Genomic DNA, 288,358 nt, shown 5'->3' with positions numbered 1-288,358 from the left:
CGCTTTAGAAAAACTTAGAAAGGTGACATAATCTCTGGTTGAAATGTCAACAAAGTATTTATATACTCCATACACTCTATATTTCTGTACTGTATACTATTTTTTTTCTATAGTCAAAACGTTCCTTACAGGGTGCGGGGGCTTTAAAGCGGAAACCGGAAATACGTAATAAATAGGAGTGACGTCATTATTTACGGTTTTAAAATGAAACTATTTTTATCATTTTTTATTTATTTTTGCGTGCGTTTTTGAGATATTTCATACTACCCCAAAAATTTTGAATATTCACGTGTACACGGAAACATTTTTCAAATTTTATTCTGGGTTGGACTGGAATTTTTTATTGTAAATCATGTGCCCAAAAGAAAATTTATTCACAATATGGTTTAATCCGTAAAATATGGTCATCCGTTTTTTTTTACAGCTAAAAGTATATTTGAATAAACTTACTAATAAAGTTATTTATGAAGAGCCAAACGCACGATTGTGTTCTTATTATATTGCGGTCTCGTGGTAAAAATGATTACCCCCTTTCCTTATCCCATCTTTTCTCTTTAGAATGGACCTATAATCATCCCTCAAGCATATTATTATTTTTATGGCTTTGTCAGGGTCCCATTGTTTTATTTTTCCGCCTTAAGAGCAACTCTGTCATGCGTTTTTTATTCCATTCTTTGCCCCCTTAATGCAATGATTTATGGCATTATGGTGCTATTAGTCAAGGGAAATAAAGGTTACTATTGTATTTCACATATAATATTTATTTTAGGTTCGCTAATTCATATTCGTGGGCTCTTCCCGTTTTCAGTTAAAATGAATGTAATCCATTTTGGAAACAGTATGAAACAGTATTTAAATTTCGTGAATGTTTTTTTTTTTTGAGTAATAAATCCTAATTACAAAGGAAAATATGTATGATATCTTCTGCTGAATAAATGTCCCGCTTAATTAAAAGGCAGGGCTAGGTTGACCTTTATCCAGAGATAAAAATTAAATTAAATGCTACCATTTTCGATTAGACCAAAAAAATAATCCCCTTTTCAATGATGAGAATATTTATTGTAAAAACTACTAAGGTCTCACAAAGAACTAATCCTTTAAAAACGTTTTCGAACAAAAGTATTTTTTTGAATAATTTCAATTATTAACGAAGTGTAATTTTTTTTTTTTAATTCTGTACAAAAACTGAACAAAAAATAAAGGTTATTATTTATATTTAAAGCATTAACTTTGTGGTCAAACATTTTCCTAAATGTTTTTAAATATTTTTGTATATAACCACTTACCGACATTTCTAAGTATTTTTATATTTTCACCGGAATTCGAACCCGGTTTTATTCGTTTATTAGCTCAAACCAAAACATACTTTATTCGATAGTTCAAATTAATAACATCGAACTTATGATCTAACTGATTGCTATTAAAACAATTTTAAAAAAACGAAACGTTAAATTATCAAAGAATTAAATTGAGGAAACATTCGTTATGTTATTTTTTTAATAAACTGAAAAAACATAAAACTATTTCCATACTTTTTGCTTCCAAGAAAAGTTTTATTATTTTTTTATATTCAAATAAAATAAATAAAACCGCTTCAAACGAAAGATTTATAAATAAAATAATCCAATTGCGTACCTAGCGCAATATTTTTATGCGTGTAGTAAAAAATACCTCTCCCTCACTTATGTTTCGCTTGTAAATTGTTATTTTAGTTAAGGGAGACAAAAGGTTCTCTCAAGGATCCTTTATTCCTTAAAGAAGGATCGTTTGAATAGAATGAGAGGCTCAGAGAAAGCTCAGGTAAATCATTTTGAAGCGCCCTTACAAGTTTGATAGGTGCATTTACGCAGCGAGTAAATTAAGTTATGTATGGAATCTAGTTCCCTAAAATATTTATCAAGACATTTTTTTGTCGTATAAAAACGTAGAAAAAATGTATTGATTCAAATAAGATAGTAAAAAAATCAAATTATGAGAAGCATAGAAACATGATTTATTTTTAATAACGTAAGCTTGTATTGTTTAGCGCATAAATAATACTGGCCTCCACGGTGGAGCAGTTTAGACGTTTGACTTACACAAAGAAGGTTCCGGTGAGAAAATAAAAAATTAATATGATATTTTGTTTAAGTGTTCTGCGTTATAATTTACCTCTGTAATTGGGCCTCCTAGCTCTTTGTGGTGTTAAAAAATCTAACTATCGTTTTTTTTTTTTAAAGTTTTTTATTTACTCATATCTTTTTTAGGTGATCTCGTAAAGGTAGAATTTGTTTTGACTAATGTTGCAGGAGCCATCTTTTAGGTACACTATGTGTAGTTTAGAAAAAAAACGTGTTCATTTACTAATAGTTTGTACTGTGTTGCAGTCAGCAGTAGGATTCATGGTCATTTCTGCATTAAACTAGAAACTAGAGTGCATGTATAATAAAATACGGTATTGAAATAAACAGTTACCCAAATAACATAAAGACGACGAGTTTAAATTACACTCAATATAGGCAAAAATGAAAATCTACTGCCGAAAGTGAACTTCCGCCATTGAACCTTCTAAAAGTGGTAGTGAAAATTTACTCACCTATTTTATAGTATTGTAAGCTTTGACTGTCTAACAATTTAGTACTAAAAGTGTAAAGCTCACAGAGTTCATTCGATTCCTGACAAAATTGTTTAGAAATGACAATTTTCTCAATAAATGCCAAATCCTATACCGATTATTCCAAAAAACTTATGATTGACAACGAAATCGGTGCATCGAAGAGGTACCAATATATCAGAAGGCAGTTAAATTACAAAAAATCTTTTTAAATACCTAAAAAATAAATTTAGAAAAATTGATTAATCAACATTAAAAAACACATTTTATGATTTTACGTATTATTTATTATTACGAGTATTTTCAACACGACAAGTACTCTCGGTCAGCGCGTTTGCTTACCTTGCTTGAGATTACGGGTTGGATTCCTGAGAAGGACGAGAAGGTGGTTTTATACTGCAATATATCATTTTCTCTGGACTGACGCCCGAATCGAAAGACTGACCACTTGACCTTACTGTAACAGATGATTGTGATACGGCGAATTTATTTTACCAATGATATTTTAGTATGCAACATAGAGTGATTTAAGTTTTAAGTCGCATCATTAATTTTCTTTACAAGTTTTATTTGTAAACGTTAACAACAAGCTATGAAAAACTATTAAACCTTTGAACGGATGAAAAATAATAATAAGTAGCTGAGTTCCCGAGTTATGCGATTTTGTAATATTTTTCGTATTACCGCTACGAGACGTCTGTCAGGGCGAGCGCAGTCGCTTCAGGATATGCGCATTCTAAATGTGGAATAATACCATAGCTTCATCCTTGGCTGCTTTCCTTTGGTCGCGGAATCATCAGAATAATCCAAGACACATTTGCATAATACGAATGTGGAAAATGTTTTGCAGATAGCAGTCGGTGCTAGCGAAAAACTCTTATTACAACCGGGAGCCGCCCACTCTTATCCTCGAGAAATGATAAGGCAACTAATATTCTGGTGGGAATTCCTTATTATCTTAACGTATTCTAGCTGCATTCTGAATATTTTATGCGTTTAGATGAAATCTAGATAACCTAATTACATATATGATTTTTCGCAAAAGTTTTTGTTATGTGAAATAAAATACGTTTTTAAGCTTTGCCATTATTACATAGGATAGGATTATAACTATTATATTAAAATTAATCAATACAGAAAAACGTAAGTATTTAATTAAACGTAATTAAAATACAATTCCATAGTTAATGTCAGCAGAAAAACGGAAACTTTCGTTGTTATTTATTTTAAACTACTGTTACAGGCTGATTCTATATCATAAGATTATTCACCTAGGTTATAATTATTAGCTTATTATAATAATTAGGTTATAATAACAATTAGGTTATTATAATTATAAGTTAATTAAAATTATAACTGATTGCAAATTTTTCAGGTTGGACAGCAACATTTTAATTATATGAAATATTTGGAGTAGATATTATTTCAAAATATAAAAATTAGAGGTGTGAATCAAAAACATATTTTTTTAGAGAAGTTCTATGAATAAATAATGCTAAAAGTAACATCTAAATGGGTGATGAAAAGTTTATTACGTACATACATTTTATTACTTTTTTCATTTCGAAACTAAAAAAATATGTTTTTATTTATAGTATAAGAAAATTATTCAGTTAATTATCAAAAAAGTAAAATATTTGAATACAAGACAATTATTCAGTTAAATATAAAAAAAGTAAAATATTATCTACTCGTACCAAAACTGAAGCCAATCAAATTTATCCAATTAGATAAACTGTTAAAATATGTAAGAAAAAGATGCGTGATTAAGTGTACCTTGTGATGCGCATGTATGAGTGTAAAAGGATGTGCGTGAGTGCGAAAAGATGTGTAAAGGACGTGTTTAGGAAATATATAATAGGGATAGCTTTTCAATGTTAGTATGTAAAAAAAAACATGTAGGCATATGAATACAAATAAGATATAAAAGCGCACAAACACTATATACAAAGATGAATCATACATTAGGGCGGGTCGAAAATCGCGATTTTCGAATTATCGAATTCAAACAGGGATCAAATTTTGCGTATTGGCATGCTTACCAATGAAAAAATACTTTAAAATCCGGCATTGCACAATCTGTAGCCAAAGCCAAGCCAAGAAAGGGGCCAACAAAGCTTAGAAAAAATTGAAAAAAAATGGTTTTTTTTCAAGTTGTTAATTTATATAACATCTTTATGTTTCTTCTGTTTTTGTACTTAATCGTTAAAGTGTAAATACGTTTATAAATAAATATTATTTCATGCTTGCCTTATGCCTAAATTAGTTTCAAAAACTAGTTGGGAATATTTCGTAAAATTATATATGTAGGCATATTACAACAGAGATGAAGAACATTTTAAAGAAGGTGATATAGAAGTCAAGACATCTACAGGGCTTATAACCTGTCATTGGATGGTTTAAGTGGCCACTTTACACACTGTGTAACATTCACCATTGTGCCCTTATTTGAACATCTATATTCCTTCGATTCTTTGATCTGTTGATGTTTGTGAAGTGAAAGAGATTAAATCTTTATTTAAGCGGGTGAGATTCGTGTTATTGAATTATTTCACTTACATACTAGGCAACGCCGGAAAATGTTATTTTTTCAATTTCTATACTTCTTCATAGATCAGGTGGATTAATTAACAATATTTTGAGTTTGTATAGATTTTTGAAGACAAGAAATGGATGGTAAATGTTACACAGTGTGTAAAGTGCCAATGACAGGTCATAAGCCCTGTAGATGCCTAGACTATTATATTGCTTATCTAAAATGTTCTTTGTCTCTGTTGTAAAATGTTTATATTAACAGCTCTCTAGGGAGTTGAATCCAGTCCTTCAAAAATTTGGACAAACTCAAAATATTGTTTATATATGTAGGCACTCGAATATGTTTTCTTAATAAAAAAACTAAAATTGAACCTGAATGTTTTTTTTTGTGAATAATACTTAAAATATTAAAAATAACCCAGTTGTAATGACAAAAAATAACAAAATCCTTTTATCTTCGATTTCTATATTAAAAACGTAGTTTTTTTCTAGTATTTATGACGACTTATTGAAGAAAATAAATTGCTCATAATATAAATATTCTCGTCAACGTTAGAATACAATTTATAGGCAACCCACCTTTACAATTCTGATTTGTAAATCCAAAGATATGTGGTATAAAAATATATTATTAAATATTTTAAATCGAAACCTATTTCAATATTTTGTAAAAATATGATGCTAAATTATTTTTGAATACAGGAATTAATCAACGTACACGGGGTCACTTTGAAAATATATATATTGATGACAGTGACTGAAAATCGACCCACGTTTTTAAGATATAATAGTTGAAAAAATGTTGTAGGAATTTTTTATCGTTTAGACAGTATGTTATTTTGTCAAATATGTTTTATATTATAAATGTATTTTTCCTTGATTTTTTAATAAATCATTTGTTCATGGGCGCCATGCCCTATATTGAAGTGTGTTTGAATTGGGATATTTTGATATTGGTTTAACGTAATAAATCTGAATTTAGGTAAACGTATCCCTTCCGAATAATGTAATGAGCGTGGTTTTACGAGGATAATCTGCAAATCAGAATGCCTTTCTCCATAGTTCGGCAATCACCTCCGATCTGGCAAAACGAATGTCCGTTTTATATGGATAGAAACGAAGCGAGAAATCGGCCAGGAATCTAAACAAGAAAGTACCTCAACAATATTTTGAATTTGTCCAAATTTTTGCAGACAAGGATTGGATTCAACTCCCTGGGGAGCTGTTTATATTAATATATTACAACAGAGATGAAGAACATTTAAGAGAAGGTAATATAGAAGTCTAGGCATATTCAGGGCTTATGACCTGTCAATGGCTGGTTAATTATTGGTAAATTTGGACAAACTCAAAATATTGTTGATAAATCCACCTGGTCCATGAAGAAGTATAGAAATTTAAAAAAAAAAATACATTTTCAGGCGTTGCCTAGTATGTCAGTGAAATAATTCAATTATTTGAATCTCACCCACATAGATAAATGTTTCAGCTCGTTAACTTCACAAAAATCAACAGATCCAAGAATTGAAGGAATATAGATGTTCAAATATGGACAGAATGATGAATGTTACACAGTGTGTAAAGTGGTCACTTAAACCAGCCATTGACAGGTCATAAGGCCAGTAGATGCCTAGACTTCTAAATTACCCTTTCTTAAATGTTCTTCATCTATGTTGTTATATGTTAAGAAAATACCTTATGACATTTTTTTTTTTATTTCGATAGTACACGCTACAGTTATGAAAGAATTTAGGTTAAAACATAAGCACTTTAAATAATATGCAAATAAATATGCATTGGCGTGATTTTTAAGTTGTGTCGTTAAAAGTTTGACATAAATCGTCGGTGAACAGTGAAGCAAAGAATATACACAACATCAATAACAGATTATCACGCCATTTCCCCGTAAAAGTAGGCAGAGAGGATAGGCTCTGAAGCCTTTCAGTTCATTTTTAAAGTTATCGATACACACGTTGAACAGCCATGGTGACATCACACATCTCTGTTTGACCCCTTTATAAGTGTCAAACCACGAAATGTATGATCCATTTACCCAAACACATGCTGAGCTGTTTTTATACAGAGAAGCAATAGCCCGTGTAAGGTTTCCGCTCACTCCATACTCCGATAACACCTTCCATAATTTTTTTGTCAATTCTATCAAACGCTTTTTGCAAATCGACGAATGCGCAGAAAAGCTTTTGGTTTTAAGAAATAAATTTTTCTGTTATGTTTTGTACAGCGAATATTTCTTCCATTACTTCGAGAATATATTATAAGAAAAATAATGTTTCTCTGTTAGTGAAAGTTACTAATTATGTCCGGGTGATTAACTTATACTCACCGGAGATGGGTCCAATTAAACCTAGTAGTATTGCCTCATAGAGTAAGGAATATTATTTTTTTGTAATATATATGTATTTGTATAAATGAAAAAAAGAGTTGTAAATTATGGATTATGTAAGAAATATTTTTTATTCGTCATATTTCCTCAACTGAATCATGAAAAATTGTACGCGAAATTAAATTTAACTCCTTTTTATGATTCACAGTGTATTATGATGAGGAAATTTGATTAAATAACCCACAAAAATGCCAAAAAGTCTACATTTAGAACTGTTTATTCAAAGCACGTGTTTTTTTGAGCCAGAAAAAAATTAAGAAGTGAAATCTCAGAGTTATAATGCGTAACCTAGAGAGAAGCTATATCACTATATTTCATAGAACGCAAACGATGTTGAGGCCAGCAACCAATTGGTGGCCATTTTGTTTTACTTGACAACATAAACATAACGGTTCGATCGGATGTTTTTGTAGCTGTGCTTGGCTTTGTTTGTAAATAACTTGGATATACACGTTATAATAAATAAAAATTGACTATGGTGATTTGCAGTATGTTAAGTTGCAGCAGTGGGAGCGTCAAAAGTGTTAAAGGAGACAGTTTTCACAGGTAACTGATTCCAAATATTTTTCCATGAATTATATTGATTTTTGGCATTTTTTGTCCCGACACGTGTATTATGTTGCTTAAAAACTTTCCTTAAATCAATATATTTACTTCAAATACTATATTTTCTCAATTAAAGAGATGCATTTATGAAAAAATGACAAAAAATTTCCAAGAAAATATAAAAATATTTTGGAAAGCAGTTAAAAATTCCCAAAAAAGTAAGGATAGTGGATGTATGACAGCTGTAATAGGAAACGATGGAAAAATGGTGATGAATGATAGTGGAATTAAAACGAGATGGAAGGAATATTTTGAGGAGGTGTACGAAACGCACACAGGAAATATAGCCAGCGCACCACCTTCTCAAGTAAACATAAATGCAGATGACGATGCGAAAGAGATAAGTATGGAAGAAATTAAAAATGCTGCTAAGTATATGAAGAATGGGAAAGCGCAAGGGTATGATAACATTGCCACAGAGTTTATAAAGGCGGGTGGAGAAAAAATTTTTGTATGGCTACATAAGCTCTTACACCTATGTTTAGAGGAGAAATACACTCCCCCTGATTGGAGGAGAGCTGTTGTTATGCCTCTATACAAGGGAAAAGGCTCTAGGGTGGACTGCGGAAACTATAGAGCTATCAGCCTTTTGAGCGCTGTTGGAAAGATTTATGGCAGAATACTGATTGAGAGAGTAAGAAAAGTGACTAAAGATAGAGTTTGGGATATACAAAGTGGATTTATGAATGGAAGAGGATGTATAAATCAAATATTTGCTCTGCGAAATATGAAAAGTTCCTGGCTAAACATCAGAAACTTTTCTGCGCATTTGTCGATCTGCAAAAGGCATTTGATAGAGTTGACAGAGAAAAATTGTTGAAGGTTTTATCGGAGTATGGAGTAAATGGTAATCTGACAAGGGCTATTGCGTCACTGTATAAGGACAGCACAGCATGTGTGAAGGTGAATGGGTCATTCACATCGTGGTTTAATTTTCCGAAAGGAGTCAAACAGGGATGTGTAATGTCACCATGGTTGTTCAACATATACATCGATAACTGTATGAAAGAACTGAAAGATTTAAGAATGGGAGCAAAAATGAATGGTATAACTGTTAACTGTCTTCTGTATGCGGATGATGCCGTGCTTCTTGCTAGCAGCAAAGAAGACCTTCAATTCTTAGTAACAAAAGTCTACGAGGTATGCAAGAAAAGCGATTTGCTTATGAATGTTGAAAAATCAAAAGTGATGGTTTTTGAAAGGGATGAAAATATAACTAAATGTGAGATCAGCGTGAACGGAGATATTCTGAATCAGGTAGAAGGATTTGTGTACCTGGGAAGTATGTTTACTAGGGACGGAAAGGCCGATAAAGATATTGAAAGGAGGGTGAGTGCCGGGAACAGGGTGAACGGTGCACTAAAATCTACTTTGGCAAACAAATGTTTATCGCAGGAGGCTAAACTAGCAGTTCACAACGGAGTTCTAGTTCCAACTCTACTGTATGGGAGCGAAGTATGGAATTGGAAAAATAATGATGAAAGTAGGTTGAATGCTGTCGAAATGCGATCCCTCAGGCGAATGTGTGGTAAAACGATGTATGATAGGTGCACAAATGTCGAGATCCGTGAAGTGTGTAAGGCTAAGACATTCATTATTGACAGAGTTAAGAAAGGGGTGCTGCGTTGGTTTGGACATGTAGAGCGAATGGACAGCGAAAGAACGACTAAAAGGATCTACGATGCAAATGTTGATGGATGCAGAAAACGAGGAAGACCGAGAAAGATATGGCACGATCAAGTCCATCAAATACTTGAAGATGGACATGTCAAAAGTAGGAATAATCGGCGTGCGTGCATAAGAAGATGTATGAATGTAGAGATAGAGCCAAGATAGAGTGTTATGGCGTTCTATCCTCTCTGCCTACCTCTACGGGGAAACGGCGTGATGGTTTGTTGTTGTTGTTGTTGTACATTTGTGAATTAAAGTATATTATTTGTTGATAATGACAGTTGATTATGGACAATAAGGCAAGGTCGCACAAGGCATTCATTTAAAGTTTGAGTTTTTATCGAGTAGAGGTCGATGAAAATTTTACTCGAAAAGCAACGTTAACTTTGAAATTGCATCTTAAATGACGTGTCCAAATTTCATGTCGTTATGACGCCATTTCGGAGATGTGACGGATAAACAAACAAACTCAACACAGGACTTTGGTTCAATGGAGTTAGGATTTAGGTCTCAATGAATATAACATAAATATATTGTGAATAAAATTAATAATTAAATTTAAAAAATAAACACAAACATGTATTTTTAGTTTTATAAAATAAATATAAGCGAATTATAGAAAAATAGATTGGAATAACCCTGAAATAAAAAATACACAGGTTCAAATTTAAAAGTAAAAACGTTGCAAATTTGTATCTATTTGGCAACTCTTAACCTGATAACGGCTCATTGTTTTGCTGCGAACTGTAGCTGAATTTTTTAAAAAATTTTTTAAAAATTTATTTGGAAGTTCAACAAGAATACATAAAATACATACATTTTTTAAGTGAGCATAACTAACGTTCTTTACATATATTCTCAATTATAGAACTCCAACATCTTTCATAAATTATGTAAAATAAGAGTGTAAAATCGATTTAAGTAATGATACAGATTAAGTTTAGTGAAAGGTAAAAATAAAGAAAGATTTTTAATTTTTTTTTAAAAGAAAATAAAAGAGAAATTTCAAAACATATAAGATATAATAAAATAGACTAAAATTAATTTACATACACAAAAATAATGATTAGGTACTAAGGTATTAGATACTTAATAGTCAAGAATGGTTTTAATACGTTTGGGCTCCTCTCTAGGTTACGCATTATTACTCTGAGAGTGAAATTCAGGCATATTCTTTGACTTTTTTTATAATTTTCGACCCGTGTAAATTGGGCTAAGCACTAGGAATATCTAGTACAGCATTGCAGGGCGACTCGGAAGTCAGCCAACGGAGGCCTATCTTTATCGGATATCTTTGTTCGATAATTCCGACATTCACACTTTACTTACGCCGTTTATGCAATGCGATGGTATCGCGGCGGTCGAAAAAGTGTTAAGCCGGCGAGGAATCGTTTTATTAAGGGTTCGATCGTTTGTTCATTGAAAGGCATTCGGGTCGTTTAGTAAAATGGCCGATAATGGTTTAGTTAAGGCGGATTATTTGTTGCGCACGTTTTATCGAAAGTTATGCTTAATGCATGCGGAAGCTCTGTGTGGAATTCCCCCATTCGATAAATGGAAACGATAAAAAGATTTCGATAGTCCTGATATCCCAAAGGTGTACATTTTCAGTTTATTCAAAACGCGTTATCTAAAAAAAATATCTGAAATATGTTATTTTAAGACTTTCTTTACAAAATTCATGTTTTTAATATTTCTTTAAATAGGTAACAACCCACATGGTTATTTTTAACAGTATTTCTCTGAATTTGCCATCAAAAGTTTATTCATTTACATAAAGCTTTTTTCGTAGCGATTTTCATTAAAAATCTTGAAAAAAAGAAAAATTCTGCGTGATTGTACTTCGTGATTTTAGCATAATATTTTGTTAACATTATTTGGTCTTTTTTCGAGTGGACTGAGAATACAGTTTTGCGTGTGTAATAGAATCAGAATTCTGGACATGTGTTTTAGACTCTCAGGTATAAACCTTAAAAAAAGAAAATCGAGTGGAGCAAAATCCGCCCCATAGTGTAGTGGTCAATGCATTTGCCTACCATGCTTGAGATACCGGGTCCCATTTCTGGGGAAGTCGATTAAAACAACTATTTTAGGGTTTTTTTTTGCTCGCAGTTTATGTGACAACATTCATTATAACTGCCCATATTAAACACTACATAAACCAATAAATTGCAGCACCAATTGCAATAATATCTCGACCAGGTTATACATAAACACATTTCAAATTGATCCAAGTACTAAATAACAACAGAGAAAATAAACATCACCGTTCTGTGAGAAAAATGACTAAAACGGTTGCCTTATGCAAGAGAGTTTAGAATTCGATTTACCACGAGTTTGCCATATAAGAGTATTAATATTGTATAAAAAAATCATACTGCCGTTTTCGTAATAAAATAACTAAAATGCGGTCTATAAAATTTAATTTGACTAAAAATTTTAAACTCATGTAAAACTTTTTAGTAAAATATTTTTTTTGGTCACTACACGCTAGGATTTATTTAAACAATTTAAGGAGCAGGTTTTTTTTTAATTTGTTGAGAAACATCACCTCACTCAAACAGTTTCGGACTTCTGCTGGGAGAACATTCCACGCCGAAGGGTCTGTGACCGCAAAATTTAGTTCGCTGCTTGCAAACAATTATATTAATTTTATTAAGACGTCTTTCAGCCAGTTAAATTGGTGATTTCCAAGTCTTGAATATTTGGGGACATTTATAATACTTAAGAGAAGGAAATATGGAAACCTAGGCAATTATTCATTAAGATTGAACTGGTTCAAGAAGAAGTAAAGAAATTGGGCAGTATTTTCGGCCGTTGTTTAGTTGGTGAAATTCAGTCAGATGAATCTCAACCGCATCAAAATGGTTTCAGCCTTTAATCTTCACAAACTCAACAGACGGTAGAATTTAAGAAATATGTCTGTTCATACATAGCCGTTTATACCGCCAGTTCCCGTGATGTAACTAGCGCGGCGTTGCAAATTGAAATTAATTCAATGTGTGTAAAAAAAATGTTTTATTGGTTTTGAGTTCAAGCAATATATCTGAGCCGCGATAACAAATGCTATTTTCATTGGTACATGTCGAGACGATGAAAAGTAAAATCAATATTTAAGTTCATAAAATGCGTACATTTGTTAAAAAATAAATAATCTTCGTCGGTTACCTCTAATTGAACTTGTTCTGAAAAAAAATTAAACATTATATTTTTTACACAGAAAACTTAATTTTTGTTTGTAGATAAATGTTCACTTCCTATTGTTATACGGGCTCGAGTGTTAACTATAATAATTCTGTACTTTAAGAATTAAAACACAGGAGTTCACATTTTGCCGTTTTGAAGTTAAAAATGCAGAAATTATCGCAATACGCTATTCCATACGTGAATAAAACACCGAAGTCTACTTTTTTAGTAAAAAAAACACCAGCGCCCCAGATATTCTATTTTTATATGTACTAATGTTACCAAAAAAAATGTTTTTTTAATTGACAGTTTTTTAAAGATAAAAATTATTTGATTTGGTTCAAAAGCGATGATATTTTGGAAATCACCCAGTCACAAAATCTTGTTTCTTGAACATATCGTTAAATATGATTCCCGTGGTTTATCTTTTAAAATACACGTATGTTTGTTGAACTGTTGGTTTATCATATAAAATAAAGTAAATTTTTTGATCTTTCGGTTTGTAGTGGCGCAGAAATCAATATCGTGTCTATTTGAATACTATGTTTATAGATATTTTCCCCTGTTACCAATTATGCAAACATTATATCGTTGCTAGAAATTTCCTATTCCCGGCGTTATTGGGGCGAAGTTAGCGGGAGCTCAGTTCAGGCGTTGGGGCGCGGGCGACGCTCGCAGTCAGAGCGGAAAATTGCCCATTAATATGACGATAACAGGCCGTGCTCATTAGTGTTTAAGGTTTGCGATATGATTGTCGATAAGGTTCCGGGTAAACACAGCCGAAATCGGGCCCGAAACCGCCCGTGCTTAACTGCGACAATGCGGCCACTTTGCGATAGTACTGAAGAGAATGGTTATTTTATTATTAAGTAAATGAAAAGAACATATTTAATGTCAAAATATTTTGATATGATGTAGACGTACATATTTAATTACAAAAAATTCACAATGTTAATTTTATTTAAAGAAATTAATGTATAAACCAGAATTTGTTTTAAAACAACTTTAAAAAAAGCGATAACGGAATTTAATAATTACAGATATTAAATATTGTTATGATGATCTAAAAAAATGGAATTGAAACTAAAAAAGGTTAAAATTACTTATTTAATATATGACTGCACTTTAAGCTGAGCATATATGGTGTCGACGAAATTTCTCTAGGCCGCTTAGTTTGTGGTCAACTCTCGTGGTCCTCTTAAGGCAAAACTTTTCGTCAAACGGATTTCAAAACGGTATTTCGATTCGTGGAAAACATAGAAAATAGGAATACAAAACAATTTGCTTGTGATAATGTATACTACACTACTACATCATTACTACACAGCTATTTTTTGAGTTTGAGAAGTTCTCAAACCATTCGATTATAAAAATAAAAAAATTATATTTTTGTAACATATTTTATGTGTATTTTTTGATCATAACACATTTCTTTTTATTGTTATAATTAGATTATTTCAATTTGAATAATGATGTTACAAAATCAAATAATAATATAGCAAAATAAAATACCAAATTAATATATATGTCTGGTCCGCGTCCCGAAGTTCAGACGTGAACTGCCACGCCGACAAACTGTCAGCCGAAACACCGAACGAAACCGCAAAAACCTGATCCCCTGTAAAGTTGGCTAGCGTGGTTAGGTTATTAATATTATGCAATATTTTAATTTAATTTTAAATATGTATTTTCTTCAATTTGAAGATATACTAAATCAAATTATTAGTTTGAGACCCCTAAAAAAATATATATACAAACAGTCATACTTGCTACCTAGATAGGTTCATGCCCATTTCGTTATACATAGGAAGTGGGTACTACTGACTTTGCAACAATTTTTTTTATTTTTTTATTTTTATTTTCTTTTATTCAGGAAACATACAGTACAGTTACAAAGTTAAATATTTTACACAATTAGACTTAATTCTAATGGACCAGTGAAGTTTCCATATTAAAAAGCAACTATATGTAAAGTTAATTATGAAAGTATAAAAAAGAGAAGGAAAAAGAAAACATAAATGAAAGTGGTTTAAAAATTAAAATTTCAGTGAAAAAAAAATATTTTAAGGTTTGTAGTTTGTAGTGAGTATTTACAAATGGAAATAATATTAAAAATGAAGAAAACTTGTAAGAGTAATTAAAAATTAAGAATGGAAATAAAGAATGAAAAACATGCTCAGATGTAAAAATAAAATAAAATAGTAATAACAACAATAACCGATGAACCAAAGATTCAGTCTGTTTGTAGAATATACTCATATAAAGGTGTATTTATTTATATTTTTTGCTGAATTTGTGTGCTGATGTATGCACGAACCTAAAATGCATCTTTTTTTACAAAACATGACTTTTATTGAGTTTAACCATAGCAATTAACAGTGTTTTCTTTCTATTTTACAACTTTGTATTTAACTTTAATTTTATCAAAATTAGCTAAGGCCGTTAGTTCTCATAATAAATAAATAAATATATGGCAAAAAAATGTACGTTTAAATATTTGCAATAATATTAAAACATAAAAAAGTTCTTGGAAATATGTCAAACTTATACGTGTGTTAATAAATCGAATTTGAACCTGCGGGTTTTGACAAAAGAAGTTATAAAAAACTACTTCAAATTTATAAATTGTACAAAACAAACCGTCTATTGATAAGGTATTATACGGAATAAGTGATTGCTTGCTAGGAAAATGTAAAAAATAAGCTAAAAAAACTCTTAATAAACCCAGGGTGATGTCTTGGTGCCGGCTTTATCATTTAAAATATATATTTTCAGTTTTAAAAAAAGTGAAAAAACGCGAAATTTAAGCATTTTAAATATAATATTAGTGAAGTATTTCAAATATTTTTCTATGAAAAACATATTTGATATTAACTTATTACAACAGAGATGAAGAACATTTAAGAAAAGGTAATATGGAAGTCTAGGCATCTACAGGGCTTATGACCTGTCAATGGCTGGTTTAAGTGACCACTTTACACACTGTGTAACATTCATTATTCTGCCCATATCCCTGCCCTTCAATTCTTGCATCTGTTGATTTTTGTGAAGTTAACGAGCTGAAACCTTTATTTATGTGGGTGAGATTCATATAATTGAATTATTTCACTGACATACTAGGCAACGCCTGAAAATGTAATTTTTTCAATTTCTATACTTCTTCATGGACCAGGTCGATTTATCAACAATATTTTGAGTTTGTCCAAATTTTTTGTAGACAAGGACTGGATTCAACTCCCTGGGGAGCTGTTTATATTAACATATTACAACAGAGATGAAGAACATTAAAGAAAAGGTAATATAGTAGTCTAGGCATCTACCGGTCTTATGACCTATCAATGGCTGGTTTAAGTGGCCACTTTACACACTGTGTTACATTCACCATTCTGCCTACACCAGTCCTTGTCTACAAAAATTTGGACAAACTCAAAATATTGTTGATATTTGATATTGTTGATTTATCAAACCAAAAAGTTTTAAATATTGTTTAATGTGTAATTATTTATAAAAAGTTGTAATTCTTATATTACCCAAATAATGTATTCTGTCTTAATACGGTCCTATTCTAACCAAACAAAAAGTGACCTATAGACGACCCTGCCTGGAAATTAATATCCCAAATTAATCCGATAACTTAATTACAATGACGGTATTACACAGTGAGGCATTTATTCAATAAAGTATCAACGGTGTTACCAGATAACGTAATAATTAGTTCACGAGTGGCCAACGAAGGTACCCCCTACCTTTGCAAGTTATATGTCAACTTAAAATTTACCCCTCATAAATTCAAAACCAGTTGGTACCTAAACTCGAGTAGGGAAAAATAGTTGATTTAACATTTAAAAAAAAGAAATTTCTTCTTTTAAAATTATATTTATTTCAAAATTGTGATGTTATAATTGAAAACCAAGTTTGAAATACTGCTACAAATAACTAGCTACCCCTTTTAAAATTATAGTGAGCACGCATTGGTAGAGATGAAGAGGTACTATTAAAAAAAAACCTAATGACATCCATGGTCCCCTTTCAAAAATGTGTTCCCTCTCTGTTACAATGAATTTGAATTTAAAAAACCCCTTAGGGAGTAAAATTAAGCCTTGTCTATAAATATTTGGAGACCCTCGAAATATTCTTTATTTCACTTATTAATACATATAAAAAGATGACAAAAAAATTAGAGAGAATTTTTACGTGAATTTTTTAAATTTTTTATTAATAAATTTTATAAAAGGTACACGTTTTTCAAAAATTCTATACAGATCTACTTTATACATCTAGTAAATGTTATTACTCCAAAAAAAACCTACTTTTGTGTTTGGAGAATGACTTACACTTTTGTAGTTGTTTATTTATAAGAGTTTACATAAATTTAAATATACGAGTGCATGAGAAACAAAATAAAAATAAAGATATATAAAACACAAAACAATAATACATTCATACTAATTGAAATTTAATTTAGTTTTTACACGTGTTCAAAAAACTTCTTTAGATTTACTTTAAATTTATTTATTGATATATTATTTTAAGTAGTTTTTAATTCATTGGGGAGATTTTTTACACCTCTGAAGACAAAGCGATTTTGTCCATGACTTGTGTGGAATTTAGGAATTTTAATAATATGTTGGTATTTGTTGTTGTTGCAATATGTTGGTGACTAATTAATCCCAAATTCTTTTATTTTTTCTTCTTTATTAATTTGTATAATATAATTTATTTTATAAATAATGTCTACTGCATGAACTTTAAATATTTTATATAGACTTTCCGTATTAAATGTTGAGGGTTTCTTTAAAACTACTTTAATAATTATTTATTGTACGATTTTAAGAGGGTTTAATATATTGATATATGTACCACCCCATCCTACAATACAATATTTTAACAAAGATTGAACAATTGAGTAATAAGCCATTTTTAAATGAATATTTAAAATATTCCTTAATCTAATAAATATGTATATACATTTTCTAATACGTTTAACTAGTTCACTAATATTGTTTTTCTTTTTTAAGTTTTGGTCTATGTATAATAATTAAGCCAAATGCGTATCACCCACAATAAAAATATTTCAGCTCTTCTACTTCTCAAAAGTTAACAGATGGAAGAGTTGAGGAAATGTGGATGATTAAACGCAAACAAAATGGTGAATGTTACAGAGTCTGTAAAATGGTCACTTCAATCAACCAATGACAGTTATGCAAAAGCTTTTACTTGTTTTCTCTCTCTGTAATTGAATTTTAAAATATACATATTTTAGGGTTCATGAGGTCAAGACAAAGAAACAGTCGATTTCCAAAATCAAAAGGCAAATGTGTTTAGTCAATACTTTTATATTTTAATTTTGTTTACATAAGTCTCATAGATTTAATCTAAACAGATTTTGTTTAAATTCCCAAAAAAGTATTACTTCTTTTCGATTCTAACCCATGAACAACAGTAGACTAAGGCTTGCATCGAATTCGCGGAAATTTCGTCGTGGTAAATTCTCAACCAAACACAGAGCCACACTACATGTTCCGTGACGGATTATCCGTCTGCTACTGAGTCTTATACGCAATATATAATCGACAAGGATTGTCCGCGTAATGTGCGCATCCTATCGCCCGTAGCACACCTCCGCTGCGAAACCATAACAGCGAAACCGCAGTAATTCCTCCATGTCTTGTCCGTATGTAGGATAATCGGAACACTAGCGAAACTGCCTGTTTTAACGCATAGAATTGACTATAATTCTATCTCTTTTCCCGCGCGGTTTCGTTGATTTTCTCCGACGCCAGCCACACTTCCGCGCTCCGGCCGCCACTTTCTTGCGGTGCCGCGTTGTTTTCGCACGTGTTTGTGGGAATCGACCAAAATAAAAAGCGGAACAACATTTTTCATAAAATAAACGTTGATTTTACAGAAAAATTCATTCAAGAGGTCAGAACATATTAAATCATCCAGACTATAAAAATAATATGAAAAATTTGCAGGCATAGAGAAAAATCCGGAGGGAATTAAATGAGGATTGTATGTAGTCTTTTAATAATAGTAATAAGACAGTATTACATGTATTTGTATATGTATTTATTTGTTCATAAGACAACATTATGTATGAAGTACATGTACGTTTAAACATTTATTTGTACTTAATTAAGATAACACTAGCGTCAAAATGGTGGCAAAAATCATTGAATGTGACTGTAGTTCTTTACATAATCTGTTTTCTCCTAATTTTTTCCTACTTTCATTAATCTCGTGTACATCCAAATTCTACGAATTTACACCTTTTAAAAATTAAAGTCCACAATAATATAATATTGCTTCCTCCTCTGTCTCTGCTAATAACGACAGTTCGCTCCGATTGCCTCAACTCAACTGACTCGCGTGACGTTCCGACGCCCAGTTCAGCTACTCAAACTATACTTGATCGCAGCGAAATTCATTCAGTGGTTCCGCTCCTCGTATTTCGCAGTGAAGGTGAATTATGGGCGTATTAGAAAACACGTAATACAGAGTTGTCGACTAGAATGCTGCTGGATAATTCACGTGCGGAGAACGGAACAGAAACCGAAGGCGAGCGTTCCGCCAGGTCCGCCAGGTTCACTGACGGAACAACCGATCATCCGTGTAGTGTGCCCGATAACAAAAATCAATGCTATAAAATGTACTGGCGTTCCGCAGTGGAATTTTCTCTAAGTGCGGTGGAAACCTTCATGTAAAAAAAAAATCAACCTTTTTTTACAACTCAAGTTTAGATACCATTTATTTTATAACTTTTTATAGTTTGAAAGAAACACATTTCTTAAACACGTTGGAATAATGTAATTGATTACTGAACTCAAAGCGTACAATGGAGTTCAAAGTACTTCGGTCCTATATTCGTGAAATCACTATTTACAGTACAAGGGTTATTTACATTCGACGTGTTTATATCAATCTAGGTATAAACTAAAAGCTGTATATTATGTATACTGATTGATTTTATTTGATAAAGAACCAAATGGATTTCACTCTAAGGGAGTAATTGATTTCAAGATACTTACAGGTCATATGAACTGTCATTGGTTGATTTGAATGGCGTTACAGATGGAAGAATGGAATTGAATTGAACACATATTTTAATATGTGAAACAATGGCAAAAAAGTAAATGGTACACAGTGTGAAAAGTGGGCAATTAAATCATCCAAAGCCAGGTCATAAAACTTGTAAATGACTAGATTTCCATATTTTCTTCTCTGAAATGTTCCCCATATTTGTAATAATTTTATTTGTTCTTACTTAATACTAATACTTCATTGAAAAAACTTTCGTACCTTTAAAAAATTAGATTAAGGCAAAAAACAATAATAAAATATTATTTGATTATGTTGACGTTTTGCCGATCAACAAACAGTGCCAATATGAGATAGTGGCCATAGTAACAGATCATTTCTTCGATTGCAGCATTAAATATAAAAAAACCCACCAGATCGTGACCCGACAAGTATCGGCACAGCAGCTGACGGTGCCACGACAGAAGAACTACTATGTAGATAGAACAATGAGGAGTGTATTACCAAAACGGTTTAATTTAATACCTGTTAAAAATTGTGAGGAAAAAACCTTAATACAAAAAAAAAAAATGTAATCCGCGATACGCCTCGGCTTTGCGCAAACAAAAATAAAAGTCTATTTATTATTTATTTGTTAAAATAAATAAAACTTAAAATAAATTCAAAATAATTAGATAAAGCGGAATAATATGAATAACTTATTTCTTATGCTCTGTTGTAGGCATTCGTCCGTGATAATGCTGATGATTTCGTTACCAAGCTACTTCATCTTGTCGGTTGACATCTACGCCGCCTTGTCCCTTCGACACTTTCCAAGAGGATATTTTTTTCAAAACTCTAGAGTCCCCTTGGAAATATCTTCAAAAAACTGCAGGATTATTTTTTCGCAAAAAGATGTTAGTCTTACTGTCATGTCTAGTTTCTGGAGAATAGATATAAGTGTCCGTCTGGCTGTTCACGGAATCCGCAGCATCCACATTTCAAAAGCTACGTTTATTTTATATTCAGATTTTCTCAGTGTCCAGCGCTCCACACTGTACATGAACACTGAAAAAATCAAAGCCTTCACCAGTCTCTTGTTGGTGCTATAGTTATACTGCTAGTCTTCCAAATGTTCACCAGCCGACACATAGCACTTTTGGCAATACCAACATGTCACTGTTTTTCACTTTCACACCCACCACCATCGCTTATGAGAGAACCTCAATAAGTGAAATTGTTGACTCTTTTTAAGGTACGCAACAAATATAATGGAGCTATGATATTAGCTCGAACAATGATCATAAGCCTAGTTTTGCTCATATTTATTGCAAGCCCGTGGTCTGAACTAGTAACATCTATTCAGTCAATTAGTTCCCTTATTTCAATTTCTGACGATGCAATAAATGTGGTGTTATCAGCATGTTAGATAACTTCCTTTTTCTTATTGCAAACCCTCTTTTCCAACCGTTAAATGCCTTTTGAATGGTTGATTTATCGTTTGTATCAAACAAGACTGAAGACAAAATGCAACCCTGTCATACGCCTTTTCAAACTAGGAACTTATCTGATGTTCATTGTTGAAATTCGTAATTGCTGAACTTTTGACTGTAAAATGATTTTATTAGGTACAAAGAGTTTGTTTGTACCTCCACCTTATTAAGGACACCCCATAATTTGCTTCGATTCACAGTCGAAAACCTATTTTTAATCAATGAAACAGAAAAAAAAAGTTCGTTGAATTCTCTGCTTTTTTCGATAATTTGCCTGACATAAAAAAATACCTTAAATATAATAAAGCGTTGTTTGTATGAAATTGTTAAAAAATGTAAAAGCTTGATAATTAACATACTAAAATAAGTTGTTAAAGCTTTTGATCCCTCGATCAGCATAAACATGAGTTTGAGAAACCTTAAGATGACTACAATAACCCTATGTTACGAATTCGTAACATGATATATTATAATTTGTAGGGTTTACATATATTTCGACTCCACGTGTTTCGTTAAATGTGGCTTTTGAACAACATTTCAAGTATTTGGTTACAAGAGGGTAGGTTTCATTCTAAGTATTGTTAGTAAAAATATTGTCGAAAGGCAATGTTTAAACGTATTTGAATTTTTTAAATTATTTTTTCCATATTTAATAATTATTTATTTAAATTTTAGTTTAAAGCTAATGTTTGAGACTTTCCAATCAAGTTTCAATCATACGTATCATTAAAATAAAAATGACGGCTATCAGATTTTTACTTCAGGCATTTCTTGCAAAGATCACATGAGGTTTTTGAGAGCTGTGGCGATGTGGTTGTCTTGGACAAGGTTAAATACCCTTGAAACATAGCATGTTATTTATCCGTAATTATTTTTAACCACAGATATATATATATATTTGTTAATGTACGTATGGGAGATATGATGAGCGGTGATAGCGGGGTGGTCCGCTGTCAATTGGCTGAATATAAAAATGTTTGAGCGAGTGCTCTTGGATCGCCTTGCTATTGCTTCTTACTAACTGTGCTGGCTGCCTGCGGGTGAGATACCCTACCGATACCCCACCATAAAAAAAAATTGCATCTACATTTGTAAGGATTTACCCACATTAATAGACGTAACAAAAAACTAACATTTTTAAATATACATAGCACATTGTACTCTACTATAAAGGATAAAAAAAGAATATATTTTTTAATTTACACATTGTAAATTATATTATTTGTGCAATGTTGATGTGATTTTTTCTTTAAATGACAAATAAGGAATAATATTATAATTATTTTTATTAAATATATTTACTAGCATATGATTTGAAATTACTATTTATTTTATGCAGAACTCGCAACAATGCCAATTTATTAAATCGTCTATTGATGTAAAATTCGGGATATTTTTATTTTTGATCATTATCATTATCATTATCCGCACCAAATAGTGCATAGAACACTACATCGGTACACCAAATGCAGTGTATATTGATTACATAAATAAAAAGAAACTTATTACAGTGTAAGGATAATTTATATAAAACTTAATAATGAATTAAGTGTAGAAGCATTTAAAAAATAAATAAAAAAAGAAACAAAACTTATTATCAACTTATTTTTTAATGTATCTGCACTTTAGATAATATTTTGTGGTACAGAAATTATCTTTGAACTGTTTAATATTATCCATTCTGAAGATGCCCATAAAAGGGTGAAAATGCTAATTAATCAAATAAATAAGTGGAAGGGTTTTTAATGGAAAACTTATTTTTAAATATAAGTTATTACATCATTGTCATAGAATTTCACTAAGAATTGTCTATAAATAACTTCAATAAAATCTAACAACACATTTTTTAAGAAATCATTAAAAATGAATGCAAGAACCAGCTCAAAGACAGTGAGTCTTCCTGTTGGTTTTCCTCATACTAAAAAAAAAGATTTTTTTACAATAAACTAGTAACTTTTTTTAAATATTTCACTTTCATAAACCGTGATTTTCATTGACTACTGCGTTCATTGCCTTTTTACTGTTTACTGAGTTTGGCAAATCAAATGAAAGGTTTATGTCGTAAACTGTTATTTTGTCTCATTACCATATTTGCAAACATGAATTGCAGCCAACACAAATTATAGCAAACACTGTGTTTACTTGTGTTGTATTCAGCAACAAATTATATTCATAATACGCCGATAAAAAAACATATTTAATCATTGTGATTCGAAAAAAGTTTAAATATAGAACCCCCAACTGCGAAGAAGCGTCTTGACCACTACGTCACAAGGACTGCAAAATATTTTTCACTTCCACATTGTTCTAATTTAATATTTTTTGGTGACTGCAGAACAGTTGAACGTAGTTATGCAGAAAACAGCCAGCCATAGAAAAATGAAACTGATATATTAGCGCTTATTTAAAAAGAGTGATTAATCAAATAAACATAAAAGTTGGATTGTTTTTTACTTTGACGAATGAAAAATAATGCTTACATTTAAAAGCATTCAATTATGTATTTGACAAGTTTTGATGATTTTCAAAGTCTGACTGACCACACAATCTAAGATGTGCATTTTGCATAAAACAGCCAGCCCTAGTAAAGCTCTGATTCATGCTGTGCAATTATGTAGTGAACACATTATTTTATACTTATTTGTTTATAAATTTGTATAAACCACTCAATTTTTTTAATAACACTTCGACCGGTTTCAAGGTTACTACCTCATCGTCAGGAATTTAACTAACCGATAACACGCGTTGCTATTTATATAATAAAATATTGTATGGAAGAGACAGAAAATTGAAAGAAAGAGAGAGAAAGAAGATAAAATAAATCGGGTTGTGGTTCTGTGGCTAGTGTCTCGGACTCACGGACCGAAGGTCCGTGGTTCGAATTCCACTCTACCCCAACTCGATTCCATTTTCTAATAGTGAGTTATTTACAACTCGTTGAAAATGGCCCTCAAAATTAAATATTTGGGTAAATCATAAGAACGCAAATATTTCTTTTTAAAAAAAAAAAAAAAAGAAAAAAAAAATCATAACGGGAATAGTTTTAAAAGAGGACTCGAAGTTAAATTTAATTAATTTTTTATTATTTGAAGTTTTTGATTAATGGCTTTGCTAATTTCTAATCGTTTTATTCAAAAGCAGATAAAGGAAATACCATTATCATTTTGAATAGAAGTGATTATGATTCTAAAACACTGGACTTCTTCAACAATGATAACATTAATATTTTAAAAACGGACCCAACAAACAAATTTCAAGAATCATTAAAAAGTGTTCTTAAATCGTGTAAAAGTGTGATTTTTTCCGATGAAAAAACAAAAGAACAATTAGTTTTAAAAAATCCAAAACCACCTCTATTGTATTCCCTTTTAAAAATACATAAATTAAATAATCCCACTAGGCCAGTTGTAAGCTGTTGTAATTCCCCAACATTTAAACTTGGGCCTTTTCTAATAAATACAGTAAAATCATTGGAGATTTTTAAACATAATTATACTATTAAAAACTCATTAGAGTTGGTCAATATTCTTAAAGATTTTAATTTACCTAGAAATGCCACATTAGTGTATTTTGATTTTGTTAATTTATTTACAAATATACCAACTGTTGAAACAAAATACGTAATTTCAAATATTTTAAATAATTCAGATTTGTTTCACGTTTGTTTAATATATGTATTAATCAAAATTATTTTTAATTTAATAATGTAGTATATACCCTATCTGAAGGTTTACCTATGAGTGCCCCAACAAGTCCATTAATTGCTGATATTTTCGTCAATTATTTAGAAAATTTAATTTTTGATTTTAAATCTTCTTTATTAAATAATGTTTTATTGTGGAGAAGATATGTTGATGACGTCATCTGTATATGAATTGGATCAGATCGTCAATTAGATTCATTTTTTAATTTATTAAATTCCTTTCATCAGAAAATACAATTTACTTTAGAAATTGAATCAAATTTACAACTTAATTTTTAGATTTAACTTTAATTAATACAAAAAATAAAATTGAATTTAAAATATTTAGAAAACCGACATATACAGATGCGGTTATCCATAAATCTTATAATCATCCTTTATCACATAAACACTGCTTTCCATTCGGCTTACTTCAATACTACTAAATAAAAATAATTTTGACTTAGAATTAAATACTATAAAGAGTGTTGCTTTCAATAATGTCTATGAACTAAATTTAATTGATAATATTTTAAATAAAAAACTTAAATTAAACTTTAGGAAAAAAAAAATTATACAGTTCCCAAAATATTCAATAAAAATGAGAACTGGCGTAGAATTTTGTACATTAATTCATTTTCTAATAATATAGCACAAATTTAACCTAACAATATTAGGCCAGCTTTTTATACTAATAATAACATAGGTAAAATATTAACAAATCGTAAAGATAAGGATGATAAATTAAATCATTCGGGAATTTATAATTTAAATTGTTTAAATGGCCCAAATTTAAATATTGGAAAAACTTCACGTAAATTTAAAGTAAGAATCAAAGAACATATAAGATGTCTGAGTAATAATAATTTTTTGGAATTCGCAAATCATCTTATTTCCGAAAACCATGAATGTAATCAAAAAACGTGTGTAGAAATTTTGCGTGTCAATAAAAATGGTTTTCGTTTAGATAATTTAGAACGATAAGAAATTAGTAAAGCCATTAATCAAAAACTTCAAATAATAAATAATCAATTAAATTTATCTTCGAGTCCTCTTTTAAAACTATTCCCGTTATGATTTATTTTATCTTCTTTCTCTCTCTTTCTTTCAATTTTCTGTCTCTTTCATACAATATTTTATTATATAAATAGCAACGCGTGTAATTATAAGTTAGTTAAATTCCTGACGATTAGGTAGTAACCTCGAAACCGGTCAAAGTGTAATTAAAAAAATTAAGTGGTTTATACAAATTTATAAACAAATAAGTGTAAAATGTCATACCACAAAGTGAAAAATGTTTTTGATAACAATAATATATTATTTTATATTTATACCAGGGTACTTAATTGCATAAAAAACATTTTATTTATTTGTTATAATAACTTCACTAATAATTCAATTAAGTTTTTAAGGACTTTTTAAAGTCTGGCTTACCACACAACTTAAAATATGCATTTTGCAGAAAATGGCCCGATCCTGTATTGAAAGATATCTTAATTAAAGTTTGAATGTATGAGGTGACACTCAGTTTTGAAATATGTATTTTTAATTCTAGGTATTTTTCTAAAGAGATCTAAATTTCTGGATGTATTAATCGTCTCATCAGCATTCATACCGTAATTTTTTAAAAGTGCTATGGGTGTTCTCTGCAAATTGAGAAATGCCATTTTGGTGATCAACTCTTTTTTCAGAAGGTGATTATAATTGTTTCTTGTATGAAAGCGGCCTGGCTGTTTTAGGTAGAACATAGAATTGACCTTACTGCACCCGATGACACCAATATATATATATATATTTTTTTTTGAATTGAGGCTGTTTCTTCATAACTATGTTCAGTTCTTGTTAAATTACAAGCAGTGCTACAAACGAGGTGGTAGTGAAAAGGTTTGATAGTAATAGAGGAAAATTTGTAGAGGAAGGGACAAAAAGGGAGTTTATTGTAAGCGGGTAATGTTGTAATCGGGGCGAAGGGTAAACGAGAAATGTATTTATTTTCAGAAAACTACAAATAAATCGTTACCCGTTTGTAAAAAACCTTTTTACGCTACAATGCACACTCTTTTGTAGCGAAATTGTTACTTGTAAAATAAGGAATTGAAGTTCATACCAAATTAGATATTTTTTTTCAGTCTGTATGTAGAGCAGTGACACGCACTGTTGTATTGATAAATGATTTTTTTCTCAAGAAAGTAAATTCAAGTTTTTCAAGGTTTGATGGGTATATATTACTGATATAGTGTATTATATCACGATAAACATCATGATATTTATTGCTGATGTCGTGAGTTTACAAGGAAAACTGGCCAAGTCATAATTCTTGTTTGTTGGCAAATCAAGATTGGAGTTTTTACAAAGCCCTAAATTAGTTTGGCTGTTGAGTACATTTTTGATTGTAAGTCTCTTTTGATTTAAAAATACAAAGGATAAGTTTTGTATTAAGTTAGTATGGAAGTGTTTTGATTTTGTTAATAAATCTTGTAGCAGATGTTCATAGACTAACTTGATCACCATACAGTTATCAATTTTGCTAAAAAAAACTTTGAGGTACGTAAATTCAAACTTGGGTTTTTTTCAGTAAAAAATAACACCCAGAACTAAAACTTCATGAAAAAATCTCAAACTGATTTAAATCAGATTTGAGACGCATCGGTAACAAATCGCTTCCCTAGATCTTGTATGTTCAATAGACCATTTACCAAATTTTACAAGACACATTTTTTTTTTTTTAAAGTTAAGTAAGTATAATCAGAATGTGGAGATTGGCACTCTTCTTATTCCTCTTTAAATATTTTAACTAACACCTGAAGCCAGATCTACTGATTTAAACTCGATTTGGGACGCATCGATCACAGATCACTGACATAGTTCTTGTATGTTCAATAGATCATTTACCAAATTTTACAAGACACATTTTTTTGTTTTGAAAGTTAAGTACGTAAAATCAGAATGTGGAGATTGGCACACTTCTCATTCCTCTTTGAGTATTTTAACTAACACCTGAAGCCATATATACTGATTTAAACTCGATTTGAGACACATCGGTTACAGATGGCTGCCTTAGTTCTTGATGTTCAATAGATCACTTACCAAATTTTACAAGACACATTTTTTTGTTTTGAAAGTTAAGTACGTAAAATCAGAATGTGGAGATTGGCACACTTCTCATTCCTCTTTAAGTATTTCAACTAACACCTGAAGCCATATATACTGATTTAAACTCGATTTGAGACACATCGGTTACAGATCGCTGCCTTAGTTCTTGATGTTTGATAGATCACTTACCAAATTTTACAAGACACATTTTTTTTGTTTTGAACGTTAAATAAGTAAAATCAGAATGTGGATATTTGCATTAAAAATTGCTAAAAATACTATTTAATAACTAATATTAAAAAAAAAAAATATTTAGAAACACGGACGCGTAATAAGATAAGGTAAGCATTCATTACTCAATTTTTCTAAAAAATATTTTTTCTACATATTTCAATAGATAACTTGACAAAATACAAAAAAATATAATTAAAAAAAAAAAAATATTCTGTTCAACCCGTGTTTGATAAATATAACGATATTTTTAAAACCTGCATCTCAGCCTATTCGCAAGCTATTTTCTACCTTATTTGTGCATATAAACATGGTGCCTATACCAACTCTTGAAATTCAATGTTATTGATTCCAGATGGAAGATAATTAGTCTCATGATTGATTAGTAAAAAAACCGTATTTTTAGTAATATTTCGTGTCAACCTTGCCGATAATCTAATCTAGAACCACACGCATTGTAAATAAACACGCAATTAACTAGGTATAGTTCAGAGAAGTGAATATTGGCACAGTTACGCAAAATTAAAATTTTAAATGTAAAGGAAGAAATTCGCATCCGATTTTCACCAGATATTATTTTTATAAATAGAAGTTTGTTTTTTAGATACAATGTAATGGTTCTGCTTATTTACTTTAAATGAGGAAGAAAAGTGCTACGGGAAAATGTAGGTGAAAAATAATGTCCTTAACGCGTTAAAAATAAGAACAACTTACAAAAGAAATCGAGAACATTTCAGAGAAGAGAATATGGGTGTCAAGGCATTTACAGGGCTTCTAAACTATCATTGGCCGGTTTAAGTGGCCGTTGCATTCATTTTATCTGTTTCAACATGCATATTTTTTCAATGCTGCCATCTGTTGATTTGTATGAATGTTCAAACATAGGCAAAATGGTACATGATACACAGTGTGTAAAGTGGCCAATTTACTTAAACCAGACAATGACATTTCATAGGCTCTGTAAATACCATGACTTGCAATACCTTTTTTTAAAATGTTGTCGATCTCTGTTGTAATTTTTTGATCGTAATGACTCCCTTAGGGGTGAAATTCAGTCTTTTGTTTGCAAACATTTGGACAAACTCAAAATACTGTAAAAAAATAAGAGCATTTGATTGAATGGCGAGTAAATCAGATTCTTATTTATCATTATGTATTTGTTTAGTTCCTATTATTTTTTTATTTATTTAATAAATTAATTAAAGCTTTGATATTTATTCAATCTGATGTTAATATTTATTAATTAAATATCAGTTACTTCCTATTGTTGATGAAAAAAGTGTACCAGTAAATATGGTGAAATCGGCTTAGTGCCATTTAGTTGTTTAATTTGAATAAAATTAAAGCTTATTTGATACCCGAGTCCGGGAGTATAGAGAATACAGTTAAGCCTGCAATATTGAACGGACATCCTGGATGAGCGTTGTTGACTCGATGAATTCTTAAAAAGGAAATCGAGCGGAGACAAATGCGCTTCAAAGCCTAGTGGTTGGCGTGTTCGCCTACCATACTTGAAGTCCTGGGTTCGATTATTGATGAGATCAAATAGAGATTTTGATTTAAAACTGTTTTACACAGTAATGTTTTAATTTCGATTTGAAATTAATTCAAGTGTACTGCAAACAAATTATCAGATTTTTGTCTTTTTTTTTTTTCAATACCAGCAAAACCAATAGGAAGTCCCTCAGCCTTAAAAAATATTTTTGAGTATGTGGAAGGAGTGCTTTCACCGCGATATGTCATTGTTCCTGGGCAGGGCTGACACCTGAAACGAAAGACTGATCATCATGTACCATATGATAAATTTCCAAATTCAGTGCGGTTGTGTAGTGGTTGGCGTATTCAGGTCTTGGGTTCGATTCCTGACAGGATGGACGTGAAATATGAATTAAATAAGGTTTTTTTAACTGCTAAATTTCATCGACTCTGATCTGGTACCTGAAGCGCAATATTGATTACTTACCTTTATGTAACGGATGATTGAACCACGCTAGATTTGGTTGAACTTTTAACGTACTGTTTGAAAAAACTCCCTTGAGTCATTGTGTGTTCTTAACCTAAGGTTACCTTAGGTTAACCTGAGGTCTCTTTTAATCTTATTAAAATTATACGTGTGTTGTGTTTACTGATCTTATTAGATTACACCTCTTTTCCGGAATTTTTTTATATTTTCCTCAGGGTACTGGATATTTTGTCATTTTTGGAGATCCCGAATGACAAAACATTTAATTTAAAATAATTTACTTTATTTGAATGCGTGATATCTTTTTTACGTGTTGAAGTTTCCTAAAAGATTACGAAAAAAAATTATGTTAATTTTTGATTAAGTGCAATTTGCAAGACCAGGCACAACGCAGGAACGGACTGGTTAACAATGCAGTGCCCTATGCACCACGGGTACGGAAAGGGGGATGTTGATGATGATTATTAACGCCCTTTTCGTTTCATTAGTCTACCTAATGCAGAAAATATGTACATAGGAAAGGGGGAGTTAGATTCTGGAAGATAACCAAACATCTTTGTATAATGTATAGCACTGTAGTGAGACAATATTGATTTTCAGTAACAGCAGGTCAAAGTGCCAAACTCGGAAATATGATCAAGTGTCCTATTTTACCCGTAGAATAATATCACACCAGCCTGATAATATTTTTCCCTCAATGAGACTGAAGGGAGTTCCGATAATTTATTAGCTAAGAAGAAATGATGAATGCTTATACATACATTGAACGCTAAGAGTGAGCTGGAGTAGACAGGTTCCAATATATTATTCAGTGGAATGATTGTGTAATAAACTAGCTGATATTTACGGACATTTACTGAGACGATGCATTCTGAGAATAATTAAGAAGCGATCCGTCAATTTATTATTACAAAACGAATGAACCATTATCGCCATAATTCAAATTCATATATTGGACATAAGTAATGGTGCAATAATTAATAAACAATGTCGTAAGTAACATAATTAAAAAGTTTTTTTTTGTGGTTCTGTGGGAATCAATAACCCCTCGATATACGCACCTGTATTTTACACTATATAAATACAATGCTTGGACAAAAATTTACTAACAAATACCAAAATGTCATTTTACAGTAACTGTCAATACAGAAAACTGTCCGATTTCTTTTCAAATTAAGTATGCCATAATTGGACACTGCAAATACCACATGTTCTATGTGATATATAATATCATGTAAACGGTATCTTATGATATAAAAATAGTTCTTCGGAAATAATGTTTACAATACTAGTTATAAAATAGAGAATCTTCAAATAATACTTGTAATCTGCAAGCTTGTTTTAGTACTGAAAAAGCTGACTTGGGTAAAATATGTAAAATAAAGTATATTTTTTTGTATGGAGAATGAGCTAAGTTAATCAGCTAGTTCCATCGTTCACTGAGAACGGATTCGGTTTTTTTGTAGGAAGATATAAACGGTGGTGGTGATTTAATATAAATAACAATTATTAGTCCATTTATTTCCGTATGAACATATTTATTTTAAACCACTTTTATCGAAAGTCAAATATAATGGTAAGCTGTGCATAATCGCTTATTTTGACAATTCGCCCGCTTTATGAAGTTGTAATTTCTAGCGTTATTCTATTAAAAATATACCATTTCCTCACATATTTACATTTAAAACGAGAGCCAATAGGCAAAAGCATTAATAAGCTTGGCGTACATATTTACAGAGCAAATAACAAATATTAGGAACACACTTCACAATTTGAATAAAACGCGCATTCTCAACCAGTGGTTTACAAAAAATACTCCAAAAGAGTTAAATTTTTAATGAAAAAAATAAAGGAGTGTCTAACGTAAGAAATGAAAATTTATGAATCTTCACCTTACATGGTTTTTTTTTTCAATTTTGTAAAAAAAAATAACAAGAGGTTATTTTATTTAAAGTATAATGGCAAAATGTGTATCCATCAAAATTATTATTTTTAAGGATATTGGTTCATACTTAGATTAAAGGTGGGTAGTAAAAAGGCCGTAAAACTTGTCCTATTCCTCTTTCTAATTAAATATTTCAACCAATACCCTAAAGCCATTCAGACTGATTTAAATTGGGTTCGGAAGTGCATTAAAATACAGCAGAATTATTTATTTACTTACGGTCCCATGAGATTTTTACATAATTACAATAAAACAGAAAAAAAATGCAACAAAAAATAGCACAATCTTAAAAAAATAACAAAAACATCGAGAAAAGTATCAAATGGTAAAGATTATTAAAACATAAAAAAATAAATATTACATCTTTAACAAATAAAAATATTTACCTATTTAAATGAAAGGTAAATAAAAAACAGCAGTTTTAAAAAAGAAGAAGAGAAGAAAAAAAAAGGGAAGTGAAAAATATTACTTCATGGTTAGTATAAAAATTAATGCTTAACAATAATTTATTTAAGCTATTTTGTTTTCCAAATAGTAAATAAGAGAGATATATCAAGTCATGTATTTTAAAAAAAACTCGTGTTACATCAAAGCCACACGAGAGTTTAAAAATACTAGATATACTTATATTTAATGAGTTCGATTACTGGCATGGTGGAGTGATTGGAAAGTTCGGGGAAAAGGAAATCAATTTGTTTTTTTTTATTTTATAGTGAGCCCAAATATGTTAGTATTATATTTTTTTGTAGAAAGCAGATTGCCGTTTATTTAAGTAAAATAAACAAATAATTTATATTGCATTAGGAATATGTAGTTGAGATTTTTTACCTACAAGAAAAATATTTTCAAATTAGTTCTCTATGCACTACTGGGAAAGAGGATTATAATGATGATGATATATTAACTTACAGCCTCCTTGTTGTTATGACTAAGATTTTTGACTCACCCACGAAAGATTCTAGGTTCAATTCCCGGTGAGAACACAAAAGTTGAATGTGTTTAATCTCAAGCCTGGGTATTTTGTGCTGTAATTTACCACTGTATTTGGACCTTCTGGCGTGTTTTGTTGAAGAAAATAAAATGTAATAAAGTGAATTTTTACAGTCAATATTCCTCTTAAAATATTTATATAATTAAAATAATATTTATGAGCCCTGAATACAAATTGCATGTCTTTTGTTTGTATCTTAGAGAGTGGCTTTGAGTTCGATTCCCGACATGGTTGAAATGTATGACTGGCACCGGAAGCATAAGACTAATTAAACGTAGTTATGTAGAAAGCCACCAGTCTACAGATTTGAAAAAATGGGATATTGGGTGTTATTGGGTGCAGTAAGGTCAATTCTATGTTTTTTTTTAAAACCAACCAGACTGCTTTCATACAAAAAATGGTAAAAATCAACTTTCGAAAATAGTGACGATCACCAAAACGGCATTTCTTAATTTGCAAAAAACACAAGACGAGAAAAATCTTCCGGTAGATTAAAAATCATTCAAATTGGTAAAATACAAAGTTAGATTCTTGCTTTTAATATAAACAAAAAAAACATTTACGTTCATTATTTATCATTTGTCACAGCCCAAACCATTACAATGGTTGTTAAGGTTTGATTAATCACTTTTTTTATAAAAATACTATTATCTAGCTTTCACTTTTCTATGGCTTGCTGCATAACTACGTTCAATAATATAACTTTCATGTGACAAAAATGATCAAGATTCACTGCACTTAGTGTGCCAATGCAGTGCCCTATGCACCATAAGCTGCCAAAAGACGATGATGATTTTTGTTGAATTTCCAAACCAAAAAATAAAAATCAATTACAGGTTTCAAATGGTTGGCCGCTACTGATATAACACATCAATATTCGTAAAGCATTTGCCCCAAGCTCCGACAAGTCTGTTTCGTTTGCTCAATTATTGGGACTATTCAAGAAGGGAGTTCAGGTGTAGAGAAATTCTTGAACTGAATATAGATATTTACTACGTTTGGACTGAGATTATCTTTAGATACACTTATTCATTTGACACAAACTTTCCGAAAGGATAAAGAAGAAAAGATACGTTTACTCATTTAATAATGATCATATTCATCATCATTATCATTTTTCCATTAGCACCCACGAGTGCATAGGGCACTGCATTTTCAAACCAAATGTACCATATCTCGACAATCTGTTACATGTTTTCCAAAGACTGAAAAAAATTTAACTATAGAAAAATTAAAAATTGTATATTCCGCTTTAATTCAATCCTTAAAATTATATGGAGTTATTGGGTGGAGAGGAGTCTTAAACGTGCATAGTCCCTCAACAGAAATTGCACAGAAAAATATAATATAGATAATGTACAAAAAACATAGACTATTTCCTAGTAATGAATTATACGTAGAGAGTGGACTCCTTAGTTTTTGAAAATTATATAAATTCCAATGACTGAAATATTTTCACTTAAATAGGGAATTGTTAAGTTATAACTTAAATCGTTTTAGCAATAGATTTGATAGTGTACTGTCAGTTCTAGAATGCAGAACTAAGTTCGCACAGAGGCACTCCTTACATGTTGGTCCAAGATCCTTTAATCTCCTAACTAAGGAATTACAAAACATTAAATCACTGGTACAGCTTAAAGTAGGCTTGAGGTCTTGGATGAGCATGGAAGGAATAGATAGACACCTTTTTAAAATTTTTTAATTAAAATAAAAAACAAAATTCACACGGCAAATAAATCCTGTTTTCATAATATCAGCAAATATAAATTTTCTGTTTCTTTTCTTTTTATGGTCATGTCATACCACATTAATATGCCATTAACTTTTTAATAATTAAAAAAAGAATGACCCACGCTCAGACGAAGAAGCTTTTATTGGCATTTTCTAATTTATGTTATAGCTTGATTTTAAGATGTATTTTTCTAAAGTGTAGTTTTGTAATTAAAATTATATGTAAATATATATGTATGGAAAAATAAACACAAAAAATAAAAATATAAAATATTTTTATGCTTCAGGTTCCAGTCTGGTTTGCCATGGTTTACGTGGAAAAAATAAAGGAAAAAAAAATGTTTTCCCATTTTTATAAAAACGCAAAAATATTACTTAATTTCAAACTATTACAGACGGACAAAACAGATTGCTTTATCTTACGTTTTTGAGCAATAAATTGAATACGTCTTAACGAAACGCAACAATGAATTATCTTTAGCCTTTCACTAACTTACATATTTTTTGTGCAACTGGACTTATATCCATACTTTTATTATAAATGCGACAGTGTGTTTGTCGATTCGTTCATGTTTCCTTCAAGTCACAACGGAGCAACTAATCAATGTAAGTTTTTGAATCGAAATAGTCGGAGAATTGAAAAGTGTCGCAAGATACTTTTGTTTATTTATTCAACTTTTTGTACATAATGTTATTTGTACATTGGCGGGCTGATTATAAGATGACAATTTCTTCCAACCAACCAACAAAAGAATAGTTTTTACAATTCAAGTTACAAAGCATATAGAAAATGAAGATTAAAAAGCTGATCGATGATTGGATCAAGCCAAATAGGTAAAAATTTGTCCACTGTTTATGAAATTTGGTCTACCGGTCTATATAAATTGGTTATATTTTTTTAAGATTATTTAAGTTTATATTGCTTATTTTGTTAATGATAACTAAGTTAATTAGATTAATTACGTTTTTATTTTATTATTATGTTAACTACGTTAAATAACTAATTGAAGACATGTTTTACTTATTGGAAAATGTTTCCCTCAGCACGGGACACCCCAGTGAGGGAACATTATTCTGTAAAAAAAAATACAAGCATTTTAAAAGCATAAATAAATAAATAAAATAAAATAAAAATATACGTTTTTGTTTATAAATGACCTTAAATCAATACTATAACGATATATATACAAGAAAAATGATAAAAGAGGAATGAGGTAAAAATGAGAGATTAAAGAAGAGAAAAGAGATGTCTCTTCAGATTTGATTTAAACAGAGATACTGTAGTAACATCTTTGATGGTGGATGGGAGATGATTCCACAGTCGAGCGGCATAGACACAATATGAGTTTCAATTCATTTTTTTGTTTTTTGTGCACCACAACATGCCAGAAGGCCTGATTACAGAGGTGAATTACATCACAGAGTACCTAGGCTTGAGAAAGATCAAATTTTTAATTTTTGTGTTCTCACCGGGAATCGAACCCGGAACCTTCCGTGCGCGAGTCAAGCGTCTTGACCACTACACCACGGAGGCTGCCTTAAAGTTAGAGAAGAAAGAGAAATTGTGGATGGGTATTAAGAGTGCTTTGAGAATAAGAACAAAGAAGTCAACCGTAAACTAATAAGCGTTAAAATTGTCCTCCTAAAAATAATTTCACTACCTTGGAAAAACTCTTAGTAAAAAATGAATCTTTATTGAAACAAAATAACAATGCTACGTCGCCATAGATTAACAAATCATGGTTTTTTACCATTCCAATGTTAGAAAACTGGCAATCAATACAGGCTACTTTTAATTCTGAAAAAAAAATCGTTCTACTGGGAAAACTCTCATCATTAAATGACAAAACTAATTCATTTACTAATTTCTTCCTAATACAATAAAAGTGAAGCCGCGGGTTACAGCTAGTAATATATTCATTCAAATTGTTGCTAAGCGCATGTCATGAAATATAGAATCGATTACGGAATAGATACCACAATTACAAAGATGTGCTAAGAATGTCATTAATGGAGACTTTCAGGAGCATATCTGGCAAGAGTCTCCGAGACAGAATGAAGAAGTTCCAAGATGGAAGGGAAATATGCAAAATCAAAGAATTGGCTGGTTAGGCAACGGAGAAGACATTGTTGTACACATGTAAGGTAAAATGGAACCATCCAGATTGCCTCACGTTGCATTGCACTGAAAACCTTAAAGTAGACGAATCTCGGGCAGACCACCAAAGATATGAATTGACAGTGGGAAATCGACCTCGCTGGAGGTCAATCCTTTTTGGAAAACACGCCACAATGTCCAAACTGAGACATAGAAGAAAAAGAACGAAAAATTGTGGCCCAACGGTAATCAATTAAACTTATACGAATAATTTACCAACCAAAACTACAATCACAATAATATTACCACCATCGAATCGAGTCAATTGTTATGACTACAATAATGAATAAATCGTACTCCTTACAATGTGTTACATGATTGCAAATATTTAATTTAAAGGTAATGATTTTAAAAATACTTGGTACACTTCCACTTATTTATTTTGACCAATTAGCGCTTTCACCCTCTAATGGGCATCTTCAGACTGGTAAATATTATAAAGTGTTCAAATATAAGTAATTACATCATTAAAATGGAATTTCATGAAAAATTGTCTATAAATAATTTAAATAAAATAATTAAAAGGTGTTAAACAAGAACTCAGTTTGGTAAATATTCGCGTAACGAAGTGACAATATAATGAAATTGACTTCAAAATGAGTTTAAAACCAACTTTACTTTGATACCAAGTAGAGCTCACGTGCTTCGCTCTTTGGGAGCCTAAGTGCCACAGCGCAGGGTACCAGTTGTGAAGTGTTTTCTAAATATTGTTAGCGGATCACACGACCAAATTACGCTACAGCTAGAGCAGTGCTGCATTCATGCTTCCATTTCTGAAGGTGAAGTGAGCTGTATTACCTTCGCAATGCGAAATTCATTTGGACACCTTCAACGTTAAACTAGATTACTCTTTATTAAATATTTGTTTTCTTTTCAAATAAAATAAAACTATGAAAAGTGTATTGTGGCATTATCTTCAAATCAAAATCGAGCAATTGGTTTGACAAATGAATTAGGTTGTGGTCTCATTGTAATATTGTGGACTCACGGGCCAAGGTTCAAGTTTCATTTTACCACAACTCAATTTTCATTTTCTAATCACAATTTATTTCCGACTTTTAAGGAATGGTTTAAAAAATTTCAATAGTTGTATAAATAAATTTAATGATAATAACTCAAGTATTTCTTATAAATTAGCTATTAAAAAAGCGATATGAACATCTTGGAATTAAAAAGGTTTGTAACTCGTTGAAAAGCGAGAGAGTTGTTTTTTTTATGTACAAGAAATTTTATGTTTGATTATAAAAAAATGTGTTTATCAGTTTTCAAATATTCTGAAATAATTTAAAGCGGATTTTTTTACTTCTGTTCATTATAATAAAAAAACAATGCATAATTAATTACATTACAACAGAGATGCAGAAAATTTTACAGAAGTGAATTAAGAAGGCATTTACAGGGCTTATACCTGCTGGTTTAAGTGGCCACATTATAGACTTTGTTATATTCAACATTCTGCCTATCTTCGAAATTTTATATTCCTTTAATTCTCCCAACTGTTGATGTTTGTAAAGTTAAAGAGCTAAACCTTTTTCAATGCGTTTTTGTTATCCGCAACTTAAGTATATACAAAAGAACAAGAACTTTAAACGAGTGTTTTTGACTCTATGGCTACTCTCAGGTAAAAATCGAGTGTGGAAAAAAGTTCACAGTTAGTAGTTGCCGCATTCGCCTCCCATGTTTGAGGTCGATTTTTGTAAAGGTGAACATAAAATGAGTTTAACAATCGTAAAGTAATGCAGATTACAAATGTCAAATAAATGGATAAATATCGGTTCTAACCTGATTCTATCCTGCAATATTGCATTGGTCTTAGACTGTCACCTGAAACGTTAGACTGATTATCCTACTTTCCATGGCCAAAAACGTTCCAAGATTGGTGTCAAAAAATATGTAATGAAAGAGGCAAAACAAATTATTAATTTAAATTTATTTCAACAGAGAGGGAAAATATTTTTGAAAAGGGAGTATGGAAGTCTAGGCATTTACAGGGCTTATGACTTGTCATTGGCTGGTTTAAGTGGCCACTTTACACACTGTAAATTTAAATATGTACAACTCTCTAGGGAGAAAATCCAGCCAGTCTGCAAGCATTTGGACATAATCAAACATTGTCAAATTATTAATTATTTTATCAAATATAAAATAAGTATGGACCATCAAAAAGACAATTAAAATAATGTAACATATATATGCGAAGTTGATGATACAAAATATCGTTTTGTGCTGAAAGTAATTGATAATATAATGCTTACTAAAAAAATAATATTATAGAGAACTAGCCAATAACGGTATACATAAACTCTTGCGCAAACTTCAAAAACAAAGAAATGACGCATACAAAGTTGTTCAAAGGATTCAATTAAACGAAGGATATAAAATACGAAAAAAAAATAGGAAATTCAATGCGTCTGAATTTATTAACTTGTACTAAATAAACTAAAATTATTTTCGTTTATATCAAGAATAATGTGTGTTATAACTGGTTGTTTAGGATCTAAATAAACACATTACATGACATTACATAAAAAATAGCGTTACAATAAAAAAATCTTTTTTGAAAGTACAAACAATTTAATATATAAAAAAACGAAAATTGAGATTGAAACATATTTTTCAAAGAAATTGATTGACAATCAAAAAATTATATATGCCTAATACTTTAAAGTGACTGAAAATGTAATGAATGTATATATACATAATTTAAAAGTGGGTAAAATAAACCTATATTTCAAAATTCCCAGTCCTACCATAAAGTGTTTAGACTTAGTGGGTAACTATTTAAAATATGGTTCTAAAAACATCAAATAAACGATGCTTTGCAGTACGGAAACTGAAAAGATCCATCTTGAGATCAAATTATGGCAAACGCTGAAAAATTTAAGCTTACTTATTTGATTTTTATATATTTCTATGTAAAAATGACCGGTCAGCCTAATTTTTACCCCTGCTGGACTAAACAAATTAAAACACAACGTTTTAGGTGAATTACGAAGCTCCCCGTACAAGTTGTAATAACAATGAAAGTTTCATGGTTTCGGCACTAACTTAACTAGATGTAGAATTGTGTACACTGCATGTCTGCATATGCGCATATAATCCATATGTACACAAAAGCGCAACACAGCAGACCAAGATGTGAAACTGTTTATGCCACTTACTTACTGATAATCATAAAATTTGTATAAATTAATCACAGACCTTATTTTGCAAATGTTATGCATAATAAATCGTTTTAAATTTGAATTAAATTGTACCGTAACTAACCAGGCAAAAGTTTTTTTTTTGGTTTGTACAGTCTTCATTCAATAAAATACACACATTATTACAATATTAATACATTATAAAAAGAAAACAGAGTATCAAAACATATTTTGTCCCGATAAACTATTAAATAATACAACAATATTTGAGTATGTCCAAATGCTTGCAGACTGGCTGGATTTTCTCCGTAGGGAGTTATTCATATATAAATTTATTTTAACAGAGAGGGAAAACATTTCTGAGAAGGGATTATGGAAGTCCAGGAATTTACAGGGCTTATGACTTGTTACTAGCATTCCATATTCCCTTCTCAGAAATGTTTTCCCTCTCTGATGAAATAAATTTATATATTAATTAATAGTTGGTCATCGGGTGCTCAGATATTGGTTTTAATTAATAAGCAAATAAAGAGTACAGACATAATTCTGTATGCATACAAAATAATGAACAAATATTATTTTGTTTTTGATGCATTGAAAAATAAAAAATATTTTTAAGAAGATAGAAAAGGAAAAAATTCAACAAAACCTGATAAAACGGTTTGATTTTAAAAAAAATTTAAAGTAGAAAAATAGATAAAAACAAAACAATTAAAATTAAAGAATAGCTATTGACTTGAACATATTTTAAACATGGAAAAAAATATATATATATAAATGTAGTGTGTGATCATAAATGTAATTAAAACCAAGTAAATCGAAAAATTCTATTCAAATATACTGAAAAAAAAGAATAGTAAAAAAAAAAAATGTAAATAAAATAAGAAAGAAATAAAAAAAGGTAAACCAAAGAAAATAAAAAAATGTATTCAATGAGAGATAAAAATACTTAGTTAAATATTGTTTTATAAAAAAACTAAATCAATAACGGGACGTTCTGTTTACTAACAACTTTCGTAATAAAAACATAATTTTATTTTTGTTATGACATGTTTTTAAGTCAAGTGGCAATATATTTAATATTTCTGGAACAATATAATCCAACAAACGTCGTCCATATTTATTTTTAAATTTGGGTACAATGAGGCCATCATTTCATTAATTCATTCGTTTAATCATAAAAATAAAATATCATATCAAAATTAAGACTTAAAGTTAAGGGCCCGTATGTTAAACTATTTACAAATGGGATCCATGTTTATATAATATTATTATTATTATTATAGCGCACATAAAAACGTGCTTATATGTGCCTTTCTCACAGATGAAAAAATAAATATACCACATATTAAAAAAAAAGGGAAATGCATTTCTATATATTTTGTGTAATTCTATTATTTTAGATAAATATGTGTTTGTGAAATTAAATGGTCTAATACAGTTCAAACCGTCAGTAGGGACGCAGTGAGTCACATCTTGCTGGAGGGTGTGATTCTATATAATGCAGCGAACGCTCAGTTTCATTCCATCGGCAACACTACTGACTAGTCCAACTTGTTACCGTCTACGTCGTGAACCCTAGACAATGGGATCACACGCATAACGGTCTGATCACAACAGATAACGAGGAGATGAAAGGCGAGTTTCTGGTGCCTTCAAACCAGAACCAACCGCTAAGGGAAGGTAACCCAGATAGAAAAATCCACTATAAAAGGCAACGGGAAACCACTCTGGTCATCTTTTCCCAGAAATCACTATATCAAGTAAACCCAGAAAACAGTTGTCCTGGTCTCGGAGTAGCGCAGGACCAAGATGCTTTCGCTGTAGTGATCGTCAACGTCAGGGGACCTGATAAGATACCGCAAGAAAAATACAAACAAATAGTTTATTTTCTAGTACGTATTTTTGTTGAATATCTTAAAAAATAAAATAAAGCGTTAATCATTACCAATATAACTAGAAATATACTAACGTCCTTCAACTACAAACAATTCTCTGAATCCCCCCGGCCAATACCGATAAAAAATATGGTCAACACCTTCCTCAGCTTGTCAATCTCACCACATTTCTATAAATCTGGGATAAGCGTATACATCCTAGGGCCTATATAATATTTCTGACTTTGAGACAAAATCAATACAATAAAATAAACAAAAAACAACTTTGTTTGTGACATTAAAATTACATAATTGATACAAATTTATAGAATATTAATTTTAGGAGCATTGCCCATAAAAAAATACTTTGAGTTTAAAAGTTATGTGTCAGGCAAGTTATAACTTTCGACACAGCGTTTTAAGTATTTTGTTAGGATTGCAAAACGCAGAGAAGAAAATTTAACTTTTGAGCCTAATTTAAGATTAACGATGCGTAAAAGCGTCAGATAAATTTTGCATACATTAAAAATACAGAATGATGAAATAAAGTAATGGAATTTATGGCATTTTGAGCTCGGCAAATTTCACTTTAAAATGAAAATTTATATTCTTCAAAATGAATATTTTTTACTTAACAATTTAGAGTGGCGTTTATTCATATCTTTATACCTCTAAGGCCCTCATCATAATATGCAAATCGTGTACACACGGAGTGTGTAAATACAGCCTCGCTACATCTAATAACGTATGTTTTAGGCTGTTGTTAAGGAAAATGTACTACTTACCCAGGATTTCCCCTCAGAGTTGCTAAGTTTAGAATTAGACGGTGAGTGTACCAACTTATTCCTATTTAGATATACATAAATATTCTTACACAGGGTGATACACTATAAAACGTCCTTGGAATTTGAATAAAATTATTAGAACATACGTGTGAATTTTGCTATAATAAAAACGTCTTCTGTTTCGAACTATTGAAGTTTCATTTAGGATTTGTAACTTTTCGACGTTTTCATGAATTATTTTATTAATAACAGGTAAACAACTTTACCAAAGCGTATTTTTAAAATCAAGAAACCTCAGATTGATATGAGAATTCGTAAAGAAAGAGTTACTAAACGTTTTGCGCTTCTATTTGTGACTGTTTTTAACAATATTCTTAATTAAAAATCCAACCAATACTTTTTTTTTTTTAAATTTATTATTTTAAAAACCTATTGGAGTTTTAAAAGAAATATATCTAAATCTAGTCATGTTGCGTCCCATCATGCTAGTGTAAACATTATGCGTTTTTTATGCTGATTTTAAATTTCTTTAATGTAATTTTTTAAGTGGTAAAGTAAGTCATTGCGATGTTTAAGTCCATTGTAGAGCATTTTTTTCTATCCTACGCTTGTCTTTGTTTTATTATTGTGGTAGTATTATTAATTTTATTTCAATTTTAACCTTTTTATTCCCATTCTTAATTTTAATATTTGATTTAAACTTTTTTTTTGACTAATAATTTAAACTTTTAATTTTAATTTTAATTTAGAATCTTAATTTTAATTTCAACTTTTACTTTTGATTTTAATTTTATCTTTTAATATCAACTCTTAATTTATAATTATTTATATGTACTATATCTACAACTTGCATCTAATTAATTATTGTTGGTTGTAAATTTTTACAAAAAAATATAAATGTTCATGGAATCAGAGAGAGAGGGAGAAAAGTAGACTTGTAAAGTGGCTATACAATGTCTTCTCCCTTTAATGTACTTTTTATTTAATATTCATATTTTAACTTTTTTAGAATTTAATTATTTTTTTCCCTCTCCTCCTGCATTCATGATAAATTAGTGTGAAATCTGTAATTGGTCTTACTTTTTAAAATTGTTCTTTTGTACCTTGTTCTTATATAAAAACTATGATTTCCTTATTATTTAAATTTAGTCATTTTTAATTTTACCTTTAATTTAAGTTTAAACTTTTAATTTCAACTGTTAATTTTTACTTATTCATATGTACATCTACTACTTGTATTTAATTGATTATTGTTGGTTGGGAATTTTTACTAAAAAATATAAATGCTCATGGAAGCAGATATTGATTTATAGAGCGCCTTTTGTGAAAATCACCTCAAGGTCATCGTCTTGTATGTTTTCCAGTGCTATTTGATGCACAATTTTTACCATCTCAATTTTCGTCAAGTTTTTTTTATGTCAAACTGGTGCGTTTTTTGTACAGTTCAGTTGCAGGGGTCAGATAGAAATGAGTTTAAAAAAATAATATATTTAAGCACCGACTAAAAGAAAACGGTCCCGAAAGTTAAATATTTGCAAAAACTATTTTTTTAAGAAATTTACAAAAATAAATAAATCTTAAGGTTTTCATTTAATTTTTTTATGAAAAAATAACATAATACATTTAAAATGTATATATTTAAATATATACACTGCATTCGCGGTCGCAGGCCCTATGGCATGTAATGCTCTTCCAGCAGAGGTGCGAGGCTGTGAGAGTGATGTGATGTTTTGAAAAAAACTTCTCCACTTGTTCTCTAAATCATTTTAATAAATCCATAGCATGTGACAACAAAGTAAATTGTTTAAATTAAATTCTAAATTCAAAAGCTTCAATTAAATTTATTTATCTTTAGAATCACTATTTAAAGCGCCCCTGAGGTAATATACTGCGAAAATGGCGCTTTATAAGTAATCCAAATTCATTTAATAAATAAGAACGTAATGAGCCATGCAGTGCGCTTTATTTGTCCATGACTTTATGTTCATTAAAAATTGCAACATTTTAACCTCAAAATAATTCATGATTTTGATAAAATTATAAATAAAGTTATCCATTTAACTTATTAGTTTAGTTTTGTTGGTAAATTTAATTTTAATTTTATCGAAATCATTGATTATGGAGTTTTATCAAGAAAAATCATGAAAAAACATCAATATTACCAAAATTAATGTTTTTTTTGGTCGATGTCTTTAATATGTCTGAAACTTATATTTCAGGATTTAAAATTTTTATTTTTGAAAAGAGTTTTTTGTTCATTTAATATCAGGTTGTATTCTGTATACACTGTGTAGTGTATGCGAACAAGCTTTGACGCTTAAGACGAGGAATTAAGTGATTGCTGCCTTAGTAAAAGGGTCGTTTGTGCTGCGTAATTTATCGGTTAAGGGATTTGTTTAACAAGTGATACGCGGGCACAGTGGGTGAAAGAGGGGCAAGAGATAGGAGGGTTTAGAGGGGGGTACCCACCCTATACACAACTATTATTATGTTCTTGAAAATGCAAATTATCGTTTTTCACAACAACAAAAAACAGACTATTTATTTACTTTATTCATCAACTTGTTCAGTTCATTAATTTGTAATAAATCACATTTATATATATTTACAGGTACGATTAAAATAAAATACAATAAAAAAAATAAAACTGGGGAAAAAGAAAAAACAACTATATCACAGCAAGATCTAGTTTTATTTAAGTGACTGCTTAGTTCTAGTAAAACAAATTAATATTATAGGTATAACAAAATCACAACATGGCGGCAAGCAGCGCCAGCGCCATATATTATACATATTTGTACTTGTTTATAATGAATAAAGTAGTACTGTTACAAAACTCAAACGAGCGTTTCATTAAGTTATGTGCCCAGACATATTTATTCCTTTTTTAAATAGTAAAAAGTAGTTAGTGCAGTATTCAGTATTAAAAAATGACGACTAATTATTTCGTTAACGTTCCAAAGTTAAAAGGTCGGGAAAATTATAATGATTGGTGTTTCGCGTTGAAAAATGTTCTAGTGCTCGAAGATTTGGCTTTCGTCATTGAGAAAAAGTTACATGTTTCGTCTTCTCCAGAAAAAAACGTGCAAGATTCTAAAGTGAAGGCGAAAATAATTTTAACAATAGACGCATCACTGTACGTACACATAAAGCACGCGGAAACCGCGTACGAATTATGGATAAAACTTAAAAACATGTTCGATGATTCGGGGTATGCAAGAAAAACAAGTTTGTTGTGAAATTAAATAAACATACGTCTTGACAGCAGTGACTTAATGACTCAGTATGTAACTAACATTATAGAGACGGGAGAGAGACTGCAGGGAACAGGATTTTAGATTACTGACGAGTGGATCGGCGCATTAATGATAGCGGGACTACCTGAAAAATATTTGCCGATGATTTTGGCCATAGAACACTCGGAAATCGAAATCGGTTCTGACGTCATTAAAACAAAATTGATGGACATGTGTTTTCCTGGTGGTACCGTTTCCGGTACAGAAAACGCATTTGTGGCAAAAAGAACGAATCGTTTGAAAGATGAAAACTGCGTACGGAGTTATCATAGACAATCCAAGGAAACGTTAGAAACTGTCAAAACAATCAGATGTTTCAAATGTAAACGGATTGGACACTACAAGAATCAATGTATTAACTCGGGAATAAGCAATAAAAATTAATTAAATGCATTTAGTGCTATCTTTTTGAGTAGAAAATTTAATCACAATGACTGGTACATTGATAGTGGTGCAAGTAATCACATGACAGCTAGACAATATTTCATTGAGAATCCGTCGTATCAATTTAAAACCGAGAAAATAATAATTGCAAACCGAACAAGTGTATCAGTGATGTATTCTGGTAACGTCAACATTATAACAGTTGATAATGGTGTGAAATATGACGTTAAAGTTTTAAATGTATTGTGCATACCGAATTTAACGACCAATTTACTCTTAGTGAGTCAGTTAATTATGAATGGAAAAAGTGTAATTTTTAATAAAAATGGTTGCTATATTTATAATCAACAGAAGATACAAGTTGGTCAGGCAAAATTAGTAGGGGGTTTGTACAGATTATACACTTTGAAAACTTAACGGTTAATTGCAGCAACCGCAATAGCATCGAGTGAGACTTGGCGTCGACGCTTGGGATATATTAACAGTACTAGTTTAAATAAAATGAAAAATGGAGCTGTAGAAGGAATTTCATACCCAGAAGTGGCAAACATAGATAAATCAAAATGCACTATTTGCTCCGAAGGGAAACAAGTCAGATTACCTTTTCAGGAGAGTTCGTCGAAAACTCAGGATATCCTCGAGGTGATTCATGCAGATGTGTGCGGTCCTATGGAAAATCTTTCCATAGGAGGATCTAGATATTTTATTTTGTTCGTGGATGACTACAGCAGAATGGCATTTGTACATTTTATGAAAATGAAAAATGAATCATTTAAGTTTTTTAAAGAGTTTGAATTTGTTTTTAAAGAGAAACATTGAATGTCACTAGTTTCAGTAACGATGGTACTTTTAGGGCATGTTGAAAAAACATATAATATTAATAATGAATTAATTAACTCAAGAATTTTTTTTAAAAACAACTCACTAAGAGACAGATTGACCACTACAAACCGCACACCGTATTTGAAGACGTATAAGTAAGCGTCCTTGGCGGTGCCCTCATACAAAGAAAGATGTATCGTTGTCGAACGAAAAAAATTACCCGAATGAAAGTCTCTGTTATCTGAAAGCCTTGGCATTATTGTGCTGAAAGAAGGTAATCCAGAAGCACATAATATGTACTTTATTAGACTGAGGAAAAGACTCATTACAGACAGGCAAAATACAACCCTTTTGCTGACTTATAAAAGATTTTCGTGTCCGGGTGGATTAAAAATAGAGTTGTGCGTCGGAAATAGAGTCCGAACCCTGGACGACATTTTGGACTAAACAGATATATTAAGGTTAAAATCTTAATCGTGAGGTGATAAATCCACGTGATAGTGTAGTGTAGTTTGGGTGTTAGCTTACCATGCTTGAGGTCCTAAGTTCAACACCTATGTAGTGCTATCATATGATTTAATGTAAAGGATTTTTACCGACAAGCCATATTAATTGGCTTGGTGAGTCCTTTTAAAAAAAAAAAAATTGAAAAAATTAAAAAAATGTTTTAAAAAATCATAAAAATGTAATATTGTATGTATGTACAATAAAATAATTCCAGGAAAAAAAATACGACGGAAACGTACTGTGATTCGCGAAATAACGACTTGGCTGCTCGAAAACGGATGATGACAGTCAAACAACTTACTTTGACCGAGATGTTTAGCAAGCAATGACTTTTATTTACAGTTCGGTACGTACATACTGTAGATATAAATGTACAGCACTTGTTACTACGCTTAACATATAAAAGTAGTACCTTTTAATTTAATTAGTTAAAAGCTCATTTTCGTTTTCAACAAATATACAGTAATTAATTAAAATATACCCTTTTTCGAAAATAAATATTTAAACGAATTTTTTTATTATCCGAATGGGGTCCGGTGATTTGATTGATTCGGACAGTTAGGCCCGGTTGTTTGATCGTAAGTAAAAGTAGAGTTTTACCATGGTTTAATTTACCAACGATTTTGGTTTTACTATCGTTCTACTATCAGTGCGTTGTTTTACCCGCATTTTGACTATAGCTAAATGTAACCACTGGTTTTTCGATTCCAAAGCTCAAAAATTGAATATTGTACTTTATTAATTGTTTACAAATGGTTACACTGTGGAATGTAACTTTGAAAACGTCAAAACACCGAACAAATTAAACCACGTGACAAAATGGCATGAGTATTGAGTAAACGCAACAAAATAACATCGGTAAACAGAATAGTATAATGTTTTTTTTAAAATACAATTAATTAAAAATATTATAATATCTTATTTGAAAGCAAAAATGATACGAAAAAATAAGTGACAACTAAAATACTGTCAATCCAACAAGATAGCAAATTTTAGCTCTGGAATATTATAATGTAGGAATATAATATAATATTTATATGTTCTTTGTTCATGCCATTATTTATAATTTATAAAAATATTCAAAACATTTTTCAAAACTTTAACCGAATTATTTTTAAAAGGAAGACAAGATTTGACTGACACAAGATTGTCCGTCCGAGGTTTGGTGGAATAATACTGCCAAATTGTTTTCAAAATGTTTTCGTTTTCTTGACAATAAGTACAAAATTTTATCACACTGATCAGTATAAGCGTAATCCATTCCGTATTTGTAAATAAAAGCAATACTGAGAGACGTGAGCAAATAACGACAACCGGTAAACGTCAAAAAATGACACCATCTTGATTATTCTACTATAGTAAAACGTTTTACTCGCCAACATTCGCGGGTAAATTTTTTAACTAATGGTTAAAGATTTTTATTATCCACCGTTAGTTACTATGGATGAAACAACCCATTTTGTCAATTTTTTACTATTACTACGGATTTTTTACTCTTACTATCGATCAAACAACCGGGCTTTAAAGTTCTACAATATTTAATAAAAAAAAATTCGTCTTAATTTCTAGAATGTTATTGACAAGACCCCTGCACAAATAAGGTTTAATTATACGAGTTTTTTATGTTCATACAAATGAATGTTACAGTATAAAATTGAATTGAATTGTTGCTCTCCGTTTTTGGGAAATGAGTCAGTTTAAAAACAAAAATTAATTACATTAGTAATTTTTAAATTAGTTGGTTGAATACGATTAGTTTGTTTTTCAAGGAAAATCACAATACAATATTTAAGATTTTAACATTACAGGTTTGGAAAAAGAGTCTATCATAATTTAATTATGCTGTGGCAATTAAAATCACCTATTGTTGTTCCTAACGGACTTGCCACCTCACCTAACTAGAAAAGTATCCTGTAATTTCCTTGTGTACTCGTATTATTGAATGGTATCCTGAATCCTTAGAGACAACCTTTCTGTTTATCTTTACTGAAATATTGATGTTACGGTTTTCAGAATATAAACTTTATATCAAAGTGGATTTTGTATTCACATTTTATTTTATTATTGATTGATTTTTTATTCATTCATAAAAATACACACATATTACAAAAAAAAAAAAAAACGTTTCCCAAACTCTATGAGGCCAAGGGCCCTGTGTTGAGTTGGGATACAACATAATGGAAAATGGATGCACGTACATAATTAAATAACAGCAAAACTAAAAATTAAATATTATTACATAAACATACATATATTTCAAAAGGCATCTGGACAACACGCTGATTAGTATATGAATGTATTCAATATCTCGCAGCAGTCTATTGCAATGGTTTTTTTCCTAAGACACAATCCAGACTTGTTCACTTCTGAAAATGGCTTTCGTTTTGAAGAACTTAATATGTTCATCTAGGACATAAAACACTCTTTGGGCCACAAAAGAGAAATTCCTCTGAGCAAACATCGTACGTGTTTTTGAAATGAAATAATTATACAGGAAAACCTCGTACGAGCAATGTATGAAATCATATAAAATTTTCTAAACGTATTAATTACTGAAGTAGCATTCAGTTTTTTAATATTAATCACCCATTCAAAAATGTTTTGAGTATATCCAAATGTTTGCAAACTGGCTGGATTTTCACCCTAGGGAATTATTTAGATCTAACTTATTACAACAGAGATAAAAAATATTTTTGAGATGGGAATATGGAAGTCTAGGCATTAACAGAACTTATAACTAGTCATTGGTTGGTTCAAGTGACCACTTTACAGACTGTGAAACACACACTATTTTGCTTATTTTTCAACATACATATTGTCTCTACTCTTCAATCCGTTGTCTTTTAGAGCGACAGTAAAAAAAACATTGAACATTGTAAATGTAAATATTTTTTTGCGCTTTTCCTTACTGAATTTAGTTAGTCGAGGAAGAAATATAATAAATTCGTAATGAAAAAAAAAATGCTCGTTTGTATGAGTGAATCCAAAGAAAGACATTTATACTTTCAAATGGATTTGGGTATGTTGTGGATGCTTTTAATGTTGACTTTTATGAAGTTAAAGCGCTAAAAAAAGTAAAAACATTTAATTTGTGTCTTCAGGCCACTGAAGATAGCCCAAATAGGTACTTCGCATGCATGGGTTTAAAAATCAACGTTGCGAAAACCCTTGTAAAATGTAACACTTCATTTTTTGATGCCTAAAATCACCTGACTAGCTCAAACCAAGTCATTAGGAGGGTCGAGAGTTTCAAATACCTGGGAGTATATGTTACAGAAAATGGCAACTTTCAAAAATAACTTAAGAGTGCGGCTAGGAATAGCAGGCTCCTCATTCAATAGTATGAAGACCGTCTGGATATCGGATGATACTCAGTGAAAACCAAATGCCACCTATATAAAGCCTGCATAACACCTATTCTCCTCTATGGATGCGAATTGTGGCACCTCACTTGGGCCCAAAACAGCAAAATACTAAGTTTTGAGAATTGGTGTCTCAGAAGAAACTAGGTTTGACTTTGTGCGGAATGAATTTATAAGACAACGGACGCAGCAAACTTCAGTGACAACTGTCATCAAGCGGAGGCGATACAGTTGGCTAGGTCATGTACTGCGTATGCCTACTGAGAGCCTTAACCGCGTTCGCCTCTTCATCAGGTTGTCAACGTCCTGGACGTCCGCTGCTGACTTTTCGTCGGCAGTTCATGTCACAACTACGGGACGCGAACTTGACTTGGGAGGTTACACAGGTGCTTGCAGCCGACAGAGATGCCTGTATATGTATATTCGAAATAGCAAAAATCATAAATCATAGATTTGTTGGTATTGTTGCAATGTATATTGAATGCCCTAGGAATAATACTAACTGTCTCTTTATAAGAGTTTAGGGGTTCTCAACCGTTTTCAAAAATAAAATTCAAAAAGAAACAAAATGACAAAATTAAATAATTTTTTTTTTTTTAATTAAAAATTTTAATTTTAAAAACTAAAAAACAAATAACTAGTCGTACATTTATAAATAAATTTGTCATTTTTTATTTATGTATTTATTTTTATTTTTTTTATAAATGAACATAAATACTTAAACATCAGTCAAAATTTTAAACTATTTATTTAATAGCAAGTTTAAACTTCATTTGGCTAATGTGAAAAATGTCAATACAACTGATCAGGTTCCTTTGACTGTGCAACCTTGAAATAGGTGAATTCATAGCATAATTGGTGGCAGCAATATCTATATGAAATGGGACATTATGTTTAGTAGTCCTAACAGGTATTCGGAATTGAATCATGTTTAGCAAGTCAGGAGAGTCCAACATGCCATTTATTATCTTAAAGAGAAACATTAAATCACTCAGTTTCCGTCTTCTGGATAAACTTTCCAAATCAAATGTGTTTATTAAAAAGTCATAGTTTAAAGATTCAATAGGAATAGATAGCTTGTAGTTGATAAAACGTAAAATTTTTCTCCGCACTCTTTCAAGTTTTAACGAATAAACTCCGTAAAATGGGCTCCAGATACTTGAATTGTATTCAAGTATGCTCCTGACAAGTGATACATACAATGTTTTGAAAGATAAAATTGATTTGAAATCAAATAAAGCAAAACTTCGTCAATTTTCAGCTCTCTTTCTGTGCAGTTCTCTTTTTTGCAAAGTGTTGGGGAGGCATTTGGGAGAAAGTGACAGAAAAACATTGTTCCAATACCTATTCATCAAAATTTCTTGACCACGTCTATTCTCTTTAAAAAATGTTAGTTCCGTTAATACCCAAATTTCCATATCCTTTTCTAAATTACAATTTTGTCACTGATTTAAGATGTCTATCTATTATGACATTAAATTTTCAAGTGTCTAATTAATGGAACGAACTGTTTGTGCATTAAAAATATTATCAGAAATAACTCCGCTGATTGTAAGCAGTGCATACTTAACTTAAAAAATCTGTCGTCTGTTTGGGGAGGCCATTTATTTGTCTGGGTTTGTATTACTGACAAGATTTATGGGTAAATTTTGTTCGTCAGAGGATAAGTGATGTTTAAATTTTACTATCTAGATAGGTGCTTCGTAAGATACTAAAAAACGCTTGTTTAAAAAAAGGTACGAACAATATAAAGGTACTCGTACTGCAGAGTGACTATAAAGACAAACATCGTAAAATTATAATTGAGTTAGTAGAAAGGGGAGATCGTTCTGTGTTGTTTAGGTAAGCTATCTTATTATCGTAAAAGAACATCAAAACGAATACAGAGGCTAAGAGCAAGAATGATTACAATTGCAATTTTCAAGGCAATGTTCATATTCCCTTATATATTTAATTGAATGCATATTCTGTTATTTTGAAATGTCACATTACATAAAAATATTAGTGCATTTCATAATCATTCTTATAATGTCTGTTGTTCTTTGTTTTAAATTATTTAACAGCGCCCCATGTTGGCTGGTCCTTGATTGTGTGCTGTGTTCACTTATCTTATATACAAGCTTTGTTCAGTTTCTTATTTGATTTTCATTCTAATTGTTTTAGTATCGTTTACAGATTTTTTATTTTTTATAACGAGTATTGACTACCAGCACAAACGTTTTCTCTCATAACATTTGAAATTTAAATTAATAATTTTAATGATTCTAATACAAAGAATACTTTGCGTATTTATTTTCTTAAATCAAATGGTTAGAGTATATAAGAGGAAATGACCTTAAAGCAATATACTCTCCCATATATGTATAAAAATTGTATTTTTGTACAAAGTGTTAAATAAATCAATTCATTTCCTTATATTTTGAGAATGTCGAAATATTTGTAGCCAAGGCTGAATGTCACTCCGTAGGGAGATTTCAATATGAAAATAAATTGCAACACAGACTTTTGTCAAGTAAAACAGCTTAAACTATTTATTTATGTAAGTGAGATTCATCTGGAAGTCAACAGATGGAAGAGTTTAAGTTTAAATATAGGCGAAATTGTGAATTTCACGAAGTAAGTATGTGTGTATGACATGGCGTAAGCTCTGTATGCCTAGACTTCCATATTCGCTTCTCAAAAAAAATAATTTTCTCTGTTATAAGAGATTTTAATTCATTCCTTGTCTAGGGTAAACCATAGGGTGCGCATATTACTTTCAGCGTCGAACATAAGACGGTCATGAAATATTTAGAGAACGTTCTAAAAAGTCCGTCTATCGCACGGGCAGTAATCATCTGCCCATTTTTTAATGTGGAGATACTATCTTAAATCCTGAAAACTCTAGAAGGGTAAACGGCAAAAACAGGCTGATTGCATTTTCAAAAGTTTCACGATGTTAATGGCATTTTACTTACCCCAAATCAGTTCAATATAATAAAATATTCCAAACTTATAAAATGTGAACTTTAACTAACATCATCATCATCACAAAACATCAATCGCAGCGTATTTTGATCATTTTTGTAACGTAAGATAGTTACATAAAAAAATATAATTATTCTATCATAAAATGGTGTTTTGTGTGCGTAATTAAAAAAATAAATACATAATAAAAAATGTTTTTTTTTCTATTACAATTTACTTTTACGCGAGCTTTGCAGTACATTAATTTTTACTATTTTAATATAGAAGCGACAATATCGCATCCTCTCTCATTCGGTAGTTAGAGCAAAAAAAATGATGTATCGATAACTAGGCCTCGTGGCGTAATGGTCAGTGCGTTTGCCTACCATGCGAAAGGACTCGGGTCCGATTCCTGACATGGTTGACGAATTATTCATTTTTTTAGGTGTTTTCACACCAGAATATTTCATAGTCCCTGGACTGGTACCTGAAGCGTAAGACTGATCATCTTACTTTCATGGGACAAAAACGATCAAGATACGCTGTGATTGGTGTACCAATGCAGTGCCCTATGCACCATTAGGTGCGGAAAAGGATTGATGATGATGATGTATCGATAACTTGCTTTGTTTTAGTAGTGCTTTGCGCATGAGTTGAGATAGGCGAGTTCAAAGTGCGTTTGGGTGCCTAACACGCAGGATCTAGTTTGTGTAACATTTTCAGGCACAGACAATACCGAAAAATATCCGTATACATGTTTTTACTATATTATATCTAAAATATTGTTTGTTTTCCAATTTTGACTACGTATATTCTTTCTAAAATATTATGTTTTCATTTGAAACTATGTTTATTTAGATTTCTTTAAAATGGTTTTTCTAAGATAAAATTTATTGTTTGTTTTTCATAAAGCTTCACAACTTATTAACGAAAAGGTACATTTCAGTCTGTCCATGCGTGAAATAAAAAATACCGAAATATAAACACAAAATAATATTTTTTTAATTAAGGATGTCTCAAACCCGGTTCGTCACCACGTACTGTAAAATAGGTTCATTGACGCTAGGTTGAAAAAAGTTTTTGATAATCATTTAATGATTGTGCGAGTATGTAAACGTTGATTTTTATGAGAATATATCCTCTTAATTATACGTAGTTGGCAAATATTTTTAAAATAATGTTTTAAATCTGCTTTATGCTCTCCTGTAAAATTGATTATTTGTTGATGAGCCCGTTTTTTTCGCGTACCATTCGCGTTCACTCGTGCTAGACTTGCGTTTTTAAGCGCCAGCCCTTGAGAAAAGGCCATAGCGCGGTAGTAGGTTCTATCTCTTAATGTGTACTTTACTAAATTGCTAAGACAATCTCTTATATAAATAGTATTATTATTTGTTCCGCTTACACATTATGAGTGCGTAGTTTGGAGTCTGTTTACTGCTAAATGTTCATCTTTATGTGACTTTTAGTTAAGTGTGATGTTCGTGTTGTGAAAACGGGTCCTTTAGCGCAGACACTGAATTAAACTCCATTTTTACTTTCAGTATACAATTTGCGACCACATAAGCCGTAGTTTATTTATTTATATAATAAAATATTAATACGTTCAAAATTCTTGACTGATCACTTGTTTGACCCTTTCATAAATATGCTTCTCCAATTTTGTCTTCATTCTGCAGGACTCATATTCACCATATTGAGTCAGTCTATTTTATTTTTCTAGGAAAAATGGCATGGTTTTTTAGATTGCAAATAGGTTAGTTGAGCCGATAATTTGTTTTGATGTATTTTAACCAGAAGAATCATATGTAAGTCGATACTTGCTAATTTTGCTTTTGTGAGGTTACTACGCCGGATGGGACATTTGTTGGTTCGGCTACACTATTTGGCCCGCGTTCTCTTTCATTATATGGTCCTTCAAGCCGGATCATATTATGGTGAATCCGTGGAAATATAATTCACCTTGCGTTTGAAATAAACACTAATAATAACGGATAGTAAATAAATAAATATGCATTCTCAAAAAAAATGTGTTATAAGTGATGTATAATTTTTTTACGTAAAAAAACTGCTATTTATCGAATATTCTAAAAGCAACTTTTGTTTTTATGCCCCAATGTTCAGATGGAGAGAGTTGAAATAATTGTGTATATGCGCAGTTTGTGCTCATGTGTGTATGTGCGTTTAAAGATGAGGGTACGTTTTTACAAACAAAAGGGTAAACGAGAGAGCTTGGTAAGAAATTTGATTTGCTAAAATATGTTAATGTATTAAAAAATCGTTTTAAATGCATCAGCATAGTATATTTTTTTTTAATAATTGTTTTAACAAATGTATGGAGTTTTGCTTTTAAGTGTCAAAATCTTTTAAGTGTATCGTTAATTTCTTCGAGTCGTTAAAGTTTTACTTATTTAATAATCCTACGTTTTTTTTTTGCACCACAACAGGCCAGGAGGCCTAATTACAGTGGTGAATTACATCACGGTACACCCAGGTTTGAGAAAAATTACATTTGAATTTTGGTGTTCTCACCGGGAATCAAACCTTCCGTATGTGAGTCAAGCAAGCGTCTTGATCACTACACTACGGAGGCCGCCGTTAAGAATGTTGTTAAAAATTAACTGTTTTAAGAATGGGTATGGATAATGTTTTGATTTTGTATTTTTTTTTTTACATAAACTGCATTAAACCCCCTAGGGAGTTGTTAATGTCAAAATATTACAACAGAGACGAAGAACACCTTTGAGAAAAAAATATAGAAGTCTAAGCATCTAAATGATTTTTTTTCAGGCATTGCGTAGTATGTATCTTAGAGAAAAAAAAATCAGATGAATTTCACCCGCATCAATAAATATCAGTTCTTTAACTGCATAAACATTAACAGATGGATGAATTGAAGGAATGATTATTATAAATATTTTTTGTTTAACAGAGGTCCAAATAAAATATTGTACATTGACGTATCGGAGTCTATAAATATGCTAAATACCGTTGCAAAATGCTTTATGAGAGTTTATATAAGACGGCACTGTCTAAAAATACATTTGATTACTTAAAAGTATTTATAAACTGTTAAACAAATAGTAAAGTGCTTATTTTTAAATACTCCCACACCGAAGTGTAGAACGATAAAAAAATATTTTCAAAAGTTTTTGTTTAAATATAAACAAAGAAATAACATTACGTTTGATTAAAAACGAACAAAAGTTTCATTAATTAAACATTATAAATCATTTCGAAATAACAAGAAACATTATTTAAAATGTACTTTGTCACTGGCGTTTAAATTATTTCTAATTCAATTAGCTAACTTTCGTATTGTTAAGTACCGAACGCATATATAACAATTTATCCTGTGCACATAGTGCTATATTTGAAATAAAACTTTTATAGGACCAATAAAAAAAGGTTCAAGTCACATATCGATTTAATAAAACGTGTAAACGTACGTGCTTATTTTTTTTATTTTTTTATTTATTATTTACCTACAATATTACATTTTAGTTATTTTAAAACATTTTTAAAATTTTTTTTTTTTTTTTATAGGACTCACCAAGCCAATGAATATGGCTTGTCGGTAAAGATCCTTTACAATTAATCATATGATAGTCCTAGATGGTTGTATAATAATAATTACTACTAACTTAAATATAGGGAGCGAAAAAAGTACATGTAAATTATGCTTTCAAAAAAATATTTAGAAGATGTAAAAAAAAGCAAAGAAATAAGTAAACGATAACGCAATTTAAAGATAAAAAATAAGTAAATAAATTTAAACACAAATTCCCAAAAGATGAATTACTTTTAAAAGAATAAGGTGTAAAATGTAAAAAAAATATCGATAAAAAAGTTATGTTAATATTTTTTTTATCTGCAGCAAAACAATTCAAAGCGCAGATCTCATCAATGATAGAAACAAAAATTTATTCATGATTTAAAAAAATATTCCATGTAATTGAAAATAATGACGGTCATTTGGGGAGGTAAAAATTATGTTATTAACAGTTTCTAACTGATAACTTTTATTTTCACACTGATGTAGTATATTTTTCTTAATCCAGCTTGGACTTCAGCGAAATTAGAAATTGTCACTAAAAATAGCAAAATGCACAATGCGGCACAAAAACCTGTGCCTAGAATCATAATTACAACAAGAGAAAATAGTGAAATATTATATTCAACGAATACCGATAAAAATATATGAGATAGGTTGAGAAAAAAATATTGCATTTTCAAAATCAATGTTTTCAAATATAAATTTGGAAAGGAATTTTTTTTTAAAATACGTCAATAAAAAAACGCGACATGTTTAGCCCTGATAGTTGTAAAATCAAGATTTGTGATAATGTTCTGAACAAATTTGAATGGTCAGGAATAAATAAACATAAATCGTGACGTATTAGGGGCGTAGCCAATGGAATGATTGTTTTTGCGGGAATGCAACATTAATTTTTTTAAATATTTTTATGCTTCTGTGGAGAGCAACACCAAAAACCGTGTGGTTGGCAGAGCCGAACCCTGCCTTGATCCGCAACGCGTAAACCGCTGCAACGTAAGCTCGGACAAGATATTGAACGTCGTGCATCGGAACAATATTTCACATTTACCGCTCACCACAGCTCTCCGTCCAGTGTCCGCTATTATAAATTCCTTCTGTACCAAAGTGTAGGGATGTGACTCGTGTGTATATTCTCAATAAATAACTTCAATTGTTATCCATCTTTCTCATTAAACCTCAAATCTATTCACGCGCACCCATCCATACACTACTAATATCTAAGAAAAGAATACTTTTTTACTGGACTGTATTTCGTAGACCTTTATTACTTTAGATTTGTAAAAAAACGTGATGTTTCCCTATTCGCACAATGTTAAAATCTAGAAAAAGCAAATACATAAAAAAGCAGCTTTTAAAGCAACACGGTTTAGAATTATACTATCAAAACGTTGCGCTATTTCCACACCGAGTATTTGAAGGATTGTTAAGGAATGTAGTTGCATTTAGTTCTGAAGAGGACTCGAGTCGGAAAGCGAAGGAATAAGCAAAACAAGGAATGTGTTAGTAATTTTCTCTAGCACTATTATATTTACGTTGACAAAAAGTCTGTCGTTAAACGGGAATATTTATAGTGATAAGAATATAAAGCTGTAGTAAAATTTCACCTTTATTCTGAAGCATCTCTTCAGATGTCTGCGCTCCGTTTGTCTTTAATTATCGCGAAAAGCCTATTGTTCACAATAAACATGGCCGGTACTATTCGTAATTAAGAAACATACTTTTATAAAGGTAACTGATATTTTTGTCTAAGAGTTCATAATACTATTGTTTGAATTGTGGACAGATTTTTTTGTTGTAAGTGAAAAATTAATCAATTTTGTGATTCTGAAAACGAAAAAGATACTGTTTTACAGTTATTTTTGCGAGTTATGACATAATAAAAAGTCGCAAAAAGGATTATGCTAAACACAAAACATATTATTTTTTAACATTTCAACAAAATATTTTTTTTAAAGTCAAATTACACTTTGTCTTTTTTTGTTTAATGTTCTCAAATATATAAATTTGTGTTAAGGTACATAATAAAGGCTTCGGAATTGGAACGCGATGCAGAGAGTAAATTTGATCAATAATTTCACAAAGGTATTAAATAATATATGTTCTGAAATTAAGGCGTAACAAACTTAGGTTTAATGTTTCCAAGTGTTCGGTCACGTCTTTCATTAGGACCCAAAAAACTCTATTTTTTCGTTACAAAATGAATGACCAGAATCTGATACGAACATCAAATGCTAAGGATCTGTGCGTTAGATTTGAAAGTACCCTGACATTTCATGAACACATAGAGACAATCAGTGGTAATGCATTGAAGATGTTTGGATTCATTCTGCGTACTGTCAGGGTTTTAGAAATTACCCGCGAACTCAGAACTCTTTACAACTCCTTAGTGCGAAGTAGACTCGAGAGTGTCTCGATGATTTGGGGGCCACGTGAACTGAAATACTCTCTTATGATAGAGAAAATCCAAAAGAAGTTTCTGAGATATCTCTACATGAGAGAGTGCGGGATTGTGGACAGAATCTGTATAATCCTTGGCTCTATCCGACCGAGTTTCTCCAGGATATGCTTGGCTACAACAGTTTAGAGACTAAAAGGAATGTGTATTTGACTACACATTTATATTGATTGTTGCGCGGTCGATTATCAATAATCCTGAGATGATGATGAGCATTGTTTTGTATGTTCTTGATGATAACCTAAGACAGCGTCAGCATAGATTATTTCATATTCCGATATACAGGACCAACCTGCCGATGTTTATACCTGTTGGAAGAGCTACCGCTCTGCTGAACAACATCGTTCTGGATATTGATCTGTTCAATGTATCCGAAGGGGTTTTCCGGAGCAGGATTCTCTCACTACTTTGACATGAATTTTTTTCATGTATTTATTTTCTTTTTTATAATATGCACGCATTAAATATATGTTTGTAATGTATATGTTATACTTAAATATATGAATTGAATTGAATTGAATCAATAAAATTTGAGTTTTCCATCTAATCTACATAGAAATTCAATTACTAAAACTCAATTTAAAAAAAATATCATTTGCTTTAGCTTAAGGTGGATTTATTATGAACATGTACTGGTTTAAGCAAAAAATAAGTACCTATACCTACCATAATTTTTCACAAATAAATGAGTTTTTACTTAAAATACCAGTTGATTCCTATAACATTCGCGATTGAAATAGTTCTGAATTCCAGTGTCAAATCGGATAATTTTTGTTACTTTTTTGATAAGTAATGAATTTTTAATTTTCGATTTTGAGGGTGCTAAACAATAACAAGTGCTGAATAACATTGACTGAAATTTTCGATATTCGTAAAGAGGATATAAATAAATAATCCGCCCAAAATGTGAATATTAATATGCCCAGCCAGTCATACATAAATTATCTTTTAAACAACAAACAACGAAATTTCGATTTCAAGTTTTCTGTCGCGTGTTGCGTAGCGGTATATTTTTCGTTTCAAACCTTTGACGAATTCGAATAATGTCGGCGGCTAGAAAAATAACTTTATCAACACTTGGAATAAAATTCCCAGTTTTGCATACAAGGTACGTTCGAAGTGTGTCATAAATAAAAACAGATTGTCGGATCGTGTTTCTCAAGATTATCTTTACAAATCAAATAAACGATCAATCAAGAAAACGCGAGTGAAATTTTATATCTTAACATAATATTTTCACGAAAAATTTTTTTAGAGAAAAAACCCGTTTTCTAAATAAGTCGTTGAAGATATTTGGTTTCTAATTAACTGGAATGATTTATCAGTGTCACGGAATAAGATATTACAAATCGGTAAACATGATAGGCCTCGTTACAGTAGGAAGGGTGTTAGATCTAAGTTATTTTGTAAATAGGTGTCGCCTTGAAGCTCTAATGCTCTTTCTTTACGATATTTTAAGATTTCTACCCCTCTGGGATTATACCATCTTGTCCATTCCCTTGCTTTTACAAAGACGCCTTATTTACGGATTTCTTTTTTTTTTTGAAGTTATGAATTATCTACTTTCATATTTCTGTTTTAAATACATGTACATATATTGTAGGTACATTTTTTTTTATTGAAATAAAGTAAACATTGCAAAAAGAGAAAAAAATTCGTTTAAAATAATAAATTACCATTTTAATCACAAATTAAAAAAAAAACTGATGTTTTCTATTTTCTTTAAATATATACAACACAAACATTATATTTATATTATTAATATATATTTTTAATACTGTTTTATCTATTTTTAGTATAATCTTATTTTTAAAAATATTAAAATAAATATAATATTCAAAAAATCTGCAAAATAGTAACGGTGCGTGTATTAATAAATTATTTTTTTGTATAACCGAATTCACAATTTAATGTTACAAAAACACAACACTAAAGTTCGGGAAATTTTTGTTTGGTAAAAATTAAAGTAATAAAATGAAATCGCTTTTAGATTTACAAGCAGTTCGTTATTAAGCTTTTAAGGGCTTTTTCCAACATAAAATGAGAGTGAAATAATTTCCCCATCCGAAAGTACCCCTAAAATAGGCATATCTTTGAACACCTTCTGGTAGTAAATAACGGCGATAAGTGTCAGGACCTAAAGGCCTTTTCCACCTCTGCGAATACGCCCTTTCACCTCCACGAATGTAGCCTTCCACCCCGGGAATATGCCCTCTCCTGATTGGCTATAGTTCACCGGCCATCAATCACCGCGGACGGACGAAGGCTGTCATTAGAAAAACGAGGTGAGGTGGCGTAACTCACCGGAATGGGTTTATGATTTCGTCAATTTTTTTAACAAGTGATGAATTATTTCTGCGGTGACGTTTTGATAAAACATTAAAGTGGACGAGTGTAGTTTTTAAACCCTGTCACCAATATTAGTAGCCCTTTTATTATTCCATTGTTTCAGTAAGAGGGAACGAGACATAAATAAAATTCGGTTTGACAATGGCTTAGTTTATGTAGCGGACATTAAGATTTTATCGAGTTAATGTGTTCTAGTAACATTTGTAATTTTTCATGTTTTCGTGAGTGTTTTACCTTTATCTTCTTGTGTCAATGGTATTAAATTGTGAATTATTTCTACAAAGATCCAAATAAAAACTGGCAACGTAAAATAAAATTGTGCTAATAAAGTTTGCTTAGTTCGGTTCATAGCAATATAAGACAATTTCAATAGTATGATAAAATGAATACGATGTAATTTTGTCAATTACAAAAACCGTTTTCAATAAAATAAAGGCACACAAATTATAGATTTGCAAATTTGTTTAAATATTCAAATATACACAGTTTATAGACATTGGCCATAAGTACATAATACTACGGTGGTATTGACGTTTTATTATATAAATACATACCCCATCTCAAATTCAAAACTAAATTACTTTCTTTAAACTTAAGCACAGTATCCCCCGATGTCTCCAAAAGTTATATTAAATAAATCAATCTTGTCACCCTTTGGGTTTATACTAGTTAGTTTTCTATCTAGATATTAGGGTTAGATATAAAGATTGGCAAACCCACGACAAAAATAAAAATAAATGAGAGTGGAAAAAAACACTGGAAAAAAAAAATTAATTAAACTTATTGCCTCAAAACAAAAAATTAATAATGTTATTATTTCTTAAAAACAGAAAAGCAAAATAAATTAATGAAATGATATGGATTTTTGGGAAATATTAAATTTCAAACTCAATCAATAAATTTAAATATAAATATATGTTTAAGTAAAGGCAAATACTCTGAAATTGTGATAGGTATGTAATTCGTAATTAAAATTGTTTTTTTTTTCTACAAATAATTTTGGTAAATGGAAATAAAGTTGTGATAGAGCGGGGATCAAGTCAAAAGGGCCATGTGGCCTTTTTGTATATGTGGCCAATACAAAAGATTTAACAATTTTGTCTTGCCTCGACTCCGTAAACAGCCTCGATCGAGCGATCGAAACAACTCGACCGCAGTTCACACGTGAGCGCTGTGAAAATAAATACACGACGGCTTTCATTATGAGCGAGTTCACGAAAAATACTATTTATTGTATGTCAAGGATGTATTGAAATTGTTAAAAAACGAACAAAATACTGAAAACGTTTTTTTCTCCCTCTTTTTCGGCAGAAAAAATGTGCAGGAGGGACACGTTCACGTCCAGGAAATCGCTGTCACAAGTTCCTGTCCGTGCGTGTTCACATGAAGACAATGGTCGAGTCCTGGGACAAAATAATATTGTGACTACTTGCAAACGGCCTTTACAAATTCTGATTCGGATTTCGCGACATTGCCGTGGGACCACAATCTTTCTCACATTGTTATTACATTAAAGAATCTTATCAAACATCATAAAAGTACACTTCTATCAGATATTTGAATTGTCATGGAAATGAAAAACGAATGAGAAAATCGCACGAGTGTTCTATACTTAAATACGTTGAGATATATATATATATATAATTTTTTTTTTATTTGTTTATTTTTCCAAACATATAAAAATAAACATAAATAGAAATATAATTACAAAAATACACTTTAGAAAAATACATCTTAAAATTACGCTATTACATAAATATGGAAAAATGCATACAAAGACTTCAGCGTCTGAGCGTGGGCCATCCTTTTTTAAATTATTTAAAAGTAATAGCATGCATATATGGTATGACATGACTTTGAAAAGAAAAGAAAAGAAAAGAAAAGAAAAATAAAAGAAAAACTAAATTAACACATGTTGATATCACGAAAACATGATTTATTTGAATAGGTGCGAAGGTTTTCACGGTCACTGTTATCAATATTATGTATCTTTTTTGGGTGATACCGTGTATGTTGGATTTGATCCGACGTTTCGGCTACCATTGCAGGAGCCATCTTCAGGGAAAACTGAAGATATCTCCTGTAATGGTAGCCGAAACGTCGGATCAAATCCAACATACACGGTATCACCCAAAAAAGATACATAATAATGATTTATTTGTATTTTGCGTTTACTCTTAATTTTTTTTTTTTAATCTGTCTATCTGTTCCTTCCATGCTAATCCAAGACTTTAAATATAAATTGGTTATAGAATGATCAGGTATAAGAATAAGGAGATTATAACAACATATGAAATATACTTCTTTATTTTTCTTTCAAACGTCAAACATACGAAAATTAATATGCATATTTAATAACGCCATCATGTTTTAGGAACACGTTTATTATACTTTGTATTTGTGGATAATAATATAAACTCTGGCCTATCAAATAGACCTACTACTCTAGCAACATCTAAAATATAGCAAATATCGTGTTGCCCTCATTGATATACATGTATACACTAAATGAAGCACTAAGCATCCGTCTTGAATTCCATTCAACTTAGGTTCCGGAACTTAACTTGTAGTCAGTAAATGTGAAGCAGCGTAAAAAGGCGCGACAGACAGTTTTAAATTCATAGTAAACCGGCATAGACTTTTTTGCTCTACTACGCGTTTCGCACGGCAGTGTTGACGCGACAACGCTTATTTTACAAAACGTAATTTCAAACTTTCAATGAAGCATCATCTCAATTCAATCAAACACTTAAATCATGTCATTTTAATTAAACATCATTGATTTTGTCATAAAAACACATTCACTTTACTTTAAACTCTTCTGTATAAGTAGTAATTCGGTGGTTTAATGGTTAAAGCGTGGAGTCTTTTACTTTTTCAATAAAAAGACATTTTTACATAAAACATGCTAAAATCTGATGCTCTTACTACAAAAAGTTATATTCCTCTTAAGCTTCATTCAAAACGGCTTCATTCAAATCGAGTGAAGACAAGTGCCACTCGTAGTGCAGTTGTTGGTGCGTTCGTCTATCGTTCTTAAGGTTCGAGGTTTGATCCTAGTAGGATCAACATTCGAGGTTGGTTTGAAAGGTGCTTATACCTCGCAATATTTCATTTTTTTACTTATTATTATTAAGATTTACATAAAAACATACATATTTATATATTATATTGAAGAGAAGATAAACAAGAAGAAACAGTTTACAATGTACATATATATAAATTATTGTTAATTTTTTTTATTTTCTGTATTTTTTATTTTCTTTTATTCAGGAAACATACAGTATAGTTACAAAGTTTAATATTTTACACAATTAGACTTAATTCTAATGGACTAGTTAAGTTTCCATATTATAAAGCAATTATATGTAAGGTTATTTATGAAAGTATAAAAAAGAGAAGGAAAAAGAAAAACATAAATGAAAGTTGTTTAAAAATTAAAATTTTAGTGAAAAAAAGATATTTTAAAGTTTGTAGCTTGTAGTGAGTATTTACAAATGGAAATAATATTTAAAAAAATTTGTAAGAGTAATTAAAAATTAAGAATTGAAATAAAGAATGAAAAACATGCTTTGATGTAAAAATAAAATAAAATAGTTATAACATTTTTTTAAAAAAAAGTAAAAATATAAATATACACATATTTATTTTAAGGGATTCAAAGAAACGATGAGAAGAATCTTTAAGTGAAATATAGGACAGTAAATTTAGGTCAATTTTAAAAACATTAATGGCACATTATAGTAAGAGCAGCAATATATTGATTTTACTTACATATATAATATAAGTAATTAAAAGTAGTTTAAAAGTATAAAAACATGCCAATGCAGCAAAGAAAAAAGAAAAAAGAATGTAGGCTAAGTATAAATTATCGATGTAATTTATAAGAACTTACTGACGAGTTGTATGTATGCAACTCAGCAGGACTTTAATTTAAGACTATTTTGTAAATATTTTTGATAAATAAATTAAAAAAAAAAAAATGTTTTAGATAATATTACACATTAAAGTATCAATTATAAAACTAAAAAATGTATTTCCCATTCTCTTACTTCTTCCATACCCTTTAAAAAATAAGAATTATAAAATTTACAAGGACTTAATCCCAATTTCGGTCTAAATTTTCCGAAAATTTAACAGTTTTTGCAAATCAGTTGTGATAGTATTTATGTTGTCTGTCCCTTATTAAAATTCTTATGCAATCTTCTTATACCCATATCTTGCAACAAATATTATGAAAATTCAAAGTATTGTACACAATTTATCTGTCCTGAAAATGTTTTCTTGGGCGAAAACGCTAGTTGGTCAAAATTCAATAAAAGTGAAGCTAAACCAAGAAGTTTGATCCACAATTTTGTTTATAACTTTATCTTCATCATTAACTATTGAGTTTTGTCAAGAAATATCTACAAAAAACATCAACATAATACATTTTTTAAAGAAAGGAGTTGCATAATTTTTACTTTGCCAATAATATACAAGGTTAACATTTAAAAAAGAGGATTTTTCTGCTATTACTAAACCGCTGGGATCAGAAAAGATATTCTAATGTAAGCCAATCAGGAACTTCTCAGAATTTGCTCATGTGGAAAAGAAAACATTTAAAACTCTTCAGGAATAGTTGTTAACAGGTCTTTTGTTTCATTAGAAGAGTGTTTGGCATTTTGTTCCCTACTTTGTTTTTTTTTTACCAATTGCCTGCACTATATTGACCATGTATGATACTACCTCTAGTGTGAGTTCTTTAATATAATACGTATACTCGTATATGGATTTTCAATATTTTTTTTCCCAACTAGACAATAGTATGTTTTAAGGCCTACAAATGGTAAATTTACTGGTTTGCAAAATAACATAGTTTTAATTAAGGTGAAAACAAGAAAAATGACACTAAGCATAAAGATATTTTGTGTTCACTGCATAACCTGGAGATGCAGTGAATCCAACTTTTTGTAGTCCTGTGCAGCAATCCACTTGGTTATACTGACTTCAAAGATATTTAAGCTGTTTGTGGTTTTAAAGGAACTGTCCAACTGACTTGTACTCTCTGTTCAATAACACTAGATGGTTTTTAGGCGAAGCTAATTCTTCCAGTAACCTCTAAATAATTTCCAGCTTGTCCTTGAACTGGCACTTGAAACGTAAGATTGATCACTTTTCTTTCACGCAACAGCTGATTCAAATATGAGGCATTTTATTTACCAATACGGTGCCCCATGCACCACTAGGTGCAGAAAGGAAAATGACGATAAAGACAAAACGTGATGTTTTGCTATGAGAAAGATTGATTTATTAAAAAGCTTGGTTTTTTCGCATGGTTTATTTTAAAGTCCTCGATTCAAAGTTTTCAAATCTTCAATTTGCTTTACACATCGTATGTCTTTATTTAAATTTGTTGCAACAGAGAGAAAAAACATTTTTGAAAAGATAATATGGTAGTCTAGGCATTAACAGGGGCTTATGATCTATCATCAGCTGGTTTAAGTAGCCATTTTACACACTGTGTAACATTCACTATTCTGCCCATGTTTGAACATCCACATTTCCTCAAATGTTGCATCTGTTGACTTACGCGAAGTAAAAGAGCTGAAACCTTTATTTATTTTACTTCTCAAAAGTCAACAGATGGAAGAGTTGAGGAAATGTGGAAATTCGAACATGAGCAGAATGGTGAATGTTACACAGTGTGTTAAGTGGCTACTTAAACCAGCCGATTCCAGTTCATTAGCCCTGTAAATGCCTAGACTACCATATTCCCGTCTTCAAAATGTTTTCTCTCTCTGTTGCAACAAATTTAAATATGAATAACTCCCTAGGTAGGAAATCCAGCCAGTCTGCAAGCATTTGGACATACTCAAAACATTGTTAGTTTTTGTGCTTAAAAAAAAAGTTGAGGTTTTCTTTTGAACTAAATGTAAAAAAATTCCGATTTCATTGGTCAATTACATCACAAAACATCAAAGTTCGTGAAATCGAACCCAAAAGTAAGGTAAGGATCTCAAAATTACACTACGTAAGCCGCTTTCGATGACTTTTAAAAAAAAAAATGTTCACTCGTATGTTTTTAGATTACTGCAAATTTCGACGCTTTGTTCCTGAAGTATTTTTTGTAAAGTAAACATTTGTCTACAGAAAAAAAAGAGTGGTTTTTGTATGAACATTTAGCTTTGAGAATCAGTCCACTGTGATCATTTAAATTGAACCGAAAAACACATCTGAAGCAGTATTTTTAAACCCCAAATCTCCTTACGCATGAGCGAGTTGTTCTCTCACGAAAGCGAAATAATTACAATGTGTGACAAAGCTATAAACCACTTTAGGAATTTGTCTACTGTCCTGTGACTAAAGCCTCGGCGAAATTCATACGATACCCTCCGAAAGTTGCGTTCGTAAATCTTTTTCGCTCTTTACGCCGTGTCAGGGGCCTTCAACCAAACGCGAAGAATACGCATACAGAAAAAAATCATCAATCACTCTACGGTGCGCAGTGTGGCTTTCTAAGGTATGGAAGGATCTTTCAACTTTCTTTGTTGTCACGAGTAAAATAAGCTAAAACGAACTTTCGTGTAATGAAGGATATAAAGCTTTTATGTTACACAATGCAGTATATTGCGTCATTTAACTACGATATATTTTGATCCTGCGAATGTAATCCGATATTAAAATGTTTATTTAATACATCAAAGAGAATGAATAACCTAGTTTAAATTAATAATGAATGAATGTTTATGAATTAAGCATTTAACTTATTTAAGGGCTTCAATTAATGCACAACCATTTAAAATTCTAAAAACAGTTTTAAAGGGTTTATATTTTAGATAAACCCTTTTGACTAAAGTTTTAAACCAAAATCATAACATCAAATATATATAATTTTTAATGATATGATATTTTATTTCAATTCATATTTTTTTACTAGCTGTTGCTTTACATCCCATCTAAAAAAAACTATGTGGCGGAAGGGTTTGAAATTAAAAACAAAAAATAATATTTTTATCCGTATTAAAGAATTACTTAGAATCCAATTTAAACTTAAAAAAACAATAATCTGAATTTTAACTAAAGGTTCTCATGGTAAAACAACAAAAAAATATATTACAATATTTGAGTTTGTCCAAATGTTCGTAGACAAAAGACTGGATTTCACCCCCTCGGGAGTCATTACGATTAACAAATTACAACAGGGATGGAGAATACCTAAAATAAAGAAATATGGAAGTCTAGGCATTTACAGGGCTTATGACCTGTCATTTGCTGGTTTAAGTGGCCACATTACACACTGTGTAACATTCACCATTTTGACTATGTTTGAGCATCCAAATTTCTTCAATTCTTTAAAACTAAGATCAACAAATGTAAAAATTGAAGAAATTTGGATGTTCAAACAGGGGCAAAATGGTGAATGTTACACAGTGAGTAAAATGACCACTTAAACTAGGTGACAAGTCATAAGCCCTGTAAATGCCTAGACTTCCATATTTCCTTTTTTAAGGTATTCTCCATCCCTGTTATATTTTTGTTAATAAAATATATATTTAAATTTTTATCCATAAAATAATTAATGGGTCAATTTTTTAAATTAAAATTAACCAACAGTGCCATACATACGAAACAACAGATTAAAAATATAAGATTTACAATGAGGAGAAAAACAAGTCTCAAAACATACCAGAATTTAAAACTGTACAAAAAATAAGTAACTTGACAAAATACAATAAATGGAAAGCCTTAATATACTTAAAAAAACAAATGACAAAAAATATTTCCTGGATATTTTTTTATAAAAAATGTGATGTTATTATAAGTTCATGTTAGTTCTTAAGATGTTATGAACTAACTTAATCTTTAAAAAACTGTGTTAAAAAAAACTACATTGAGTCGCTGTGTAATAACATGGAGTTAACCTGAGGTTAACCTTAGATAATTTGAGGTTAAAAAATAATTTCCTGATAATCATTGTTTTTTTTTTAAGATTTGAAATGGTAATATTGCTTCCGCAACTTTCATTACTATATAAAAAAAAAGCAATATTTTTTTTATTTTTTCATGTCATTCTTGTATTTATAAACCCTTTAATGCCCGATGCAGCATATTGTCCACAAAAACTAAAATATGTAATTAAAATGGAATTTTGTTTTTATATTTTTTTAAATTAATTTTCTTGTTAAAAATATGTTTTTAGTTAGAATTTCAAAAAGTAAGGCTTTAAAGGGTTAGTATTGTGATAAAATGTTTGTTGTTAGTGCACAAATATAGTTTAGAAATGTTAATAATTGATAATTTATATTAGGACATTAATTTATTATAATGTTTGTACAATTTTAAGATCAAATAAAAAAAACAGCAGAATAAGAAGTACAGATGTATCACATTCTCGTAAGTTTAAAGAAAATGCATTGCGGTTCTAAGTTCTAAGGTTAGCAACACCTCTCAAGCGAAGCCCCTTTCAAGCCGGACTTATTTGATATTCCTCGAAACCCTGAAACATGTCTTGAATGTGAAATTTAGCGCTTTCAGCAGAACCCCGCTGAAAGGTTGTATTGGTTTGTGTTTTTTATTTGAAGAATGGCGTCTTATGGAACTTTGAACGTTTTCGAATTTGAAATATCGTAAAGCGCTGGGGTAGTCAAACACATCACAGTTTTCTATGGAATAGTAAAGTTAATTGCATTTTTTTTCTTACTTATATTTAAAGCATTAACTTTGTGGCAGTATTTTTTTTTAATGTTTGTAAATTATTGCATATAACCACTTATCAACTTTCCTATGTCTACCGATTTAGAAACGAACACGTCTCTTTGTAAGAACACTAATTTCAAAAGTTATTAACAATCTACAATACCTAGAATATGCGACCAATATAACAATATATTTACCGAGGCTGATATTTTTTGTGACAATTTATATAAATTTAGGCCCAAAATTATAAAAATTTTGAGAGAAGCAGACATTTAACTTTATTATTATTATTGTATAAATATTTTTTTATTTCGTTTCTTTTACATTTATTATATTGAACATAATTTAAATGATTGTATTAAGTGTAAACAATTTTTTTGGTGTGTGCATGAGTTTTTTACACTAATATACAAAGAAATTGGCAATATATGTGTACATACTGTTTGTTTAACTAATAAAATAAATTAATATATAAATAAATAAAGTATCCAACTATATATATTGTTTGTAGCTACTTGTAGCTGTTTGTATAACGCGCAATGTTTTTTTTTAATTTGTGGGATAAATAGTTACAGAATTTAAAGACTTGAAGTAATTGAAAAATAGTGAAAAAATACATTTAAAAACTTTTTCACCTACAAGGGCAAACTTTAAAAAAAAATTAGTGTTTAACAGCATGTGTCCTATCAGCAGGTTGAGTTTTATGTATTTGTTCAACAACTAATACAGTGAAGGCGTATAGTGGGATTTGCCAGTTAGTGTAGATAATATCCTGACGAGTAGTACGGTTACAAACAGTGTAATTTTATTCAACTCCCGTGAAATTTGTTTTTCTTCTCTAAAAAATACTAACAATAATTATTTTATAAACACACGCAATTTTTTCAAAATTATTGTGCCTTGTGTAGTTCAAACTCTTTTCTGGCGTTTTGGATCGCAGTACGGCATCCATCATCAGGGTTCATGCGATTAAGCCTGACGACAAAAAAATTAACGCGATTGAAAACAGCTGAAAAAACTTTGTATCACACACGGAACAATTACCCAAATGACTCATTGTGCATCTAACAAGCCGTTTAAATCTATGAAACGTAATCAGTTCTAAAATAAAATCATATATAATACCGCGAGTAAAAATATAAATTATTATTAAATAAAAAGTTTGAAACCTTTTTTTTAGATCAATCAAAACATAAAAAAAATATTTTTTTCATTGAAAAAACTATTGTGTATTTACATCATCAAAAAAAACTATTTAAATAATAATTACAAATTACAAATTTTCAAAAGATGCTTAAATTATATTTATTATGAAAAATTAAAAATAAAAAAACCAAATGCAAAACTTAAAATAGCAGACCCTTTCTAAAAATGTTTACTTATATAAATATATCCTTCAAATGCGCCGGCGCCGTGACGCAGTCGGTTAGACGGCCAACTATGAAACTAGCGTTGCAGGTTCAATTCCCGCCTGCTGCCAAAATCAAAACAGATTTATTTCTAAATTAATAAGGGTATTGTGATGTATTTTTCATAACTTCTTTCCATTTGCTTCCTTTCCCACCTGCTGACCAGCCTCTAAAATAAAAGCTTAGCGGGTAGTATTCCTTTTAAAAATTGTGTTATAAACAAATCTAATTATCAACTACCCCTTTGACTTTATATTCTTTAAATCATCATATCAGTTGATTATTTTGTTTTTAGTTTTCAGTTTGAATTTAGTTTTAAGCCTTGAAAAAAGAACAGTTATGTTTTTTTATGATAAATATGTAAGTTTAATTGTAAGTTCAATTTTATATACGAGTATTTGGCGCAATCCCATACTTTATTATCTCCCAAAGAGAGAGTATTGTTTGTATGCTTTAATGAATCTTAATGGTATATATATTTTGGCAAAGTTCTCTGCTGCTACTTTGTTCCTTCATGTAGCTTTGATTTCAAATCTCTAAACACTTATTTACTTCATCAAATTTATTACCATAATTTGGCATGAAGCCATTTTACAGCATATTTCACATACGAAAACTGAAACTTTCGATCTGAACGAAGTTTAGCTTTTCCTTATATTTCAAAATTTATTTTTAATTAAAAAAGTTTCAAGACTGATTTGTTCTCAATTGTCTGGTTGAAGTGTATTTTGGTCTACTTAAAAAAATGTTATTTTCTGTTTCTTAGCAGAAAACATCGTCAGAAGGAGAGAACTGTTTCTAGGTATTTTACGATTTTTGTCATTAAAAAATATTTTTTTAATACGGTGTTTACATTACAGTATTTTTATTCTAAATTCTGTATGAAAAAATGTATTCAAAGAGCTAATCCATTATAAAATCCAGAAAGACAGCGATAATTTACTGCAAAAAGTAATAGTTTCTACTGCAAAAAGTTCAGTATTCAAATAGTTTTCCTCGCCTTCAACACATTGTATAAATTGTTACCTTCTAGCTGCAGTAATTCTCTAGTTACTAACACGATTTATATTCTCACATTAGCATACAATAAAAACCACAAATGAAGAAATCCGAGTTTTACTGGGGCAAGCTTTAAAATTCCTATAAACAGCAGAATAAGACCTCCGTAATAAATTTTACCTTCCTAAATACATCGCGAGAGTAGAAATGTATACGGAAAGTATAAAAATGTATTGTACCACGTGTAGGTGAACGAATTGCATATATTTACGAGTAAATGCTAACCGGTCCGTGCTGTTCTTTTGTTGTGTGTTTTGTGCAGCATTTTTTGTGCTAGCACGAAACCGTTTTTTGCTGATTCTAGGGAAAGCGTGCGACTGCAGAATTCACAATCGAGTGGGATGGTCTCTAAACATGATGCGCTTTCAAACGTTCGATATTCATTTTTTCACTAAGGGAATTTAACTTGCTGATTCGTTTCATCCATGTAAATGTATTCAGTGATATTTATATTTTCTGATGGAGAAAACGTGTACATTTTTTGAAATTGCGCTTGAATCCATGAATCGCAAAGGTCTTAATTTAGTAACAATATTTCATTGAAAAATAAATAACGTCAACTGTAAATCAGCGATTCTTATCGAAACTTGGAGACGCGATCTTACATGGAAGGATGCACAGAAATCAATAGACGACAAGGAGGCCCGGATTGTTTGTGGACTCAATTATATACTTTAACTCGTGTTCGAGTGTTTTTGAATCAATGGTTGCTCTCAGGTAAAAAAAATGACATTTAGCGGAGATAAGTCCGTCTCTTATTTCCGTTATTATCATTGAGGTCTTGGGTGCGATTTCTGGCAGGTTGGTTGTGAATTATTCATTTAAAAGGTTATTATTTATAATTGTTGATTAACATAGTTGCCTGGGCCATGAAATTTAGGACTGATCACCTTCCCTTTATATAACAGATGAACTGTATATATATATTATATTCTGAAATTAATGTATCAAATATTTTTGTGTACCAGATATTATGTTATTATCTTATATAAACTTAATGTTAACTAATTTTTATTATTTGTTTTTAACAATAATTTGTTAATACCATTTTTTTTATACGTTTAAGTGAATGCATATGTATGATTTGGTTTGTTTAAATTCTTAACAAGTTATTTACAATTTGCTTTTTTAATTTTTAATATGTGAAGTTTCACTTTTTATTTTGCATGGCAGTATGCTTTTTATTGTTTCTACATGTATTCAAAAAAGCGTTGTTTATTTTTTCAACTATCACATACTATGTTTGTACTTACCTGTATATTTTTTGTAAATGCCCCTTGGGCGTATTGTAAAATTTAAAAAAAATATATACATATTTTTAATTGGGTACAGAAATGAATATTGATTATGATAAGGGAGCGGACATGCAATGATTGTGAAATATTACAACATTGTATTTTTTTGTATAAGTTAAAGTTGAGGGACTTAATTACAAGATACTCAAACTAGGACAAAAAATCGTAATGTTTTTATTATTATTCATTATTTCGTAAAATACTGTGGTAAATAAATACTCTGTGCACGTTGATGTAACACCGCGTTACCACAAGCAAAATATGAAATATTCTTAAGTTCAGACATTAAAAAAAAAGCTGGGATGCATACTGTTTAATAATACTTCTTTCATAATTTATTAAACAATAATGCAATTTGGCCCTGTTATAGCAGAACAAATTAAAAATCATAAATCATCAGCCGGTCATCTTACGTGCGTGCGTGTTTCCTCCATCACTGTCAATAACCAACTGTTCCTACCATTTATATGGCGATGATTTGCAACTGTACATTCATTTTGAACCCATGACATTGTTGAAACACATAAAGTAATGTCACTTGCACTCGAGCATATATCATCATGGACAAACAAACATGGACTTCTCATAAATCCAACAAAAACCCGAATTGGATTTGTTGGTAGTAAACAAATGTATTCAAAAGTGAATTTTTCCACACTTCCTATTTTCGAAATAGATGGTACAGAAATTCCATTGATAACTTCAACCAAAAACTTAGGTTTTATCATTCATAAGCATTTAGGGTGGCAGAATCAGGTTAACGAAGTTAGTCGTAAACTTTATAGCAGTTTGCACTCACTTACAAGATTACAGAATTTCTTCCCAATTAATTTTAAACAAACATTAGTCCAGAGCTTACTTCTTTCATTCCTTGACTTTGCGAATGTATGTAATCCAGATGCTAACTCTAAATTACTTAATAAGTTAGAACGATTGAAGAATGTTTGTGTACGTTACATCTTTGATTTTCGAAAAATTCGACCACATAACCGAATATCGCACGCTATTACACTGGCTCAGTATCAGGCAAAGAAAAAAAATTAAAATTTTATTACTTCTTAACAATATTTTCAATAATCTCACATGCCTGTTTATCTGGGAGAGCTCTTCCAACCTGTATCATGACACGGACTCTTTTTTCGTTCTAGTAACGAGAGAACCCTTTTAATAGCCTTTCATCGCTCTCATTTTCTTGCCTCCTCTTTTACAGTAGTAGTTGCTCGACTGTAGAATAATAGAGACGCCCCCTTCTTTATTTATATTTAAGTCAAGATTAAAATGACACAATAAAAATATTTAAGTTTTTCCCTTATCTTTAGTGAAGTGTTAATTTTTATATTGTTTATGTTAGTAATCTTTGTTTTTAATTTTGTATAAAATCTCGAGATTCAATATGTCCATGTACTTGTAATTTTCTCAAACTGAATTGTTTGGGTAGGTATGCAATATGCCCGCTCTTATATGTATATAAATTGTATATGTAATAAATAATAAAATAATCTCTTTTTTAACAAACACCGGCCTCAGAACGGCGTCTCTGTCTTTTTTGTTATGAGTTCTATCTTCGTGATTTCTCTTATATATATTTATCGCTGTATTGGCGTCAAATTTATTCTTCGCAGAGTCATACAAATTTCACTTTCCAAATCCGGTGTGAAAATGTCAGTTTGTAGATTACAAAAAATACAACTTCAATATTAAAAAAAAAGAGTGATATATCAAGTCTTGTATCGTATGTGGACTAGTATAACATCACAACCACACAATAATCAAACTATGAGGACCATTTATCAATAAAACTTTCTAAACGTAAATATAAAAAAAGGAAAAAAATATTAAAACTATAATTTATTATTTCCTTTCAAAAGATCATTAATCTCTCTTAAAAGAAGGGGACCGCGACTTTGTTTGAACAATAACGTTGTACATTTTAATATTTAATAGCTTCCTTGATCTGAAATCTGAAGCGTAAGATTAATAAATTTGATCATCTAGACTTCATATAGGAAATAAATGGTCCAAACACGCGTGATTTATGAACAAGAACAGTGTTCTTTGTGTGAATAAAATATGTTTAAAAAAATGTATTCGTTTAACTCAATAAAAAGCTTATTTATTGATGAATATTATTTTGAAGTTGTGGAAAGTAATTAAACACAAATTATCATTTTAAATATGTATTCTATGTAGAGAAACATTTGAAAACAAAAAAAATTGTGATTCCAATCAAAAATTATTTTGAAAAAAAAGGCTAGCAATAAATTTGCCAACTTTTCGATCATCCATAAACGTAGTTTGATTGGATGTTATAAATGAATTGAGGCAAAACAGTAAATGATTTAAAAAGCGTTTTATGTTAATTCGTAAAATTACTCGCAGGATAATTAAATTTTAGGTTTCATTATACGCCATACCATAAATTTGTGGTTATTTAAATAATTTGAACAGATTATGTCGGGACAATGTGACAAAATGTGCAACGGTCATTAAATTTGTCCGAAATTCGAATCATATTGGCAAAATTAATGCATTCGTAGTACCATTATACAATAAATCATGTTCAGTATAATGATATTATTATATTTAGGAGGGCTTCATATCGATGGTCTAGAAGACAAACGTGCTAATTACAGAATTGATGATTTTTCAGGAGAGCACATTAAAGTTTGTCTAGTTGCTTTTTTATCTTTGTTTTCATATCACTTATAAGGAATATGCAACCATGATTTAAGAATAGGTGAAAAATTAGTGTTTTCGTGGGTGTTTATGATACGACAAGCTTATTTAATACATTTGAAGTTAAAATGAAAAAACTATTTTTTTTTTTACTTAGCACGTTTGTCTTCTAGAACATCCAAATAATTCGATTAAGTAAAAGCAGATGGGTACCGATTACAATGGGAAGTAAACAGAGTTATCTTTGACTCTCTTTAAAACCGACATTTGTGTACGAAAATGAGTATATTTGCATAAACGTTTGAAATATCCTTGTCGGTAATCTATAATTGAACATGTTTAGAAGATAAGAATGTATGCATATTCCGCTTTCATACAGATAACTTAATTTTACTTCTTACTTCAAATTGAATTAAATTGTAATCGGGGCCATGGTAAGTTTAAGAAAACATTAAAACAAATTCATCATCATCATTACCTTTCCGCACCTAATAGTACATAGGGCACTGCATTGGTACACTTATCGCAGCATATCTTGATATTTTTTATGAGATGAAGATTAGATTATTAGTTTTACGCTTTAGGTACCGGTCAAGGAATAAAATATTCTAGTGTAAAAATATCCTTTTAAATGAATATTTCATAACAACCATGTCGGGAATCGAACCCGAGACCTTTTGCATGGTAGACAAACGCGCTGACCATTACACTACGAGGCCGACAAGACACATTTATATTGTAAAAATGTTACAGAATCAGGAAACGGCTGTTATATTATTTAAATGCTAGCATAATTTGAACTTTTCGGGGTTATGTCGCAGAAAAAAGCCAATAAAAAAAAATGTTCATGAATATTTTTTTTTTGTACAAGATTGCCAAATAAATTAAATCTGCTGACCGGTGTCAGAACACGACTGCTCCTCTGTCAAGGTTTAAAATAAATTAACACAATTTTTTTAAAATTAAATTTTAAATTTTTCTAAGTACTCGTATGTATCTAAAAATACTTCAGTCTTTTTGGCCATCATATCTTAGAAAAGAGATCAGGGTTGGTAGAAGGTATAGGTTCTTAAAAAAAAATAGTAAACAATTAAAACATTAACAACATGTTGAATGTTACGTGGTGCGCAAAGTGGCCGCTAATACCAGCCAATAACAGATCAAAAGCTGTTTAAATGCTTAGACTTTTTATTTATTTATGTTATTCATCTCTGTTGTAATGTGTTTATCATATAACTCTTTAGGAGATAAAATCATTTTTCTGTCTACGAACATTTAGAGAAACTCAAAATGCTGTTGGTTAAATTTTGTTGATAAAATAACATTTGCGTATTTTATTGAATGTCATAAAAAACGTAGAATTCTTTGTGATTTTTAAGAGACAAAAATAAAACATTCATAAATTGAGTTTTGGATGGTGATAAAAAATTGCGTTTGCTTTACATAAGTAACAGAAATTTGTTTAATTGACAAACAGTAATAGAATTTTCATTACATTAAATTGAAAAAGCCAATTATATATTGCGAGCGTTACCGCATACAAAACGTTTTCGGTTTTTCAGTCTCATTTTATCAAAAGATTTCCCTCCGGATTTCACTGAAAGTGGTAGCATTCATTTCGACCAGAATACACCACATCAAATAGAAATTTAATTATTTTCTTGAAAAATTGATTGCTGCATTGTTTGATCGTATGATTTGTTCTATTTTATATAAACAAATCAACATTTAAATTAAATACTGGCCGAGTTGAAAAATGTATTAAAATACAAGCTTTCTGATATTGTGCTGTATTTATTTATTTAATATACAATAAATGAAGAAATATATGTCAGACTGGGGCACAGACACTCATTTTTCATAGCTCCAAAACTGTACATTGCATTTCATATGGATAATATGATAGATATTTATTATTTGAACATATTTCAACACTTAAGTTTGTAAGTGAAAATCCTTGATGTAAGTTCATTGTAATTTATTATATAAATGAAAGACGAGTGATTCTTTAATCCACAAATTTGGAATAATCAGTGACCGGTTTCATCGCTATAATTTTATTTACTTTTATACAACTTTGAATTATCTATCCTTACCTCTGTTGTGTATAAATACCTTGAACTCCTTAATAAAGATACCAGTCTCGAAGATGTCGCAAAAATGATGAAACCGGTCACTGGATATTCCAAATTTGTGGATTAAAGTATCACTCGTCTTTTATTTATATAATAAATTAAAATATATTTCAATTAAAATTTTTGTTGAAATTATGGGTAAAAAAAAAACGAATTTCAATACCTTCTTTTTTAAATGAACAGAATTTTATTTGACTATAATTTTCTCATTTTATGTGACTCAAAATTGTGTTCTAATATCAGCACTCATATTGAAACTTATTGATATCTAAAGTATTTTTCTAGTTGCCTTTATTTATTTATTTTTTTAAATGTGGACCCTCACACAGGCCATGCCTTTGTGGATTTTTCTTTCTTATAATGTAATAGTTTTTTTTGTATTTATAACTATTGTTTACTTATTGTAAAATGCAAAAAAAAAAAAAAAATATTAAAAAAAAAAATACATTCAACTTCATTTTGAACAAGAATATTAAAAGTACGGTCATGGTCCCAATTAAGAAGTAAAACTGCATTCCATTGTTGCGTTGTTTAAGAGGGAAAATATTTCATTCAAATTTACTGATCAAGTGTATTTGATTGATCATAAATTGACATATTGCAGTCAGGAGTAAAATAAAAGCTCTCCAATTTTGTGTTTTGTTATTTTCGCGGTGTACGAAACATTAAATTTCAACTAAATTATTTTTTTAAAACTGATAGATAACATGTTTAGTTAAAAAAGACGCAAGTCTTGTGTGGACAGTTTCGGAAAAGGGGTGGCCCACCCCGCGTTGGCGCTATCCTTTAATTTAGAAATAGAAAAGTAATTCATTTCGTATTTTAATCATTCACGATTTTTTATGTTTTTACTGATTTAATTATTTAGCATTTTTTTTCCATTCTCAACAATATTATAAAATAACAATAATGTGAACTCGTGGGTTCCGTAGGACTACCTGTACCAAGGACTCTTACGAATATACATTATTATTTTTTTAACATGTGAGAATTTACCAAGAAGATTTAATATACTGAAAGAAATAACAAAATGTTAAGATAGTTTTAAACACAAAGTATTTATATTTAAATTTGTTGCAACAGAAAGGGAAAACACTTTTGAGAAGGGAAAGGGTCTGCAAGCATTTGGACATGCTCAAAACATTTATGGACCAATTATTTATGATAATATTTAATTTCTGTATTATTTCAATTTTAAAACGCACAGTAAAATAATAAAAACAAAATATAAATTAAATATTTGTAGAGCAAATGATTCAATATTGGTTTGGGTGAATGAGACAATCCATTTTACTTCTTTCCAGTTCTACCTAAACTATCCATTTATTATAGCTTTTAAAAAAATATCGTTTTTAATTGTAATTACACAATCTACTTTAATCCATAATCACATCCTTCTCCAAGCTTCATCAATGGTAAATTGGTTCTGCATTCAGGAGAAATAAATAGTCTGTGTTGCCTAGTTTTTAAGAGGAAAGGCGGTCTGACTCTTCTTCTTACAAACTTATGATGTTAGGATTTTTTCATATTTTATTGATATTTACCATTTATTTTTTAAGGATAATTTATTAAGTGCAATTTTTGTGCAAACCACCTCAAGGGCGCTGTACAATAAGCATCCCAACACGCTTTGCAGCTATAGAGCGCAGAGACGGTTGGGATTCTAGCTCCCCATTTCCAATTTTAATAATTATATAAGAGTTTGATTACAATACGTCTTGCAGCTACAAAGTGCATTGACGTTTAGAAAGTTAGCTTCCATTTACACTACACAAAAAAAGTAGAAGGAAGTGTTTTAAATTTATAAATAACTGTTTACAAATAGAATCTAGATTACATGTCCTGCAGCTACAGAGCGCATAGGCGGTTAAAAATCTAGACCCCATTTACAGTTGAAGTTAATTTTGATAAAATATAAAAGCTTACATCACAAAAAGTCTTGTAGCAATAATACGCACCGACAAGTGAAATTTCAGCAACAAAATAATGATTTTTAAAAGTTTGCAAAAAAAAACACAATAATAATATATCGAGCAAAGAGCTAGTAAGTATGGCAATTTAGTAAACATCACAACAGCACAAAACTAAAAAAACTAAAAAACAGCACAAAACAGAACAGCACAAAAAATAAACGATAAAAAACTAAACAATGAAAGCATTCCTTAAATTATTATTAAGGAACAAGATGACGGAAGATGCTCGAGGGTCCCTATTTTAGGTATACAGTATACAATGTTTATTGTTTTTTTCCTAGTTCATAACCGTAAAAACATTTGGTTCTAATATGGTTGTGCCTGGGAGATAGTAGATGCGCATCTGTGTGCGTAGTGTAGGTACCAAAGGATCTCTCCGCTTCTTGTCAATTTTGTTTGTTATTATTAGACGCATGTTTCCTGCTTGAAATTTTTGATTATTATTATATAACTTTGATTAAAATGTCAGATAAACTTGTGTATTACTTTTGATATTTAAGTAATTTTACGAGATACAGGATAAAAAGTGTCATTTATATTTTTTATGAACGTAGATTAATGGCACATTTTTTAAATTTTTTTAATAAATTAAACGCCCATAACACTTTTACATTACAAATTTGCTTATTCAAAACATAATTCATAATAAAGTATTTTAACAAAAATAGGTAGCAGTTATTCGAGTACAGTCAGTTGATAAAAACATGTTTAAGAAATTATTGTAGAAATAATTCAAAAGTTAGTAGTTTACTTGTTACAATGTGTAATTTAATATATCTGAAAAAGTAAAAAAAAAAAGAATTAAATACACAGTCATATTTTTTAAACAAATAAAGAAAAAATATTTCATCACTTTAATGATTTAGTAGCAAAGGAGTGACTAATTTAAAAATTACTTTCACTGGTAACTTATTACATTGTACTTAACATGATTTTTGTATAATATACTATTTTGTACAATATTATATGGAAATTGTTTTTGAACCATTAACCAGGCATAAATTTCTTTACTCTTTAATTAAATTGTTTCATAAAGGAGATTGAACCACCAAAAAACACGAGATCTGCAGTTGTCTTTTTTACACAGTTTCAGTAGTATATGCACAAGAGTTACAGAAAAACCAAGCTCAAATACCTATTTATCAACATTTTCAGTCACCGCCTATTTATGTATTTATTTTACAGAAACAAATAGTCAATGATATAATAACCTAAAAAATATACGGTTGAAGGACAGACCAGCAAAGTTTCTAAATAAAAATCATACATGTTAAATTGTGGTACAACAGAAGGTTGTGTTTATGTGTATTTGTATGAGAGTAAGTGTAAAGGTGTATTTGTGTGTATGTGGGTGTAAGTGTTCAGGTGTGTGTAAGTGTGAGTATCATTAAATAGCAAGTGGAATCATATTGCAGCCAGAAAGAATCAGTCTTTATTTATTTTTAAATAAATGAAAGGGTGCGTAAATATATCAATAGATGAAAAGAAGCTAATCTAATAATAATAATTAGTTAGAGCAAAAACGATAGAGGAAAGAGTTTTATGCATATTGAGTGCTACAGCCTGGCAGCTTACTTATTTCTTGCAACACAACAGAGGACATTAAGATTAATTTTGGAGAGTAGGTTTAAAGAGTCTACTTTATTATTTAATACTTTATATAAATATCTTAATTCAGATAAAATGCGTCTATTTTTAAGGGTACAAAATATATTTTGTTTAGAAGACTGGCTGTAAGTGCAAAACGTTTTATTGTTTTTATAATATAGGTATTTTAAAAATTTTCGTCAAACATTTTCAAACCTTTATATGTTTGTTATGTATTGTGGGCTCCACACAACGGATGCAAACTCCAAGTTACTGCGTACAAAAGTTTTGTATAAAGTTTTCAATGTGCTTGGTTTTTTAAAGAGTTTGGAAATTCTTAAAATGAAGCCCAGCATTTGGTAAGCTTTTTCAATAAAAGAATTTATGTGAGACCCAAACAGCAATCTACTATCAAAAATAACTCCTATGTCTCAAATCTCGCTACACCATGATATGGAATTATCTTTGATCGTATAATTGTGCGTAAATTTGTTTTTACTTTTGGTAAATGTCATTGAATTACATTTTGAGGTATTAATGTACAATCGATTTTTGCCTCTTTTATTTTATCTCTTGTTTATCCTATCTTCTTTAGGATACATAAGACTGTGAAAAAACAAAAATATATCTTGTTGACTACAGGAGATTTTTATTGGAAAAACAATAATATTTAGATAAAAGTTGGATCCTCGCCTCGTTGAAATATTTTTTTGTTTTTATCGTATTCAAATAGAAAGGTTAACCCATCATTAGTCATTTGAGCTGACTTGTGAAACATTGCCAATGACTAAAAATGTTTGAACAGGAATCGAAACAACATTTTGATAAAACTATCAAACTTCAAATACATACACACAATTATTTGGCATTTATTTAAAAACAACCGATTTTTACTGAAAACAAAAGGTTGAGTTTCTCTAAGTGAAGACTAAGTGTTCAATTGTAGACAAAAAACAAGACCTTCTTTAAAGTATTTTTCCTATTAGTTGTCATATGGTAAGGAATAATAAGTATTTAAATTAATTAAAATAACACATTAACTTTCAATCTCTCACTTCTTTGTTACATTCTTTACAACCGCTGGAAATTAAAATATCTTGCTGAGAATTTTAATTACCATTCTGATAATAGTCTATAATTTCGCCTTTTCATGAGAGAACACTTTTCATTCATCGACAAAACACATTTTCAGCAATTCCGTTTTTGTTCAAGTTGCAAGACTTTATAATGAGCTACAAACTACAAAAACAAACTGTCACAGTGTTTCCTCGTGAAGGCAGACAGAGATAATGGAACGCCATATCACTCTGATTATTCCGATTGTTGACATTTCCACCTTAAAATATTTGATAGATTCAGTCATGCCATGTCGTAACTATGACATGTCTAAACCAAAGCAGAGCTCATTTCTTGATTATGTCGATGATGCTTTTTTTAGCCTTGCATTTTATACGGATCTTGATATTTGTGCATCCCGCACATTTGCCTGAGATATCGCATTTCAAAAGCATTCATTTATTTATTTATTTATTTATTTATTTATTTATTTACGGACAAAGTCCATTATAAACATTACAATTAAAAGAAATTTTTACAAAGGAATAAAAAAAATATAAGGAACAGAAATAAGCAGCAAAGACAGATGATAGATTTTTTAGATTAAGTAAAAAGCATAGGCTAACTATACAGATTCTTTAGCTGATTTGTAAAGAAAGACATCCTTACACCATAATAATCAAGATCTTGATGATCGTTCACCCGCCTGATCATTCTGGGCAAAGGCGACTGTGCACCATAATTGGTCCTGTAGTGACCGAGGAAAAGCATTTCATTATTTCTTAGTCTACGGGTGGGAACGTTAAAAAGAATCTTTTGCAAAATTTCAGGGGCATCAATGAGACAGTTCATAATTTTATACATGCAGATTATATCTGCAATGCATCTGCGTTTTTCAAGACTTGATATGCTTAAAAACCTCTCCATATCAGAATATGAATAGTCTCCTCTTTCCAATCCCATCTTCCATGCAATTTTTCTTATAAAACGATGTTGAACTGATTCAAGGCGCTTGATATGAACAGCATAATGAGGGGACCAGATTACAGATGCATATTCAAGAATAGGGCGAACTAAAGAGCAATAAAGTGTTTTAAGTGTAAGCATACTTTGGAAATCAGACGTAGTTCTATTAATAAAGCCTAAAATTTTTAAGGATCTGTTTACTATATTATCAAAGTGTTCCAGAAAAGTTAGTTTATTATCTAGGATCACTCCAAGATCTCTTATAGAGGTGACAATCGAAAGAACTTGGCCATTAAGTTTATAATCAAAAATAAAAGGATGTTTACATTTATGGTATGAAATAATTTTGCATTTATCGATGTTAAGTTCCATGTTATTAGTTTTGCACCAAGTATGAAATGCATTTATGTCTTCTTGGAGTCTGACACAGTCATCAATATTTTTAATTAGCTTAAGTATCTTGTTATCGTCAGCAAAAAGCCAGAATTTTGTAAAAGAAAAAACATTAGCAGCATCATTAACAAACAGATTAAATAGAAGAGGGGCCAAGTGGGCACCCTGTGGTACACCAGAAGTTACTAGGAAGCTATTTGATATGAAGTTATTGATTTTTACACTTTGTTTTCTATGTGAGAGGTAGGATTTTAGAAACGATAAAAAGGGATCTCTAATGCCTACAGCACGAAGTTTAGCACATAAAATGTTGTGATCAACTTTGTCAAAGGCCTTGGAGAAGTCTGTATACAGTACATCAGCTTGAAGATTATTCTCGAACGCTGTAAAAATAGTATCAGTAAAAGAAAGCAAATTGGTCGTCGTTGATTTGGCTGTCCTAAATCCATGCTGCTCCTCAATCAGCACATTTTTAAATATAGGTGTTATTTTTTTTGTAATAATTGATTCGAATAGTTTAGGTACAGGAGATATCATTGAAATGGGTCTATAGTTAGTTACGTTAGATTTATCACCAGATTTGAATATCGGTCTTATTACAGAAATTTTCCAAATATCAGGAAATACACTCGTTGTTAAAGACATATTAAACAGTAAAGACAGAGGCTTGGCAAGACTAGATTTACAATTTGATAGTAGTATTTCAGGAATACCATCTGGACCAATACATTTACCATTACCAAGTTTACTTAGAGCGATTCTGACATCCTCAGCTGACACTTCACAATTATTCAGGTCTACAGTATTAGTATAGCTAAATAAGGAATTAACATTGGAAGAATTATTAACATATACTGAAGAAAAATGCGTTGCAAAAAGATTAGCTATGTCGGTACCATTAGATGCGTGTTTATCTTTAAGAAACATACTTATTGGCAGATCGTTATTGAAACGCTTATTAGAAACAAAACTCCAAAACTTTTTGGGATTTATGGACAACATTGTTTCAGTTTCATTGATGTATGATCTATAACAATTGGATGATTCAGACTTCGCAAGTTCTCTTAGTTGAGAAAATTGTTGATAAAATTTGAGATTCCCAGTTTGTTTATAAAGTTTGTGGATCCTTTTCTTTTTCAAAATCAGAGTCTTTAAATCAGAGCTAAACCATTTTGGAAACTTAGGTTGAATAAAATTTCCTTTTGGGATAAATTGTTCCATCCCAATTGCGACTTTATCATTAAATAAGATGACTGCATCATTTATATGAGAATTGCTTAGAATACTGTTCCAATCAATTTCTGAAAGATATTGACTGAGGCCAGCATAATCACCATCTTTAAATTTAAGATATAATGAGTCATTAGGTTTGAGTAAGTTATTAGAAAATGAATGGCAAATATCTCCAGAAATTGGAGGGTGATGTTTATCGACTGGTAATAATGGATCAATGGATTCAATGACAGTAGAATTAGAATTATTGCTAAAGATTAGATCAAGGCAATAGTTTGAGCAGTTAAGTATAGAATTCAATTGGAACATGTTTAAATATGAGAAAATGTTAACAATTAGAGAAGCATTTACAGATATGGGGTTTGCCACATTAACGCCTTCATTGTCGTTGATCCAAGTTACTTTAGGCAAGTTATAGTCTCCGCAGATGAAAATAGAGTTAGAAACTACCGATACTTTTTCCACCATGTCAGAATGGGATTTGTAAATATCAATTGACGATGTCGGAGGAATGTAGACACACCCAATTACAAGTTTTTTGTGACCAATTCTAACACACAAATATATTCAGCCTTCTTTCATCCCTGTTATTTCAATTTCTTATAATTATTATTATAATTATTATTGTATATCCTTAGAATTCTCACTTCACTTCATTTTTGTTCTAATATATTTTTTTATTCCTTTTCATCCCTGAATGGTCTTCTTGTGTCTTTCTAAATAAATTATCTGACAAAAATAATGTATATAACATAAGTATATTAATTACAAACTTCATAATATATGTATGTGTAAGCTCTGATCACCCACCAAAAATCAGCTGTAATAAACAAAATAAATATGTGTATTTTTATCATTGTTTTAGTATGTACCGATTTTGACCAATTTTTCTTTTGAAAAGTTTTGATTTTTGGTTGACCGTAAGATATAGCTTTTAGCAATAAGCCTCTCAAAGTGCTTAATTTTTTTCAACTTGAACTTTTATAAAAATAAACACAAGGTTATTAGGATAATAAGCTAGTTTGTAGCATCTAATTTTAATCATTTGGGTAAGAATTTCAATTGTGTTATGACCCCACTTGTATGATTCTGCGCTAAAAGCTTTCTCTTGGGGTGGTTATTAGTTGGTAAAAACTTTCCTACAATTACCAGATCAAACGCATTATATTCCCTAACACGATAAGCCTGTCCCAACTAAGGTAGATGTGGATACTCAACTATAGTATGATGTTTAGTAGATACAAGTATTAAGCTCTGTTTCCAATTTTAACGCAAAACTATTCAGAATTTAAACACTCCGGGGGTTTTGGTTATTTGTTTCCACTGTTTAACATCTTCGTGTAAATAAAACTTATTTCATAGAGAAATGTTGATGAGCTCTTTAACCAAAGGTTTTTGAGTTCTAAATATGCTCTCCATATATTCTTTGTTTGTTTAAACAAATTAATACTTTTATTTTCATTAAAATTTATTTCACTTAATTTATTTAAAATAAATATTTACAAAATATATGAAATGACAATGGTACTATCTAGTTCTTGCCATATTAAAAGAATCAATCAACTCGTTTTCCATACTTATTTCAGTAGGTCTATAACTCGTTTCTTTTGCATTGAAAAAAATACAATGAATGAAGTATGTGTTATAAATATATGTTATAATTGAAACTTGCCTCCTGAACTCTGATCTTAATAAACCAACAATTTTCTGAGTACGTCAAAATTATTTGTAGTCAGGCTGGATTTTTTAAGATTGAAATTTATTGCAACTCTGAATAACTCTCAGGGGAGGAAATCCCACCTGTCAACAAACATTTGGACGCACCCAAAACATGGTTAATTAAACTAATTGGTATGAGAAGCATAAAAATTTAAAAATATAATAATTTCAGTCGTTGCCTAGTTGGTTGAATAATTCTGACAGACGAATCTCACCCGCATATATAAACGGTGGGTTGAATTGTTGAGGAAATGTGGATGTTTAAACATTGGCAGATCGGCAAATGTTACACAGTGTGAAAAGTGGTCACTTAAACCAAACAATAACAGGTCATAGACTTCCATATTCTTTTTTTCAAAAATGTTTTCCTCATAAACAAGAACTATAAATTTTGCAACAATTTTGCAATAGCAATAAATTTGGAAGTATAGCAACTTCCCCGTGGACGGGTGGAAAAAAGTGGAAAAAAAGGTGACGACAACTTTTTCTACAGCAATGGGGTACTGACAGTCTCCACGAGTGCACTGTTATTTCTGCTTTGCCGGGCTATTATTGATATTTTAGCTATCGCATTTAATTTTTTTTAGATATTACTCAATATTTTTTTATTTGAATAAATTTATCGTTTCGCCGCGCCCGAGTGAGAAGAGCCCTGTTCAACCTATCATCTAACGATCCTGCCCGCGAGAAGAATTCGAACGATAAGCTTCAGGACCGTAGTATAAGGTGAGTGTCTATTATTATTTTGTTTTGGAGTTCAAAACATTGTCAATAACGCAAATTGCGACATTAGAGACCCACGAACCAGCGATTTGTTAATCGGCACCTGTCGATCTTCCTGTGGGTACAATTAAATGCCTTGTTATAACTTGTGCACCGAATAGAAATGGAAAATTTTGTGAATATTTTATGAATAATTGAATATTTAAAAATATGTAAATTACTATTTTTGACAATATTTGGACCTTCGCGGTTTTTACTACAAATTTAACAATAATTAGTATAAAGAGTTGACATTAAAATAAGGGTTTTGTAAAAATTTGTATGGTAGTCAAGCTTTCTATATTGAGATTTGTAAAAATATTCAGTGAACACTGCTTAAAACATATATAAAAGTATATCCCGAACGCATTTGAAATGTCAAACAAAAAAATATGGTGGTACTACACAATGGTAGAAATGCTAATTCAATGTTATTTTTTGTTAATCCATACAAATTAAGGTGGACAATAAATTGTTGTTTTCACAAAAAAACATCGTATTTTTAAGAGTGAATTTAAAATAACTACGATTTCTTAAGAAACGTTTGGAAAATAATATTGTATTTATAATATATGCAAAGACAGAAGATAATTAAATCAAATGATGTCATTTAGGAAAATTTTTGATATTTTTTTGACGTCAACTGTTACGAAAATAGTACGATACACAAATAAGTATAATTTGCATCAATTTACAGAACGTTTTCAACGTTGCAGAGAAAAACTTACATATTTATACATGTTGTAAAAGATTTTTATTTTAATTTAGCCTCAAAAGAATAAGCAATTTTTACCTTGTATTATATGTTTTAATTCTCTCAAAGAATGATGATAATCTTTTGTAGGTTTTGTGAAGTTATATTTTTGTTATAGTACAATAGATTTGTCCGATAGACAAAATGAAGCAAACAATCCATAATTTGCACTATTTTGTTCTAAAGTGTTTGTTTTGTGAAAAGTTCTAATAGCTTATAGAAGGGCTTATTTTGAACGATCAAACAAAGGATTTGAGCAAAATATGTCGAGAACAGATTAGTGCCCAGTAACAGATTTACCACTAGTTTAGGATATTTGTATTTACACTTTGGCAATTTGTTGTCCCTTAGGATTAAATCGATGAAACTGCTCTGGGTTATTTAAGGGCTGAATCAACAAAGGGTTTAAATGTTTATTCGAACAGGGTTGAATGTTAAAAGGAATGTTTTCCTACAAATATTGTTTCAATTCAAAGGTCAGCGTACTTACAAACGTATACGCGTGACCCTGGAATAGGATTAATGTATTGATAAGATAAAAATAGGAGCGAGATTATGGAAATCTGCTCTAACTTTAGTCCAACTCTTAGTGACTTAAAGCAGATGACTTCTCGCGCTTAAATTTTGTCTTTCTATCTCTAAAAAGAACGAAAATTCTGAGAAGTCAAGAAAAACTTAGTTAAATCGTTTAAAAAAATTTATGAATGTTCAATAAAGCTAATAAATCAATTGTTTTTGTCTTGCAAGGATGGGGAGCGTAATGTGAGATGGAAATGATCTGTAGAAATAGACAGGAGTTTCCTTCCCGTCACTTACCCTTTTGAGTTGAATACAACTGGACAATAGTCCAGATTAAAAGCAAACAAAAGCCACCAAACCATCTTGAACCACGTGCCAAATGAAATTCTTTCCAGATCATTGACATATAATCTCTGCTTGAACTAATTCAAATTCGAATACCTGGTGCACTAGAAGTATGAAATTATTTTTTTGCAACAATTCACGGACCAACTTTGAAATGCACTCTCCCATACCCAGGATACATAGGTATGGAAATGAATTAGAACAAATATTCGATATCTTCAATACAAATTCTGTTCGTGAATTAAAACGAATTATCACTCGTTATTTTTTAGAAAAATAATGGATTTATTTTAAAATATATTTTAAAATTTAACTTTGTTCCCTGGAATACGTGATTTTTTATTTCTTTATTTGAACATTTTAGACATAATTTCCAATTGTATATTGGTGGATTTATTGCCAAATGGCAACTTCTTCCAACCAACTAATGATGATAAATTCACTAAATAAAGGTATTACTTAATAATTTAACTATTTATTTTTTTTGTTTTATTGCTCAAAAAACTTTTATTTTTTTAAACACTAATGTTGTTTTTTTTTTATTTATTTATTTACAATTTTGAAAAACCCTTTAGGGTTACATTAGAAATGTAATATTGTCTAGTCATTTTATGTCTCGTCTAGTCTAGTTAGTTCAGTCATCATGTGCTTTTTCAGATTGATTTTAAATTTGTCTCCAGTAAAAGTTTTCAAGTAGTAAGGTAGGACGTTGTAGCGTTTAAGTCTATTATGTAGTATTTTTGACTGTCCTGTGTTTGTCTTTGCTTTTTCAATATGACAGTGTTGTTGTTGTTTGGTGTTATATTTGTGTATGTCAGCATTTTTTACTAATATTATGTCGTCGTCTTGTATGTTTCCCAGTGTTATTTTGTGCACAATTTTCTAGGTTTCAATTTTAGTCAAGTAGTTTATGTCAAACTGGTGTGTTTTTTTATACAGTTCAGTCGTAGAGGTCAGGTAGGGTAGGTTGTATGTTATTTTAAGAATTTTATTTTGTTGTCTTTGTATTCTTGTTATGTCTGTCTTGTTACCAGTTCCCCAGAAGGCGATCATGTAATTCAATTTACTTTTGACATAGGCTTTGTTCTTCATAATTTTTTCCTTTCTTAGTATAAAATCTTTCATTTTGTAGAAGAGGCTATGTAGTGATGTCATTATTTTAGTGAGTCCGTCTATGTGTTTTGTCCATTTTAATTGTCTGTCCATTGCGAGTCCTAGGTAAGTCACATGTTCTAGTTCTTTATGAGTTTCGTTGTTTATTTTTATGTTCATGTCATGGTTCTTCTGTTGTGTTTCGAAATGTATTATATTGCATTTCTTGACATTTAGTGTTAAAAAGTTTTTGTTTGTCCATTCTAATAGTTTTTGCACGTCATTGTTGATGGTTTTAGTCGTTTCAATGTCATTTCTGTTTTCAAATAAAATTCCTAAGTCGTCCACATAGATTGTTTTTTTTCCCATTATGTCACTGTGTATTATGTCGTTAATGTATATTATATAAAACAATGGTCCTTATATTGATCCCTGAGGTACTCCGAATTGCATTGTTGTTATTTCACTTTTGTGTTCTTCAATTTTTGTAATTTTTTCAATTTTTTTAATTATTATTATCTAGTTATTCTTAACTTAACTGTGTTATATTTATATTTAGTACATAAAATTTTCTCATGGTTATTGCTATCTTTATTTAGAAATGTTATGTATCTTTTTAACTTTTTGTATTATGTGTTTGCTAAATTGTTTAGAATAAATTATTGTATTATTTCATTCTATGAACTAAATGATTATTGTGCACTGCTGTGATTATTTCTGTTATTTTTTATTTTTTTAAAGGTTCTTTGAACCGTTGATGTAAAAATAAATAAATAAATATAATACAAAGACAAGCCCTATAGAGTAAAATTTTTCTTTTTAAAGTAGTGACACAAAAACGTACCCGTAGCTACTAAGTACTAAATAAGTGGGAAGGTTTTCACTGTTACTGTTATCAATATGTTTATTTTTTGAGTGATACCGTACTAAGTACTGTTTATTTATACCAGGGCTGCATTCAACTGAGTTACACAAAACTGAAGGATACTCATTTTTGATACATAAAAAGGTTTTTAATTTATCGTTAACCTTTAAGTGTTGACGTGTACCCTCACAGGCTACTCAACGTTTTCAGTTTCTTAATTTTACATATTTCCCCTCCCTTCCCACGACTGAACGACTCAGTAGCTTCAGTTTTAGTAGCAAGATGACCACTGGAGTAGGAGATTGCGTCGTCTGATTTATCATACGCGAGTAATACATATCTAAAAATTGACTGTAGTCTGTCAGGCAACACGTCAATTGTTACCGAATAAAATATTTATGAAATGTGTTTATATTTCTTTTAGATTTTCTCGTGAAAAATGGCAGAAAACAGAAAATCGGGATGTTCCAATAAAAAACAACAATCTCAAAGTTCACTTGAGCAACCTGCAAGAAAAATACTACGTGTTGAAGATCCATCTTTTGAAGAAGAGTTGAATGCGTTGTTAGATTGGGATCAGTCTGACAATGAAAAGTATATTGAACAGTGTTAAGAATACGAGACAGAACTTATACTGCAGTATAAAAGTAATTGTGGCGATACTAATGACTATCGTGACCTTGGAAAACAATTGACAGTGACAGTTCAGACGATGTGCTTCTTTCGGAATTACGATCTAACTTTTTATGGGAAAAATCGCTATAAATGGGCAAAGACGCCACCTACTGCTAGAGTTCACACACTTAGTCATAATATTATATCTTGTGCTGCTTTTTCAAAGTTAAAGGCTGGCGATAAGAAAAATCCTCTTTCCATCTAGAATGAGTTGTTTGACGAGGGAGCTCCGGTCGACAACGACTTGAGTTTTAGGTAACGATATGGTTACAGTAGATGTCCAAACAGAACCAATTTGTCAAAAAAACTTTAAAATGTACAGAAAACAAAAAAACATAGAAGGACTACCTATGTTTGTATTGGGTGCAGCGTGCAGCAACCTTGGGTGCCTTCAAAGTTCTTTTCTTTTATGCAATATGAGCCAATAATTTACATGCTAAAAGTTTGTTGTCAGAATTTTAGTTTTTTGTTACCAGAAGTGGATTTCAGTTCTTTTTGATACTTCATATATTATTATTTGAGATTAAAAATTTGATTTTGGTTTATCTTTAGTTTAAGATACTTTTAATTGCTAAAAATGCAACTCAAATCAAAACAGCCTTAAAAGTGCCATATTCATTGACTTTTTTATATTACTTTATTTTTAATACAATAAGTGATTATATTTAAACGTTTTTTTAATAAAATGGACCTATACATTGATATGTTTTTATTTTGTTAGTGATTCGAAATTGTTTTCCCTAAAAAAAATAATGCAACTATAGGAACCTGTGAGGCTACACGTCCATAGTAGTGTTTTAAAAAAATGACGTCCATACTTAAAGGTTAATAATCAACACCCGTTTTTAGTGGATTCTAAACAGGTCATATATATTTTATTTTAAAATCGTAACCACTGTAACTAAGTAAAGATTCGTGATTGCGCCGCCAGGCATAGTTTGACGTTTACAGAAAATGATATTTATATTTGAATATTAATTATTTTAAGCTTTGTAAATCACCCATGAACAAATATTTACCGATAAAAAGTTAAACAATCCTTTTTACAATTCGAAAGGTTTTTGCAGGTTTTCATGACACAAATAGACATTTTTGTTTCGATTCTAAACGTCACGCTTAGCTGGCGGTCGTAGAACGACTAAACACGCGTTAGGCATGACTGAGCGTTTGGGCATGAGTTGAGTGTCATTATATTTAGGGGCTCAGGGCATGTCTATGTATAAATATGTCAATGTTAAAGATATTTGAAATTGAATGTGAAAAAAAAGTCACAAACAAAATTTTTACAAAAGTCATGAAGGAATTTTATTGTGTACATAAAACTTCAATCACACAAAAATCTTTAAAAAAAAAAGAAGAAGTTTAAAAATCGAAAAATTGTTTTCACCTGGTATGTAAAATAATTCAGTCAGATGAATCTCATCACAAAAATAAGGTTTTAGCTGTTTCACTTCACTAAAATCAAAAAATGGTAGAATTTAATGAATATGGATGTTCAAATTTAGGCGAAACGGTGAATGTCACACAGTGTGTAAAGTGGCCACTTAAATCAGCCATTTACAGGTTATAAGCCTAGACTTTCATATTTTTTATAGTATTATTCATCCTTGTTGTTGTTTGTGAAGAAAAATCAGATTTTTTCTAGTTTTTCCAACTTTTGGATTGCGACTTTTCGAAATGGTGTTTTTTGGGTTAGCGACTTTTGCCAGAACGACGATGATATATAATGTGTTGATATTTTATTTTAATATTTTTATCTGTAATTCATATTTTTGGAGTAATTTTTTACTCTTCTTCTAGAATATTTTGTAGAAATACGAGTAAGTGACAAAAATAAATTGGCACGTGAACGGATGTTACAATTTGGAGATCAATAAAAACTAAGAAATACGTTTTGACAGCGAAAAACCCCAATATTTTATTTATAGTATCCTGACAGGAGTTTCTTGAGAAGGGTGTGTGTTCTTTTTGCCTCAAATTCTAAAACGATACTTCACAAATTACTTAGAGGAAAACGAAGGTTCTGACGTAAATGTTCTGTTATAATATATCTTTGATGTATACGAACGTAAACGAACTGAATTTAAATAATGTATTCCGGCTAAAGAACTTCCAAAATTCCTATATATTATGTTAAAACTGTACTTGTTGGGTATAAACTGGCGTACAAATTGTGAGAGCATATTCGTTGCCTCAAATTATGCAAATTATATCATAAATTGCGGAGGCCTAAATCGTTGTGCAAAATCCACGAAATACGTGATTCCAAGTTTACTCAGATCGGTGACGAAATCCCATATAAACTTTGCTCTTCCAAACTTTGGGAACGAGATGAAAATATTATATAGTATAACCATTACTGAGCTCAGATCGAGTGTTCAGTATGGTTTAGCGCAAATTCACAGCGCTAATGAATAAAGTAATCTCTTGTCGTTCAAACTGTTATGTTATTACCCAATACTCGTACAACGTACAATTTAGAGACTCCATGGTATGCCTATTAGTAATTAAACCTGTAATAATATTCAAAACTGTTTCACTCTTTATAAAACTGGAGGGAAATCACTCATTTGCACTATTCTTCGATTTCTAGATGATGCTAGATATGTTATTTCATAAAATATTGTTTGTTATCACGGTTCATAGAAACGATTAACCTAACATTATAAACATTGATCGAAATCAGAAAAATAATACATTTTCTGTTAGTATAATTATTCTTAAATAGATAAACCACCCTCGTGTGTGTCTAGATAACCAAACGTTGATTTGTTGCAAACAATGATGATTTAGAGAACCTACGTACTATAAAAGAATTCAAAAATCAAAATACACTTTATTCATTTATTTATTTAAATGAATTTATTTCAAGTTTGAAGCTGTGATTTGTACGTTTAAAAGTATTTGATCGAATATAAAAGAAAAACGAACATTTCAAAGAATTAACCCTATCTAATTTCAAGAATTCGGAAAAAAGTATCGATTTCACCTTAAAACTAACACAAGCAATCTAAGGAGTAAAACATTTAAGAAAAACACCTTTTTGCTTCTGTCACAAGTCTACAGATGGAGAGTTATTGCTTTTTTAAAAATGTATTTTTACGTCAAAATAACTTGATCTTTAACCTCTGAGAGAGGACAACTTCTTTAAATTATGGAATACAACTTTTAATTATTCTAAAATAATTCATTGTGTAAAAATATACATGTTTATGTCAGTCTAAACAAAAATTGTAAAATGTCTTCCTCGGCACGTGTTTTTCCATTCAAGAAAACATTGATAATTTCATTATTTAATGTATTCGTATTCTTGTAAAGTATTACATAATTTCGCATATATATAAGTCCAATCACACGATTACATGTTTACATACACATGTTTTATGTTTGTATGTATATGTATGCGCATGTTTGTTTGTATATATGTATGTGTATTCAAGTAAAAAAAAGTATTTTATTTTCTTTAACCTGTAAATTATTATTAGGTATTCAAATGTAATTGCCTAGCTTGAAACGGGTTATATACCTTTGTAAGCTAAGCAAAGTGTTTAAAAAAATGTAGAAATAAAATTTAAAAAAAGAAAAAAAAGATTGAATGAATGAAACCACTAACTAACATTGTAATTAATGTCGTGAAAGAGAGATAAACGAGGACGCTGAAAGGCACAAATTCCTGAAAACTTCGTTGATGTTAAACATTGTATGTTTATATTGTCAATTTTGGACATTTTGTCGGAAAACTGGAAAATAATTATATTTTTATAAGATCGCAAAATTAAATGCGATATGTATCTTTCTCATTGTAAAAGTCATTGGGACTGTTTTTGAAGTATAGAATTAAAAAAAAAATATATTTTCACAAAACACTTCTCTATTTCGAAAACTTGTTTATCTATAAGCATCATAAAAAATATTTAAAAAAAAATATGTATTAGTTTTCTTAAAAATACAAAGATTTTTTCTAACTTTTTTTGGAACGGAGAAAGAAAATACTTTTAAGAAGGGAATATAGAAGTCTAGGCATTTACGTTGGTTTATGTATCCACTTTACATACTATGTAACATTCACCATTCGACGCTTATCCTGTTAAATAATGTAAACTGTTAAATAAAATATGTCAATACTGTAATATCACTGAGTACGTAAATATACGCCATTCCGGTCTAAAAAGTCCCGATATTTCGGTTTATCGATCATACCACGTCTTTCTTGGTCGTCTTCGTCTTACGTCAGCATTCAACCGCGCTTTGTATATCTGTTTAATCATTTTTTGTCATCTATTCGTTCTACACGATGAATCTATTTGAGTGGCCCTTCCTTAATCCCATCAATTATAAATGTTTCAGATTTACATTCATGCCCTGTTTTCATAATTCGTAACGCTGTCATACATTGATTTCCCACACATTCGTCAATTTCACATTTCGACTGCGTTCATTCCGCTTTCGTCTTTCCTCTGTCAATTCTGTGTTCCACTTCCATTATTATCATAATAGATAACTTATATAGTGCCATTTTCGTAATATAATACCTCAAGGGCGATTAACAAAGTGATTCCATAGATAAATAAATTTGATTGAAGCTTTTAAATTTGTAATTTAATCATAACAATTTGTTTTGTTAAGACATGCTACGGATTTATTCAAATGATTTAGAGAACAACTGGGTTTTAAGTTTTTTTCTGAAACATCAATACCTTCTCAAAGCGTCGCACCTTACATAAGTGTTGGGACTAAAACTTCATTGTTCACTGCTACTCAAGCTTTGATTGCAGGAGACTGCTGCGAGACATTGCATAGGTTTATATACTACTAAGCGCTTTGTCTAGATATTTATTTAAATTTTATTTATTCATTCAAAATTACACTTGTTTAAATATTAATGGACTTATTAAGGCCTTTTAGGCTATGCCCGTGTCAAGCCATAATAAATAACAATAAAAAAAATACTAAAATTAATTGAATAAAATTATAATGACATGTGATGCAATAGAATAACAATCTAGAAAAAAAGTTACAAGTTACAAATAATAAAATTTCAAAGAATACAATGCAAAAAAAATAATCAAAAATATTTTTTTCAATAAAATTTATACAAATTAGGAATGACACATAATCAAATATACAAAATAATGGTATCATTTAAATAATCAAAATAATGGTAAATGAAGTAGTATTAAAAAAAAGAAAACAAGAGTATCATTAAAACCAACAGAAAAAGAATATATGTATAAAAACATAATGGAAATGATAATTGAGATATGTTTTTTAGAAACCCACTCAATACTATAGAACGTAATATAAAAAATAGGAGCAAGAAATCATATGCCAAATAATAGTACGTAATAAATTAAATAATACAAAAATACAAAAATACAAAATGAAAAAACATAAAAAGTTTTTGTGATAATATTTCATATTTGTTATTGTTTAATAATGTACATTCTTCAACTTTTCATTATGTTGTATCCCAACACAACATTGGGCCCTTGGATTTATAGAGTCTGGGATATGTTATTTGGATTTTTTTTTGTAAAATGTTTGTATTTGTATGAATAAATAAAAAAATACATATTTTTATTTGGAATGAACGTGTTTTGATTTTTGGTGTTTCCATTTCTTAACATAAATAAAAGTACGCTTATGTACTTTTTTCTTTGTTCTAAACAACAGCTGCTGCGGTCTTATAAATCTCAAAGATTCAGCTACTTTATCCCTCAATTTAGAGGCCTATTCGATATAAATCATGAATAAAATTAAGACAAAAGCGCGATGATTTCATTAGGCTGGAAGCTGTTTATTGAGAAGCCCCACTCGATCGCGTATTTTGAGTTTTTGGCAAATTCTGTAGGAGATAAGCAATATAATGAAGATAAAGAATCCCATTTTCTTATGCAAACAGGAGGGCGCAGGTGTCCTCTCGGCTCGCAAAGGCGTCCACGCTTTAAGGCTTCGATTTTACATACACAGGATGATTATGCTCAAAAACGACTCTTTTTAACTCGATGTTAACGGTAAAGACTTTTATACGAACGCATTATGAAAACAAAATGGAAAAAAAAGTTTCGAGTTTGTCCAATGTTTGTAGACTGGCTGGATTTCAATCCTTAGGAATTTTTCTAGATCTAAATTTATTGTAACATACATAAAAAACATTTTTGATAATATAATATAAAAGGTTAGGTATTAAAAGGGTATTTGTCTATCATTGGCTGGTTTAAGTGACCATTTTACACACTGTGTAACATTTATCATTCTGCTTTTGTTTTGTTAAAAATAAAAATGTGAATTTATTTCAATGAAAAACTTAGTTATTTTCTCACACAAGAGTTTAATATATTATAACAAAACTAGTTTTAGGTATTCTGAATTACCCATCATCAGGAGTAAATATAAACGACTAAACATCAGATGTAAATGTAAACTTTGTGGTAAAAATTACAAGGTGTTTCATTTTAAATAAATTCAACATGTTTTTCCATAAAGTAAATGCTGAAACCTTAAATAATATTAAAAATGTGTTTAGTAGGTGAAATAATCCTAACAGATGAATTACATTCATAAAAAAATTCGGTGTTTTACATCTACATATAACAGCCTTTATAAATAGCTGGACTTCTAGATTGTTTTAAAATGTTTTCCCTCTCTGTTGCGTTACATTTATATTTAATTATAAATACAGCTTAATTCTGAGCTTTTTTCTTTTTCCCAGAGGCAGACGCATTCGAATTTAAACGTCAAATGTTCAACAATAGCCTAAAGAGTCTACTTTCTCTAAGTAATTTCTAATAATTTAGAATATTAATTTGATAAACCATTGGTTTTTTCATTAGCAGACTTACATTTTTTCAAAATCAATGGACATAATCATAAACTGGTTACGAAAATCGAAATGTCATTTCATTGAATTCTGTATATGCATTCGTCTGCTTTTGAGGTACAGAATTTATTATGTATTTTTAATAGCATTATGTCATACTGTAGGTATTTTTGTGAAACAGTTGGGTAAATTTTCACAGTCACTGTTATCAATATTTACCGTGTTTTTTTTTCGTTTTGACGTTTCAGCTACCGTTGCAAGAGCCGTCTTCAGGGTAAAATGTGTTGTGTAGGAAACAACGTGTGCAGTTTGTACCGTGCCGCAGTTGGCAGTAGCTTCATTCCAGCAGTGCCAGGAAATATGTTGAGTATAATTTATGCTTATCTGCTTTGTTTATTTTATTTGCATTAGTGTGCATGACTGTATTTTAATCTGATTTGAAACATCCTGTAAATATCGTAGATGTCGGCTATAAGCAGAGCGCCGCCGCCGCTACAGAAGGCGTAACCTAAAAGGTAGGGTCGCTGTAGCACATAATCGTAACTTGAATCCCCTGCAAAGCGTTTTGGTTTGAATATATTTATAGAAAGGACTAATAGGCGCTCCTTCATAGTAATTCTACCGAATTGCATGGCAAACTGAGGTATATTAGTATTTTAACTACTTATGTGCAGTCCATTTTTATGTTATGCCACTCAACTTACCTATCTGGCATCGTTAAAGAAATTAAAAACATAAATTGTCATAAAGTAAATTTATGTGTGGTAAAGAGGCCACTTAAACCACCCGATGACAGCTCAGAAGTGCTGTAAATGCCTAGATATCAATATTCCGTTCTTAAAAGATTTTTTCCTCTTCGTTGCAATAAATTCCGATCTTAATAATTTAAAAATTTAAGATTCTTACTGGATGTTGAAATTAAAATATGAAAAGAAAGAATAATAAAAAAAATACAAAAAGCAATCATGAAGTTTCGCATTATATTAAATAAATTGTCTATATTTTGTGTGTGTGTGTATGTGTATGCGCATGAGTAAATGTACATGTGTGTGTATATATATACATATATATATGTATGTGTATATATGTTTATATGTGTGTATGTGTACGTATGTATGTGTATGTATCAAAATGTGTATATGAGTAAGTTTACATTTTATTAGTCTGTGCTTTCGATTGACTTGTAAACTATCATCATCCTTATTTTTACTTATTATTGTATCTTTTAGTTTTTCTAATGTTATTTATAATTTTAACTAAATTAACATACTTATGTTTCACTGCTGCACTTGAATGTAATTTCTAATATATGTTGAAGCCCGTAGGGTAAGTAAATGATTAAATAAATAAATTATTTATTTAAATGTAATTGCCTAGCTTGGAACGGGGTATGTACCCTTGTTAGCTGGGCAAAGTGAACATAAAATTGTTAATATGATAAAAAAAAAAAATTCCCCAAAGAGTGAAATCCAGCCTGTTTTTTAAAATAAGTACACAAATATTGTTAATTTATCTAACTGATTAACAAATAACAACACGGATGGAGAACATTTAAGGGAAGAAAAAAATAAAGTCTAGGCATTTACAGGGCTTTTGACCTTTCATTGGCTAGTTTAAGTGGCCGTTTTACACACTGCGTAACATTCATGATTGTCTGTGATTGAACATCCTTATTTCTTTCATTCTTCCATCTGTTAATTTAAGTTAAGTTATATTTCAACTAACCGGTACAAAAAAAAGAAGATTCATAAAGTATTTTAGGTGATTTTACTTCTTTAATTTATTTTACTTCATATAAATCAACAGATGGAAGAGTTGAGGAAATGTGGATATTTAAACAAAGGTAGAGTAGTGAATGTTACACAGTTTGTAAACCAGCTAAACCAGCTAATGACCGGTCACCGGCTTGATTCACTAATGGTGGAGAGAATACAGAAGAAGTTTCTTCGTTGTCTTTACATGAGAGAGTATGGATACTACTCATTGCAGTTCCTATCATTATTCCTTTAAGGTATGCTCGGTATCACAAGTTTGCTGGCCAGAAGGAGCATTGCTTTGCTTTTGATGAACTTTTAACATCTGAATAGGTTTGTTTATAATCTTAACATTTAGGTGCGCATTAAATTTATTGAGTAAATAGTTATTTTTTCTTGGTCTGAACGTCGAAAAAATCCATAAGTTCCTAAGGGGGGTACCAGGAATACCCCAGCTAAAATTCTATAAATACGACTTAAAAAATATATCATTCAGTTTGTCATAGTAGTGTTTATAAAAAAATTTCGTAATATTTCTAGTTTTCTGCGAAATTCATGCATTTTTTCATAAAATACCGTTGCGAGAGCATGCTGTCTGATATCGCGCCGCTCTTGCTGTGACACGATGAACACCACTAATCCAATGTCGCGCCATTCGTTAGCGTGAAGTTACAGCGGAGAGCTAGGAGGGGGATTGAGTACAACAAATAATGCATGAAATCCGGATTTTTATGGATATGGCTGGAAAAAAGCGGCCATATAGCAAAAACCAAACTTTTAAACTGACGAATGTATCAAAGAATATTAAAATGTAAAGCGATGAATTTCATTGTTTGCTGTTAGTGCGAAGGGAAAACGTAGACATATGTGAATTGTCATTGAAAGAATTCGATGCATTCTTAACATTATGGGGTAGGATTGTCTAAAAATGAAATCAATTATGACGGCTAACAAAAAAGTTATTGAAAATTAATGCTATCTGGGGGACCTTAGATTACCCCTTTAGGCTCGGAAGGGTTAAGAGCTAGGCAACACAGACCATTTGTTCTTTTAGCATGCAGGACGAGTTTACCGTTTATTGTGTCACTGGGGAGGATGATTAGTCTGTTGACCAGCCTACCAAGAGAGATTGATCTTTTTGATCCTGGGATTACCAGCTTTAGAATCTTTAACTCTAACTACGTATCAAAATGCGTACTAGTGACTTTTTTGTCTTTATTTATTATTGTTTTTAAAGACACCATGTTGTACCTTAATACACAAAGGTGCGTTTTTTTTAAAAACATGTTTTTATGTGTATAATTTACCGTTGTTAAATGGACTACATAAATAAATAGCGTTCATTGTAAATGGCAGTCGTTATGTATTGTAAATTTGAATTTTTTAGTCTAGTTATTGCCTAGACTTCTATTTGCTCCTTCTCAAAAATGTTTTTTATCTCTGCTGCCCCAAATAAAAAAAATATTTGTGTCATTTAATTTTTCACTTTCATCTGGTATATTTCCTAATATTTGGAATATGTCGGATATAAAACCTATTTTCAAATCGGGAAACAAATCTAAAGTATGCAATTGCAGACCAATATCTTTAATATCCCTCATCCCTAAATTATTTTAATCTTTAGTAACTCGTTAAATTACCCCACTATTTAAAAATGTACTGATTGAGGAACAGCACGGATTAAGAACTGCTAGATCAACTACCTCAAATTTGCAAGAATATTCACATACTATTACTAAAGCACTTGAGAGTGGTCAGAAAGTTGATGTTCTCTACAGAGACTTTGCAAAGGCATTTGATAAAGTTAACCATAAAATTCTTATTGCTAAATTACATGCTTTTGGATTAAGTGACCCGATATTGTCATTAATTGAATCTTATCTATGTGGAAGATAGCAAAAGGTTAGGATTGGGAATTGTTTGTCAGCCAGTATCGATGTTACATCAGGTGTACCCAAAGATGCCCATCTGGCACCCCTTCTTTTTAATTTGTTTATTAACGATGTAGCAATTGTATTCTCCTTTACTCGTTTTTGGCTCTTTGCGGAAGACAATACAATTGTTAAAATTATTTTTAATACAAATGACTGTTTGCTGCTTCAGTCAGATATTGATTCTTTTAATATGTGGTGCAAAGCCTAGAATTAAATATTAAAAAATGTAAAATAATGTATTTTTATAAAATGAAAAAAAACCTATCATTATAACCTAATATTACAATGCCTAAGAGTGCGTTAGAGCTTTTGAATAAAAATTGACAATACTCCGTTTAGCGTAGGAAAGCACATGATTATTGGAAACATGATTCCGATTTACAAAACGTGTGTCACACCAATCATGGTGTACACGATAAAGGCGAGAATAGATAGAGAAAAAAGAAAAATTCAAAAAACCATGTAGAAAAACTAAATAGAAAAACTTAGTAACTGTTCCGAACGTCAGAGATGAAATAACTAAGGGCAATCTTGTCAACTTTTGCTGTCTTTGTAGTCTGTTTATGTCATTTTGATTTCCTGTTCTCCATAGTAGTTGCATAATATTTAAGTTTTTACATAGGTTTCATACATTAGAATTTATCCCGTTTTTGAAACAAAGTTTTTGATTTTAAAAATAGACTCGGACGACGACGACGAAGGATGAATATCATGAAACGTAATCGTAATACATATCAGTTATATAATATAAAACCTTCAAACCCTGTGCAAAAGTTATATTTTATGTATGCTCGTTTATCGCATTATACTTTAATGTGAAAAAGTCTTCGAGTACTCAGGAGAAGTATTGGATGGAGTGGCGACAAAGTTCAATGGGTTTTGAGTTTTGATAACAAGGTTTCACCAACAATGGCCTGGAATTGGAAACGTCACGTTCCATATCGCTTTCATCTATCGAAAGGCTTACTCACCTACTCTTGTAACTTGTAACTCGTAGCTCGTATTACTATAATACTTAAAGGATGCTGTATTTACATCTATACTTATAACTTCTAGGATTCGTGAGGGTAAACAAATCCCGCAACACAGTTTATTCATGTTTAACAAGCGGTTATCGATATTTTCAACCCCACAAATTATCAATATTATTATTTAGATAATCTCTCCTAGCGATTTGATTTATTTATTAATTTAATAATATTTTAATAAATTATTTTTTACATATACTACTATATTTACTTTTAATTTGGCACATTATTTATTACTCCAATTTCTAGTTTTTTTTTTAATACTACTATATTTTATTATTACTTTGTTGATTTTAATGATACCATCAATTTGTATATTTGATTATGTGTGAATCTAAGTATTTTTCTGATTATTTTTTTGCATTGTATTTTTTGGAATTTTATTAAATATTACAAATGCATTTTTTATCTAGATTGTTATTTTATTGAATCACATGTCATTATAATTGAATTTTATAAATTTTAATGTGTATTTTTTTGTTAATTATTATGATTTGACAATGTTTGATTATGTCCAAATGTTTGCAGACAGGCTGGATTTCCTCTCTAAGGAGCTGTTCATATTTAAATTTATTTCGACAGAGAGGGAAAACATTTTTGAAAAGGGAAAAGATGAAGGGAACTAAAACAAAAGTAAATCTTGATTCCAAATAAACATATAAATGACGCAGCTACCTCCAATACCCCTCACTATTAGATCGGTAGGACCAGGTCTTAACCATGCTTGTTTACTTTGCAATGCAAGATTACAAATTTTCTAGTTCTGTATGTCCCCTGCTATAAGTTTAAAACCTGTTTAAGTCTAAATAATGAGACGTAATCCTGAATTGCCAACATTAACTGTAGTCTGGTAAAACGAACGCAAAATTAGGAAATCATACGATTTTGCCATTTGAAAACGAATGTCTTTTTTTAATCGCACGAAAATGAAAAAATAAAAAAATATTAATTAGATAGAAAAAAAAAAAATATATTTACTTTTAGACCGACAGATTACGCCATTTCAAATTCAGAGAAAACTTAGGTATCTGGGATCTCAATAAAGACTAAGTATTAAACTAAAATTGGTTGTTTTAATTTAGAGATAATAAATTAAACATGAAAGTGACTGTAGCCAAATTTTAATTCTCTGTTTTTGAAAAGAAATACAAGCATTTTAAATCACATACATTTTTGTCATTTTCCTTTATTTCTATTTAAAATTATGCCTTCGGTAATACCTTAAAAAAAAAAATTAAATTACTTTAGCAAAAATTTTTTTTAGAGAATTGCAATTTTTTTTTTTAAAGAATATAATTTTGGCTGAAGTATTCAATTTAAAACAATATCTTATTATCTTTTTTACTTTTTTATTACCTTCAGAAATCCCAATCGTTTTCGGTAATTCTGGTGTTCTTATTTCAAACAATGAGAATACAATTCTATGAACAATCACAGATTCACAAACATCAACAGATAAAAGAATTGAAGGAATTTAGATATTCAAATATGGGGAGAATGGTGAATGTTACACAGTGTGTAAGGTGGCCACTTAAACCAGCCATTGACACGTCATAAGCCATGTAGATGCCTGGACTTCTATATTACTTTCTCTTAAATGTTCTTCATCTCTGTTGTAATATGTTTCTATAAAAAAGGGTTTCAACTAAAGTATTTTAAGAAATATATTTTTTTAAAGTATTACCGAAGGCATAATTTGAAGTAGAAATAAAGGAAAATTTCACAAATGTGTACATGATTTAAAATGCTTGTATTTCCTTTCAATAACAAGAAAATATAATTTGGCTGTTGCCACTTTCATATTCAATTTATTATCTTCAAATTATTACAAACAAATCTAAGTTCAATACTTAGTCTTTTTTGAGATCCCAGACATTTTTGTAACATAAAACTTTTAATTATATTTTTCAATAAAAACACCCTTTTAATTATTGTTTACATCTAATCTACTTAATATTGTTTTTTTTTATTATTGCACGATTGAAAAAAAACATTCGTTTTAAAATGGAAAATTTTTATGATTTCTTAATTTTGCGTTCGTTTTACCAGACTCCAGCCTTAAAGCGAGTTGTGTACTCCATCCAGCTAGGGATCAGATATCAAAATGTGTATTTCAAAAAGGAGAATAATTAAGAAGAAATATCAATCAACTTACAGTTACTTATAAATAAAAAAAAATGTGATGCCATTTTTGATCAATTTATTTTGGGACTACCTGGCCAAGAACTGAAAAGGTTGAACATCCGGGCAACCATAGGTCAACTCGCCACAGCTAACTCAACAGTTCTCTTTCTTTCTTCACCGGTTGTATTTTCAAACTTCAAATTCATCAAACCATTCCTTTTTGATGTCTAAATTCAATTACGAAAATTGCCTTCATATTTCAATTCAAAGTTTAATATAAAAATAAAATTCATATTTTGTTACCTAAATTAAGTAAATTTAAATCTTATGTATGTAAGAAATATCTTTATAAAACACGTAACGTGACTTTCTGGCTATATATTTATTTAATTTTTATTTATTTATTAATGTAAAGAAACATATTACAAGAAAAAATTGTATTCCTAACTATATGATGCACAGAATCCCGTGTTGAGTTAAAATACGAATAAAAAATATTATTAACATATTACAACAGAGATGAAGAGCATTTTAGAGAAGGTAATATAAAAGTCTAGGCATCTACAGGGCTTATGACCTGTCATTGGCTGTTTTAAGTGGCTACTTTACACATTGTGTGGCATTCACCATTTTGAACATATTTGAACATCAATATTCCTTCAATTCTTTCATTCTTTCATCTGTTGATATTTGTGAAGTTATCAACAGATGAAAGAATCAAAGGAATTAAGATGTTTAAATATGAACAGAATGGTGAATGTTACACAGTCTGTAAAATAACCACTTAAACCAGCAAATGACAGGTCATAAGCCCTGTATATGCCTTGACTTATATATTACCTTATCTTAAATTCTCTTCATCTCTGTTGTAATATGTTGTTAATGTTAACAGCTCTCCAGGGAGTTGAATCCAGTCCTTTTTTTACAAAAGTTTGGACAAACTCAAAATATTGTTAAAAATTATTTCACAAACATAAATTTCAATAAACATTTGGACCCGTTTAATAGTATTATATATTAATCTATGTAATGTCTCGCAGCAGTCTCCTGCATAAAATAATTACGCACAGGAAGTTTTGCATTTAATTTATTCATACAAAAAGACAAAAGTATAAATCACAATATGGCCCCGTTTTAATTTATATTTCAATGTTGGTTTACAAATAGAATTTCAGTGTATAGGAAATCTATCAAAATTTACCGTAAAACATCTTCACATTTAGAGAAGTGCAATAAAAGTCCAAATAAAACCAAGCTTGAATAAACAGAAAATGATAAAACTTTATTATCAGAAGACATAATAATATTGTTTCGTAGTTGAATACAAATAATATAATATTTCAAATGGAAGGAGATCACGCACATGTAATAAAATACTATACCACTAAATCTAAGCCATACCTTGCGTATCTAGAGCTACGTTTTATTATCAATAATAATTACCACGGAACTTCTCCCTGACAACATAAAGGATTTTCATGTTATTTTTTCGGCTAAGAGAAAATTTAAAAGAACCGAATGAGCGAAGGAGAATAAAACGTGTACTCGGGGATACCCAAAAGAAACCGGACTAATATTGTTGTTAGTGGTGTTTTTGAAGTTCTGAGCTTTAGTTTGATTATATTTTGTCTGTCAGTAATGTCAAATGTCGTCGCTGGAGAAGGAGCCGTTTGACAAGTTAAATTTTTTGAGACAGTTGTTTTCTATGCTGGTCGTGTTTTCAATGAACGATTCAAAATATTCTCACATCTCACATCATTTTCGAGATTTGCACTGGTTAAAAAGTCCAGAGAGAATAAAATACAAGTTTTGCTGGACAGTATTCAAATCTCTTCATGAAATGGCTCCAAAATACCTATCGGACCTTTGTATTAGGGAAAATACATGTCAAAGAAAATCTACTCTTAGGTCAGCATTTGATTCAGGAAGAGGAAAACTTGTTGAAATTCGGCGCTCCCCAAACAGTGAATTGAGAGATCGTGCTTTTACCGTTGCCGGCTTCTCTGCCTGGAACCAATTGCTTTTAAACTTACGAATCATCGACAGTCCCAGTCAGTTTAGATCCCAACTAAAATCCTACTTCTTTAAAAAATCATACCTTCAATTTTAAATCTGAAAATATAAAATGTCACTTAAGTTTAAGTATATTGTAATTTTATTTATAGAATTGTAAAGCGCATTTGAGGTGATTTTTCACAAAAATGGCGCTATATAAATTAGTCACATATTATTATTGACCTTAAAATTTTGCATCCTGCTCAAAAAAACTGGCACCAAAACTCTTGAAATGTTGACAACTGCCTACAAACACAGTGTTTTGGGGAAAACTTAAGTGTTTGAGTGATTTTCCCGTTTAAGAAGAGGTGAAATGTCCATTCATGACCAACTCCGCTCTGGACGTCCTTTAACGGCCCGAACCAACTAAAATGTCGCTTAAATTGGTTAAATCATTCTCAGAAAAATTGATGATATGATGATGAGCTATCTTGAGTTACTTAGAGTTCAGTGCAACAGTTTTTAAGTGAAGATTTAGCGATGAGAAGGATGGCTGCCAAATTTGCTCCCACACAGCCCTCTTGCGAGCCAATTTTTTACATTTTTCGACATTTTTTTATTGCCTCTAAGAAATGAGACACGAAAAACGGGGGTTCGGCTGACGTTGCTGAGGTGAAGAAAAAATGACAAAGCGATGTCAAGCATCACGGAAGATAAATTTAAAAAATATTTTCAATAATTAAATATATGATTTGACAGATATATTAGCTTCAATGGAGAGAACTTCAAAAGTTATTAAGGGTTTTTTTGTAAAATAGTTTATTTAATATCTTTTAAATAAACGAGTTCGGTTTCTTTTGGGTGATACCTCTTACGTCCGAATATTTCATTAAAATTAGTGCCTGACATAAACCTTAGTGGTTTCGACAGAGAAATGAAATCGGTTGGAGATAGGTCCGTCTCATATTGATACAGTTAGGGCGTTCACTTACCGCGCACGTTTGATTCCCGGAGAAGAAGGGTGGACGTGAAACGTTGGTTTTAAAGTTTGTTTTAGATCATTGCAATATTTTATCACAAAAATGATAACTGCAATTATAAAACAAGAACAATAGCCCATGCACCACTGGGTGAGTATGGTTGATGATGTATAAGTTAAAGCTTTGGATAAATTATATAAGTATCTTTCTATGTATTTTTCGCGACGAAAAAAACCTATACAATTTAACTACAAACTAAAAATTACTTCCCTTTCAATGGTTTCGTCAATAAAGGATCTTGGCATTACTTTAGAAAGTAAACTGTCCTATCGTGAACACATTGATAATATTGTAAACAAACCTCTCAAACTCCTCAGTTTTATCAATAGAGTGACGGCGGACTTCAAAAATATTAATACCATCAAAACTCTTTATTGCTCACTAGTTTGACCCCATCTAGAATACGCTTCTCCTATTTGTTCTCCATTCTACAGGACTCATATTGACCATATTGAATCTGTCCAACACCGTTTTCTAAGAAAAGTGGCATGGTTGCTCGGATTACAAAGGGGTAATTATTCCTATTTTGAAATAGAGCAATCTCTTAATCTGTCTTCATTGGAAGGACTTAGAATTAAGATGGACCTTATATGCATTTTCAAAATACTTAATGCTTTAAGTGATGTCCCATCTCTGTTGCAATCAATTTCTTTTCATGTTCCCAACCGTGTCACCAGAAGTCAAACTCTGCTATTTATAAAATCTTCTAAGAGCAACTTTGGTTTTTATACCCCAATGTCCAGAATGTGTAGATTAGTCAATTTATCACACGACTTGGAATTTTTTGGGATAGATCTTCCGGCTTTTTGTAGATCTCTTCGCGACTAAACAGTGTGGGATGAAGTTGGATTTGCATAGATTAGCTCAAAGTTTTAGGTCTTTCGTTTTTTTAAATATATTGTATACAATAATTGTTTTGCCCTTGTTTGTCTTTGCTAAATAGTTTTTTTGTTCTTTTTGTTCAGTTTCTTGCATTGATGTTTCTGCATGTAACGGTTGTCGTTGGTTTAGGCCGTATATATAATAAATAAGTAGATCTTTCAAAGTTTGTTTCTTTAACAGACGTATTTTTCATTATTTTTCTAGATACCTCCGAGAGACCTTATCGTTAGCCAGCACTTTCGTCTTCTTTTGGGTCAATTCCGCGTCCCTTAGTTTCGCCGAATAAAACCGAAAGATTACCCTTTTAGGACGGAGCGAGCCCGCAGACGTAAAGAGGGGGGGATCTCCATAGGCATTTGCAGCACGAGCCCATGTCAGATCTACCACCGCATCCTCAAAACTAAATCGAACGCACGCAGTGTAATTTCCGAATCAAAAGAACTTAATTTAAAGATTCCATAAAAATCACATATTATTATCTTCAAGCACATTCTCCCTAAACTCAGAATATGCTGTTTGAAAATTATTATGAGCTAGCTGACCCGACAGACGTTGTCCTGCCCGAACGAAAAGTACTTTTACTAGTAGGTACCTAGGTACTTGTTTGTGATTAAATTCCAAAACTAACAATTTTAAATAATCAAATATTAAACGTAAGTAGGTACTTGTTTATGGTTGAACTGGAAAATATAAAATAAATATTTTTTCAAATATGACATTCTTTTTGCAAACGTCAAACTCCGGTCTTTTCACCAATAGAGAGGTGTACTTATGTGGCAATGAGATTTTTAAAAATGTATTGAATTTAATATTATTTTAATATTACCAAAAATCCAATAAACATAAATAAATGGATATAAATTATAAGGAATTTAAGGAAAGAATCTGATTGATGTCCATAAAAAACAAATGCTGTTTGTAAACATTCAAAAACAAACTTTTTTATAACAACAAAATAACAACATCTTTTCATTGTTTTTGTAAATGCATTTTCCTCGAATGCAACCCTGGTAGATCTATGAATAACACATTTATGCCCCTTTTTTCTCCTTTACATATTAGATAAAGATTTTAATATCTACGAACACGCACAGCGCAAAGATCTATATTTCTTTGAAAACCGCACGTAAATCGGTTAAACCGTTTAGGAGGAGTTCGGTGACATCACACGGACACAGGAATTATATATATAAAGATACAATAATTGTTATTATTAGTAATCTGTAATAAACAACTAAGTATTCATTCTCTGGACTATAAATTGAATCGTTCAACATTAAAGCAATCCTGTTTCCCGAACTCGCAAGCCGAGAATTCTCACGAGAAATAATGATGGATATAACACCGGACACTATCCGCAGTCCCCGTGGACAAAGATTGAAGAAATTCAATGTATATTCTGTGCCATGAGAGAGTTTCTGTGGTATCAAAGCCTGATTAGTTTCCTTACTCTACAACGAGAAAAGAGATTTGTTTATTTAAAAAATAACACTTACAGGGTTATACTTTAGATGATTCGATTTGGTGGACTAATCACCGGTTTCATTGCACTTGCGACATTGTCAAACTAGTATATTTTTGTATTAGAGAACATTATGAACAATATATGGAGGCATTTTCAGAGTTCATAACTGTCATCTTTTTAAAGGCCAAAATATGGAAAAGCTGAGAACGATGATAATTGAGAATTTTAAATATCGGGGTTTTCCAAACTGAGTTCTACGGAACATCAGTGTTTTACGAAGTTTTAATAGGTGTTCCGCTAAAAATTGGAGTTATTCTATCCGAGAACAACTCTTTTGAAATATATTCCCAAAAATGGTTACAACGGTTCCCGAGTTCAGAATCCATTTCCGTGACAGATAAAGTAGGCTCAAGCGCGAGTTATTATGGCTATCTATTAATTTAATCAGTGACTTTGAAATGAAACAAAAATACAAAGATTAAATTATACCGGGACAAATTTGTTACAAGAGTACGCAAATGTGTAAAAACAAGCTATCGTTGTTTATTATGTATGCAGACAATTGGGAGAATTCCATATTTAATTTGGTAATGTACCCAAAATAAAACAAGTTTATTGGATAATAATTCTACTTTATTTTTTATAAAATAAACAAAGGGTATTTTGTGACGCATTTCTTGTTAGGACATTTTCAAACAAACTAACTTAAATATTTACAAAGTTTTCTAATATACTAAAAATAATTGCTATTTTATGTTTGTGAATTTCTATACAAGCCAAAATAAGTGGAGTAATTAAAATTCAATTAGGGTATACTGAGTTTATTAAAGAAATATTTTGGTTATATTGGGGAAAAACCTTCCATTATTAAAAAATATTTGTAAAGGGTATGACTTAAAAATTAATAAAATAATAATAAAAATATTGATTTCATTTATACAGATTTATTTTGAAAATTATTGTTGAAACTCTACATTGGTGTTTTACACTGGTTTTATTCATGTTTAATGTCAACTAAGGTTTTACATTTAGACTTTATAATAGTATTTCACTTTAATTTAATTGATTGGGAACATGACAAGTTTTTATATATTTAGTAGGTATATGATAAAAGAATTATTATACTCGTACATAATATGGAATAACAAATTTACAATGACAAGATTACAAATATAAATAATTTAGTTTTTATTTTTTGAAAATATCAAGTAAAGATGAATAAACTGGGTTTTACTGTTCATGTATAAGTATATTAGCTGGGTTATTGTCATTTTTTATTATTTCTATCTGTTGAACAGATTGAGTCTATAGCCTTTATTTTCTATGTGTATTGGTATACCCTTTGTATATCATGATAATATACTCTTTGTATATTTTATAAAAAATAAAGTAGAATTATCATCCAATAAACTTGTTTCATTTTGGGTACATTACCAAATGCTATCATTGTTTAACTTTCGTTTTCTACAACTTATTAATGTGAACTGGGAATCATAGTGCCACATAGTCAAAGTGCAGATATACGCTCGATGCCACAGCATATGTATACATAATTTGGTTGAAAATCATAGGAAGTAAAGAAACTTAGAATTTATTGAGAATGGCAATATAAATATTATGCTATCCCGTTTAATCATTTATAAATTTATTGAATTTTTGGATATGCAAATATATTTTGTATGTATGTGTGAATATATATATAAATACATGTTTATATATATATGTGTGTGTATATGTATGTATGTGCACATGTATGTATGTTTTATGTATATGTATATTTATATATTTAATTTAATTTTAAACTGTACTTTTTTTTTCTTTTCTTTTGGGCTATAACTGTTTATTGGGCTATTTCTTAAATATTATTTTTATTTACAGAAAACTTATTCGAAAACCATATTTGCCGCAACAAATCGGTTTCTTAGAACAGGCATTTGCCCATATAGGAACCAATTGCAACATTAGGCATACTAATATTTCTGGCTTGCCGACCCTTCATAAACTGAGCCTACTCCTAGTACAAGCAGAATTTGCCAAACTAATAAATAAATAAATATATATGTATCTATATGTAAGAATATAGCTCACCAGGTGCCTGATATCAAACATATTTGGGATTGAAGATTTCAAAATCGTCCGAGTCATCGAAAGTTTTATTCACTAATGTTTATTCGTGAAATAAATCTTTTTATAATAAAATTAGAAATAAATCTTTTAATACGCTTATTGATTTTTATGAACTACCCAACCAAAAAATAACAAAAAATATTCGGTTGCCGAAAAATTTTAGGAAATTCTGATGTAGATGCTTATTCATGCAGAATATTTTGTTTTATTGAAAAAGATTTTGGGAAAATAGAGATAAGTTTTTTTCACAAAATTACCATAATTTATTATGAATATTTTCCGGTTGTGATTTTCTATAAACATTTAAATTCAAATGTATATAAAAAACAGAATTTGTCATTGTCCTTTGATCATGTTGAAAATGTAAGTTAATCATACTTTTATGAATACAAAATATTAGATGTATTTTATAGCATGATAAATTCAGTAAAAGACCTTGGAATAAATATGGAAAGAAAGAAAAGTAACCCGAAATTCGGAAATCAGTGAATAGAATTGTTAAATTAGGAATGTCACGCAATAATTATGTAAACGTGTTTTAAAAGCAATTTATTACATCCAAAATTAGTTTAAAATAGTTTAATCAGCTGTTTGTTTGTGCTGTATTGATTTTTATACCCAAAACCCACTGTACTTAATTTGAGAACTAAATTAAATGACTAATAAATTACGCGTAGTTGATTTACTACTACCTCAAATAAAATTTGATAATAATTCAAATTACTCGTTTGAATCATTACACCCGTAATATGTAGAAAAATATGATAATAACAAAAAATACCTGTTTGAATTATAATATGCTTACCTACAGTAAAGTAAAAAATGTTTTTCGGTCTCAGTATATATATATTTTTTTATTTCAACTAAATCAAAAGAAAGATGTGCTGACGAATAAAATACAACTTAACTAAAGAGTTGTATGTATTTTTTCGAAAAAAAAAACCTTAAATCGGAAATCGGATATGAGTCCGCCTCATTGTATAGGGGTAGGTTAGTACAATTCTTAAGGTTCCGTGTTTGATTTCTGACAAGGTCGACAAAAATATTAGTTTAAGATGTGGGATTTAATATTTCACTGTCCAGGCACAAAATAATCATGACACGTTACACTGGGGTACTTACACATGCAGCGCACGTAAAGATTTTTTCAAATACATTTTTTTTAAAATTTACTTACTGTGAAAAATATTTTTTACACAAAAGCAATTTAAGAATCTTCTTCACTAGGAATACTTGTTCTGAGGTTACAAATAGAATTTGAATAAGCATCTTTAAAAAAAAACATATTTGTATTTTTTAAGAATAATTATGCTTTGAAATAAGTAAATGGATTGTTTATATAATAGCATTATTAAATAATTTTTCAGCTTTTTTTTAAATCTTATAATCTATTTTTGAAGACAAATTCATAAATATAAGTGATTGAACACTATCTTTTTTTTCTGTGTGCGGGTGGTAAATTGTAAAGTTCAGATGTGAAATGGAACTAGAACCCTGGATGAGGGCTTTCGACTCGATGCCTTCTCATGGGATAAAAATCTGCTAGTAGACGTCAATCACTTCTGTAATGTTTGAAATCCTGAGATCGATTCCTGGCAGGGTCGAGGAGAAACATGGATAAGAAAGGTGGTTCCTTTTATGGTAACCCTTTGTTACCGTCTATGTACCAAAAATAACCAAGAAACGCTTCTACTGTCGTACCAACTCAGTGTCCTATGGACCACCGGATGCGGATAGTAAAACGATGATGATGATGGCTCCAATTAAAAATTGTAATATATTTGCGTTTTGTAACTACTTATATAAATAAATCAAAAAGAAAAAACATTTTCAGGGGAAGTACCAAAACCAAGTATTTATATTTCTTTTAAATAAAAACAAACAAACCGGGTTGTGGTTCCGTGGTAGTATTGTGGGCTCACGAACCAAAGGTCCAAGGTTTAAATCCCACTATACCACAAGTTGATATCCATTTTTCCAGCACAGGTTATTTACGACTTTTAGGAAATGGTCTGAAAATTTAAATAGTACTCAAGTATTTCTTTTTTACGAAATAAAAATAAAAACGTAAAAACATATCTTATAGAAGCTCAGTTATGTAAACTTTTTTGTAATTTATGTTTGAAGCTCTAAATTCTAAATTTTCTGCTTATAATTTTTTTTCCATCATTATTAAAGTAGCTTAGTAAAAATATACGAAAAAAGAAACGTTGATTAGTTTTCATGTTTTATTTTGTAACATTCGATGTTTCAATACAACAACGCACATTTCGTTTAGATTTTTCCATTAATAATTTTAAAATATATTTTTTACCTGGTTAGAAACCCGCGCGAGAAAGTCTCCTGTTTCGCTTGAAAAACGTAATTGAAGTCAAAAGGACTCCAAAAAAACATTGCAAGTCCGTTCCCACGTTTTCCAGAGTTTTTAATTAGTTGTGATACAGGGTGTCCGGAGAATGCAAATATTTACCGGAATGTGCTTGTGTTTCTTCCTTTATACAAAGTCGCCGTACATAAACGTATTATTTTGTACCTTGTTTGACACTTCAAAGAAAATGAATCCGTAAAGGAGTTTTGTTATATTTGCTCACTCGTTTTTCTGTCCATAAAGAAAAATTGAAATGTGATTTTTAATTTAACTGCGGGTTTTTATTTTACATTTCATAAAAATGGTGGTGAAAAAATTATTAAGTTAAATGAATTTATGCAAAATAATTTATTTATTGTTTATTTTACACTATATATACGTATAAGGACGGGCATATTGCCTAAAGACAATATCTTCCTAGTTATCTTATCACTATTCTCCTGTTCGCATAGTTCAAATTTTTCCATCTACCAATTTGTAGAACAAACCATGCACAAGACTCTTTCGTTTAATGTTTTTTTTCAAATAATGTGTATTTTTTAAATCTCTTGATATATATAACATGTCCCTTAATTTATTCAAAAATAAATTAAGACCCATTCTATTGGGTTGCGATACACTCCCACTTGCTTTTTAATGATGCACACGCTTTTACTTACTCTCATACAAATACACACAAACGCACTCTCTTATATATATATATATATATTTACGCAAACACACATTAAAGAGTGTACCATAATTAATTGATTAATTGATTACTATCTAGAAACTTGGCTTGTCTGTCTTTCAACCTTTCTTTATTATGCAATCGAACCATTGTTGACTGTATGTGGAAACATATTGTTGAAATAAATAAAAAAATGTATATGTTAATATTGTATTTACAACCGTTGAAATAAATATTTCACGCTCATCCTGCCAGAAATCGAACCCAAGAACTGAAAAATGGTAGGTGGACGCACCAAGTTTGACACATTTTGAGGATTTTTACCCTTGACCAGCTGTGGAGTTGAAAACACTCGTTCAGTGTTCTGGTTCAATTTTACACACCGAATTGTATTCATCGTCTGCCTGGACAAAGAGAATGGCTCACTTAACAAAATAATACTAGTTTAGTGCATCGGATTGCAGGATGTAACCATTAATTTAACCCTCCTCCCTTCAGAGCGCGTAAATAACTTAAATTGTAATTTTGATTAAACCAAATTTCTCCGCCAAATGCTGAATTCAATTTCCCTTGTATCACTCGACTGTCAGCGCGCTACGTCGTCGTCGGCCGCGACGGTAAGCGCGCTCGTAGGATACGGAGGCAGTACGGGAACAGTTTGTTGAAACCAAAGTTGCCAGTTATATTTATTGCAGATTGTTGAGTTGGTACTACGGCGTAGCTGTGTCGAGATTAATACCACAAAGGCGAGAACTATGGAGATTTGCACGAACAAGAATGTACGAGAAGCGGAAATGGAGGTATTTTGATATCAAATATGGATAATCTTTCTGGAACACTGCATAACTAAGCCAAACCTAATAAAAGCTAAGCTTATTCGAACTTAAGCTTCCGCGATTATTCGCGCATCAGATGCATCGTATAGAATTGGAATGCAGTTCTTTGTGGCAAAATTTTATTTGTTTTCGTTGTGAGTAGAGAAGGAAAAAATCCAAAGTTAAGGACGCAAAATTTTATAACGCATGTTGTTAGTAGCGCGTCTGTAGTAACAGATACACATAAAGAAAGGAAATTGTAGTGTTACACAAGAGGACACAATATCGTTAAAGCTATTTGCACTAGCCTTAAAAGATGTTTTTAAAACCCTTAATTGAGAATAAGGGAGCAAAGATCGATAGCATGTACTTGAGTCACCTCAGATTTGCAGATGACTGGTCTTAATTCGTGGTCTTAAGTTAAGACATGCGAGTAGATGAAATAACAAAAAACACTGCAAAACGGCGTGGTTTTTAAATGCCAAAATCCCTCCAAAACAAATCATGTCGAACTTTAGACCGTTTGGCGAGGATGGGATTGGAGGAGGCCTTCATTTAGAAGTTTACAGTTACGGGCTAAAGAAGAAGGTGATAAAATGTTTTAATGAGATCATCGAAATATTAACAAAAATACAAAAATAAGTTAAAATTTTAATTAAAATTGAAAGTAAGTGAAAGGGGTGACGTCTTTCTTTTATGACATTGCTTGTCTTTGGGAGTCAGAGTGATTGATGCATGCCATGTCTTGGAAATTCATACGGTCTTGTGATAAATAAGTACGAAATTTCAACTTTATTTTGTTATTGGAGGATTCGATATCTTGCAGGACACCTGCTGGCACAGCGGGGGTTTAATCTTTGCAACTCAGTTATTTATCGGGTATATAAGGTTTTATACCCTATAAGCGTAATCTATAGGTGCAAAAGCACGACAATAATGAAAAATACGAATCATTAACACATAAATTGTGTATCATTTATGTACATGTATTGTAGAGTAGCAATTTTTTTTATTCACCTTCTTTTTTTTCTTCCTTTTCTTGTAAATGAATTGACATTCAAATGTAAAAATGGCATAATATATGTATACCTTAAAGTTTAAAGAAATAATCATTCATTTCAAATCAATCTTTTCCTGTTTTGAGTGTATTTCGCTTATTTTTGTAAAACGGGTTTAAGTTCTTAAATAAAAACTTTATTTTTTGTACCAATGTAATATTTGTCCATTAATAATTATGTCATAAAGTACAAAGAAGTAAGCAAAAAAAATAAAAAAAATAATAACAAAGTCAAACGCATGGTGAAGGTAGTTTTTCCTTTGTAAAAAGTAAATAGGGTTATTGTTTTTATATTTGAGACAAATGTATCGGTGAATTAAATAAATATTGACCAAACTCACCCCATATTTTCCCAGATTGTTGACTGTACACGATAAGATGGCTTCCCTTCCAACAGGATATGTAAGGTTCCCGATTGGTGCCTCAAACTCGGGATCGTCAGACATCTGGCGAGTTGTGGGATATTCTAAAAAAATGATCGAATGGTTAGTCAAATGCATGAAATAAAGCATATCAATATATTCAACAGTCCAATTTTAAGTTTAATTACTGAAAAAAAAATAAATGAAAACTAACAAAATAATAATCGTTGAAAGTTAAATGTATGAATAAAAAAACATTGTGGTTGCCAACTTTTAGTACTCTTGTAACAAAATTACTACTATGTGATTTGAAAAAAAACTAACTACCATATAGCTCACTTGACAACATTTAAAGCTATTTATATGAGCGTTGAGTTTTTTGGGTTATTGTTCCGCGTGTAGTGTAATCAAAAATTGATGATCAACGTTACAACGCAACCCAACATATATGCATAGAGTTCTTATGACACAAGGCGTAATAACCCAGTAACGTATGTTTTTGGGGCAAAAATTACCATCTGAATATCTTGGGTATATATATTAGTTTTACTAATGCTTTCAAAATATGGTGGTAAAATATTTTATGACTAAACTTTCCAACAAGCAAATAATTCAACTCCGGTCCACCTTTATTTTATACAAATGATTATAAATAAGCTGTCGGAAGCTTTGATAAGGAAATGAATACAAATGACCTAACAAGTAACACGGAATTAAAACAAGGAGTAACTGTCAAATGGACATTATGTCGGGATATTAGGCGGGCGACAAAAAGGCCTCAAAGTGAATGGAGTCATGAGGATTTGAAAGCGTTAATTTATTTCCATCACGGAAAACAAGGGATGCCGTCCTTGGGACGGGAAAGTCATTAAAAAATTCTGCTTCATATGTAAAGCTTACTTACTTCAGCGAGGCACGCTATGAAAGCGTAGCGCCTCACTGTAACATTACTACTGCGCACCGCTACTGCTGCTGGTAGGGTAGTGTGTTTGTATAATGTAATGGGTGACACAAAATGTTATGCCCTTACTAAGATACATACATATTTAAAAAAATATAACTGTATATTGCTAACGAATACAAACTAACACCACTTCCGGCCAAAGAGATTTTGAGTATTATTCAATTAAAATCTAAAACCTACTTCCACTATCTATTAAAACAATTAGTAACGATAAAATGTTCAAAAAGGCTATAAAAAAATTGAAAATGAAACTAGGTAGAAGTAAAATGGATTGTCTCATTCGCCCAAACCAATATTGAATCAACTGCTCCATAAATGTAAAGCTTATGTTATGTTTTTGTTCTTTCATTGTGCTTTTTGTAACATAAATAGTAAAGATGCACACAAATTAATTATAAACACAAACACGTTGTGTTTAAAACCGTCTGAATATTTTGTTAATTATCTCTGTTTATTAAGTTAGTCTTCTTTGTTTATTCTCAAATGTAAACCTATTTAAAAAAAGGATATTGTTAAGTGTTTTCGGCAAAGGTAACCCTAGTGATGTCACATTATTTTTAATATTAATTATAGTTTATAATGGAAAAAATATGAATATTTAAATAAATAATACTTTGAAACTTGTCAGGTAAAGAACCAACAAAAGTGAAAAACCTGTTTAAAAGCAACAAGGTAGAAGTTTATTAATGAAAGCTTTGTGATTTCTAACAAGTAAAAATATACACAGTTAGTTAATGTAGCGAAACACAATTCAAATGTATTCGTTAGAATTAATAGTATTTTGACCATGAATTAGGTCAGTACTTTATTAAAGCATATTGTTTTTTTTCTTTGCTATAAACTAATATTATTCTATATTCTTCCCGTGAGGTGGATTCTTAGCTGTTCTTCCATCTTTTGGGAGGAAAGAAGAGTTGTGAGGCTGATTGTGTAGTGCAATATAAGGTTATCTGGTAGTGTTTATTATTTGAACATGACCCTACAGTCTTTTCTTTGCTCTTTACTTCATGTATACAAATTGGCTGTAACAATTATTTCATGTTGGCATTTCAAGCACAAATTAATAAGAATGCATCTTTTCTTAGAATTCTAAATAATTATAACACGTTTTTTACTGAAATCGATATATATTTCCTCACTTCAAACAAATTTGAAGAAAATGCTAGAACCCTAATTGAAAAAAAATATTAAATTAAATATAACTGTACTGACCTAATATTTTTTTTTTGGACTTATCAATTATTGTAATTAATTCATTTGTTTGAAAAAAGAAAGGAGGAAGGGCTAACCTGGGGTTACTTCGTTGGATCCGCCAGCGAAAGGATTTTAAAGTCCGAGTAAACAAAACACTTTTTCTTTTATTTTTTCATCATTTCATTATTATTGTAATATGTTTTTTTTATAACTGGAATGATGCGGAGTGGTTTTTTAAAGGTACACCTTTTTTTTCTTTTTTTGACATTGTATTTAGTAATGTGTAGAAAATTGTAATTGGCCTATAATGTTTGTTTATTTATAAGTGATATATTTCGTATGTCTTTATATAAATATAGGTTTAGTATTCAAAAGGTTACAAATTAATTTGTATAAAATTTCTTAATATTGTTCTTTATTTACTTTTTTTTTTCTCATGTATCTCTATAACAATGTATATACTTATATGTATGTATATGTATGTGTCTATGTTTTCATATGTAAATTTATTTAATATTTTTCTAAGTACCCTATACCTATGTTGGTACAATTCCTTATTTTTACTTATTATTGTATCTTTTAGTTTTTCTTATATTATCTTTAATTTTAACTAAATTTACATACTTATGTTTCACTGCTGCACTTGAATGGAATTTCAAATATATGTAAAAGCCCGTAGGGCGTGTAAATTAATAAATAAACAAATAAAATTTTTAAAAAAACTTTAATGGCTGTTGTATTCTTTTAATAAATAAAATTTGAAAAAAAAACCTTTCCATATCCTCAGCCTCAGGTATCTATCTTATTAAAGTGTTCTTAACGTAATCTGCTACCATCTTCAATGTTTTTATCTCGGAAGTTGTCAGTATTTGGGTGGTCTTTACTGCTTTATCCCTTGTCATATGTTATTATAGGCCTTATTGCACTAATTTTTAAAAAAAGAGAAGAAAAAGTGATTGCGGTTTGATTTCGTATTTAAAAAACATTAATAATATAAGAAACTACGAGCCGTGTCTAATCAGGGGTTTTTAAGACTTTTTTTTTGCTTATTAGACGAGATAATTTTACAAATCAAGACCCAGAGAAGACATTGTTTTTGCACCAGCCAGTACAAGTTGGCCAACGTTAAGCTGCCACAAATCTCCAGCTTAGCCATTTTGAATGTTGAATTATTAAAACCGTTGACGCACTGACCCGAGCCATTTAGCGGCTACTTACTTCCTGGCCACTCTGTTCTCAGGAAGAATAAATTGCGCCACCGAACATATTTTGATATGCGATAAAGTTTTTTTGAAAGTGGAATTACGATAAAACCTTATATCAACAGAATTAATTAACGAAAAATATTTCGTAATTTAGAAACTTTATGATTTTAAGTCCTACTCAGAAATCTAATCTAATTAGGGTCATAGCATTATTTTTCTATTTCTGGAATTTTCAAGTACAAAATTTGAAGCACATTCTGGAAACCATTTTTTTTAATAAAAAAAAAATATTTGTGTTTTTTAAATGTTCGTAAGCAAGAACTGGATTTCACCTCCTTTTGAGTTATAAATATAAACATATAACAGAGATGGATAACAGTTTAAAGAATGAAACACGGAAGCCTAGGCATTTATTGAGCGTATGATCCGTCATTGGCTGGTTTCTGTGGCCACTTTGCACAATGTGCAACATTTCAGTGTAATATCTTCATGCATTCGCCTATAACGCCTGAGATTCTAAGCCCGATTTCTTGAATTGAAGTATTGATTTTGAATGTTGCTCTACATTGCAAAATTAATTGTTCTGGGACTGGTTTTTGATTTCTTTTGGTGTAACAATATAGTCAAAAACGTACAGTTTACTTAAAAACCCATCTTAAACACAAATTATGTTTGAGGGAAGTAAAAAATGCTTACGTATCTTCTCTTAATTCCTTTTAATGTCAATGGTACCAATATCCAATATAGGAAATTTATTTTAAAAAAACTAGGAGTACTAATGGATGAACATCTATGCTGGAGAGGTCATACTAATGAATTAAGCAACAAAATATTTTTCAGTCTACACTCACTCAGAAGGTTGCGAAAATTCTTACTCATAAATGCTCACTCACTTACAAGCATAATTACTACCTACTCTTGATAACGCTGATGTTTTCATGACAGATTTAAGCGGTGTGCTACTCAATAAACTTGAAAGACTTTAGAATACATTAATAAGGTATATTTTAGGTATTTAAAAATATGACCACATTTCTGATTATCCTAGGTAACTGAAATGGCTTAAGATAAGACAGTGGGTGACTGTCTCTTTCTTTCACTTTTGTTCACAATTCTTCATAGTTCTAAAGCTCTTATATCGCCTTTTCGCATAAAAAGTGTACAATGTCCAAAAATATTCAAAACTGAGTTTATATGCGGAAACGATTGATATCACCAGTATCTTTCACTTAAATTTTGACAAAAGGGCGTAGTTCAACAAACGCTCGCTAGATAGCGCATTGGTTAGTTCTAAAATGGCCAAAGTGAGAACTTGCATCGCGGGATTACTATATAATTTTTAGTTACGTTCAAGCGACCGAGCAGTACACGCATTGTGTCTCTTTAAAAGTATACAAAAACAAAAATTTGTCACTAAGGTAAGCATTCTATTTCATTAGTATTATTAAATCTCAATTAAACACTTATTTCTATAAATGTGTAGCAAAATTTGAATCAATTCTCCCTTTTAAATTGTATAATTATGTAACATGAGTTGCTGAATCTTACGATCATATACTTGGGAAGAGTTTCTAAAAAAGGGGTTTCATTTAGGAGGCCTGCTGGTTTTCACCATGTTAGATGGATAACTTAAGCTATATATTGTTACTGTTGAAAATTTTCCTATTTAAACATCAGTTTAAACTGATAAAAAAAGGGAGAGAAAGCGGTGAATGAAATATGTATTTTCACAGTCATAATAAATTAAAAATATTAATTTAAGCCTCTTTCGGATATTTGGTGCTGAAAAACGACTTACAATCATTTAAAAAACTTGCGTTCTTTGAAAATATAAACCAAACAATGGCCAAAGTCACCATGAAAAAAATAATAGGCCATTGATGGTACTTGTCGGAAGAATTGGTGTCTTTTGCATTTTTTGACAACAAACTTTCAGTTCAAGATAAATATGATAGATGCACTAAGAATTGAAGGTGTAGAGGATCGCTCAAAAAGAAATAACATTTGAACACATCACCGAAAAAAGAATAAAAGTCTTTGTGACTTGCAACTCTTTATGATTTTTCCAGATTCTGAGTATCTCATCAGAGTTTTTGAATTGAGATGTTGAAACTTGAGATGAAGACTCTAATTTTGAGACTGCAAAGAAAATGGTCCATTTCATGTGGGTAGTGAATGATATTGCCGAGCGCGGTGTTGTTTTAATGGAAAAATATAATAAATTGATGACAATCGATGAAGAGCAAAAACAATATTTGCTTTTGTTGGTAAAAGAGTATAGAAAAAATATCCTTATTCAAAAAAATCAACCATTGCGTTCTTAATATAAATGATTTTACATTAAAAAGGTATCCTTATTTGTAATCTTAAGATTTATTTTGCATGTAAACGTTTTATACAAATAAATAAAAATAGTGATTAATACAGTGTTTTAAAAAAAAAAAAAAAAGTCTAACTTTGGTTGCGATCCCTAGATATAATTTAATAAAAATTGAAAAAATACGGGAGTATTTTTTTTAGGGCAGAAAACCAAATAAAAAAGTGCCCTGTCAAAAATTAAAAATTAAGATTTGTAAATAAATACTTTTTTAGAACTCTTGTAAACTTGATTAAATTTCTTTGAGAATTGACTGTTGGACAAAAACGAACCACAGCGACTTGATGTTATAGAATGTACAAATAATGTTTTGGATCTCTTTGTATTTAATTCAAGTGTCAATTTGTCCTATGTTTTGAAATCCGGAAACCCTCGGCTTAAGTTTCACAGTCCCTTACGTCATTCTTCCGGTGGCAATTCAAGAAAGTAACAATACTTTTTGTAACATATCGTAACAAACAACACACGAAAATCAAAAATTTATTCTTCAAAATTGATCGAATATAACGTGCGCGAATCAATCAAATAACGTGAAGTGCTAATAAAACGATCGAGTGCCATCCTGGAATAAGTGCCAAAAGAAAGAAAACGTCAGTCCGTATCCCTTTCATTTAATTCCTGGATTGATACTTTTAACAATACATATGTTTATCACAAAACGTACATAATTTTCTCTGAACACGTTTCAGTTTAACTGATGTTAGTAAATATTAGTATATGCAAACACCACCATGACTAAACACGCACTAGTTTAATTAAAAAATTTATTTAATCTTACATTGAAAAATTGGTAGGGGTAACGAGGGGGGGGTAGAGGTGGGGTTACTCGATTAGTACATTTTTTATTAAAAAATAGTGTGTTCGCATCTTTATAAATCTGCATGTGATTTATGTATTTTTGGAAATACTATTTATTTATTACGGTGATAATGAAGGTGAAGGTGTAATTTAGTATTTGCATGTCTTACGAAGAGACAAGTACGTCTCGAAACCGGTAGACTAAAAAAGTCGGTAAGTGGCCATATACTTAAATTTACTAACATTACTTCAAATGTTTGACCACAAACATTAATAATACGTTTCTGCTTTTTTACATTCGAACAATTCGAACATTTGACAGTCACAAGATATCGAAGGAATTATCGAAACAAAAATACTTGAACCAACAATTGACTAATTATTTGTTATGTTAATGCTTAGCTATTTATATTCTCGATTCTAAAAAGTTAAAATGTCTATCAATTTAGATCAACAATTCTGGACTTATTTTAAACGTCACTTTTTAAATATTTATTAATTGTTCAGTTGATCCCAATTTCAAAATAACTTCTGCATCTGGTCTCTTTGTTCCAGCAATTAAACATCATAGATATTTGATGAAAATATGGTTTTTCCACGAATTAAAACAATTACAATATAAAAGCCATATATTTTTATAAATTATTTGGAAAACTATTCTGTCCTCAAAAATACAAATTGAACATCTTACCTGGAGTAAAAAATACGAATTCGTTTATTTTTCTTTTAAAAGTTTATTGATTCTAGGTATTTATTATTTGAAAAAAATTAGCTACAGTCTAGTCTAGCTACAGTCTAGTATATAATACCAAATATAGCAAAATTATGACCTAAAATGGTTGAAATATTAATTCCTTTTATTTTTCCTTTGACAAGCTAAGTGAGAAATTTGACTTGAGGCAATGTTAGAGATACCTTTGAAGATAAATAATAATTATTAATTTCCTTAATTCTCAATAGAAACTTCACAAATACGCCAAGATCAGAAGCTCACCGCTGCTCAAAATTTATTAAAGGAAAAATTAACTAATTCATAAAGTCGTTTCTACAATATACACGGTGTTTCGAAACTAACAGAATATATTATCTAACAAAAACTTTAATTGCAGTTACTCTTGTCTATTATGTAAATTATAGCAAGAAGTTAATGAAGACATGAAGAAAGTAATGTGTAGCTATTACTTATTGCAACTAATGACTTGAATATCCCCAAAAATATAATAAATTATGGGTTAAAATTTTCGGTATTCCTCCGTTATACATTTACATATGGGTTAAAATATTTTTTTATTTAATTATTAATGGTTATTGAGAACAGAAAAACCATTTCTTTTTACTCGGAGATAAATCACCAATACAATAAAAAGTTAACCAATGTATCGCATATTGGGTACGTAGCAAAAAAGTAATCCTAATATATAACTGTCTCACACACTCTTTACGTCTCAGATCGATAATACAGTTATATTCAGAAGCAAGAGATACAATTTGACACGTCACACGCGCGAACAGCAAAGTTTCTAGTACTTCTCCCAAGCGCCTGTTACCCAACTTTTGTCAGGGGCGGTTGTTTCGCCCGCGCTGCGAGCATGAGCTTATGACTTTTTCATGTTTTTATCTATTAGAGTAAAAATATTTTCCCTTTTGACTTTAACTATAAATAATTTAAGCAGTTGCCTGTGTATATTACATTTTTTCGATTAAAAATTTATCATTTCTTGCACGTGTAATGACTATACAGCACTGTAACGCGCAAATGTTTTTGGGACAGTAAAGGAATGATTAACATGCATCGTAATCAATTATGTACGTATGATTGAAACTTCTCTGGTCAGTCTTTCAACTTAATCCCAAATATGTATTTAACTTTTATTGAATGTAAGTTTCTGTCATTGAATTTTTTTTAAACATTTGAACGTCATGTCGTTGAAAAAAAAACTGATTTTGCTATTTAAAAAAATCGAATTGTTTTTTTTTTGTTGATTCAAATCACATCAACTCTTGTGTGGCTGTGATGTCACACTAATCTCGAACGATACAAGACTTGATATATTTCTTTTATTTTTTTTAATGATGAAGTTGTATTTTTTGCAATGTTTAATTAAACATTTTCATACTGGATTCAGAAAGTAAAGTTTGTATAACTATGCTGGATTTGAAATAAAAAAAATATTAATCTTTTCTACGCGAAAAATAAATGTGACGCCAATATAGCAATAAATATGTATAAAAAAGAGCCCGAAGATAGAACCTAAAACAAAAAAGATAGATACTCTGTACTGTGGCCGGTGTTTGTGAGGAAAACGTTCAGTCGGTTATAAAAGTGATGGGGGATGCACACACTCATTTAAGATGGCCGGCGTATTTATGATCTTTGAATTATTATGCTATTACAGGGCTTAATTAAATGTATGTTCATTTCATAAATTATGAAAAACAAATTATTTTCACAGTATGTGAACCAGGTTGTGGTCCGGTGGTAGTATTGTAAACTCACGGGCTAAAGGTTTGAGGTTCAAATTCCACTCTACCACATCTTGATTTCTATTTTCTAGCACAAGTTATTTACGACTTGAAGAAAATGGTTTGAAAATTTTTAATATTTGTGTTAATAATAAGAACTCAAGTAAGTACTTACTTTTAAAAAAAAAAAAAATGTCTCTATGTTTTGTTAGTGGTAACACGATGTTATATCACCGTACACAAAAGAATTATTTACCACAGTCGTTTGAGAGTTAATTTAGTGCCAATATCATATTTATTATAAACCATTTACTAACTTTTTAAATCAGTTATATAAAATACGTCATTACAAAACAATGTTATACAAACAAACTTCGCAGTTCAAAAAAAAAATTTAATTGGTTTCAACTTTGATTGGATAATATTTTAATATTAAGAATGGTTGTAGTAATTGAAATTAAAATTTTAAAATCTCCGTCATAAAAACAGGAGCAAACTTCTATAAAACTACGTTTTAAGGATATTTTACATTTGTTTAAAAGAACAACAAACAGTTTGGTCGATTGAAGAACCCACTTGCATCGTGTAGTCCCCGGGAATTATTTATTCTAGAAGGTACGTACACCTGCGGCTATGCTTACGAATCGATTACCAATTTACCAAATGGGGCAGTATTTTTTTATGTTTTTCAGTTAACCCCTTGGGTATTGGAGCACTTGTATTTTTACATGATTATGTATTCACAAAGGGAGAACCTACTCGCGTATAAAGGAAAGTCAGCGGGGTGCGGAGAGAAAGAATGGTTGATCCAAGGATATAAGTGGGTGATTTGCGCACTCTACGAACAAGAGGGTAAATAGAGCCATCGACAGTTGTTTATATGGGGAATGCTTTCAAAAGTGAAAGGCTTAAGTCCCGTAAAACGAGCATGATCGATAGATTTTTTAAGCGCCACTTAGAAAAGGTAATTTTTACTAACACGTCTAGATGAAAAGTTATTTAATAAAAGCCTCCATGAAGCCTTTTAGATCAATAGTCTTTAACTTTTAAAAGACTGTGCTAAAATATTTTTTAGGCGCAGTGCTGTAACATTGAGCTACATCAAGTAAAAAACAAAATAATATTTTGTAAAGACACTTAAAAAATAATACAAAAACACCAAGACATGCATATATTTCCAAAATATGACTTATCTGCACGTTTTCATAAACTTATTAATCTTGAAAAAAGGAGAACATTAAAAGACCTCACTTTTCCATATAAAATTATTAAGAGTCAAGCTGATTCGTCCCAGCTCCTTAGTAAAATTCAAATTAACTGTTCATCACGTGCCCTTCAAAATCACCCAACCTTTCGAATACCTAGCGTCAATACGAACTATTGTTAGAATTCTTTTAAACATAGATTGTGTAACATAGAAAAAACATTAAATTCAACAATTATGAAAAAGTTCACACGCTTTGACAAGTACTTTTTTAAATGTCATTTTATTTTTCGTTTTGCGGAAATTTCAGATAAAATTTGAAAACTTTTGCACTTACATTCTTCAACGAAAATCATCATATTGACGATTATAGTACAATATGTCAGAACTTGCATTTCACTTATTCAATAAACGTTTGCACTTTTATCTTAATAAGCGAATGACCTTAATTTAATTTTTGACAACGTTAGTTAGCATTCTTCTAGTAATTAATAAAAAAACGGCTTATACCATTACTGATATCCGTACATATTGTTTTCAAGGGGAATCGGACATATTGTGGCCTTGTACTGATATTATAACATCGCTTGAAGGTCAAAGAATTTTCGTGGCTATGACATTTTACCAATACACGAAGAATACATTTTTAAGGACTTCTGCATACTTAAGCTATTTTCGTAGACAAAATGTTATTGAACATTTGTATTTAACCCCTGACCGACTTTTCTATGATTAAAAGTTTTGAGACGTTCCCGTCTCTTCGTCAGAACACCAATTAAACCAACATGCAAAACCCAATATACACATGTAGCCTTTGAGACACTTACATTAAGGTTTGTGGTCCACCGGACACTCGACTCACACATGAAAGAGATTGATTCCCGGTGAGGACACAAAAATTAAATGTAAGTTTTCTCAAGGTACTTTGTAATGTTATTGGGTTTTCTAGCCTGTTGTGGTGCAAAAAAAAACTTTTTCACCATAGTTGTTGGACAAAAATATAAAACCTCTATGCTACGCTTTTGGTAGGCAATTCTTTTACATTACATTTTTTACATTTACATTTTTTTTTTTTTTTGCAACATAACAGGCCAGGAAGCCTAATTACAGTGGTGAATTACATCACAGAGAACCCAAGCTTGAGAAAAATCACATTTTATTTTTTTGTGTTCTCACCGGGAATCGAACCCGGAACCTTCCGTGCGTGAATCAAGCGTCTTGACCACTACACCACGGACGCCGTCTTACATGCACCGATTAAGTTATTAATAATTTAGGTCTTGTTCGTCTTTTTTTATTTAACTAAATGCATGTCTTGTTACTTGTAAACTTAGAAACGTTGGCAAGTAGTTTTATACAAATATTTCATAAAATTCAGTTAAATGTTTGATCACAAATTTTATTCTTTAAATATTAATAAAATTATCATTTATTTATGTGTTATATTTAAAAACTTCAAGAACGAAGAATGCATACTTTGGCGGACTTATTGCTAAAAGCAATATCTTATATCGATATCAATAGCAATAGCCAACCACTGCGACGGTTGGTTGCGGCATATTGCAATATAACCGTCCATATAAAATACAGTTTAAATAAGAATCGAAGTAAACAAATAATGACGTAAATGTATTAATATCAAACTAGAACAATGGCAGGACTTTTAGGAAGAATTAATTTCTTTCAATTAATTAAAAGTTTATTCATGTTTATCTTCCGCGAAAAGAGTTAGCGTTGAAGAAAATTTTATATTCATCACGATACAATATGTACTTCGCTTTTGTAAGCTTCCTGTGAACGAAAATGCCAGACAATATAATTGTTTATTTGATCTCAATTGTGGAATTTCTCACAGCCGCAGCCGGAGAGTCAAAATATGGTCGACATTATCCTAATTGAATTTTGTCAAAATTGTGACCCTATTAGGGGGTTGTGCAGTTATGAGATTAAATACAGTACACTTCACACCGACTGCATCTAGCAGTATGGTCTGTAACTGCAGCATATTGCACTGATTTTGCAGTAACAAAGTGCATTGTATGCGGGAACATCCTTTACCGCTAAAATACGTGACAGAAATAATGATTTTCCATCAAGTTTTCATATTTAACTACACAATGCATAATGTTGTAATATTGGATGAAAAAATCGTCAGTTCATTTCGTGGTTTTTTGGATAGAAATGAAAAATATATATTTAATTGAATGATACGTAACAGAAGTCAAAATTTTAATTATTTTCAGTACCAGTTACATAAAAAAGTTCAGTTATTTAATATTTTTTTTTTAGTTGAGTTGTGTTTTCCGCAAAATGGGAAAAAATTACTTAAAACTTACGACCTATTTTGTTAGCTTTTACGAGAAACGCAATAATTATTTAAGTTTTACGCATTTAGCACAACAATTTTTTGTGCAACTGGTCCTCTGACATTTTTGGTGAAACAGAATTTTAGTAATAATTATAATCTCGCCTATTCGCGAAATTATAAAACAATCTCCATTTTAGAACGAGCTGAGCCATGTTAGATGAAGACTATCATAAGCAGAGAATAATCCGTTTTCATTTTACAATAATTAGTTTTATATAGATTCCCTGTTATTAAGTATGTATACCAATTTTTTGCAATAAATTTATAAAAAATAAAAAAAACATTTACGACTCGCCCCGTTTTTACTTGTATAATCAAAAAATGTTTAGTTTCTCACCAGTCTGACAATGTTGGTCAAGACGAAACTCAGCCGACCGGGAAAATTGTAATAAAAGTGAAATTAAACTAAAAATAGTATTTTCATTATTTCAATAAGATCATAGAAATTTACATTACAAGATGAAATTTTTTTCATGTGCATTGTTTTCTCAAATAACTTTATGTTATAGGTCATGGAAAGAAAGTTATATGAAACTGTGTTTAGACATTGAAACAATTATTTAATTTTTCATTTGATATTTTATTTAAGAATGTTAAAGTTTGATTATCTGATCAAAAATTTAGAGTCAGTTGAACCAATAATAGTAAATTTAACAATATGTTATAATTGCACGGTAAAAATTAATTCTTTTTTTTAAAAAAGTATTTTTTTTTTAGTACAATTTCTATTTTTTTTTATTGATTTCAATGTGTTTATTTAGTGACAATTTTATTTCAAATTTAGTTTGTATATGTACGTTAGTTATTTCTTTATTATTAAATGAAGATTTAAAATATATTTTTCTTGTTATATGGTAAAATAAGTTCAGCTATGCAAGCCCTTTTTTTGGATTAAAAAAAAAATATTATTAAATTGAACTGGTAAATGTATTATGTAAAACTTCATGACTAGATGCCCAAAATACCCTGACTCTGCATAATCAAGTTATCGAAGGGGTGGTCGAAAGTTTCAAGTAACTGGGAGCATAATATGTAACAAAATTCAATATAAAGAATGGCTTTTAAAAAAAGATAGGAGTGCGCGGTTGCGGCTAGGTATAGCAGTCGACGTACTCAAAAGTATGTTAGTGTATTCACTCCGCAAAAACCAAATGCCGTCTTTGTAATGCCTCATACCACCTAATTACTCCTACGGATACAAATCGTGGCATTTCAACAGGGCTCAAAATAGCTAAATACTTTGTTTTAAGAATATCTGACTAAAGAGAATCTTGATACGGTGGCAGTGGTAATGAAAAACAGACGCAGCAACTTCCGGTAACAACAGTTATCGAGCGGAGGCTATACGGTTGGCTGGGCCATATACTGCAAGTGAGAGCCTGAACCACGTTTGCCTACTTCATAAGATTCACGGCATTTAGGAAATCCACTGCAGACGTGAATTTGGAAGAATGCACAGGTGCTGGCCGCCAACAGGGACCTAAAGGCTCTTTATGGAAACCATTTTGTCACCCTAACTTATAAAACTTGTAAGACAACAAATGGTAAAAAGTGGTATTACGAGATTTTCTTTTAGGACTTCAAACAACCTGTATGTGAGTAAAACGAATATATCCGTACAGTGTTGAATTGTACTTGAAAAACGCATGAAAAAAATTGCTACTGAAGTAAAAACTGTTAACGCTCCCCTGAAAAAAAGTAAGTACAGGACTTTAGATGTCAGGCTGACGACATGTTCGGACTAGGGAGCGGACATGAAATGATGATAAAGAATTGTTAAAAATCAGCTTTGCTTGCGCAGTTTAAACCTGTGTTATGGAAACAAGATAAGAGCGAGACATTCAGCCTCAAATTTTCATTTAGTATTATTCAACTATTTCAAAAAACATTATTTAACTGAATCAGCATTGAACGTTGGAATAACGTGATTCAGTTAATAACAAGACCATAGGAGAATTAGTGAGGCGTTGGGAGACCTCAAACAAGATGGTCCGACGAAATAGCTGCTGTAGGGGGTAAACATTGGCTGCAAGTAGCCACCGACCGAGAAAAATTGAAGGATATATAGGACCGAAGGCTGAAGAAAAAGAAGAATAATAAGAAGAAGAAGAATTAATAACATAAAAAAACTTTATTTTGGGAAAACATGAATTTATTTTGCAAAAAACTTGAAAACTACTACTTTGAAAAAAAAAACAAATCTTTCTAACTATGTATTATAATGTGTATCGGTGACTTATTCGTATTTGTTAAATGTTGTTTTTATTGACCTTAAAAATTTATTGTGCTTATTTGTTATGTGTACTTTGGAGATCGATGTATTTCACACCAGCAAAACTATATTTAAGAGACAAATACTCTTGCTATTGGAAAGTAAGTACTATCGCAGTTGTCCCAATATAACGCCTTAAATATTTTGTTATTTTAAATGTTATTTTGGTCAAACAAATTAATTTGAAAAATAGTCACCATCGGGTTTTGGTCGCGTAGCTGGTCCAGAGGTCCAAGAGTCAAACTAAAACTTGATTTTAATTTTCTAAAAGTGAATTTTTTATAAATCTTTAATGATGGTCGCCAAAATTGAAATATTTGGGCAAATCATAACGACGAAAATGCGCGTTTTTTAACGATAAGTTTATTTTTAGCGTGTCTAAATGTTTGTAAACATGGCTGGATTTCCCTCCTTAGGGAGTGTCATTATATAATTTTTGTTCATTTTATTTGGCAGTAGTGCTGTATTGTATATAAAAATAAATAAATTAAATAAAAAAAAACAGGTCTTTTAGTCCCATAAAGTTGGGACAAATGTCTCAAAACTGAACGTTTCAAAATTATTAATATATTATTTTGGACAATTTTTTCAATAATAATTTACATTTACTTTGTTTTCCCCCCGTGGAAAGAGCAAACATTACAATTCAGTGCTTAGCGGTTAAATCATCTTTTTTATATTCGGTCTGTCCACACGTGTAATTTTTGCTATTTGGTCTCAAAATTTCAGCCATAACCTCAAATAACTGGATTTTGTGCTGTACATTTTACATGGATTCCCGTTCCCAACTCCCCGTGTACCGCCTCGCTAACACGTATCGAGATTTTCAGTGTTGTTCAACGTATGGCAGAGAGAGAAACGCGATGCCACATTGCATCCTCTTGTAAAAAAATATTTTTTTAAAATATGAAATTCGCACAAAACTCAAAATATTATGAAATATTTTTCTGCACTGGCGAATTTTTTCACATTTAGGCTCGGAAAAGTTAAATTTATACCTGGATAAGAATACTTCATTTACTTTTATACTGTTTTCAGTCATAACTTTTGTTTAAAAATAGTGTGGTTTTATAATAAATACGAATGTTTTTATTCTAGTATCAATTTGGAATATCTAAGCTTGTTAAGGTACACTTAAATTTAATTGAAGTATGTACTTTCTCCATTACAGAGTATGTAACGCTAATGTAGCTTCATTTATATGAACATGTTTCTCAGCATTAACGTACAAATATTTATTTACTAAGCTCGCAAATGACTACCTCATTATAACAAAATATCATTTTCCAACCCGTTTATACGTTTCCGTATTCATAACTTTACAGTCTTAAAATGAGACATTTATTAGCACTTTTCGTATTTATAAACACGATGATCATTAAATTTTTTAGGACTATTAAACTTAAACAAACTAATAAATTCTTAAGGTACATAAATTTTAAATTTAGAATCAGTCAATTTTAGAAAAAACGATATTTTACTAAACAAATTAAATTTGTTAAAATTTAACAATACAAGAAAAATTAAAGACTTTTTACATTTATTCAAAATTTTAAATTCAAAATGGGTTTGCGCCGAACTGTTATCTCTCATCAACTCAGGGTACCTGAAAGAATGACTAGACAGGTGCCACCGTTTTGTAGCAACAATTCACGGTCAGAGTGAACTTGTTATGCCGTATTAAACAGACTTCACGAACTCGGCAATAGTTATTCCCACGTATCGGATATATTTAGTGTAGGGTATTGTTCCTATAGAACAAACCTTTTGAACTTTTTCAAAGAGGGCAAATGGTAATTATATTTATTTATTTATACATTTCATAATGTATACAATTTTTTGTTTAATTTGCCCAGCTGCATGAAACAATGCTTAATGATTTTCTTATTTTATTATTTAATTTAATTTTTACATTTATTCTAAATAGTTGAAGCTATTGAATATGTTGTACAATTTTATAGGTTAATTTTTGTTTATAAATTTTGGGTGAAAGGAAATTTGTTTTGTTTTTTAAAATAATTAAACAAAATATGTTTATATAATAATTTATTGTAAAAGGCAGATTTGCCTTTTATGTTAATAAAATAAAATGAATGGATTTATCTAGTTTAAAACATTTTTATTTAAATAATCCGTTAAACCTCTATTTTGAAAACTTGCCGCAGGTGGAAAAAATAGGATGCAGAAAAAAAAAATATATGTATACATCACAACACAGATGCTTGTTGAGAAAAAAAAAATGGATTTCTTTCTTGTAATTGCCGGGAATCAAATCCACGCCACCAGTTTCACCCTTTCAACCGAATGCAATACAAAATTGTGAAAAAAAAACTTCGTAGTAGTTATCTCTTTTAACGCCCTTCGGAAGTAGACCCATGAACAATTTTCAGCTAATTAATTTGGCAACAAAGAGGGAAAACATACCATCTCTATTGCGATAAATTTCGATCTAAATAACTTCTTAGGGAAGAAATCCAGCCTGTTGGAAAACATTTGGACGTGCTCAAAACATTGTTTATTTTTAGATTAATTATTTAATAGTAGCGTGTAATAAGAGAAATGAAGATTATTAAACGTAGTTATGCAGAAAGCAGCCAGTCATAGTAAACTGATACTGAGAAAATAGCACCTTTGTGAAAAGAGTGAATGATTAAATCTATACAGCAGTTGGAATGTTTTTGACTTTGACAAATGATAAGCAATGAATACAATTTTTTTTTCATACTTCAAACAAGAATCAAAGTATGTATTTAACCAGTTTTAATGATTTTTGATGTACTGTTAGATTTTTCTAGTTTTGTGGGTATTTTCTGTAAATTGAAAAATGCAGTTTTTGTGATCAACACTATTTTCAGAAGGTGGTCAATACAGTTTTTTTGTATGAAAGCGGTCTGGTTGTTTTTAGCTAAACATAGAGTTTACCTTACTGCATCCAATAACAGCAATATTTATTTTTTCAAAATTGTGGATTGACTGCTTTCTGCATAACTACGTTCAATTATTACTGAAGCATTTTAATATATTATTCCATAAAAATGAAATAACTCCTTTTTTTTCAACACCTGTTCTTAAATGGAGCACGTGGACATCACCTGACGCCTCCAGAAATCCCTATTGCTTGCCAGCAGTCTCGCGCTCTCCGGGACATGATGTATTTTCTTCATGTCTGAGCTGAATGAAAAAAACAGTTATGTATGCGAAAAAGAAACAAAACCCTCGGTGAATGCTTTCGACTCGAAGTATCGGATGAAAATAAATTTGCCTCATTCGGATACCTGGTTAGCGTGCTTGCCTGCCATGTCAGAGGACCAGTGTTTGATTTTTGGCAAAGTCAACATATTCATATTAAAAAATGTGATTTTCACTGTAATATTTCAGTCCGTCTACTCCCAACTAAAGGAATGTCTCAAGTGAATCAAAAATAAAATGTCTTTAAATGCTCTTTTTTTGCTTGGCAATTGCGATGGGAATCTAAACCTTCAAAAAGGGTTGCCGTTCATTTTAATGAAGTGTACAAAATGTACTTCTGGATTACTTTCTTTCAGTACAAAGATGCAAAGACCACCAGATTTCAGAGAGCTTTCTCGGGCAGCTTTTCTTGTTCGGCAACGAGCAACTTTTTCATGTATGTGGGCACCGTTAAGGAAACTTATGTCTTCAAATGCGGTGTGCGGTATGTGGTGGGGAACTTGTAATATTTCAGGACTTCTAGATTACAGAAAGCTCCTTCGGGCAGTTTTTATCGTTCGGCGATGAGCATTTTTTTCTTCTATGGGCATCGCCAACGAGACTCAAGTCCTCAAAATAATAATAGTTATAATCTGGATTGTATGTGAAGTGCATCAAATGATCAAGATGCGCTGCAATTGCAAAACGGTCCCGAATGCATCTCTAAGGGGGTGGGGGTAGAAAAAAAGTGATGTTATATTTTTCTTAAATATTTATTATTTTGCGCAATGTAGCGGTAAATAAATAACACCAAATCGAGTTAAACACGAATAGAAACGTAGTTCAGCGCGCTGTGTATAAAATACGAGTATCGCTTTTGGTTGAGGACGCGCGGGGTTAATTAAATAATTAAATATCCGGGATGATAAATGCCACTAGCTCCTTGCAAATGAGACAACGCGAACTACGGAACGTGTCTTGTGCCGGGTTTACCTCTTTGCACCCTGGCTTGCGTCAGCACCTAAAGGAAGGAGTTCTAACATCGACGCTATTTTTTATTTCTTTATTTGTTCATCCAAAGATACATGTTACAAAAAAATAATAACGTTCTGCATTTTTGAATAGTGATTTTTTTTCAATTCGTTGAAAATGACCCCCAAAATTTATTATTTGTGCTTGTGAAATAATAAAAATAATAACAAGAAAAAAAAAACAAACTAACAGTATTTCAGTTAGTCCATTCTTGTCCAGTTTAAATGATGGTATCTATCTCATTTTATAATTTTCGTCTTAACAATAGCAACATTACAAAAATACTTGACTTATTAGCTCTATATGTTTCGATGTATATTTCGTGGGTATACTAGCAAAAAACTTAATTCGTAAATATGCGGATTTTACTGAATGATGCAGTTTAAAAAAGTTTTTAACGCTCTACAAACTGGCAAAATACACTAAGCCATATTACATTTTGTATATCTTTAGTTTTAAAAATAAATTTAAGGTTAAGTTATATTCTGGGTATTTTATTCAGGTTAAAAGCTTTAAATAACTTAATATTTACTTAATGTAAAATTTAAAAAACAAAAAATTAAAAACATGTTCTTTAATGAGCACATAACATCTTAGTATTTTTAAATAAGATGTAAAAGAGTAAAATTGGAACAAAACTTAAACTCTTGATTTCTCAAAACAGGGATTTGGTAGTTAAAGCTTTTTGCCAGTATACCCACGATTTATTCGATAATATTGAGTAATCATTGTTAAAATAAAACCGATAAAAATTCTTTTGTAAAGTACACCACGATAAAGAAGCTTGTGCAACTTTAAATTGGTTGGTTGAAAAATTAAAAATAAGTGTTTAAAATTAAAGTTTTTATTTATTTTATCATGATGAATAATCCCAAAGTTAATGCTTCAGGCAGATTTTTTAAATATTTTTTTAATAAAAAAATAAAGTGTGTATATATATGTGGGGTTCATAGTCCACTGATCGATGACACATACACGCTCAAAATAATTTCACATAATATATAGTGTAACGACTCAGCGTTTTCTATTGAATTCAACACATTACATTCTGCAAGACATATTTGCAGTTCTACAGTGTATTCACGCTACAGAGACATGAAAAAAGGAACGTGGCCTATAAAAATACCACAAAACGTGGTAACGCTCTGTCAGTTCAGTCAGCCGCAGTCAGCCGCAGTCAGTCCATACAGTCAGCTTAACGTAGTCATTCAGTTCCAGAATGTAGTTTAAGTACAGTTACTTCAACACCTTATCGCTGTAACACTCGCGCGACATAATTCAATTCATTTTTTATTCGCCATGTAAAACATACGAATTAAACAGCAATCTCGAGTCATCTGTCAATTTCTGACTGGGGTAGGAGCTTCAACCCTCGACTGCCAAAATCTTACATATAATTTTATATCAAGTGAATATGAAAAACAGTCGATGATTGGGCGCCTAACCTCCCCGGAACCATGTCTTTGCACTCTAGTTCCGTATTCGTATTTACCTGTGTTTGTATTTACTTGTATGAGTCCCGGTGTGATTGTATGCGTCTGCGTTTGTATGTGTCTGTGTTTCTCCAATGCCATCGTATTTATCTGCATACTATGTAGTTTTGGGTAACCAAACCGAGTGCAGTGCTTTAATTTATGCTACAGAGTACAGTTATACCGTAATGCGATAGCTTGTTCCAGGATTTGCGTTTCGCTATATTCAAAACAATGTTTTCTCTCTAATAATGGGAATAATAATATGTGAACATATTTGTTTCGCGTATACAGGACGTGTCAAAGCGTTGATATAAATGAAATATATCATTAATTAATGAAAATCTTATTAATATTATGTTAATAAAATTTGTATAAAACCACTCACCGACTTATCTGTCTACCGGTTTCGAGACGTAACCCGTCTTTTTGTCAGGACAACAACACTACACCAACATGCAAATACCACTACACACCTTCACCATAGTAGATTTGCAAAAATATAATATCGACATGCAGGTTAGACACATGCTTCACTACGCCACCACCGAGGGTTAATGACTTATGAAGCTTATATTTCAAAAGGATTAACAATCGGAAAAGGAGGAAAAAGGGAGGGGGAGGGTAGGGTGACCATTATAATAAAATATCGAATAATGGACTATATTGGAAAGTTACTTGATTATTAATTAATGGGACATTATTTTTCAAAGCCTTCTTTATGTTAAAAATCTCCATATTATTTACTTTCAGTCCTTTATTATTTATGTGTAAAACTTTAACACCGGTATCTTTATTAAATTCATGATATCAATAAATTCACGGTAATAATTGAATCGATAACCAGTTCAAACACATTCAAGTTAATCATTGTTCAATCCTTTTATTTTGTATTCCTATAGCTAAATAGTAAAAATTCACCTCTGTTGGGAATTAATATTTTTAATTAAAATAAACAAAAAGTTAGATAATTAAAAGACACATAAAATAAATAAATACAAGCAACATGTATTGTGATAGTGAATTATTCTCATCCTTATATTCACTTCCGTCGGATGAACCGCGAACTCGAGAAAACTTGAATATTTAACAACGGTAAAATCTCTGATTTTCCAACTGTGGTACAGACTTGTTTACTCCGAAGCTTGAATTTGCTAAAACTAATCATAATTATTATACGCTCGAAACCCTTAACCACAAAAATTATAATGTTGCTTTACATCTACATTATTATTTATGTAGTTATTTCTTCATGAAATATCTTATAATCTTGCTTATATATTTAACTTCCTTAATCTTGTTTAAGCTCTAAATTAAAACATGCATTTTTTATTTCTGTTTTTGTAGGCATTTTGCCCAAACGAATTGCAAGAAATCGAAAATTAAGATAATTCTTCTTAAACTGTTGTTTGATTAAGGCGTGTAAAAACAATGAACAGTGAAGATCAGTCTGGTGTTGTATTCACTAAATATTGTTTCTTTTATTTATTTATTTATATACGGAATTTCTGCCATTTACATACATGTGGTTTAAAGAGTGTTTAAAAATAAAAATATTTAAAAATCGAATATGATTTATTAATATACTCGCACTATACATATTATAAATTATTTAAAATACAAACATATTTAAAAGTAATTATAAAATAACAAAATAAACTAATCAATCGAATTATAACTATTCCAACCCAATTTCCTGAAATTGATTTACTCTTTTTGATAAAAATATGTTAGTCCCTTTATTTTTTGAGTTAGGTAGAGATAAACTAAATTTATCAAAATATGATGCATATTCATTCATTCAAACTTACATTTTTTAGTGAAACGTCTTCTCATTTTTAGAAACTTAAAAGTTAACAAGTCTTTTCGTTAAATATAGGAAGAAACGCTGAAATTTCAAATATCATTTTGATCCAATTGGAAACGAAAATCTGCCTGCGCCTGCGTCACTAATAAGTAAATTTTGCATAAATCCACTAGTTATTAAAATCACCGATAAAATTTTTTACTCAGGTTAAGGTCCCGTGGCATAGATTTATATATGGTATTATTAAGCGTGTTGTCCAGATGTTTATTGAAATTTACGTTTATGTAATATTTTTCATTAATATTATTTGATAATATGCATGGTTCCACTTCCTATTTTGTTTTATCGCAACTCAACACGGGGCTCTTGGCCTAATAGAGTAAGGGACACGTTATCATTTTTTAAATAATTTATATGAATAAAAAAAAAGGGGGTCCGAGGTTCGAAACCCACTCTACCACAACTTATTTTTCACGACTAAAAGAAAATGATTCTGAAACTGAAATATTTCGGTTAAAACTAACCTACAAATTCAAAAACTACTCTTACTCAAATGAAAGACATAACTCCTACAATACATCACATACAAATAATATAATCACCAGATCCTCAACACAAAGACAACTTAAACAAATACAAACTAATACCACTTTCGGACAAAGGGATTTTGAGTATAATTCAATTAAAACATATAACCTACTTCCACAATCTATTAAAACAATTAGTAATGAAGAAATGTTAAAAAAAGCTATAAAAAAATAGATAATGGAGCTAGGTAGAAGTAAAATGGATTGTCTTATTTGCCCAAACCAATATTTAATAAACTGCTCCACAAGCTAATGTTAGGTTTTTGTTATTTTCGTTGTGCGTTTTGTAATATAAATAATATAGATGTACAAATATACCTTGTTTTTGAAACAGTCTGAATATTTTGTTTATTATCTCTGTTTATAAAGTTAGTCTTACTTGTTTATTCTTAAATTTAAAAACATTTCAAAAAAGTATATTGTTAAGTGTCCCCACCCCAGTGAGACCACATTTTTTTAAATATTCATTACAGTTTGTAAGAATAAAATATGAATAAATAAATAAAATCGTAAGAACTAAAAAAACATTAAAACAAAATTTATTCTCGTAGGTAAATAAAGTCTTAGAGATGTTTATATAACTCGAATTGAGTTATTCTTTTTAATTGACATACGTAAGTATGACTTCATTGAAAATCAAATACAAAATATCCCTTTTACGTCCAAGTACTTTTAAGGCGCAATTACCCTTTAATAGAAGAATATTTTATATGTTGGGTCGTAATATTACATAATCAAATCATATGATTGGAGTTCGGTCGATTTCTGTGGACCTTTTTGGATATTACGACCACAATCACTGGCCAAACGTGTTTCTGTTCTGTATATTCAAGCACAATATGAGAACGTTAAACTAAAGTATCACTAATATTGCAAAACGGTGGTTAATATGGTAATGTAGAATGCAAATATTATTCCTTTATGAAGTCGCATAGTCCTATAAGTTACTTATAATTGCGTTAGTAAAAGCAAACGAAAACGACGACATTTATCCTACAAAATCATAACAATGAACGACATAACTAGTCATCACAAAATCATTAAATATTAAGAATATTGAATACGCAAACATCTAAAGTACTCGTCGTAAAAGAGATCCTCGAGTTTTGTGACTTTTTTTGTTCATACAATTTGCATAAATTGGATTAAAAAAACGAAATATTAAAATTTATTTTAATAGATAAGGAAAACATTTTTAAGAAGGGAATATGGAAGTCTAGGCACTTACAGGGCTTACGACCTGTCATTGGCTGGTTTAAGTTGTACTCTGTTGAAATAAATTTAAATATGAATAACTCCCTAGGGAGAAAATCCAGCCAGTCTGCAAGCATTTGGACATACTCAAACATTGTTGAAGAAATATTTATATATTTATATTTTTTCGGATGGTTCAAGCTCTCATAAGTGTCAATTTATTAAAAAAAACAATCAGTAAATCCACGCATTGTAAATATCTATTAAATGTAAAAAAAATTACTCTAGTGCCAAAATCCAGGGAGAAAATATGGAAACATGTTTGTATGAAGAAAAGTGAGACCGCGTTTCCAATTAAATAACATAAAATCTTATTTATATAAACAGTTGAATTATTATTGGGTTTTATTAAAATTTATTCTCGGGCCACATTTGTTTATTTTATAAAAAAAGATTGACTCTGCAATTTTTTTTTAACAACTGCTCACTACAATAAATAAATTATGTACCTTGATTTTAATATCTCGTAAGAATCATTTTCTACTCCTCTTGATATGTATTTATCTATTTATTTATTGAATAATTAACCTTTCATGATTGTTTTTTATTTAGTTATTTTATTTGGTAAACAAAGAGGATGTACACAAATATTGTCATTTTTTTTGTTTATTTATTAATTCAAAATTACACTCGTTTAAATATACGTGAACTTATTAAGGCTTTTTAGACTGTGCCCGTGTCAAGCTATAATAATTCATAATAAAAAATACATAGTTAAATTGATTAGATTTCAATATAATGATATGTGATGCAATATAAAAACAATCCAGTAAAACAAAGTATAAGTTAAAAATAATACAATTCCAAAGAATACAATTTAAAAAAGATAATCAAATACAAATTATACAAACTTAGATTCATACATTATCAAATATACAAAATAATAGTTTCATTGAAATCAATAATAATAAAATAGTAAAATATACTTGTATTGAAAAAAATAAAATAATAATATCATTGAAATCAATAAAAAAAAAAATTTATAAAAACCTAATTGAGATATGGTTTCTAGAAACTCACTCTATACAAAAGTAAGAAATAGGAGTAATAAATAATATGCCAAATAAGATTGAGTACTAAAGTAAATAATTAAATTGAACAAATAGTGTAGGATACTCATGCACACACCAAAAAAAATTGTACACATAATACAATCATTTAAATTACGTTAAAAGAACAAATTTAAAAGGTAAAAACTTAAAAATATGTATATAATTATAAAGTATTTGATTAAAATTATTTATTGACAATTCTTGATAGAATTCCATTGAAATAATGTTATAACTTATATTTTCATACAAGTTATTAATTTCAAAATACTTATGTACACTTTTACTAGTTTGTTTGCCATTTTTATACTGGTGAATATTATACAGTGTAAGGATAATTTACATAATACTAAATAATATCATAAGCGTAAGTTAATTTAAAAAATAAGTTGAATGATATACAATACGTAATATTAAAATAGAACACAGTGGGAAAAATAATTGAAACATGTGTTGGCTACTATAATGCACAGGGTTCAACTAAGCTGACTAATAAGGGTGAGTTTTTTAATTCTATTGGCTAATTTATTACAATTTTATCGCTTTTATTTTTTATCTTCCTTTTTTTAATCTATCTTACTGTTGACCTTTATGTAATTAGAGGGTGAAAGCGTTTTTTGGTCAAAAAAATAAGTTGAAGTGTACGAAGTATTTACATCAATAATTAAGAAAATTGAATACCTACTTCTCTCAATATTTTTTTGATTTTTGACCTTAACTTACGTACATTGTCATAAAAAATATCCACCTCGATAAATATATTGTTATATTGGTGACACATTCTAGGTATTGTAGATTGCTTCAAATACTTATATTTATAAAAAAATATTATTTACATTACGTTACGGCAAATAAAGTTTATCAATCGTTATTTATAAGTAAATATGATTTCAATAACGCAAAGTGCATTTCCATTCAATTATAAAGACTTCTCCGCCGCAAAAGCATTATTCAATAGATGGTAATTGACTCATCCATTATATAATGCGTCTTGTGCGATTTGCCGAATTTTCCAATAATGGATGCTAGGCGAAATTGGTCAGACGGCAGGGTTGGTGGCTGGGGTAAGTTAAGGAAGGGGTTGGTCAACGTTCACGTTAGCTGCTTCGGGAGGTTGGGGTGGAGACATATCTACGGATTCAGTGGTACATAGAGGGTAGATTGAGACCTTTATATTTAATCAAACTGCAGGTAAGGGAAAAATTCTACCCGAATTTAAACTCTTAGTTAAAGAGGGTTCGTTTTTCTAATGAAAGTAACATACATTTTAATATATTTTTACACAATAACCAGGCATTTTTATTTAATAATTCGTTTTTATTTTAAATCTCTCCTATATTTTTTAAGAAAAATATGAATGGGCAAAAAATAAGATGTGTTTTTTTCAGTAAAATTTACGAAAAAAAATTTCAATGTTTAATTTATTTTACAAGAATAATTAATAACCAAATAAACAATATTTCTTTTAGTCATCTCCTGCCTAACTTTGAAAATAATGATTTTGAATTACCACCCGTGTAAGGAAAAAACTACTTGATTTATTGGGTCCACGTGAAGTGTTTAGCGAACATGATAAAAATAAAAAAGGAATCAATTTATTAGTTACGTAAACCTTGACGAAAAAGTTTGTTTGCTTTGAAACCGGTCGGTGAAAAAAAAAAATAGTGGTTAAAAACAAAACAGTTGTTTTATTTATTTTATGATATTTAATTTATTTGTTTAAATATCCTCAAATAACAATGAAAATATTATTTCTTTGTTTATAAAAAAAATATTTATATTCGGCTCTACAACAGGTCAGGAGGCCCAATTAAAGTGGTGAATTACAACACAGAATACCCAGGCTTAAGGAAACTCACAATAATTTTTTTGTGTTCTCACCGGGAATCAAACTCGGAACCTTTTATGCGTGAGTCAAGTGTATTGACTACTACATCACGGAGGCCACTTAAATAGAAAAGGTTTTAGTTATTTTGTTCAAAAATAAAATAAAGTAAATAAATAGATAAAAATACGAGATTTTAAACATTAGCGGAATAATTTATGTTAGATGAAAATAAAAAAAACTTACGATATGTCACCGGTGTTAAAATGTCTAGATCAAAATGGTTAAAACCTCAAGTCGATAGAAAAAATATACAGAAAACTTTTAGAAGACGATAAACCTAGGATTCCGAATACTTAAAGCCCGAAAAACTTCAAAAGAAAAGAAAGTAAGAGAGTTTTTGACCCCAAAATAAAACTATAAAGCAAAAAACTATTATGATTTGATAAACTGGATAACAGAAAAAATATTCGAGCTGCACTTTGCTTTAAAATATAGTGACAGTGAAATAAATGACAAAAGAATGAATGAAAATATAAATATATGTATTGAAATGTTTCCTTGTCACACACAAGATGTAGAGAGAGGCGTAAAACTGGTCCACTGATGCAAGTGTGGCTGTTTGTGGAACTGCAGCAAGTGATGGACACATCCAAGCAAGAATAAATATTGAACAAAATGCCGACATTTGACAGAAAATCTCAGTTTTTCTCTGATGTTCAACGAGCTTCCCCGCGTGAAGATGATATGACTGAATGTTAAATAATAAAAACGAGTTAAAATTTTGTATTTCTTTTTATTTTTATTGGGATAATTAAGTGAGTGTGGATAAAAATGAAAGTTTTATTTATTGAAATATTTAGAAAAATTCTGCCTTTTTCGAAAGTTCAAGTCTTCTGCGCCACCTGAAGATAAGTAAAAACATTTTTTTTATGCCTATTTCAACAGATACTTATCCATAGCAACGTTAAATAATACGGGTCAATTGTATTTTTACAAAAAGTTGTCACATTTATCCACCTTTATATTTAGTACTGACCCTCACTTTTCAAAATGATAAATTATTTTCAGAATTCAAAAAAAAATTACCTTAACAAATCGCTAAAACTGCTTTTGAAAGTGTGTTTTACTTAAAACTTGCCAAATAACTACTCAGCGTAAAGAAAATCATAATAATAAAATAACAAACAAATAATAGCACCGACGTAATGGTGGTTAAATCATTGACACCAAGAATTTTTTATTTTATTAAATCAAGCATTTTTTTATTTGAGAAAAAGGTTTAATTTTGATTTGATTTTATTTTACGAACTGACTGCAAGTATTTGAACATTTTTATTTGGTTAATTTTGCAACTACGTCTGAATGTTAACATTTCAGATTAGGTTTGGCCTATCTCCCTTGAAGCTATAAATTAAGAAGTGGAGTCAACTTCCTTTGCTGTCCTAGAAAGGCCAGTTCGGAAGAAGATAATCGGCTAATGGTCGGGTAACTATCAGCCATTAGATATATTTTATATAGAAACATTTGTATTCAGTGAAATTCCTTCTCCAACTAATTCTGAATTACGACCAATTCAAATAAAGGTTCATATTGAACATTTTAAATACCTGAGAAACACCCGTACATTTCGAAACAAAATTAAATTAAATATTCAAGCATTAATAAAGTTAAAGATTTCCTCCTGAAATTTGTTGTATTTGTGTTTGGAAGAATTGTTGAAGAAAACGAGATGCTGATAAAGTGATATATAATTTTATGACAAATCTTATAACAACAAAAACAAACAAACAAGCCAATTCTCCGTGGGAGTAATCGAAGAGGATGTAACGTTTTGATCTTCCTTTCCTCGTTTCCTCTACATTCACACATCTTCTCATACACGTACGCCGATAAAAATCACGCACAAATCGAATAATTTTTATATTTACTATGATTTACCACTACTATATTTAATCATATCTGTTAACTGTGCCCTTTAATATATTTCCCTTTATCTTTTAATTTAAATGAAATTACTTAATTTTATATCTATTGCTGTTTAAGATCAAAATTAAAAAAATATATTTTATTTATTGTAGGATAATTTTGTGTTTGAGTCCCAATATTGTTTTCGTGGAAAAATTTTATTTCCATTTATATTTTTGTGTTTTTTTTTTATTATTTTGTACAAACGTAGAGTTTCTCATTTAGCAGTTTGTTAACCTACTCTCACTCTATAAAAGCTCGTTAAGGCATTTGAAATAAGTCAAATAAATTGTGTTTCACATTTTGTAAAAATTGGCCATGGCCGTTAATACATAAATATGCATTATTTGTTAAGTGTTCGTTCCAGATGTTGCATAGTTTTTATTTGTAGAACTCTTTATTACCATGGATGCTTCCATTTTCTGTTTTGCTGTATCTAAACTCAACACAGGGCTCTTGGCTTCATATAGTTAGGGATACATTTTTTAAAATAGTATTACCATATGAATAAACAAATAAATAAATAAATTTTAAAACAACGACAAGTCTTGATGACTATTCTCAGGTAAAAATCAAACTTAAAATTGTAAGAAGATAAGTCCCCTTCGTTGTATAGTTGTTAACGCGTTTGCCTAACACATTAAAGATTTAATTTTAAGTTTTAAAATGAAGTATTATTGTTGTTGAAATGGCCCCTGGGCCCCGATTATACTAAGAAGATAACGTTTATCTTCAATTTTATCGACAAATTAAAATTTATTTTTCTGTATGAAAAGCATAGTGAACATATTTTTTTTTTATTTTAAGCATGTTGAAGCAAATTTAAATATTCATGTAAACATTATTTTTTCTACACGAATATCGATTTTTCTTTACAGACAGTCAAAGATAACTGTTAACTTTCCATTGTAACCGATACCCTAAAGCATTAAACTGGATCACCTGGTAAGGCTCATTATTGTCCTACTAGAAACGCAAAGCCCTATGCACCATTGAATGTGGACAGGGAAATAATAAATGATGCCGATGAAGAAAAATATGGTAAAAAATATAAATACCTACTCATTGTTTATGAAAAATTCTAAACAATAAGTTTTAATGTGGCCTGAATACGAAATTTTGTAATTGATCAAAAATAAAATTCGAAAGTCTCGTTGAATATGTAAGTTATTTAAATAAACATAAAAAATCGATATTGTTGGCAAATCTTTCGACTAGTCTTACTAAAATATTCCCCGGCTTTCATTTTAAATTCCTTCCGGGACGCCGAAAGCTCCTGCCGTCGGAAAAAGCTCCGCTGGCGAAACCTTAATTCCAGATAATCGACTAATGAACGGAACAATTAAAAGAATTGCAGACTTTTTGACCAAGCAATGCCATTAAAATTCGAATCACTTTGGATTAGCAAAAAAGAATCCGCATCCGAATTTACAGGCCTGGAGTTATATTTATTTGTTATGACATCTAACATTATTTCGAACGACAGATCTGATTTAATTCAGTGGCATGTTATTTTTCTAACATAGGGAAAACAAATAATTAATAGTCCCGCCCCGTTTGTACAGCTGGTTTCCTAGAATTAACATCAACTTAGTTCAATTTTTTGTGGTGTTTTTGTAGGTAGACTGTTTTCTTTACTGAGGGAATTTTTATTTTATCATTCGTCGCTTTAGCTTGTTTTTATCTATTTTTAATGGAATTGATGTGAACAGATGTTCTGAAAAAGCCATTATTTATAACATTCAAATGGATAATTTATTTATTTTTTTGAAATGTTGAAAGAGTTTTTCAAACGAATTTGGGTTAAAATTGTAAACATTATTTATGCCTATTTTGTAAAAAAAAAACTATGAAGCTCTATTTCTGCAGATTTGTGTTTTGGTTTTTTCGATAAAAACAAACGGAAGCGACGAATTGGCTTGGTAATCAAACTATAGATTTCTTTAATTTGTGATAAATTTAATAAAGCCATAGTTTGTGCATGGAGGGTCTTTGTGGGCACCGTAGGATCCAACTAGGGAGCGGACATAAAATGATGATGAGGGGTGTAGTGGGTCAGCAAATTTGTCAACCATGCAAGAGGTCTTGTTTCAATTCTTAACATAATTGACATGAAGTATTTAGTTAACAAGGTAATTTTAGACGAAAATATTTCATGCTCCAAGCACAAAACTAATCATCTTACCTTCACGCTACACGGTACGGTCGATAATTCTGAGATTATTATGAATCTTAGTTTGTATGTTGCCGATTATTAACCAAGACAGTGTCAGCCTGTATTGTTTCATATTCCGATATACAGGACCAACCTGCCCATGGTTATGCCTGTTAAGCTAGGGTTTCCTAGGACAGCGGTGCCCGTATTTTAACGGCCGTAGTGAACGGTGATGCGATGGACAGCCGTCGTAACGGCGACTAGAGAGTGGTTTCCGAGGGGAACGGTGTTAAATGGTGTTGATAACACCATTTTCCTAGGAAACCACACTCTAGTCACCGTTACGACGGCTGTCCACTGCATCACCGTTCACTACGGCCTTTAAACTACAGGCACCGCTGTCCTAGGAAACCCTAGCTTTAGACGGGCTACCAAACTGAACAACATCGCTCTCAATGTTGATCTGTTTCATTTATCCGAAGGGGTTTTCCGGAGCAAGATTCTCCTACTATTTTGATAGGAGTCTTTTTATGTATTTTATGTCTTTTTATAATATGTACGCCTTAAATTTTAGTTTATTACGTAATTTTAAATAAACAAATTGAATTTAATTGTCATTGGATTGAATACAAAGAGAATTGAGATGCACTTCATTGGGTGTACCAATTCAGTGCCTTATGCACCATTAGGCATGAACAAGGAATGATGATGATGATGTATTTATACAATTTTAGACACTTGTATAGAATATCTTTTTTTTTTAGGGTTACTCTTTATCAACCTTATATTTTTATCTTCTTTTGTTTCATATTTATACATCATCACACGATCGTTATCCTAAATTATCAGTTGCATGTCAATGTCTTAATTACATAATATATCCCGTTTTGTAAACTCCAGACAGGATTTGTGCTTTTTTTATATAAGTTTTACTTTAGAAATCCGTTTGAAGCTTTTTCGTTATTTAGCCTTGTTTTATAGATAAATATTTTTTAAAGATATTTTTGCAATTTAATAAACTTTTTCATAGTAGTTCATAAAAATAATAAGATGGTCGGCCTAGTCGTGCAATGGTCAGCGCGTTTGCCTACCATGCGAGGGATCTCAGTTTCGATTCCCAACATGATTGATTTGAAATATTTATTTGAAAAGGTGTTTTCACACCAGAATATGTCATAGTCTCTGGATTGGTACCTGAAGCGTAAGACCGATTATTTTACATTCATGTAACGAAAATGATAAAATGTCGCCATGCAATATTAGAAATAACTATACAAAAGAGTCATTTAAAGTTTTAAAGTTGTATTTTTTTATCAATATATATTTTTTTCATCTAAACCTATTATTTTAACTGATAATCATTTAATGTAAGATCAAAGTATTTGATTTTTTGTTTATTAAAACAAAAAAATTAATGAGCTCTTCTGTAAAGTTGTTAAATGTCAATGAATGTAAGCGCCAAAAGCACAGAAAAACATTTGAAAAAGAGTTCTTTCTCTGTTTTTTTGGTTATTTGTAAGATTATTTAATTGAAAAATTAGCGTTTTGTTTTGAATATTGTAATTAAACCAGTTTTTGTCAAGCTTCAAACTTGAAATCCGTTTAGAGCCGAGGATTTACTCAGATTATCCCACTTCTTGTCTCTAAGTATTAGTAAAGCAAGTGTTGTCTTTCAAGATCGATATGTAACTACAACCCTTTAAAGACAATCTTCTAGGAAAATAACAGCAAACTCGAATTAATTACAAATGATTTTTTTTTATTTATAGGGTTCGGTCAGTGAACAAGAACGTTTTGCTTTTGTTCATTCAACAAAATATATATTTGACTTTACAAAGACAAAATAGTTTAGTTGAAGTTGAAACTAGTTAATAATTATAAAAAAACAAGCTTGATAAATGCCTAGACTTCCAAACCTCTTTCTAAAATATATAATCTATGTGTCGTTTTTAAAATCGATAAGGGTTTCATGGTTTTTATCAATTTAATTTAATCACTTTATAATCTTCAGATCAGAATAGGCCAAGGCGTGTTAGATGGAGACTAACCTAACCAGAGAACATTATTTTTAATTTTTAAATGCTAAAAAATTCTGTTTTTTTTTCGAAATCTTATCCATTAAAACTACTAAAAGGAACTTTAATGGTTTCGTGAGTATGTCCGATATCCAAAATATGAATGAAGAAGACCGAAAAACGGCTTTCGGTGAGTCCAAAATTCAAATAGATTTTTCTTAATAAAATTATGCAATTAATGGTTTTACCAGTATATCAACGACATGGAACTGGAAATGAATGTATTTATGCATTAGCAACCAATTTCTAAATGAAAAATATTTGTTTTTATTCATGACTTGTATGTAGTTGAAAATCGGGTCTCGGACTCGCGGCTCTAAGGCCCGTGCTTCGAATCTCACTCTACCCCAACTTGATTCTCATTTTCTAATAGTGTGTTTTAAACAACTTGTTGAAAATGGCCCTTAAAATTAAAAATTTGGGTAAATCACAAGAAAGCAAACATTTAGTAAAAAAAAGGCTAAAATACAAACTGAAGCCGATCCAAAATTTATTCAAATGATTTTAAAAGAGTTATTGTTTTAAAAATGTTTCAAATATTACAACAACAACAACAACAAACCGTCACGCCGTTTCCTTGTATGGGTATGCAAAGAAAATACATCTCCACATCACTCTATCTTTGCATACAGATCTCGCTTCCTATACATTCATACATCTTCTCATGCACGCGCGCCGATTATTCCGACTTTTGACATGTCCATCTTCAAATATTTGTTGAATTTGGTCATGCCATGTCTTTCTCGGTCATCCTCTATTTCTGCAACCATCATCGTTCGCATTGTAAATATGTTGAGCCGTTATTTTACTGTCCATTCGTTCTACATCTCCAAACCAGCACAGAGCTCCTTTCTTGATTTTGTCGATAGTGCCTATCTCAGCCTTACATAATGTACGGATGTCGACATTTGGGCACCTAAAGTTCATAGTTTTAGCGCACATTCAGCTGAGAGGTTGGATTTATTTAGTGTGTCTGAATCAATGTAAGAAAAATGGATTTTTTCAAATGTGATAAAAGCAAATATCACCATATATGTAATGTACACATGTCTTGTATTCCTAGTATCTCTCCAAAGTGGAGATTTGCTATCCCCGTGACGATTATATTTTTATTCGTAAAACTAATTTTAATTATGTTTTTAAGCAGGGAGATATGTCTTCAGTATCTTCTTTTACTGTTAATGACTTAGGTTTTTTTTAAAAATAAACTTATTGTGGTTAGTAATATAACTTTATTGTCCCTAGACTGGTACATCTTACCTCCATGCGATAATACAATGCAGTGCTTTATGCACCATTAGGCGTGGAAAAGAATTGATAATGATGTTGATATGATAAATCTTCTCATATCTACATAAACATCATAAGAATACGATTATAAACGCAGACACTCATGTATTTCAGAAAAATGGTAATGTAGAGTTGACATTTATATTTGTTGTCTGTCTCTTATTTAGCTCTGGGAAGATTTGTCCAACAATTCGGTAATTCTTTTAATCCACACAGACGAGGTACCTTTTTGAGACATAAAATTTACATTTTACATCCATTGTGAGACTACTCCGTGCTACTTCAAAAGGCGCAATCAAAATGCATTTGTTTTCATTGATAATATTTTGATTTAAAAAAAAAAAATTAAAATGCAGAATAGTTATTTTATGCCGCTACTACTACTTTGTTTTTATTTGATAAAAGGTATTTCATTAATTATTCCATGTCCGCTCCCTAGTTGGAGAATATGGTGTCCACAAAAATCCTTTAAGCATCGCTGTCGGCTGCCGGCTCCTGTGCATCTTCCCAAGTCAGATTCGCGTCCCGTATTTCTGACATGAACTGCTGACAAACAGTCAGCAGTGGACGTCCAGGACGTCAAGAACCTGATGCCCTGTAAAGTAGGCAAGCGTGGTTAAGGCTTTCGGGAGGCATCCGCAGCACATGGCCAAGCCAACCGTATTGCTTCCGCTAAATGACAGTTGTCATCAGGGTTTGCTGCGTTCGTTCTCTACTTACTCAATTCCAGACAAAGTTAAGCCACCGCACACACAGTATTCTTCTGAGACACTTATTTTCAAAACTCAGAATTTTGCTGCTTTGGGCCCTAGTGAGGTGCCACGCTTTGCATCCGTAGAGGAGAACAGGTGTTATGCAGGCGTTATATAGGCGGCATTTGGTTTTCACTGAACACATATCCGATCCCCAGACAGCCTTCGTACTATCGAATGTGGCGCCTGCTATTTCTAGCCGCACTCGCAGTTCTTTTTAAAAGCTGCCATTTTCCGAAACATATACTCCCATATATTTGAAACTCTCGACCTGGTTTGATAAAAAGTAAGAACATCTTATACAATAGACCAACCACCACAAAACGCAGCGGACTCATCTCTTTTGGATTTACTTGACTAGAGCAGCCATCGAGTCAAAAAAAATGTTGAAGTTTACGGTTCTATTTCACATACATGACTTTTTTCTTCATTTTCCTGGACCCAAAACATAGTGGAAACCATTTTAACGATTGAAATTTTAATAAAATTAAACTCTTAAACGTTTTGTTTTCAACATTAATATGAGTATGCTCAAATTTTAGTCACGTACCGAATTTTACACCCTGGAAAAGAGTTTATTTACTTCGAAATAATTAACGGATGTATTAATTCAAGATGGATTAAAAATAAGCACTTAAACAAGCCAACGACATGTCACAAGCCCAGTAAATGCAAGTTATTACGCCCATTTCCGAGGAATGCCTTAAACATAATTATTATGCCAAGGACTCTTACCTCCTTTTTTTATACTTTTATTTTCTGAACCATCTTCCTGTCTTCTTACAAACTCATTACCTTATTTCACATTCTTCATCATTTAATAACATTAGTGTTTTAAGTTTTAAAGTTTATAATATGTGCAAGCTTTATCTGCGCGCTAAAACTGTTGCTTATTTATATAAAAAATAATATTTGTATTCACATACATACATATTTTTATTTTATTTAAAATTTATTTGTTTACTGTGTTATTTTTTTTTGACAATATACCACTTTTTTCGTGAAAATAAAAAAAACATGTTTTTAAAAGTACAAATGTGATTGATTGAACGTAGTTATGCAGAAAACAGTCAGTCCACAAATTTGAAAATATTAGTGCTATCGGGTGCAATAATGTCAATTCTATGTTTTGCTAAAAACAGTCAGGCCGCTTTGATACAAAAAATGGAATAATTATCTTCTGAAAGTGGAGGCGTATAAAAAAAAAAAATATATATCTTCTGAAAATAGCGTTGGTCACAAAAACGGCCTTCATCAATTCGCAGAAAACACCCGCTGCACAAAAATATTTTTTTCGGTAAAGATGCTGATGGGAAGATTAATGCCTTTATAAATCTAGTTTTCTTAAATAAATTAAAGTAAATTGATACTTACGTATTATGATTTTATAAATTCATTGATTTAAAAAAAAACATGTTTTACTACAGAATATCACCTCATACATTCAAATTTTGAATGAGATATCATTCAATATTAAATCTGGCTTCTTTCTGCAAAATGCATATTTTAGGTTGTGTGATCAGTTAGACTAACAAAATCACAACAGCTCGTTTAGGAAAGTAAAATGGTTTTTATGATAAATTAATTAAGTGATTTTTTACAACAAAGTACCCTAGTATGAATATAAAATAACATTTCAATTTATTTCAACAGAGAGGGAAAACATTTTTGTAGACTTCCATATTCCCTTCTCAATAATGTTTTCCCTCTCTGTTGAAACAAATTTAAATATGAACAACTCCCTAGGTAGGAAATCCAGCCAGTCTGCAAGCGTTTGGACATACTCAAACTGTCTGTGTTGAATGACCTATAAAATAAAACGGTTTGCGGCAATTTTTATAACTGATTAGATACAATTGTCTAGATTGCACCGTCTAATTTTATCGTTCTTGCAATCTCTTCAGAGCAATTACTTGTGGCTACATCGCCATTTCTGGTCCACACAACTATTATTTCCTAATCCAGGACCTCACCGACTCGGAAAGGGTTCATTACCGCTCAGTACGCTGCGCTGAAACAAAGAACGGTTACTTAACTCTGTCTGCAAGTTGGCCGTGTTTTGTTGACCAGAGATTCAGCCTCTTATTAATGCATAGTGCTTACTGCGGCCTTACATTTTGCGCAGTGGGGCGCTATGCAGGTGAAAGACTTCAGGGGTGCAGCTTCTAATAATATTATTTTGAAAACAAAAATTGCGCTTCAAACTATTATAGCAGTAGAGTCTTGAGTTTTAAGCCCTAGGTACTGTTAGTGCCATTAGCGGCTGTAAGAAGTGTAGGTGTGTTGTTGGTAACAACAAAATAACTACAGCCATCTGCATACCAGCATGTTATGGCAAGTTCATTCTAAATTTGACTAAGCAGTCATAAGCTTAAAGCCACGTTACTAGTATTTAAGTACATTTATTTAAGTTAGAATAAACTAGTATCAAAACTCCAAGCAATTGTTCAAGAACTAACCTTCCAAAACCAACCTTCCTCTGGGGAGAGTGGTCAGGCAGCTGAACATGATCACTTTGGAGATCGACATCTTCCACATCAGGAAAACAACGTTTAAGAAGCGAATACTCTTACTATTGGAGAGTATTATCTTCATAAAAACGAACCATTATGCAAAGGTTCCTGGTCTGGTGTTCTCCTAATTTAAAACCTTAAATATTTAAAATGTTATTTTTCTCGGGTAAAAATTAATGTGATTTTAAATTAGTTTAAAGTTATAAAAATACATACGCCGCTGTGCCTGCAATTATAACGTATTGAATAATCGTGAATCATGATGAAAATTTAAACTTGCTAACAACAAAACACGTGTATATTCCTTTGTATACAATTTCAAATTAGAAACAGAATATTACTGTGTTAATCAACTTATTTCTTACATAAATACTACGTTAAAACTAAGTTATTATTAAAGATTGTTTTGGAATCTAATCGTACAATTTCTTGGTCATAATTTATTTTTTAAAAGAGTATTCAAAATGTTTTGTCGGTAAAGCAAAGTTAATTATTAATTTACACATTTTTTATTTCTGTACTTTTATAACAATATCGATCTGTACCTTAAAGGATAAACCACGTGGTCCAAACCACGTGACTCCTGTAACATTGAACAAAGTGTTCAGGGAAAAAGATTTTTTGATTATGTGATTTTCAGAAAACATTACTTAACTTTTGAATCAAATGATATAACCTTTTAAAAATGAAAAACCTTTTTCACTTCGTGGTATAACATTATGCGCTTTTTTTAAATTTATGGTTCACAATACAAACTTATAAATATATGAATAAGTGCAAATGTGATAAATTGAACAAAAATGAACATTTGATGTATAACATTTTGTTTTCTCACTTCAATATAATAAAAATACATATTTAAATAGTATATCTGGGACAACTGATGTTTTATTAGTCAGATTTCTATTTCAGCTAAAAAAAACATTTTTACAACGAAAGTGAACTTTTACTAGCTTGTAGCTTTTTGTGATAATTTATGCATTTTGAACTTGAAAATGGCAAAAAGTGGACACCCGTATTTAATTCTCTAAGGTACTGATATGATCAATAAATGTACCCAAATTAGCTGCGGAACAATTGATAGCCAGCACAGAACAGGTTACACCAAGTAAGGTAGTTGGCTACCATATTTTCAAAAAATGAAATTATGTACACCTTTTTTACAGTAAAAATAAAGCTGTACTCAATAAAATTTATGCTCCCAATTTTCATTATATAGTTTCCTGACAGGTATTTAGGGCCTCATGGAGTAAGAAATACGTTATAATTTTTTTGTAATATGTACCTTAGTAAAAATAAATAAAATAAACGCCAATTTTGTCGGCATTGAATCTGAAAAAGAAGAGTAAATGAGACTTTGTGACAAATTGTAGCAAGCAAAAAGTCACACCTTTAATTTGCATGTTTGAAAGTATGTAATTGATTCCCTGGTGTTTTTAAAAAATCGCAAGTCAACATTCTCAATATTTTTGTTAGTAAAGTTCTTCAGAATTATTTGATAGTAAATTGAGATTTTGTGTTCTTATTAAAAAAAAAAAAAATGACAATAATCCACTATGTTCCCTGAGTAGGCTACTAAAAACCACAGCTTGAAATACAAGTGTTAATTTGGTAATCACCTGAAATAATGTATTTATAATTAATTGGACCGAAACAGGCAAGTCTTTTTATATTCCCGTAGGAGCTTGAGGCTCTTGTGGAATTTTGCAGTAACACAATATTCCAAGGCGTTCCATCCGGTCACAATTCGGCCGGTTTGACTAGCTCTAGTGACTGGTTTGCATCACCAGGAGGCCTTCTTGGCGCAGTCTTGTCTTTTTGGTCCGGATCGCTGCACAAGCTCTCGCGCTCTCTTGGCCTTGCCGCTCATCGTGGACTGTTGTTATCCCAGTCCTCGACCCCCGGTTTGCCTAACCCGAACTTGCCCACGTTTTTTTTGGAGCATACGCTCCTCAGTGGCTGGAACTCAAACACGCCGGTGGAACCGCGCCCGCGTGCTCCCATCATTAGCTGATCCTGGTCCTGGCTCAGCATTAGGACCCTTCCCCCTTGCGATCATCCAGATAAGCCCTTATATACTTATTTTGCATCGTAACGATATGAAATGATAAGCTATGTCATTTTACGTTTTGTAGGAAATCCTCAAATACATACTCCGTCGCGCGTCGGTGAAGATCGGGTAAATATGTTCCGAATTGTATTTATCGCTAAGGTATCGGAAACCTGTATATTATAACTGTGCTTTAGAACGACAACTGTGTTAAATTTGTTTATGTAATGATTAAGTATAATGAAAATGTTATCCGAGTAACCCCGGGCTATTTAGGGGTGGAAAACCCAGGTAAACTTTCTTGTCATGTTGCTCGTATTTTTCAATGTCCTCTAACTCATAACTGTTAATTTCTTTGCTAATTTTATACCTGTCCGGTTTATGGTTTGAATATAATAATGTGCAATAAATTCGTTTTTGTAAATGACCTTTATGTTTTCCATTTTAAGCTTAAGTTCCCTCCATTTTCAGTAACAAATACAGGAGAATTTCCCGGACGCAACAATAGAACCGACAATAAACAAGCTCTGCTTCTGACGATATTTCATGCTCTATGTGGAATTGTCAAAAGTAACGGTAAACATGTTCTAAGTTAAGATTGTAGGTACTCCCCAGTGATGGTAAAAATAAATAAAAAGTAATAATGTATACATAGACCAAAACTTAAAATGGAAATACCATATTAGAAAACCATTGAAAGGTATTATAATATATATATATGTTATAAAATTAAGGAGTGTTTTTAAAATTGCATTTTACTCAATTGTACAATATGGTGTTGTTAAATGGAGTGGTGAATATGACAATATATTAATCCCTCTTAAAATAAAACAAATATTTATTATAAAAGTTATTTTAAAGAAAGATTCAACATTCAACATGAAAAATCTATGTAAGTTATTTAAAGTTCATACAGTAGACACTACAAACAAAAATAAATAAACGAATTTGAGATAAATAAGTAACTCAAATACCAAAATAATATCAAAATTCCTAAATTCCACCCAGATCATGGCCCAAATATTGATTCAAAATACTTGAAAATAAAAATAAACTCATAAAAAAAAACTATTAATTAATTTTAATTAATTGAAGAGTGTTTTTAAACCCGAGTAAAAACAGCTTTCTGTTTTATTTATTATAACTGTATGATCATTTACTGTTTCTCTTTTTATTTCGTAAAATTTGAATTTTTTTCTCGTGTATATTAGAAATTATAAAACTTCAAATTATTAAATAAATAAAACAGTGTAAGTCACTCTCACAGAGTTATACTTTTTCTTGGAAAGTAACAGCTATAACATAATAATATTACAAAAGTAGAATGTATAGAAAAAAAATGTATCAATTATGTAATTATATTAATCAATTATTTGCATAATTATTTGTAAATTTATATTTTAACTATATTATTATGTTTATTAAATAACATATATGTAGATGTGTTAAAATGATTACTTTATTGTATTATTTTGTATTTATTTTTACTATCAATTACCAAATCGAATTATAATATTCCTATAAATTATTAATAACGTATTGCCGTGTATTTTTATAAAAAAATTCTGCATTCCATTTTTCGACATGTATAATTTTTTTATATTTATATTTTTCTATTATTATTTTGTATACTGTTTTGATTATTTTGTTTTATTGTGTAAATAAATGATTTTAATTTATATATAGAAGAGTCCCGACTTAACACGGAATTTTCTAACATGTCGGGACATAAATAATATAATTGTGCTCTGATTGATTAAATAATTATATTATTAAATTAGATTAAATGATTAAATTGTGTATTTTGTGCATTAAATAAAAAATAAAAAAACCCTTTTACTAAGGTAATTCCCTTTCAAACTGTACAATCGTATTAAAAAGTATTGGATAGCGATTCATATCAACTATCGAAATAAGTCCAGTGACAAATTATTTCTGTAATATCATTTATAAGAAAAGTTTTTAACAGGTAGAACTGACCGGGTCACGTGTAACACAACTCAGAGAAAATGGAATAACCAACAATTGTTTGACCTACTTCACAATAGTATATGTTATTCCATTGTATTAGGATTAGACACAAATCATTTTTCTGTCAGCCGAATATTTATGATTTCCTACGAAACATATGTTCAGTTTTTTATAACCCAGGGACGTTTTCTTATGGCCAAAAAGGATTTTTGTTTCGCATAAATGTATATGATTTATAAAGACAATCTTTTATGTTACGAAATTCAAATTCCTAGGGGTGAATATTCCTTCTTTTCATGTCAGTGATTTCATTTCTCGCTGGGTTCGGCGTGGGCATTTTTTTATTTAATAATATTTTACGACCCCCAGTAAAATACCCCCGTATATGAAGTTTTATAGTTTGACTCGGTATTGTTAGGTGCTTGTTTAACCTTTTCAAAGCTGTAAAGAGATATTTGAAAATAACATACCCAGCGCAGAGGTTCAACTTAACTTGAACAATGATTTGACCAGGTGTGAAAATAAAAACTTTTTCATTTACTTCATTCTTCAATAAAATATTTGTAAAACCAATAACAACTTTGCCATAATAATCAAATTGAAAAAGTCCAAAAAAGTTAATGAAATTCAGTGTAAAAAACCCAGTAGTACTTTAGAACAGGTATTCTTTTGTTTTTGGCAATCAATTAATTAATAATTAAACACTTTCCACATATTTTTATGAGATTACAATAAAATTTAACACACTGTAAAATACACTAACTGCATTTAAAGGCCATTCGAATTATTATATAACAAAAAAAGACATAAAACAGCCATGTATTGTGTAGGAAACAAATAGAAACAGAAAAATAAAATAGATACGTTTAATCAAAACGCGGACTGATTTTTTCTTGAGTGGATTTAGGAAATGTTTATCAAACACTTTTGCTACAATGAAATCATTACTAAATGGAAATAAGGCATACTTTAAAGAACACTTTAAAGATATTATAAGCTACCCAAAATAAACGTATGCATTAAAATAATTCAAAATTAACGTGAAATTATTAAATGTCTAGATTCTAGATTATGACAAATTGTCAATATGCAGAATTACATAAATAATTGTTATTGTGTATGTTTGAATATCAAAAACTCTTCATATACGACCCATTTAGAAAATAATTTACATTGTGATTGAAGTATTATGTGGTCCAACTATCAACTTAATAAATAAATACAAAAATTGTTATTTTTTGATATGTAGAAAATATACCAGTCCAAATTTCACGAGTTTTTTATTATCCTCAATACAAATAAATGTAGAAAAGAAAGTTTCTTATTCTATAAACCTAAATTTTATCATATAAATGAACGTATCCGTTTATTGTGCGTATAAAATTTTCCGCGATATTTTTCGAGTAAAGTTTGAATCTCGAGATATAAAAATGAACCTTGTATACTAACAAATGGTCGTGATTTGGGAATAGAATATTTGTTCAGGGAAATGTATGACTTTCTTCCATGTCTCGAGTAGAATTATACATTAAAGACATTTATATGGCTTACGTTAGGACTTTGAGTTCGTTAAAAGATTATCATCAAAGAGAAATGAAATTCCTTAGGGAATTCAAAAGAAATTCAAATCGTCTTATTTAAATTTTATATTAAAATATTAAAAATAGCAACGTATGTAAAAACACTTTTGTAACCATATTTAATTGATTTGGATAATTTATCTAAAGTTTCAATAACAGGTTTTTTTTATGAAATAATTATTTTTTTACAACGGAGGTATTTACGACAAACATAATACTAAATATAAACTTCTAGAAATACAGTTTTTTGCCAAGTGACTGTCATAATTTGTAAAAAAGTTACTCAAACGATTTGAATATAGGTTTAAGAATTTTTTTACTTACCGTCAATCAAACACGTCTGCGTGTTTTTTTTACTGCAAAAAACTGGTTAGTTTTTCATTAGGGATATTTGGAGAAGATAACAAACTATATTACTTTTCCTTAACGCACATACGAATTTGCAAGGTCATTTTGAAAAATGGGCAAACTTTTGTTAATTTAAAACTTATATAAAAATGGGAAGTACTTTAGTAAACTTATTGACAAAAGCAATATTTTACAACCAACAAAAAAAGACTGCTCGAAAGTAGATTTGAACAAAAATTTGTCATAAAAAATAAAGTATGCATCAATAGATACATATATGGAAAAACATATTTAATTATTAATAAAACAGCTGTTTTTTAACGGGGAGAATAGGCTTGCACATATTAATCCAAATAAAAATACATTATTTTATATATTTTAAGGATGAGGAATGTGGAATCACGCAATGAATTTAGAAGAAGAGAGAAAGACGACCCAAGGAAAGAAAAAGAATTAAAAAAATATTTAAACAAACATTTAAATCAAGGGAGGTCAGGGTTCTAAGGATATATATTGATGTTTCAGGCGTTTTTTTGGCGGTAGCTAGCAAAGGTGCATTTTTTATATGCAAAGGTACCCCATTTAAAGTACGTATTATCATGTAGCATCTTGAACAGGAAGTTCTAGCCGAAAAATGTTGTGCTATATTGAGGAATGGAAAGTGTTCTCTCCTGGAAAGAGCGAAAAAAAAGACCATGATTAGAAAGGTAAATAAAATTCTCAGCCAGATATTTCGGAGCGCAAGGGTTGTGAAGAATATTATAAAAAAGTAAAAGAGATCCAAAGTTTATGCGCTGGTAAAAACGAAGCCATTTTAGTTTGGAGGGAAAAGGTAATACACGGTAATACTTTTTGCAATTAATAATAAATGTTATGTCTTTCGAATAAATGAGTAGATGTTTCTTTTTGCACATTGTGCATAAGGACATCACCAGACGTCTCCTGTAGACCTTATCGCTAGCCAGCATCCTCGCCGCGTCTTACGTCAATCAGATATCGTCATCGATGGCCTTGCAGGACGGTGAGAGCCTGCAGATGTGAAAAAGAGGCAACTCAAGTAAAGGCTTTCCTGAGGCATTAGCAGCACATATCCAAACAAGGTCCACCAGCGCGTCCGTCCTTAAACTCCAATGTTAGTTTTAAAATTGAACCACTAGATACTTAATAATCTCCTCAAGCACTTATTCTCAAATCTCAGAAGTTTGTTGTTTTAAATTTTAGTAAGGAGCCATGATTTGCACCATTATGGTTGATTTTATGTGATTGTTTATTAGTTAAATTAAAATTCATTTAAACATGGGTGCAAAAGTCATAATTCAATATTGAATTTATGATCAAGACGTAAACATGAAATGTGACATATTAAACCCATCAAATCAGTATATAATTTTTCTAAGTCTTGTGTGTTTGTTCCGACTCCTTCGGTATTTGTATTGCTTCTTAGCTTATTGGATTAAATTCCTGCCATTCTGCTATCGATGATAATAATTCTTACGCTGGCTTTCCCCCTGTTTACTTTACAAATAATGGACTTACGGAAAGCTTTTAGCTCCACTATTTAGCCTTTACATGATTTGTTATAAGACGTATAAGTATGGAGGAAAGCGCCGCGGGTCAAAGTAGGGGCATTAGTGATAATTTACTGTTGACTTTCTGACATTATGGTCGAGGTAGATACCGAACTTAAGAAATGTCACGTTGGAGAAATATGTACCGAAACCTGAAAAACGGCCGTAAGTTTGGACGCCTTAGTAAAACAGTAAAAGTGCGGCATAAATACCCTGAAATATAACGTGTGCTAAAGGCGGATAACACGACATTATAAAACTTTCACTTATTTTTAGTATAGGTGTGTGTATTTAGAGGATTTACCTTTTAGACCTTCGTATAAATCACAGTAGAGAGAACATAATATTAAGATATTTGATATAGTGTATGTATGTGTGTGCAAATACCCACAAATAATAGTATTTATTTATTTTATCTACGGCTTATGGCTTTAGAAAATCGTGTTTAAAAAATAAAGCGAAATAAAAATCAGTTATTTACAAAAAATATTAAAAATTACTTAATAAATCATAATCGTTTTAACACAAAAACGTAGAATACACCAAAAATTTACCGAAAATAAAAAATATGCAATTTGGAGTGATATTTTTGAGTGAGGAGACATATTTCAGCGCCAGAGACAGTACAGAACATAAAGATTATAGTTAAAAAAATGTTTACAATACATTAATGACGTTGTTATGACCTTATAATGCCGTCATTTATATAAGTTAGTGAGGTTAATGTAAACAAAAAATACAGGCAGTATAAAATTAACATGATATATTATCAAAGTATGATTGTCTTTAAATAATTTTTGCCTAAAAATCCTCTGGAAGATTATAAAAAGTTATTTTACATGTTTTCTAAAGAACGTTCAATTGTGTTGAAAAAACGTTTAAAACTATTTGTAAATTCTTGAGACTTCAGTTGTTAATCTGAATTAAAACTAATGTCTGAGCGCCCGATGATAAACTATTATTTAATTATTTATTGACTATTCTTGATGGAATTCCACTATGTACAAATATTTTTGATTATTTTATGTTTTTTTTAAATGTATTTATATTTTAATAACATGTGTACTTTATTTACCTAATAAATAAATAAAAAAATAAATAACTCACGGAAAAAAATATTTCAAAAAAACTCTAAATAAAGCATAGAAAGTAAATAAAAAAAATATAACGGTAATAATTTAGAAAACAAAAGGGTTATTATTTATTTGTACTGGACGAATATAAAATATACCAAAAATATTTATTTAAATTAAATAACAGCTCCCACCGAGAACAAAAAATTTTATGTCTGTCAAATCTTTCGTCATTTTTCAAAATTACTATAAAAAAAAGATGTCAAAAATTAATTGTCAATAAATTAATAACGGATTAACTACCCGTTTTATTTTGATACGAATCTTTTTCTTTCAGGTCAAAAAATCCTATTTACCAAAGAAAAGGAAAACGTAGACATAAATTAACCACAACTTCATATTATACCAACTTAATACTGTTACTTCAATAGTAACTTTCCTTTCTAATTTAAAAAGAAACTCTTGTTGAGGCTTTCCTACACTTTTCCTGGTGTAATGGTTTCATTTCAGCGTTTCAGGAGGCTCCTTCCTTCCGTTTCCGGTAGCCGCTTAACCTTCAAGGCTTTTACGCTGGCGGTGGTTGTAAATCAAAACGAGGAAAATGAAAATAGGCTTGTTTTATCTTCGCTATTATCATTTTATAACTTTCCCGTCAATGTTGTTTATGAATATATCTATTGAGCATCAGTGTAAAATTAATGACGTTCGTACAAATGACACATGGGTTTGTAAAAAAATATTTTATAATCTTAAATTATTTGACCTTAATCAACGTAATATTTTTATAAGAAAACACAGTTTTCTTGAGATCACGAGTACATCAATGTGAGAGTTCTTATCATAATCTAACCACAACTAGTGTATTAGTATATGTAGGTATTCTGCTACGCAAAAAATGATGTGTGGTACGTATATTTGACTATGTTGTGGGGACTAGAGTGTAGAGTGACGACAGTAAATGATTCGGCAATTGGGTACCGCAGGATGCCTATGCTGCGGTACCCATGCATATGTCTGCATCTATATGAGGACGCTTAACATGTCAGTTGGCCGTCTCTATCTTCATCAGCGTTCCTGTTTGTAACTTGTTAATGTATATATAAAGTATTTAATTGTAAACCCGCATTTTTCGTGTGTAAAACAAATTGTAATTTTTAGTAACTTTAATTATATGTTATTGATTGAATCGGCCTTAACTTTGTGAAATAACTGGATTAAATTCTTTAATTATTGAAAAATATTCACGAATACATAATTTTTTTTTTTTTTGTTTAAACTCATATGTATTTATTTCATATGTAATATTTTTTTCTTTACTAACTTTGTACACTTTGTGTACATTTGTTATTAGTTCTGAATTTATACACTATATCTGTTTGTAAACTTTAAATATGTATGTAGCTGTTGATTTCCCAAATAAAATTTTTAAAAAAATACAAAATTTAAAAAAAAGGTTTTTAATAACACCAGTTGATAAAAGGATCTGTGCTTTCTGAAACATGTGATGCTTTAAAATGTACTATTTTATTTACCTCAAGATTAAAACGGAACTTTTAGCTATTGAAATTGAGGTTTATAAAATTTTATGTTATTGTTTAAACTGTGTATTTAATCTAAAACTGGGATATAATGAAAGTTTAGACCGCTAAATTGCATGTTTATATTATGAAACTATATTTGAGTAATTTTTTTACAGCAAAACAGGTCTCGGAAAACAAATGATGTGATAAATATAATTATTGCACATAAAATAGATAAGGAAAGTTCTTCTTGCTTTTATATTTGGCTTGTGTGTTTTGATAATTAAATCATAGTGATAATTGAACCCGTACTTCTAGCGCGTGAGGGAAGCATTTTTGTAATAGCTTGATAAAAGCCACCATAGCTTGTTATAATTTTGTTTTAAAAAAATGAAGGTTTGATAAAATAAAAACTCAAATATGATTATTTAAATCCATATGACAATACTAATTTACAAATAATATAAATAAAATACAAACAAAAACCGTCAAATTTAACACGCCGCCCCGTTTGAACAATATCGGTAAAATTTTAAGTTAAAATTGTAATAATCCTAAATAAATATTAATATTAATACTTAACCCCGAGTTAAGCCAAATCCTGACTTGACTTGTTCCCGTGAATCGAAGCTTGGGGGTTGGAGACTCCCCTCTCGCAATATAATAATTCTATTATGATATAATCGCCTTAGGTTTTTCACTTCTCAGTAACGGTTGACCGCTTAGCGACCCAAGCGTTGAGGTAGCTAAATACAATAGCCGAGGACTATCCAAGATAAGGGCTGCATTTTAAATTTAATCTTCTGAATCATAAATACAGTTAAAAGATCGACGGTGTGAATTCAGAGGCTTGAAATTCTTTTGTCCAACGTAATTAAAATAAAAATATTATAAAAGCATCAATACATTTTAAACTTTTAAGTCTATCTATCAATTTTGCACATTTTTTTTAGAAGTGTAAACTTGAAAAAAAACTGATTAATTATTTTTTAGAGAAATTTCAATCTCAATTAGTTTGCTCAATTAGCCACATATTTTAGAAAAGAGTTTTTTTTAGTAATAAAAGCATATTTTTTTTTGCAATTTACAAAATACAAAATACTTTTGCAAAACAAAAAACTAGTAAATCAATTTAATTAGTTGCTTGTTTGTTAAAAATAATAATATTTCCCTTGTATAAATAGAAAAACTCAGGATAACAAAATTTTCAGCAACATACCGTTCCTAAAATTAAATTTTTAATTATCATCTAAAATTCACTCGTTTAGTAACTAAGTTAAAATAAAATTGTGGTAAATAAACGTCTGGAATGACAACCCCTGTTGAAGAGGGTTGCAATATTAGCCCTGTACTAACATTATTTCAGGATCCCGAAGTCTGGTCAGATTGCGCCTCTGCAAAGGTAATAAAGCCTTTTGCGCTGCCCAAAGAAGATATTAAATACAAAATAACATTTACTCTATACGAACGTGTTAATCGACAACCCCTCTTAGGGAAAATCGACCAATTTCCTGAATAGGAAAATCGTTTAGCTGAAACACCTATGGAACGAATTAGTAGGTTCAGTTTTACTTTAAATGTTTGCAAAGTACATCTATTTATCTCTGCAAATGTAAACAATAGCAATTAATACATTATTACCCTACAAATTTTATGAAATATTAAATATTTTTAATTTTATCGAACTACTCTAGGCCAGGAGGTCCAATCAAAGTGGTGAATTACATCACAGAACACCCATACTAAAAAAAAAACACATTTTACTTTTGTGTTCTCGCCGTGAATTAAACCCGGAGCCAATCGTGTGTGAAACAAGCGTTTAAATCACTTCACTACGGAAGGTATAAAAAATATATATTTAAAGAATTTTTAAAACAGCAGCTAGTTAGTCACAAAATGTATCAAAAAACTTTAATAGTCTCAAAACTGAAATTGAAAAAAATAAAATCGACGATAAAGAACGAATGATCCTTTGTTTTGATAACATTTGAAATATTTACTGTCAGTATATTTTAAAGTTTTGACAAAAAAATTATCAATTCCGGAAACCGGTCAATTTCTGAAACAATTTATTTAATTGATTTTACGCCAAGTAAATACGTAATTATATTTCAATGTTTTAAGTTTCTTCAAATGTTTGTAGACAAAATACTGAATTTTACCCCCTAGGGAGTTATAAAGATTTAAAATTGCGAAATAGATGGAAACGTCATGAAAATATGAAAGTACAGGCATTTAGGGCTTATGCACTGTCATTGGCTGGTTTGAGTAGTTAAATTATTTCACATGGAAAATTAAAAAGTTCTCAAAAAATTCAGTAAACTTACGTTAGTTATTTAAAGTATTTATTGACGATTCTTAATGGAGTTCGATTGTAATTATGTAATAACTAATGTTAACAAATAAGTTATTATTTAAAAATTTCAGTAATTTTTTTCATTTAAATTTGGAGTTTATATTTTTTTAAATGTATGTCTTCTTTGTAAATTAGATTTTTAAAGTATTTCTTTATTTTTTTAACAAAAAAACGTCTTAAAGTACCCTACAAAAGATGAATATTTACAAATATGGACTTTTTTAGGGTTTTATAATTTCTCTGTAAATCTTTGTTCGGTTACAAAACTAAACAGACGATATCACTAATAGTCAATAGGAACGTAATGCTAGTTATATAAGTATTTATACTAAGAGTTTCAATACAATGTTGTTTATAAAGGTCGTGTATCGCGTTAAACGAGCCAATAAGGAGACTAAGTGCGTGAAGCACGCGATGGGGTATGTATAATAACATTACGCTTTTCCAAAGCCAAACCTACCCCTAATGGCATTACTGAATCCTGACCTCCAGTGTTGTTCACGACTGTCTAAATATTATAGAGACATCTACACCTATTTTTACCAAGTTCCCGGTGTTTCGGTATAATTGCAGAGTAATTTCATGCAGATTTCTTTAATGGAAGTGTTTTCAAAACACCCAGCATACATTTAACTTAATTCTTTCTGCGAACAATGCGTATTTATCTTGGTAAAATTTATTCAAGGAAATATAGTGTATTTTTGTTTGCGGTCAATTACACCAAAATTACATTGTTTGACTCCATTAATCATTTTTCAAATGTCGCGATAAAATTCATCATGAAAAAAAAACCACATCGTTTATATTTAAAAAGTCAAAAATAATTATGGTGTTTCTTTTTTCAAATGAGCAACATTTTCAGGTCTCTTTATTTTTACTTTATATTTGAGAAACGTAAACTATAATCAACTTAGGACAATTATTTTAATTAACTTCTATTACTTGAACTTGCTCAGCTAAGCTGTCTTAAAATAAAGCGACACACACTTATAAATATCTACTTTAAAAAGGCACTATATTTTAATGCGCTTCCGGGTAGAATAAAAAACAGTTCTGAGTGAAGAAATAGAATCCTGTTCTATTGATTTCAATACTGAATAAAAAAATCGCTGGGATTTAAGTCCGCGTCGTAGTGTAGTGGTTGTCGCGTTTGCTTGCAATGCTTGAGGTCTCGGTTTCGATTCCTTGTGTTTTTACACTGCAACAATTTATGTTCCTGGACTGGCACCTGAAGCAAAAGGCTGATCAAATTACATTGATATTACAGAATATCGATATACGATTATTTAAATGTACCAATTCAGTGTCTTATGCACCAGCGAGTGCAGATAGGGTTTGATGACGATGAAAAGGCCGTATGTATAATAGCATAACACTTGGGTTTAGTCTGAAGTGTGCAATAAATGGATTAATACGATTTTCGACACATTTAAATTTACACTTTCTCGGTGGATAAATTTTAAAATTAAAATGGAAATAGTATTTAATAACAAAAACAGTGCTAATTACAAGTACTAATTAGACGTAAAATACGTTTATATAATAAAAATATCACTTTTCTTACTAAATCTATCTTTGCTTCCTCTTTTCTCTTTCCTTTTTATTTCTTTTTCCCATTTAGTAATATAATTAATAAAGAATAATTTACAAACAAATACAGCTATGCCTATTTTGGTACATCTTCAGCTTTTAACTTTATTTTCTATTGAATACATTTTGAAACTTTAATTAGATAAGTACCACTTTTATTTATTCAATTGGTTGGAAAAAAATGCACATTTGGCAATTAGCTCATCAACAAAGAATTGCGGTTTAAAAAAAAGTGTTTTTTGTGTCTACAATAATTTCAATTTCGTTAAAATGGATTTATTTAAAGCAATTATAATTAAAAGAAACCTTGATCTTTGTAAGTTATCGCATCAGAATTTGTTTTTTTTTGTACGTGAATATATGTGTATTATTCTTCACTGACTAGTGTTTGTGTAAAAGGATTTCCATGTATGGAAAGGGATTATATCTTAGTTGACACCGATTCCCAGATCGAGTTTTACTTTGCCTTTTAGAAACCCCTTAGCCCCATCCTTGCTGTGAAAATATATATTTCAACTTCTTACATAATTTGAATAACATCTAAAAGTATACACAAAATACTTTTTCAAAGTAATTGCTACTGATAATTGTTTTATATTTACTATTTAAATCATCATCACTTTCCTACTCACACCTATATCAACATCATTTTGTTACATGGAAGGTGTGGTCAATCTTGTATTTCAGATATCGGTTCACTTATTGCCATTCAAATAAATGTTTTACATCCACCCTGTCAGAAATTAAACTGAAGAGCTCAAGCACGGTACGTGTAATAAGACATTTATTTTGTTCTTCGATATCCTTTAAAAGAAAGTAAATATTCAACATCCCGCGCGAAAAAATAATCTTTCTATTTTATTTTTGATTGCGTCACTTGTTGTCGCTTCCTTCGACCCACGTTTGACTTCACATTCTGTCCCTCCATATTACGTACAACGCTTTTAGAATATCGTTTATAACGTGTCGATATAAAAATTTATGAAAAATGTCCGGTTATTGCTACAAAAATACTAAATTTATATGTGCCTACGTGTTGCGAAATTATGCTACGGAGTCTGATTAACGGGAGTTATCGCTGAGTAATGCTTGTACACACTTATTGTGCATTATCTACAGCGGGTTCAAGTTGATTATAACTGTGGTTATTTCCCCTGATTGCTAGCTTCTCCAACTTACGTGTTCGTATTAAAACAATGTTGTACTTTAGGACCTGATAGTAACTGATCATATCGCTAGAGTGAGTGACGCTGTTTTTTGCAACGTGCTAAGAAAAATATTGGATAATTTAGTTACTGGAAAAAAAGCTCGTGTGATAACCCGTTAGCGTTTTACTTCTAATTCAGCGCCATCATGGCAAAAAATCGATGAACATTCACCTGACAAATTTGCCAGAATAATACTTCTTATTTATTTTTAACTCGGATCTCTGTGCAAACCTCTTCAGATATATCTACGTAATGCATTATTACTCGCATTTCCTTTACGCTAAAAACAAGTCAAAATATCTAATTCCAGTATAATTTTCAGCCTACAAACGCGTAAATATTTTTACGTCGTTTATTTATCAGAGCTTCTACCGATTCGCCTAGTAAAAGCGTCAGCGGGAGGGAAATCATATACATTTCGCGCCTAATTCACCTGTTCAGTAATCAATTTTTACTTGCCAAAAGAAGACTGACCTCGCAACCTTTAGTTACGTCACAAAAACTTGATATCTTGGCGGAGTTATTGTCATTAGAAGCCCACCCAATAAACTGAGACCAAAGGGCCTTTACTCGTAATACTGAGCTAGCTGAGAACATTGAGTTAGCGTGCGAAGGTAGAGATGGGTGTGGATTCACATGTTAACCTTAAAGTTAATTTAGCTCTCCCGTACAGTGTTCTCACCTGGATGACCGATGACCAAGGACGAAAAAGTTACCAATAGCAAGTACCTAGATCGTCTTCTACATACGCTAACGCAAGTCTGCATTGCAAGACCTAGACTAATCTGGTTTCAACCAGATCGCAAGGTCTACCGAAAGGAGAAAAAGAAAATTTTATCCTGAGAATAGTCATCGACTCGAGCTTTTGTCCAGGAATTTGGTTTTGTTTCTCCACAGAACTGTATTTTCAGAAATATATCGATGAATACGACAGCGCGGCGGTCAAAATATGAAAAGGTGTGCGGATGCGTGCAGATGATTAAAAGGCGAGTGGATGCGGGCAGATAAATTATGGTACATGTGGTTGTTTCCAAAATAAATTATGCAGAGAAAAAAATAAAATGGGATTGTTAATGTTGGTTGCCATATTTGTTTTTAAAGCACCACTCCATCCGAGTATTCCGTACTATAATATGGATTATATTTAGGCAAAGTAACTAAACTAAACCATATTTCCTTTTTTTACCTACTTCTTAAGCTTGCATTATCCAGTGGCTTTATTCTGTAACCAACTCGTTCCGTAAATAATTTGTATCGCATGAGAAAGAACGACCGTAAAATGCATTTTTTATTGCGAACGACAGAATAAGCCTGCAGATTTTAAATAAGCAAAAGTCACTTAACTAAATTTTAGCAATGGCCTTAAAACCAATGAACTAAAAAGAAAAATGACCATTTAAATTATTTAAAAAAAAAATGAATTAATTATGTAGTATACATAATTAATTCAAGTAAAATTGTTCCTAAAACTAATGAAATATTGGGTGCTATAGGCATAATGTCTTCAGAAATGGCAGCTAAGAATGCTTGCCTTGAAGGTGAGCTTAGTGCGTATAAAGCAATGGCATCTGCGACTCCTAAATCTGATAGCACGAGCATCTGTGAGGCGATAGCTGAAGTGACAGAGAGGAACGTGAGATCAAGTAATTTAATTATTCGTAACTTACCAGAAAGTACTGCACCAACTCAACTTATACGACTTACAGAAGATGAAAATGCCATTGAATCAATTCTCCTGGATTTAGATGCTTCGGTAACAAATAATATTAATAAAATATATCGGCTTGGGAAACCCAGGGATGGAGTACCCAGACCAATTAAAATAGAACTATCGAATCCTTCACTATCCAGGAGTATATTAAGCAAGCGCAGATTATTAAAAAATAATATAAGAATCTACTCAGACTTGAGCCCTCTTCAACAGAAAGAATTGCAAGAATTGCGAGAGGAATTGGAATTACGTAAGATAAACGGTGAAGAAAATATCACAATCAAATACATAAACTCGACTCCGAGAATAACTCAAACTCTACCAAAAAACTAAGAAGGGTACCACTACACTTTTATTATCAAAATATCCGGGGCGTTCGTACAAAATTAAATGATTTAAGACGAATTTTACCAACACTTCATTACGATATGTTTGTACTCACCGAAACATGGTTGGATCCAAGTATTAAATCTTCAGAACTAGGTTTCCCTAACCATAAAATTTATAGGTGTGATCGCTCACCTTCTACAAGTACTAAATCAAGAGGTGGGGGAGTATTGCTGGCGATTAATAAGAAATATCCATCAAAACACCTTAAAAATAATAATCTCATCTCAGAACAAATATTCGTTCAAGTGAGCACAGCTTTTGAAAAATTCATAATTGGATGTGTCTATTTTCCACCACTTACAGATTCAGAAAATTATCAGAGGCATTGTGAAGACATCGAGTTTTTGTGTTCAAAATACCCTAACAACAAACTAATTATATTTGGTGACTACAACCTTCCCAACTTGTCGTGGGGAAATAGTGAGAGTGGCTATATTCATAGTGAAAGTGAGAACGATCGGGCGCGACCAATACTGGACATGATTAACTTTTTAAATTTTTATCAACATAATTTTATTTATAACGTGAAAAATAAGTTGCTAGATTTAGTTTTGTCAAATTATGCTAACCTTAATGTTGAAAAGAGCGTTGATCCGATCTTGCCAATTGATGATTACCACCCTCCTCTTGAATTAACATTATATTTACACGAAACCTGTTCAAAATACACTGATATTTCTTTAAATTACAAAAAGGCTGATTTTGATTCAATTATTAATCAACTTTCTAAAACTGACTGGACTTTTTTAAATAATGATAATACAGAAATATCTATTTGCAATATGTATGACATAATTTTTAATTCTATAGATAAATTTGTCCCCAAGTATCAACTTAAAATAAACTATCCAAAGTGGTTTACCGCTGAACTTAAAATTTTACTAAATTCAAAAAAAGTACTACACAAAAAAATTAAGCAAAGTCGGAGTATTCATGATTATCAGGAATTTTCCAAAACAAGAAACGAATGTAAAACGCTTTCCAAGATATGCTTTAAATCGTATGTAAAAAGTATGGAAAATTCAGCGTTAAACTCAAACAATCTTTGGAACTACATAAAAAAAACTAAACAATTCTCATTTCGAATATCCAAGTGCTATGCATCTAGATGGAAAATTAGTGAATGGCACTGAAAATATTGTAAACCTTTTTGCAAATTTCTTTAAGGAAGTGTATGATGAACCTATTCCAGATGATAACATTCCAACCTTTACTTTTGATAAAACAATTACGCTTTCAAACTGTCAAATTAATATGTTGTCTTGTAAGAAGAGACTACTCTCTTTAGATGAAAATAAATCAGCAGGTCCTGATAATGTTCCGACTATTTTTCTCAAAAAATGTGCCTCAGTTATAGCTGAACCTCTCACCACGTTTTTCAATAAACTATTATCAATGGGATGTTTTCCCTCCAAATGGAAATCTAGCTATATAACTCCAATTTTTAAAAAGGGGGACGACTCAGATATTAAAAACTACCGTCCTATATGCATCCAATCAGTCATACCCAAACTTTTTGAGTCACTCATACTTGACCAAATTCAACATGATGTCTCAAATATAATAGACACTAAACAACACGGTTTTATAAAGGCGCGGTCAACTGCCACAAACCTAATGCTTTACCATAATTACATATCGGAAGCCTTTAATGATAAAAATCAAGTTGATAGTATATACACCGATTTTACTAAGGCGTTTGACAAAGTCTCTCACAAAATATTACTAAGTAAGCTGTATGGTTTGGGTTTTCGTGGAGCTATCCTTGATTGGTTTCGAGCCTATCTATCTGACAGGTATCTATATGTAAAAATCAAAAATGTAAAATCAGACTGTTTTTCTGCCTCTAGTGGTCTTCCACAAGGCAGTCACCTAAGGCCTGTTCTTTTTCTAATGTTCGTAAATGACATTACATCCTGTTTCCATGATGTCGAAGTTTTGCTTTTTGCGGACGATATTAAAATATTTAAAAAAATATCGGACATTAATCATTGTGAAACTCTGCAATCAAATATTAATAATTTGTATAATTGGTGTAAAAAAAATAATTTATTTCTTAATATTCAAAAATGCAAAATTATGACATTCTGCCGCAATAGGAATCCCATCGTTTTCACGTATAAAATAAATTCTTCACCTTTAGAAAAAGTTACAGAGATGACAGACTTAGGTATTCTTTTTGACGAAAAACTGAGTTTTATTAAACATATACAAAACATTACAAATAAGAGCATGAGAACCTTGGGATTTTTGCTGCAAACGATACGGGATTTTGAGTCTATAAACATAATGAAAACATTGTATATTGCCCTAGTGCGAAGTCAATTCGAGTATAACTCAGTTATATGGTCACCGCATTACAGGGTGCATGTTAAGGACATCGAAAGAGTTCAGCATAAATTTTTGCGTTTTATCAATTTTAAATTAAGTATACCGATTGAATACATAAATTACTCATACTTAAATGATTATTTAAACATCCAAACATTAGAAAACAGACGAAAATTAAATGACTTGCTTTTTTTGTTTAAAATAATAATGTCGATGTTCGATTGTTGTGAACTTATCAATTTGATTAATGTGCGAGTGCCTGGTCGAGTTACCCGATGTAATACTTTGTTCTACTGCGGTCCATCATCGACCAATTACAGCGCGAATTCGCCAGTAATGCGGATGCATGTACTCGCGAACCAATATGCTAACAACATCGATGTCTTTAGCGTGAGTCTTGTAAATTTTAAATATCAATGTATATGTTCCTTATCAAATAGAACTTAATATTCTGTTCATATTGTATTTTATAACATTATGTACCTAGCTGCTTTAAACCTTTAATTGTATTTCTTTAGCTTATTAAAAAAATAGAAATATATATTTATTGCTTTAATTTTTTTAAAACCAACTTAACTTTAAAACACAGTTCTATATTTTATTACAGTATATTGTATTTTTTTTTTAAATTTATATTGTTAATACACTCATCTTTTTATTTTTATACCAACTATATTTCTTAACACTGTTCCTTTATTTTGTTCCTTTATTTTATTTCTTTATATTGTGTTTTTTTTTATCTATGCTGTTTATATACTCATCTTCTTTTTTTATACCAACTTTACTTCTTAACACCGTTCTATCTTTTGTTGCTGTATATTGTATTTTTTAAATTTAATGTTGTTTATATACTTATATTTTGTAAAATTTTCATGTATGTAAAAGCCTTATGGGCGTGAAAAAATAATAAAATAAAAAATAAAATAAAATACATAAAACTCCCAAAACACAAAAATCTGATTTTTCCTTAGTCTCTAAACTTTTAAATTGCGATTTCTCAGAATGGTGTTTTTGAGATAGTGACTTTCACCTGAGCGGTGACAATATGTCATCTGTATTATTGGCAAGGTGGTGATGTTATTGGCGTATCTTAATTTCGATATTTGCCTTCCATCAAAATTTAAAATGGACTGCATAAGTCCGTCAAATAAATAAAAATCAACCGAACTTTCCTTATCTTACATCTCTTACACAATTCTAATCATTCATATAAAATAAACAATATTTAATAATAAGAGTGACAAGAAACATCCCCGACAAACTCGAGAACGAGTTTCAAATACATTCAAGTCAGCGATATCCAGTCTCACCTTAATGAAGACTTCTTTACAGGAAAACAAGATGATTAAAATTTCACAAAGAAGCTTTCTTAAAATTAACATGATATGGATATTGTTGAGTTGAATATAATTGCTTTTTTTATAACCCGTATCAAATTAAAGGTTAACTCTTGAGTATTTTTTTCTAACAAATCCTGCTTTCTCCGCAGTTATCTGTTTTACAAAAATAATATTTCAACGGTTCATTTAAAAATAAACACTTAATTACCGTTAAGCCAATAAATTACTCGCATAAATTAAAAAACAAAAGATATTTAAACATATTAAACACACAGCATTTTCAAAATAATGAAACAATCGCAACTTTATTTTGTTATATTATAAGATCATAGCTAGAGTATGCATCTGCAGTTGGAAAACCCGCTTATTACTGCAACTCATATGATCTTGAACGAGTACAAAGAAAGTTTTTAAGATACATTCAATTTAAATTAGGTCCACCTGTGTCAGAAATAAATGATAAATCCCTGATGACTGATTTCAATTTATCATGACTATCAAGCAGTAGGACAATCAATACCTTCTTGTTTATAAATTAATTATTAAATAATAAAAAAGATTGACCAGAAACGTTAACTTGAATAAATTTTCGTATTCCACATAGACCAACAAGACTTTATTTTTTGTTTTACAGTCATCATCATTGCACTAATTATTCATTGAATTCACCAATTATTTGGATGCAGCGACTTTCTAATCAATACAGTAATGATTAAGATTTATTTTATACTACGCCGCTGATGATCAAGTCATGTGTTTTGAAAAAGAATGAACAGTGAAATATTCAATTAATTATTAGTTTTTCACTTTTGTTTTGACTCTTGTGTGCATAATAATTTTTAAATTTAGAGTCTTTTTTATTAATATTTACATAAACCACGAAGTAAACATTTTAACTTTCCTTTTAAAGTACTATCTTTTTTTCTTCTCTTCTTATTTTTTAAAACTGCTCTTTTCTTTAATTTACCTTTCTTTTATAAAGATAAATATTTATATTTGTTACAGATGTAATATTTATTTTTTATATATAAAAACTGTTTACCATTGTATACTTTTCTCGATGTTTTTGTTCTTTTTTTAATATTATGCTATTTTTCGTTGTATTTTTTTTCACTGGTTTTATTGTAATTATTTAAAAGATTCATGGAACAGTAAATAAATAAATATGCAAATTATCCATTAATAGTGATCTATGAAGTCAGTCAATGATAGCTGAGTTTTATAAATACTAACATTTTAATATTTCAGACAAAAAAATATTGCACATGTCCTCATTGTGACAAATATATTATCCTTAATAGGAATTTGAAAACTATAATATGAATATTTAAGTTTGCTATATAAATCAAAAAAAAAATTAAGAACTGCTCAAAGAGACAACGTTTTGTCAACGGATAGTTGGCAGTAAATTACGAGTTGCCGTTGGCGTTGTTAGCAACAAACTGTTAGTGTGGAGTGCATTTTTGTGTTGGAAATTAGAAACTTGTTGTTTCTAAACCACGCAAATAATTCTAGGTTGTAGTTTAGGAGCGAAGTAAATCACCGCTAAGACCTGTGATTACAAAACCATTAATAATACTTTGAAAGTGGACATAAACTAGGTAAGATTAATAAAACAAACTATTGTTTAGATTACAGCGACGTTGTTTACGATAGTAAAAATAAATATTTTTATTTTTATTTATTTCAAAAAAAAACATTGCGCATAATTTTATTTAACATGCCGAAGAAGTTTTGGGAAATACTAATTTATGGGCAAGAATATAACAATACTTGTTTATTGACGTATTTACATTTTAACTTTTATAATATATAATATAATATATTGTACACAATTATTGTATTGCCTTTGTTTGTCTTTGCAACATAGTTTTATGTTGTTTTTATTCAGTTTCTTATATTAATGTTTCCTTATGTAATTGTTGTAACTGGCTTAGGCCTCATATATAACAAATAAAATGAAAGCACACTAAAAAATACGGTTTATTTTAAATTAACAATTTTATCGAAAAAATAATAACAAATACATTTCTTTAATTCAAAAAAAAAAATACACCGACGGAATAAATATTATTTGGATCAATTAAATCAATACAAATTATTCAGAGTACTTCTCCAAAAAAACATCCTTATAACTCTCACGTTTTGTTCTTATATTTCGAAATCGGTACTAAAAAACCATTGTGGCTAGTATTTAATTTGTTAACGAAATTATTTTTAATTTAAATGAATGTTTAAATTGTCTTTTATTCAATTAACTTAAACATTTTTATGTTTTCAATAACAAGGTTAATCGTTGTGGTGAGTTTATCAGGTGTAACTGATGATGGGTAATCAGAAATATGCACCTTAAACTAGTTTTTTATAATATTAAACTTGTGTGTGGTCTTTGTAAACAAAGTATTTTATTTGAAATAAAAAATCAAATATTTTATTTCCTACATCCACCAACTAAGTAACAAAGATTTTCAAATATAAAAAAAATGTTTTAACCTAATTAACAGACTTATGAACACCCTAATGGATTTAATTGACCTAACCTAAACAATCTAAGAATCTTTTTATATGAAGAGTAAATATAGTCATGGCATGATCTAGGTGGACATGATTTTCAGATTTGTTTTACAAATTTTGAATAGTTTTATATACACAGTTCACAAAAGTCTCCATAAAATTTTACATGAGTCAAAATAAAATACTGGTATCAGCAAATACGGATTTGAGTTATGATTATACTAAACATTATTTGAAAAAAAATAATTCAGTAAAATAAAAATAAACATTCAGGACACCATTTTTAAATTTCACAGCCTTTTTATAGGTGGGAAGGCAAAAAACCTACACACATAGCATTAGCAAATAATGGAGAAAACTGCTTTCAAACGGGGATAAAGGCTTTAAAATAATTTCCACACACTTGTGATAGGTCTCTCCTCGTCCTTGTTTTGTATTCAGGACTTGTTTTCAGTTAGGGGCTAGTAAGAGCTTAACATGCCGCCAGCGAAGGCTTTGATTTACAGCGGAAAAGAAAGCAGTTTATTCAGCGAATTTCATTACTGCTATTAATTGGATACGTACTTTTGACCTCTGAAAGATTGTTGAATCAGAGGAATAAAATTTAAAACCCCTAGCCTGAATAAAGTTTGAAATTTATTCAATGCTAAGAACAATCGGCTTTTTTTTATATGTGATGTACAATTTTCCATTTAAATTGAAGGCTTTTTTACAAAAACTGCATGACTGAAGTTTTAATATTTTATAATTTACTGCAAAAAACACTCTGTATTAAAAGTTAATGAAATATTTTGATTATTTTGAACACAATATACAAAAACATCGAAAACAAGTTTGATTTAAGTCAATTATTTAACATTAAACCTTTCCTTGGCAATCTTTTTCAACAAATAATATTTTTAAACATTTTAAATTTATTCATTTAAATAAACACATTTTTCTAGTATTTTGCTGTTCGTAATAATAGAGGAATTGCGTTTATTAAAATCTAAAAAATATTCCGTTCTGTCAGCAAAAAAGTCAACAAAATGGCACAAAGAGTAGCAGGATGCCTAAAGCCGACACCGACCGATAAATTATACCCAATCATCGGTATAACTCCACCTTCAACGTAGGACGGCCACAATAGCAGAGATGTACAAAAAAACTAACAATTTTAACAAATTTTAGACATGCCCAACACCACCACCGACGAACGACCTAGTGCCTGAGATCTAGAAAAAGTTTTATCAAAACGATCTCCCTTATCGAATCCTCGCAACAACAGAGAGAGACAATTCAGCAACAAGATCTTGGAGTAGACCGTGGATTGATCCGCACAAAGGTATCTGAGTAAGTAAACATCTACCCTACAATCTATGGATTACCCTCAACAGACTGAGGATGGGTGAGGCTCGAGACGATGTAAAGAGAACCTTCAAAGGCGGGGGTACTTCTCTAATGATGATACTGACATGCCCCCTAATAGGAGTAAAGTATCCGGGAAATGTCAGTAGAAAAACTAAACTTATCATTTTTTTATCACAGTATTATAAATGTCATTCGTGGTTTACTTTCATATATATATATATATATATATATAACTATCACTGTTGGTTAACTTTAATATATAACTATCACCCTTGGTTTACTTTCATATATAAAAATCACTTATGGTTTATTTATATACGTTATTATCACATATGGTTTACTTTCATATATAACTATCACCCTTGGTTTACTTTCATGAACAGATATCACTCGTTGTTTACTTTTATATATTAATATCACCCTTGGTTTACTTTCATATATAAAAATCACTTGTGGTTTATTTATATACGTTATTATCACTTATGGTTTACTTTCATATATAAATATCACCCTTGGCTTACTTTCATATAAAAATATCACTTGTTGTTTACTTTCAAATTTAATTATCACTCTTGGTTTACTTTCATAAAAAAACATCCCTCGTGACCTAAGTTTTTGATTAGAAAAAAACAGTAAATTTACGTAATATATAATTTTCAGGAGCAAAATCTTATTTTATATAAAATGGTTGTATCTAGAGGTTTTGTTGCTGTAAAGTAAAAGGCTTGCTTAATTTGCCGGTATTTTGAAAAACTTGAAAGAAAACAACTCAAACATACCCCACTTAGAAAATAAGTTTCCTCTTCTAACGGCACAGCAACTAGTGAACTAAGAGGCACCTCCTTCGGCTGATTAGCTCACGTTTAAGGGTGGATTAAGCTTAGATTACGCTCTTTATTTTCTTTCTTCCCGATTTTCAGATACATGTTGGGATAATGTTATTATTCCTGAGTATGAACTCACAGCCACTTAATATCATCCCTTAAACTTTTGCGTTTAATACCATATCTGATTCCAGAGTAAATACGATATCAGGGGTAAGCTTGCGAAATGGGCTAACTTTGATTTTGTTCAGTGCCTTTTTAGAGCAACAAATTGAACGTTTTCATTTTTGTAAATAGGAAAATATTAATGATTTTAGTATTAAGAAACCCGTTGAATAAGTTTTCTCATCAAAATGTTAAAAGGATCTCAAAATTTTCGTTCTTATCTGTACTAAAAAATCGAGGAGATCCATGAATTTTTTAAATAAAATAAATGTTTTAATAAATAAAACCAAATGTTGTTTGAAAAATCAACTTAATATTATATTAAGTAATTTAAAGTACCTGAAACTAGTTGTTTTATAATATATTAAACTCTTATGTGGTACAAATAACAAAGAGTTTCGTTTTCAATAAAATGAAATATATATTCGTGCTGGATTTGAAACTAAAGCGTAGAACTGATCACCTTCATGTGACAGATTATCGAAATACGCCATATTTGTTTTTTTATGCAGTTCCCGATGCACCACTAGGTGCGGAAACGGAAATGATAATGATGAAAATATTGTCGTTTGTAGTAAATTTTTCACATTGCTTTTAACAATAGTTAAAAACAATATTTTAAAAATTCTAAATTCATCGTAAATTAGAAGAATTATTGTAATTTCTACAAATGAGCACTTGAAATATCTGATGGAAATTCAATTATGATAAAATTCGAATGACTGTTGATACTGTTGGAGCTCTACCTAAAATTAGCGCTACATAAATCAATTTTATTACATCCTATCACCCCTCTGATCTCCTGTTAACTTGAAACTTCTTCCCGTTGTTAAATGCTTCTTGGAGGATGTAGGATGTCTAAAGGGGAATAAAATTATAATACAGATACTCGCAACATCCTCAAGAATTCATTAGATCCTAGTAGTTAAGATGTTTCGCATTAATTGTAGATTAACTGAATTTCAAACCGTAAAGAAAATAAAACAATTTGGAAGATTTTTATTTCTGGGTACTGTGTGTTATTCGCGCTCTTTTCCATCGCTTCGTTTCGGATCGCATTGTAGCTTCCATCATTAGGAATTATTAAATTTGTGTTCGTATTTGTAAAACTTTACTTTTTTCTTCTGTTCTTAAAGGTGAGTGTTAGTGCTATGCAATTTCCTGACGTCACTCCGACTTGTAAATGTATATTGTGATGGAATTACGTTCTTAGAATTTGTACCGTGTTGCAATCGTAATTATAAACAGCTTTTTAGTCTGAAACCTATTTTTGATCTAATTTAGACTCTGAGTACATTAATAAAACTTTTTAAAAATACAAATTGTATAGAGGTATTACAATACCGGACAAAAAACTTATATATGGAAATACAACATGGAACTGACCAAACAAGAATGAAATCAAAGTAAGTTTAAGATACAATGTCTTAGACGAGTGTGTAGGAAAACGATGTTTGATAAGAATTCGAATGATGAAATTTTGTAATGTACTACTATCGGATTACAAAATAATTGTCAAACAAGTTATAAATGATAAGATTAAATAGTATTGGCGAAGGTTAGGTACCAATAAAAAGGCAAAGTATTAACAGATTAATCACAACCCTAAGCTGTAAGTAAAAATCACATACACTTAGCTATTTTATTTGTGTTCAGGTGAATAAACAATCAATGTGAGAAAAAGAACTAGACAAGGGTACAAGATGTGTTTTTGGCTCGATGACAACTTCTTGGTTAAAATTCTGAAAAGTAAAGCCGAATAAAAATAAGTTCTCGTGTTGTAATGTTTATCTCGTGCGCCTTACATGCTTGAGGACCCTGATTCGATTCCTGGCAAACCGGATATCAAATAATTTTGTTAACACGCGTTTTGAAGTGTTTAGTTAAAACTGAAAAAGAATCACATTTCTTTTATGTAATGCAGTGCCTTGTGCACCACGGGTTGGTTTTAAGGAAATAATTATAAAAATATTCGATCTGTTTCCTCTGAAATAAATATTTTTAAATTTCATTTTTACCTGCATCCAAAGTATTAATTAATTTAAACGTAAATTTAAATGAACCATGTTGTTTATAAAAATTATAAATTAAGAACTGAAAAGCTTTTCATGGAAACTAGCAAATTTTAAAAGAAAAACAAAACCTCTCTAAAAGTAACATATTATTTAATGTTGCCTGAAATCAATTCGATTGGAATCGATTTTTTCGGCCTAGTGGTGTAATGGTCAGCGCGTTTGCCTACCAAGCGAGAGGTCTCGGGTTCGATTCCCGACATGGTTGATTTGAAATATTTTTTTAAAAGGGTGTTTTCACACAAGAGTATTTTATTGTCCCTGGACTGGTACCTGAAGCGTAAGACTGATCACCTTACCTTTATGTAACAAAATTGACCGAGATATGCTACGATTGTCGTACCAATCCAGTGCACTATTAAGTAGGAAAGGGAATGATGTTGATGATGATGAAATCGATTCCAAGTCCTAATGCGTGGCTACTGGTATTTTTAGTACCAAACTATTAGGCAGACTAAACAAGAAATGGGTTTTTTTCAACAATGTTTTGAGTATGTCCAAATATTGGTAAACAAGCTGGATTTTCTCCCAAGGGATTCATTTAGATATATTTTTTAGAGAATTTAGAGAATTTGGGAGTTTTAATTACTCCCTAAGGAGAAAATCCAGCCTATCTACCAGGGGCGTGTGGTGAGGTTTTCCATTGGGGAAGCAGTCATTTCGTACTAGAAACATAGGTCAAATACGTGCCTACTACTAACAATTGCTAAATTTTTATTGTTTAAATGTATACTATGTATTGTTACAAGAAATGTACTATATTTTTTATGTACCGTCCCAAATGAGTTTTCTCGTACAACTCCTGGGAATATAATATCATGATATTCATGTCTTATATGTTTTATTAATAAATAAAAAAAAAATTAAAAAAATAAATATAATTCGAATTAAGTTTTTCAAAATAAAATAAAAAGCCATGTTTTGCCATAATTTCAGAATAAAAAAGTAATATTTCATAATTTATGTTATAATCCATCATGTGAAATGATTTAAATACTGAATTTGTCACGAAAAACTCACAATATACAAAAAAAACATGGATTGGTTTGTTAGAATTGCTTCCACATAGCTATTGAAGACCTCAATTTGCGCATGCGTGGACTTGAGCATTCACAAACGCCTTAAAGGTAGCAACAAACTTACGCAGTTCCTCATTGCGGAATTAGGCGGAGCGCAGTGAATGTTACTTCAGTCCGCGCAAAACTGTGCAGGCAAAAGGTTGTTTGTAAGCTCGTTGCAATTTTTTAGAAGTTACTACTAAATCAACACCGAGCCCCTCTCAGATCGCAACGATCAATAAAAAATCTTTAAAAAAATATTTGTTGTAATTACTAAAAAGATCAGTTTACTTTTAGCAGATTTTATTATATATATATATATATATATATAAAAATAGATAAATATTTATTTAACTTTTTGTACATAATGTTATTTGTACATTGGCGGGCTTATTGCCAAATGGCAATTTCTTCCAACCAACCTATAAAATAAAAGTTTTATTCAAGTTACAGGACATATTCAATAGAAAAAAAAGATTAAAAAGCCATAGATATGTAAAAATAGAAATAAACGTATTTGTTTATAAATTACCTTAAATAAAAACTATTACTCAATGGGAAAAAGGAAAAAAGAGGAAAGAGGAAAAAGGAAAGGAGGAGAAAGGAGATGTTTCTTCAGACGTGATTTAAACAGAGATAATGTAGTAACATCTTTGATGGTGGATGGGAGATGATTCCACAGTTGAGCCGCATGGACACTATATGAGTTAGAGAAGAAAGAGGAATTGTGGATGGGTATCAAGAGAGTGCCTTGAGAATTAGAACGAAGAGATAAACCATGAACTGATAAGCGTTGAAATTTAGGTAAAAATTAAGGTACTGACAATTTAAAAGTTATTTTTTTACGGAAACATTGGATCCATAAAATTGATGGACGGATCGCGCAAATATAGATGTGTAAACATAATTAGTTGTACAAAGTGTAAAGTGTTCACTTAAACTAGACAATGATATGTCATAAGCCCTGAAAATGTCAATATTTCCATAATCCTTTCTCAAAAGTGTTTTTCCTTTTGTTGTATCAATTTTTTTAAGAATGTTTTTAAGTATTATTTTTTCAAAAATAGTAAAGTACTTACCAAATAAAAGATTCACTACAGTTATAGAATAGATTGATGCATAGAACTTGTGACTAAAAATGTTAATTTCAATAAAAAACGCATACGTGTGAGACACAATCTTTTACCCACCGAGTAGAGACAACCACCCTTACACTGTGTATATATATATGGGTAAGTAACGCAATCTCTTACAACGCAGTTAGAGATAATTGACAAAGGAAAATGGTACTTAGGCTTGGTGTGGTCAAAAAGAAAATTGCCTTATGAATAAAGAATGTTAAGTTCTGTGGTCATTTTCCCGGAATGGAAAATTTTTATCTTTGCTGTTGATATCGCTTAGGTTAATTGAGGAACAAATATAAACATGAATGGAGCCCTTTTTCAAAAAACTCAAGTCAGTACTAAATTGTCTGCCCCGTGATCAGCGAATTCATTGACTATCCAAGCGGTCTCGGGTTCAATTTAGACATGGTTAACATTGTGCAAGAATATTAATTTTAAAACGTAATTTAATACAATAATATTTAATTATCTTCGGAATGACACTTAAAGCCTAAAAAGGAACATTTTACATTTACACTTATTTGTTTATAAATTTGTATAAACCACTTTTTTTTTTTTGAAATAACACTTCGACCGGTTTCGAGGTTACTACCTCATCGTCAGGAATTTAACTAACTTATAATTACACGCGTTGCTATTAATATAATAAAATATTGTATGAAAGAGACAGAAAATTGAAAGAAAGAGAGGGAAAGAAGATAAAATAAATCACGGGAATAGTTTTAAAAGAGGACTCGAATTTAAATTTAATTGATTATTTATTATTTGAAGTTTTTGATTAATGGCTTTACTAATTTCTAATTGTTCTAAATTATCTAAACGAAAACCATTTTTATTGACATGCAAAATTTCTACACACGTTTCTTGATTAAATTCATGGTTTTTGGATATAAGATGATTTGCGAATTCTGAAAAATTATTATTACTTAGGTAGTAACCTCGAAACCGGTCGAAGTGTAATTAACAAAAAAATTTAGTGGTTTATACAAATTTATAAACAAATAAGTGTAAAATGTCATACCACAAAGTAAAAAATGTTTTTGATAACAATAATATTTTACCTTTACTTTAAACATTTTTTTTGTATTATTTTTCTATACTTTTTTGCTAATTGGCAGGTTTAATGCCAAGTGGTAATTTATTATTACAAACCAATCAAATAAAATGTGTTTTTCATATAATAATATGGAGTTTTTTAATAAGGGTGCTCAAACTTTATATTTAAATAAAACAAGTTGCGTGCGCTATTTTTTAAATGTTATACAGATTACTTCATTAATGAAATGTGTTATTGGCCAAATGACCCATAAATCGAGCTCGATATCACTTTAATATTCACGAAACGGTGTAACTTATACATTTTAATATTCTTTGTGTATAATTTACTCTGAACACTATTCAATTTCAATTTATTAGTCACGTTTTTATCATAACTCAAACATTATTTTTAAACTTCAAATGGATACTGAAGAATAACCTATAATTGAACTACAATATTTGAGTTTGTCCATATGTACGTAGACAAAAGACTGGATTTCACCCCTTCGGGAGTCACTAAGATTAACAAATAAAAACAGGGATGGAGAACACCTTAAATAAGAGAATATGGAAGTCTAGGCATTTACAGGGCTAATGACTTGTCATTGGCTGGTTTAAGTGGTCACTTTACACACTGTGTAACATTCACCGTTTCGCCTATGTTTGAACATCCATATTTCTTCAATTCTTCTGAATGACAGGTCATATGCCCTGTAAATGCCTAGACTTCCATATTCCCTTATTTCAGGTGTTCTCCATCCCTGTTGTTATTTTTTAATATAATTGAACTCTCATCGTCCGTTAAAAACATTTTATAATTCATGAATATTATATTTTTGTTCAGCGAATATTTGTTTTTGAAAACTTACTTAAGTGTTCATACTGATACTAAGGATTAATACTTCAAACAAACAAACCATTACGCCTTCCCCATAAGGGTAGGCAGAGAGGATAGAACGCCACAACACTTTATCTTTGCATACAGATCTAGCTTCCTCTACATTCATACATCATCTCATGCACGCGCGCCGATTATTCCGACTTTTGACATGTCCATCTTTAAGTATTTGTTGGATTTGGTCATGCCATGTCTTTCTCGGTCTTCTTCTATTTCTGCATCCATCAACATTCGCATTGCAAATATTCTTAGCCGTTCTCTCGCTGTCCATTCGTTCTACATGTCCAAACCAGCGCAGAGCTCCTTTCTTGATTTTGTCGATAATGCTTGTCTCAGCCTTACATAATGTACGGATCTCAACATTTGTGCATCTATCGTACATAGTTTTACCACACATTCACCTGAGATATCGCATTTTGACCGCCTACTTTCATCCCTATTTTTCCAAGTCCATACTTCGCTCCCATACATCAGGGACGGGACCAGGACTCCGTTGTGAACTGCCAATTTTGCTTCTTGTGACAAGCATTTATCTGCCAAGGTCGATTTAAGTGCACCGTTCACTCTGTTCCCGGCACTCACTTTTCTTTTTTTCTTTCAAAAACCATCACATTCGATTTATCGACATTCATCAGCAAATCGCTTCTCTTGCATACATCGTAGACCTTTGTTACCAAGAATTGCAGTTCCTATTTGTTGTTAGCAAGGAGTACAGCATCGTCAGCATACAAAAAACAATTGACTTTTAAATCACCCATTTTTACTCCCATTCTTAAGACTTTCAGTTATTTCATGCAGTTATCGATATACACGTTGAACAACCATGGTGACATAACACATCCCTGCTTCACTCCTTTATGAATGTCAAACCACGATGTGTATGATCCATTTACCCGAACACATGCTGTGCTGTCTTTATACAGAGAAACAATAGCACGTGTTAGATTTCCGCTTACTCCGTACTCCGATAACACCTTCCATAATTTTTCTCTGTCAACTTTTATCAAACGCTTTTTGCAGATCGACAAATGCGCAGAAATGCTTTTGGTTTTTAGCAAGAAATTTCTCTGTCATGTTTTGTAAAGCAAATATTTGATCCATACATTCTCTTCCATTCATAAAACCGCTCTAAATATCCCACACTCTATCCTTTTTAACTTTTCTTACTCTCTCAATCAGTATTCTTCCATACATTTTGCCAAAGGCGCTCAAAAGGATTAATACTTCAATTCGTAATATTATTTGTTTTACAACAAATAAACTTTTGAACCACCGAACGGGACTTAAGTATTATCCTAATCTTAGTTATATACTCGTACACATATTCGTTATCTCCTTTTCACATTATAACGAGTGCGTATGATGCTATCTCACTTGCACTGTTTTAAGTCAAGCAGTTTTATTTTAAAGAACAATAACCCGTATGATGGAGTGTGGAAAAACTTAATTGCATTTAGGAAAACTGCAAGATTTTACTGTAATCGTAAGTGAAATTTTTCTTATGTTAATCTGAAATTTGGAGTTTGGGGACGTAATTAATTTTGTGTTAAATCTTTGGCCGCGCAAGCTCCTGTCATCTAGTAGTAAAATTGCTGGCCAATAGAGACGCAACTAGCTCGCTGTATGGAACATAATGTAAAATACAATGTATTATTATTAATATTATTATTACTGTTTTTGTGATATGTTTTTTCCCAATAATAATGTAACATAAAACATTACTTTCGATGTCAAAAAAATATTTTTAGCTGCAAATAATCGGTTATTGAGAGAACTCGCCCCTGCAGTATACGTTCATTAATTAATCAACATGAATAATAAATATTTAATGGGAAAACTGGAATAAAAAGAGAGGAAAAGAGGAAAGATTAAGCAAGAGAAATCAGATGTTTTGAACGTATTTATGCAAATATTAAGTGGTGTGGCATTCTGTCTTCTCTCATTACCCCTACGAAAAAACTGCGTGATGGTTTTTTGTTTCGTTGTTTGGCACTAACATCATATTTTTGTCAGTAATAGGTTGCTTAAAAACAATTATAATTTAATAAAATATACATTAGTTTTTAATTTCACTCCTCAAAATCGGTACGTCGCGTTGTGTGAATCATTATTTCTTGGTCGGTAACCTAAAAATAATACCGATGAATATTCTTGTATTTGTCGACATTTTCTTAGAAACACACAACGTATTTTGGTTCAATCTATAAAATCAACGCGTGTTTCGAAAATATCTCTTTACCACGTGAAATTGCGATTTTCACTTATTCAACCTCACAGAAAAATATTGTTCTTATTTGAAAGGGTTTTAGTAATCAGTTTGTCACGCGAGTACGAATTTGAATGAAAGATCGAGTCGACAAAAATGGTGTAGTATTTGTTTTATATGTTTTTGTTTACATATATCGAACTTTTGCTCTATTGCAGTTTTCTCATTTTCAAAGCTCTGCGATGTAATTAAGATTATATTTTAATACTGTACCTAGTATCCATGGTTAAAAAAATTGTTTTTGCTACAATACAGGTGTATAATTTTCTTAGTCTAGTTTTAGAAATAAAAACTGGGGAATTTTTAGATAAATTCAAATAAAAAAGTAAATATGTTTAACCGCCTAAGTGCCTTAAGCGCGTTTACGCGCTCTCCGTTTCCGAGCTTGGAGGGCCGACTTTACAAAAATAGCGCATAAAAACGCGCGCTTTTGTCCGTTACTCCGTCAGGTCAAGTATTTTAAACAATTTTATCCAATTATCGGCACTACAACCGTCCAAATGAGAGCTACGTTTAATGTTTAAACGCATCAATAATGAAGGGTTCACACACGGAATCCCCTTTTTGTATTATAATTTATTTATTTATTATATATACGGCCTAAGCCAATTACAACAGTTACATGAAGAAACATCAATGCAAGAAACTGAACAAAAAAAATATAAAACTATTTAGCAAAGACAAACAAGGGCAAAACAATAATTGCGTGTGGCAGATAATCCCCTCTGCCTACCCCTAAGATGAAACGACGTGATAGTTTTAATGATTTTGATGTAATAATACAATTACAAGAGTATTGTCATAGGTATGAATGTAAGAATTAAGTAAAATAATTTAAAATAGAAAAAAAGCTTATATTTACATTCATGATAGTGCAGTAAATTATTACAACAAAAAAAAATTAAAAAGGAATAACCGGCTAGCCTCTATTTTGAGGCTTGTTAGCAGGTGAGATATGTATAAAGGTAATGAAAAATACTCCACATCACCCAGACCAATTTGGAAAATAGTCTTTCTTGTTTTTTTTTTTTCTCAACTGGCGGGAATCGAACCCGCAACGCCAGCTTCACAGTCGGCCGTCTAACCAACTGCGCCACTGCGCTGTGTTTCTGAAATCAAATGTTTAATGAATAGTTAAGTGTACGTAAATAATCTTTCTTTTCTTTGATCACTTCTTATTTCTTTTTATATTCTTATTTTTTTCTTTAAAAAACAATAGGTCTTATCTTTAACTAAATTTGTTATTACTCAAATTTATTTACTTGAGGAACACATTTATTTAATTTAAATTATGAATGATGTTGGAGTGGTTACAATTATTGAGGATAAACGAGTATTATATGAAGAATGATATCAATGCTTACTTTCAAATAGATTTTTTTAAAATATACTTGTTGAACTTCCAAACAAAATAAAAAGTCTTTAAAATCAAAAAAAGCTAATTAAAGGGAAACATTATTTTGGGTGATTTTTAATACAAAGGTTGGTCGCATTTGGTTGTTAAGGTTTCGCTCGAGTAATAACAAACAATTTTAGTAAATTATATATTTATTGACCACCACAAAATTGGCTGAGGCCCAATTTCGTGTTATCGGTGAAACAGGAAGTAACAGGGCGATATGCCAAGGAAAACTAAATGATTTTACACCGTTTAGGCAGGTACACGGTACAACACGGATGAGGACACGACACTTAAAATGTATCTGATGAAAGATATGTTGGCTTAGATTGAACGATAAAATTATACAAAATTTATTTATACTTTTAAAATTTTTGAATTATTTTTTTTTATACAGAATAATGTTCCCTCGCAGGGGTGTCCCATGCCGAGGGAAACATTTGACAATAAGTAAAATGAAACATGCCTTAAATCAGTAACTTAATAAAGTGTACATAATTATAAAATAAAAACGTAATTATTCTAATTAACGTTATTATCATCGTAAACATAATAAGCAATAAAAACAAAAATTATCATAAAAACAAAATAAATTCATATAGACTTGTAGACAAAATTTCATAATCAGGACACACATTTTTACCAATTTGGCTTGATTCACTCATTGATCCGTGCGCAACCCACCTCCACTATCTATTTTGTATAGTAATTTTATATTGTGAGTACTTACTAATTGTCCTTATAGACAATGGAAGTAGATTGTTTACTCTAACCGAGTGGTAAGTCAGTCCTGTTTGACCGAAAGTTGAATATTTTTTTTATTGTTTTTTCAGCTTTAAGGTGGAGTATCTAGAAACTAATACATGCATTAGAGCAAAAACAAAGATTACCGATGTAGTGTATAGGGCTGCCAACCAGAAATGGAGCTGGACTGGTCATATAGCCAGAATCACAGACTCTAGATGGACCAAAAAAGTCCTGGAATGGCGACCCAGAACGGGTAGAAGAAGTGTCGGCGGGCCTCAGACAAGGTGGTCTGATGACATAAGACGAGTAGCAGAAAGTGGTTGGATGCGGTTGGCTCAGGATAGGGAAATATGGAGACTAAAGGGGGAGGCCTATGTTCAACATTGGACAAGAGACGGCTGATGATGATGATTTAGAAACTCCCGTATTTGTGAAATGAGTGATGGAAGGTAGAGAATAATGTTTGCGTGCGTACAGTAACAGAGCTTTTAAATGAAGCTGTTTTACAAATGTTTCATTAAGATTTAAGTATAAACCGAGGGAGCTAGTTCTGATTAGGACTCTTAAAATAATTTTTACTAAAGTTTTTTTTTGCAATGATTGATTGATTAATGCGTCATTTGCACATCCCCATCCAATTTCTCCATAGTCCAAAACTGATTGACATAATTAGTTATTTTGAGGTTATTATATTTCTAAACACTTTAAAAAAGTTAATTTGTTTTTTCAATTTATTTTCAACATGTTCCATTTCATTATTTCATTTTAAATTCTCATCTATAATGCCTAAATATTTTATAAAATCTACTATGTCCAACGATTTACAATTACATCTTTTATTTGAAATTTGGTTATTGTAATTACAGTTGTGAGAAGATTTGGATTGTAAAAAGTTTTATTATTAATTTGAAATGTGTTGTATTTGGTTTGCGATTGATTAAGTGTTAGATAATTTGAGTCAAACCATTTTTTATGAAGCTTAAGTTATTTTCAGCTTTTTCAAATACAATATCCCATAAGTTTCCTTGAGATAGTAGCACAGTATTATTAGCAAAGCTAATTATATAGCCTTTTATAGATACATTGCAAAGATCATTTATATAGATAAGAAACAAAATTGGTACAAGTATGATTCCTTGAGGGACGCCAAATAAAATTTCGGTTTCGTCGCTAGATTTATAATAAATTACAAATATAATTTTACTGAATAGAAAAGAATCGTCACTATCATCATTTCTCTATCCACACCTATTGGTGCACGGAGCACTAAATCGATTTTTTCGAAGATTTTTGTTACACAAAAGGTTTTACGCTTCAGGTGCCTTGTAGTTAGAATTTTTAATTAGAGGTTTCTTTGGTCTCTCAACCATCTAATGGCAATAGTCATGACAAAACCCGGTCACTGGTAAAAATTATAAATAAAAGTAACAAAATTAACAGTGTTTTTATATATTCTTGATAGGTCATTTTAGTATTTTATTTTGTTTGTTCTGAGTTTTTAATTTTGATATTATTATTTTTTCAATTGCTTGAATATTTAATTTAAATTACGCACTTATTTTTACTTTAACACCATAACTATGCCCAAAAATCATTCTTTACTATAAAGAGATGAATGCATTTTATATTTACGGTAATTCATTTAACTTTATTATATTTTTGACAAAAAATTATGTTTATCAAAATAAAAATTAAAAATCATTGTTTTTAACTACTTATTTGAATAATTATTACTCACCAGTTCGAAACTTCAAAAATTTCATTATTAATGCAATATTTTTCATTTTTAAAATAGTAAAAAACACTTTAAAATAGATTAACAAATTACAACAGGGATGGAGAATACCTTAAAACATTATTTTTAAACTTCAAATGGATACTGAAGAATAACCTATAATTGAACTACAATATTTGAGTTTGTCCATACGTTCGTAGACAAAAGACTGGATTTCACCCCTTCGGGAGTCATTAAGATTAACAAATAAAAACAGGGATGGAGAACACCTTAAATAAGAGAATATAGAAGTCTAGGCATTTACAGGGCATATGACCTGTCATTAGCTGGTTTAAGTGACCACTTTACACACTGTGTAACATTCACTATTTTGCCTATGTTTGAACATAAATAGATGCTTACATAAACGGTGATGGACTCTTTGAAATTAAACATGTTAAATATTTAAGACTAACAATAGATAGCCAATTGACATGGACATTTCAAATCAATACTTTAATCAATAAAATAGCAATATTATTGACACATTTTTCAAAAACCCGAAATGGAAAAAATCCTTCGTACAAATCCAAAATATGTTATATGCCACAACTATGGGGAACAAGAAACTAAAATGATATATAGTGAAAAGAAAAAATAAAATTTAAGTTAATGTATGACCTTCTTTTAATAACACCATCTAAAGAGCTCTTTTAAAAAAGTAATTAATTTAATTAAATTGAACCTTTTCAAATAGAATATTAAACATTAATTTATTCATTAATTAGCCTCTGACTTCTGATTTAGATCATAAAAAAAATGGAATAAATACAGACACAATACGAGAATATAAAAATAATACTACATACAACATTATAAAACGAGACAAAGACAACGCAGAATTAGTAACACAGCAATGAAATCATACAATAAACTACCAGACAAAACATAACAAAAGAATCAGACAACCTTTTCAAAAAATCTTAAAAACATTACTATCAAAAACAGAGCATGAATTAAAAATGGACAAATATTTTGTTAAATGAATGTAACATGTTTATCTGTAAGTGTTTATGAAGTAATTTCAAATTAAAAAGTTTAAAGAAAATCAATGTTTCATCAATTAAATAATGATCCCGTTCATAAAAGTTTTACTAAAATTTAAAAAAATTGTAATAGTAACAACCTTCATTATATATCCACCGTCCACCGTCAATAAATAGTAGAAATTTCTTAGAGAGACGGTTTTAGGGAAACATTGAGTTTTCATTTGTTTTTTAAGGTTTATTTTTTATTTCTTGTAATAAATTAATTATACTGTGTATTTTTAATTGAGTCCACGATGTAAAGTAAAACTGATTAAATCATGTTTACCTACCCACGCACACGCCAATGTGGGATATTTATCTTATTATTTTCTAATGTTTGTAAGATATGTAACGGAAGAAATAAAATCTTTTTTTTTAAAGCTGTAATTACTGAAGTGTACATTGGATACGGAAGCTTGTGTAGCTTCGAATCTTGTAGGTAAAAAAATGTAAAATGTGTATAAAATACATAAAATATGTTGTACAAAATAAATTTGATTCATTCTCACAATAATGTTTACAGGCATGGGTCGTTCCTGGATTTTGTCACTTTAAAATGTTTGTCTGTAATCAACTAATGTTTGTTTAATAAATTTTATAAATGCATAAATGACTTAGCTCGAAGTATTCCATATATGTTGATTATGTTTATGAATATATTGTAAACAATTATTTTATTGCCTTTTTTTGTCTTTGCTACATGGTTTTACGTTATTTTTGTTCACTTTCTTGTACATATGTTTCTTCATATAACGGTTGTAATTCGCCTCAGCCATTTAAATAATAAATAATGAATGATTTCATAGTTAGTTTAACTTGGACATTATCTTAAGAAAGTCAATGCCACTTGATAGAGAAATATTCATCTCCTCCTCCCGAAAACTCTGTGACCTAGAGCATGCGATGATGCGTTTATAATTGTCGATTCAGTAATGGATCTTCAGGCCACTGTAGATAGCCTAAATAGGTACTCCGCATGCATAGGTTTAAAAATCACAATTACAAAAACTAATGCACTGCGTAACACTTTATACCTTGATGCCCAAAATCCCCTGACTTTGTCAAACCAAGTCATCGAAAGGGTCGAGAGGCGAAAGGTCGAAAGGCGTAATAAACAGTGTGAAGGCAATCTGGAGATCGAATATTTACTCAGTGAAAACCAAATGCCACCTATATAACGCCTGCATAACACATATTATCCTCTACGGATGAGAATCGTGGCACCTCACTGGGGCCCAAAACAGCAAAATTCTGAGTTTTGAGAATAGGTGTCACAGAAGAATCTTGGGTGTGCGGTGGTTTGACTTTGTTAGGAATGAAGTAATAAAATAACGGACGCAGCAAACTTCGGAGACACTGTCATCAAGCAAAAGCGATACGGTTGGCTTGGCCATGTGCTGCGGATGCCTTCTGAGAGTCTTAACCACGCTTGCCTTATTGTACAAGGCATCAGATTCTCGACGTTCTGGACGTTTACTGCTGACTGTTCGTCGGCAGTTCATGTCAGAACTACGGGACGCGAACCTGACTTTGGATTATGCACAGGAGCTGGCAGCCAACAAAGATGGCTAGAGGAGCTTTATAGATACCATATGCTCACCATATCTACTAGGGAGTGAACATTGAATGATGATGAAAAAGTTAGTTCTACAAATATGTATTTTTTATTAATCTTTTAAACTATGTTAAAAATTTAACAGTAACTTGGTTGAATGTTATATACTAAAAAAAAAGTTACCAACATAAATTTCATGGCTAGGTAAACAAGTCCTCTTGCCGTAAAAGCCATTAAGTTTATCTCCCCTAAGTGAACGAATTTATTTTTTTATGTTATTGGGACCCTTATGCCTTTTCAAAATTGTATGTCCTCGAAAGCCTCTGAAATAAGTCAAGAGCCTCCCCCGGGATTTGAACCGGGACACGTTGTATAAATAAACAATCACTTTAACCGATGGGCAGTAGCGACTAGTGCGTTGTTTGTGTCTCACAACTTCCATAAATATGCTATAGGTTATTTCCCAGGAGTTGAAAATATATATTTTCCTTTCATAGGGGTAGAATGTATTAACGTTACCGGGCCCAATGATGATTAAAGCGGCGAGATTACTTTGTAAAAGTTTAAGCAAAAAGCTCATCATCATCATTCTTTGTTCGCTCCCTAGTTGGAGCATATGGTGTCCACGATGATCCTCCAGGCGTTTCTGTTGGCTGCCAGCTCAAGTCAGGTTTGCATCCCGTAGTTCTAACATGAACGGCAGATGACCAGCCGGCAGCGGTTGTCCAGGACGTTGAGAATTTGACGCCCAGTAAAATAGACAAGCCTGGTTCAGGCTCTTAGAAAGAATTTGCAGTAAATAACCAAGCCAACCATATCGCATTCGTTTGTGTCCGTTCTTTTTTTACTTCATTCCTTGCGAAGTCTAACCACCGCGCACCGCACCGCACACCTATGATTCTTCGGAGATATATATTCTAAGAATTCACTACTTTGCTGCTTTGGAGCCTATTGAGGTGCCGCAAATCGCATCAGTGGAAGAGATTAGATATTTAGTTTTTATTGCGTAGATATCCGATCTGCTGACAGCCATCTTACTGTTGAATGTGACGCCTGCTATTCTTTACCACACTGCAAGTTTTTTTTTAAACTGTCATTTTTTTTTTTTAATCATATAATTTTTTTTTGTACTCCCAGGAGTTACAACAAACTCATTTTGGGACAAAATAATATTTACATAAAGGTATGTAAATAATAATAATATAGGAACAAATAATAATATGTACTAAAACTGAAAAAGGATAGCAAGTTAACTATATCTTCTCTTAGTGCCCTGTCAGGTATCCTCAACGTTGGCAATCACTCCGGCAAAAGTCTTCCTGTCCTGTGCTGCCCGGAAAATCCGCTCCACAGTCCTGAAGCCAGTCCAGTCTCGTATATTTCGCAGCCAGGACATCTGTCTTTTTCCAGCCTCTCTGTAACCCTCAATCTTGTCTTTCAAAATTAAATGGAGCAAGTGGTACTTTTCTCCACGCATTATATGCCCCAGATATGATATTTTACGAACTTTTATGGTGGTTAAGAGTTCTCTTTTCGTTCTAGCTCGACTTAAGACTTTTGAGTTCGTTATCAGGTATAACGAACTATATAATACAAATAAATTAAAACAAATCATAATAAAAATAAAAATTAAACATTTACATACAGTAAGAAAAAAATATCTGAGGAAAAAGAAGAACTTAAAACTAAATTTCACCTTGCACGTACCTTTTCAAGTAGTCATTTTGAAAATAAATAAGGTCATTTTTTGCCGATCTATAGGACTCCGGTAGCCTATTCCGTAACATATTCTTCCAGGTTTTTAAAACTCTCGACCGTTTCGATGGCTTGCTATGACAGATTTAGGGGATTTAAGGTATCAAGGCACGAAGTGTTACACAGTACATGGGTTTTTGCAATATTGATTACGGGATATGACACGAAGTTTTTGTTTGTGCTGTCCCGATAGAGGAAAAGCACATCATTATTACGATTATAATCAATATTGTATAGCTATATTATAATATTATACACATTTGCAACAAACGTGGTAAAAACTTGCGAATTTATGTACTTACGAGTTTACTTTAACATTTCAGCCCGGGTGTTCATATAAATAAACACGAATTTTAAGATTTTTTTTTCTCGTACCTTCCAAAACTGAATACTTAATTTTATTACTGAAATTTCCATTTTTTTTAAACGTCGGTAATAAGCATTACACAGAAATTTTTTTTTTGATGCGAATTCCTGTCGACCTAATTAATGATATGTAACGCAAATTTAAGCATATTTCAGTCAAATCAAATTCATTTGATTATTCAAACATTTACTGTGAGATAATAACACTTGAAATGTGATTTTGTTGGTTGTTTATCAATTTGAGACGCGTTGTTTATAGAAAATAAACGTCTTTCTAAAGTATAAAAAAATAGTAAGTACGCACACGAAAAACATTTTTTTAATACATAGGAATGAATTAAAATGAGGAACGTTAGGTTAAAACAGCGATGAAAAATTAAATCTTTGAATATAAAGAATTGTCATTATAGTTAAATTGTCGTTAATGAAACAAATCAGTTCAAAACACTATGTAGTTTATTTATTTATTTTATTTATATTTTATTAACATAAACAGCAAATCTGCCTTTTACAAACATTTATAATATTAAAATTTTTGGCTTAATATTTTTTTTTTTTTTTAAAAACAAGATTTATAAAAAAAAAATAAACCAAAAATTATACAAGATTTATATTTAAAAAATTAACCTAAAAATTAGACAGCATATTCAGTTAAAAGTTTAAATAATAAAACATTCTACATTAAAACAACAAGAAAATCATAAGTACTCTTTCACACAGCTAAGCAAAGTGAACAAAAAACTGTATGTATATATATATATTATGAAATGCATGAATAAATAAACATAATATATTATAAATATGTACAATAGGATTTAATTTTCTCAAAGCAAAATCTATGAATCGAATCTGAATATTACAGTTTAAGAATGAGATATTAATAAAGCATATGTAAAGTATACAAACATTTTTAAAAAAACAATGTATTTAGATAAACCAACTAGAATCCAAATATAAATCCTTTCTGAATCGTACAATTTCTCAGAAAGATTGAAAAAAAATCAGGATTTTTATCTACTTTGTATTATTTTACAATACCAAAGCGAACCGTAATATAATCAAATACCAATTTCCCGTTCAAATATGAAATCAGTATTGAAATTGAGCTAACAGGCCACTTGGTTATATAAGTAATTAAGGAATCATTATTTTGCATCTCGTTCTGTACGATTTTCCCTACATTTGAAAAGCACGCAAAGTGATAATCAATTCGGTCTCGTCGTTCTACCGAGTTGTGGAACAGTTATGTAAGGGTCTATTAATAGATTAACTTTTGATATTAACTTCATCGTTAAAAGCAAACGGGCAGTGAATTGTGAGAAACTAAATTACCAAATTATTGCCAATGAAATTTAATTTGATAGCTGTTGATTGAATAATAATGAAAACATTCAAATATAACACCAAAATTTCTGAAGTTTCGTAAAACAAACGCATTTTCGTACAAAACGGTTTCCCTTGTTCTCGGGTTAAGAGGATTTTTAAATATGATATTTGAAAACTTTACATATTAATTGTGTATGAAAACGATAAAGTTAGTAATTAAATTTAATTTATGCAGTTATCAAATGTGACAGTTAGAAAACATTTTTTTCGCATTATTTCAAATATCTTACTTTTGTTTAATGAATCCTCTTTTAGGTTAGGTATATACATATTGATATAGATAAAATATAAACATGCTCTCTACTTTTACTACGTGCCTCATGTTCGAGGATTGTGAATATACCTGACTCCAGGCATTACTCATCTGTGAACAGTCTGACTCCATCTAGAACGTGCTCTTCTGTGGGCATTTGTCTGTGATAATTTAGTAACTAAGCCGCTTCATCTTGTCGTTTGACGTCCACATGACCTTGTCTATTTGACACCATCCACTCTGATAGTTTTATCCAAACTATCAAAGTTCCCCTTGGATGTGTCCGAAGAACTGCGGGGTTCTTTTCTTGCACGTGGATGCAAGTCTTTCTCCTATGTCCAGTTCCTGAAGTATAAATAAATTCGTGCGTCTGGCCGTCCACGGAATCCGCAACATTCGCCGCCAACACCACATTTCGTATTATTTTATTTAGTAAATATTTTCCAATGTTTGAGTACCAAAAACGGTGCCAACGTATCATATAAAATTTAAAATGTAAAACAACAACGCAAAAAAGCTGCGCTTAAGAGGGTCTTGACAATTGGGTAGCCTTTAAATATTTTATTTATTTAAAACTAACTTTAAACACATAAACACTAAATATACATATGTATAAGGGCGGGCATATTACCTTTAATTTTCCCAGTTTTTTGTTCACTTTGCCCAGCTGTATGAAACAGTACTTATGATTTTATTGTTGTATTACTGTAGAATGTTTTATTATTTAAACTTGTTTTATATGCCGTCAAATTTTTAGTTTTGTTTTTTAATATAAATCTTGTCTTATTTTTAGGATTAATTTTTTTTTATATAAATCTTGGGTTTAAAAAAAATAAAATAGCACTAAGTACTTGGGACTGTTAGTGGACTCGCAGCTTACATGGAATGAACATGTTGAGCGCGTGAAAGGAAAGATTGTCCCTGTAGCTGGAATACTGTACAGATTTCAGAGAATGCTTCCAGTTTCGCTGCTTCGAGCAATCTATTTTTCTATGGTCCATTCGCATTTATCATACCTATGCTGTGTTTGGGGTTTTGCAACTAAGAGCAAAATTTCTGAGGTGCAGATTATTCAGAATAGAGCGATCAGAAATGTGTTTCACCTACCGTATGATACTCATGTAAGGGAAATTTATTTTGAAACAAAAATCATGCCTTTTAGCATGCTTTCCTATTTCGAGATAACTGACACTATCATTAATACTACTCTCGACTCAATGCACAGTAACATAAAGCCAGCTTTCATTGGAGACATCCATCGGTACAGTACTCGATCAAAAAACAATATATATATTGGATCTGTGAAGTCTACGAAGTTTGGTACTAGATCTTTACAATACATAGGTTTCAAGGAATTTAATAAATTGCCACAAAAATAAGTGCCAAAGTACCTATTTCAAAATATAGAAACAGGACGTGCGAATTGAAGAATTATTTTTTCCAGAAGTACTTTGAATAAATAATGTTAGTTTATAGAGAATGCGCATCTTGAACATATACCTTTTAATATTTCACCGTTTTTGCTTGTATATGTAATTTTTAATACTATTTAAATGTTATTTGTGTTTTTTTCTTTTTATATACTTTTTTGGCTTGTATACATAATTTAAATTTTTTCAACGTTTTTGATAAAAAAAAATTAACCTGTATTGGGTGTGCGCATATTTTGTTAATTAAAAAAAATGATTTTATTTTGTACTAGTTCAGTATGTATATATACATCCATGTAATTTTTAAACTTTTTCAATTTTCTTTCCCAGATTGCATAATGTAAACATTATTTTGAATTTATTTCCATGCCTAGTATTCTGTTTATTCTGTTATTTTCAAGTATTTTTCATACCCTTTTTAATTTGTAGTATATCATAATTTTAATTTTTCTGCTTTTGTTAAATAATATTATAGTTTAAAATTTAAAAACGTCTCTAAAAAAAATATTATCTGTGTGTCCCTAAATGAGTTTTTTTTTAAAAAAACTCCTTGGGAATATTGTATATAATTATGTATAATATGTTTTCAATATAAAAAAAAAAAAAAATAATAATTTTAAAAAAAATAAAAAATTAAGCCAAATATGTAGTTTTATAAATGTTTGTAAAAAGCAGATTTGCCAAAATTAAAATAAAAAAGCATACCTTATTATGAATTCATTAACATTTCATTTCCACTTTGAAAAATTAAAAAGTGGGATTAAAGAATTGGCCACCCTTTTTTTGTAGGCTATGCTGATCGATCCCAAAAAATAAATATTTTTTAACGTAGTTAAAAATATCGTTAAGGTGTACGATTTTCAACTATCTTGGTCTCTATAAATAAACTACATTTTGACATTCAAATAAATAAATATTCAATACAAATAATGACAATTCTCTTGAAAGTATTGACAAGTTATTTCAAATTCTGCTTAATATTTAAAAAAGCATTCATCGTTTCGAATGTAGGAAAAACATTATCTGAAATGAAGTTTGGTTTTCATGTCACTTTTTGTGATCGATAAATCTCATAAATATTCAGGATGAAGAGACAGATTAAAGTGTAACAGCTCTACATTGGGGACATATTGAAACCCCATTTTACGACTAAAAGAACTCGCCTTTAAAGTTTCAACCGGAAAACAAATAACAAGGACTGTGACACCGTGCAATTTCAAACACAATCAACGTAATTGCTAAAATTAAATTGATAGATTTTCTTTAATTTTATTTGTTATTTTTAAGACTTTTTATTTTAAAAAACGCAGGTTTTATACGTCAAAGATACCAATTTTTAATATTATATGTGTGAACATTAGTTTTTTTATAACAGAGTAAATGTACCATCCGTAGACTTCTTTAAAGTCAAAGAGCTGAAACTTTTATTGATGCGCCTGAAATTCATCGTACTAAATTATTACACCTGCGTATTAGACAGCGCCTGAATAAAAAAAACGCTTTTTGTTAGATCACAGAACTTCATCTCGTTGTGGAGTGGTTTTCACTTTAGTCGTTCATTTTTGAGGTTCTAGGCTCGATCCCTGGCAGGGCGAATGTAAAACATTGATTTTTAAGGTGGTCTTACGCCGTAATATTTCAGTGTTTCTGGACAAGCATCCAAAGCCTAAGACTGATCACTTTCAGGTAACTAAAATAATCCTTATAAGTTGCAGTTGGAGTACCAATACGGTGCCTTTTGCGCCACTGGTTACGAATAGGGAAACGATAATAATAAAAAAAAATCAGCATATGTTTTCACATTTTATATTTCCGTAACAATTTTGATTTGGGTCGATACCTTACAAATATAAATTTAACACCCATGAGTAAATAAAGTTCAGTCAATAATTCAACTTAAATACTATTACATCAAAAACCATAAGAAAACCCTGTAAATATGGATATGCTTCGATTGATTTTATTCCAATTTCCTACATGCAAACACTCAATACAAAGTGTACAATCTTGGCCATAAGTATTAGGCTCCCTCTATATAATTTATTCGTGACTTTGAGTACTGTCATTTTTAAAATATTTGCAAAGCTTTTAGATCGTGTTGTGTTTTTTTTTTTATCTTTTGACCTGATACCTGTACTTTTTTTTAATAAGAGGCGTGGTTTATTTAAAAATACTTAATTTATTTGCTTCGCCGGTCAGTGCCATAACAATTATTTTTAACAGTGTAGAAATGCGATCACCCCTCAATTGGAGGAATGCTCTCCCAAAATTAAAATTTTGTTCTCTTAATTGAATAAACGTGTAATACTCATAATGAAGTCTTTCTTTTAAAATACAATAATTCAAAATTCTGTACATACAGTAGAACTCCGTATATTCAAAATTCATTCCGCTATCCGTTCGTTCGATTTGCATCATTTAAGAACAATTTAAAAATAATAATTTCAAAATTCCTATCAAACATAACCATAATACACGCTTCACGTAAAATGATGTTTTAGTATTACCAAAAATATGTTGTAAGTATTGTAATAGAACTATTTATCATCAAGTACCTAGCATTTTTGATTTGTTGCCAAAAGAAAAAAAAATAACACACAATGTAACAAAGGCGAAATAAGAATGTAAATTAGAGGATACTCGATCAAAAGTATATATATATGAATAATTATCAAACTAGCTGTGTAAATATTTTTTTGTATCTGATTTTTCCGGCTGTCAATTATTATATCTGTTACTTCATTGAATTTATAAATTATGTAAGTCGGTAACATTATATAAGTCTCCACCAACAAGACAGTGAAAGTGGCGGGATGAGATTTAAGTTACTTGTAAAAATAAATAAAAAATAAACATGTTAAATTTAGTTTTTGATATCATTTCATTTCGCTGTGTTATTTCTGTTTGCGAATTATGTGAGTGTGCATTGTTTACAATGTTTATTGTCACAATTTTAACATCCTTTTTACCCACAACCACTGTCTACTTTAGTATCCTTTGATCATCCGCCACAATAAGACCTAGTGTCGTGAATCACGCGTTCATTTAGTTGAACATGTGCCGCATCATAGACTTTGTTTCCACCAACCACCAGTGTTCAGTTCCAAATCACAAGCCTGTTCTAGTGTTGGTGCCACTCTCAATTGATCAGTTGGACCACCGCAATTCCATCAAGAACCAGTTTAGTGGAATCCATTCCTAATTCATCTCATACGTTGGAGTTGTGACCGATTGACACTGCATACTGCATATCGAGGATATTCACTTATTTCATTTAAATTCAAATAAAGTCCACTCTACTAAATAAAATCGTAGAAGCCCTAGGGCTTCGCTCCCCGCAATTTCTCACCCCGCATTCGCGAGGTAATTTGTTTTCCCACCAATTCTAAAAGAAATAAAATCAAATCATCTGGAATTCTTCATATCCGGAGAACGTCTGACACTTGTTAATCTGAATAATTATTGTTTAACAGTATATAAAACAACAAAAATCCTAGAGAAGTGTTTCTGATGGCTGTTCTCACGAAAAGTCCCGAATAAGGAAACAGAATGAAGATAAATCCTCCTCGTTGTGTTATTGTTGAAGCATACTATTGTTTCTATGACTATTTTTTTTATTCATTGTACTTATTAGTTTTCATTACTTTTTTTTATAAATTATATATACGTACGCGTATTTATGTGCATTAGTGTATGCGTATATGTTCATGTGTGTATGTATGTGTATATATATACATGTTCATGTGTGTATATGTATGTTTATATGTGTATGTATGTGGTCTTATTATTTGTCGTTATTTTTTTATGTATTGTTTATTATTATGACTGTTGGTTTCAAAAATAAATAAATAAAAATCTAACGCAAGATTAGGAAATCATACGATTTTGCCATTTTGAAACAAACGTTTTTTTCAATCGCGCAATAAGAAAAAAATAAAAACAAATAAATAAGATATAAACAATAATTTTTAAAAGTATTTCTGTTAAAAATATACTTAAAAGTTTTATGTTATTAAAATGTAATTACTTTTAGACCGGCAGATTACGCTCTTTCAAATTGAGACTAAACTTAGGTATTTGGGATCTCAATAAAAACTAAGTATTGAACTCAAATTTGTAGTAATAATTTAAAGATAATAAATTAAACATGAAAGTGGCCACAGTTTTGTTTTTTTTTTGTTTTTGAAAAGAAATACAAGCATTTAAATCACATAAATTTTTGTGACATTCTTCTTTTTTTTTACTAATCATTTGCCTTCGGTTTAACTTTAAAAAAAATAATTAAATACCTCAGTTGCAACTTTTTTAAACAGATTTGTATTTAATTTAAAAGAAGATTATTCTGCTTGTAATATTCAATTTAAAACAATATCTAATTGACTTTTTTATAACTTTCAGATCAAGATTACCGAAAACGATTAGGACTGGTCTGAAGGTCTTCACTATATTGTTTTAACTGCATTGTTTATCAACGAAGATACCGATAAGAACTTTGTCTTCATAACATTTTCAGTTTTTCAATTTGTTAATAGAAAAAAAACAGGATTTCACCTTCTAGGGACGTATTGAGATTAATAAATTACAACAGTGAAGACCTGTGAATGCGTAGATTTTCATATTTTTTTTCTCTTAACACCAACGTTGTAATTCGAAATTTTTGTATTTAAATACTGAGGTTTAATATTGTTTGTAATTGTTTTTGGACAGACACTGGTTGAATATCTACATATCATAAGATCATTTATTTTGACACTAAAATACAGTAAATTAAATATAAAAAAAAGTGGAAGGTATTATGAAATAAAATGGAAAATCAATTATTCTACACATTCAAATCTGAAGTCCACAACAATAAAATATGAATAGTTTCAATCTTGTTATCCTTTAACTTAATATGATGATATTTACTACGCATTTTTTTCCATACCAAATAATATTACTTAAATATTTATGCCTTGGACTCCAATAAAACAGTTTTCTTGTATTTCATTCCACCGTCCATTTTTAATACGTTTATTTACTCTGAAATTATTACTTCACAAAAACATCACGTCATGATGGCGCTTGAAAATATATTCTCAATACACAAAATAATCATGTTAGTAATTTTATGATTGATTACTCTACCTCGCGTCAGAGTTTTCATAAGCAACGTACTGAGTAGAAATTTTATTTCATTTGTAGATTAAAAATACATTTTATAACTTTGAGACAGGACAGGACTCAATTAAAACCGATAAATATATTTTAATTATAAATATTTTTTTTCTTCCTCGCAATTTACCCTAAGTACATTTATTTTTCAAAAATTATGGCAGTTTCTGTAGGGTTGTGGCAAAGATGCTTACTTACTGACTTAATTGACTCAAATCCTCCCTGGCCATGGTGGTGTTGAGCGCTACCTCCCCCGCTCTGAGGTCTCAGAAATCGTTGAGACACTCTAAGATGTTCCTTATTTGTTGATGCAATATCCTTTTTTGAGCTTTAAGTGGATACAGCTAGAGACGCGATGTAAAAGTCTAAGTGAGGAGCTGGGAGATATCGTAATCGCAATAAGTTATAAGAACTTATCACTTGAGGCAATATCATGCATGGTAAAAAACAGTAAAGGTTATTTTTGAAATAAACAAAAGGTCACAAAATACCGAACACTGTTAAATCAAACGGGTGGTCTGTTGATGTCTGTCAATAGTCCGGCTACTCCTGAATAAGTTTTCTGTGATTTTTTATTCAATTAGCAACTACCAAAAAAATATTACCAAGGCTAGAGTCGACTATATCTCCGGATCTTCACACAAAGTAAGAGCAGTCAGAAGGGACATACTTTTTGCCGTAAACATAAGACTTGTATATAATAAGCAAGGCAAAAAAAAACCCTATACACGGAGGGTTCTGAGTTCGATTTCCATTGGGATAAAGAAAATTGAATGTTATTTCACTAAAGTTTGGATGTTCTGTGCGGTATTTGACCGTTGTTATTGGATCTCTGATCGGGACTGGTCGTGGTGCAAAAATAGTACAAAAAGGTACAAATGTAATTTAGTATACAACGATTTTGGTTTTAACATTCTGTAAAATGTTGTAACATAAATCCTTTAAAAACGTTGATAATGAAATATTTTTTTTGATCAATAAAAGGATGGAGCTGCGAATATTTTATTTTTAATTGAAGGTACTTTTCTTTTAGCTATAAAAGCTAAAGGCGTGTTCGTTAGTTGAAACACATCAACGCGGTGCCGAGTGAGTTTTTTTAAATATTTTTTCATATTTCCAGGAAAAAAAAGGAATTCCTTCAACTAAGACATTTTCAACATTCTGTTGAACATTAAGAAAAATAAATCATTAAATTTGTATAAATCTTTTGGGAATAAGCTGCTTGTCTTTTATAAAGATGTGGTTACTAAAAAAACGTTTAAAAGTTACTTTCTTCGTTAATATCACAAAATTTTACATTGAAAAAATGTTCCTTTTATTTAATTAATTTTTTTATTTTTGTAATTAAAATTCCTCAAAAAATGAAAAATTTAAAGAGGGGTACCGCGTTGGTTTGTAAATGTAAAGCGAAAAAAATGCAAAAATAAATAAAAATGTCAATAATGATGAATGCAGAAAACTAAAAAGGCTGAGAAAAACAATCCATAACCACATTATTTACCAAATACTTAATAACTGACGTTAAATGTTGTAATAATCGGCGTATGCAGATTAGATGAATGAATATAGAGAAAACAACGGCTATGTAAAAATACAGTAGCAAAGCATAAAATGTTTTTTCGTTAGAAAAAAAGAGATTATTGAATTCTCTAAAAAAGACGCAGATTATGTTGCTTATATCCGGTTTGTTATTTAAATCCCCTTCAACCTTTCTCACCCCCTATCTCTGTCTTAACGGGAAGCAAGGGTAAAATTGATTCTTTACAAACACCTGCACTCTAAGGGTGCCACGATATGGAAGATAAATCAGCGTTAAAATGCTTTTCACAATTTCTAAGGAGATTTTCAGCACCCAGGGAGGTAAAATATTGTTTGTATTTCAATATTAGTTTTTAATTTAGTCTGCTTTTTTATCGCTTGGCGATATTTTGAGATTGCGGAAATCTTTTTGAAAAGAAGTAAATACAGCTCTCGAGGGAATTAAATTAAGATGAATAGAATAGTCAACAGAGGCGATGAATAAACTTAAATTAGTTTGGCCTATGACAAGTAGTCATGAAGCCTGTAGATTTTATTCCTTAGCCAGTATAAACCTAAAAAGTTGTTTGGTAATAATTATATTCTATTTATTTTATATATTTTTGTTTATTTTATTTTATTTGGAATTTGCAAAGCATAAAAAAAATCAATTAGAAATAAATAAACAATACTAGAGCCAATCAAAAAAAATCAATGTTAACCTAATAATACAAAATATACCTATAAAAAAAGAGTTTACTTAATTGTATATGTGTGACGTTGGTATTCATGTGTATGTATGTGAATGTGTGAATGAATGAGGGAGAGTGTGCATGTGTATGTGTGATTGAATGAGGGAGAGGGAGCGTGTATGAAGGTGCGTTAATATAAAAAAAATATTAATTGAAAACTTGTAATTTTATTGGAAAGAGTAAAGGAAAGAGCTTTTTAAGAAGTTCATTCATTAAAAAAAAAATTTTTCTTATCTACTTTCGAAACCTTTTTGTAAATATTTTAGTCAAATGTTATAATTGTATTTTTTTTCAAGTTTAAAATGTATCATCATAATTATACTATTATCCGCAACTGATGGTGCTGAGGGAACTGCATTGAAAAAAATATTGTGTACCTCGATCTATTCAGTAAAAGTAAGGTCATTAGACTTACACTTCGGGTGTTTTCACTTAATCTGAAAAAAACAGTAAAATATTACAGTTAAACATCTTAAAAAGAGATGTGTTATGTTAACCTTGCAAGAAATCGTATCTGAAACCTCAATCGTCCTAGGCAAACGCGTGAACCACCATACAACAAGAAGGTAATATTAAAATATATTTCCTTTATATAAAGGATTAAGCCATATGGCTTGATTTTAATTTTTTTTTTATGTACTTAACTTTTAAAAGGTGAATAGAATGCATATTATTTTGTATTGCAGTGCATTTTGTTAAAGTTATCAATTCTGAAAACACATTAAAGTTTCTATGTTTAAATCACATATATCGTTGATAAAAATGGGTTTTTATTACAATTTTCTTTAATAGCTGTACTCGACTTTAGCCAAATAAACATGAAATATTTATTTGAAAGTTATCAAAACATTAATGTTTACAATGCACGAAATTATAAACTTTGTTTTAATTAAGAAGCTTAAAACTCCTATAAAGGTAATCCAAAGTATCTCTCTATAACGGAAGAAGTAAAAAATATGTTCAAATTCGAGCATCTAGTATTCATGTAATGAATCCAATTAAGAGGATCTTCTCAAATTAATATCTCCAACTCTTTAATTCAAAGGAAACGTTAACGGCCCTGTTGCTGAGGATTTTCTATATATTCAAGAAAAACTTTTTTTTCTCTGAAAAGAAAACAGATCTCGACAGTAATTTAATTATTTTTCAAGCGAAATTGTCTGAAACGTTTTTTATTCGGTTTAATATTGTTAAAAAAAAACTTTGGAAATTTTCAATCCTGGTAAAAAAAAATTCAATGGGGCGAGATTTGACTTATGTATTTTTCAAGTACTGAATTTAAATAAATACAAACAGCTTACATTTGAAAAGTTAGTATAAAACTTCAGATCGGCTGTTTTAAAGAAAATATTTTTTTAACTGCTATTAAAATGAAACAAATTATTGAAACTACGAAATCAAACGTTAAAATGACAACAAAAAAAGAAATTACTCAAACGAAGAATAAAAATATTATATTTTAAAATTAAGACTTATAGATAAATAAACAATAATCAATAGAGCACGTGTCTCTTTTATAACTCGTCATCATCATCCACCCCTAATGGTGCATAGGGCACTGCATTATTACACCAATTGCAGCGTATCTAGATCATTTTTGTTACATGAAGGTAAGACTATCAGTCTTACGCATAAGGTGCCAGTACAGGGGACTAAGACATATTTTAGTGCTAAAATACATTTTTAACTTTTTCTTCATTTCTTGAAAAAAATTTAACACCTTTCATAACTATTTACTAAATAAAATTGGTTTGAAATATTTTAAGGCGTTTCATTTCATTTAGTTATTAAAGTTTACTGATTTTATAGTTTTAAACTACTGTACAGTTTTTGTTGAATTTACTGGAGTTTTGAGATTTTGTTTTTCGCCCACTGGTTATCTCATCTATTTTATCTTTAGTATCTTATGAATGGCATTGATGGTTAGTTTTTTTTATTTGATTTAAATACTTAATAATTGTATGAATAAAAATATAACAATACATGTCACTTTTATATGCGTAATTTATGCGAGTTGAAAGCAGTTTTATTAGTGTAGGAAAAATAATGCTGAATCTACCGTTATCATTATTTTATTCACTGCGAGGTTGTTAAACAAATAATCCAGATAGCAAAAGGGTGTTCAAACAAAACCAATAATTGAAGTTGATGTTTCGAGATGAGAATACCATTGACTTGTCATCCCACGGACCTTAATTCTCGAGTCCGTTCGCGTGATCGTACTAAACTTGTAATTAAAGGTTTTATTGGGATAGAAACCGTAACAACGTCTGCCTCCTGCTATAAACGCAATCTAAATGGCTTTTCTTTATCTATACACCTGTAAACATAGCGTTTTAATACATAAAACAGCGAAACTCTGATAATGAAACAGGATTTTATGGTGGCAATCAAAAAAGTCGCAGAATAAAAACGTTACGTCCTGTAAACGAATAAATGTTTGTAGCGAAATTACGCACGGCTTCCGGTGGCCATGTTTCTGAGACTCGGTTTGTCACAATTGTGATTGGTAAACAAACTTAGATAGTGTGATAAGCCTTACTTACTAATTTGTTCTTTAGATAAGGATAAGTAAATTTGTGCCTATAGTATATATGGGTATTGGGTGTGCATCTGTTTTATAAAATTATGTAGGAAGTAGTATTTTTGTCCAGTTTTTTTGAAATACAATTTTTTATTTTTTATTTAGTACTAGCGGACCCGACATACGTGTTTCTGTCCGAACGTTGGCTTGCCAGCTATTAGCTGGTTCAGCAAACGTTTTTTTGATACTTGAAATTTCATGTTCGTTGACCAATATTTCCTCTTCGTTCACAAAGACGTGGCGTTGTTTTTTGATAAATGTAATATAAATAGTTATTAGTTAAAAACCAAAAACTTGAAGGTTAGATTGATTGTCAGTGAATGCACATGTATATAATTTAAATTCATCGAAGATTAAGTAAAATATTCACTTCAACACTGCATCTTACACATTCGCACAATGTACGTGTTTATGTACATTTCATTTATGATTTGAAACGTTGATTGCAGCAATTTTTCATACATGGAATATCGAAACACAGCGAACAGAAATTGAAACGTGAAAACAGCGCCATGCTACGACGCAAGTGACTTGCGCACGCGTTGATGCGTCCGTCAAATACCGCAGATTTCGACATCAGCGCCACCTATGGGTACACAAACATAACTTTTTATTTATTTATAAAAACACAGTTTATTACTCAATGTTTGAGACATAAGTCTCAATTCCATGGGACTAAAAGTCCTGTGTTGAGTTGAAACGAGCAATTAATTGACAAAAGCACTTGAGTATATCATCACTTTTATTTTATAGGATCAGAAACACAACAATTTTAATAATATATTAAGTGTAGGGTGTAGTGAATGGTAATTAAATTAATTTATTCATGCATTTCATAATATATACAGTTTTTTGTTCACTTTGCCCAGCTGTATGAAACAGTGCTCATGATTTTTATTGTTTAATTTTGTTTTTTACATTTATTTTTTAATTATTTGAACTTTCTACTGAATATGCTGTATGATTTTTAGATTATTTTTTTAAATACAAATCTTGTTTAATTTTTAGGTTTATTTTTTTTTATACATCTTAGATATAAGGAAATTTATGTTTGAAAAAAAATTATATATATTAAGTCAAATACGTTATTATTATAAATTTTTGTAAAAGACAGATTTGCCGTTTATGTTAATTAAATAAAATAAATAAATAAATAATAAAAAAATGAAAAAAGATGTCCTGAACTCCTTCATGAATTGTTCACGAACATCCCAGAAGGCGTTAACGGTCAATTGTGTTTTTGATACGTTTAGAGTTGATAATATTTTTAAGTTTCTACCTATGAATATCTTTGTATATAAAATTCCTCTATACGTTCGATGTCACTAAACTCGGCTGAACCGATTTGCGTGCGGTTTTCAGAGAAATATTCTGTGCGAGATCTGTGCGCTGCGCGTGTTCGCAGATATTAAAATCTTCAATTTTATAAGTAAAAAAAAAAGGAAGGAGCATAAATGTTTTATTTATCGATCTACCAGGGTTGCATTCGAGGAGAATGCATTTACAAAAGAATGGAAAGATGTTGTTTTTTTGTGTATTAAAAAATATTGTTTTTGAATGTTTACAAAAATCATTTGTTTTTTGTGGATCTTAATAAGATCCTATCCTTAAATTCCTTATAATTTCTACCCATTAATTTTTTAACTGGATTTTTGGTAATACTAAAATAATATTTAATTTGACACATTTTTATAAATCGTTTTTTTACATAAGTACCTACGTACACCTTTCTGTTGGTGAGAAGACTGGAGTTTGACATTTGCAAAAAGAATGCCATATTTGAAAAAATATTTATTTTATGTTTTGGAATTCAACCAAAAACAAGTACTTAAGTACCCACTTAAGTTCAATAATTGAATAATTAAAATTTTAAGTATCAAAATTTAATCACAAACAAGTACCTAGGTACCTTCCTACTGATAAAATGTCTTTTTCCAAGCTAATGGCAGGTAAACCAACGTTCGGGCAGGACAACGTCTGTCGGGTCCGCTAGTATCACATAAAATAATATATTCTCTTTCCGTAATTATTTTATAACTACGTTACTTTCTTCGGGGTGAAATCCAGTAATTTTCTACAAGCAATTGGCTTATTCAAAATATTTTTGATTAAACCAACTGGTTCAAGAAATTAAAAAAATGGAAAATGTTTTCAGGCGTTGCCAATAAGGTCAGGTAAATAAATCAGATAAATCTTACACGCATCGATAAAGGTAATAGCTCAGTAAATTATCAAAAATCAATAGATAACGAGGAAGATTTTAATAAATATGGATGTTACACAGTGTGTAAAGTGGCCACCTAAACCAATCAATGGCAGGACATGAGCCCTGTAAATACCTAGACTTCCAAATGAATTTCTCTAAAATATTTTCCACCTCTGTTGTATTACAATATTTACAGTGTATCCAAATGTTTGCAGACAAAATACTGGATTTCACTCCCTAGAGAGTAATTAAGATTAACAAATTATAACAGGGATAGATAACATTTTAGAAAAGGGAATATGGACGTCTAGGCTAATGACCTGTCATTGGTTGGTTTAAGTGGCCACTTTATACTTGTGTAACGTTCCCCATTTTGCATATGTTTATACATCCATATTTCTACAAATCTTCCATTTGTTGATTTTAGTGAAGTTAAAGAGCTGAAACCGTTATCGATGTGATGATATTCATCTGATTGAATTATTTCACATGCTAGGCAACGCCTGATAACCATTTTTCGTTTTTTAAACTTTTTCTTGGATTAGTTGGTTTTATTACAACATTTTGAGTTTGTTCAAAATAGTGGATTTGGAGTATGGTTGTACAAACATAGGCAAAATGAGGAATGCTACACATTGTCTAAAGTGGCTACTTAAACCAGCCAATGACAGGTCATAAGACCAGTAAATACCTATACTTCAATATTCGCTTCTCTTTAATGTTCTCCATCACCGTTTTGATCTAATAATCCATTTTATTATATTATTTATGAACAAAGAGGTTATTTCATAAATTAGCACATGAATTTTTTCCAAATATTCAGGAAATAATATTTAGGAAATATTCTGGTATAATTCATAGTTTTTAAAAAACTTAGCAAATGGTAATACTCAATTAAAAAAGTTAAATACAACACAAATTCTGTAATTCCCCAAGGATCCAACCTAGGCCCTCTTCTTTTCCTTCTGTTTATAAGTGATATTGGTGACTCAATCAAAAACTCCGACTTCCTTCTCTTTACTAATGATGTCAATATTTTCAAATCTTTTAAAAGTGCCGAGGACTCATCTTGCCTTTAAAATGATTCGAGTAATTTATTGCATCGGTCTGTATCTAACAAATTACCTTTTCGCATACCAAAATGCTGCGTTATCTCGTGCACTCGTTCCAAAGAAACATCTCTATTTTTTCACAACATGAATTATGTAGTTTTACAACGTAATTACTAAATTAAACATCTTGGTATTATTTTTACAGCTAATTTCATGTTTAAGTCCCGAATTACTAGTGTTGTAGATAAATCTGGGTAAATATGGATAAAGATGGGTCGACGACATTGCTGGTAAAACGTGGATGATGAAAGCGGGTGATAGGAAGAAATAGAGACGTTTGAAAGAGGCCTTTATCCAGCAGTGGAGAGAATAAAGCTGCAAAAGAAGAAGAAGAAGATAAATCTAGTAAATTTCTTGGATTTGTGCATCAAAATTCCTGATATTTCAATAATACTATCGCGATTCGCACATTGTATTAGTACACACTAGTCCGCAGCATACTAAAATACTTCTGAATCAAACCACATCCTTAAAATAGAGAAGGTTTGAAGGGATTTTTACGATACTTGTATCTTTAAAGAAATAATAATTTTCCATTCTTGTATGCATCATTATTTCAAGCAGGAATGCTCGATTACAATATCCTCAAATCTCGTCGTTAAAATTTTCCTTAGAAACATTTCTATAAGTTGATTTCTGGAAGTATGGATATTCCAAATATTCTGAAAGAGATTAGTTGTATGTTTCCAATAATTATACTAGAGCGAGAGCGAGATCTCATGCACTGTTTTACGCACGCAGAAGCCGTGCAAATACAAGTCAGAATTGTTTACCCATTAATATAGCTATTCGTTTGCTGAATATGGCTTCTGCGGGTAATATGAATCTTTTTTTCTGTACATATCGACAGTTTTGCATCTATCTGCTTTGTAACCATATTTACAGTCTGCATTCCGAGATAGATTTAAACTTTAAACCATTAGGATAAGTTAAAAGTCCGTAAAATAAAGCAGAATATAATTTGTTTGATAAATAAAAGGAAGTATATTGTGAATACGCTTGACAAACTTTTTGAGAATTTCATTTTTTCTTTATTGTTTTTTATTTCAAGTACTCAATTTTTGGCCGGAGCACATTTTTCTTACCCTCGTTAGTATCAAAATAAAGGACGGGAACTTTATTTCATGCTAATATTCCCATTCCTCTAACATACTTTCTAGTTTGCACACATTATTAAATTCTTTCTTCCTCGTTCTGCAAAATTCTTATAATGTTTGCCTCTAGCTATGTTTTCTCAATATCAGATTTATTCAAAAAAAACATTTTGATTTTTGTCTGGTTTAAGAAATACCACATTTTAATGTAACTGCTTTATCTAAAATTTGTCTACGGGTTACAAGTATTTAAAGCATCAATATGTTTTTACAATAAAATTAAATAAGGATATGTTTATTATTATGTTTTTTTAATAAAATAAAATAAGGATATGTTTTAAATACAAAACAGTTTTTTATTTTATTCGTTTCATTTGCATTTAATCTCATTTACACCTCTGATATTATTTAAAAGTTAGACATTAAAAAAAATATTTTTATTTATATTTTAGTCCGCTAATTCAGCAACACATATGTATAAGAGAGAGCACGAAGATAAAACTCATAATAAGGAAGGCAGAAACGGTGTTCTTTGGCGGGTTTGGTGTTAAACAGACTTAGTCGGTTTATGAAAGTGATGGGAGACGCACGCGCATAATATGAGCGGAAATTTCTGATTTTTATTTTACTATAACAGGGCTAAATTATATGTTTATTTGCATAAATTATGGAAAAGGAATTATTAAACAGTATACTTTCATGTTTTTTTTTCAAATATCTGAACATTAAAATATTCCGTATTTTACTAGTGGTAACACGATGTCACATCACCGCTCGCAAAGGAATTATTTACCACAGTTTTTTAAGAGTTAATCCCAACAGAGTTAAAAAACCACGTTCACCAAGATTGTTAGTTGAGAATGGCAAAAGGACACTCCGTGCTTCTTTGCCGACAGTAGAAATGAGATAATTTTTCATATGCAGTTTATTTTTGGAGACGTCACGCCCCCTTAAGGGTCACTCTACGCCCCCCAAGTGAGGCGAGCCCATCGGTTGGGAACCCGTATTCTAGTTTTTAATAAATATTCTACAAGCGACACACCTGAAAAGTTTTTTCGACAAATATAAATGTTATCTTTAAAACATTAACAATTTGCTCCCACGCTTGCTTGTTTTCTATTTCATTGAAGTATATGTAATATTTTTTAAACATATTTTTACATTAAACTAAGATTAAAAAAAGGGTTTGCGGTTCCGTAATATGTAATATACATATTACGGAACTACGCCACTCTCGGGTTTGGTGTTTGAATTCTACTGAACCTCGAGTTAATTAATTAATAAACAAAATAACTTCCGAGAAAGCGTACAAAATTTAAAAAACTCCAACTATCCGAATTAATTAAATTTAGATAACTCCAATTATCCGAATTAATGATTGCCATATTTTATTGCTTTAGGAACAATACGGCAAATTGAATTCGCATTAAAAAAATCACTTGAACATGTTCAGCAAAGTTAATTAGGCAATTAAATCAAAATTATAAAATTCTCATCATTTTTTATTTTCTAATAACGATCTGGATATTTGGCAATCCGGATGAGTGAAGTTTTTTGTTTTTGGAGAAAAACGTTTCTGAAATATCCTCTACTAGAGAAAAAAACATTAACGTCTAATGAGAAAATATAAAGATTTTTTTTTCAAATTAAACACCAATTTAAAACAGATATATTTATTTATTATGTTTCGTTGTTGAAAATATTAACCAGTCTTTTCAATGAACAAATTTTCTAATATTGTTCGACTTTACTGATTACCGCAGACAGTGGTCGAGGACTGCGCTTAAATTTATAACATTTTTTTATACCATTCCTCTAAGGAGCCGTCAATCTTATGGAGAGGGTGAGTAAGGAGTTAAGGGGGGAGGGAAGGGGAGGGATAAACCGCTAATGCAAAACTTTTCCCAGAGATTTTCCCCGGAGCGCTGAATATGACCAACCGAACATAAGACGATTTCTAGTTTTTAGCTTTGAATTTGCGCTTAAGTTGGTACTACTGTTGACTCTGTTAAAACTATGGTAGTTTCAGCTAAACTTTAAAGAAAGATTTTTACAGAGAAAAGTATGCCAATTACTTAAAAAAAACTTACTCATTAAAGATCGAATAAAATTTAAATAACTCATCAAACCTAATTTAAGGTATGTAAAAAAGCAAAATGCTCGCAATTAATTAATACACCAGAGTTATTTTTATAGAAATAAACTATTACAATGAACTTCCACTAAATATTTTCACTAATAAACTTGAATGTTTGAGAGTTTTTTGTAATATTTAACATAGAGTACTATTTAAATAGTTTTTTTATTAAACTAAAGTAGATTTGCCATTTAATACAAACGGTTCGAAAGTAAACCAATAATAGCAAAGCTAAGACTACAGACATTGTTTTATTGTTTATGTTTCAAGATTGTTATTTTCTTAGCTCATTATAAGAATTATGTTCGGCTGCAAAAAATAACTCATTCAAAAATTGTATATATAAATTTAAAAAAATAGTTTCTTGTTCAACGGAAGTAGTGTTTTATCAATAAAATACTTATAGATTGTTAAATAAATAAAAAAATACATAAAATATCACTATTTAGGCGGAAAAAAAATACAGTTATTTATGTAAAATAGAAAAAGAACCCTGGAGTGCTTTTCTGATTTGCTCTTGGGGCACGAGAAACCAGTTTTTTCGTGTATTTTGTATTCAAATACACAAAATAAAGCAAACGAGAGAGTATTTGGAATACCACCTATGGAGGAGTTTTTTCGACAATGGCAAATGGTGATTTTATTTGCAGGTAAGCTATTAAAAAATATTATATATATGTACCTACATAGAAGGTTTATAAAATAATGTAAGTAATATTTACCACTCTCATCCATGAAATCAACTCAAACGGTGTAACTTCTGGATAATTATATTAAATGGATATATTATCCATTACTTTAATACACAACTCATTCAAAAATAAATAAAAAATAGCACCATGAATTCAGTCGATATAAGGTATTCAATTGAAATGTCAACTGGCCGAATTGTTCTAGAAATTGATAGTGCTAAAAACAGCCGCGTCGAGCGCCATATGTCCTGCAATATGACGGATGAAAGTAATTATGGTCTTATGTCAAAAGAATGATCTCAAAAAAAAATAGCTCTTAAGAAACAGTGTTTGAAATATTGTTTTCCAAATCACGAATCTTTAAATAATTTATGTAATCTGCAAGTTTAATCTAGGAAAAAAAAACCCGCACTGGGATTAAGACATTCAAAATTTAGGATACTTATTTGTTTGGAAAAATAAACTGGAATGATCTATTTAGCTAGTTTTTTAGCTCACCGCGGGCGCTGGGCGTGTTTTATTGATATTTATATTTATATTAGGATAAAAACACAAACGGTGGAAATTATTGAAAATAAATGGTCATTATTTATTCGTTTTTCTGTATGTAAAGTTACAGTAAAACATTATTATGGTTAGCCAAATATAATGGTAAGATGCGCATAATCGCTTCTATACACGGTTTGCCCCTGCTTTTTGACAGGATAGCTACACTCAAATATAAATCCTGAATTAGAAAATCGAGTGGAGATGAGTACGCTTTGTTCTGTAGATATTTTACGCGTTTGCCTACCATTGTTAAGGTCTTGATCGATTCCTGGGAAGACGGAAATGAAATGTTAATTTTAAAGGTTGTTAAGACTGCAATATTTTATCGATTCCGGACTTGCACCTGAGGCGTAAGACTGATCACCTTTCCTCCATGTAACAGATGATCCAACTATGCTACATTAGGTTGACCGATGCAGGACCCTAATTAGTTCTTAAATATTCCCCCCTCATGTACCGTCTTTTTTTAGTGATCCTGTGATTTCCGGAAATACAGCTAACACGGGATTCCCCAAAAAAAACGATGGACGATGACAATGATGTTATTTAATAAAATAAGAAATGGTTAAAACCTCTACAAAAATACAAATGTATTTTTAATTAAAGTTTCGCTTTCTCTCGGTGGCGTAGCTTCAATTAATAAATTAAATGAATGGAGCTTAAGTTTAAAATCCGTCCCATTTGTGATCTCGAGTCAAGTGCGTTTCTGTCCAGCCTTTGTAGAAGTCGGGTGGTATAATTGAAAGATTTACGAGTCGCAGCCTCCACTGAGTGGAGATATCTCCGAGTCGAGTTATCTGTGAGTCGAGTTATCTGTGAGTTGAGTTATCTCCGTGGAGACGCCGGAACGAGGGACATTACACTTCATAACTCGCGTGATAAGCAGCGAGTGTCATTATGTGCCTGGAACAAGGCGGACGTTTTTTACAAAGGATAGGAAAAATAATTTTAAAGTGACGCAACTTCAGACAGGGATCAAATAAAATGCAAAAGGTCAGCGACGAAGGGAACGCTTTCCTTAATTATATTACAAACTACGTACAAAAATGCTATTACGATACTCTCAATATTAAAATAAAAAACTGGTTTGTGTATAATGTTTATTATATTTTTACAAACACAAAAGATTGGCAGTTGTTTCACCTTGTTAACACATTTAAAAATAAATGTAAAAATTAAGTAGACTGAAGACTCTTATATGCAGTTATTCATTTCTAGGGAACTTAAACAATAACTTTCAGTGTGTGAAATAATTATAAGGTAAAAACCAATAGTTAAGAGTAAGGCCAGGTCGTTATTTAATGTTAAGGAATTAAGGTACTTATGTCTGTGTTTTGGAGAAATGTATAATATTTTTAATAACTAAAGTAAGCATTGACATTTCTATTGTGAAAATAATTATGTAATTGATAAACCTTTAAATAATTACTGCAGCAATCCTATAGTATAACAATTAGTTAGAATGTTTAATTTTTTAATACCTAATAATTATGAATAATTTATATAAACATGAATGTATGTGAAAATGGACTGCTGTATAATTTATTGCCGAATAGTCCTAAAGAGTATGCGTTATCTGACTATTCTTCTTCAAATCGTATTTTCTCGTGTTTTCACCCTGGGTTATGAGCGATGATTTTTATATACTATCTAACACTGGCTTGTTCCTACAGTTCGTTTTTTTTTATTTATATAAATTGTCTTCGATAATATAAGCTAAAAACCTTTAATAATGCCTTGTTTTATGTGACGGTTTTGAACGCACGGTATACAGATATAATAACTATTTTTCAAAAAAAGTAAAATCTGCTAACACAGAAAACTTAACTTTCTTAGTTTAATATTTTTTAAATTTAACAGTTAATTATTTTATCATTTTTCAGAGTATGAGACCTTGATTTTTTACTTTAATTATGCATAATCGGCCTGACATGACGTTCAGTTGTCATTTTAGCGCTGTATTTGGGGTTGTGTTTAACGGTTACTCTCATGTAAAAACTTCTTAGAATATTTGTCTTCAAGCTACCTGCAATATTTCTTTATCCCTGGCTGACTTACTAATCCTGAAGCGTAAGACTGATCGTATTTATGTAACAGATGCTCAAGATATACTGCGTTTGGTGTAGGTTGAATTACATAACCCTATTTTTTAAGGTTTTTTTTTAAGTGATTATTTTTATAAGAGGTAAAACAGTATTCATAGCAATGAAATACATATTAATGAAATACACATTAACTGTAAAAAAAGTAAACTAAAAAATCCCACAAAGGCATGGCCTGTTTACATAAGGTGTTTAAATCCTTCAAATATATGAACCGCCAGAAATGATTTTTCAATTTTTTTATTTGATAAAATACATACGTAAACAGAAATATAAAAAGAAAAATAATGAAAACCACTAAACCGTGAAACCGCCTGACTGGACTTAAAACTAAACTAAACTATTGAACTTTTTTGACCAAGCTGTATTTAATGCAATTGACCGAAAGTCGGTAATATTAATCGAATAACTAAATAAGCATTTCAGTATAACACATACTTGAATATCGAGAAAATACCGTATTTAATATTTAAAAATGTTTCATTTGAATTTTATCGACTTATCATACAAACTGATTGTTTGTTTGAAATTCGTTAACAAAATCCAAATACGACGACGTCTTTCACAAATTTAATACCATGATTTAAGAAAAGACTTGTGTAAGTGAAACTCATTTTCCAAATCAGCTACCGTAAGATATTGAGTTATGAAATGTATAAAAACCTTATTTAACCCTTCATGGCTCCGTCAACATTGTCAAAAGCAGGCAAAAACTCTTTGCAATTTATTGGGATTATATTTTTCCACTTACCATCAGTGCTTCAGAAAAGGGTCTTCTGATATCTCCAAACCAGTAATTTAGTAAACCAAAAACACTTTTTTGTGTTTTGATTGTATATTTTACGATATTTATCTATGAGGTTATTTTAGGTTAGGTTTAAAAACAGAGTAGTTATTGAAAATAAAAAAAGCCAATCTCATCTGTGTGTTAAAGATTTTATAAAGTTGAAATAATATTAACAAGATGTGTTAAAAAATAATGTTAAAAATCGGGTTGTGGTTCCATGGCTAGTGTCCCGGACTCACTGCTCAAAGTTCCGTGGTTCGAATCCCACTCTACTCTTACTTGATTCCTATTTTCCAAAATCGAGTTATTTACAACTCGTTGAAAATGGCCTTTAAAATGAAATTAATGGGGTAAATCATGAGAACGCAAATATTTCTGGTTTAAAAATAATAAAATATTTTAAGCATGTCCAAATATTTGAAGACATGGTTAGATTCCAATTCTCAATATAAATTCAAGATTAAAATCCATCGAAACAGAAAGCAAAACCATTTTTGACACAGTGTGAAAAGTTGCCTCTTAAACCAGCTAAAGATCGCAGTGTCAGACATTGCCGATTAATGAATCACGTGTTCTTCATCTCTCTGGACCAGCGTGTATGTATTCCTCAAAAACGTGAGTCTGTCTACTGATATATTCCTTTTCCGCTTTGTACTAGACTTGAAACTGATATTGATACGATGTTGTCTATTATAGATCTAAGGTATCGATAGATTTATCAAAGCAATCCCACTATCATATCTGTTAATTGTATATCATGATAACGTAAATTGTATTATTTTTTTTTTTTTTTTTTTTTTTTTTTTAATTATTTTACATATTTATTACAGCAATATACAAGTAATTATTTATACAACAAATTTATTCAGTAGTAACAGTAAGCATACATATTTTTTATTTTTGCTGTTGGTTCATCTAAACTGCCTAACTAGGGATAGCTTCCCCGTTCTAAGGCAGTAAATTATGTATTTTACAATGATATTTAAAAGTATTTACAGTTTTATCATAATGTGTGCTTTTTCAGTCTTAAAGGTAAACAATGAATATCCAGAGAAAACATAAATAATACCAAAATCTCTATATCCTAAGTCCCAAGTCATTACTATTAAAACAAGCAACCAGCTTACGTCCTTCTACATCGGACAACAAATTCTCTGACTCCCTCCGACCAATATGGATTAAGAATGCAGTCAACACCTTCCTCAGCCTGGCAATCCCACCACATTTCCACGAAACTGGGATAAGGTTATATACCCTCGGGCCTATATAATATTGCTGCCTTTGAGCTAAAAAAGTATTGACTCCTCTCTGTAGAATCAGATCCCTATTGGAGTGTCTAGTATTATGGACATGACAAACCCTTGCGTATTTTTCCCTGTTGAGATGTGTGACCGCTACTGACCTCAATATATACTGTTGACGAATATCCAGCACTTGAAATTCTTTGAAGAGCGAATCACTCGGGTATCGGTATGGTTTTTTTAATATAACTCTTAACACTGATTTTTGAGCTATAGCTGCTGAAGCCATAGTCGTTTTAGTGCAGCTTCCCCAGCCAATCAGACCATACGTTAGTATTGAATTTACCAATCCATGATTCAATTGTTTTAGTTCTTTAATCCTTAGTATATTTCTTAAAGGTATGAAAAAATGAATCAAACGTTTTATTTTATTAGAAATTTCTTCAGTTTGTAGGTTCCATCTCATAAATTTATCTATTTTTAAACCCAAATATTTTACACTAGTGACATTTTCCAATAGTGTACATTTACAATTTACATTATTTATGCAATGATGTAATTTTAGTTCATACCCGGAGTTTGGTTGTCCCACCGAAGATGGGCTGAAACAGATAAACTTTGTTTTTTCTGCATTGAGAGTAAGCAAATTGTCGTTCAACCAATTGTTTACCCTCATCATATCTTTATTAGCTTTGTCATGAACCTCTGCCCAATTTGGGGCACTATATATTAATACTGTATCATCAGCGAAAGATATTATTTTTCCAAGAGATTCACTCCTACAAAGTCCGTCAATATATACCAAGAACAGTAGCGGTCCCAATGTACTTCCTTGGGGAACACCATAGTCTAACTCTGCAGCATCACTTAGTTCATTGCCAATTTTTACTTTTTGTAATCTATTGGATATATAACTTTTAAACCAATCAAGGATAATTCCATGAATGCCCATATTTTGTAATCTTTTAATTAGTATTTTATGAGAAATGGTATCAAATGCCTTTGCTAAATCTAGGAAAACCGCTAAGCTTTTCTTACTATTATCTATAGATGTTGTAATTGTCTCGGTCAACTTAATTATGGCGTTTTCTGTGCTTAATCCTGCCCTGAATCCAAACTGATTATTAGACAGTAAGTCGTTATGCTCTAAGAAATAGCTTAATCTTTGTTTAACAATTTTTTCTATTATTTTTGAGATAGTATTTAGTAATGAAATAGGTCGATAGTTTTGGATTAAATGTTTATTACCATTTTTAAATATTGGTATTACAAAAGATTCCTTCAAATGCCTAGGAAATATTCCTGTATTTAAGCTGAGATTAAATATGTAAGCCAGTGGAACTGCAATGTAATCCTGAATATATTTTATAAGTTTTGAGCTAATATTGTCTGGTCCTGTAGTGTTACTCAATTTGAGACACTTTATTGTCTTTATGATTTCACCGGGAGTAATGGCTATTGAATCTAATTTATGTAGTGTAGGTACAATATCAATTTTATTTACGAGGGCGTCTTCGTTTAGTTTAATTTTGTTGAGTATGTTATGTGCAAGGGAGTTACCAATAGAGGTAAAATATACATTAGCGTGATTAGCTATTAATTTACTATCTGAATTTAAATAATTACCATTGGTCTCCATTTTTTCGATTGGCAGTTTTTTTGTAAGAGACGTTCCTGTAATTTCCCTAACCATTTTCCACATTTTACGTGGGTTGCAATTGTTGTCTTCGTATATTATTTTGCTATAGTAATTTTCTTTGGCTATTCTAATTTCTTTCTTACAAAAATTTCGTTGTTTTTTGTATTCGTATATTATTGAAATATCACCTGGATTATCTCGTGCTTTTTTGTGTAGTGCATTTCTTTTATGAATTGTTTTAACAATCTGATCTGTAATCCAAGGTGTTAATTTGCGTTTTTTATTCGGAATTAATTTGTAAATTGTGTTTCTGGAAATATGGTGTTTTAAGGATGATATAAAATTATCTAATGCGTTATCAACATCCATCTCTGAAAATACATTATTCCACAATTCATTTTCTAAATCTTTTGCAAGTTTTTCATACATAACTGTAGAATATTCTAAAACTTTTTTTTTAATACGAGGGGTCTCAGAATTTATACATAAAGAAATGGTGTGATGATCGGTTATATGAGAATGAATAATAAAGGAATCGCAATATTTTATTCCCTTTGTTATTATATGGTCGATACAAGTATTACTTTCTTCTCTAGTTACTGCTTCAAAATGTAGTTTCAGCCCCTTTTCGGCAAGAAAGCATTTATAATAATTTGTTTGCATGTGTTTGTCATGTAGTAGATTAATATTAGTATCTCCAATAATGATCTGATTCGCACAATTCTTCATTTCGTTTAATATGGTCTCGAGGGAGTCAAGAAACGTATCGATATTTGCGAAGGACGGTGATCTATATATAGCAAGAATACAAAGATTATGTTCGAATGTAATTCTTAAGCAATTTGCTTGCGACAGGTTGATTTCGGTTATGTCAACATGTAACCCTGATCTGATGTACACTACCACCCCAGAGCATTTATTTATATAATTTGTAGTATGATATTCATCATATCCCAATACGCTACTGGGTAAGCAATGAAAATCCAACCAGCATTCAGTTAAAACAATAACGTCAAACTCACTAGGAAAGTTATTCAAAAATACTAAAAAGGTGTCTAAGTTTGACATACTTCTAATGTTTTGGTGGATAATTCTTAAATTATATTTATTCCAGTCATAATTCCTCAACTTCGAAGTGTCATCAATAATTGTATTATTGTGTTCATAAGGTAGGTTTTCCAAAATATCCGAATAATCCATCATAATGACATTATAGTTATTTAAAGTACTTATACATTCTAAATTAATAATAAAATAAGAGAAATTGCACACACCATTACATAACACACTATGTTATAGTTAATTATAAATAAATAAAAACTAACAAAATCAATTAATTAAAGCAATGTAATTATTATAGTGAATTGTAAATTATATCTTTGTATTTATGTATATACATTTCAATAAATACCCATTGCCGCTGAGAAGTTATAAAGTACCATTTTAGTGCTTTGTTACTATTTAAAGTTACATAATCATGCTTTGTATTAAAAAAATTAAAAATGATTGTTATTTTCTGTAATTAATTCGGTCTTTCAAATGGTGAATGTGACTGGATATGAATAATCCGTCTCCTATATAAATGATGAAATTACTATATAGAACCTGCCTACAAACTTGAGTGCGTAAAGTACTGTTCTCTCATTTAAACAGAAGCAAGAGGATACTCTGCGTAAAGATTACCTTATTTTATTAAGAAAAGATCTAAAAAATATTATCGTATTTGTTTAAGGGGGTTTAATTGAAAAATGCAAAAATAAACAAAAGTTTATTATCTTGAAAAATAAAAGTTCAGCATTCACCCCCGGCTCTCATAAATTGCACCCTTTAAGTACAAAGATGACGTTTACATCTAAATTTTCCATATCGCTTGATTAGCTGTCTGTCAGCCAGAATGTCTAACACCTGCTTCTTCCCTTCTCCGAGTAAAACTTTAGCCCTCAACCCCAAACAACCTCCCTTAAGGCAGCTCAAATTTCTCAACGTTTCCTTTATTTATCCTTCCCTCCCAAAGCTTCCCTAAAAGTCCGTACGCACTTTGAAAGACAAAACGAAACAAAATTTCACACAGGAGAAACCTTATGGCGCTTAAATATTTAATCATAATTTTTAGGCCCACTTGAGAATTGTGAATTATATAAGCCATTCATATTACTACGCTTTGGACAAAATATTTCGTCAAGGAAACCAGTTTCCAGGCTTCTTATTTACGGTAACAACAATATTATAATAAACATGGCACATTATATCATAATGCTAACTTAATGAGAAAATAATATTTGGTTCGATGAATATTGGTGTTTGGTTTGATGATTGTGTTATTTTATTTTATTTTATTTTATTAGGGAAATCAACAGTTCTACATACATATTTTTAGTAAACAAACAGATATAGTGTATAAACTCAGAACTCATAACAAATTTCCACATAGTATACAAAGTAAGTAAAGAAAATATATATTACATATCAAATAAATACATACAATTTATACATATAAAAATTTTATTTTCATGTACTCAATAATCAAAGATTTTTGAAATATTAATTTTAAGAACATTAAGTTACTGTAAATTGGGCGGGATAAGGACAAAAATGCTTGAAGAGAGGATAAGGAGGGGGAGGAGAGATGTACATATTTATTATTATAATGTCTACTAAGTTACATAATACATTTTTAGTGTAAATTTTAAATCTGACAGAGTGATGTTTGTATAATCTATATTTTTAGATTTTGTATTGTACATTGAAAAAGTCCTACGAAAAAAAGCATTTTTAACATACGATGTTTTACTTATTGATACATGAAACAGGTGGTACCGTCTACAAATCCTGGCTGGCACACGTATTGTTATTAAACCAAGCAGCTCTGTACAGTCAACCATTTCTGTCACAATTTCGTAAAGCAGTAGTTGGTCCGCACACACTCTGCGGTATTGTAGAGAAATGATTCCATGGAAGGTGGAGGCAGTGAGAGTAGATACATAGGTGGTTTTGCATTAACAAATTTTCTTGTTCGACCCAAAATTAAAAAGGTTTTGTTCTATGCAACTTTTTTCGTTATAACCTTAGTGTTCTGATAAAATGTAAGTTTCAAGTGTACAAATGTATATAATATACAACTACTACTACTACTTTCATCACGCCATTTCACAGTAGGGGTAGGCAGAGTGAATGGACCGCTACAAACCTATATAATGACATACATTTCTAGCTTCTTCCACATTCATACATCTTGTCTTAATTGCCCTTCGGTTCTGCCTGCTTTTGACATGGCCAAACTTAAGGTTTTGGTTTATCTGATCATGCCTCGTCTTTTTTGGTCGTCTTTGTCTCACGTTACCGTTCAGCTTCGCCATATATACTTGTTTTACCAATCCTTCGTCATACATTCGTTCTTCATGACCAAACCATCTCAGAGTCCCTTTCTTTATCTTATATATATATTTGGATAATTTATATTGCACCATTTTTGTGAAAATTACCTTAAGGGCGCTGTACAATAAACAAATATTCCAGAAAATCTTGCAGCTACAGAGTGCATAGACTGTAAGAAATCAAGCCCCTTTTTACTTTTTTCATTTATTTTATTTGACAATGAAGTCTAGAGTTAAAGTAATATTTTTAAAAAACTAATTAAAAACCAAATGTATAAAAATAGAAGTTAAATTAAAAGTCTTGCAGCTACTAAGCGCATGGACAATTGAAATTCTAGACCTCATTTACTGAATGAAGATATTTGATAAGATTTATCTATTGAAGCTAGATTACTAATCGTCTTGCAGCTACAAAGTGCATGGACGAATAAAATTCTAGCAACTTAAAATTATCAATACATTTACCGAAATAAACACCTATGCTCAAGCATAATAGTAAATTCGTGTTCCTGCTTAAAAGTGATTATGATATAGAGAAGCTAGATTACACAACGTCTTGCAGTTACAGAGCGCATGGACATTAAAAAATCTAGCCTTTATTTACATTTTTTCATTTTTTTATTTGACAATAAAGTTGAGAGTTTTACTGGTATTTAAAAAAAACAAAAAAAAAAAAATTTATAATGATGGAAGTTAGATTGCAACAAGTCTTGCAGCTAATAAGCGCATGGACGGTTGGAATTCTAGACCTCATTTACTAAATTTAAAAATACGATAATTGATAACATTTACCCATGGAAGCTAGATTACTAGATTTTATTTTTATAAAGAGACTTGTCTAGCTTTTTAACCCGTTGGAAGGGAAAAAAAAGTTGTTAAAATATTTTAAAAACTTGGTCTTATATTTATTTAAGAAATTAATTTGGTTGTATGTGTTTTCATGTAATTCATTTTTCGTTAATATCTTATAAAATCACAAACAACAACAGTTTATAAAATGCACGAGTCCGCTTTATAAATGATAAACGTAAAAAAAAAATTGTATGTATGTTTATTGGTATTTGTGAGGATGTTGGAGGACCGGCAGCTGGCCGGTATAGAGAAGTCAAATAGCCCGCGACGTGACGGTGGCTTGCTTCTCGGCTCAATATCTGCACAGTACCCATGTACAATGCTTATATTGCTACTTTTACGATTTTTCAAATTATTATTGTTATCTTTTTTTACTGTTCATTTTGATAGCCGAATATATTTGACGTACCTATAAAATTATAATGAACTCAGTATTAGTATAGATATTTTTAACTACACGTTGCATTTGGATAGAAAATTTCTTTACGGAGTTGATTATTTGGGGAAGTTGCTGAATGTACACCTTGAGTGGTTTATGCTATGTATATATGTATCGCATGTAATGTATGTGTTTGTGTATGTTTAATGTGTAAATGCATGTAGATACGTATATGTATACGTTCATATATGTGTGCATGGATGGCTCGGAGTGTGCTTTCGGTATTTTCATTTGTTACCAATAATAACCTTCATGAAAAATGAAAATGTCTATTGTTTAACTATTATTTTCTCATCTTTCACATAATTTATGAAAACAAATTTGGTATTTTTATGTTTAAAAATCTTCTAATTACAAATATATGACTCTGTTTTTTAAATAAAATAAAATATGTTTACATCCATGTTTACATTTATATGAGTGTAAATATGCGCATATATTATTATAGAAACTAAGTGCCTACTGTAACTAAAACATAATGTAACACCCAGTGAGGTGTTCAAATAGAAAAGAAAAAAAAACTTTTTTTATACATATCCATTGTTAGTTGTATTTACAGTGTTTGGCTGAATATAAGATAAAATTAATGATTGTAGTTATTCGTAGGATCCTTCTAATAACTTTTAATAAAACCAACCGAACAACTTGCTATTTAATAAATCGAACCAAGGTGCAAAATTTTAGGTAATGGACTCTGCTCCTTTTTAATTGAAAAGAAATAATACACGTTTAAACAGTGGTATTTTGAATTTCAAGTAAAAAATGATACAGTTGAAACATTATAAATTATAACGATTCTTAATTAAGTTACATTGTAACAAGCCAGAAATATTGGAAGAATCAAAAAATATAAAATTTAACATGTAGATAGCGAATATCTAAAATTTAATTAATGAGAAATTTTTGAAATAAATAGAAAAAAAATTAATAGCAAATAAAGTTTTTAAAATAATTCAAAATTTTATAAGCACCCTTATTTTGACCCTGTTGAAAACAACACTAAAAAATAATATTTTTAATAATCAAATCCTCAGTTATTGTACCCTGCAACATCCATTTCTTTTGCGCAGAAATATGTTTGTATCGTTTTTTTAATTTGTTTGATGTATTTTAATGTAAAACTTATACTTTAATTTGTAAGAATAAGTTATTTCCCTATTACAATTTGTATTTTGAAGAAGGTCACTTACGAAATAAATATATCAGATCTTTTATTTCACAAAAAGCGGCCTCCGTGGTATAGTAGTCAAGACGCTTGACTCACACATGGAAGGGGTTTGATTTCCGGTGACAACACAAAAATTAAATGTCATTTTTCTCAAGCCTGGGTATTCTATGATGTAATTCTCCACTGTAATTGAGCCTTCTGGCCTGTTAAAAAAAAACAGCAGACAGACGGACGTGAAAATTCAAGCGAAACGTCAAATTTTACTCTGCGTATAGCGATCATTTCTGTGACTTAGATCTATAAAAACCAATGTCGTAAATCGTAATATTACCGGAGAGTAATTATTTAGCCATTTTGTGACGTTATAATGAGCACGTTACCCTCATTGATAAGAAACATTCATAAACAAACATTACAACACACGAATGTGTATATAAAATAGTTAAATATGCCTATAAGTTTTTTTAATTGGCATTGAGCTTCTATAAAATGGTGGCTAAAGAACGTTAACTCGGATTCTAGATCCAAGCCACAGATTTATGTACAACAGCTGATGAAAGGTAAGATATATGTTAATGCCTTCACATGTAAATCCGTAAGTTTAAAGAAACGTTGAAATATTGTATCCGTTTCGTGGTCTAATGGTCAGTGTGTTTGCCTATCACGCAGGTTATCAAAAGTTTCATTTTCGGCAAGATAATTTCGGTAGATTCAAATAAATCCAGTTAAAAACCAAAGAAATATTTGCATTCTTATGATTTACCCGAATACATTTATTTTCTCTTAGTCATAAATCAATAATAATGGTCTAACCAGTCTGACGATGACGGTCACGACGAAACCCGGTCACTGGTAAAAAATAAATCAATTATAAAATAATTATAAATCAAAGCGGAATAAAACTATTAAGAATTTTTATTATTATAAATAATAATGGTGTTAAAAAATGTGAAATATTTTGTAGTAGATCGTAATTTGAGCCTCGGACCTCCTGATCCAGAGTCCGGGACACTGTGCACGGCACCACAACACGTCTCAATATTTTTTGTAATCTTTTTGCTCGTCGTGTAAAATTATTATTATGGATTACTTATAAAGCGCTATTTTTCTAATATAATACCTCGAAGGTGCTTAAAAACGTGATTATATTATGAATAAATAAATTAAATTTTAACTTTTTGAATTTATAATTTAAGTAAAACAATTTACTTTGCTTTCACATGTTACGGATTTTTTCAAATGATTAAGAAACAAGTGAGTTTTAGGTTTCTTCCAAAACATCACTTTACTCTTACAGTTACACACTTCTGCTGGGAGATCATTCCATGCCGTTGGGCCTGCGATCGCGAATGCGCGTTCGCCGAATTGGGTGCGCTGTTTGCGTAGAGATATAATAACCTTTCCTCTCGACGTAGGTGTCGCTGATCTAAGCGTAAAACTTTTGTCAGCTAGTTCATCTGGAATGCAGAGTTCCCTTAGATATTCTTGAGCAGAGTTGTGAAGTGACTTATACATAAGTCAACAGAGTTTGTATTCCACCCTCTGTGAAATGATTATAATTAAATTAAAATTGAAAATGATCCATCATATGGCTACATTTTTTTTCCAAAATATAAATTATATTGTCTTTAGGGTGGAGTTTTTGCTTTTAAAAAAAATAGGTAGCTGCTTGCTTGCAATATACTCGTAGGTAGATAAAAAGTACAGAGCTGAATTATTACGAACAATGACTATTTCGTACTGCTGGTTCGCCTATCAAGTAAACGTGCTTCAGGTAGTTTTATAACTTCAACACTCGTACATCGTAACTGGATACGAGATTCCCCCGTTTAATTAAATACAAGTTATAAACAGCCGTTTAAATTCCATAGATAAGACACAAAATTCTTCATTTGTTTAAACTTAGTTCTCCAGACTCTAAGTTGATACATGTCTTGTTTGCATAATAACTGCCGCTTTGAAAGCTTCGGAGCGGTCATAACAAAAGTTAACTTATAATTGTTTAATATCAAAGGTTTATTGTCAATGAGTTAACCTTGTTAATTTTTTTTTTCAAATATTCACGTTTTTTAACCTGTAAAATCGATTTCTAATTTTATTGGTACCAAAAACCATTCTATTTTACAATAATAATTAATATTAAATAATATCCATCGACATAAAAAATCATTTTTAATAGAATATAAGAGAAGTGCAAATATTAAAATGGCAAAATACATATTATTACATTACTAGCGGACTCGACAGACGTTGTCCTGCCAGAAAGTTGGCTTACCTGCTATTACCTTGGACTTTTCATTGATAAGCAGGTACCTTGGTACTTGTTTATGATTGAATTCCATTACAAAAAATAATTCAGTTTAAAATGTAGATTGTTTTTGCAAATGTCACCAACAGGGGTGCACTTAATTCATAAATGTGATTTTCAAAAATGTATTGAATGTCATTTGATATTATTCTAGTATCAAAAATTCAGTAAAAATAAATATATGTGAAGAAATTATAAGGAATGTAAGGAAAGAATCTGATTGGTATCCATAAAAAGTGAACGTTGTTTGTAAACATTCAAAAAAAAACTTTTTTAAAACACAGAAAAACAACATTCTTCCATTTTTTGTACATACACTCTCATTAAATGCAACCCTGGTAGGTCGATGAAAAAAGATTGATGCTCCTAACTTTTTTTTTCCAGGTCCGATTGAGAATTTTAATTTTTATTTGTGAACACGCGCAGCGCAAAGATCTACATTTCGCTGAAAACCGCACGTAAATCGGTTAAGCCGTTTAGGAGGAGTTCAGTGACATTACACGTATGTAAGAATTATATATATAAAGATTGGCCTAATTTTTTAAATGGTTTTCAATTGATTTATAAAAAAATAAAACAACTACAAAATTCTTTCTTTAAACAGAGTATATATTATGTTGTTTTCCTGGTTTAAAATATCTGTAAAGCTTGCTTTTTATTTAACTATTTTTGAGGTTTCTTATTTTTATCGACAATAAAGTGATAAATTCTTCTAGGATTCATTCCAGCAATTGTTTTATTAAAAATATTCAAAACAATTTATGGTTAAATTAATTATTAAAATTCTCACACGTTTCGTGTTTTTATTTGAATAAAATAAACCATTCAATATTTTTCTTAAATGTTCTCCATCTCTATTGTAATATTTTACCAATGTGATGTTTCTAAATAAAAACTCGAACGTAAATTGTAGACCACAGTCTGTTATAACTAATCCAGAGTAGGTACAATAACCTCGGTAAATAATTGAGTATTTTCGCGGGTTTTAGACAAACAAGCTCACTTCCGCTGTATTTATTATTGATGTCTATACTTTCGTAAAGCTCGACGTTGTTAGTAACTGAAAATATTTAATAAAATATCCGTTTATTTTCCATTATAATTTTATACTATTTCCTCTATCGTCACTGTTGACTTTATCAAGTTTTTATGACTATTATACCTTTTTGTACAAAACTTATGGTTTAAGCATAACGTCGAAAATTTTCCTAGCTTTGATCGCAAGTAACAAAGTTAACCTTTAACGTACTGTGTGAAATTTACTTCATCGGGTCACTGCGTGGTTACCGAGAATTAGAAAATGATTACTTGATAATCAATGTCCCTTTTATTTATTTATTTAAACGGCTTGTAGGCTTTTATATATTTTACATGTATATATATATATACATATAAGACAGATACGTATTTTAAACAAAAATAGCAAAAAATAAAAATGATTTTAAGAAAAATAAGAAAAATAAAAAACATGAAATAAAAATCATATTTACCTTTCTGAAGAAAATATATGGGTATACTTAACATTAAGTATATGCATATATTGCAGTGGAGAGAACAGAAATGCATTTTGAATTTAAAATCAGACATGTCTTTTACACAAAAGTAGCTAAAAATAAAAATCAATAAAGAATAGTAAAAACAATAAAAAAATATTTTTAAAAACCGTCTTTACAAATCAGTTAAAAATATATGGTTATACATAATAAAATATACATGTATTGCAGTGAAAAACGCAAAAGTATATTTTTTCGTATAAGTTAAGATAAAAGAATCTTAGAATTAGAAGAAGTTAGATAAATAAAAAATAAGAATATGGATATAAGTCAATAATCAGTACACAATTGAAATAAACAAAGTATTATTTGGGTATTTCAATTTGAAGATAATAAATTGATACACTGCCTGTTAAAATTCAAAAACATTATTTATTTATTATTTTTATATAATATTAAATATACCCATATCATTTGCGCATTCATTTGCAAATATTTTTTGTCTAAATATAGTTATATGCCTGTCTTGCTTAATGATCAAATTGCTGTATTTTGCGGACGCTAAGACGCATCGAACCATAACACGCACCATTTTGGTTGAATTTTTAGAGTAAAAAAGTACGTTTTATGGTCCGAAAAATACGATAAATGACATCTCTTCCCCTCAAATGAATGACAGATAAAATACTTCATTTAAAATTATTCAATATGCATAAATATATAAAAAAACATTTTTTCTAATATGTTAAGGTTTACTTGAAGACACCGAAAATTCGCGGTAATATTCACTGCAGTTGTCGAGATACTATTATTAATTATTAAGTGCAATTTGCAACGCCGCCGGTTACATCACAAGAACGAGTGGGTTATGACGGCGACGCTTGCCTTCAAAATGATATTTAAGTTATAATTTATGATATGTTTACATAAATGAAGTCATTTGTTTAATTAAAGGTTTTTTTTGGTAAAAAACTTACAAAAAATGGTAGTAATGTCACGGAGTTTATCACAAATTAACGGTAAATAAAAACACATGCAATTTCAGCGCATTTGTTTTAAAAATGTCCTTACAAGGCGAAACAATAAAATTGTCTAGTTTCGTCAAAAAGTTTATGAAATTAATTAACTAAAATCAATATTTGATTAAACATAAAGTACCTTTACTCATATGGTATCGTTAAACATACATTTAGATTTTTAAATTATGTTACTTTATTTTACTTTAATAAAGTCATTTTAGTAATCATGGCACAAATAAATCAAAGATAGTAGTTTGAAAAAGACAGATATCTAAGAAAATTGGAATTAGAGATTTCTGTTTGTACATTCGCTACATGATACAGAATCCACATTATTTTGTATCGCGGTAGTGTATTACAATTTTAAGGCTTATAAAAAGGGTATTAAGTTGCCTCACTTTACCGACGAAAGTTTCATTGAAGCATTCCTGGTACTAAAGTAGAAAAGAAATTCTTACTCACAAGTTGAAAAAACACAAATACTAAAAAAGATAATAAAGAGTTTTATTACTACTTTATACCCGAGGCATTCTATTTTATGTGTGTAATTGACGACAAAACATCATACAATAAACATAATTAGTAATGCCTTACAGTAGATTCTTATGATGTACGTGTATTTGATGTAATTATGTTTTTTTTTGCTTTCGCCGGCTTCTACATGCTACAAATATAATTATTTGTCTCATTATAGATTCCGGACAGTGTACACGTGCATAGTAGGTCGGTTCATAAAATAAAGAAATGACTAATGAGTAAAAAAGGTAAACACATATCCATAGAATACCTTAACCTACAACGTTTTAGCACCGTAACTTATTATATCGGGGTCGAATTCCTAAGGCAGTAATGAGCCACGGTATCATTAAATAATTTTTAAACTTATAATTAGAAATCAAACACTGATTTGAGTCTACTGAACATTTTATTTTATTTTTACAAATATAAACATATAAAAATAAAAACTTCGTGACCATTGTTTCGCTTTATTAGGGCATTTTCAAACGAATGTGACATTCGTTAAAATAAAGTGTTCAGTAGACTCAAATCAGTGTTTGATTTCTAATTATAAGTTTAAATATGGAGTTCGACAAAATAAACACCAAATCAATCAATCAATCATTTAATAATATTTAATACTTGAAATTAAATTGATAAATATTTATTAATAAAGAAGCTTGCGTAGCTTTTAAACAGGTCTATCGAAAAAAAAAAACGAATGTTTAAAATCAAAGTTCTTTTGTATTTATTTTATTATAATATATAATAAGAAAGTTAGAGCTCCAAATATATATTATTAAACTTTTTTGCTAGATCGACGTAGCACAAGTAAAATTATATAGCTAGCAAGTCAAGAACTAAATATGAAAAAAGTCGCGTTTGTATTGCAGACAGAATGCCAATATGCAATTTTAATTATTTTTGTGTTATTTTTATTGAAATTTTAGACAAATAACCCAGATACATATATTAAAGTATGCCTTTTAAGAAGATACAAATAATAACGTGTTCGACAAATGAGTTTTAAAAAATGTTAAATTTATTCAGGGGCAACAAAGGTTGTATTTCGCCTTTCCGTCCAGATTGGGTTCATACATATGACAAGGTTTTTGTGCTTTTCTCTTCCGGCGGAAGCGAGACGGGCGCGGGCGTAACCAGCCATTCTTTGTATAAAAGCCACACGTGTATGAAATTGCCTAGCTAGAGCTTATTCATAGCCACACGCCTCGATACGCCCAGCGCCACCGCCGACGTTAGCGTCTAGCGTCAAGAGTCAGCGCGCGCGTTCAACGGTCTCGACGAAGAAAATGCACTTTTATTTTGACATTTTATTAAAAATTTAAAAACATAGAGGAAAATAAAAATGCAGGAGAGAGAGAAAAAGAACGCGAGATGTATATACAAGTACATCAGGGAGATTCGGCAAAAGGGCGGCGGATAAAATAAATAAACATATAATTAATATTAGACATAATAAAACATAAGCAATTTGAGTAGCACGATCAGGTTAACGGAGTTAGTCGTAAACTTTATAGCAATTTGTACTACCCTAAAAAATTAAGGAATGTTTTGCCAATCAATGGTAAGCTAACAATAGTCCAGAGATTACTTCTCCCCCTCTTTGATTAGGTAGATGTCTGTTACCCAGATGTTAATTCTGAACTGGTTGATAAGTTAGAACGATTGCTGAATGTTTGTTTACCTACACATTATGTCTTTTATCTTCGCAAATTTGACCACATAACCAAATACCACACGCCACTATACTGGCTCAGTTTCAGACACACAAGAAACGTTTACATTCTATCACTTCTTTACAATATTTGTTTAATCCCACGTTGCTTGTTTATCTGGGAAAACTTTTCCAACCTCTATCACAACATGGACTATTTCTTCGCTCTTGTAAAGATAGAACTCTTTAAATATCTTTTCACTACTCAATTTTCATGCCTCCTCTTTTACAGTAGTAGCTGCTCGATTGTGGAATAATCTATCCACGAATGTTGGAGATGTTAGAAATCCCTTCTTTATTTTCTTAACCCAAATCTTAAAGTTGTTCCTAAAACATTCTTTTTTTTCCCATCCTCTTTCCTCTCCTTTCTTTCATAGTAAAGTGTAAATTTTTAGAAAATTTTTGCTTTAAATTTTTGAATAAAGTTATAAGCTTTTGCATAATGACCTAAAATTTGTCCATGTACTTGTAATTTCCGCAAACTGAACGGTTTGGGTAGGTAGGAAGAAATTGCCTTTAGACAATATGCCCACCCTTATGTGAAAAAAAAGTTTTTGGATTATATTTTATATTATTTTGGTATGTTTAGTAATAAAAATGTTGAACTTGCTTCGTTTTTTTGTTGTTCTGAATATGTGCTTTTTAAAAAAATAATTTTATAATTTAAGTTCTGAATTAAGTTTTAGTGACTCCTGGAAATGTAATTCATTTTTATTATACTTTGTAAAATATTTTGTTAATATTTATTTTATTGGATTAACAAACAGTTTATAATTAATGTTTAAAAAAAAACAATTTTAAAATTGAACAAAATGGAAAATTAAAAAATCAAGGCAATATACACTAGGCCCGGTTGTTTGATAATTAATAGAAATTTTTTTTTTTAAATTACGCTTTTGTAAGATAAAAAGAAATATTAATTAAATAATTAACCATAACTTTTCATTTTTTACTGTTACTTATAATAGAAAAACTGTGTTAGTAATATTGAAATTCACCGTTAAATTTATAAAAGTGACGCTTTAGTCAAAATGAGCAAAATAGGTTGCAGGAAAAAAATGTAAGTTATGGCAATCAGGTATTCTAATACCTTTCCGACGAAAAATATAAAATAATCTAAACACTTTTTTGGTGCATTTGGTCACTGTCAAATCTCATGTTATTATTTTGTAAGTATTATTACCGTATTTTCAACAGTATTTACCCAAAATACAAAGAAGAAATAATAACTTCATCTTAAAGCAACTAAAAAAGGTTCATAAACATAAAAGACTGGTTATAAATTGAATTGAATTTTGAAGTTTTCTTTATATTTTAGGTGACAAATAAAGCAATATAATCAAGTACGTACAAAGCACAAGAAGAAATGATTTAAGTTGATTTTTTTACAACTTTTTCCGAAATGAATATTGAAAGCTGAAAAGCTTTTTCGTTAGAAATGTAAAAAATCACTATAGCCCTTTTACAAATAATATTCTTCAATTTTTTTGTAGATTTTTCGTGCAAATTAAATATTGTTATGTATTATACCATATGTGTATAAATTGTTAAAAAATATATATGTTTTATTGATTATTGGATCATTTAGTCGTTCTGTGTTCGAGCCCGTATTGTTTTTGTGGTTTTATTTTTTTATTTTTTTTTCCTTTAAATTTGTATTATTGTATTTCTTTATATTTTACTCTCTATAATTTTGTTGTTTATATTTACTACAAGCGGATCCGACAGACGTTGTTCTGCAGTGAACGTTGGCTTGCCTGCTATTATCTTGGAAAAATACTTTTCATCTAGGTACTTGTTTGTGATTTAATTCCATTACTGAAAATTGTTAATATTAAACAAATATTGAATTTAATTAGGTACTTGTTTACGATTGAATTCCAGAACATAAAATAAATATTTTTTCAAATATGACATTCTTTTTGCAAACGTCAAACTCCGGTCGTCTCATCAACAAATGGTGTTCTTATGTAAGAATACGATTTTTTTTAAATGTATTGAGTTAAATATTATTTCAGTGTTACCAAAAATCCAATTAAAAGAAATAAATTAGTAGAAATTATAAGGAATTTAAGGAAAAAATTTAATTGAGATCCACAAAAAAACAAATGCTGTTTGTAAACATTCAAAAATAAACTTTTTTAAATCCAAAAAAAAACAACATCTTTTAATTTTTTTGCAAAAGCATTCTCCTCGAATGCAACCCTGGTAGATTGATGAATAAAACATTTATGCTCCTAACTTTTTTTTACATATACGATTGAAAATTTTATTATCTACAAACACGCACAGCGCAAAGATCTATATTTCTCTGAAAACCGCACGTAAATCGGTTAAGCCGTTTAGGAGGAGTACTGTGACATCACACGTACTGAGGAATTATATCTATAAAGATATCAGTGTAAAAAACCCATTAGGGCGCTAAAATAAATATATAAAGCATAAATTTACACTAAAAATGTATTATGTAACTTAGTAGACATTTTAATAATAAATATGTACATCTCCCCTCCCCTCCTTATCCTCTTATCAAGCATTCTTGTCCTTATCCCCTCCAATTTACAGTAACTTAATGTTCTTAAAATAAATATTTAAAAAATCTTTGATTATTGAGTATATGAAAATAACATTTTTAAATGTATAAATTGTATGTATTTATTTGATATGTTATATATTTTCTTTACTAACTTTGTATACTATGTGGAAATCTGTTATTAGTTCTGAGTTTATACACTATATCTGTTTGTTTACTAAAAATATGTATGTAGAACTTTTGATTTCCCAAATAAAATAAAATAAAATAAAATAATATCTACTCACATATTATGAAAGTAATTTTAATCGTTATATACCTTCATTAAAGTTTCTGGATTTGTTTTGTTTGTACATCAGAATTAAGAAAAAAATATCTTATGTAAGGAGATGCACAAAAATTGCCATCTAACAACGATTGTTGTTTACAAACACTGTAGACTCCAACCAAGGAGGGGATATAACAATTTTCCCTGCATGTAGTGATTTTAAATTTGAAAGTAATTTTTATATAATCATTACTCTGTTTACCACGCTGTCTTTCATTTTAAAAAATTGGCCTGTTTGGTAAATAAATAACGTTCAATTTAGACAGCCCATCAATTTTGTAATTTTCACCTAGAATTTTCAGTTTAAAATAAAACCAAAGAATGATTAATTCAAGCGACGTGAAGTTTCAAATTTGTACCACATAGTTTGGTTTACAACTAACACGAACTTACACGCCAATATACATTTTTATAATCATCTAAAATTGATTTCAACTCGATTCCCCACAAAGCTGAAGAAGAATTCTAGTACATAAATAAATATTTCACAAAAATAGAAACAGAGACCCCATGCACAATTAACATTGACATTTCACCGACATTTCATGAACACATAGAGACAATCGGTGGTAATGCATTGAAGATGTTAGGATTTGTTCTGCGTACTGCCAGAATTTTCGAAAATACCCGCGAACCGAAGACTCTTTACAACTCCTTGGTGCGAAGTAGACTCGAGAGTGGCTCGATGATTTGGGGGCCACATGAACTGAAGTACTCTCTTATGATAGAGAAAATCGAAAAGAAGTTTCTGAGATATCTCTACATGAGAGAGTGCGGGTATTATCCTTGGCTCTACCCAACCGAGTTTTTCCAGGGTATGTTTGGCTTCAACAGTTTAGAGACTAGAAGGTATGTGTATTTGACTACACATTTTTATCGATTGTTGCGCGGTATGATGGATAATTCTGGGATAATGATGGGCATTGGTTTGTATGTTCCTGATAATTAGCTAAGACAGCGTCAGCATATACTGTTTCATGTTCCGATATACAAGACCAACCTGCCTATGGTTATGCCTGTTGGAAGCTACCGCTATGTTGAACAACATCACTCTGGATATTGATCTGTTCCATGTATCCGAAGGGGTTTTCCGAAACCGGATTCTCCTACTACTTTGACATGAGTCTCTTTTATGTATTTTATTCTTTTTATAATATGTAAGTATTGAATATACGAGTAAGTTTGTAATGTATTTGTTTTATTTAAAATAAATTAATTGAATTGAATTCAATGAAAAAAAGCACGAAAAAATTAGTCAAAGATTCATTTAGAGATACAAGTTGTTTTCTAGCTTAATGCGTTTGTTTTAAGAAGTCTACTGTTTTCAAAGCTCGTTTAAATAAACCAACTTCTTCGAAGTGTTTTTCTAACACGTATACAAACATAATACATAAACCACTAAGTAATATACATAAAATACTTTTGTTCAACTGCAAAGCTCCTAAATGTGACATGACTGGATTTTCCCCGAAGAAAAGATACAGCGTAAGAAAAACAACACACTATGAGAATATTATATTTTACTAGGGTAACAGTGAAACCATAAACAAAAACAAATTCTACATAACTCAACGTTCGGATAATCTACAAAATTCAAAAACCTTAAACATTCATGTACCACTTTATAAAAGGCACGGTTTGAGTGTGCGAAAAAGAAGTGTGTTTTATAAGCAAAATTATTCTTTTTATGAGGTGTTCGCGGAAGAGTAATCAGTATTTTTGGGAATACGATGTTTGTTTAGGTGTTCGGTCGGGCCAAATATCCTTCCTCGTGTCAAATCAATTTACCCTCATATCATCACGGCCAAGGCAGATTGTGAGATAAGTCATGCCGTATTTATTCGTGTGTGTGCAATGAAAACAACATAAAGTATATCGCCATGACATAACAACACCGAACCGCGGCCATCTTGAACGTTTTCTTTGCCATTTTTACGAAATGTTGCTTTAGTGAAAATATATGGTAGGCTTTGCATCGCGTTTTTCCAGTACTTACTGAGAAGCGCTGTCAGCTTTTATATTCAAATAATGTTTGATATACAACACCGTACGAACATAACCCCAAATTCAATTGGAATATCTTAAATGGAATAAAGATAAAAAGTCAGTTCTGATTGTAAAAAAGTATTTAAATCTTATATGTGACATAATGGTTAAAATTGTATAATGGATATAATTCAACATCGTAGCTGAGACGTGGTGGTCTGTGCACCACAAAATGCGGATAGGAAAATGGTGATTTATATTATTTTGATCATTTTTATTTATTTGGACTTAAACAAATAGGTACATAAAACTTAGAGGTATCTTATCGACAGATCAATTGAAGACAGTTTATTATGCTCTAGTACAGTCAATCATTCAATATGTAATAGTTGGAGGGAGAGGGGCTTTTAACGCTTATGTAAGACCCTTAAATGTTCTACAGAAAAAAAATATTAAAATAATACTATATAAACCATCCTTCTTCTCAACTACCGAACTGTTCATAGAATTTAATGTTTTAAGAGTGGAGGATATTTACGAAAAGGGTTGTATGTTCCAGGTGCATAAGGAGAGCTTCCACCGGACCGTATTACGGGAAGGTTAAGAACAAGATGCCTCGCTCTACAGAGAATTAAAACTACCATGGCCAAACATCATTATACTTATAAAAGAACGCAAGCTTTTCAATAATTTACCACAAAATTAAATAAATTACATACCAAATACCAAAAAAAATAATCGAATACCAAGAAATAAATTACGGAAAAATTTAGGATAAATTAAAGAAAAGCTTCCTGACTACCTAGTTAACATTAACCGTATTCTGATAATAAAGATGTATGTATAATATGTGCATGTGTATATCAATTTAAAAAATTTGTGATTTAATTTTTTTATTTTCTATTAGTGTTAAATTTTCTTAATTTTTACAACGGTTTAATTTTTTATTTTTTGTATTATTTTGTTTCGCATTTTTTGTTTCTTTTTTATAATATTTTGTTAACTTGCCAAACACAAGAGCCAGACTTTTTTTTGCAAGTTTAACCTTAAGTGTTCCTTTTTTTAAAATGTGTTTTTTTTAATGCTAATCAAGGGTATTATTAAAAAAAAAAAAAGAAATTTGCGTACGTACCTCAAAAAAATGGTGATTTTTAAAATATTACTTGTTTTTTTTTCGCACGAAAGCATGCAGGAGGCTTAGTTACAGTGGTGAATTACAATACTCAACACACGGGCCACGATTACAAACACTGCCTTCTTCGGTTCGTAACGAGACGAAATCAATATTTTTGTACAAAAAGGTGTATATTTGTTTGAAAATTTTTATATCTTCGTCGGTAACTTGTAATTGAATGTGTTAAGAAGAAAAAATGTGTATTATATTTTTCATACAAAGTACTTAATTTAACTTTGTAGTAAAAATTTAAAATAAATCAAAATTTTAAATGAATATTTCAAATGAGCCCTTTTACACCACTGGCTGCGGATAAAAAAATGGTGATGCCATAATAAATCAAAATAATATATTTTAGTAAAATTCATCATTTCTTTACATTGTATTATCACAATCTAATAAAATTATTTGTTCATCTTTCTCGATAGAAATAAGATTTTTTTTTGAAAATCAATTGAAATTAGATTTTATATGAAAACGTCTAAATCCCACTATCACTCAAAAGTTGTGTCCCTTTTTTCAAAATTAAAATAATGAGCACCAAAAGCTTAAAAAATATATATAAAATTATACGTCATGTATGAGGAAATTTTTTGCTCTACAAGATATTGTGCTTGCTTTTTGCATTAAAAGTATTATTTTATTTGACTACAAGCCTTTAAAATGGCATGTAAATTAGACGAAAGTGAGCATCTTCGACACCTCTTTCTGTTCGCCTTCAATCGAGGGAATAAAGTTGCTCGCGATATTTGCGCAGTGCACTGTGAAGATGCCTTCAATAATTGTCTTATTTGCCGCAAAATAATGATGGAGAATAAAAACTGATTATTTTTTTCTAAAGTGATGAAGGAAAATATAATACTTACAAAAATCGTATTGAACATATTCAAAACTATTTTCTTAGACAATTAGATTTCAAAAATAATGTTTCATTCTCAAGTGGGACTGAGTCCGCTAATTTTCACAAGGTTCGAAATCTCGCAACTCGGCGTGCCATGTTGGATATGAGATTTCAATACAAAATTGTTAATAACGTACTTGATATCCCAGAAATTGTTAGAGGCATTTCATATCGAGTCCCTGTCCGTAGAACTTGTCAGTCTGTACTCTTCGACATTCCTAACTCAATGACCAATTATTAAAAAAATAGCACTCTACGAAGAATACAGATTACCTATAATAACAATTTTAGTGACATCGACATACTACATTTTAAATTTCATATTTTTATCAGATCTGTTAAAGACATTTTAAATTTATCTCCTGCTTGACTTTTAACTTTTAATTTGATTTTTAATTTTATCTTTCAATTTAAACTTTTTAATTTTAATTCCTAATTTTAACTTTTAATTTAAACTTTTAACATAATTTTACTTTAAACTTTTCATTATAATTTTAACTTTTACTTTTAATTTTAAACATTTGATTTCAACTCTTAATTTATACTTACTTACATCTATTACCTGCATCTAATAATTTATTTTTGGTTGTGATTTTTTATAATTAAATTTAAATGTTCATGGAAGCAGAGAGAGGGGGAGGAAAGTAGAGTAGCTATACAATGTCTTCTCCTTTTTATGAACTTTTTATCTAATATTTTTATTTTAACTTTTTTAGAATTCAATTACTTTCCCCTCTCCTCCTGCATTCATAATAAATAAGTGTGAAATCTGTAATTGGTCTTACTTTTTTTAATTGTTATTTTGTACCTTGTTTTATATAAAGACTGTATGATTTCATTAATAAATAAATAAATCAAATACACTATTGAGTAATTCAGTTTTTTGTGGTACTCCTGTACTTTTTATTTGAAACACAACTTATATAATCACTTAATAGAATTTAAAAAATAAACCAGTTTCAGAATACTCTGGTTTAATAATTCTAGTTAAGAATGCAGAAACAGGGAAAATGTAAAAAAATATCTCAAACTCAAGTCACGTCAGGATAAGCGCTAATTCTCAAATTAAATTAACTTTATCCCTCTTCCCTCTTAACCACTCTCACTCAACTTCTCTCCGACTTACCTTCAGCAGCAAACCTAAGCTTTTTCTTCAACTTTTCTTAAACAACTTCCCTAGACCAAGTTTGGCGTTGCATTTCCTTGATGCAAAACATCGTATGAATCTGGCATGAAATGTTTTTTGAGATGAACTTCCATAAACTCAAGCTCAGATTATGAAAAAACTTAAAGCATTAAATATCTAAACGTCTCACAGAGCATTATTTGAGTTCTATGAAAAGGAATGTAAATAAATGGGTAATATTTTAAAAGGAACAAATATTTTGAAATTTATAAAAAAATAGGTAATTAACAGCTCGATAAATTTGTTATCTATTTATACATTTTAAAAAGTATGGTAAAACTAGTATTTATTTATCTTTTTAAAATCATTTAAAATATTACGACAGAAATAAATTATTGTATTAGTTATAACTGAATTTTACAAGTGAATTAAACCTTTTTTTGGTTAATTTAGTTGCAATTTGGTTACGAGAAAGAATGATTATACCCGGAAAAAGCTATCCATATAGTTGCCAAACTCAAAATATAAGGGCCGATAAATTAGTAGAGTTAAATTAAATTAATATCACCATTTTCCGAAATGACGATTTGAAAATTCGATTGTTAACGTAAAGAACTATTTTTTTTGTATGAGTGAAACCGATGATAAGACTATTGAAAAAAAATATTTTGGTAATAGTGCTGATAGAAAATATATTTGAAAAGTTTCTGCATACTCAAAAACGTCAATTTCGGACTTATATAATCGCTCAGGAGCGCCTAATATCGGCAAGCAATCTACGTAAGATATTTTAAATGACTTACCTTGGAATGAAAACATCGGAAGAAAAGATCCTATCATCAGTACTAGAAGATGGCATCTTCTGAGCAGTCTTCCACTGGGAACACGCCTTTCTTTGTGGTTACACATTTTAAATTATTTATTCAATTTAATCACTTTTATTTTGCACTAAAACTACAGTTTTTTGGCACATTTTTATAAATGTCAGTTTTTCTTGTATTTAGTGTTCACTCATTGATAAAGAATTTTTTTTATTAAACTTGTTCTGCTTACCACGAGCTATAAGAAAACAAAAGTTATTTTATTTTAGTTTTGCTACATCACATTTTAGCAATTTGATATAAAAAATTATCATGTTTAAAACAGAATGTTTAAATTACGAGTATTATCATACGTTTTTTGTTTTCATTTTTAAAAAGATCCATTAAAAATTTCAAGGTTGTTATCAAAATTATTGATTAAATAAAAAATAAATGTAGTTTATTGTTGACATCAAGTTTTGAATACGTTCCCGGTTCTGCCGGCTATAGCCTTTAAAATCGTATATCTTATTAAGGAAATGACGGTTAAAGCCGTCAATCCAAAAGACATTGGTAGTGACGGCTGTAACGTACATGAAACTGAAGTAATTATGTTGTAGGAGGTGACATTGTGTTTCTATAAAAAATAGCAATAAAAGTGTCATGGTATCTAAGTCAAATTAAATTTACTTCAAACTTTCAACAACGGTCCAATCAAAAGTAAAATATTTTTTTGAAAATAAGAATGTTGTGATGATGTGTCCATATGAGTAAATTCTATGAAAAAAACGTGAATAAGTTTGTCATTGAATATTTTTGTTTATAAATTTTCACGTATTAGTATTGAATTTTCATACTTCTCATGATTTTAGTACTGTTTACGTATAATAAAAAAAATATCAGAGTATCAAAAAAATAAAAGATAATACAAAGCAATAAAATACATATAAATAGTAAAAATACTAAACAGAAAAGTCCCACAAAGGCATGGCCTGTTTGTGGATATACAAGAAAATGTTATCAAATTTTTGCTTCTTTAATAAATAGACAGTTAAAATATTTTTGTGTAACATAAGAAAGAGAAAATAAAATATTTTGTAAAAGATTATATGTTTTTTTTGTAGTAATTAAGAGGAAACAAAAAATAAAAAAAAAACAAAAATATTCCTTATTATTAAAGGGCAACAAAATACATCGTAGAAAAAAAGAGTTCATATCTTTGGTTTGAATCCAGGAAAGTGCGTGTTTTTTAAAAATAAAGTCTTGTTCATTTTAATTTTATGCGCTCTTTCACTTAAAATCAGATGAGGTAATAACCACGGGCAAAATAAATTAAAGGTCCGTTTTAAAATCTAAAGATTTAAAGGCATATTTTTTCAGTTGGTTAGATATAAAAGATGCGTTGTGACTGTAAAATGGAAAAGATGGTGTTACTGTTGCGTTCCGATTTAAAAGATAAACAATTTTTGACAGTGCTTTTGTTTGTCACTTGTCCTGAAAAAACAAAAGCCCTTTTTCTTGCTTATTTAAATTATGTAATGTATAAATTTAAATCAGTTTAGTTCAGTGCCAAAAATTGGCGTTTATTTCAGTTAATAATAGAATATGTGGTAATGTGGAAAGGTATCCAAAATAAAATATTTTTTTATTGGATTAAATTCTACTTTTGTTTTTTTAAATTGCCAAGAAAGTCTTATGTGACGAGTTCTGTCTTGTTAGGGTATGATCTAACTAAACTAAACTACTTAATTAAATAATTTTAAAAAAAGATTTTTGGATGCCTTTTCAAATTTTAATACTTTAATAAGGAATTCTACCAATTAATACACAATAAATATGTTTTGTTTGCAAAACAGGGAAAAGGAACAATTAAGTCAATACAATTATAATACAATAAATAAAACAACTTTGTTTTTAACCTCCAATTTTTATTTTTCACCGTACGGTTTCCGGAATAATGAATTGATTCCTTTTTATTTTATTTCTATCATGTTCACTAAATACTACACGTGGACCAAATAAATCAAGTGGTTTTTTCTTACACGGGTGGTAATTTGACATCCTTATTTTCGAAGTAAGCCAGGAGAGGACTAAAATTAATATTGATTATTTGGTTATTAATTATTGTTTTCTTATTATGAATCGCTTTTTTAATTTCTAAGATTTCTAAGTTGTCTAATTTTAATATTTTATTTTCAACATGAAGTACTTTTAATCCAGTGTCTTTATTGAAGTTATGATTATTTTCTATATATACCACAAAATTAGTGCTTCAAATATAAACTTTACAATACAATTATGTTTAATTAAATTATAAGCAAACATATTAGACACGGTATATCCTCACTATGTTAAGTAAATGGTATGGCAATAAACTCGGTATGGTAGTACAAAAAAAAGTTAAAGGTAGTTTTGTAAAAAGTATTCATATTCTAATTTGTTTTCATTTTTTTTTTTACTTTTTTATTTTATTTTTATTTAAACATATTACTTCATTTTTGGTATTTTTAAATAATCATCATAAATTACATATGCATACATACATGCAATCATATTTGTATGTGTGTATATGCGTACTTACATACATGTATTTTTTCTGTTTTTTATTACTTTTTAAAATTAATTACATATTTTTAAATTTGACTTTTAGACTGGAGCGTTCTTAACAATTTTTTATCGATGGATAAGGTGTTTGACAGGTTTCCTCATAAAGTTTGAAAAAAAAACCAGATAATTGTTTGTAATCATTGTTGGATAAGTCCACTTATATTCACTACACATTGTCACATGCATACAATACGCGCACACCCATACACATATACACGCATCCTCACCCATCCTAATATGCACATTAATACCACTGATACACTAAAACAAGTACTTAGCATTAAATATTGTTATTTAATAATGAAAGTTATACTCATAATAAAATTGAGACACATTATACATTATATATATATATATATATATATATATATATATGAAAACATGAAAATCTTACAAAAAATATGGAATTAAAAAAAATATTTAAAAAAAAAATGGCAAAGTATATAAAACTGAAAAAAATAGAGAAAAGATATATTTAAAAAAAAAAACTCTAAAAAAAAACTTAAAATAACTAGAAAAAAAACTCCAAGAAGGCGATAAAATAATAATTATTGAATTAGCGGTTACTCAAATTATCTACATTAAATGAGATAATATCTCAATGATGACTATATGAGAAATAACCTGCTCTGATACTTTTACCCCGGGTAACGGAGCAAGAGGAACAGATATTTAGAATATTATGAATAACACATTGTTTCGTATGTTTTTTGAGCGAAAAGTAGTTTTATATTGAATAATTTAAAATTAATTTCATTCTGTGTTAAATAAAAATACAAAAAGGACTTGTGTTTTGGAAAAGCAGATAACGTTTATTTTGAATTTATAAAAAAAATATGACACTTGCCGCACCTGACCTTAGAATTTTTCAATATTACGAATATAAAAAAACAAGTTCCAAGAGATCTATGAAATAGGTTTAAAATCTGAAATGCAAAGATTTAAAATATGATACTTTGATACGATGGTTATAACAATAATTGTCTCATCATTTATTTTTGTAATAAACGACCAGATGTCATATGATACATAATCATGTAAAAAAATGTTATCGTTCATTGCAAACACGTTCTAGAAGATAGGGTTACCGTACTTGAAGTATTACTTGTAAAACGGTACAAATTATTTAAAAATACTTACTTCTTGATGAAAACACCGTCTTAAAAATGTTCGTTTTTACTTAACCGTGAGTGTATTGTTTACTATGAATAGCTTTTTCGCTCTTTAGAAAAACTCAACAAAGGAACCCAAGGGGGAATATAAATTAGATCATAAAGGAGATATTCGTCTCTTGCGGTTCAATAACTTTTTATTGTAGAAAAGTGAGAAATCAATCATACCATCAGAGAATCGCGATGTGATTAAATGTTGATCCATCGAGTTATTCAGAATTATCTTTCCCCTGGGTGTTAGATGCGTGGTAATTTGCAAACACCGGAGAAAATAATAAAGGCTGTTATTTCCATCTGCTTGAAACATTTAGACGTAAGTCGAAGCTGTATGTATAGCAAAGCGTATTTCATAAACGAATACCGACTGACAAAAGTTTTATCTTTAAGAGAAATAATTTGTTCTGTATGTGGTATGGAACGAAGGCGATTTCAGGTTTCCCAAAGTGAGACTAACTAGAACCCCTTAAAATCTAGGTACATATTAAGATTTTGAAATGTATGATGAGTGGCCTGAAACTCTCCAAATAAGTACATTATCTATCTTCAAAGCTTTTTACTTATTTTTGTTCGATGTTTACTGTTGTTAATAATTTATAAGGGCAATATTTAAAACGTGTCAAAATATAAAGACTGTTTAGCAGCTATGATACTTTTGTACGGGTTATGGATGCACGACGTGTCAAGAAGATAAAAAAATAACCTTTAGTTTAATTAAACGGGAACTTTACTTACGTTTTCAATTGAAGTTTAAACTAAAATTGAGCCACTTAGTAAAATTGGCATTCCTTTTATATTACTTCATCAATGTGTTATCATGTAAAATAAAAAACCATTTTTAAAATGCGACATTTATTATTCAAGGTGTTTATGAGGTGCTAATTATGAATTATTATCAAAAAGGATCGAACGGCAGCGCTAGCATATTAAGGAAATAATTATGGGCTGATTAGGTGCCTCATGACTTTATGTAAATTTTGATAATATTGTATGAAGTAGGGTGAATGGGTCAAAAACGTAAAAAAGAGTACCCAGTAAAAATTTAATAAGGTTTCTTTAAAAAACGATTTTTTTAAAACGGTAGAGGCTTACATTTTTTTAGCACAATGTAGTTTTTCTGATTTTTAAAAATGTTTTAAAGGTAAGAACTGGCTATGACACTGTTCCAGTTTAAATTGCATCTTCGTTGTGGAAAAACCTTCAGTTTTTGGTGTTTTTTTACAGCGGTAAAGACTTCGTACTGTTTAAAATTTCATTTTCAAGATACGGATGGACATGGGCACGGGACTGCATGGGTATAGGGTGGAGTGGAGACGAACTGGGGAGATTCCATGTAAACATGTTAAGTTCTTCTTCCTGAGATATTCTAATACGAGTAATTAAGTATAAGAGATAAATATTTAAAAGAAGAGTGCGGCGAGCGTTGAATTTTTCGCGCGAATTGAAATGTTTTTTTTATTTACTTTTGCGCCTAGTGACTTGGTTTTAATTTTGTAAAACGATTTAATTAATTTTCCTGAAACGGTTTAAGATGTTTCAAGAGGGTAACTGTTTTAAAACAGCAGTTAATTTTTTTTTCTACCTCTAGTACATACATATATATTATTTTTATAATATTTTTCCTAAATTTGATGTTGTTATATTAAAGCACGTTTTACAAATCGGAGCGTTTTAGAAAAGTTTAACCTTTTAACCCTGAACTGTACTACTTCGGACTGTTATTTATTACCACCGGTATAACAAAAGGCTAAGAAAGATATATTAATCTTGAAAACCCCGACCTTAAAGTTACGAAGGGCTACGCTGACCATAAAATACTTTAAGCCTTATTTATTTTTCCTAAAATATTTATAATTAAATTTGACAGTAAGAATCATTGCTACATCCATTGGGGCGATTCACAAAGATTTACAAAAATTGAATAATTTAACATGTTCATTTGTTATTTGAATAAACACAAATACGAAGTATTTTTCAACATATTTTTTTTTTGGGTAATACTGTATGTGTTGGATTTGTTCCGACGTTTTGACTACCATTGCAGGACCAATCTTCAGGATAAACTGAGTGCTTTGTAGAAAAAAGTATGTGTTTAAGTACTAGTAATTTAAACCGTGTCGCAATTGGCAGTAGGCACATTTCTATTAGTTTTTGTAGTTTGTAGTGCTGGGAACCATGTTGAGTTTAATTTAAGCCCGTCGTCATTGTTTGTTTTATATGGGTGTCTGTGTATTTCAATTGCCCCTTTTATTATTCGTGCACTGTAATGACTGGGTTTATGAAAATTTTTTGGTTCGAAGGCGAAAAAATGTCCGGTGTCTATAAAGTGTTCCGCTTTTGCAGATTTGCCAGGGTGCCCAAGGTTACATGCTCTATTGTGTTCGTCAATCCTTTTTTTTACTGTGCTCCCGGTTTGACCTATGTACACTTTATCACATCCTTGGCAACTTAGTTTATAAACAGCTTTTGTTTTCAGCGGATTCTTATCTTTTGAGTTCAATAAATGGTTCTTTATTTTTCCCACAGTCCCAAACGTTGTTCCAATATTATGTTTTTTCAGCATTTTGACTATCCTGTCAGTAAAATTCTGTACGTATGGTAGGTTTGCAGTTTTTTTGTAATATTTTCTACCTTGTACTTTTTTGTAGCTTGCGATTTAATAATAATGTCGATTTGATGCTTTTAATACCCAATACGCTCCAACGCATCTGTAATTTTGTTGACCTTTTCTCCCTTTTCGGAATCTTCGCCGACTGCGACACGGTACAAATTACTAGTACTTAAACACATACTTTTTTTCAATTTACCCTGAAGATGACTCCTGCAATAGTAACCGAAATGTTGGAACAAATTCAACACACACGGTATCACCCAAAAAAGAAACATATTGATAACAGTGACCGTGAAAACCTTCGTACCTATGAAATATTTGATATAGATTTTTTATTTTCTAAAAGGAGATGAGTTTAATGTTTTTATTGGAAACATAATACATATATTTTTTGTGACTCACATGTAATAAAAAGACGAGTTATCCTGTAGTTGCAATTAAGATACATAAAATATTACTTTGGCCTTAACAAAAAATAAAAAACGAGATCACGATAAGTACAAATGCAATATTCATGTTCAAAAAAAATATATTAATAATATGTTTATATAAATATAAATATTTTATTAATATAAATATATATGTTTTATTTTTATATTATTTTTGTTCAGTCTCTTGTTTATTTATTTCTTCATATAACTGTTGTAATTGTCTTAGGCCGTATATTTAATAAGTTAATGAAAAAATCAATTTCGTAACAATATATATATTATAAGACACACATACAACTGATCAATATTTTGATTATGTTCAAACGCTTTCAGACAAGGGTGGATTTCTCCCTAAAAAGTTATAAAGATTGAAATTTATTGCAACAGAGCACCCGTCTTACGGCAAAACGATGCATCATTTTGGCGTTATATTTTACTCGCTGAGAAACACGCGTAACCATAGAAAGGTTGTGATTTAAATTCCGCAAAGCATTTATTAAGGCGATTATCTCAGTTCAAGCTTTTTTGAGATACATCGTTTTGCCATCAGACGGACAAGAGAGTGAAATATTCGAAAGATGTAGCCACTTAAACCAGCCAGCCAGGTCATAAGCCCTATGAATGCCTAGACTTACATATTTCCTTTTCAGTAATATTATCATTCTGTGTTGCAATTAGTTTTAATCTTGATTTCTCCCTAGGGCGTAGAATCCTGTCTTGTCTACAAACATTAGCACTTTCCTAAAATATTGTTCATTAAACTAGTTACCTCGTCGGTGAAACAATTCAACCAGATAATTTTCAGTCATATCAATAAGGGGTTCAGCTCTTTTGCTTGTCGAAAATAAAAAAATGAAGACGTTTAGAAAATGTGGATGTTAAAACTATTTGCTTCTATTTGATTTTATATTATTATGTAATTTAAATACGATACGTACTAAGTAACATGCAATTTTTAGGTATTAGTTCCATAAAATGTTTTTTATTGTAATAAATTGATATTTATTTCATAGAAACATTAAATTGTAAATGAAACGTTGTATCTGCTTTGTTTATTAGAGTTGTAGTGCAATTTAAGCATTTTTTCATCACACGCGAGGGCAAAATTCCTATCAAGAAGAAGATATGGAAGACAATTGGTTACTTACAAATTCAATGCCATTTTTTTAGCACTTAAAGCGTGTTTTTCTTATTATTATTTATTGATACCTGTAAATACCGTGTCTATGTATTTAAAATTCGCTGCGATATAGGGGATTAATTTATTTATTGTTGGAATTTTTAGTCTTACTTTTTGCTACAATTTTTACAGAAATTGATATTTTATCACAGCCCGTAAATATTTTGGAGGGCGAAAATCAATAGTCCAAAATTAGCATTTTAATAATTTAAATATAATGGAGAAAGTAATAAATAAATTATAAACAGAATATGAAAATAAACAGGAGCAAACTTTATGTGTTTACTGTGGCCCGTAATCAGCAGCTAATGAATGTGGCAATGTTCGGAGCAACTCAGAAAAATGCGAAAGTATTTGCTTACCTCAGAAACAGAATCGCCCGGGACGGTAGAACAAAAAAAGGAGCTGACTGCGGCATACATCCAACAAGGCTTGCATTTAACAAAAAATCAAAGATTTTAGAGTCAATCAAACCTAAAAATCCGAAAGCAACTTGCCAGGACATTTTTATGTAGCATATTAATGTATGGTTATGAGACATGGTGCCTTACCGAAAGAAATAAGATTAGAGGTCTTTGAGATGTGGTGCAATACAAGAATATTAAAAATTTTCCGGAGAGACCATATCACTAATGACGGGTTTTTTAGCAGCATTGAAGAAGAGAGGCAAGAAATCAAAATCATTTGAGATCCCAATAAATCACCTACATAATGCACTAAGGGGGTCTACTGCGTGACATAATATTGTAAACAAATCTCTCAAATTTCTCGGTTTTATCAATAGAGTGACGATGGACTTCCAAAATATTAATACCATCAAAACTCTTTATTGCTCACTAGTTCGACCTCATCTAGAATACGCTTCTCCTATTTGGTCTCCATTCTACAGGACTCATATTGACCATATCGAGTCTGTCCAACACCGTTTTCTTAGAAAAGTGGCATAGTTGCTCGGATTTCATTTGATTTCAACTCTTAATTTATACTTACCTACATCTACTACCTGCATCGAATAATTTATTGTTAGTTGTGATTTTTTTATAATTAAATTAAAAAGTTCATGGAAGCAGAGAGAGAGGGAGGAAAGTAGAGTAGCTTTACAATGTCTTCTCCTTTTTATGAACTTTTTATGTAATATTTTTATTTTTACTTTTTTAGAATTAAATTATTTTTCCCCTCTCCTCCTGCATTCATTAGTGTGAAATCTGTAATTGGTCTTACTTTTTAAAATTGTTTTTTTGTACCTTGTTTTATATAAAGACTGTATGATTTCATTAATAAATAAATAAATAAATAAATAACAAAGGGGTAATTATTCCTATTTTGAAATAGAGCAATCTCTTAATTTGTCTTCATTGGAGACATGTAAAACTGAGATGGACCTTATATTCATTTCAATCAATTTCTTTTCATGTTCCTAACCATGCCAACAGAAGTCAAATGCTATTTATATAATGCTATTTATATAATCTTCTAGGAGCAACTTTGGTTTTTATGCCCCAATGTCCAGAATGCGTGGATTAGTCAATGAATCGCACGACTTGGAATTCTTTGGGATAGATCTTCCGGCTTTTTGTAGATCTCTTCGCGACATAACAGTGTGGGATGAAGTTGGATTGGCATGGTTTAGCTCGAAGTATTAGGTCTATCGTTTTTATGAATAAATTGTATACAATTATTGTTTTGCCCTTGTTTGTCTTTGCTAAATAGTTTTATGTTATTTTGGTTCAGTTTCTTGCATTTATGTTTCTTCATGTAACTGTTCTAATTGGCTTCGACCGTAAATATAATAAATAAAAATAGGAGGCATGGCTGAGGGGACAAATAACAGAGGCCGCCCCCAACGAGGATTTGAACTGCGCTGGTTAAGCTGAAGAGAGCTGAAGAAAATAAAGAAGAGTAAAGGACGAGATGCAGGACTTTGCTGCAAACCAATCCCCAGAATTAAAACTTCAAAGGAGAAGAATATGATAAAAGCTTTCTCGTAGATAATCTGTCAACAATAACAAAGGTAACATGTTATATTAAACCTCATGTATGTGTAGTGATACCCAGATAAGTATGCCTACGCTCATATTATTATGACCATGGTGTAAAAGATAATGTAAGCGTAGGCCTCTTTATCTGGTGACTACTTTACCTTCCTCATAACAATTGTGATATAATGACGTTGATAAAATTAGTAAATACAAGGTATAATATTCAATTCGTATTACTCAAAAGCACGTTTTGAAGATAAATATGGAATATTTTTAGAATCAAATTTATTTTCATGAAATAATTACCATTTGGCTAATTGCAGAGCAATCGTACGGATTTACCCGACGCGGTAAAATTATTGATTTTCTTTTGCAAGATTTGACCTGACAGTAGCCACCACGAAACAATTTTTTTTAAATTAAAATAATCATTATTTTTTCCTTGCCTTATGGTACATAGAGTACTGGACTGGTATATTAACTTGAACATCGGGCTTCTTTTACCCTAGCAAATGTATATATTTTTTTTATTTGTTTATTCAAATTTATGTTTATAATACGATTGTTATTTATGGTATTGTTTTAAATTATGCATTTTTCAACGTTGCATTATGTTGTATCCCAACTCAACACAGGGCTCTTGGCCTCATAGAGTTAGGTACACGTTATTATTTTTTTTATAATATATATCTTTGTATGAATAAATAAATCAATAGTCTTTACACTGGCACCTGCGGCGTAGGACTCTTCATCTTACCTTTACGTTACGATTACTATACGCTGCAATTGGTGTATCAATATACTGCCCTATGCATCATTCGGTATGGAAAGGTTATAATGATGATGATGAAAATAAATTATATATTTTGTGGACCAAGAAAAAAATACTAATAATAATAAATAAATTATGAAAGAAGAACAAAAAATAATAAGTTTTAAAAATGTAAAAATTTTAATTAAAAATAGCAAAAATAGTAACAATTGAAGTAAAAAAAGAACGTAAAATAAAAAATGGCCTAAAATGGAGAGAACGATATCAAAAATAATATTGTCATTTTCTATATTGCCTGCCCACGCATACTGCGCACCGCATTTAAGGAAATAAATATCATTGGCTGTGCCCACACACAAGAAAAAAATGTTCACTGTTGCCCAAGGGAGCTCTTTGTAATCTGTGAGCCTTGGCATCTGTGTGCGCCATGAAAAGAATCCAGAAATATATTATATGCACATTATTGTAAGGCTCTATTGAAAAAAAAAAAAAACATCTCGAATTTGTCCTGTGTATGGGTAAATGAAATGTGATTTGGAGTCTTGTTTCGCTGGATACAAGATATTCCAAACAACTTGAAAGTAAACGGGCAATCTATAAAATGGTTCACAAGTTATCAAATAGGAATAATTGATCTGCAATAGTATAAAATGAGTCTTCTATACTCCAGAGTTTGAATTGCATTTGGAGTGAAATCAAATAAATATTTTGTAATCAAATATATATCTAGTATTTGTCCCTATCCTGACTAGATCGAAAATATAAATTGACATTGATATTTACGTAACTACTAAATATATTTATGATGCTTAATCTTTCCTGACATCAGCTTAATAATCCTCTATCATCTTTTTACCGATAAGAGACTCCCTTTTACCTATCTTTTTGACTGAAATAACAAAGAGAATATTCCAAAAATTTGTTAACTTTAATGATGTAGCATAAAAAAGACGACCATATATTAGTTAGAAGAACGAATTACATTTATCCCGGATTTTATGGGCGGTTTTCGGAGATATTTTTACAGTGATTAAAGAGACTTAAAAGATTATTTAGAGAATTTACTTGATTCGTTAGAATTCCACAGACGTTTTTCTTTGTAGCAAAGGGAATTCATTTAAAATAAAATGATCTTTAAAATTGGCTCCAGATCTTATAAGTACCTTAATGGAACTTATTTGACTTAATAATGTGAGTTTATTCCTTCTCTTTCATGCGCTCTTTTTTGAACTGAAAATAATTATTACTACAATACTTTATCTTAAAATATTTTGTTGATTGTATATTTGTATCTTTGGTAGAATGAATTCTGCACTATTAAGCCATTTAACTACAATAAAATTAATTATTATTATTGTTTTGATAAGAATTATAGCCACCTTCAGTTATTTGTATGTGATTAAATTTCATTCCTGTTTCCGAGCCGGTGAAGAATACCATTGTATGTGTAAATTGAACCTAGGACCTCTAGGATGGTAGGCGAACGTGCTAACCACTGCACTACTAGGCGGGCTTATCTCTTCTTATTTTACTTACTCGGTATATTTATCCGATAGCATCGAGTATAAAAAAGGTTCTGGTTTTATTTCTTACACAGAACTTCTTTATCCATCCGGACACAAAATGCTAAAAAATTAGTTTCACTTTATTAACATTCTTGGAATAATTCATAATATATGTATGTAGTTTTGTTTGTTACAAAGGATGAGCATATACTTTCAAAAATATATATTTTAAATTTATAAAGGCATATATTACAAACATTTTTTTTTTTGTTTTTTAATTTCGTTTTTCCAGTAATTTAATTTGTAACATATTATCTTCATTATTAATTGTAAGTTTGAAATCATTTTTAGTCTTGTATTAAGCAGGTATCTATCATATTATAACTGTTAAATTATGTATAAGTATGACTGTAGATTTTAATAACTTTTTTTAATCTGAAACGCGGCCTGACTTATATTTATACAAACGTATTCCCGTACTTTCCTGAATTATGGCACTAGAGCAGTGAGTTTTACATGCTATAGATATTTACTATTGGCGCCTATTGATTTGTTTTTTGGCAGATTGTTTATTCGGAACATCCTAAACGCTTAAAAGCGCTGAGATTTATCTCCTGTCATCGGACGTTCAGTATACAAATATATTGACTATTTTTGAAAATCGAAAAAAATGTTAAGAAATCGAATTTTATTTTTATTCACTTTTCTTAAAAAAAAACAAGCAAATTGGTTCAATTTTAGCGTGCAAAAAAGGGGACAGCATAATGTTTTAGTAAGACATAATACTTCCGAAGGGTGGTTGTTTATTTTTCACAGTATCGGGGAGGCATTTGTTAGAGAGTGGCAGAAAAAAACATGTTCAAATGTCTATTCATCAAAATCCCCAGCTACACATATCCTCTTAATGTCCTCAGTATGACTTTTATTCGCGTAAAGATTAAGAAATGCTAGCAGATGCGTGTCTAAATATGTACACGTTGTGTTTGACAAACGTATTTTACATAATATTATTTTGGTAAGAACCAAAAGTGATAGAACTCAAATAAAGTTTTGATTAAATTTTACTTTTCTTTAAGGCTTCAATTTGACAATCCATTTCAATTTTTCTTCGTAACGATAAATTTGTATTATAACGTATGGTGATACTCACTTTTTTTCAAAGAACTTGTCATCTACATCTACTTAAGATTATCAGTTTACGGACTTAGATGCTTCATTTCTGTTTTCCCAACGCACGGTGAAAGGGGCAATGATACCAGGGACCCGATTACAATGGGAAGTAAACAGAGTTATTTTCAACTGTCTATAAAGAAAAAACAATATTTGTGTGTATATTCGCTTGAACATTTAAAGTATCTTCGTCCGTAACTTTTAATTGAACATGTTAAGAAGAAAATATTATGTTCATGTAATGCTTTTCATACAGAAAACATAATTTTAATTACAACATAAACAGCAAATTATCACGCGGTTTCCCGGTAATGGTAGGCAGAGAGGATAAAATGCCATATCACTCTGTTTTTGCATACATACCTCGCTTTCTCCACATTCATACATCGTATCATGCACGCACGTCGATTTTTCCAACTCTTGACATGTCCATCTTTAAGTATTTGATTGATTTGATCGTTCCATGACTTTCTCAGTCTTCCTCGTTTTTTGTATCCATCAACATTCGCATCGTAGATCCTTTTAGCCGTTCTTTTACTGTCCATTTGTTCTACATGTCCAAACCAACGCAGCACCCTTTTCTTGATTCTGTCGATAACGCGTGTCTCAGCCTTACATAGTTCACGAATCTTGACATTTGTGCACCTATCATTCATCGTTTTACCACACATTTACCTGAAGGATTGCATTTCGACAGCATTTAACCTGCTTTTATCATTATTTTTCCAATTCCATACTTTGCTCCCAGATACAAGAGTTGGATCTAGAACTCCATTGTAAACTGCTAGTTTTGACTCCTGCGATAAACGTTTTTTTGGCAAAGTAGATTTCAGTGCACCGTTCACCCGGTTTTCTCAGCACTCACCTTCCTTTGAATATCCTTCTCAGTCTTTCCATTCCTAGGTAACATTCTTCCCAGATACACAAATTCTTGTACCTGATTCAGAATTGTTGATTTTAGTATGTAGATAAAATTGATGATAAATTTTAACTTTCCATTGTAATCGGTGCTCACGAGAGTTAAGTTAATTTAAAATCGCGGTTTATAAAATTAAAACTTTTTAGAGAAATTCGTTTATCGACAAAAAAAATTTAGCGTTAAGGAAACCGATAAAACTCACAGCCTTTAAATCGGTTTGCAGGTGCGTGGAGGTAGTGCTTTTATTGTAATTTTTTGAGGAAATACCAGTTAATCACAATGAAATTTTCTACAAATATTTGGGCACTTAAAAATGATGTATACTGTTAAAATGTCTAAATAGCTTTCTGGAGAGGAAAACCAACCTGTCTACAAACATTTGGACAATTGTTAAGTACTCAAGTAAATTTATGTTCAATAATAAATTATATGTTTTAAATACAAAATGTAGGATTTTTCTGCTGATTGCATATTTATACAAGTAAACATAAGTCTTAAAGAACATTGTTTTTGAATTTCAAAATAAGTTTCCTATCAATAAGCGTGCTTACATATTTTAATTATGCATTATTCGTAATTAGTTATAGGTTTTGCGATTGTCCCGGGGATAATGGCGTTTGGTTTATTCATTATCAAATTCTTGTATTTTCATTTGTATTATTTAATTATTAAACAAACCATTCAAATATTATGTTTGACATGTAAAAGGTTTAAATTAAATTTTAATCATTTATGAATCCAACGTGATTTAAACAAATGAGTATTTTTTTCACGCAATATTTATTTAACAACAATATTTTGAGTTTGTCCAAATTTGTGTAGATAAGAACTGAATTCATTTCATGCAACATAATTATTGTATCGGCTTTTGATTCCTTTATATTTTACCTGATAACAGTAAAATATGTACAAACTGATATTGTTTTCAATTTTTTTTGTTTTTTATTGATATTTGTAAGTATTACTTAATAAGTGCTCTCGGAAAAACTTATTGTTCAACCAGAAGTGTGTAAGTGCTTCTTTTAGGTACAGTTGTCTCATATCCAACACCTCCATGTTTGAAACAACAACTGTTCGACAGGTATGTTAGAAGGCGCCGGAATATTTTTCTCGATGATAATTTCTGTGAAATTATGAGAGGCTTTGAGATTTACAATATATATACATATAGATAATATACCTTGATAAAAAAGCTTGTTAAGCTTTGAAACCGGATGGTAGACAAAATAATATATAAAATAATTGAAAACAGAGTGGTTTAATTATTGTTATTATTCGAAACTAGTTTAAGTGACAAATAAAATAGTTATAATAAAATATAAAGTATGACGATATTACTCTTGCTGTCTGCTTAGGTCTTGTTACACCGAGTCATGTTTCGAGAAGTTTGCTCCGCGCGGTACATTTTGTTTCATGGACCCATTAAGGGTATATTCACGGATGGTTTCTAGAATCCCCCATCAGAATGGTTTTGTCGCCTCTCGATAAATAAGGGTGGCAGTGGTCTTAGATATATACATAATGCCAGCAGTTTAGAGTTGAAGGGAGTTACTTTGATACGGGTAAGTGAGTGTATCTTTGATTTTACGGTCTTGTGCGTTTGGGATTGCTCCTGAAAACGGAACATAGATGAGGGCTTGAGAGACAACAATTTATAACGGAGATCCGCTGTTCATACCTCAATACACCCTTGGAATTTAATTCCTTTAAGTATTATAATATAATACGTCTGTACCGTTATGAGCCATCCTTTTTGCGGTACAGGGAATATTTATGTTAGTCTCTTGTGTATTCTACTAAGGTGGGCTTTCTCTTCAATTTTCTTGATTGTAGAAATGTTTTGCCCCGTGAAACTTGAAACCCTAGCAAATAAACTAAATTTACGGATTTTTTTTTTCAATTCAATAGTCGGCCTCGTGATTTAATGATCAGAGTGTTTGCTTACGATTTACGAGGTCTCAGGTTTTATTCCCGACATTGTTGACATGAAATGATATGAACAAATCGTGTGGTTCAGTAATAGTGATGTAATTTATTTTAAATAAACCCATATCATTATTTAAACACAATATTCACACAGAATTTTACTGTCTACTTTTTCCACAGAGGGTGGAATACAAATTCTGTTGGCTTATGTATAAATCACCGCACAACTCTGCTCCGGAAATATATATTTATTTAATGCACAAATACATAATTTTATCAAAGAGCACAATTATTTTTTTTTATGTCCCGACTTGTTAGAAAAATCCGTATTAGGTCGGGACTCTTCTATTTATATATATAAAACAAAAACACTTATTGACATATTAAACAATATACAGAATAATCAAAACAAAACAAAACATCTAAGGAAACTATGCATTCCAGATAAACTAGCTAGCAGTCGTCTTAGATCAGCTACGTCTACGGCGAGAGAAAAAGTTATTATACCTCTACGCAAACAGCGCAGTAAATTCAGTGAACGCGCATTTGCGGTCACAGGCCCTATGGCATGGAATGCTCTCTCAGCAGAGGTGCGAGGCTGTGAGAGTGAAGTGATGTTTTGGATAAAGCTTAAAACCCACTTATCATCTTAATCATTTGAATAAATCCGTGGCATGTGATAACAAAAATAAATTGTTTTTATTAAATTACAAATTAAAAAGCTTCAATTAAATACATTTATCTATTGAATCACCACGTAAAGCACCCTTGAGGTATTATATTTCGAAAATGGTGCTGTATAAGTTATCAATAATAATCAAAAAATCTTCAGATTCTTCAAAAAAATTAAAGTTCAAATGTTTTCTTCTCTGCAATATTTTTCGTTATGACTTTCAAGGGTACTTATTACATTACTACTACCCATTCTAGATTACGCTGATGTTTCCATGACTGATTTAAGCTGTGAGCAACTCGATAAACTTGAACGACTTCAGAATACATGCATAAGGTACATTTTTGGTCTTAGGAAATATGACCACATTTCTGATTATCGTAGGCAACTGAAATGGCTCAAAATTAGACAGCGGAGAGACTATCATTCCCTCTCACTTCTGTTCAATGTACTTCATAGTCCTAACGCTCCTATATACCTGTGTGAAAAATTTCAACGCTTATCAGTTCATGGTTTACCTCTTCGTTCTCATTCTCAAGGCATTCTCTTAATACCCATACACAATTCCTCTTTCTTCTCTAACTCATATAGTGTCCATGCGGCTCGACTGTGGAATCATCTCCCATCCACCATCAAAGGTGTTACTACATTATCTCTGTTTAAATCACGTCTGAAGAAACATCTCCTTTCTCTTCCTTAATCTCTCCTTCTTTCCTTTTTCCTCTTTCCTCTTTTTTCCTATTTCCCATTGAGTAATAGTTTCGATTTAAGGTAATTTATAAACAAATACGTTTATTTCTATTTTTATATATCTTTAAATTTTTAATCTTTTTTTTCTATTGAATATGTACTGTAACTTGAATTATAAAAATAAAACTTATATTTTATTGGTTGGTTGGAAGAAATTGCCATTTGGCAATAAGCCCGCCAATGTACAAATAATCATTATGTACAAAAAGTTAAATAAATAAATACATACAAGTATATTGTTAAGAAATGTGAATAATTTGTACATGTTTTCATGATAATTAGGTATAAGTTTACATAAGGACATTCGTGTATTATATTTGTACTATTTGAAGACTATTTTTTAAATATTTTTTCATGAGTGTTTTTACACTAGATTTATAGTCCTTGAAAAAAAAAACTGATCATTTTAACTTCATGTAACAAAAAAATTATAAAGATACCCTGCGGATACGATTGGTGGAACAATGCTGTGCCCTATGCACCACTAGGTGTAGAAAGGAAATTATAATGATAATGATTTTGCTAAACACTGTTTGCAAGAGAGACAAATTTAATGGATGTTTTACTTGAAGTAAAAATTGACAATTTAGTAAACTGGCGTTTTCCTGTTGTACGATTTAACTTATATTAAACTTGAGTTTTTCTACTGACATTTCTTGGTGGAACTGCATTTTAATTATAATAATAAAAATACTTTATAATTTTATTCCACTTTTATTTATAATTATTCCAGTCTGACGATGTCAGTCACGACGAAACCCGGTCACTGGTAAAAAATTTATAAGATAATTATAAATAAAAGTGGAATACAGCTACAAAGTATTTTTATTATTATATTTAACTGTTTTGGACATCAAACAAAGCAACGATAGAAGTTGACATTGATTTGTATGAAATTTGACAATAACAACAAAACTTTTCTGCCAGAAAGCATATTTAAATTTAGACATCATATTATGTATGCTTAGATTACGTTTTGAAATGACCATTAAAAAACCAAGAAAAAAAATACAGTTGGCCTAAAATACGACGACAAAATAAGTGTTGTGTAAATTTGTGCAACGGAAAATTTGACAAATGAAATTTATTTATGTTGTTTACTTTATTAAGTACCATATAGGTTAATGATTTTTTTAATCGTTCGAAATCTCGTGGGTACAGTCCGAAAATTTAAAATCTAACAAATTCAAAGTGTTTCTAAACATAATTTATATCCTTTTTAAATTGTTTAATCTAAAAGCGTCTAACTATTTGTTACTTGTTAAGGTTTTATTTGTAAACGATTATCTTACAATTTTGTTAGTAATATAACTGCCATCATCATCATCATTTCCTTTCTGCATCTAATGGTGCATAGGAAACTACATTGGTACACCAATAGCAGCATATCTTGACCAATTATTTTTTTACGTTAATGTTAGATGATCAGTCTTACTCTTTAGGTACTAGTCTAGGGACTATAAAATATTCTACTGTGAAAACTCTCATATTTATTATGTCAAAAATTGAAGCCGAGACCTCTTGCATAGTGGGCAAACGCGTTAACCAATACACTACGAAGCTGACAAATAAAACTGCCCCCCACGCCCCTAAATAAAATTGCACTAGCAACTAACAGGCATTGCGATCCCCATTAATGTTATTATCACAACAAGGATGGAGAACATTTTAAACAAAATAAACAGAAGTCTTGGCATTTAAAGGGGTTTATGACATGTCTGTTCGCAAAGTAAAAATTGAAGGCTTTATTTTAATTGGGTTGTGAGCCGTGGTTCGTAGCGTAGATTCATGGATTATAGGTCACAGGTTTGCATCTCGCTCTACCACAACTTGATTTTCATTTTCTAGAAGTTAGTTTTTTTTTACTCGTTGACAATAGTACCTTTAATTAATATATTTGGGTCAATAACAAGAACACAATTGTTGAATTTATTTAAAACGAAGCACTTTGTAATTTTTACCTTAACAGAGTGTAATATATTATAACACAACTAGTTTCAGGTATTCTGAATTACCCATTATCAGGTGTAAGTATTAACTTAACTTAAATATATTCACAGTTTTCTCTGAATTTTAATTTATCAAAAATTAACTCTTTACTTTTCTTATAAAATTATTTTTTTACATTCTGTCATAAATAGAGGTATAATAATAAATAACTTAGAAAATGCTGAAATACAAAAAAAAAATCTTAGAAAACTTTCATTAATAATATTATATTCCAAAACTCTTCAACCCTGCTATCAATATTCCCCATAATTAGGAAAACCTCACCCCCACCACCACACATTGCCTTGCTCCTTCCACCCGACCCTATCAGTACCCAAGTACTAATCTGTGTATATATTTTAGTTAAGTTTATATTTGCACCTGATGATGGGTAATTCAGAATACCCGAAGCTAGTTGTGTTATGATATATTAAACTCTTATGTGGTAAAAACTACAAAGTGTTGGAAAGTTGTGGAAATTTTTTTTCAATAAATTTAAAATGTTTTTCCACAAAGTAAATGCTGAATCAGTAAATAATGTGACACAAATGTTTTTTTTCATAAAAATAATTAAAAAAGCTTGAAATTGTAAATTATATCATCTACAAGATCGGCTGGTTTAACTAGCAGTAATTGTCTTAACCTTCTAATTTTCATCTTTCGAAAAATGTTCTGTATTTTTTTTGTGATAAATATTAACACTGAAAAATTTTCTAGAGTGTTAATTTCAGCAGGCAAACATTTACTCAAAATATTCTTGTATTTATGATTTCTACCGAACAAAAACCGTCAAATAATATTATTTATATTTGAAGCATTAACTTTGTGGTCAAATATTTTACTAAATCGACAATATTTTCAGTTGGTCCAAATTTTTGTAGACAAAAAACTCCCTAGGAATATCCCAACATCAACAGATAAAAGAATTGAAGAAATATAGATGTTTAAATATGGGCAGAATAGTGAATGTTACACAATGTGGCCACTTAAACCAGCCATTGACAGGTCACAAACCCTGTAGAAGGCTAGACTTCTATATGACCTTCTCTTAAATGTTCTTCATCTCTGTTGTGATATGTTAATTTTACTAATTATGATTAAGTATTTATTTATTTGTGTTATATGCAATTATTGTCTAATAATGATTACGACTTGTAAAATATATGTTTATAATAGTCTCACTTAATGTTAAGGCAAATAAATTCCATAAATGTTTTTTAAAATGTAAACGTGCAAAGCTTTCATTGAACATCAGGACCTCACTATTACAAGATTAAGTGGTAAGATCAGAATTGGGGTTTGCCGTTATCGTTTCTAACCTCTCCACGTCTCTTTACCTTTGGTGTATTATTGCGACCATCACAAACTCTAAAGGGATTGCCACAGTGAAAAAGATTATTCCATTTGTAACGACGGGAAACATGAAAAATGATAAAAACGAAAAAGCTAGTTAATATTTATTTAATTGTTTTAACGTATTTTTTAAATAATGAAACTGCTGAATGTGGGGTTTAGCAAAACGGTAGTGATTTAATACTAGTCAGCTGATTAGATTGAATGTAGTTATGCAGACAGCAGCAAGTCATGGAAAAGGGAGACTGAGGTAATAGCACTTTTGTAAAAAGAGTGAATAATCAAATTTATACTACAGTTGGAATGTTTTTTGTGTAGTTGTTTTTTTTATAAAAATAAAAAAAATTTGAAAATCTTGAGAATAAAATTTTTTATTAGTGTTTTACAATTTTTATTATTTTACGAGAATACTACTTCAATTTTGGAAAAGCACTTCTCCTATCGACGGGTGATATAAATCTTATCATAAACACAGAATATTATAGACCCGCGTCTGTAGAAATTCTTTTAGCCGAGTGATCTTTTCAGATATTAAATCTAAGACTTAATTATTGTAACTTCCACTTATGTGCTAAATTTTAAGAAAAAAGTTCTACTTAATGTTCTATTCCTCATTGATCATGTTTCCATAACTGTATTAAACTATCCATAGATAAGTGATCAAAGATCACACCTTAGATACGTGGAATAAACCCCTTTGCCTTAAGTTTCAAGGATAAATTAATTAATTTATTTTTTGTTTAAATTCTATGACATTTTGATCAATATTCTGTGTTTACTATATTAGTTTTATATCACCCGTCGATGGGAGGAGTGCTCTCCCAAAACTGCACTAGTGTTTTTGTAAAATAAAAAAAAAATGTAACACTAATAACAAAGTTAAATTTTATAATAATTTATAATGAAGAGTTGCGAAATGAATGCCGATTCAATAAACCAGAAAATGAATTTGATCATGTTACTAAGTATTAGTTTTAATGATTTTTAAAGTCTGGCTGACGGCACAATTCAGACGCATGTTGCCCTAGTTAAACTTTGAAATACGTATATTATATCATTATATATATATTACTTTATATTTATTTTGCGGTACTTAATTGTAAATAATCCTTTATTTATTTTTTTATTGTTACTTTAAAAAATAATTAGATTATTAGTTAAAGGAAGCTTAGTTATTTTTAAAGACTAGCTGACTACACAACCTAATATTAAATGTATGAGGTGATATGATGGTTTACGTAAACTTTGAAGATGAAGCTTGTTTGCTTTAAAACCGGTTGGTGGAAAAAAAAATTACAAAAGGAAGAAATGAAGAAATATGGATTTTCAAACAAAGGCGAATGGTGAATGTTACACAGTGTGTAAAGTGGCCACTTAAACCAGCCAATGACAGGTCATAATGCCTAAACTTCCATATTCCCTATTCGGTATTCTCCATCCCTGTTGTAATTAGTAAAAAAATTAATGGTTAAAAACAAAGTTGTTTAATTTATTTTATTATAATAAATAACCACAAAGTTAGTGCTTCAAATAAAAAAATTATAATTTTTTTTTTTTAAATTATGAATAAAGAATTGCTTAAATACTAGCTATAATGTGAGATTAAAAACGTGTAGTTAAATAAATCGGCCACCTATATTGAAACAAAATCAAGTTGAAAATAACAGTAATTTAAAGCGCAAAAAGTATTTTGAATGGCATGAGCTTTCTTGCATCATCTCACTCCCGCGTCTCGTCCCTTTTCCAAGTTGGTAGAAAAATATTCGCTTAGGTAATGAAAAGACGATCACCTAAGAGAACCTGATGGAAATACGCTGACGACGTAAAAGGGACCAAGTCCTGGTTACTTAGGTACTGCTCCGTCACAGCGCCAGCGCGAGCGGCAGCGGGCGGGGCGGTTGGAATGTCAATCAGGGAATAAAAGCAATCCCGTGTTTGGAGGGTGTATTAGGAAAATTATTTCCAGTACAGATTTTCAATAAAAGCTTTCATTTATTCAATTTGCGAACGAAGTAAGTAAATGTTTTTCAAAAGTAATTACTGGCGCCGGATTTCAATTAATTACTTTTTTTTAAAATCAATCAAGAAACACTTTAAAAAGTTGTAACGTGTCAAATACCGTAACTATGTACTTGACACTTTGTTAATATGTGCCCCCTTTCGAGATTTGAAATAAAATAAAAATTATAAATAAATAAATAATTTGCGCGTTGTATTTGTATTTTTAGACACTTCTTATAGCACTGATAGTGTTGAATAATTGTTTGAGTTCTTATAATCTCCTTCATCTTTGTGGTAATAAATTTCTTTGTATTGTGTTTAGTCTGCCTACCTAGGTACAACCTGTTTTGAAGTAAACACACACAGCGCAAAAAAAAAACAGAATATGATTATTCGTGTACTGTATTTATTGTACAAGTGTAGTTATTTTAGTAGAACATATTAGGCACCCAAATACAATACTAATTTTCAAAAAAAAGGCTTAGAAAAGGTTTTTTTTTAAAGGAGACGGACTTGATTTAAAAATCCCATGGTGATTTTTGAATAACTTGTTTTCTTTCATATTCGTCTTCAACCTTGTTCTCTCCACTGCTGGATAAAAGCCCCTTCCAAACGCGCATATTCTTTTCTATTACCCGCTTTTATCATTTATGATTTACCGGCTATCGAGGCAATATCATCGACGTATATTTTATTGTGGCCTTACAATACTTATGTCTGCCCATGGTCTCCACTTTATAATTCTAGGTGTCCACCTGCCATCGTCCTGCCTTGCCAAGTGTCCTGCTCACTGCCATTTTAATTTTGCTGCACGGTCCATGGTATCTACGACATGGTATCTAGCATCTGTCTTTCCATAGATCGCTGTGTTTATTTTGGTTTCTAGTCCGTATGTCATCACCAAAAGTATCCATGGTTCATAAATTTGGCTTTAAAAGGCATACTAGGACTTGTTTATTTTTCAAAATATACTTTAGCTAGACGAAAGCAGTCCAACTTAGCCCTATTTTTCTTGGCAACTCCGCTGTTTAGTTATCTTTACCAAGTTTGACTTTATGTCCTAGATATATGTATTTATCAACCATTATGACGTTATTATTTTCAAGATTTTTTTTCCCCGTTGGACTCGTAATCTTGGTTTCTTTATTTGTATTGTTGTATTTATATTTGTTTTGTGTTTTCTAATAAAGATCCGATTTAGACGGAAAAAGTATGAAATAGTGTTTTTTTCACATACTATAAATAAATACATTTGAGTTTGATTGTGAGCGGTTATAGGCTGTATACAATTATATGGTTTTATACTAGAAGCTGTCACAATAACTTTTTATTAATGATATTCCAATAACATCAATATCAGGCTTAAGGCCATGAAATCAGTCTAAGAGAACAATATTTTACCATTAATCCACATCACACAGTTTAGCCAATATTAACGACGCTATTTTCACCCTAAAACATTGCAAGGAATATAATAAATTTACTTAACTGTTTGTATAGGTATAATTACAAAAATTGATACTAAAAATGTAAAATTTTATACTTCAAACTATAAATAATTTTTAAATTTCTTATTTTTTTCTTTATAAATGCTTATTTTATTGATCCCTATTTTGTTTTAAATACAACATGATGGCTTATTTTCTTTGATATTTTTTTTAAATTTGTTTTTTAAAACTTCTTGTAAAAGCTTGATGTATCTGCTTGCGTTAGTAAAAGCTTATTGAATAAACAAATCAGCACGAAAATTCTGCTTTGATCAGTTGTCTTTATCTGTAAGTGATATTAAATAAAAACCGGAATACAGTTTTTTTTTTACATTATTTACTTACGATTTAATTGAATTGATACTTGTATATACTAATTTTTATAACGACCGTTTTTATTGTAAAAATCATTAAACAATAAATATTTGCAATCACATTTTAAAAAATGACGCAAATTTTTATTTAAAAACATATAAACATATTTCTGTCTCCGCTGTTATAATGATTATTTTTAAAAATTATTTATTTAATATAAAAATTGAAATATTTTTTTTCTTTGATAGGCATTAAATAATGCGATTTTTTTTCTTTTTTTTCGGACCAGTACTCTTTACTTTTATTGAACACCTTACTGTTAATTTACTAGAATGTAAATTAAAGGTACCTATCCAACCCTAATAAAGCCCACTTAATTTATTTTTGAACAAAATGTTAAAAACTAAGCAAACAAAACATGTTTGTTTTTTTCTAAGTAAACATAATTTTAAAATAAATTGCTAAATCAAGTCCTCATTCCTGTGTGATGAGTTTGCATATAATGTAAAATTAATATTCCGTCGGACAATATCTATCGCTCGGGCTTTATAAGGCTCCGGGCCTTATTCGGTTAAGATACTAACCTCCCTTACATTATTTGACGAAATAGTTTTACGAGTTTCACACCATGCATTACAATTCTTAAAAATTTAATTAACTTTTTACCGTCTTTTATGAGACAAAATAATCAAATAAAATAAAAAAAATATGCGAAAATAGCCAGATGTAGTTTACGTAAGATAAATTAATTAAATATATTAGTACGTTTTTCAGTTTTATGAGACTTTTTTTCGCATTATTATAAACAACTTTAATTAAAATCTATACTCAGACCTATTTTTCAAGTTTTCAACTTCATCATCAGGACTTAGGGTTAGATAACCCCAACTTTTTCATGCATTTGTTAATTATAAAATAAACATGTATTTATATATTTAAAGAAAACTATTAACCTATTAGATATACAATTTATGATGACATTTTTTGATTTATCATAGTTTATATTTCGTAGTTAATGTGTGTTTCTTTATTGCGAAAGTTACCTCTTTTAAAATAAAAAAATACGTTCCAGAGTTTCAAAATGTTTTAATTATTATTTCTAAACATATCAATTATTCGTTATCCGTAAGCCATTCACAAAAAAAAACAACTTTGGTAAACCAAAAAAGTAACCATAGGCATATATCTATTTTTCCTGAAAATGCTGGTCAATAAAAATGTAATTACAGGCGCATGTTTTTTTTTTGGATGAAATAAATTTTGTTACTTACGTCTTTTTTTGTTAGTACCCGAACTAAAAATATGTTACAATAAAAAACAAGTTCTGTATTTTTTTAGGTTAGTTATATTTGTCGGCCTCGTGGTGTAATGGTCAGCGCCTTAACCTACCGTGCAAGAGGTTTAGGGTTTGATTCCCGGCATGGTTGATTTGAAATATTTATTTAAACTGGTGTTTTTACACCAGAATATTTCATAGTCCCTGGACTGGTACCTGAAACAGTAAGACTGATCATCTTCCTTTCATGTACCGAAAATGATCAAGATACGCTGCGATTGGTGTACCAATAAAGCGCTATATGCACCATTAGGTGCGGGAAGGGAATTTATACGCAATTTGCTTTTTAATTCAATCACTTTTCTAGTATCCATATTTTTTTTCTTTTTTACTATGTAAAGTTTCACCTTTTATTTTGCATGGCAGTATGCTTTTTATTGTTTCTACATGTACTACAAAAATGCGTTCTTTATTTTTTAATTATTACTTACTATGTTTGTACTTACCTGGATATTTTTTGTCAACGCCCCTTGGGTGTATGTAAAATTAAATAAATAAATAAAATAAATAATTGTGATAAATTATATTTTTTTAGGAATCAATATATTGCCATTAATTAATGATTGCATAGCTTTAGTGCCAGCTCCATTATTTCTCTTAATTTTAACTTGTAGATTTCATCAACAAAATATCTGAATTGCCTACAGCTTACTAGAATTAGTTTTATTAATACTAACACCCCTTCATTTATCGAATTTCTGGTCAATGAATTTTAATACCACAATGTATATGTGCTACTATTAGGAGTCGATATCTTGTCTATTATATTCGAAGTCAGATGAGTTTAAGGGAACATGTTCGCCATACATTTTCATACGAGTTGTATTGAAACTTATGTTTGAATCGAGTCGGTAAACTTGTTGAATGAACTGAAGAGCTTTTGAACTTTCTTTCAATATGGGAGTTTATCCAACGTGTGGAACGAAATGATGCTAATATAAAACAGTAAAATCAAGAATTATAATCCCGAGTATGAGCATTTACAACAAATTTGAGTTTTAAATAAAATCAAAAAACTCGACCTAAAATTAAATGCAAGTTAGCATATATTTTTAAAAAGTGCATGCGTTGTAATTAATTTTTTACAAAATCGTATTTTAAAATATTATCGACAAAATCAAGAAAGGAGCTTTGCGCTAGTTTGGACATGTAGAACGAATGGACAGCAAAAGAACGGCTAAAAATATTAACAATGTGGATGTTGATATATAGCAGAAATAGAGGAAGACCGAGAAAGACATGGGCATGACCAAATCCAACAAATGCTTGAAGATGACATGTCAAAAGTCGGAATGATCGGCGCGCGTGCATGAGAAGATGTATGATGTAGAGAAAGCGAGATCTGTATGCAGAGATAGAGTGTTTTGGCGTTGGTTTTGTAGGAATTTTATTAAAAAAACAAGTTAATAATTGTTTAAAATATAAGTTCGTGTTTTGTATGACGAGTAAACATTGTTTTTATTTAATGATGAAACAAAAAAAGGTACTTACTTTTTTTAATATTTGACTGCAGATCATTAAACAATTACTAGCACATTGTTATCACAATTCAATCCAATAGTTAAATAAAGCTTTCGTTTATAACCGACCGAATCACTTTTAATACGAGAATCATCGTGTATAAAACAAATTAGCACAATTTTCGGCAATTATTTGTTTTTCAAGAATATTTTTCTTCCTTCATTTTAAAGGTAATGGAATAACTGTCAGTATGAGGAAAATAAAATTGTAACGGATTTAATCGTAATTTCGTTACTTCGCGGGTAACGGCAACGGAACAAAGCGGGACTGATATTCGGGTTTTCCGTTACGAGGTGCGCTCGCAACGAAGGCTCGATTTGCACTGAGGTGGGTGGAAAGTGGATATATACTGCCTTAGACTATTACAGGGTGAAACACAGTGCGCGGTGTTTTACTGGTCCGCTTCCCATCCCCCACCACTCCAGTGCTGCTGTAGGCAGGGGAGGTTAGGTAAGGGTTGGAAAAGCCTCAATAATTCTATTATCGTTTTTTGCATGGTTAAATAACACACTTATCGGAAAAAACAGCCAATACCTTTTCTATTTAATAAGTGGAAGCTCACCAAATTATTTAATTAAAAGCGGTTTTATTTTTAGAAACAATTTTGTTTTTTTTGCATTAATATTTTAATATAAACTAGTTTTTTTGATAATACTTATTTTCTTTTTAAATACTCAGAAATTTTTCATTTTTTATTCAGCCGTTTGTTGATGCTGTTTTAATACAATACTTGTTAATTGTTTATTTAATAGAGACATTGAAAAAAAATACATTTAAAAAAATAAAAATGAGTACTTTCAGTATGTACAGTTGTATGTGTATGTATGTACAATGAGTAGTACAGTTTGAAATAATTTAACAGAAACTTTTTTTCCATAATACCTGCAAAATGTGTAGATTCAATAATAAAATTAAAAAGTAGAGTGCCTTTGTCGCATATAGTCATTTTTCTTTATGACCATATAGCAAAACGCAATAGTAGCAATAACTGTATTTACTTGGATCACAATAGATTATGTCCATTATGTAATTTCATGAATTTAATAACATCAGATTGGATTAATACTTTCATTATTATAACATTTCTTAACCCCGACGTTTTTTATATAAGTCATAATATGAAAAAATCCTATAATAAAGCATGAAGCACTGCTTATTTAAAAGTTGTTAGCTTCTTCAATATAATCAAATCACAGTGAAAAGATTGTTAATAGGTGGGTACAACGTTTTGCAACTTCAACACCAAGGGTTAGCAACACTACTTCCTTTTGATGATAAAGTAAGACGCAAAATAATAGTTCAGTTTATACCCTGAGACATTTGTCTCCATGGACAATTTATGAAATCAAATTTTAATAAACTAACCATTCTGCACATTTATCACTCGGCACCCGTAAGAATCTCCCATTTCTCAACCCATGAGCCAACAAACTGAGTTTATAATTTGAAATTCTTCCCGTATTTTTGGTTATTATCGTATTTTTGGACTAGTTCATATTTTTATGATCAATTTATATTTCAAAAAGTACTAAAGAATATTGAAAGTAACAACAGTTTTGTTTTAAAAAAAGGCAAATAATCCACAGTGTACTCTAGATTGGTTACAGTGGAATCACAAATAAATCATCAGTGGCTCATTCTAGTACACCGACAATATATAGGTATGTATGTAGACTTAAGTGAATATGCGGGCAGCATTAGAAACACTTTTAATTGTTTCACTGCTTACTATAATATTTAGTCCACTGTACCATATGCGGTCATTTTGATTTTCTACTCAAACAAACACAAATCACTAAATTTTTCAAGAAAGTGATACTTTTATGTGTAACCAGAATACATGTCGATAGGGAAGAGGTGGTTAATCTATTAGAAACTCGAGATAAGCCATAATCGACAAATCTGCCATATTTTTTTTGCTTTTTATACCTAAGTATATCTTAATATTTTCATGTTCTCTCATTACGTATTTTTGAATTATTTAATGTAGTACTCACTGTTATTAAGCATATTATTTATAACTCGCATTTTTAACAAAAGTAGAGAATGTGTTTCTAGAAACCATATCCATTCTCAATTCAAATTTCAATTATGTTTTTGTTTGAAAAAAAATCTCTAGATTTCAATGATACTATTATTATGTATATTTGATTATTTATGAATCTAAATTTGTTTAATTTATATTTTATTATTATATCTAATATTTTTTTTACATTGTCTTTGAAATTTTATCATTTATAACTTCTTTTTCTAGATTTTTATTTTCTTGGATAATAAATTATAATAATAATTTAATTGAAATAATTTTACTATGTTTTTTTATTGTTAATTATTATGGTCTGATACGGACACAGCCTAAAAAGCCTTTATAAGTTAATTAATATTTAAACGAGTGTAATTTTGAATGTATGAACAAAAAATATAGTTTACAGTAAAATCAACACTATATGAAAATATTGCGTTCAAATCAGACGAGAAACAAATCTTAATTGCCTTTAACATCTAGTTTTGAGACACACAAAAATAAAATAGACGCACTACGTGTACGAATTGTCACACCTACTAGCCTGCTTGTGTTGATATACTCGCCTTATGATATATTTGCCCTTACTGTGAGTAAGATTAAATTGTATTGCTTGAAGTTTTAAATGCAGGGTACTTAATCCGCAATACCCACCTGAGCCACTGTCGGCACCTTGGTTATACCTTATTTTACGTCATACGTAACAAAAATTTGAAACATTTTGTGCATTTTTTATTTACTAGATTGATGCGGATAACGAGTCGTATAAAACATAGTTTCTTAAGGAAATAATAAGAAAACGTAGAACGGTAAGTAAAGACCACGATCCCGCACTGTAACTTCCCTTCGTTTCGACTAATAGTGAACTCATATTACATTATCATACTACAAAATTCTCACTACCGAATCTAGGAGCGTTTCTCACTAAGGTAATCAAAATTGTACCACCGTTAGGAATTACAAATGGTAATTGTAATTTTACGTGTAATAGTATGTTATTTATGATTTCAATTTAACACAACTCACACGATATCCTAATGCTTATACTAAATTTGTAAACAAAAAACATTAATTAATCAATAGATTAAAGCACTTAAGCCGTTAATTAAGAACGAGAATTTTGAATTAGGATAAAACATGAAATATTTCAGCAAAAGAAAACAGATCGCATTCCCAATATAATAACAATTATGATTATCATTATTACTTTGCCCAGCTGTATGAAACAGTACTTATAGTTTTCTCGTTATATTACTTTAAAATATTTTATTATTTAATTTGTTTTTTATATTTATTCTTGAATTGTTTAAACTTTCTACTGAATATATTGTATAATTTTTAGGTTTTTTTAAAAATAATTCTTGCTTAATTTTAAGGTTTATTTTTTTTATAAATCTTGGATAAAAGAAAATTAATGTTTAAAAAAAAATATATATTTTAAGCCAAAAAGTAAGTATTAAAATTTTTTGTAAAAGGCAGATTTGCCGTTTATGTTAATAAAATAAATACAAGTCAAAAATTGTAGTTTTGAGTCACGTTATAATGCATTAGGTGTAAACATAAGTTATTTCGGTTTTTTTCCACCAAATGTAAAACAAAATGTTAAAAGTTTTACCCTTTTCAAAAGATATTTATTTGCTTAACAAAATATTTGATGTTCGCTCTTAAGTTAAATGTTTTATTTTATTTGACTACAAGCCTCCAAAATGAAAAGTCAAATAGACAAAAATAAGAAAAAAAAAACAGATAAGGAGAATTCATTATTCACTAATGTGATGTACACCAAACACCCAGTGCAATGCTATGGCAAAATTATAATCACGTGGAAAATAAAAATAACAAAAGCCTTAAAACTGTTTTAAATCATAACGGAAAAAGTAGTCTTATATTGAAAAACAACAAGGCATTTTAAGACCGTAGTTTCATAAAAGTAAGGAAATAACGTGATTTTTAAAAATTGCGCCTTTAAAAATAAATTAATTTAAAATTAATAGAAACAATAATTTTCGATAGTGTTTTTAATAAAACACATGAGTTAAAGATTTTTTTATAAATATTTTTTTGTGTTTATTTATTCATACAAATATACATATTACAAAAAAATATAACGTATCCTTAACCCTATGAGGCCAAGAACCTTGTAGTGAGTTAGGATTTAACACAATGAAACCTGAAAGTATTGATATTATTAAATAATACTATAAATAAAAATTACGGCACAAACAATAAACATCTGAACAACACGCTTAATAGTATATAAACCTATGCAATATCTCCCTCAAATCTTCTGCAATGGTCTATTCTCTTAGACAAAATCCGAACTTGTGCACTTTTCCTGAAAATAGCTCTTGCTTTGGAGAACTAAATAAAATATGTTCATCCAGGACATTGCATATTCTTTGGGCCACAAAAGAGAAATTTCTGAGTGAAATATAACTAAAATTTTATGTATTCTGATCGGCGGATTACGCCTCTTGAAATTTCGACGTAACTCTGGTACTTACATTAAAAATTATATAATGACAAGTTTTCAAGTGTAATTTGATATTTAAATTAAAAAATAATGAACAAAACAAGAAAGATACTGACATTTTGGTTTTAAAAAAAAAGCAATTATTTCAATTCGGAAAAAAGTTGTAGTGTATTTCTTAAATTTAGGGTTAAAAATATTGAGAATAGTTTCATTTAAATCCTTCTTTGTTAAATGATCAATTTTACTATTTTAAGAATAATAAACTTTCTTAGTAATTTTTTGAAGTAAATGTTTCTGGATTTTTTTATATAACCACTTACCGACTTTTCCGAGTCTAGCGGTTTCACCAATTAAACCAACGAGCAAAACCTACTAAACACCTTCACCAAGTTGTTTCACGAAAATATAAAACCAACACGATATGCATTTTAATAAACAACCGATACATGCACTGATAAAGTTATAAAAATATTTTACATTATGGAAGAAATAGTAAAAAAAGAGGGAGGAGATGGTGGGAGGAATGTGGTCAAGTATGGTGAAGGTGTTTAGTGGGTTTTGCTAGTTGATTTAATTTGTGTCCTGACGAAGAGACGGGTACGTCTCGAAACCAGTAGGCATAGAAAAGTCGGTAAGTGGTTATAAACAAATATTAAATAACATTGAGTTAAATGCTTGACCACAAAATAAACGCTTTAAATATTTGTTTTAAATACTCTAATAGGAATCTGATACTAAGTGATGGGGTCAACACTGTTCTGGCATCGAGACAACACTATAACGTAGGCAAAAAGGTCCATAACCTTTTGCCAGAATCGTGGAAAGACGGGAGTGTTGTCAAGTTACGGAAGGTGTTGACCTCGCTCTTTCATGACATTGGTCGTAGGGAGTCAAGTTGATGCATGCCACGGATTGGAAAACCTTACCAGATGTTAAAAATAAAATAAAAAAAATAAGGAATAATTTAAAAAAATATATATTTATTGATGACAACCACGAAGTTTCGCATAAATAAATTGTCTATGTTTTTATGAATGTATGTATGTGTATGCGCATGGGTGTATGTACGTATGTGTGTATGTACATGTGTATATATGTGTATATTTATATATATGTGTGTGTATATATGTGTATGTCTGTATGTATATGAATCAAAATGTGTATCCGAATAAGTTTATATTTTGTTTGTCTGTGCTCTATATTAATTTGTTAACTATTATACAAACAAACAAACCATCACGCCGTTTCCCCGTAAGGGTAGGCAGAGAGGATAGAACGCCACAACACTCTATCTTTGCATACAGATCTCGCTTCCTCTACATTCATACATCTTCTCATGCACGCGCGCCGATTATTCCGACTTTTGACATGTCCATCTTTAAGTATTTGTTGGATTTGGTCATGCCATGTCTTTCTCGGTCTTCCTCTATTTCTGCATCCATCAACATTCGCATTGTAAATATTCTTAGCCGTTCTCTCGCTGTCCATTCGTTCTACATGTCCAAACCAGCGCAGAGCTCCTTTCTTGATTTTGTCGATAATGCTTGTCTCAGCCTTACATAATGTACGGATCTCAACATTTGTGCATCTATCGTACATAGTTTTACCACACATTCGCCTGAGAGATCGCATTTCGACAGCATTCAGCTTACTTTCATCCCTGTTTTTCCAAGTCCATACTTCGCTCCCATACATCAGGGATGGGACCAGGACTCCGTTGTGAACTGCCAATTTTGCCTCTTGTGACAACCATTTATTTGCCAAGGTCGATTTAAGTGCACCGTTCACTCTGTTCCCGGCACTCACCCTCCTTTCAATATCTTTCTCAGTCATTCCATCCCTAGTGAACATACTTCCCAGATACACAAATTCCTCTACTTGTTTTAGTATAACTCCATTCACAGTGATTTCACATTTAGTCATACTTTCATTTCTTTCAAAAACCATCACATTCGATTTATCGACATTCATCAGCAAATCGCTTCTCTTGCATACATCGTAGACCTTTGTTACCAAGAATTGCAGTTCCTCTTTTTTATTAGCAAGGAGTACAGCATCGTCAGCATACAAAAGACAATTGACTTTTAAATCACCCATTTTTGCTCCCATTCTTAAGCCTTTCAGTTCTTTCATGCAGTTATCGATATACACGTTGAACAGCCATGGTGACATAACACATCCCTGCTTCACTCCTTTATGAATGTCAAACCACGATGTGTATGATCCATTTACCCTAACACATGCTGTGCTGTCTTTATACAGAGAAGCAATAGCACGTGTTAGATTTACGCTTACTCCGTACTCCGATAACACCTTCCATAATTTTTCTCTGTCAACTCTATCAAACGCTTTTTGCAGATCGACAAATGCGCAGAAAGCTTTTGGTTTAAGCAAGAAATTTTTCTGTCATGTTTCGTAAAGCAAATATTTGATCCATACATCCTCTTCCATTCATAAAACCGCTCTGAATATCCCACACTCTATCCTTTGTAACTTTTCTTACTCTATCAATCAGTATTCTTCCATACATTTTGCCAACAGCGCTCAAAAGGCTGATTGCTCTATAATTCCGCATTCTACTCTTGAACCTTTTCCCTTGTATAGAGCATAACAACAGCCCTTCTCCAGTCTGGAGGAGTGTATTCCTCCTCTAAACATCGGTTGAAAAGTTTGTGCAGCCATACAAAAATTATTTCACCGCCCGCCTTTATAAATTCTGTAGCAACATTATCAAAACCTTGCGCTTTTCCATTCTTCATATATTTGGCAGCAATTCTTATTTCTTCCATTCTTATCTCTGTCGTACCATCATATGCATTTAAACTTACCTGAGGAGGTGCTGCAGTGCTTATATTTCCTGTATGTGTTTCATATACCTCCTCAAAGTATTCCTTCCATCTTGTTTTTATTCCACTATCATTTGTCACCATTTTCCCATCTTTTCCTTTTATAGCTGTCATACATCCACTTTCATTACTGTTTCGGGAATTTTTCACCGCTTTCCAGAATATCTTTATATTTTCTTGGAAGTTCTCGGTCATTTTGATTCCCTCTTTTTTTTCAACAATTTTTTTCGTTCACACACACCTTGTTTCACTCTCTTCTTACATTCATTATATATGCTTTTAATTCTGCATACCTATTACCAATCGCTTTATTCACTGTCAGCAGATTTAACCATGCTTCCTTCTTTTCTTGCACTAGTTTTTTTATTCCATCGTCCCACCAAGCATCACCTTTCTTTCTTCCTTGTTTCGTTATACCGCATATTTCCATAGCAGATTCACACATACCATTTTTCAAACATTCCCACATTGCATCAATACTCATATTTTCCACACATTCATCGATCAGTTTAAGATTTACGGCCCTTTCAAATTTATCTTTTATGCAATCATTTTGGAGTTTTTCAACTTTGACTCTAGAAGGCGCCTGCATTTTGCGGTCTTGGACCGCCATCCTTGAAACAAGATTACCCTTGATACCACCAAGAAGTGATCTGTTTCCATTTCGGCTCCTCTGTACACCCCGCGTATCAACTGTTACAGGCCTCAATCTAGAGTCAATGACTACATAGTCGATAATAGATCTTTCATTGCCTCTCTCCCACGTATACTGGAGGATTTCCTTATGATCAAAGAACGTATTTGACACAAAAAGATTCCATTCCAGGCATACTTCTAGCAGTCTTCTTCCATTATCATTCTGTTTTCCATCCCCGAACATGCCTAGGGCTGACTCCATCCGTCTCTTCGAGTTCCCACCCACCCATTCAAATCTCCCGCAAGTATTACTCTCTCACTATCTTTTTTTCCATTCATTACAAAAAAAAAAAAAAAAAAAAAAGAGAGTAATACTTGCGGGAGATTTATAATATATTAAAATGTAATTGCCTAGCTTGGAACGGGGTATGTACCCTTGTTAGCTGGGCAAAGTGAACATGGAATTGTATTTTGATAAAGAGTGTGAATAATAAATAAAAAAAATAAAAAAAATATATCTATAAATAACGCATGTTTTTTATATTCGTATAACATCGTACCACTTAACCAAAAAACGATAAAATACTTTACCGTTATGTATTATATGCTTATATACATTATGGCAAGCCGGTTTCGCAGTTTAGTGGGTTTCATTATTTTTCCTTTTAAAATGTCTCTTTATGTTTACCTCCTTAAATTTATATAAATATATATTTTATGTATACCTCATTCTTCGAATATGTATACCTCATTCGGTAGAATTTCTTAATTTCGGAAATAATCTAAGCATTTTTACTACTACATCAAATGCTTTGAACCATTATTCCTTTCAATGCCAAAGTTATCGTTTTTTTAATTTAATTATTATTTTGTATTCGTGAAGTTAAATCTTAATCTCCTTCACGTGTGAAAATATTATGGAGAAACAAGACGTTATAAACCCCAGTATTAACGCAATGAAAACATTTTGATGGATTATTTTAACACGTTTCTAAATTCAAATATAATGATTTTGTAACATTACGAGTGTCTGTGTACTTATGAATAATATATTATTATGAATATTCTGGAATATTAATTAAGAACATCTTACAAAACACTCATTACCCGGTTTAAATTTATTTATGATAATGTGTAATTAACTTCAAAATCAGTTCTTTTTTATATAATGAGCTATTTGCAATAATTGAGGAGTGTATTTTAGTAAAATCAATGTGGTAATTAATGAAAAATAATCAAAACGATAGCTTAACGTTATTTGATTCATTGATAAAATACACAAACGTATATTTTTTTTACTTTGAAATAAAAATAATTGTCTGTAGGCAAACATAATTTGTTAGCTTCGGTCAGCGCGTTTACCTATCATGCAAGAGATCTCAGGTGCGATTCCTGAAATGGACGACAAAATATATTTATTTGAAAAAAGGTGTGTTTACGCTGAAATATTTCATTGACCCTTTACCGGTACCTGAAGCGTAAGACTGATCATCTTGCCTTCATGTAACAAAAATTATCACGATAGGCTGCGGTTAGTGTTTTTATTGTTCCACTTAATATGTTCGGCTCGTGATCTAATGGTCAGTGCGTTTGTTTACCATTGAAGAGGTCTTGTTTATTTGTTATTTGTTTTTAAAAATGTGTTTACGACGAAATATTTCGTAGTTCCTGTACTGGCACCTGAAGCGTACGACTGATCACATTACCTTTATAAAAAAATTAAAAAAGCTGCAATTCCCAATATACCATTGGATGCGGAATGGGAACGATGACGTCCTAATCCAGTATTACCATGTGATAAAATAATACTCTTTATTGGAGTTCTTACGTGTAAGTATTCTTTACTATGTCCTAAGTTGTAAAATATATTAGTTATGAATACGTAAATACGGTAAACTTAAACTACAGAGTTTAAAAACAAAAGTTCGAAAACTAATAATAGTGAATTTATTTGAGCAACACAACCACAAAGACAAATGAACTTCAGCACTGAGTGCTAAGCGCCCATCTGCCCTTAAAGTTGGTCCTTATTTACACAAAGTGGAAGCCTAAATTATGCGTTATTGTTTGGTATTAATTGCCATCCTTACCGGCATTTGTTCCTTACATAATGTAACAATACTTTCCGTAGGAAAGGAGCCTTGGGCCATGTCGCCAAAAAGTCCGCTGTAAGTCCCGAATAAACATAACTACCAACTTCCTCAAAGGTTTCTGGGGAACTTTAACTTGGTAGCATTATTATAAGGGTTCACTTCCTTAGCGAAGGAAGCACAAAGTGTAGTTACCCAAGATGCCGACTACTACATAGGCTTCCACTTGCTGTGGATACGGACTAAATATTATATATATTTTCAAGCATATTTGTTTTTCCAAAATACTAAAAACAGTCAATATTTACATTTATGCAATTTGAATTTATCCTAAATATATCAAAATATTTATGTGGTCATCGAAAATCGTCAGAACCAAAGATTAAATCGATTCTTATGATGTATATTTATATTTTGCGTTTAGAGATACATTTTATTTAAATTACTAGAAATCTAAGCTTCCACAGTAATTTTCTTTGTTCAATTCATTTTATTGCATTAACTATTTTAAAAAACGCTTCAATCTTTTTGGTTTATGATTTATCTACCTACGTATTTAAATTTTGGGGGCGTTATCTTTTATTCGTAACCGTGTTTTAAAAATGCAAAGCAAGTTATAGTAGAGAAGGGGTTCGAAACCCGGACTTCCTAAACTGGTGACAGCGACACTGTCACGGGATCACAATCTATTTATTAATTTATATTAACAATTAACATTAAGTATATTTTAGAGAACCAAAAGAAAAGAAAATAACATCAAACAATACACATAAAGCTAATGTTAGTAAATATATATACAAATAAAAGACGAGTGATACTTTAATCCACAAACTTGGAATATCCGGTGACCGGTTTCATCGATTTCGCGACATCTTCGAGACTGGTATCTTTATTAAGGAGTTCAATGTATTTATACAAATCAGAGGTAAGGATAGATAATTCAAAGTTATATGAAAGTAATCAAATAAATTTATTTTTATCTTAAGGATCATTGTAATTTTTTTCAGGTTAACTAATGAGTTGATACAATGCTATTTTAATGAGTTTA

The 288,358-nt window shown here is 30.4% G+C and overlaps 1 long non-coding RNA gene across 1 annotated transcript; it reads right to left on the bottom strand.

The window, feature by feature from the left end:
• Positions 1-118,539: 118,539 nt before the first annotated feature.
• Positions 118,540-249,802, bottom strand: LOC148275359 (uncharacterized). Its single transcript, XR_015824048.1, has 3 exons — positions 249,552-249,802; positions 120,397-120,521; positions 118,540-118,587 (listed from the first exon to the last, which is right to left on the bottom strand). It is a non-coding gene; the product is annotated as an uncharacterized LOC148275359 (long non-coding RNA).
• Between the last annotated feature and the right edge of the window lie 38,556 nt (positions 249,803-288,358).

This window comes from Micrasema longulum, unplaced genomic scaffold (genome assembly GCF_059751315.1).
Source record: "Micrasema longulum isolate JH-2025_06_02 unplaced genomic scaffold, ASM5975131v1 h1tg001445l, whole genome shotgun sequence".
NCBI lineage: Eukaryota > Metazoa > Arthropoda > Insecta > Trichoptera > Brachycentridae > Micrasema > Micrasema longulum.
The sequence above is the reverse complement of the archived record's forward strand: the minus strand, read 5'-3'. Positions and strand labels throughout refer to the sequence as shown.